Source organism: Meleagris gallopavo, chromosome 1 (genome assembly GCF_905368555.1).
Source record: "Meleagris gallopavo chromosome 1, MGAL_WU_HG_1.1, whole genome shotgun sequence".
In the NCBI taxonomy this organism is placed as follows: Eukaryota; Metazoa; Chordata; class Aves; order Galliformes; family Phasianidae; genus Meleagris; species Meleagris gallopavo.
The window spans coordinates 123,526,599-123,814,956 of record NC_139404.1 but is presented as its reverse complement, the minus strand read 5'-3'; the positions used below and the strand labels follow the sequence as shown (position 1 = coordinate 123,814,956).

The 288,358-nt window shown below is 36.1% G+C and overlaps 1 protein-coding gene across 1 annotated transcript; it reads right to left on the bottom strand.

Annotated features, from left to right (window-relative positions):
• Positions 1-93,199: 93,199 nt before the first annotated feature.
• On the bottom strand, positions 93,200-229,222 carry ANOS1 (anosmin 1). Its single transcript, XM_085212661.1, has 14 exons — positions 228,843-229,222; positions 197,813-197,860; positions 153,090-153,152; positions 149,768-149,990; positions 144,263-144,447; positions 137,370-137,499; positions 126,785-126,987; positions 124,015-124,162; positions 119,413-119,562; positions 104,172-104,266; positions 101,708-101,879; positions 100,251-100,471; positions 97,640-97,781; positions 93,200-97,073 (listed from the first exon to the last, which is right to left on the bottom strand). Exons 1-14 carry the CDS (start codon positions 229,029-229,031, stop codon positions 97,015-97,017), a joined length of 2,028 nt encoding a protein of 675 aa, XP_085068787.1. The 5' UTR covers positions 229,032-229,222; the 3' UTR covers positions 93,200-97,014.
• Positions 229,223-288,358: the final 59,136 nt, after the last annotated feature.

The window sequence follows — 288,358 nt, the reverse complement described above, 5'->3', positions numbered from 1 at the left end:
AAGTTAATAGCCTTAATGGTATGGTATTTTGGTGATCTCTAGTTTGGCATTAAATTTAAAATTGTGATTCTCTGATCTATGTTCATAGGTTGAAGATTCATGTTCCACTGTTTTTAGCACATTCTCCCTCCTCCTCCTCTGCCTAATCCTGAAACCATCTTGACATGGCTTCAGAAAGCCAGCCTGCCTGCACATCTATACAGAGATCAGTTCAGACCTCACTAGTCAGAAGGCATAATCCACTGTTTCAGAGAGCTCTTGAATCTTCTTTATGACCAGATTAGAGGCAGTGTAGATACAGGTAAGTCTGTTATATAACCTAAGCATCACTTTTATTGCTATTCCATGAGAGCTTCAACTATGCTGTAAAAGATGAAGCGATGAGTGAAATGGATACCAAACAAAAACATCCAATAAGCATTCTGTAATATTAACAGAAGTTTTTGTCTTTGCTGAAAGATAGGTCAAGAAAGACGGCAGTTATCAAACATAAACACCTATAATTAACATAGAAAGAACATAAATGATCCAGTGAAAAGCTATTAAGAATGGGCCTTTTATCTTTCCTAGGAGAAATTTCCTACTGTGTTTTTAGGATGAGGAAAGTGCCATCAACCAGATGAAAAAGATGAGCTGTACAGCTTGAAGACAGTTTCAACACTGTAACATCTATGTTACACAGACATGTGTGGTCTACACCTTGTGATTTCTCTGAAACAAAGCACATAGTATATTTATGTAGGCTTTTTTCCATGTTTTTTTCCAAAAAAAACCTTTAAGTTTGGAAGTTTACAAAGGAAGTCTGGAGAAAGAATTAGCATACAGTAGAGTTCAGTAAAGAAAGGCTTATCAACTTACAAAATGTAGGATTATAAAGAGCAAACTGAGCTTTATGAATAAGGGACTAATTATTATATAATCTGTTCTCTTGATTTCATTTATGCCAACATGAAACAAGCCATCCCCAAAAAGCTTTGGTTTTACAATGAATAAAGAAAGTAAAATACAGAACATTACTACAATATTAAAAAAAAAAAAAAAAAAAAAGTAAAAAAAAAAGTGAAGGTTTACATTAATGCCCAGGTGGAGAATAGGAAAAATATTTCTTCATTAAAGACTTGGAATCATGCCTTCCAAAGATTTTCTGCAGTGTTTAAATTATAAAGCCCTTCTAATCATGGAATGCTATCTAAATTGCCAGAAAGAGTTGTCATTTGTGTTTACTCACGGTACAAAAAGTGACTAACACCCTCAACTATCAACCAAAGAAAGGATATGACATTGGAAATACTCTGTTGCCACACAGTTGCTTGAATGTGAAGCTTTCAGCTTTGTTAATTCTGGAGTCACTTTCTGTGAGCTAGGCTGTCTACTCACCACTACTCCAATGAAGATCTCTTTTTACGGATAACCATTAGAGCTTCCTTTCCCTTCTTAAAGCCAAAACAATGGAACACCTCAGCACCACAAAGGGTCCATATTGCATATTGGTTGCTATTTTTATGGTAGAGATTAGTTCCATTTCTCATCAACAGCTGAACAAAAAGCAGTCACCAAAATTCCATATCTTCTGGTAATGTCCAGGCTGAATAAATACACACATTCTTTATAAGCCATTTTTCTTCCCTTATGTGGAGCAGCTTTTCTCTAAAGTAGTGTTAACACTCTGAAAATCAATCTTCCCATTTAACGCTGTGGTCAACCTCAGAAAGAGCGATTATTCTAACTGATTCACAAACATTCCCAGTAACCAGTAATAACAATATTTGACTGTGGTTTTGAATTTGCACATAAGCATACATACATACTGTATATACCTCACTTCTAGAGGTAACAAATACATGATATACTTCAAAGTCAAATATTCTAGATATCCATCTTTATGCTAATACACTTACATTAGAAATTAAATACTCGAGTGTATGGACACCAGATCAAGAAGTTTTAATAAAAATACAAGATAAAAATAATTGAGTATCGCAGTCTTGTATCTATACACTGTTTACAAGGTGTATATGGTGCATCTTAGTTTATATTCCTTTAGAAACATTTTACTAAACAGACACATGCTGCAAGGACACACTGCATCTTTGACTTCCTCTGAGCAGTATGAGTGTACATTAGCTGAATAACTGATCCATCAAATTTGCTTTTCGTTTAATTGTTCAGCCATAGCATTACAACAACAACAAAAAAACTGATTTACAGTAGGCCCATTGTTTCCGGAGTGTATAGTTTAAATTTTATTTCGCCTAAATAGAGCAACTCTTCATATAATGACTTCTTACTTATCTCCAATAACAACTAAAATCCATTAACTTCACTGAAACTAGTCATGTGTAGAAAATTAAGTGATAAAATATGATTTTGAGGTATAGATGTAATTTTATTCTCATTAAACTATAGAAGTGATTTTTTATTATTTTATTATTTTTTTTATTTTTTTGAGAAAAGAATAGGCAATGGAGATAAGTTTAAAAAAAAACCTTTTTTTCTTATTTTTTTTTTTTTCCTTTTGGCCTAGTAAGACAGCAGATTCAAGGGCAAGGAAAAGTAAGATTTTTTCCTTTCAAGATTATTCAACTATTTTCTTAGAAAACAAATCCAGTACAAAATGATGAAATAGTGTGTCCCATTATTTAATGTATTATATTAAGAATAATGTTTTAAAAGTTTAATAGGAATTAGATTCGTCTGGAATGTAATGTGTGTATGTACCATCTTTGTCCAAGCTAATAGAATCAGAGAAAGTTCTCATGGTACCTATTTTTTTTGCTTGTTTTATATCAAAATTTTAGTGTTTGTTGTTTATTTGTTTTTTTAAATACCTAGTCATTTTAAAATGTAAAAATAATTACAAAGATTTTTACGGTATTTATGTTGATCTTGGAACGCAGAACTTGGACCTGCCTCCAAAACACAAACCCTAAAGTGCAGTAGGCATACAGACAAACAAAGTTTTTGGCTGGACAAATAAAATTGGAAACAAAGTCTTTTGCTGCTGAGTATATTGGATCTGGCTTCCATTGTCTGCTCTTGAGAGATTTTCTTTTCCATACTATTTCACTTATTTTCTTTCCCTACCTTCTAAAACCTATCAGGGTCGCATACAGGCCCATTCATTTGCACAGCATTCATTAAACATTGTTGAGATTTTGAGCAATATTGCACATGAATGTGCTATTGCACATGAAACTATTCATAATGTGGCAGCCAAGAAGGACTCTCTGTGGAGTCATATGCTAGGTGATGAAAGGAAAATATGAGATTCAGCCAGACTGGAAAAAGCCTCAGCTGGGAGGCAGGGAAAATAAGTTTTTTGAAATGGGAGACATAGAGTGAAAAATAAAATTAAAAAAAAAGTCATTTAAATTTTCAAGATACTCAAAGAATTGACAATTAATAAAGCCTTCAAGTATATCAACTCCAAGGAAGCAAACAGCTTATGCTGCTCAAGTTGGGGACTCAAAGAGGCCAGTCTGAAAACTCACTGGTACCTGAAGAAGGACCACACTCCCTCCTGCACTACTCCCTCCTGTGTAGCAGTTGGAAAGCAACTTCATTGTCTTGGTACGAAAACTCTGTATATATTGTCAGCAAGGTAGCTCTCTACAACCTAATTCAAACTGATTCAAATTCATACTCCTGAAGTAGGAGTTGATGTTGTAGTAAAAGTCTCCCCTGTTGCTCCTGGGAAACTGAGTGACGCACTAAATTTCCTTATTAAGGAATATTAAAATTCTTACCTTGCCTGAAGACAGAAAGGCATCTTGAGAAAGTTCTCAAATCTGTTGCACAGAATGCTGCACTGAAGCAAATCTGAAATCCACTGAGTGGATAAAAGAAGAAAGAAATATGAGTATACAGTTCAATGCACTTAACTGTTCACCTTAAAAAGTAATTGTATTTATTATTTAGTTTCAAAATATTTGAACTGTCCTAGGAAGGACAGGAGTCCAGGATTAGGACTCAGGTCTATCCTAAATGAATTGCATTAACTGCAATTCTATACCATGCAAGACAAAAGGATCTGCAATATTTTAACATTACTATGTTGACAGGGTGTTGTCTTGTACTCAATAAACAGGATCACTGGCATTGCAGAGGTACCTGTGAGCACCTCAGCCAGAAGCCCTCTTGAAATAACAAAATGGAAATCTTATCGTCCATCTAAATTAGACGTGAATTCTCAGATGCACTTCTGAGTTTTAGCAGGAACTTGGTGTGGGCAAAGAAGTACAAAAGAAGAAAGAATGTTCTGTGACTTAGTCCAGATTTATTTCCAATGTTTTGAGTGGACTGTTGGATGTTAAAGTCTTTTAGTTTTTCTGGGAAATTACAAAATTATAAGTATTTTTCTGACTCCTCACCCATTAAAGCTTGTGTTTTGTCAGAGGATCAAAAATCTAAAGCTTTCCTCCAGCTTCAGAGATAGAGATTGAAGTTCAAACAGGCTCTTTTACTGTTACTGTATAATGACAGTGAAATCAAATGCTTCACAGAGTTCATCTTTATGTTAAAGAGATATTTGCTACATTTGCTTCAGTAAAAACATATAGTAGTTCTGGAAGGAGAGGAGGGTGTAATTCTATGCATCACATAGAGATATGAATATATGCAAATTCTCTGTAAAATAACTTAAAAATGTGATACGTTTTGCAGTTCAAATTTGCTATTAATTGGAAAGATTTAAAATGTCCTTTTATCTTTATGATATCAGATTGTATATGAAAATCCAGTTTAAAGGTCAGGTAATGCTAAATGATTGTCGATCTTTCCCTGCAGCCTTAATACAGTAAGGTAGCTAGCTTTGATCTCCCATTATTTACTCCAGCTGACAAGACATTTTTAGCTCCTTGCAGACGGAGCAGATTTCAGTTAAATTCATGTCAGGGGGCAAGTATGAGCCTTAACCTCAGCTGGGGATTGAATTCCCAACCTTCCAGTGCAAGGATATATTTGATGTTAAGTCACTTGCTCAAGCACTGTGTCATGTACAAAGTTGCATGCTGTTATTCAACTGGACAAGATTTATCTACTTTAACTAGGATCCTGAGTCAAGCCCATAAAAATTATAACATCTAGCTCACCTGGAGCTGTCTTCACTTTTAAAATGTACTTTCCTCTTCAGGTATATTGACCAATATATTTTTAAGAAGCTATTTTTTGTGAAGGTTGTCTGCTTTATTTGACAGCACTCATCATCAACTGCTCATCAAAAGAATATTGTTCTCCATTTGGTTTTAATCATGTGAGAAACAGAGTCCTTCATTTAATTCCCTGTACCCTGTTTCCATTCTTAAATGATTTCCTGAAGAATTTGTCTTAAAAATTAGTTGCACCAATTCTCAGCTTGCTTATTGTCCTTTGTGTACAATCCACAGTCACACTGCCATTTCCAATGCCAGGTCTCACTGCATCCCTATAATGTCACACTAACGTATTTTTATCTGCCCTTCTCCTAATAGCATAGCTGTTGGTCTGTGCTGACTTTCACATGTGCGTGGGTACAGAGAACAAAACATGGGGCTTACGTGGTCAGAACGTGGACATGAGCACTTTTAGCTGCCTACCTAGACTGTGGTTATCCCTTCTGAATTCACAGACATTAGCCACACTGCTATCCTGCTTTGACCTCGTACTAGCAATTCATGTATGTTTTACCTTTTTTTTTTCCTTTTTATTATTATTATTCCTTTTGTCTCTAGTAGGGTGGGCAAGATGGTTTGCTCAGGATATTCTCTTCTGAAATACTAGAGGGCACTCCTTTTCATTACACTACAGCATCTGTTAACATACACCATACACTTACAGTTTCAGTTTCTGCATTATGTCCCTAAAGCATGCCATATTGATAGAATTTAAACACAAATCCATCAGTAATTTAGAGAGCTCATAAATATGATCCTCGCAGTGCTCAGTTTAGTCACATTCATTACCAGAAAGGAACTATTTTTTCCTTTGTCTCTTTACTCCACTGTGGTATCATCTCCAATACTGTTCTCCCTCTTTACTGAAATTTGACAACTTTCAGCCTTCTTTCTCAACACAGAACTTCACAGAAACATCTCCACGAACTCCCACTGTTGTTGACAGTGAATAATATCTTGCATTTACAGCCAGGATGCAGAAGAGGAAGGTTTGTACCACCAGGACATTGCAACAAACCCAGCAGGAGTTCATCTTGTCACAGGAATGGATATGGTACTGAATCCATCAGTCCTGTACGTAACTGAAATGTGTAAAGAACTGCCAAAGTCAGCAATGAAGAAAGCTTTGCTCAAATCTGTTCATGAATACAAAGGGAAATAATTTTGGAGGAAAAAAAATAGAAGTTCACAGGCAGTGTGTCTGGATTTGTTTAGTTATAAAATTGCATTTCATGGGACTATTTAGAGAATATGATTATCTTTCAGTCATTCAAGTGTTTCTATAAAAAACATGAGGAGCATTACTTGAGATGTTTCTAATCTAATGGGTAATGCTCTGCTGTCTAGCTACTTGTTTAAACCTACAATGTAAATTAACATTAGAACAGGACACAATACAGTCTTAATTCTTGCATCAGTAAGTTGTTTATAAGGTAGAAGGAACAGGATAAATTATTTGATCAGCAATAATTGATTATGCCCATAAACAGCATTAAATTACAGTGTAAGCTCTTGCTTTTATGTGGGAAGATACAAATATGAAGAAAAAATTGCACTTGTTTTTTTTTTTTACGTTATTAAAGGGAACTATTCATTCAAGTACTATACTGCACAGTTTCTAAGGGCTGCAAAGAGTAAAATACTTCCCTGTTCAACAGTAAGTCATAAGTGATGAGAAAAACCTCCAAGGATACACAAAAGATGTTGGTCAGAATGAGTAGGATCATTATACAAACTCTTATTTTGTTCAACTGGCAAAACAGAATACCAGCCAAGTCTCACAGATGCCAAGAACTGAGAAAGAACGCTTTTGATGCACAGTTCACTCTTATGATTTTAATTTGTATTTATTTAGGAAATGTATTACAGACAGCTATGTAGAACAGTTTCACAATACTGTATTTCATTACAGCTATGTTCTGAAGTTGATGCAATCTGGGCATGAGCTAAAAGGACCATGAAAAAAATAATTCAATCAGGGCAGCAAAATGCAAAATGTGCTTATTCAGTGGTTTCTTAAAAGGACAAATAAACCATATTTTAGTTGGAAGTGCTGTACAAATTTCACTTCTCATTAAAAGGCTTTTTGGTCTATAAACAACTTCAAAAATGATATGGAAGATGTTAATAGTTCTATCAATATGGAAGAATAGAAATTCATGCTTGCAGCAGGTGATTCATATCACATTGCAAAAAATGTGTTGCACGTTTTCACGTACTTAGCACACGCATTTTAAAGTTTTAATATCAAAACAGGTGAGAGTTTTTAAATGTAGCTAGTTGCTACCAAAAAGAAGACAGCAACATTTTGCTTTTACATATTGTGAGAATTAGATCATCAGCAGATGATATAGAACCTGCTCTGCATTGAAGATCTCTCAAAATGGCAGCTATTTGTGACTCTGTAGCTTTAGTAACATATTACATCATTCTGCAGTATTCTGGGCCATCCTACAGTGCTTTGAGACATTATGACAAGCCTGTCATAAAAAATGCAGACAACTCTTAGGAGTTTCAGACAAAAATAAACAGTATCTGATTAACGTCTCTGTGGAAAATTCTACAAATTTTTGTTTTCTCCAGAAATGACTGTGCTGATGATAATCATTTAAACATCTGAGGTAGTCACTCCAGAACCTTGTTAAAGATGAAGGAGAGAGTTAGCAGCTTCAGGATGTGGTTGGTCTAAACCATGCGCAACTAAAATATTCTGCAAAAAAAAGCTTCAAGAAAATACTGAAAGAGATCAGATGAATTGTCTCCTGAGATCTTCCCTCTATTGGAGGTTCTCTGGTGGCTTACTTATGTGACCAGAAATATCTTGTACAAACAGATAACCAAGAATTACTATTGCCAAATAAAAGTTTGTCTGAAGAAACCTTGTCCACACTGAAATTGTCAGTAAGACTGCTATCCTGTCTGAGAATGGGTTGTTTCTCCATTGATTTTAACATAAAATGGGATCAGAAATACAAATCAAGTTTATCACATGCACATACATTGTGCATTTTCTCAAAACAGTTTAAGATACTGCATTATTTCATAGGCAAATCTTGAAGTTAATTCTACCATGAAGCTTTTCCCTTCAGTTCTGAATCTTGGGTAATTTTTGCCACTCAGTATAAATATCTGAATATTGAGCTCTCTGTGAAAATGCTAACATAACACCAATGCAGGTAGATTACAATAAGAAAGACCCTAGACATTGCAGTCAGTATTGTTCATGAGTATCAATTCAGTTTTAAGAGAGCTACAGTAGGAAATAAATTGTGGAATGTATTTAAGGACCCAAAATAGTAATCTCATTTTAAAAAGAAAAAGAAAACAGAAAATTTATGAAACAGTAATAATACTTAAATAAAGTGGATAAATAAAGTATAGAGAAATCTCTCCCTGTCATTGAAAGTAATTTTTCAAGTATTAGTGATAATGGCAAATAATAGCAAGAATGTAGTATTTTTTGTCAAAATTCAAAAGAATTCATGTTTGTGTATATATTGATTTAGCTAATAATCTTTTCCTTATAGAGGAATACATATACAAGCATAATGATTTTGCAGGGCAAAGTCTTACACTGATTTATTACCAGGATACAGAGAGCACTGTTGTTAATGGATACATTTACAAGAATGAGGGTCACAGGTTTTGGTGCCACAGCTGATAAAGAAATTTCCAGGAAGAAATCTCTTCTCTTTCTTGAGTGACCTGCAGTTCTTTACAACATTGTGTTAAACAAAGCAGTTTCCTATTTCATATATTTGATTGCACTCACAGGACAGTTAGCAAACCTATGTTGGAATGGAGCTAAAACACCTCTTCTTTGACCCTAATATAACCATGGAAATATTATGGGATCTATGGATAGACTCTGCTGCTGCCTTAACTGCAGAGATTGAGCTTGAAAGACTGCCTTCAGGAGGCAGCCAAGTCTTCCAAATTCCTCTCTCAAAGACAATAAATTCTGTACACTGGCTAAGCTTCTTTCCCCACCCCTAGAAATCACAGAATCATTGAATTGTTTGGGTTGGAAGGAACCTTTACAATCATCTAGTTCCAACTTCCCTGTTAATAGGCATGAACTCTTCCCACTAGACCAGGTTGCTCAAAGCTGCATTTAACCTGGTCTTGCATGCTTCCAGGGTGAGGGCATCCACAATCTCTCTTGGCAATCTGTTCCAGTGTCTCATCACCCTGACAGAAAAGAATTTCTTCCTGTTATCTAGTTTAAATCTACCCTCCTCCAGTTTAAAGCCATTTCCCCTCATCCTGTAGCTACATGTCCTCGTAAAAAGTCCCTCCCTACCTTTCCTGTAGGCTCCCTTCAGGTACTGGAAGGCTGCTATAAGGTCACCTCAGAGCCTTGTCTTCTCCAGGCTGAAAAGCCCTAGTGCTTCACATGGGGGAGGTGCTTTTTAAGAAGCAATTCAGGTGGAATTTAAGAAATTTCAGCTTAACTAGAAAGTCTGTCTAACAAGCATTCGAGTAAAGGAAATTATCTTGAAACCCATCACTACAAGACAATCTCTGAAACAGACAACCAGTAAGAGGAATATTAATGTTCTTTTAGATCTCTTTGTTTGTGTATTAGTTAAATTATCATAATATATTCAGGAACTTACTATTAACAGTAGATGAAAATATATGATTAAATAATATCTAGAAAACTATAAATACTTGCTTCTGATGTTCATAGTACTTGAAACAAAAGTCCATTAAAACAAGCCTGCAGTTTGGATAAGCAAATGGAAGATACAATATTAATTAGAACAATATGATATTATGGTCATTGTGTATAATGATACGGTGTTTTGATACATTCTTTTTTAAAATGGCATCTCATTTGGTGTCTTTATTTTACAGTTCAGTGTCTCATTATCTTTTGCACTTGTCTCAAGTTCTTGAGATGAAATGCTTGGAATATATCATTAATCCATCACATTCACCTTATCTGAAGGCAGTTTTTCTCTCTGAAAAAAATACAAAGCAGTTCAACCTCACATTTGAAGTAATATCTAGCATATAAATTGAATTAAATTTATCAACACTAGGTTACTTTCAGGGGGGAAGAAATGTAGTACTTCATTTTAATTTAAAAAGGCTACAGAACTTTTCCAGAATTACAATAGTCTTATTTGTGCAATAACTACAACTGCTAATACTGATGTTTCTAGAAAACTATGATGGTGCCTGTGATATTACCTTATGTTAAATCTCTTTTTTTTTTAATAAATAAATATATAAGATATATATAAATAACACAAATAAAATTTTTGTTAGGACTTATTCCATACAAGCAGATACCTGAAACAAACACACAGGGTAATGGTAATACTAGTCTGTTTCATCGTGACAAGAAATTGAATACATGACCTGCTCGATCGAAGGCAAGACTGGCATAAATAGCCCAGAATTACAATCACTGTTCATCAATTTCTTCACAATAATGTTCACTTTCTAATTACATATTCGTTGCATATTCAAATTAGATATTTTGTTAAGTAAAGAACCATGACAAATATTTTCTTAAGCATTTAACCATTAAAACACATTTCTGGAAGTGCATATAATAAAGATATATCCTGTGTCATATTTTTCAAAAACGTTTATTATGCTTTTCAAAGCAGAACACTGGCATGAACCCACTCTTGTCAGAAAATTTTAATTAAGTTAAAGTCAATGTTTAATAACATTCAAATGAAATGTTGCATGACACATGCTTTTCAGGCCTTGGTGTTCTAAAAAGCTGTTTTGAATCAGTCTAAAAAGAACTTCTAAAATATTCCATTTGTCACCGGAGAATGCCACACAACAATTAGTCACAGCACAAAAAAAAAAAAAAAAAAAAGGAAAATAGGAGTGTCAAAGTCTCAAACAACCCCGAAGTTCAGAAGTGAAGAAACAGAGCTAAAATGTATCCTACTTAGAAGAAATGAATTTGACTGCAATGTAAATGAATCGGAAGTATGTACAAAATATTATTTATATTTTTTGATACTTAAAAAGGTCTATTTTTTTTCTCCTTCCCCAAAAATATCTGTAGAAATAGAAGTAATTAATATTTGAGCAAATCTGTATTTAGATGCAATATTTGCATGGATAGCTCTTTAGACTCATACAGGCAGAGCACAAAACCTTTTTAGAGATTATCCACTCTATTACTTTTCTCCAAGCTAGGACAGTCTGCATGCATACCAGTCTTCCTATGGTGGTCACAATGCCTGTAACCTAGTTTTCACTTTATGAATTCATAACTCGTGTCAAAGACTTTTGTGTGTGGCACTGACACTGTCACAAAAAATTTCACAGCTACACTCATTGAAGGCACTTTACATCTCCAAGCTTCAGGAATAAGCTTCAGGATGGGCTGGTAATAAGAAATACTGAGAATACAGTTGTTGCAGTGAGGATAGCTGGACAAGGAGATACTGCATGCCATGTGATGTCATGCTGAACAATAAAGCTGGGGGGAAAGAAGCAAGGGGAAGGGATGTTTTTAAGAATGATATTGTTTGTATTCCCAAAACAATGTTACACATGATGGGCCCTGCTTTCCTGGAAGTAGCTGACAATGGCTAGTAGTGAAATCATTATTTGTTCTGCTTTGCTTGGACACACATTTCTTTGTTTTATCTGATAAACTGTCTTTGTCTCAACCCACAAGTTCTCACATTTTTGCCTTTCTGATTCTCACCTATCCTGCTGAGAGGCAGCTAGCATGCAACTGTGTTGAGCTTCCTGCCATGGATAAAGCACACTTGCTACTCATAAAAAATCAGGTTGAGTTTTACCTTGTCAGGATCCCCTGATGAATAACAGTTGAGATACACAAAAGTCACCCCAAAAGGATAAACATAGGTCATAGTTGAATGGCAGTGAGAGGAAAAATATCTTCTTCCAATACATCAAAGCGTCACCATAGCGAATACACTTAATACCATAACATTTACATTATCAATAGTATCATCAAGTATTTTAAAAAATGGAACACCCCTGTGCTACAGACCACAAAAATTAATGACAGTTTACAGCTGTGCTATGAAACTGTCATAACATACAAGTCAAATGTTAAAATGATCAATGAAAAGAGAATCAGCGGTAAGTAATGGGTAATTGCAAATCACACTTTCCATGACTATTAATAGTAAACTTTGTCAAATTATGTTGATATTCCTTTTTCAATCTTTAGGTTCTAGCTATAGCTTATTTGAATTGGTATGATTTTAATAATGGCTATAATCCTCAAATTCATCAACAGAAATAATGATGACTGTTTGCTGGTGTTATACATGACTATTAATAGTAAACTTTAGGTTACATTCTGGCACATTTTTCTTTTGCAAGCTTTAGGTTTTAGCTGCAGTTTATTCAAATTGGAATGGTTTTAATAAGAATTATAATCCTTAGATTCATCAGCAGAAATAAGGATGGCAGTTTGTTAACTTGTGTTACTTAAATGTTATATAAGTTCAAAAAATTATAAATCTTATATAAAAATATAAAAAATTATAAATATATAACTCTTATGAAAAAAAATATAAAAACATAATAGCATTTGAAGAAGTTAAACTACTCACAAAGTTCTATCACAGGGTTCTGTACTAAACCAGAATGGGATGAGGCTATTAATACAGAAAATAAATACAAGAGGAAAAATACATGGAAATCCATCCTAAAATATATCTTCTTATACCGCAATGGAAGTCTTGAAGGAGATTTTTACTGTATTATTACAGAATGAGCATTATATAATATTTGTGAAAAAGGACTCTGAAGAATCATAGCAAGTTCTGACAACTATGAGATTTTAAATCAGTAAAATCAGAAATGATGTACACAGGAAAATTACTATTTCCACAGTAATTGTGAGCACAATCTTTTCCTTCCTTCTCTCACAATTCTACTCAAAAATGTATTTTCATTCTTCAAATAGGTGAACATTAGTGTCCATAAGGAAAATACAGTTGCTATAATTTACTTGGGTTTACAAAAGTCGAGTTTCATATCCTTAGTACATTTTTAATGGAAACAGTGATGTTAATAAACACAAAGTGTACATGTAGAATTGTAGGAGGTTACAGTGGAGAGTAGTTATAACCTTGTCTCAACAGGTTAACATATGGTAATCTCAGATGTAACAAATCTTCTCTTTTGACCAGATGGGTTTTTAAACTCTCATTGGTATTCAAAATTGTTTTGGCACTCACGGAGAAAAAAAAAAAAAAGAAAAAAAAAAGAAAAGGAAAAAAAAAAAACAAGATTGTACAGCACATATGTGAAGAAATAAATTCACAGAGAATGGATCTCTATACTTCCATAAGCTTTGCAGTTGCAGAGTTGCTTAGGAACTAGACAGAGGTGCTAGCAAACCCTATATTAATGTGTTGCAATTGTTTTTTTTTACTGTGAAATTCCAAGTAATTTTATTGCATGTGTATCACGCTTTTGTGAGACCTTTTCACTTAATTATTGGGGTTGGACTGGATGTTCTCCAGAGGTCCCTTTTAGCCTCTAGGATTTGATGATTCTGTGATTCTCGCTCCTGAATATTACTTTCTGTTCTACAGAGGTTCTTTTTTTTTTTTCCTTCTTTTCAATATTTCTTTGCTTGAAAAGAAATCCAAATCCCAGCTTAAGAAGCAAATGTATTGTAGACACATGTGCCAGAAAATTTCTAATTGACTCCAATGTGCATTGCTCTCTCAATTTCCTGACAACGTGGAAGGCATGGCAGCACCTTAGGTGCAAAATGAGAATAGCAGAACTCATAAAAAGAACAATTATAATTGTTGTAGCTGGCCACTATTAGGGTCATCATTCCAACAATATCGGCAGTGGACAACAATTTATAGATCTGTCTGCAGTCTTTGTCTCTCAGTTTTACTGAGTTTTATGAGAAAATGCAATATGAATCAGGCTAACCACAGCATACCACTAATCCACCTGGGTCTGGAAAAGTAATAAGCACTGGCAACATATTAGTCTTCCAGAGAAACAAAAACAAACAAACAAACAAAAAAAAAACCAGCAACAAAAAACAAACAAACAACAACAACAACAAAAAACCTGAAGAAAGAGACTCTGAGAAATTTGAGATATTGAGCCACTTATGCTGCCTTTTTGGTCTTATAATAAGTATTTTTCACAAAAATTTTTAATTGGAGTTTTTCCTGAATTTGCTTTTGCTACATTGACTTAGAAACTTAAATAAAAACTGAACTGCTCAGACCTGGTAGAAATAATATTGTTGCCTATGAATTCTGTCACAATTTGTAATCTAGCAGCAACTTACCATTTGTTTTAATTCTTAGCTGTATTTCTTCCTGCTGTTCAACAGTTCAGTGTATATAGAAAATCTGACTTTTCAAAATAAATATATGTATAGATATGATACTTCAGACAGGGAATTATTTTCATGTTTTTTCTCCTCTTGTTATTATCTTAACTCTTTTAACTATTGCAGGTATAGTGTATAAATTTTTAAGCAGTTTCTTGTTATTTTGTGTAAATACCATGCTTGGGTCCTCCAGCAGAGCCAGCTGCCATATTAACATTTACTCCAGGGCCCATAAATTGCACATGCAGTAGTTTTTCCTCCAGGATACCTCAGACAGAAATGTTTTCTTATTTCTTATTATTTCTGAATAATAATTTCCTATGAATTCCTTGTCTCCAAGCCTGATTTACTTTTGTCTCGTTCTGCTAACTTGTGTACAACATTATTATTCTAGGAAGTAGCTTGTGTTACTGCTCTTTAAGGTGACAAGGTCAAAATGTGGCTGCATTTGATGCTCACTGGCATTCCTATCCAAAGTACTCTCAAATTGTGTTTCTGCCACTCGTCTTATAATGGGGCCACACTGGCAACACTGGTGCTGATCTTGCCTCCCACCTATAGCAGAAAAAAAATGTGGCTCCTGGGATAAATTATGCTGCAGCATTTGAAGGATTTAATCACCTGACTCTTCAGTAAAAGACATTTATGTAACTATCCAGCAAAGCAGGCATATTCAGCAAAATAAAATTCCAGGCTAATTATGTGTTTAAGTTTTGATCTTTAAATGAGGTGAAACTCTTATCTGTAATTGGACCCAAGAAGATATTTTTATGGGCTTTCAGAACATTTTAATACTTACAACATTCAGAAGAATTAGAAGATCAGCATTTAACTAAATTGAGCAAAAATGAGACAAAATTATATAACTGTGATACGTTGTTATCTTCCCAAATTACTCTCCCGGGTGGTTACAAAAGCAAAGAGGAAATTCTCAAACTAGTTGGCTTAAAACTTCAATTTAGGGAGCAGTCAACCACTACTCAACCTAAACTGAAAAATTAACTTTAGTAGGAAAAATTTTTCTCCTCTGAGCTGTGTTCTGTGAAGGATCCAGTTCAGAACCGAGGAGAAACAGTGATCCTCACTATGAGCCCCTAGGATTCAAGAGATGCCAACAAGATGGAAACACAGAGACCTAAGAAGATCACCTTCTTCCTAATTACGTTACTTGCAAGTTTTTCACCTCCCTGCTGAGGCTGCAATATGTAATAGTTTACCGGTGGAGCTGGATGCAAAAAAATGCTGCCCAGGCACTACAGATGAGCATAGAGAAATGCTAGTGAAGGTTCTGCATTTGTATTTGTAATCTTGCTACAGTACTTGCCATGCCTTAGCCTTTACACAGTCTGTAAGCTTCTTTGAATGCTAGCTGTACAGCACAGTATTTCCCCTTCTCACAGCCTAACAAACCATGACAGGGTTATATAGAACATAGACATAGACATATATATAATATAGACATATATAATATAGACATATATAGAATATAGACATAGAACTGTTTGTGTTCCTAGTTTGCTACTAGCTTAGGCTCTGCCTCTTGCAGTGTCTGGATAAGAAGCAAAGAAGTGCCTTGTTGGCCTGATGAAAAGTCCATTGTTGTTCTCCCAGGTTCTGCTGAGATGCTACCCCAAGCACTGTACGCAGGGATACAGGAGGTGGCTAGAGCAACCCAGGTGCAAGATGAATTACCTCTGCCTGTAGCAATTGCTTTGGACAGAAACGACTTCTGCTCCAGCATTTCTGCAGCTTGACACAGATATTGACTAAACAACATTCACAGCAGTTGTCAAAGTGAGTTCCTACTCTACATTTTCAAAGTTTGCCTCCCTCAAGCTCCTTGAATCTGTAATTTAAACATTCGTGTATTTTCTCCCTCATCTTTGATCCTTCAGTAGCAAATATTTATTCACTTTTAACGTGCATGGTTGGATTACATGATAAGAGAAAAATAAAGCACAGGAATTTTCATTTCCCTTCCAAACCACACCAAGAGAAAGCTTTCCTCTATCAAAGTTTTTGGGACATAGTGATATGATTTTACAGCTGATTTGATTCTGAAAAGTATTTTATGTGCCTTTGAACTTAAAAATTTTATGTGACCTGGGTCACATTGGCTTTCAGCTTTCTCATAGAATCACAGAATCATAGAATATCCTGAGTTGAAAGGGCCTCACAAGGATCTTTGAATCCAACTTCTGGCTTCATGCAGGACCACCTAAAATTCAAACCATATTTCTAAGAGCATCGTTTAAATATTTCTTGAACTCCAGCACACTTGGGGCTGTAACCATTTCCCTGGGGAACTTGCTCCAGTGTAGGACCACCTTTTTCCGAAATCCAACTTGACTCTCCCATGACATAGCTCCATGCCATTCCCATGGATCTTATCACCGTCACCAGAGAGCAGAGATCAACACTGCCCCTCTGTTCCCTTCATGAGGAGCTGTAGGCTGTCATGAGGCCTCCTCTCAGCCTCCTCTGCTCTAGGCTGAACAAACCAAGAGACCTCAGCTACTTCTCATACATCTTGCCCTTTAGATACTCTGTCCTTTATTCTGGTTCCCAAATCTACACTCAGTGCAGGAGGTGAGGTCACAAAGCACAGAGCAGAGTGGGACAACCTCTCACTTCACCCAGCTGCCAGTGCTGGGCCTGATCCACCCCAGGGTACAATTGGCTTTAGGCTGCCAAGGCACACTGCTGACTCATGTTCAACTTCTCATTAACTGGAACCCCAGATCCCTTTCAGCTGGGCTGCTCTGCAGCCTCTTCACCCCCAGTGTGTACGTAGAGCCAGGGATGCCTCATCCCGGGAACAGAATCCAGCACTTGTTCTTGTTGAACTTTATGTGGTTGATGACTACCTACCCTCCCAATTTGCCCAAGATCTCTATGCAAGGGCTCTGTACCCTCTGGGGAGTCTAAAGTTCCTTCTGATTTAGTGTTGCCCACAAAACTTACTATACCTTTGAGCTGTGCATCCAAGTCATTGATGAAAACAGGAAAGAGAACTTTCCCCAAATAAAGCCCAGGGCAGCCCAAATAGTGGAGTTTCCAGACAGTAAAATTGAAGTCCTCCTAATAGTTTTTGATGGTTTACTATGTTGAACTACTGAATGCAAATGTTTGCACAAAGACACTACAGACTACTTTAAATGGGCTTTTGACCTCTATATCAAAGAACGTTTTCAGTGCACTCAGAGGCAAGTGCAGAATCCAGAAGTAGATCGAACTTAAATACTTCACAGATACAGCTGCAAATGAACATGTTTACCTTGAATTAATATGCCAGAGAATATTAGCGTTAAACTTTTCACTTAACTCATAAATATCATGGAGCAAAACCTACATTAATTACACTCAGATAGGACCTGGGATAGAATAGAATAGATTTTAAAATTATGAAATATTCTCTTTTCTCTTGCATTTCAAGGAAGCCGTTGAGAAGTTTGTTTGAGATATTAAAATATACATCAAGAATGCCAATACATAATGCTTTCTACATCTTTTTTCAAGACCAGAACCATCTCTTACACTTATACTTGCATGCTGCTTAAGGCACAGAAGCCCTGATTTTAACTACAGTTGCTAAGTACAGCTCTAATTACTACACATGACATCAGGTAAAACATATTCTTTATGGAGTTTCTATAGGTTTAGTTAATGGTATATGTTAAATATTTATATGAGATCGTTTCCATATCCACACAGACAACACCATAAATTAGTACCACGTGACTCACTAAGTCTTTTCAGTAATTGCTGTAGTATAATATTACAAATGCTGTCTGTGCATCCAGGTGAATCTTTGTGCTGAAATTCTCTTGCCACATGTAAGGAATGACAGTGTAGAAGGCTTGAGGGTCTCCGATGAGGAATACGAATCCTACCTAAAAAAACTGATAATTTTTTTTAAATATAAGAAGCTGAATTTGACTGATTTATAATAGGACCTGGATCCTCAGGCTTAATGGAAGTTAATCAAAAGTTGCTGGGATCCTAGCCACACATGTGAATATATAGTCAAGTATTTAAATTACTCCTGAGGTTAGGCATTTGAGGGACTGTAACAAAAGAAGAAAAAAAGAAAAAAGAAAAGAAAAAAAGAAAGAAAAGAAAGAAACTCCACTGTTAGCTCACTACTTAAAGCATAGCTTTGCAGAAACCTAGTTTGTTTTTAAAAATCTTTGCCAAGAAAAGCTTCTTTGCCAAGACCCAGCTTTGGTGAGAGTGGAGAGGGACGTCATATCCCATTCTGCACACTGATCCTATTGCATCAGGTCACTATTATTAGCTACACAATGGCAATTTTTCTATCTCCTTCATAATTGTGTGAGAAGAATTTTTTTTATCATATGAACTTTCAGTTCCATAGCACAATATCACAGGTGTTGATATTTTTTCAAAAGACCAGTGTCTTCAATGTTCTTTCAAGAGTCCAGTCTGAGTTTTTCAGGAGATGCTGGTATTGCTGAAACCAGGTTTGGTTTAGATCTAGGGAGATTTAGGTGAATGCTAGGAAACCCACTGTTGAAACCAAGCAAGACTGGTCATTTGTGTAAAGCTGAGCTACAAGCACAGAGGCAACTCAGTTGACACAGGGCTTCTCTCATCACAAAGTTACTGGGAAAGAATTTTATGGATCACACTTTTCAATATGAGAGTCCAGCACTTCTTTGGATTTGATTTTAAGTCACTAAGGTATTATTAACGTAGGTTTTTTATCAGACTAGAGGTTCTCTCTGAGTGAAAATGTATTGCTTTTTTTTCCTCATGTGGAATTCACATATTATTGCCTTTGTTCATTCTGCTGGCTGCCTGCTAACACAGCATCTCTTTTACTTTCCTATTTACTCCCAGATGGTTTCTTAATTAACTTTTCCTCAAAACTTACGAAAAATATTCTCCATGTTTGCTGAGTCTTCTACTAGCAGTGTTCTCTCATCTTTTGCCAAAGTATACATATCTTAACAGGTTTAAAAGAACCAGTGATATCATTAGCTTTTGGTGAGATATCTGCCACATTTAGTATACAAAACAAAATGCAATACAAATCATAGTTTCAAAGATGACAGTAGATAATCAGTTTGCTAGAAATCATCACCGTTGGTAAAAAACATGATCTACTTTAGACACCATGAAATCAAAAGTAAACTTTAATCTCATCTACATGTGTACTTTCTTTTCACATTTTCTTGTTTCTTTGTTGTTATTTTTTGTTGTTGTTGTTGTTGTTTTTCCTGTATGACATCAGTGGAAAGTACCTTTATAGTCAGACATAGCACAAATGTAACTAAAAGTCATCACAAATATATCTTTTTCTAGATTTTGAAGAAAATCTGACTTTGAATGAATAATTTGAATGGAAATGTAAATAAGGTTACATGTATTTAGCATTCATATTTTACTCTTCTATACCTCTTTTGTTTATCAGCAGTAAACAAACCTATGTTAAGAGCATTCTAACATATTGGTCAACACATCATGCATCATTAAAAAAAAAAAAAATCCATTTTTTGCAATGAATCTACTACTATCTATAGGACCATCCAGAACTTGGCTCGTCTTTCAAGCCATTGTCCCTACTACTGAAACTCATCAGTCACCCCTCACTGCACTTAGATCCACTGTTCAGCAAATGCTGATGAATGTCAGTGGGTGCAATTTTTTTATGCAAGAAGGAATTTAAGGACACACCTTTTCTCCTTATGCACTTTTATGTCAGAAGCCACTTTGTCAGACTGTCTCTCTGCTGCCATCTGAGGCACAGCTGCAGTATGTAATGGAATATTGGTGGGAAGATTCAGTCTCTGCTGCTACACAATCAACATCCGCCTCTGACACTGTAGGCCAACATAGTAACATAGAAAGCAATACTTTTGGAGCAACCCTGATACGTTTTCTGTAAAACATTTTGATTAACTTCTAGCCACTCTCAGAGACAGAATAATATCTAAATGTCTAGCTAAACCTAGTATGACAAGCTCAACATTTCTAAATACTTCATTTTGTGTAATTTTCAACAATATCAAAGACTGTTGACAATTAATGATCATAGAGTTCTCCAGTATAGTTGTCCAACTTGTCCGTATAGCTAGTATTCAGCTAAAAATCTTTTTGCTTTCTAAATGAACATTAAATGAAAACTCAAAGAACATTGTTCAGCAGTGAAGAACTGAATATATCCATGAGGGGAAAAAAAGAGGACACAATTCTATCCGCTATTAAGATTAAGTAACAAATACCTGGTTATGACAAGGAAAAAGAGGGTCTTTTGTGATTTCTTCTTTTACATCAGAAGAATGCAGAGGCCTGTCTCAGGCACGCTCTGACACCAGCCAATTTGGTTATTAGCACAACTGTTGAAGTGAAATCATAAGTCTCTTGTGCTTCCTTCTTTTCCAGCCATAAAAAAGGTGAAGCTTGGCTCATGCTTATATCAAACACTATTTTAAAATATTGTGGTTTACTTTTTCTTCATGGAAATCACTCACCAGGGTCACCAGGCTAATCACAGCTCATTCTAAATCACTGGAAATCGGGAGAAAGTAGGAGTGTGCGAGACAAAACATATTGATATATTCTTAGTGACATTTCCCAGCTTGTGATTTATTTTCCTTTGAGAGATCTGTGCACTTCCCAGCTTAAAAAGGATGTCTCCCAGTTCACTGAGCTACCATTTCCAAATAATTCTGAGACAGAGATTTTCTGCAAGTTTCACTACTTTTCTTTTCCGTTTTCCCTGCAGTTCATTTATTCTGCCTTTCTTTTATTTCTTTTCTTCTGATGTGGTGTCTCACTGTCTGATTCATGAAAGCCTCTCCTCCCACTCTTTACAAGTGGGAACATAGCAACTGAGTGACACTCTATCAATGACCACGCAGGATGCTAAAAGGAAGATTTTGTTTGTTCCTTCTCAGTTAGAGGAGCAAGAATGTACCCAAAGAGTTTACATCCCACTAGCTCTTCGAATGATATACAAGAAACTAAACCATAATAAGCTAAATAAAATAAAAGCACTGGTCAACAAAGGCTTTTCCTTCTAGGATCTATTATTTATACTGACCCCAGATATTAAGACAACCTTACTTCAAACTGCTCTGATTTGGTAAATGATCTGTATGAAAATAAGCTTTCTAAAAACAAACTTGTATTTCCATCCTACTAATTGCAGTCTGTTTTGACTTCTTCTCATAGATAATTAATAATTCTTCACTTGGTCCAGAGTCTCTCTTGAGAGCAATATTATTCAGTCCAACACTAAATTCCTCCTTTTGTTGCATCATAGATCATAGTCCTTTTACAGATCTCACTCTTCCTGTACCATTCTTTCCTTTCAATGCTGCTTACAGTTTGTTTGTAAGGCACAACATCAGAGCCTGACTTGGGGCTGTGAACCAACATCTTTCATAGTCACAATAGAAAAAAGAGCACTTCAAAAGCCAAAGCAGAAGAGGTTCCTGTTACTTTGAATTATGAGCTTCCCAATAACTACAGTTGGATTTAAATATACAATACACTGCACACACATTCTTTAGCTTTAAGTAGCCTTCCATGTTTAACTAGAAAGGATTTTTATAAATCAATTATGAAATAATACAAAAGGATAAACTACAACAACAAAAAAATGCTATAAATTTAACAAAGAAAAGAATATAGGAAATCTGAGCCTACTGCAAGTCTGGATTTACTTCTGTTGTCACTATGCTGTTTGCTAAGATAAGACGGAAGCAGAAGGGTTTTGGAGATAAAAGATATTTTCCTCATTTAGAGAAGAAGAAAATGATATAAAGTGAGGGATTTTCTCAAGAGTAATCTCTACAGAGGTTTTTGGTTATTTTTTTTCCTTTGAAGCCAGACAGCAAAAACTTAATGCAAGCAGCATGTTCTGGGAGAATTCCAAAATACTACATCTCATACTGCCTTCTGATCAGCTTTTCTACCCTCTCCAGCAAGTAGCCATGTCTTAGACAACGCCTATACCTTTGGGTATTTATAGATGCTTCCACCACATTTTGTTTTGTCACTTTCTCTCATAGCCAGAGAATGGCCTGTGATCTCTTTCATTTCACAGGAAATACATGGTTTCCCTCTCTACAACAAAGAAAAATCCAATTAATTTAAACTTTTATATACTGGGAAATTCCAAACCCAAGATTTTTTCCCCAGAATAGCATGATCTAGAAAATTCATCCTAGATATCTTCCATGCTTTGAGGAGCTTGAATGCTTTTGATGGACTGTTAAACCACCTGAGTCCAAAGCAGCTTTCTCGATAATCAGTGTTTATGGGTTAGCCAGAGAAGTGCTACGTGATTCCTACTTCGAGTCTTCAAGTGGCAGATGCCATCCCACTCTAAGAAATAGCTACAGGCTATCTGTTTGCAGTATTTTACTCACCCAGAACATGTAATTTCATTGCAGAGAGAATCGTTCTACTCAAATAGAAAGTAGCTTCCAGCACAAAAGCTACAAGAGCTGTGTGATGAGAATTTCATACAATAAAAAGCAAAACTTTAAATAAAATGGCATATTACAGGTGAAAGAAACATTTCTTTTTCTGTGTTTCAAATTTTAATGTCCATTTTGCATCCAATAGGCATACTTCAATTCTCATGAATTTCAGCTTCTTATTGTAAATGATATTGGAGTTACTGTATTTCATTTCATCTTGTCCATAGTTTGTACAACCTGTTACATGTAAAATTGATTTTAAAAGTTTTCTGAATTATGATTGCCATAAAAGGCGATTTGTTTCACTTCTGCACATTTTGTTAAATGCAAATAAATAAGCAAGATGAGGACAAAAAAAAAAAATAAAATCATGCAGTGAATTGAATTCAAAGTTTACATTTAATAGAATTGACACTTAGTAGGTTTCTACAATCTGTCCAAATCTGTTTAAACAATATTATTTCTATTGATGCATTTGAAGAAAAAATAAAATTATACATTCCATTAATTGAAAGATATTCAGACTTGAATTAGAAGATGGACTTGTACTCCATTTCCTGTGGAAGGCTTCTTAACTGTGGAAACATGTGAGTACATGAAGACACTCATAATACACACATAAAATCTCAGTACTTGATATAGGTCATAGAAATAATTTGTACCCAGATATTTGTTAAGACTTAAGAATAGGAGAACATATATATGAAATATATCTTTCCATTTTACATCCTTTGCTGTAATAGTCCTGTATAAGATTTGCATTCATCCATTGTTGTTTTTTTCTTTTTTAGTTTCACGTATTATATTATAAACTTTCAAAAAAAGAGATCAAGTAATTCTGTTCTTTAAACGATATCATAAAAAATAAAACTTTCTTTTAACGTTTCTATAAGAGAAATGTAAGTGGCACTCAGCCACTGGAAAATAGATTTCCATCATCCAAATATAATGTTTTTAGTTTTGCATCATCTATCATTTTCTTAAGTTAATATTATAAAATACTTGTTATTCCTTTGTGAAACAAAGTTATCTACATAAATAGAAAAAAAGAATTTTTTTTATTTTTTTTTAATGTTGACTTACGATTTTCTCATTTAGATGAGATTTTACGTCTAGCAGTCTTGTGTGTATGTCAGTCCTTCTATTAATTCTTGCTACCTAGCTGATCAGTGCAAATCACAACTGCAATCTAAAAAATATTTTAAGACATTTTAGTCAGTTATTGAGAATTGCTGTTGAATTTTCAGCACTGCATTCATTTTCATGAAGCTCCTGATCCATGTAAGGATATACCTCAACCACATAAAAACATAATTTTACTTGTTGTCATGACCATCTTGTCAAATCTTCACCTGTAATAAGCTGAGATAATGAAAACTAAATCATGCCCTTGTACAGATAGGATTAAACCTATGGTAAGTATATTGGATAAAATCATGATTAGACTTGGAACAAAATGAGTATGTAAGCAACTTATACAGCATTTCTTCCAGGTGAACTACAGTTATCCCAAAACAAGTTTATTTTTTTTAATTCAAAAACACAGTTCTTTAGTACTCTTAAAAAAAGCAAACACTGCTTCATTGCTTCTGTGAAATACTGAGTAAATAAAACATTTTTGAAATAATAGAACAGACATTTTAGTTTATCAGTACTCAATTCAGATCATTGCTTAATTCTGGCTGGGTGTAGGTTGGAAGCAGTAGTGCCAAATGCAAGGAATTTCCTACCCCTATATATCCAAATTTGTGAACTATATAGCTTCAGTTGAAAAAGTATCAGTGAACTTTAACTTAAGTCCACATTTTTTTCCTGTTAGTTATCGCTGTCTCTAAAACTGTCTTTGCAGATTTTTCTCAGTGGCATGGGACACACTAGCAAGGTAAGAGTCCTTAAGGCTGTAGTTCTGCCTTAAATGTAGGCTGACAATTCTCCATCAAAAATCCATCAAAGACTCTCAATGGTAAATATTAGGTACATAAATTGAGCTCATAACCATATTTCAGAGCTTATTCTGAGAATCAGAAAATTGACTGCATCTTTCAAAACAGTAAGAAGAATCACAATATAAATTAATGTTCATAATGCTTATTATAATGCATAATTCAGCCTCTCACTGGAAATAATCATGATATCTTACATAGTGTCCTGCTTGAATACTGATAAATAGATAGCAATGGCAATTTTCTTAAGCTTTGAGCCCTACTGAGATGTAAAGAAGGTTTGTGGATCTCAGCAATGACCCAGTTTAAACTGGAACACTAATATTTTTTCTGTCTTCGCAAGCTTTATGATTCAGGGGTATTAGCGGCTGCTTGATAAAGAAACACATCTTTGTAAGGATAGTTCCAGCATCTCATTTGGCAACTTCAAAGTGATTAGTAGATGTCCAGGTCATTGGGCTTATTAACAGTGACATCTTAGATTTTTGCTGAAACAATATGTCATTTCAGCTCCAGACAACTCTAGGAATGTCATCATCTTCATCTGATTTTCCCCATATCCTTCCCCAGCTCTGTTATACCCAGTCCCAACAATTAGTTCCAATTCACTGTCCTCAGAAACTGAGGCTATTTCAAAAGAATGTCATGCACAATTTACTGCTCTGTTTCTTCTTTACACTTTTTTTCCCACACATCTGTGTTTTTTTCCCAAGGCATCCAGATCCAGCTGGATATACATTTGTTAAAATATATGCACCGTTCTACAGGTATTAACAATCATTCAGATCTCAAAACAATATAGTTTTATTTCTGTATTGGCTAACATTAGTTAAAAACGTCAAGTGCCCAAGCTATAAGAAATGTGATCAATAGATAAGAATTAAGGAAATCTTTTCTTTGAGACCAGGTTTCAGAATCTTAGAGTTTACCAATAAGTGCTCACCAGTGCAATACAAAGCAAAGACAAATCAACTAACCACACATTTACTTACCTCATGCCTAAATCTAAACGCACTACTTTCTACCACTGAGATCCTCAGCAGGTCCCTGTGTCCCAGAATAATCACACTTTCCTTTAGCAAGAGAGATATTCACATTACCTACCTTTAGGAAACTGATTAATAGGTTAAATCAGGTCAGTCTTCCCGGTATCCATACATAGACACTGAAAAGAGGTAGTGAATTACAATTTTGTTCCTGCTCTGAATCACTATATTTGGAGGATAACAAGGGAAAGTCAAAGCCAGATGTACAGAATGAGGCTGTGTGGATATCTCACAGCAATCAAATGGAAAGTAGCCTGAATATACAAAACACTGAAATTTCTAACTTTAGAAAAAAACAGATTGGATGGAACTGAAAAAGCATAATCTAGAATGAGCTTATGGTTCAACAGGAATTTCTATTCTCCTTAAATTTGTCCACTGTAACAAATTTATGTTGATGAACATAATATATAATCTTTGGGGCATGATTCTGTAGTGTCTGCATTTTCCCCAATCTTTACTATTCAAAAAGATGCAGCCTTTGGTAATACAAAACCTAGGAAAAGGCAGAGGAGACCATAAAAGGGTTAACTGGCTATTGAAGAAAAGTAATTATAATAGGTATTGCTTAAAATTTCCCAACGTTCTCCATTGAGTCTCTTTAATGAAATAAGAAGTGTACTTCAGCAGGTGTGCAATAGTACAAAATGTGGAAATTAAAATATTGGCTAAAATGCCACATCTTATTCACAAGAAGTACCTTAGTGAAAAAACTATGAATTATGGGAGGTGAAGGAGTCAACAGGGATTGCAAATCTCAAGGCTCAGAGATGATCCAGCATGAGTAATTAGCGGAATCTATACTACGTGAAATAACACCAATGTAGAGATTTTCCTAGCAGCTGAGGAAGGAAGAATTAACTTCATTGGGCAAAAATTTTATTTGTTGATAATATTTTTTTTACTAAGATTATACGGTGCTGTATTTCTAACTATAGATAAATGCTATGAGGTTATTCCTAAATGTTGACAATGGCTAGATAGCTGGTCAAATTCTCCCTTAAGCACACCCAAAACCCTTATATCTAAGGAGATACATTAGGAGATTAAGTATCTGTATCTGGCTCAGGGTTATCAACAAATGATGTGCAGAAAATCTGCTGGATTGATGTAATTCCAAAACAACTTCTTACTCGCTTTAAAGGAGACAGAAGTAGATCCTTCCAGGAAAGAAGGTTGTGTAATTCACTGTGAGTCTGAGATCTGGGCTAATTTAAAGGGATCTGATTTTGTGGACTATATACTTCACAGATGGGACCAAAAATATTTGATGTGCTTGTTCACACACATACAAATTAGAGGGTGGAGTGGGAAGGCATTAAAAAGAAATGTAACTCTCTGTAAAAATTCCCAGGGTTATACAGAACTGATTCTATGTTCTGGAACTCTGGGTACTAGAAATCAAACCATCAAAACTATCAAAATGCTGCTAGGACAGTCATCATTCATCCATGTCCTCATTTCTGCTGCTGTGAACTGATTGCTTTTATCATAGCATCCATTATGATGTATCTAATGGCATCTAATGACCATTTATGACTTGGATTCCTATTTTAATTTTGCAAACATTTGTGCTTTTCACTGTTTGATAGAAAACAAAGAAAAAAAAGTACAAACATTTTGCAATTCCCTTAATGTCTTTCTGTGGACAGTGTCTATTCTACCAGGTTCAGACAAGCATATCAGCTCCTGCTGGCCTGTGCTTCACAGAACAACCACCCAAATATGATCAGACAGCAAACCCCCATATTCTTCTTTCTAGAGGCTTTTACTAATGTTAAGATCAGAGCCTGTCAAATTCTAATTTCTGGGAGAGTCAGTATCCCAAATTGTCGTGTGGATGAGGCCTACGTGACTTTTACACTACAAACTCAAGCCATTTATTTTCCTGTATGCTTCCCCTTTAAAAACTCTGCTTTCAGAAGAAAAGATATCAAAATTTAAGCTGTCTTTATATCTACACTGAGATCTCTGTCAGCAGCCAGTGTTGTCAGAGCTGTTTTGGAAACACTGCTGTATCTAGAGTGCTTTATCAGTATAAGATATGTAGATAGACTGTCGAAAGTAAAATGCCAGAGCTCTTTGATATAACAAAAAGTAAGAAGAAAACCAGAAATAAAATTGTTATCATTTCAAATAATCAAAAATATTTTTAGAAAAAGGTGTCCAAATGAAATGGCAGGTTGTAAATGGAAGACACATCAGCCGCTAAATTCACTGTTGCAGGATACTGTGATAAAGGTTCAAAACATAAAACCCAGAGAAAAGCTTCATAAGTGAAAAGTTTCCATATAGAACCAGAAGGATGTCACCACCACTCCAGAGGTTTTCACACTTCTGATAACAAGAACAGTTGCTCTGGACCACAGTGAATGGTTCACTGAGCAGAATCATCAGCTCAGGTTACTGAGCCAATGCACTTTCAGTTTGAACCAGGTAGACACATTTCATCTTCTTACCTTTCATGTTATAAGACAGGCAAATAATATATTTTTCATTTAATAGTCAGTGGGCTGGGCACTGATCTGTATCTAACAAACCCACTTTTACCTTAAAAAAGCTTAATACCTATGTCAAATTGGAAATCTGTATTGACTATCGATAGTTCACCACTATCAACTGTCAGGTTTCTGGCTTGATTTAAGATGATGAATCTTCTTCATTTGTCTTTGACATTTTCACTGATTTATTTCAAAATTTTATGTCACATATTTGTGTGTAAGCAAGTAAGCTTGTGTTGTGTTGTGATTAGGACATAAAACACTTTTGCAGTGTGTCCTCTTTTGTCAATCCACAGCTACCATAAAAGCAATTTCTTATTTTCTTATCTTCTAAAAATTAAGAAATTAAGTGTCCCTTTCTTTGTCCATTGTACAGTAAAAAAAAAAAAAAAAAAAAAAAAAAAAAAGAGAGAGAAGGAATATATTTGAAATACTTACTGAATAAGCTATTACCTTTCATAAGACTTCTGTACACTGTGGCTCATGTAATTCAGATCTGAAGCTAATATGCTGTTTGAAAATGTACCTGCTTCTGAGACGATTCCTAAAGAGGGAGGTAGAATAACAATTATTAGGTAGAACAAGACATGAGCTGAATTACTGAGATGTACAATAAAGAGATCTCAGCTTCTACAATTTGCCTGTCAAAAATGAAGCTTTTAATCAATTTAATCATTGTAACAATACATTAGCTCAGCAGCCTGCCATCTCAGCATGTAATTTTAACTATAAAGAATATTCTACAAACACTATAAAGCCTCAAAGTGCTCTTTTAAAAAGTCTCTAAAACATAAACAAGGTTTTTAATAGCCTGTGTCAGCAGGACTAGAACAAATCACAGGAATGTAATGAAGAAGCATTTTTTCCCTCAAAAGGATTCAACAGCACTACCTAGATAATCTGACTGCACTCCTCATTCTTTTATGGAGACAAAATCAAACCTTGATTTGTCTTCTTCCCAAAAACTCTCTACTTTTCATGCCACATGGAAGTACTTATACTAATCTTCATTAGTTCTCTCAGGACAGTGAATTCATCCATTCCTAATTCCAACAATGCCTTGGCATGCACAGTAAAGCACAAAGGAATGTTACAAAACAGAATTGAGAGCAGTAAAGAATCTGTTTCAAACTACAGTGTCAGAATAGATTTTTCATAGGAAAGGATTACTATGTCCTATTAGTAAGTTTAAAGAAAGTGAAATCATCAATTCTATTATTTTGTTGCATTACAGCATTTCAGTGAAGAAATTACTGTAATTAACTTTCCCTTGTGCTTTCAGTTTTCCTGGGACTGCGAAAATTACCTCAAGCCTCCCACAAATACACCAGTCACCAGAGATTTGACAGCTAAGAAAGCCAAAGTAACAGGCACATATACAAGAAGACTAGACATGAAAAGTTCCACACATAGAAACACATAATTCTGTGTGACCATGAGCACTTGAAATACTATTTTAATGCAAAACAGTCTTCAAAGTGAATTTCCATTTCACAACATAAGAACAGTTTTCTATGGCAGAAAACAAAGCTATTTGCTGAGCTTCCACCTTCCAACACACCTGGCCTGCTCTACAATTACGAGAAAGGATGGATGTGCCTTTGACCTCCTCTGCTGCCTTCCCCATTTCACAAGTTAAGGAAGGGAGTGGTGACTGAACTTCACATAGGAATGGAATAGTGTTCTAAGAATTGCCTTTCCACAGACCTGAGCACGTAGAAGAGTCTAATGAGAACTATCCCCTAAAGAAAACTGTAATTTTCTTCTATAAGAGAAGAAAATGAATGCTTGGTCCTCAAAGGAGGAGACAGTATGGGCAAAAGGCCAACAGCTGCACCATCAAATTGACTCTTAAAAATCTATCCAGGAGAAAAACAGATGTGAATTTAGAATAAATTTTGGGACATCTCCCTCACTGCACTGATAACAGGGACACAGAAGGCAGTATCTTAAATCCCATGATGGGCCTTTATAGTTAGGCAAAGCGTATGTGTAAACCGTAAAACTAAAGAAGAGAGACTATTCTGCTCTGTGAAGAAGCCTAATCGACAAAGGCTTTCCCCCTAAATCAGTGCTTTTCATCTTTAGAAGAAACGTGTGGAAACTCAATGAACAGGACAATTTAGAAAATTACATATGTACATGTAGCAATTTATCTATCTGTAAAGGTCAGTGGAATTCTGGTATATTCAACATCTAGTATTTGTGCAAATTGCCTTGAGAAATCTCTGAACTCATGATAAAATAGGATTTTCTGGGGTTCAGTGAACCCTGCAAATTGCTGCTTGTGTGCAACCAACTATTAAGCCACTGTCTGAATTACATTTTTTTAGTTCTTTCTCACATAGCTCTTATCATATGAGTGAGCATGAGAAAGGCTGATAAAATAGGTGAAAATGACTAGTCTGTGACTTTTTTGTTGTTTATTTTCTGTGACTACTGATGTAAATATAGATATGTGTGTATATATAAGATGGTCTGTGTGTGTGCCCACGCACACGTGTGTATTCTGCTGACAGTCTGTGAGATCTCTAATGGAATAAACATCCCAATAATGCAATAACTGCATCAAGTGTTGCAGCCTTAGAGGCATGAAGAGTTTTGAACTCTGCTGGATTTTCCTCTTCATTCCAAATGCTTTAGCTGTCCAGTGAAGAAATAAGAGTTACCACAGAAAAACATATATATTTTTTATGGTAATTTTTCATTGTTTTTGATGGAAATTGTTGATATGTATTTTAAACTATGAGGGCTGATCTGAAGGTAATGCCTCCTTCTTTATTATGTTATCCCATAACATCAGAAGTGGACAAGAAGATTTTTACAAGCATAGCATGCAGGCTGTTGTTCATCATTGGTGAAAATGCACAGCTAATGGTGGTGTCTATGTTGAAAAACAATGTTTTGTAGCTGGGAATTTGCTCTACTAAATATTACAATTGTGCTCTTTATATTCGCTGTAGTTTCTATGGAAATAAATGGAAGGCATTACTTTCAGAGTGATCTAAATATATTCATGGTAAAAAGACTCAATGCATCAGGAACAAATTTATTGGACTTGGATGTGGATAATTCATAAATTTTAACAAGGTTAAACACACTGAATAAATCACCCTCTTTCAAGAGTTTGCATAGCCTAAGCCTGCTTTAGAGCTTTGCTCCTAATAGCCATTGTTATACTATGAAACAATGCAATCAAAGCCCACAAGATATTTCTTATTTACATATTGTATCAAATTGATTGACCATAAATGATGTGTTAGTCCAGTCAAATTAGATCTTATAGCATTAAAAATATATACTGGGGAGGACATTCTAATATTCAAGGCACTGTATCTCTTGTAGAATAATCCTTCTATATCTCTCATCAGTTAATTATTTTAGACAGCTAATCAATTCAATTATTATTCAAATAGCTGAAATGTTTGGCTTGGTAAATCTTTCCATACTGCAATAAAGTATGCAGTTATACAACATATTCTTTCTGTAGAGTTGTTAGCTAATGAAATCCTGTTTGTCTTCTCCATATTTTAGGGGTCATTTTCATGCTAAGTATTTAATCTTTTACATCCTTAATACAATTTTTTATGATTCACAAGACAAAACAGATCATATAGATTATATTGATTTCAACAACAAACACACAAAAAATATTCCTGTACTCCTGCTTACAGTGTAGAACATATGAGAACATAGGAAATTGTGATGGAAGGTTTTATATATACTGTTCTTATCAGGAAAAAACATTTTTAATAATATTTCAGAAATAGTCTGTTCACTAAGCATGAGGAAGGATTCAATTCATTAACTATGTTTATAGGGGAAAAAATAAAATTTATAATACATGAAGAACTAATATAAAATTAAATTATTATCCATTACAAATTAATAGGACAATTAATGATGAATGATGAAACAAGCAAAACATAAGGAAGCAAGCAGAGATAGTTAATAGCTCACTGAATCATCCCTGGCCTCACTGACTAGTTCTCTGAAAAGCTGCTGAAAAAGTTTTTGTTGCATCCTTTTCCATAGTATTTAAGTACTTGACAAGTTTTACTGATTTTATTGTAATCTGACTTTTGGAACACAATAATATCTCTGAGTGGTTTCTGTTTGTTTGTTTGTATGATTGTTTTTGAAGGGGTAGCAGCTGAGGCAATGACAAAATCAAAAACACTGCATCTTTGAGATGCTTAGGATCTTCTGTTTCGAAACAGTACAGCATTCAGTTTGTGTATGAGCACTTTTGTCATCTCTCATTGAGAAAGTTCAATTTTATCCGAAAATGGAATTGATATGATCTGATTTTAAACACGTAAGAGTTAGAAATTGCCATTTGACTTTGACTTTGTTTTTTTTACATTGAATGAAAATAAAGTGATCTAATTGACAGAGAATATTTGTTTCATTGCAACATGACATCTAACATTGATATGAAGCATATTCTTTGAAGGTATTTTTTCTTCTAGTTGCTTGGGATGGACCACATTTAAATTTTCATGTTAATTCCATAATGTTTTATATTAGATGAGAGAAATTTAATTCCAGATATATGTACATGAATGAGAATCACAATTCCTCCTAGCTCACTATAACATTGTAAAGCACTCAGAACAAGTCCCATATATGGACCATCATGCCTAAATTTTAATTTAGATAGAATGTATCAGGATAGAGAAACCAGCCTTCTCCAGAAGTGAGTGGGGAAAAAGTGTCTACACTCATACAGTCATACTTTGAATCATGGTGTTCCCTACAAGTTTAAGTAAAGATCTCCAAACATGCACAGAAAACTGTAGTTTTGGAAATGTTCAAAATAAACCTGCCTAAATTCATAATCCATACATGAAGTAGTATAGTGATTACATTCATAGTTAGCATCAAGCCTAGATCAAAATATAAGTTTTTATGGTGCAGACACTTTAAAAGACTGCTGTTGGAGCAGTTACCTTTATACAACTGCTAGTGTTTACAAAAAAGAAGATCTAGGACCTGTACCACAAAGAGTTTAAGAATACTGGAATACATAGGTAGCTCACTTCCCTGGAGATAGAAAGCACCTGGGCTGTGCTTTCATCTGTTAAAATGGTAAAACATCAGCCAAAAAACACAGGGGCAGCAGGACTAGAAGAAGGTGGCCTACCGTGGCAAATCAGTCATCTGATAGGACCCTGCCTCTTAAACTCGTGCAAAATTTTTGTGTTTTTTTTTCATTTCAGTTACAAAATATAACAAAATCAAGCTTGGCACCAAAAAACTGAAAACACAAAGTCTTCTTTAACTCAGTGCCTAAAAATGCATTTAAGAGAGTTGGAGTCACATTTCTCTCTTTTGGTACCTCAGAGGTGGCCAACATAGCAAACACTCCTTTGAATTTAATGTTTCCTGCCAACTGTAATGGCTCCGTATTCATGATCATACTTCTTAAATGCCTCATACCTGTGGTGATTGTGTGTTGAAATGAATTTCCTTGAGACATTTTGCTGTGATCAGATGTGTAATTTTTAGATATTTTCTGTTCTAACATCTAAGATTCTTCCTTGAAACTTATCCAAAGTTTGTGATGGTCTTTGAAAAGCTTGAATGAAAGGTGTTTTAGGAATGAGAAGTCACTACCGTTATAGAAAAAATCTGACAAACAGACAGTTGTTGAAAGACACTAAACATTTCAGAACTTTTCTGATTACTACTGAAGTAAATTTTATGTGATAACGCAATTTATCTTTGCATGCCCACACTATGAGTATCTGTAACTGCACTAGTAACATTTAGCATACTGTAGAGACAAGAAGAGAATGGAAGATACAGAATGTTTGAATTCTTCTGGTCTGTTTTAGACATATATCATAAATTTCTTTACTGGCTTTGGAGATATTATAAACAAGCTCAAATATAGAGGTCAATTAGTACATTTTCATACTGTAATGTATACACCTCCCATGCCTTTAGATCAACCATGTCTACAACATCCACTATGAAATCATTACCCTGGAAAGGATCTTTCCCTGGTTATGCTGCTGTGGGCTGTCTCTGTCTTGTACAGGTTGTGAAACATCTTGGCTCATGTAGCATGAAATGATCCATTTTTTTGGCCATGCAAAGTCTTGAACGTTTACAGATTTTTCTTAGTTCTGCTGAACAATTCAAATTAAGCAACTGACTACTAAATGTCAGTGTCTGCATATAAGAGGTTTTTTAGCTATTCAGTCTTAAGTTGTGTCTGTTATTAGCCTTTAAAAAATTATTTTACCACATGCTTTTTTTTTCTTAATATGTTGCATCAGAATTTTCTTCATAATAATAAAAAAGATCCTGTTCATAATAAACTGTCAGCAAAGAAACTTCAAGTTACACTACACTGTAGCAGAAAATAAATCTGTATTAGTCTGATTTGTTAGCCTGTGTTTATACGAAGTCCCAAGATTTAATACAGTTTTGGAAATGATTTTTAATCAATATTCTTTAGTTAGTTAAGCATATCAACCTTTATATATTCTAAATATTTTCCTAGCTTATTTCCTGAGAGTATTCATGTAGAAACTAGTACAAAAGATATTATAAACTAAATGCAAATCTGGTAATGAATGTGCAAATGCTAAAATTACTGGACAGTAATTCCCTAGAAATGACAGCCACAGACAAATATGATGTGACTTACATGTCAGGGGCATCATCATATAGACAAAGACAAACCTTCAAACTAAGCCTCCCAATAGTAATGTGTTAAAAGCCTGAGACCATCAGTTTTTTTCCTGGGAATTAATTAATCCCTTTAAAACGTAGCTAGTGGCTACAAACCCCCATATGCACAACAAGCAGTCAGATTCTTAGCAATATGCATACAAAAGCAAAATTCAGAAGGAATGTTCTTTTGTATTAAAAGCTGGTCATTATCACATCTGTAGTTATGCCATTAAATTCTGTCCCTCCAACTTCATACTATTTTACAAGAAGATCCTTTTACACTACCCACCATTTGTTACAGTGTTTGAACAGAGAGAAATTTCACTGTCATAGGAATGGTGAGACATCTGTTTTCTGAGGCCCTGAAACGAAGTAAACCAAGATTTATGTGGATCTCTGATTTGATCAGAACATTCACTCTCAGACTCTGAGTCTTTGGCTCACTTAATATATAGCTGTTCTCCCAACTCAAGACTTTGTTCTCATGTCAAATCTTTCTTCAATATAATCTGTCAAAGTAGATTCTTTGATGAATGTGCCAACTTTGTATGTTTTAATGTAATAAGAAAAATTGAAGGTTTTCTGTTACGGAAAAAGAAAAACCTGAAAGAACAAAAATGACCATGTCTAGACTTCACTGTATATTTTTGTTGCCAAAGTTCCAAATAATACCGACTGAGCAACATCACAGCTAGGATTCTCCCTCAAAATTTGCACTGAAAAGAAAATGCCATTCTTATTTTATAATAGATACATTACATTTAACTTCATGTAAGTTCAAAGTTGCATGTACAAAACATGTCCATATTTGCTCTAATTTTAATAAATTTCTGCTTCTACTGACCTAGTCACTGTCTTTTTCATTGACTGATTTAATGGAAAGAGAATGCAGTCCTGCTAAAAAGTGGTAAAATGAACCAACAAATGTGGAATGTTCCAAAAATTTTCTTAAAATACTGTATTTTTGCAACCTCTTCTAAATCAATGAGCACAGCAAAAATCAAGGAGAACACAATATTCTAATTAAAAAGATGTAGTTTAAAAACTTCTGAATAGCAATGAGAGTTTATTATTATTATTTCTTAACATGTCAAACCATTGGGCCTGGGTCATGAGTGATCCCCCTGGCCTTGTCTGTCCCTGTTCACCCTAGGGCTTCCCTACTTATACAGGCCAGGTCCCCATGTCACTGCCAGGGCCAACAAATTTTGCCCCATTTAGGGAGCAGCAGTGCTTAGCTCCAGCTCCCCACAGCTCCGCCATGCTCAGCCATAGCTCTGCACCGCTGGGCGAAGCCATGGGCCTAAAGCTTGACTTCGGAGAACTAATAATATTTTATTGGGAGAGTAAAAATACAAAAACAAAACAAACAAAAATTTCAATATGAGTCAAATATAATGAAAAAGCATGTGAAAAGTGTGCATAAAAATGTGAATAAAGATATACAATCCTGTGTGAAACTTGACATTTCAGTAGAGAGAAAAATGTTCTTTTCTAGTAGTTGTCCATGTGGCTAATGCCCAGCCAACAAAGCAGCAAATAAAGTGAGTGAATTAAATACAAACATAAGCACATTTAAAGATAATAGCAATATTCATATTATGCATTAGTTTAGACTTCATCTTAATGCTTATCAGATGGTACACTACATTATATTTAAGAAATGATACTCTCATTCAAAATTCATGAACTCACTCAAAATCCATATTAGGTACACCTTCTTCTTTTGGGTATTTATTTCCCATCTAACAACCTAACCATATATTATGTTAAGTCATGAACAAATACATATTATATTTTCTCTTAAAAATAGAGAAAATTATTCCCAATAATTCCCAATTATTCTCATCATTATCATAAAAAATACATAAAGTAACATAGTTTGTACATGTACTCCAAAAGTTTTTAATGTCTAGTGTATGCCTAAGAGGAGCTCATTAGACTGTCGACCATTGGACCTTTTCTAAAACAAAAATGGAGTGAACTGTTTTACAAAGATACATAGGTGTCTTTTGAAAAAGGATAATTTTAACGTCTGACCCTTTCTATCCACTGAACACTGAATGCCTAATTCAGGTAACAAAAGCTTTAAGATTATGCAGGGAGATCTAGAGAAAAAGGATCCACAGAAACTGCTGAGTTGGAACAGCTAAAATAGTCAGAAGAATATCTCAAAGAGAATGCAAGATACTTTTAGTTTTCACTCTTCTTCACAACTCTTTGGCTGTGAAGTGACATTTTCTCTAACTGCAATGCACAGCCTTGATCAGTGTCCTATAGATGATTCACAAAATATAGAAAGACATGCATATATTTATAGATACAAATACACATGGACAGCATGTGCACATAAACATATATTGTGTGTTCCTGTGCTCACACATATGTGTAACTGCTTACATAGTGTACATACAGTCACCAAATCAGCTAGTATCTTAGGGATCACTAGCTGTTAAGCAAACCAGTTCAGTTCTTCCTCTTTCTGTGGGGATGTGAAATAGATGAGTTCACTAAATTATTCTTGTTGAAGTGTTCCGTTTTGAAGGAAGATGTTAAATTTTCATTTGGCCAGAGAGACAAGCACATGTAAAAGAGTCAGCATGGCTTACTGGAAAGGACAGTAGGTTCAGATTTCCTTTGTCAGGTGCTCTGAGACATGATTGAACACCTCACACTTCTTGAGGTGAAAGGTACACTTTAAAAAACAAGGTTAGGCAACTGCTGATCATGAAATTTCAGACTGTGTGCAATAGATGCTAATGCAGTAGAAGTTTACCACCCATCACTTAATCTTTCTGTCTGTGACATACTGTTAAGTACATTACTTGAAATTTTCAAAGTCCAACCTATACAAAAAACTATGGTACTGTAGCAAAAATGATGGTTTTGCTGTACATGATATAACATAGAATATGTCTTAAAAATATGGAAGTTATCTCTTTCCTGCTATGTATTGGCAGAAATATTTGAATTAGAATTAAGGAATAAGGTAGAGTTTACTGAACTTTTAAAATCATGAATACTAAAGAAGTTCATTTCTTGCACTAATAACCGGCTTACACTAACTAGAGTAAATTGTTAATAATCTTTTTGTGACAGGTGACATTTTGTATGAGAAAATATTAAAACATTCTTCTTTCTCACTCATGACTAAAGCTTTTTAAATCTCAAAGTACTGATTAGGGATATAATTGGCCATTTGATGGAATTTTTCTCTAATGATGGTTCTTTTCTCTAATACCCTTAATATTGGGATGGGGAAGAGGGTGTCATTTACATCAGTCTGAGACATAAATTTTGCATGTTTAACCATTTTATATGTATTTTAATATATAGATACATAGACATATACGCACACTGGAAGATGGAATTTTTGTTCCAGTTTTCTTGTTGACAAACTGTTTGGGATTCTGCTTGAGGAGGCAAAACAGTTGAGGATCAAAGGTTCTTTTAAGAAAATAGAACTTGCAGGTCAAGTAGGCACAAAAAATGTTAATGAAAAGAGCACAGATGAAGGACTCTTCAATCATATGCTTTGTATATGTTAAGACACAAAAGCTTGCCACGCACTGCAGAGAGTGGACATTATGAATAATATTGTAGATATGGCTTTATCTGTCTATATATTATCTAAAGACAACACATACTGTTATTAAGTTCATTATAAGTTAAAAATATTAGTGAGTGGCATAATAAATTATATATCAATAAATTATACTTCAAAAAAGGCAGAAACTCTAAAAGCTGGACTAGCATTTTACTCACTGAACATATTACAGCAATTTGTATTATTTACACATTGATTACAGAAATAAAACTCAAATTTCCACAACACTGGGAGAAAGAATGGAAGGAAGGAAGGAAGGAAGGAAGGAAGGAAGGAAGGAAGGAAGGAAGGAAGGAAGGAAGGAAGGAAGGAAGAAGAGAAAGAGAAAAAAAAGAAGCGAAAAAAAGAAAGAAAGGAAATAAGGAAAAAAAAGAAAAGAAAGAAGGGAAGGAAGAAAGAAAAAAAAATATTTTTTCTAGTCATACCTAGAGCTAATTTAAAAATGGAGCATTTCTGAACAACTTAGAAGTTTGAAAGTTTGCATGAAATTGATCTAAATAAAAATATGTGAATTAAATTTTAAAAACTATGCATTTTGACTATTTTCAGTAGCAAAATAAATTGGAGTATCTATGCTCAAAATCATATTAGATTGATGTTATATTTCATCAAGTAGAAAGCATCGCATTACTAAAAGACAGATTCTCATTTTAAAAAAATGCACTACTCAGATAGATAGTTCATAAAGATTACTGGAATCAACTACTAATTTGATATAAAAAATCAAGTGATCAAAAGAATTAAATTAAACGTCTTTCAGTAGACAGAATTGAGAAAAGTTTTGAGATAGATGTTACGCTTCAGGTCTGTCTATTCATAAAACTGCTAATGAAAGCACTAGGTGGTCTCATCACCATAAAAACATTAGGAAACAGAATTTCTATCAGTTCATTTGAGTAACAGTCATTGAACAGCTACAAATTATAATGATTTTATCTATTAATTCAGTTGAGATCTGAACAACTGACTAGCCCCTTAAGAAATGAAAACTGCAATACATCTTAAGTATTCACTTCTCATGATTCTAACTTTAAAATTCACTTCAGTTAGCACACCTCATATTACACAAAAATATATTGCATCTATTTGGCTTATTTCTAAAAAAGAACAGTTCATGTCTGGTTGATTGACCAGCTATCAGCTACTAATATTCAGCAATACTTAAAAAGCTACCATAAACATTGTGATTTGTGCTAAAAGGCAATTGATGAGATTTCTTCCAAGTTTTTTATCATTTCATGTACCTATCTGGTCATGAACAGAGCACTGTATGGATAAAGTTATCTACATTATGCGTCTACATGGTAACAGTGCCCAATAGGGGATGTAAAACTGTAAAAACACTAGAAATAGAGCCAATTTCAGCTATTATAGCTGTGAAACTTGAAAAAAAAAAATCTGTTTGAAATGCAGGGAGCCAGTGAGTCAGTGAGCATTAAGAAGATGCTTGAAAAAGATCTTGAGTTTTCTCTGTATAGATCCAAGCTCCAAGTCAGAGAAGCCAGATTGTGTTCTACCTAATGTTACAACTGGCAAGACACACTGTGTATCCTTTTGCTAGTCATGTTCACATACTCTAAGAAGTAAAGTGCATGATCATATCTGTTTACAGTGCTACTGAAAGACTGTCTTCTCAGCATGAAGAATGCCAGTTGCCAGATCTGCACTATCACAGAAAAAAAAACAAGCAAACAAACAACAACAACAAATGGAAAAAAAAAAAACAACCGTATCCAGGCTGGAGGATCAAGATCATGAAGTCCAACCATTACCCTTACTTACTGAGTCCCATTAGCACCACATCCATGCCTCATAATTACTTCCATGGATGAAGTCTACATCACTTCCTGGGCAGCCTGTTCCAACGCTTGATCCCTCTCTCCACGAAACAATTAATGTCTACTCTAAACTTCCAGTGCTGCAGTTTCAGGCTATTTCCTAATGTTCCATAACTTGTTATCTGAGAAACAAGACAGCCTTCTTACTGTAATCTCCTTCCAGATAATTGTAGAGAGTGATTATTTGAATAATCTATGTATGAATGTAACTGAAGAGGATATTACCTCCATAAAGACAAAATAACAAAACCTCTGCCACTAGAAAATGTGCCTATGTATCCTACAGTCAGTATTTGGATCATATATAAAATATGGTATGTACACTTTTTTAATCCTTTGAAATTGATTTAACTTAGTTCAGTATTTTCAAGACTTCATTTTAATGAATAGTGGTTAAAATGTCTGGAAATTCCTCAGAAAAAAAGAATTTTTTTTCAAAAGTAACTGGTTCACCCAAGAAATATTTCCCTCTGGAAGTCAAAATGGCTGTTAGTTTGTTCATTGTATGTAAAACAGCTCTACCTGTGCCTCTCCGTATTGTCCTTACTACATTCATCATTGTAGAGTAGAAAATATGACGAAAAATAAAGCTCCTGGTTTGAGATAAGGACAGGGAGATCACCAACTGGGCATTATGGGCAAAACAGATTCAGTGTAGGGAGTTTCATGAAGTTTATTGCTAGCTGTCCTAGTTTCAGCTGGGACAAAATTGTTTTCTTCAGAGTGTCAGGTATGATGTTATGTTCTGGTTCTAGGAGAAAAACAATGTTGATAACACAACAATGCTTATAGTTATTTCTAAGCTATGTTGCACAGAGCTAAGGCCATTTCAGTTTCTCAGTGAAGGAGCTGGGAAGGGACAGAATTAGGGCAGCTGACTTAAACTGGCCAAAGGGATATTCCATATGACATCATGTAGGATGCAGCTCCAGCCTGGGCTGGTCCTGTGGGGGTAGTACCCATGGGCTGTGCCTCCTCCAGGCCGCAGCCATCGCTGCCCTGGGGACTCCTCCATGACCGCACAGGGAGATCTGCTGTAATGCAGTGGTGCTTCTCTTCCTTAATTCCACTCTCCCAGAGCACACCCAGTGCCGCTCACAGCACAGCTCTGGTGCAGCAGGTCCCTTTGGATCACTTCTAGCTGCTCTGATCTGATGTGGGGCACTGATGGGTTCTGCTCACAGGTCATCCCTGAAGCCTCCCTGCTGCCCAAACCTGAAAATACATCCCCAAATTGATGCTGTCTACCACAATATGAAACTTTCAGTGTGTTTTCCTTCTGTTCTTTTGATCTTTCTTTTCCTTTTCTTAGAACAGCAATATTATTAGGAAAAACTATGCACCAAGTGCAATGGGGATTCATTCCTGATCACTAATCGCCTGGAATAATTATTGATCCTTAATAAAAATTCAATAAATATATTATTTTTCAGGATTGTAAAATAAGACTTCTGTTGAAAGTTTTAGTTTTGTAATGTATTCTTACAGTTTGAAGGGCAGTATGATAAAACTCACTCATTCCTTTGTGAGAAATATTGACAAGGGTGTTTCGTCAGGAGGAAAGTGCTAATCAGTGAAGGTATTTAATGAACAAATGAAAAAAAACAGCAGAAAAACAACTGAAACTCTTAAATGAATAGTGTGTTTTCTTATACATATATATGTAAGAGAGATACATCTTCTAAATTCTAGATTCAAATTCTAGTTTGTATATTAAACCTGATCATTTTCTTTTCTACCCTTTCATTATATGGCTGAAGAAAAACATTATGCAGTCAAAGAGGATTAAATTAGATTTGAGATCCAGGATGGTTCCATTATACTAGGCATCAGCAGCCTTTTGGTTTGTGCAGCACTCAGCGCACTGACAGCCTTCAACTTATCCTTCCTATTGTGGCATTCTGTGTAATGTCTATAGCTTACTAGCCAGGGCCGATTTCTGAATATCTGTTTTTCTCTTAATCTGGTCCATTTTCAACATTACATAGGAAGAGTATGAACATTCTATTAAATCTACATAAAATATAGTTTAATCTGTCCAGCAATATTAATCTTGGCCTCAATCCAGCAGAGCTCCTTAATACCATCATTACATTCAGTAAAACAATTTAAAAACAAACATATATCTAAGCATAGAATAAGCTCAAGGCCTTCAGCATTTTCTGTGCTATAACAGTGGAAACAATAAGAACACAGAAAAACCAACACTGAAGATCAGGAAGGGTATAAGAAGCATTTTTAAGATGAGGTTAAAACCAAAAGAATATATTAATTTGATTTTTATACTAATTAATCTACGTTAATTAATCTATGTCCCAGACACAGATTCTTAAACTGGAGACATTTACATACAAATGATAGTGATCGTTGTTTGAAATGTTTCTCTATCTGGAGAGCCAGATGCCGCACAGGATTGGGCAAGGTAAAGATCTTTCTGGGTTCCTCTGCACTGTATTAAATAAAGGCCAGAATATGAATGTAGCACTGCATTGTAGCATACTTACTTCTTAATTGTTAGCAGCATTTCCTGACTCTCTTTTTTGGAAATGTCCAGCTAAGTCTCTCCAAGACAAATTTATTTTAGAAGCTTACAGCCCTAAAATACTATGGACAAGAGCCAGTTGGGAGCAGTTAGTCTTTAAGAAATAACTAAATGAAAGGATAAATAAATAAATCCCTGTACTTATTTAGAAATACAGCTGAAACTTCAGCTCCCATTTTTGGGAAATATCTTGTAAAATTAACCTCCTTTTGTGAGATGTTTTGCTAAAGAACGCTAAAGAACATGTGTTTGTCCTATTTTTTCTCTTCCTGATATCTTCTCTGTTCCAAAAATTTTGAAATCATTTTAACTCTACAAACTGATTTCTCAGCCTTGCTGTCTTTCTACAGCTAAAATAGACTGTCATTCCTCCGCTAGTTTGACAGAGCTTCTGAAAACCTTGGAGAACAAAGTACTTCCTAAAGGAATGTTTTTAGTTTTAAGCAGTCCTTTCTCTATTACAGGGAACTAAAACCTAAAATCAGAAATTTTATAGTATCATCAGGTTCAGAAACTTTTTTATTTTCTTATTCTTCGCTTCTTTCCCTAAGGCCTAGATCAGCATTGCAATATGGTGTCTTAAGTAAAGTAAAAATATTGATAAATAGAGAAGTCAGATGTAACTTCATTTAACTGATTGGGTTGTAGGCAGGATAACGTTTATAATATTTCAAAGTGAGTGAAAGAAGTTTGAGATAAATTACGGCCATTCACAATGAGATAGTGATAACAGTGGTTCTTAAAAACTATTAGAGATTATTTTTGACCAATTGCTGCAAAATGATACATGTTTTGATAGATATGATAGATAAAATAAAACAGATTTGTTTAACATATGGTTTTACTATGCCTACAAGTGGGTGATAGTAATTTTCAGTAACTTACTGATCTGTATAATTTGTACATTGACAGAATTATGCCAACAATTAAATACATAATATCAACTTTAAGTATGTGTCAGCAGTTGTTAAAAATATTACATATGTAGGTTGCTATGAAAGTATGAATTTATTTATTTATTCTCTTATTTATTTTCAAGGAAACCACAACAGATACAAAGAGCAAAATTACACTATCTGTCAAAGCAAATCCTCAGCTATAAAACACTAGTTTTCAGCATAGTCATTACCATTAGTTACCTTTTTGCCATCAATGAACAAGAGCCTGCATATTGCTCTTGTAAAAATCTGTACCAGAGGAGATGACTCACAGTAACTGTCACCACTGCTGAAACACACCACTCAACGCCTCTCTGTGCTTAAATCCACTGTTTGGTCTCCATAAACTTTTAGCAAGCATCAATGAAAGTCAATGGATACTATTTTTTCTGCATGAAAGAATTCAGGGATGTACCTTTGCTTCATCCACACTTCCATGCCAGACACCATTTTGTCACAGAATCATAAAATCATAGAATGACTTAAGTTGGAGGGGATTTCAAAAATGATCGAGTTCCAGGCCCACTGCCATGATCAGGGTTGCCAGCCATAGATCAGGCTGCCCAGGATCCCATCAAACCTGGCCTTGAATGCCCTCTGCTGCTGTGTTACACAGCAACAAAAAGTAATGGAATGTTGGTGAGATGGTTCAGCCTCTACGTATACCACCAAAATCCACCTTTGACATCATGGACCAACATAATAAAATAAGAGGCATTACTTTCAGAGCAGCCCTCATAATTCAGCAAATAGTAATGAGTTTTGTACCTAAGTGTAGTAAGAAATATATATATATATACTAAAGGAATAGAGGCATATATTAATACTGGATGATATGATTTGACATGCCAGGAAAGTAATAAAAATAGCATGTACTGGGACATCCTTTAGAGGACATGAAGTATCTTACAGAGAATTAATATGTAAGGACATCAAATGTGAAGAATCAGTCATATCGCTGAATGCATACTTTGTTTGTCTAACTTACATATATTTTGAGAAGCTGAAGGATCCTTGAATATAATATCTAATATGATGACCTTAATAAAAATACTTATTTTTCCAAGTCAGTAAGATGTAACTATCGTTTATCTAACCAACTGTCTCAAATTGCAAAAGCCGGGCAATTTGCTTTATTCCCCATGATCAGACAGAAGCTACAATTCCTTCTGGAAGAAAGTTTATCTGATCAGTTTACGGTCAGATATAGTCATAAAGCTGAACTTTACAAGGAAAACAACAGTTCCCAGGAAATACAAAGAAATATTGCTGAGTCAAGATGCCTAAATTCAGCACACCAGAAAAATAATCATACATCTGATACTTGGTCAAGATCAAAATAGAGAACATATACAAGTATTAGTAGTCTTGGAACTCAAGCAAAAGAGCAAATGTGAGAGATAAGCAAAATAAAATATTCTTTAGGAGACTCCTTCTACTCTCTTGATAAAGACAAAAAGATGATTCTGTTTTAGCTCTGCAAGACAAATGTCTCCACTGTGGTGCACAACCACTTTTATTAAGTAATCTGAACAAGTGTTGCTATTTCCTTTACGCATTAACATGATTCCTGTTTGCAGGAAGAGATCAAAGTTTGCCTATATCCATCTCCCTGTAGTTGTCTTTGACCTTGCTGATAGTGACATGGCCACCTCAAAATGAGAATAAACTGAGGAAGAATGGATAATGGGAACTAGGAGGAGGAAAATGAGTTTCACATTGTGAAAAACAAAAATAAAAGGTTGGAACCTAAGAAAACAGGCTATGATTACCTGAGTTCATCTTGGCAAAGCAGATATATTATATAAACTTTTAAGTGTTTCTGGAAATGCATCTGTATTTTAATGCATCTACTACTTGTGTGGATTTTCAGAATTGCTGAAGAAGTCACATTCTCATGTGAACAGCAACACCAAAATGGTTTACATATCATGCAGGCTGTGACTTCCATTGCCTCTAAGCATCCAAGCAAAACTTTTTTTCTCGATTTTTAGAAGTTTTTCCTTATGTTAGCATCTTACACATTTGCCCTATAACCTAAAACTCACAACAGAAAGACCCCATCACACTCTTTTTGAGTGATGAAACAAACCTAATAAAAATTTCCCTGTTAAGATTCTGTTGTACCTCATTCATCTTATCATTTTTTCCCTGCGAAGCTATGTTAAGTTTTATCCAAGCCCCCAAGGCAGCACAACAGTACTACAATAATATTTGCTGAAAATTCTCTGAAAGACCTCCTACACTGCAATTCATATTTGCCTGGCACACCTGTGTGTTGGTTCTTTTAAATCAAGTGTCTGAGCAGGTTTAGCACACATACTCATTCATAATTTATAAGCCTGTTAGGTCTGGGGCTCGCATTCTTTTAATACAGATTGTGTTGCTGTCAAAATTAATCATAGGTTACTTTCCCTAATGGCTCCTGCTGGGAAGTTGGGTACTCTAGAACTTCTGTTTTGATCTGCGATAAAATATTCACATCAATAACAGTTGCTTTGTGTTAGACGTTCACTCTAAAATTAATCCCTCCTATTTATTTCCATGGAAACTATAAAAGCTACAAAGAGCACAGTAACACTATTTGACTATTTGGCAAATTTTCAGCTACAGAACACTAGCTTTCAACACAGTTACCACCATTAGTTACTCATTTTCACCAGAGATGAACAAGATTCTGCTTGTTGTGCTTGTAAAAATCTGCACCAGTGGAGGTGACCCATTGTAGCTGTCACCACTGCTGAAACACCCTACCCAACACCTCACTGTGCTCACATACACTGTTCAGTCTCCATAAATATTCAGGAAGTGTTGATGAATGTCACTGGGTGCAGTTTTTGCCACATGGAGGAGTTCAATGCCACATCTTTGCTTCATCTGTGCTTCCGTGTCAGACGTCTTTTGTCAGAGTACCCCTCTGCTCTCATCTGTCACACAGCAACAACATGTAACAGGATATTGGTGTGAGCAACATCTGCTCTGAAATTGCAGGCCAACACAATAAAATAGGAGGCATTTCTTTCAGAGCAGCTCTCATATAATGCTACATATGTACAGTAAGGAAATTAGTTGCTTATATTAGAAAGTCTTCCTGACAAATTACCATGCTGTTCTTGATACTGTAATAGTTTATATGGATGATATTATTTATCTTTCAAATGCAGACCCTATTTCCATAAAAGCAAATTCTTATTTTTGCAACTAGAAACTCTTTATTGTTCACAGTTTCTTGAAGTGCAATACTCATCCTTATCACCAGTATCACCACTATTCCAGTAAAGCAAACACATGCACTTCTGTCCTGTTCTTCTAGCACATTCACACTTAATTATAGATTATTCAACTACCATGTGAACTAAAAAAAATAGTTTATATTGTACTGAACTTGAACTCTGTCTTTCAAATGCAGAATCACAACGGTTTAGACGTTCAAGCAGAAGTCACCTGGTGACATTTATGTTCATGTATTTTGGTCTAAGTTACTTTAATCACAGAATCATATAATGGTTGAGGTAGAAAGATACCTCTGGATCTCATCCTGTCCAATCCCCTGCTCAAAATGCCTATATAGAACAGGTAGCCAATGCGTCTTTTTTAAATTAGCCAAGCCTTTCAGTTTTCTGTCCTTTGCAGACTTGCTGAGCGTACTCTATCCCGTCATTCAGATCCAGATGAAGATGCTGAAGGGTTGGATCTAGTACTGACCAGTGGAGTACTTCACCATTTTTCCTAACTATCACCACCCTCTGCCCATCCACTGCTCTGCCCTCATCTACTGAGCCAGTCATTTCACCACAGAAGTTTATCAGATTGATGAAACATGACTTCTCATTGGTGAATCTATATGGACTGCTCCTGATGATTTTCTTCTCCTTCCTGAGCCTGGAAATATTTTTTTCCAAGATTATCTGCTCCATTACCTTCCCAAGGACCAAGAGGAGGCTGACCACTCTGTAGTTCCCTACATCATCATTCTCGACATTCTTGAAGATACATGAGTGACATTTCCTCTCTTCCAGACTTTGAGCACTTCTCCCAGTCATCATTTTCAAACAAAGATTATTGAGAGTAGCCATTTTCCATCTCCCTCAGCATTTGTGGGTCCTTCCTTTGCAGTTATGCATGTCTACTTCACTTGAGTGTTCCCTGTCCTGATCTTCTTCCACCAAGTGTACATCATCTTTTATCCCACCTTTCTTCCAGAGAGTTGGGATCTCTGAAGACTTGTCTTGCTAGTGCAGTCTGAAGCAAAGAAGACATACAGTGCTTCAGCCTTTTTCACGTGCAACCTTTTGCATATCTGTGCTCATTTAGTACCTAAAACCATCCAATTTTAAAATAATTTTAAAAGAGGAGAAAAGGTATTTGAGGAAAAAAAGAACCTACAACTATCATCTTCAGGATATTTTCCTCATCAGCAGTCTCCTTAAGCTACCATTGATTTTAACAAAAAATAGATAATGATGAAAAGGAATTACAAAATAATTTCTTGCCTATTGGGCTAGTGCTGGGCTGATGATCAGGTGATGAGCATTACAAATGATTGATATTCAAAAACTGGTTAGAGTCAAGATAAAGAGAGGAGGAGTCAGTGCACAGACAAAGAGGTGTAAAATGAGCTTCTAAAGGCAGAGATATGATTCATTAACCAGCCAACATATTTATCCTGAGTAAGGCAATGGCATATCTCCAGTTAGATAAACTGGAAGAAGTCCAAAAAAAGTTCCCTGCAGTACACAATGTGCTCCAGGACTATAGAAAAACCGTTCTGGGAGAAGACATAGATCAAGCAAGAGGTAGTTGTGAGAAGCTATCCAGTTTTGCCGTGTTTTGTTTTTTTTTAACCTAGAGGTGAAAAAGAAAGAAAGGAAAATTCATTGTGTGATTTCCTGGACAAATTTTCTTCTAAAGAAGGATGATCTAGTGTGATATTTCTTCTGAAAAGTGACGAAAACACTGTTCCACTGTTTTCTGCAAACATTTTTAATGTATGTCTTCTAGATATTTATTCTTCATGCATATGACAGTGTAGAAGTGGTGGCAAAAATGTACTAGCCTCTTGGGCTTAAATTGATTTTGATGCATTTTTGTTTATTCTGCTGTTGTAGTAAGAAAACCAGATATAAAGCATGATAAACATACTAAGCCTGTGGTCATTTCTTCATATTTTCTTTTTTTTTGGTTGGTTGGTCGGTTGTTGTTTTTCTTTCACTTAAAGAATCATATGATTGGCTCTGGCATCCTTCTGAGGAAGTGAGCAACTGAATTCAGATATGGAAAAAAGCTATTAATAACCATGTTGTGCTGCATAATTGATCCCTGAGTCACTCTGGTACCTGTAGTAACTTTTTTCTAAAGTCTCTTGAAAGTTTACTTCTGAAACACAACCTTATTACCAGTACCTACCAACTCTGCATTTCTGAGAATGGCTTTGATTTGATAGACTTTGCATGTGCAGTTAGCAAGTTCAGATGTGACCCAGTAAACCAGACATTCCTTTGAAATTTTGGAAATTGAAAGAAAAAGAGTTGCCACAGAATATGAATATTTCATAGATGCCTACTGCAAGTAGTGACAGATTTATACAGGGACTTCTGTACATGTGTCCTAAAATAAAACTCTAAGAATTGAACCGTCTGAGCAAAACACACAAGATGGTCTTGAAAAGATGTTGCCTGAAACAGACTGTATGTATCCATGGTAAACAATAAAATCAATGTGCTATTAACATAGCATCATAATAAGAGTAAAAAGCACAATCTGTCAAGCCAGCTTAAGAATTTATGCTTGTAAATGTGTCCCACGTGTCTAATTTTGTAATTGTAAACCTAATTTTACTGCTTTACCTGAAATGGAATGAGTCAATACCCCAGTTTTTAATGTAAGTGTTACAAATGTGCTCTAACTGTCTCACTTTAGTGATAGCACATAAAGGTATGTCTGTCTTACCCTGTTTATCCGTTTTGACTGTTTACATACTTAGTGATTCTCCTCACTGATCTGCTTTCATATTAAGCATATGGAGGCAAACAGAGGACTTGTTGGAACAAGTAGCTGTAATTTCTTTGATAAAATAGATCTTCACCAGAAAATAATGGTTTGTTAAAACTGAAATTTCATAAGTTCACCAGTGCTAACACCATGATGAGAGACACTCACCAGAGAAAAAGCAGAATATCCATCCAAGTTACCACTCACAGCCTTTGCAATTAGGAAGATCTATAAACTGTCTCATTTAAAATCTAGCATGTGTGAGAATAATGATGAAAATTATGCATTTAAATCTTTTCATGTAGGAAAAGCAATAAAATTGGGTGTTTCAGTTCTTAGACAAGTGTTGCAAATGCAGATGTTCTTGTCAGAAATTTTTGAAAACTTTTATTTGGAAAAAAGATTATTTATTTGTTTGGTTTTTTTAAGTCATACCAGTCTGGTTATAAAAGAAACTATGAAAATTGAGTTTAAAACCATGTTTTCTCAAGGTTACATACCATCTTAATTCAGGTGACTCTTGGCATGATGTCAGTTCTCAATCAAACTAGTTCATCACTTTATACTTTAACTGGAGAAAAAATTTGCACAGGATTTTGTCTTCTATCAGAGACATTGCATTTAACACATATCAGTGTAAGAATACCTACTGCCTCTTCTGAATTTGTGCTTCATAATCTAAAAATTATTATCATGTAAAAATTTTTATTAAAATCTTGATAACATTCAGCAGTACGCTGTACAGTACATGTAAAAATGTAGCAAAAAAACTAGTTAAAAACTATTCAGTTTTACTCTTTTACCGTGCTCACTATTTCATCAAGGTTTTGAATTTTCCTCTGAGTTTTGGCTTACACGAGCATATATATATTAGATGTCTCTTTTTTTCTTTTTCTTTTTTTTTTTTTTAATTTTTGTTCCTTGAAAAAAAATCCAGACTGTAACATTGGTCCCATTCATATCCAGTTGAAAACAGTACATTTCAAGTACTACAGATGGATTTCTGGATGTGATGTCATAGGTGCACTACTCAGGAGAAAAAGTAAGGAAAGAAAAAACAGATGAAAATGTGGCATCTCCAAAATAAACAGGCAAATGCTGAGGTTCTTCAGATTAGATGTTCAGAAATATTTCAAATAATGAAATTAGATGTTTTATATTTCCACTTTATTAAACTGAAAATTATGACTGTTAGGAAACTACACAAAGATGCTTGATAAATACAGATTTTTCAGAAATCAAAAAATATTGTACATAATTTTTCCAACTGTGTTTAGTGTGTAGGGCATATGTAGTATGTGGCATAATACGCTTACTGTCACATCCACAACACCCATCATTATTTCACACAAAATTTTCATGAGTGTGCAAAACAACGTGCAAATATAAGATTTATTGTTCAGAGTTCCTACATGGTAACTGTAAGAAATTAATGGCTCTTTCTGACAAACAAGTGGTAGTGAAAGTTTTGATTTTATTCTAGCATTTGTCTTAACATTTGGCAACTTTCTGCAATTATTAGGATCACAGCCTCAACAATCATTACTGAATGCTAAAGTGCCACTGCTGCATATGTCAGTAGAAGTCAAGAAACACAAAGACATTCCCATCTCTTTCTGTATGTATGTCATTAATATCAGAGTAACATAACAAAAACTGACAAAAGTTTGAGACTTACTTGAGATTGTTTCTAGCATAACCAAAGTAGATTTTTATCCTGTAAACCTACAGTGGTCTTTTTAAGACAGAAGATTCTCTAATAAGGGTGGTCTACTTCATAGGATTTCCTGCATCTAGAAGAATCTATCTTTGCTCTTTCCATTTGGGAAGTTAAAAAGCCAACACACAGGTGGTCAGGAAAGACTGGACTAACCTTTTCCAATTATGAACTAGCTGGGTCAGTGGGAATGCCTGCCTGCTGACATATCTTATATCATGCAGGGTGACTGTTTGATGGCGAGTACACCACTACCCAAAGTAAATGTTTAGATACATATGTATATTCATGAATGCCTAAGTGTATTGAAAGAACACACATTTCGTACTGTATCTGTGTACTGTTGAATGATAGATTAATCATTAGGGTATCTCTGGTCTAATGAAGATCATTTGGAGTTTCTGTATATTCTCAAAAGGAACTACAGAGTTGCATTTTATATTTCTTCCAACAGCCATCATGTGTTTTCAATAACAGCAGCAATCTGCAGGTGCAGTTATCTTTTGCAGTACATAAATTTTAAGGAGACTGAATTCTTTTTCTCTCCTAACAAAGACCTTTGAGACTTGCCTTGCAGTTGAGACCTTACCACTGAGGTATAACCTCTGACCTTCAACGCAACACGCAGCAGAAAAAAGCAAACTCCCTAGTCTATGCAGAACACCTGCCTCAAACATCTGCAAGCAACAAGCTGAGGATTTAATGAACTGGCCCAAGCCATGTGATTACAATAGCTCTGCAAAGGTTCTTAAGGAAGCCAAGATTAAAAGTAATCAGGAAAATAAGCTGACCTTCTACAGACTTGGTATGAAAAACATCATTGCTGATGTACCCTGTTAAAGACACCAGCCCACTTTCCTGTTGCATGCTAATGCTTCATGTGCTTATTTTATTCTTCCTTTTATTTTGGGATATCAGGTAGAGGGTAACTCCACTGCAAAAGTGTGAAGAGAAAAATGCTAATTTGTTTTATTCATGGCAGAGAACAACATCATTTTGGAGGTTCTTTAATTTGAATATAGGTGATTAAAATAAAACTCTATAGCACTGCACTGTTTTTTTCTAATCTGGAAAAGTTAGTATAGACAGACATAAACAGAACATGGGACCAATCAACATGGGGATTAGTATTTACATTTATTTCTGTTGCTGATTTCGTGCTGCCTTAGAACACCTCTAGTAATATTGATGGCTGCTTATACAGTGATTTGAAATCCCTGAAAAGATCATTTTTGCCTTAGAGATTGCACAATTGTGGATGCTGTAAGTCTCCACAGAATCTAGTTGAAGTCCTACAGCACTGAATTTTCTGTCAGGTTTGCTAGGGACACTATTATGTGTAATATAATCTTTCCAGTTTCTAGCCTTGTATCTCTTTTATTTTTATTTTTATTTTTCCTGAAGTGAAAGCGGTATGTAATTATCTCATTTTGATTGCTTCGAAAGCATAGCTTGTTGGGAAACCGTTGTGCTGTGAAACACACAACGTACCATTGATACACTTGTGGATCACTTCTTGCTATCTGCCAGAATATATACATGTGCATATAAAGAACCAAATGGAACTTACACTTATCAGTTATGTACCACCATCTGCTCACAGAAGCTGGCTATGGTCTGGCAGAATCTAGTGGGTTATGAGCTCTTTTTCTTAGTGTACTAAGCCTAGTAAGTATGGCAGTCATGCCAAATTCTGAGTGGTACATCTCCTACTAAAGTTAGTATTTCTGACTTGCTGAGAATCTACAATTCTACTTAGCTATTTAGTGCATTGTAATTGGGTCATTAATGGTTCCCATTTATCTGATTATTGCTGAGCTTATCTTCCCTGTTTGGTCACAACACTTTCTGTGTTTCTTTCTAAAGCAAAAAATGCACAACATAGTCCATGGCTTTCACTGTGGTAAGACTGATAATCCTCTCAGATTCCCAGGATTTTAAATGAGGAGAGCTTGCTTTGCGTTAGCCTGGTTACTTGGAAATTGGGTTCCAAGAAGTATTTATGTACAATAAATTGTAGTGTTGCTCTCCAGTGCCTGGCCTTATTTCCTCAGATGCTATTTTTTTTTAAAAAGTAGGATTTATCCTACCATTCACTATAGTACACACTTATACTGCTGGTTCCTTAACCATCCCAGACCAGGAGATATGCTAAATACCTTCAATTTTCCTTTCTATTTAGCTTCTAATTCAATCTCTTAAAACCCAATTAATCAAAGGCGTAGAGTTAGGAGAACAGGAGACTGTTAGAGTTAGGAGATTGTGGCCATCTTCCTTGAGATAAACCCACACAAAAGACTGCTTCCTGGCCATTAATCTGCAGCTTATCTCTCTCTCGTTGCCCCTGGCCTTGTCCATCTGTGTCCCTCAGACAAAGGATTTCTCAACCCTTGCCCAGGACTTGTCCATCAATGTTCTCCAGACAAAAGATTTCTCAACCCTTGCCCAGGACTTGCTTGGACTTGTTCATCTGCGTCCAGCAAGCTTTGAGACAATGATGTAAAAGAATAATCTCTTACACCATGATATGACTACTAGATCTGAGATGTGTTTGCAGGTATTTAAAATATCCCCCTCAATTTAATTTGAAAACGAGATACATTTGTTTTGAGTACTGAAAAACCTTTGATGTCATGGGAAGAGGAAAATCTATTAAATAAAATTTTAATTATATAACCTTTTACAAAATTTGTTTTTCATCTCAGTTTTTAATGTACCAAATAGATATGGTTTCTTTAAATGTCCCTAAAGTTTTCTTCCTATTATTCCATTGTAAGAATGATTCTAACCTAATTACTTTGAAGGAAATATTGTGATCATGCAAGGGTAGGAATGTCTGAAAAAAGACAAATTTTCAGGTTCTCAGCTAATTTATTTCCAGGAAGACTCTCTGCTAATGCTTGTCTTTCCTACCTCCCAACCAGACATGAGGTAAATTTTTTATAATGAAAATCCCAAGGAAAAACAACAGGAAGTCTATTCTTTCTAAAATGAATCTCAATTTTCAGAGACATCTACAAGAGTAAATAAGGAAGTGCGTTCATTCCAAAATAGATAAGTAAATAACAGTATCTCAAAAGTGTACAAACAACTTTAACCATGTCCACATCTGAAAAAAAAAAAAACAAGATATAAACACATACATACAAACACTCATACACACACCTACGTTGCTTTGAAAGTAATACCTCCTGTTTACTTCCATGGAAACTACAACAAATACAGAGAGCACAGTAGCAGTATTTGATAGAGAAAATTCTTGGCTACAGAAAATCAGTTTTCAACATAGTTACAACCATTTGTTATGCATTTTCACTGGAGATGAACGAGAGCCTGCATACCACTATCAAAAAAATCTGCATGGCCCATCCAGAACATGGCTTGTCTTTCACATCTCTGTCACTACAGCTGAAACATACCATCCACCACCTTACTCTACTACATTCACTCTTTTTATGTCTACATAAACATTCAAAAAGCATCAATGAATATGAACAGGTGCCACTTTTTTCAGCATGGAGAAATTCAATTCCACACCTTTGCTTTATCTACATTTTCATGTCAGACATCATTTTGTCATACTGCCCCTCTGCTGCTATCTGCTGCACAGAATTCTATGATTCTATGATCTCAGTTGAGAAAGCACTGATTCAGCAGTGTTAACAGCCGTACCTCCTCTCTCTCTGTGAATAAGTGTGCTGGCTACACGATGCATAACAGGTAAGATGGAATCATCTCTGTGACAAATTGCCCCTTCAACTACTTCAGAGTGAACCTCAGGGAAATGGGAAACCAGAGTCTATTCTTAGGTTAGTTAGAGGTTTGCATAAGACACAGGAAAAGACCTAAAGTGGCTTTGATTGCTAAGAATGTTAAAAGTTTGGCAAAAAATAGGCTTCTAGAATTCTAAACGTGGCCAGAGACAAGAACTTTCTAAATAAGGGATAAGAGAGTAAATCACTTCTCTACAAGCACTCAGACGACTAATTCTTTCCTTGAACAAAAAAAAAAAAAAAACAAGCAAACAAACAAACAAAAAACCCAATGTAGAATAACTGTGCTGGATGTTCAAAACACTTCTTGGAATACATGTAAGTTTCATACCAGCTATTTCATCCTCATTCATCAAGAGAGAAACCTTTCCCACATCCCACATGACAACTAAAGTACTGCTTCCTTTTCACTTGATTTTAAAAGCAATACTTTTAGCTTGTTTTAAAGTGGAATATATGGACAGAACCGATAGGTATTCCTAAGAGGATGGGCCTTGATGAATTCATCTACTGAGAAAGTGATGAGGAAGCCGCATATGTGATTTCAAGGCCCTTCTCAAAATCTTTCTTCAGTTTTGACAACTCAAGTGATTGTCTAAAGATGAAAGGAAAGCAAATGTCAACCATATCTTCAGGAAGTGCAGGAAAGAAGACACAAGCTTGTCAGCTTCACATATTTCCCCTTGAAGACAAAGAGCAGATAATTCTAGAAACCATTCCCTGCACATGAAGGAGAAAAAAAACATTAGAAATAATTAGCATGAATTCACCAAAGCAAAGTTATGCCTGACCAACCTGGCAATCTTCTGTAATTAAATCACCAGCCTGATGCACATAGAGAGAGAAATGGATAATGTCTACATAGACTTCAGTAAGTCTTTGGCATTATCTCCCACAAGATCTGTATAGACTAGCTGATGAAATACGGGATGAATGAGTAGACAGGGAGATAGTTAGAAAACTGGTTGGACAGCAAAGTACCTCAGAAGTCAGTACTAGATTCAGTTTCACTTAACATTTTCATCAATAATCTAAATGATGGGGCAGATTACACATTCAATAAATTCACCAGTGGCATGAGCCTTAGAAAAGATGATTTGCCAGAGGTCCACACAGACCTCTAGAAAGACTGTAACAGCCTGGACAGGTGGGCTGACAAGAATCTCATGACTTCAATAAGTAGTGCAAAGCCCTGCACTTGAGAAGGAGCAATCCCAGGCACCAGTATATACTGGAAAGAAGCTCTACAGATGAAAAGACTTGGGAGTTCAAGTAAAGATCCAATTGAACAGGAGACAGCAACATGTCCTTGATGCTAAGAAGGATGGTGGTTTTCTTGGTTGCATTAGACAGGACATGGCCAACAGGTCAAGAAAGGTGATCCGTCCTCCCTACTCAGTATTGGCAAGGCTACATCTGGAGTGCTGTACCTACTTCTAGGCCTCCCAGTAAAACACACAAGGACCTACTGAACAAGTCCAGCTTTGGGGTACCCAAGGTGATCAAGGCAATGAAGTACCTCACCTGTGAGGAGATGCTGAGGGTATTGGAATCGTTCAACCTGGCAAAGAGGCTTTTGGGAATCTTATCAATATCTATAAGCACCTGAGTGGAGGGTACAAAAAAGACAGAGCCAGACTCTTTTAAGTGGTTACCAGTGTCAAGAGATAATAGGCACAAAGTGGGACACAAGAGGGTCTCTCTGAACATCAAGAAACACTTTACATTGTGAGGAACGGCACATTTGAACAGGACGCCAAGAGAGGTTGCAGAATCCCTTCTTTGGACAAATTCAGATGCTGCTTGTACATGCTACTGGGCTGCGTGCCCTTGCTTGAGCAAATTTATTGTAGATGAACTTCAGGAGTCCCTTCCAACCTTAACCATTCTATTATATTTTTTTTTCTCCTTTAGAAAATGTACAGATTAAAAGAGGACATTTACAGATAAAAACTTTTTTCAGGAACTGTTATGACATGACAAAAAAAAAAAAAAAAGCCTTTTGTAGGCTTTATTTCAACAATTTACTTTTCTCAGCTTGCAATTTCTTAAGTTCTTTCAAAGGCATACCACATCAAGACAAGATAAATATTTGCTGCAGACTCCGATGATAGCAGTTTTCTGTAAAAATCATTCAGAACTGAAGGACTATATTGTGGAAAGTGTATGAAGCAATTAGCACGTTGAATTGTTCTGAAAGCTGCTGGCACTGTTTAGAGATTAAGTCAGTCTTTGGCATTATTATTTGAGAGTTCTTAAAGGCAAATTTAAGTTTGAAAAGTTATTGCATTAACACTCTGCAAAAAAAAAGGCTTATTTTATGAAGCTGATTTAGTGGCAAGGGCAACAAAAATAATCCACTTCTGGTAAAGCAAAATGCTAGATATGCTTTATGCTGAGCCTTTTACTTTAAAATACAACTTTGAATAAAAGCTAGTTCATATGTGATCTTGGGAAACAACTGGACCTTTTCTTTTGGGAAAAAAAAATAGAACAAAACAAACTCCAAACAGGTTCAAAATGCAGCTCTGAAAGATTTGGCAATTAATTCTTGAAAGGAGTTTCAAAGACTACCAATACCTGAAGACTCATCTCGGTCCTTCTCCTGGTTCTCTTATATTTTATTGTTGCTTTCTTTTTTTCTTGTAGTTTTTATGAACTTTTGCCTTTCTCTTGTATTCATCCAGAACTGAATTTTGAATTGTGTCACTTTTTAAGTTAGATGTGTAAGAAATATTTAGCAATCAGCATGCCTCTCAGAGCCCGGGTATGAGTTCTTTTCACATGTTTTTTTTATCAGGGCAATAGACATTAATATTTATTAAGCTGTTTGTGAGGAAAATGTAAGTGAATCACACTGAAGATCAGCATGTTTTTGCTTCTGATTTTGTTGTTTTTCTGCTAGCATGTCAAGCAGATCTCTAACCAGAAATAGATAATAAAGAAATAGAATTAAGCTTGCTTAATGTATGGAATATGGAGTTGACATGGAATTAAGCTTGCTTAAAGTAGCTTCTGAATTAAGAAGAGATTCATTACAATTCACAGGAGATTAATTACAGTATACTCACTGCAGACCTGGAGAATCATATGAAAAACTTTCCTGAGGAATAATAAAAATACTGATGTCATCAGAAGCTGCAGACTAAGCACTGAAAAAGAACTCTTATCATTGCCTCATTCTATCTGAACAGATTAAAAAGAAAAACTCAATTTTCAGATTATCTTTCTTTTACAAAAATAAAAGGTCATACTACTTCATATAGGCACAAAGTCATATCAACTAAGATTTTCACAAATCTTGTGGCTAAGTATGGCTACATGTTGCTCCACTTTTGCCCTGAACTTCAGGCTCACACTGGATTAATCTCTAGAACTTCAGGTAGCATAGCATTATCAAGCAAACTTCATGAGCAGAAAAGTTTGTAAGTTTAAGACAAGGTGAATGACTTGTTGCAGAAGTCAGAAGCGTAAGTCTTCAGAGTCTGAGGTCCATTCAAAATTTTTGCCATATCACCTTCGCTTCTCTTTCTATGTAAGTTGGAATGCTTTGGCAGGCACTTTTAGCAACTCTTTACTTTCAAAAATGCTTACTGGTATTCAAGAAATGCTATTGGCTATACTGCTGGGAAGAAATGGGATGGGAGAAAGATAGTCTTATCTGATAAAGTAAAAATATGTATTTTTTCTCTTTCAAGAGCATTTAGTGAGAAATAAAATTAGTATGCCTTTATGAAAATCTTCTCTGGAAAAACACAAATTAATCCATGTTGTTCAAAGAAATCTTTCTTCAGTTTACTCTTCAGATTCCAACAGAGACTATCATCAGAAATATCAGTAGGATCCAGTGTCATCTGATCAGATATTTCTGCAAGGACAATGAAAACTAGTATCCTTTAGGACAAGATATTTATTCTTAAGGTAACTTACAAATAAATGATTTCCAGGGTACACAAGGAAAGATTAAAACAGAGCTTATGATTTTTATTTGATATGTTGCCTTGGAACCTTGGGACCCTTGCTAAGTTTGTAATATTTCTAAGCCACACTATGAGTTCCTATTTCTTTTATTAATTTGTAGAAATTATTTTTGAGTAATCATTTGTCTTCTGTGAACTACTTTATTCCAGCAGCTCCTAACTGTACACAGAAATTAAAATTTTTTCAATGACTTCACTTTTTGCTATAATCAAGTCTGAAATTTGCCATTTTACTGAAAGTATTCTCTGTAATAATAAGTTAGGTCCACTGATAAAACTGCTTAAGTAACACCGCATTTCAAAAATGCAAATGTAAGTAAAGCAACACTCTATACAGATTTAAGACAAAAACAAAAATAATTCTATTCTTAATTTTATATTAGCTTTTCATTAATGTGGTAAAGTTGTACTAGGAATAAGTATAGCGGTAAGAATCAAAGTAAAGATTAAATTAAACTATTCTGAAGCAGCCTCAATCTTTTATAGATACATTCCAGGTGACTAATATGCTGACTATTAAACAAAGCAAATATGGACCATTTGGAACTACTTGCAAAGCCTTTCATCGTTTCCTTAAAAGAAATGTATCCCAAACAGTTCAGCACATCATTCTCTGGAAACCATTTAGCTAATTTATAAAAACAAGACCACTGTTGAGAGTGTGGCCTGCATCTACCAGGCTTAATTATGCTGCCTTATGTTTTGTTCATTCTGGAAACAATCAGCCACACACGTGCCAGAAATAATAGTTACTACGTGTTCAGAAAATACTCAAACACTGACACATATGCATCTCATTGACTAAGGATGTAGTATGAACCTACCTCAGCAAGCATCATATTTTGATATTCATATGATATTTTACTTCCACTATTGACAATTTAAGGTAACTTTAATATCTAATGGATCATAGTTGAAAAATACTAGGGAGATTAAGTATAGAAGTGAGAAAAAGACATCTATGGTAAAAAGTGAAAGTGGTAGAGATAAGAAAAGTGGAAGATAGATGAATAGTTTTCTGCAGCAAATTCTCAGAGCAGCAGGAGATACAGATTTCACAAACAAAATACAATCCTATTTCTACAAATTCAATGTCATGTGCAGTTATAAAACAAAGTTTACTCAGCCCAATAATAACTCTTAGAAAATAAAAACAGGATGTCTCAGAAGCACAGTCTAGTTTCCTGAGACCACTCATAGGATTCAATGTACAGTTTCAGAAAATTTGATAGAATCAATTCTATAACAATTCTTTTCATAAATTAATGTTACTGGTAGGATTCTTCCCCTGAAAATCTCTAATAAGTCATTTTAGAAAACTTCTACTCATTTTATCTTCTTCTAAAGCTTTTATTTCCTGGTTAATAGAATGAACTGGTGGGTGTTGTTATAAGCATAGAAGAAAAAGCAGTGAAGATTGTATCAATTTCATATAATTTGAAAGAATTTGTTGATACTTCGGCAATAGTTTACCTTTGTGTGGACTATCTAGTGTTCTCTGGTCTTTAATCCCTTCAGTTCACTAAAATCTCAGCCCATGGTGGAACTGGAAGATACTTTGTCTCCACAAGTGATGTTGGAAAGTCATAACACACTAGCATTACCAACAAAAGTCCCTTCTTCTCTTTTCTATTCACAAAGTACGTATAAGGATGTACCCTCCAGCAACAAGATTGGCAGCAAAGCCTTTCTTCAGCATTTTGATGGGAGAAAATCTGCCCTTGAAGTTCTTTGACTTAGTCTGATATACATTCAGAAAAACTTCATATAAGGTAATATGTCAAAAGGGATGTAAATAAACATGGATGAACCAGATTTTGTAAGTGAACTAACCAGAAAAATTTAGTTTTATACTGATGCAATAGACAGAAAACACAACTGATCTACCAGAGGCAGGGTACAGAAGTTATTGTCTAGGGATCTGTGGATTTCCTTAACATGAAATCAATAGAAGTTCAGATTTGATCTCACAGGATGAAAAGATTTGTGCATCTGAGAAATATCAAAGCAAACAAGATTATGGTACATATGATGCATAAAGAAATGTGGGTTAAGTATAAATGTGTTCCTTGCCAAATTAATTTGCTAGACCTGTTCTTTTGTTTTGAAATCAGAGTAATCTACCATCGAATTCATCTTCTCTGTTGAAAATGTGTTATTACTAACTAGAGACCTCTGGTGCTCATCTGCTAAAACTCAGGAATGGTCAGCCAGATTCCCAGAACCATGTCCAGGCAGTTTTTTACTATCTCCAAAGAGGAAGACTTCACAACATCTCTGGGCATCATATGCCAATGTTTGGTTACCTGCACAATAAATGTTTCTTGATATTCAGAGGGAACATACTCTGTTCCAATTTGTGTCCATTGCCTCTTATGCTGTCACTGGGCAATAGTGAAAAGAGCCTGGCTCTGTTGTCTTTGCACACTGCCTTCAGGTATTTGAACACACTTGTACTTCCTGTGTCTCTGAGCTCTGAAACTGACAAACAGAGACAGTGATCATAATTAAAGACACAGAATGAAATTCAGGACAAAATGACTGAGTTCAGTCTCCAAAAGTAACTTTAATTCTGATATTTCCTTCTTTTCAGGTATACAACTTTTGGACTTAAATATGTTTTAATAAGTTTTGGAGATGCCATGAAATGCTCCAGTTTTAACATGGTATAAAATTCAATCAGCATCTCAACTATTGTGCTCTCTTAAGTGCATCTGTTGCTAAGAGCTGTGACTAATTATATTTTTACATTAAAGATGATTTATTTTAGTATATATTACTACTTGAAAACCTTATGTATCTGACAAAATCTCTTTCCAAAGTCATTTGTGATAACACAAGCAACAACAAATTTCTATTGTCTCAACCAGGAAATTAGCTTTGGGATCATGGCTAGGATAGAAATTGAAAAGAAATATCATCTTCACTTTGCAACTTACATTCTGCTTGTATTAGTTGAGAAAGAAAAATAAAAGAAAAGAGTATTTATTGTTCAGTTACTATTGTGCATACATATACACACCCTTGTGATATACATACATACTTGTAGATGCAGAGAAATATATAAGAACTATTTCTAAGTACAAGAAGCTTTTATGATAAGCAGAAGCTATCAGGCAGAATCTCTGACCTGGGTCAAGCTGACTAGGCAAAACTGATAGGTCACAAAGGTCAAGACCTCTTTCAATTAACCCCACACTCTGTGAATGGCATTAGGTAATTACTGTTCTAGCTGTGCCAAGGTAGATGAATTGTATATGTGTTAGCATTTAGGCATTAAAGTATTTATCAGTGAATTTTACATCATATTGCTGCAGACCATTACTAGTAATATAGTAAACACTGATTCTTAAAAATACTTTTCCATAAATCTCGTATTTTAAGTAATAAGTTATAATTATGGCCAAAATACTGTCATTCGACAAAATTTCCTTGAAGGCATCAGAATAAAGGGTAAACACACAACCATTTCAAAAAAGGAGTAGCTACAGGCCCTTATCCAAAAAGCAGTCGAGTGAATGAATGACAAGAATACTAACCTATGAGAAAAATATGGGTAGTCTTTGAAATCAGTAAGAGATAATGAACTTGAAAGAAATACATATTATTGATGTATAAACTATAAATGTATTCAATCTGACATCAAGATTATGTTTTTTTGGCTGGTCTGTCTATCCTTCCATCATTCATCAACATCTTGATTTTATTTAAGAGACTATATGCATGGTCATAATTCTAATGTTTATAAATATTTCTGAGCATTCAGACACAAAGGGTTTTTCACTGAATAAGAACTTAGAGGATCTTTTTATTCCTTTGCTTGTACCCACTAATTAAGAAAATGTAACTTCTCTACTATGTAAAGATAAGGGGAAAAAAAGACTTTTTTTGTAATGAATTAATGAAGTCTACTGATCAAAGTTCAACATGAAAACTGGAAAAGTAGGAAAGTTTTGAAAAATTTGTCTCTTCTCAGTTATCATATTGCACTTTGAGTGACAAATGACTTTAAACTATTAGATTGGTTCTTAATCTTGTAGAGTACGTCTGGAATTTAAGTATGGTGTAGCTGCTGAGCATTCAGGACATGACTTTTAGCTCTGACCAACCTTGACAAGACAGTCGCACCTCCATAAGCAACACCTACATTTGTGTTATCCTGGCTTGAGTATTAAGTTGCAGAATCTCAATGCTACGTAACTTCAACACTACAACATTCAGCATTCTGTACACTAAGAAGAACAGGTTACTACAATCTAATCACAATTGTATACTGAATTTCTTCCTCAGTCAAATCATTACAGCCCTTGGAAAGTAGCATCCAGTCTCTGAAATTGCCTTTGCTCAGGATTGAGGTAACCCAGTAAATGGGTTCCTGGTTCTGAACTTGCCCACTAGAAGCAAGAACAGCTGTAATGTAGGACACTAGTTAGAAATATGCACCCTTCTTTCATAAGGAAAGAGCCCTAATTATAAGCAAAATTACACTAGTGATGTTTGTGTGCTTCAATAACAGCTTCAATATGCCCAAAGGCCAGAGAAAAAAAAAAAAAAAGAGTAGAGTGAGAAGAGAAAATTCAGAGCAGGTGAATAAATGGCATTGCTCATGTAAGAGAAAAGTGGATATGTGTAAGTAGTTGGAGGAAACCTGACCAAAGCTCATTAAAGCTCAGGAACTTCAATATTATGTCACTCTCAATAGCATAGGGAACTGGCCGCGGTAGGTGCTAGCACAATAAGATATTTCCACTTTCAGAAAGAAAATATAATTCTTCATTGTTTTAATAAAGTAACTGATCCATAATGTCACATCCTTTAACAGCTACGTCCACTCTCATGAGTATAGGAACATTTGTAAACAGAGAGCCTATATTTTAACTACAGCACACTTTAGGTTTCGGATCTTTGTAATACAACAAATTAGATGGAAAGCCTTATTATTTGTAAGACCAACAGAGCCTTATGCTTGGCTCAGCTCCATTTCAGTTTCTCCATCTGTATGCAAACATCCAGGTCACAAGAGTAAAGTAGCACTGTGAAAAGGCCGCAGAAAACACCTCCCTATCTACCACATTCTGATTTTTCATTTTCTTTCTCCTATACCTCAGCAAGCCACTGGCAGGAGAATGTGTCTTACATAAAAATCCGTTTTCCAATATTTTTTTCACCTGAAAATGCCAATTAATTCAAACCAAGCCTTTGTTTCAAAAAACTTTGAATTTCTATATATCTTGGATGAAGAGATTTATCAATTGCCATAAATAGGAGGATCAACACAGAGGATTACCTAACAGCAGATATGCATCTGGATCTCCAGCATTTTGAGAAAGTATTCAAACAATAAATTATTACCTTTTATGGGTTGAATGTCTGCTTTTCCAAGGCCAGGTTTATTCCCTTGGAGTGAAGTATGAAGCTCCTTTGAATGATCCTAATTTTATCATTTTTAGATGAAGGATTCGATAAAGTAAAGAAGGAGGTACTGCATTCCCTGTGGGATCTTCAATTTGAGATGTTTAATGAGCTACATTAAAATCAAAAACTTTCCAAAACAGGGAGAGAGAGGAAGGGGTCCTTGCCAGTGTTTTACTGGAAAGACTAATGATGTGGGATTATTGATCTCTTTTGACCTTCTGACCTTAGTTAACTACATCTTTTAAAAATACAATTTGCTCTATGTATTTTTTTCATACAAATGAAAGTCATTTTTTAACCCTGTGGTATTTATTCAGCACTTATCAGTAGACAGAAAATAAACGTTTTAGAAAAGGATGGTGTCATTATGAAGTCTATTATAAAAGATGTTTATTTTTAGTCCTTTTTTTCAGTTAGCATTATGAATAAATATATACATATATTCTTACTTTCACCTAAAGAATTACATATTAAATTCAGTGGGAATTTTCATTAAAGTATATGAATATTTTGCAGACATTTCTGTTATTCATTTAAATGAAAATGGTACATATGTCAGCATAAGATCTGGATATTTAGAGAGACAGTGTTTTCTTTCATTTGATGTCCAAGCTTCTTGCTTCCGACATAGGCTTTAGTGACAGAACGCACAAACTTCATGCCAGAATGAAAGTCTGAGAGCACCTTCTTAATCATCATAATTCAAAAGTCTGGTATTTATCTGTTCACTTAAATACTCATCTTTTAACTGAGATAAAATTAGCGCTTGCATGTACTTTTAAACCTCAGAATTAATCTGGAAAGATATAGCAAGATGTATTTAAAAGATTTTCCTTTTTTTGTTGGAAGTATGTCACAAAGAATATTTTTCTACATCCATTTCTGTACACAAACACTGAGTTTATCAATGTTCAGTCACTGCTAATTTTTGCACTCTCTGTACTGTACTGCTTCATTTGTGATGCCTCTCAAAAATAATCCCTTTTTTATAATATTGCAGTGTAATATTCCATTCAACTTTGTATTAATTATAGTATATAATATTGCCTTTTGCAATTTCAAGGTTACAATTAAAAAAAAAAATCTAAAATATGGGCAGTACTGTTAGAAACATCTCCATTCCAGTCCCACTGATTCACTGAGACCTGACTTGTGGAATATTAAGCAGTAACAAGTTTTTCAGCTACTAAGTTAATTACAAAAGATATTCAGGACACAGCCTTAATGATGCTTTGTTCTAAGAGTACTGCCAACACAAGCCTCAGCTGCACTTCTGAATTTTGAAGATGTCAGAAACAACATTCTCTGCTTTCATTACAGTGTTGATAGCATCAGGGCTACTAGGGTTTGTGAACATCAACACAGTTAGTAGTTAGAGCTTTCTCAACTGTAGCAAAAGACATACATGACACTAATAAAGTTTACTGCTTTACAAACATACAATAAAAATCTATCATTTATTTTAGAGTAAAACACAGACATAGACTCAAGTCATCCTGAGATTTTATGTCACTTTATCTACTTGTGGATGAGAAGTAAATGCTAATTATCCCCAAATGGTTCTTGTGATCTAACCTGATGTTTAGTGGGGAAAGGAGATAAAGGAAGGATAATAATCCCACCTTTGCAAGTGTTCCATTCCAAAAACTAAAAAAAAAAAACTAAAAAAAAAAAAAGGCAAAAAAAAAGTGTTTTCAGATGTAAAGCAAGACAGAACATACTGAGATCGCAGCATAGTAACTACTGAGGGACCAAAGCATTTTTCCAATCAAAGATCTGTTTACTAGTTAGAAGGAGCCAATTTGGGAAAAGTATTCAGCTCATCTCTATAAACAAAAACTGTTTTTAATACCTTGACTTTATCAAACCATTGGTTTAATTATTCAATATTGTAATAAATACATTTCTTCCAGAAGTATTTAAAGGCAATGTCTGACCATTCTCTGAATTAATAGATGAAAAAGAAATATGTAGGAAAAAAAAAAGAGAGAGAGGAAGAGGTAGGCATTTGATAAGATATTCTGATCAAAATGATTTTGATTATTCTTTCAAAGTTAATTTGATTCATCTATGCAAAATTAATAAAAAATAAAACAAAACATCAAACCTAAACACCCACCTTGCAGGTGTGCATGTTTAATACTGTTTAGTTTTGCTACGGAAACACAAAAGTTCAAAGGATGCAACTTTAGTAATTACAAAGTACCGTGCAGGAATATATCTGTGATGATTAATGCTAGTCTATCAGTATCCTGCTGTTTGAATGCATGACTTGCAGTGAAGTTCTACAGGATTCTCTTTGCTACCAACGGCCTCTCTTTTGATAACAATATGTAGAAATAGAAAATGTGCAGGAGTATCTTTAAATTGTATTCATATCACTGATGCTGATTGTATCACACAGATTGCATAATAAGATATCAATAATTTCTCTGATTTTATTTGTTTGTAGTGTACTTTCCCATTGCATTAGTTCATTACACTAAAGTCGGATAGTTCTTTCTTCTACTACAAATTCTCTCCTCAGAAGAAAACTGACGCATCAAACATTTTTTTCATTTGTCTCCACACTACGCCAGAAGACCCTGGAGTTAAAAGACACTTGGTGGCCTTTTCAAAATTCCTTAAAGCTTTACTTCTGAAGGAACCGTATTTGTCAATGTGATTGGTATAGTGCAGGAAGAGTTTTGTGAACACCAGAAAGGTTTAGCTTCCTCTTCAGATATCAATTTAATTCTCCATAAAAACTCTTGCAAATCCCTCATACAATAGTAGAGTCTTCAGGCTCATTTTTATTTGGCCATCCGTACTTTATACGGTGCAATTTTCATTGATGTCAGTCAGAAAATTAGCATTTTTTCCCCTACGTGTAGGCTAAAAATCTAGAAGAACAAACATAAGGCCATATCTCTAAAATTAAATATTCTTTCACTTCTTTTTTTCTCTTTTCTACTTAATCAGTGTAACTCACAAGGTTAAACCCCAACCCGTTGCTTGGGCCTACTGTCCTAATAGTAGAGGAATAACCTGGGAGAAAAAGTGCATCATACCAAAACAACTTAGGGGATTGCAACACAATGGAAAACACAGCAATGACAGCAGAGTAGCATGGTCCCAGGCTACAGCATGTAAGGACTTGTTCAAATGCAAGAGCCGTGGGCACAGAAGTAAAGGAATGAATCTGCTTCCCTTCAGAAGACATAAAGTAGGCAGAGATTGTCAGCAAGGTAGCCTTGCCTCCCCTACCAACCCTTAAATGAGGTCTGTGAAGGGCTAGATCCTGACTCCACTCCTTCCAGTCGCTCAGGTACATTGCATACACCTGAGCTCCCCTGGGTTGGCCCTGCATTCCCACCAGGTGCTCAATCAATGTTTCAGGCCATGACTTAGCATTTCTGCTACAGGGATGCTTCAAGAATTCAAGGTACAAAAACTGATAAGCACTGTCGTGTTTTATTTCCCATCTTTTCTTGTTTTGTTTTCCTTTTTTTTCCTTTCCATTTCTTGGATTATGAAAAACAACAACTCACAAGAGAGACTGTGAATTTTACTGCTCTGGAAAGCATCCAGATCACCAAGCATTATAGTTTGGAAGTATCATCATATTTTTAACACTGAGAAATAGTTGTTACATATTTCTTCTGATGTAGGTACAAAAATTCCATAAATATATTATATAATTAATATATTAGTCCATGATGGAATGAATGTCAGTGATTATACTTTGGTAATGTTCTGTAAAAAAGATTTGTTACTATACTTTATAACATCCAGACATATTTAACTGATTATACTGTAGTTCCATATAGAATTTTGCTACACTCACAACACAAAATCGAATGTAGTAACAATTTTTTGCAACTAAAATAACAATTTGTAAGCAGTAGCAGTGATACTGCTCAAAGGTATTATCTACCATTCTGCGAACACCTGTATCATTTTTTGAACACCAGTTTTATACTAGCAAGTTTGATTTCCAGTCTAGTTTGTATGATCTAATCAGTGAGTACAATTTTAGCATTTGAAGTGCATATCGTTTGCTATGCTCTTGATGATTAACATAGAATCATGGGTTGGAAGGGACCTCTGGAGATCATCAAGTCCCACCTCCTGCTAAAGTGGTTCTCTACAGTAGATTACACAGGAAAGCATCCAAGTGGATCTTGAATATTTCCAGAGAAGGAGGTTCCACAACCTCTGTATCAGTTTGTTCCAGTGCTTTGTCACCTTCACAGTAACACAGTTCTTTTTCGTGCTCTCATGAATAGGCATTTAACAACACATTTTCAACTAGAAAGTTCTTTTTCTCACTTCTGCAGTTAATTTCCCAAGTGGTGGCAAGCATTCTATTAGCAGTGAGCAGCACAACATAATTGCAGTGATCTTTAAGCAAACTTATAAGACAACCTTTTGTTTACCAAAATCATAGAGTATCAATGCTTAGAAATACATATTTATTTGTTTCATTTTTTTTTTAGGAGGGGGTGGCATGTAGTCGCATGTACCTGGAAGCTTACTTTAGATATGAGTAATTCAAATAATTTACATAAAAGCTCTAATTTCTTTTTGCCGTTAAAGATTGTGGAGGTGAGCTTGGCAGATGCAAAGTCTTGCATTCAAAGCCAGAGGCAAATATGTTTACCTCCAGGCTCATTCTGTTCACGTTTTCATTAACTGCAAAGAATGTATTGCTTTAGGCTTACTTTATGTTACAGACAACAATCACTTCAGCAGAAGTAAGAATTCTTTAAATCACTCATAGAATTATCTTAGAAAAAACATTGAAGAATCTTCTGGTCTCCATTCTGCTATAAAAAAAAAACTACTGCAGATTTCTCTCTTTTAGAAGAGCTATGTTCTCACCTACTTAGATGCTCAGCAGTGCTAATGGTAGTGATTCTCCAGGTTGTTCCGAACTGAGTGAAAGAGTTATGGGAAAGAGAAAAACTGAGTGAGGAATAAAGGAATACAAATAGTATTTTTGTTGTCCCATGTCTCTAGAGTACAGTCAATTTGTATATAACTATGAAACTTTTATTCTTGAATGTCATATGCCTACAGTGACCCATACTGTCCCCATTAACAGTAGCAGACTGTCAGTTTCTCTGTTGGCTTTTTGGCTATCTATAGGAGAGGACTATGTAAAGAAAGGCATTTTTGTTTATGGAGTTCGGAGGTGAGGAACTAAGGAAATAAGGCAGAGAAGTAGTGAAAATAAAGTGTATGCAGTTAGTAGAACATTCAGGATGAAGAATGACTTTCATTTCCTTCAGGACAGAAAGAACATAATGTTTTTAGGCATCAAACTCTCTAGAAACACATGCTTTCTCGTTTTTCATTTCCATTCTCATTCAACAGTTTGAAAATACCCTTACCATATCAAACCAAACTGTTCTCTTAGGAGAGTTAGAAACCAAGAAGTAAGGAGAAAGACAATACTCGCGAAGATCATTTTGAGCACTATCATTGCATTTGGGGTTCCAGATGGTTTTGGTTTCAACTACGGAGAGTCATGCAGTCCGAAAACTGACTTTTCTGAAAAAAATTGTTAAAAAAAGACTAGCAAAGCTTAGGAAGCTCCTAATTCCACATGATGCGTAATGCTTGTACAGGTAACAGCCCCACCAGTTGGGATCAATGTGCAGACACCCTGAAATGCCTGTAAAACTGGTGAGTAATTAATACTAATGATATAATCTGCAGGTGAACCATAAGGTACCTGTCATATGTTCATAGCTGCAAAAGTTCTCCTCACTGCATTTTCACAAAGATCAGTGACATTCATTCCACTTTATATGGTACATTCCACATAAGGTGGAATGAATCAGTCAATTTAACTATCTTAATTAATTATATCCCTGCAAGGTGTACATGCCCAGCCAAATACTTTCACTCTAACAGGAATGGAAAGATCAGAAGGAAAGAAAGATCAAATTCTTTGGACTTTCCATAAGCATTAACTTTCTCAAATTCCAGGGCCCTGTTTGCCTGCACTAAAGATTATTCTATTTCAAAAGTGAAAAATTCTTGAAGGATAAAAACTTGGCTGTGCTAGAGGCAAAAAGAAAAATTTTCTCTTTTGTGTCGAGTAAAAACCTAGGCCACATAGGACCAAGCTCTCAGTGTCACTGCCTACCGCAGAAAGTTACAACAGGAAAAAAGCAGTAGCTCAGCAGGATAATGTAAACATATGCTGGGGAATTAAGGGTTGCATTTAAGGAATGAAGTTAATGTTTTGGGTAAATGATGATTTTTTCTGGAAATTCTTGGGAGGTCTTAAATGTATTGTGGGAGATCTTTGGTTTCTCAGGGTTGCAGAGCTTCTGAATGCCCTCACACACACACAGAAAGGTAATGCTATGCCCTATGTTGTTGTATGAAGAAGTAAAGTTCTCATTAGGATCTGCTCAACATTTTCGCAATGTTTGGGTGAAGGCAGTGTTGAAATGCCACTAAGGTCCTGACGGCTGCTTTCTTAGTAGGTGGCTGGACGGAAAAAACACATATCCTGTCTGCCCAAGAGACAGAAGTGGCAACACAAGGACCGCAACTGTCAAAGTTGTGCATTTGCTTCATGCATGCGTAAATACCAATACAGTAATTTGATTATTTTTAAAAGGAGAGGTGGTATCCTGGTTGGTTTAATAAACAATGATTTCAAAAGAAGAGTTTTTCTACAGCAGGGATTAAATTCTCTGCTTTATGGTTTGTATTTCTAGTTTATGCTTCTTTCCTCCCCACGCCCCCCCTCCCCTTCTTACTACTTATTACCTAGCTCTTTACTCCCTCTTTTTCCATATCCTATTTACTCACTGCTATTTGAATCCTCCACTTCCTCATCCCTGCTTTTGCTACTCTTCAGCTCCCAACTTTCATCACTCTTTGTTTGCTACAAATAAGATGTGATCATAGTTACACACTTGCTGTTCTCATTTCATGAAAGCATCGGAATACAACGTTCTCAGCAACACGAGACCTGCAATAGATAGAGCTTTTTATTGGATTTCCTTTTTTTTTTTTAACACATTGTATAACCACTGAATATACAGAAGTTATAATTAAGAAATATACAGGGAAGTTAGGCTAAACAGGTTATCATGCTAAAAAAGAATGGATGGAAAGCTTACACTTGTCCAGGGCTCACTACAAAGACTCAAAGAGGAACAATCTCCAAAAAGAGATCTTTCCCCTATAGTAGTCAGCTCTTAAATGGGATCTAGGAGAGGTGGAACCAGGCTCCACACCTTCTGGTTGCTCCCGGCCCTCCCGACAGAAGAATTGTCTTCACCTGTGCTCTCAGGGCTGACTCATTGCTTGCCTCAGGTGGTCAACCAGAGGTTCAGGCCATGATTCAGCAGTTCCCATACGCACATGTTTTCAAATATTTGGCGTTAAGTGAAAAGCAGGTTTTTCCTTTCACATTTCTGCTGTTTTAAACAAGAAAGTTTTCAATTTCCTTGAACATGACAAAACAAATTACTTGTTATTTGGGCACAGTTTGCTTTTTTGTTGTACAATGACAATATTGACTTATCTCCTCACGCCATTATGTCATCTATCGTCAGGCCAGAGCAAAAAAATGCTTATTTTGTTTCTCACCTAACCTTGAAATTAGTTTTAAAACTGCATATGATACATGTTACGTATGGGAGATTTATGCATAAAGTATATACATTGAACTATGTTTTTTCCTTTCAGATTATCTAAAAGGAATGTTGTTACTCATTCTACCTTTACTTCTCTTTTCAGTGTGTTGTTTTAGAACGCTTCCTCTAGTTAAGTCCTAACAACTGGAAGTTAATACATTCTTTCGCTTTTAATTTTGTTTGTTCAGCATTTTCCTGGCTCACACCTTCAACATACCCTATCACCATTCGCTTCAAATTGTTTGCACCTAGAACAGTGCCATCTCTCTATTTATTGCCTTTTTGCAGCCCCTTTTTGTGAGTGTTACTCTGTGTTTGCTTTTGCCATCTGCTTACTGCATGATACATCTCACTTACTAACCTGTTTGTGATCACATGGCTTGCAAACAGAGAGCTCTCTTTGTTGGTTTGTTCATAAATTCATACGCTATCAAAGAAAAAGGAAAATTTGCCTGAAATGAGTGCTTCCTCTCAGTTTCCATTTTGTGGGGTAGGAATTGCAGAATCATAGAATCACTGAATGTTTTGGGTTAGAAAGGACCTTTAAGATTATCTATTTCCAACTGCCCTGCTACAGGCAGGGTCATCTCCCTCTAGACCAGCCTACCCAAAGCCTCATCCAGCCTGGCCTTGTGTACCTCCACAGTGGGGGCATTCACAACCTCACAGTAAAAAAATTCTTCTTCATATCTAGTCTAAATCTACTCTCTTCCAGTTTAAAGCAATTTTCCCTTGTTTTATTGCTACATGTGTTTATAAAAAGTCCTTCTCCAGCTTTCCTGTAGGTACCCTTCAGGTCCTAGAAGGCCCCAGAACTAAACACAGTATTTCAGGTGAAGTCTCACAGGAGCAGAGAGGCAGCACTTGACACACAATTCTCTTAATGCAACCCAGGATATGATTGACCTTCTGGGCTGCAAGCACATACTGCCAGCTCATGCTGAGTCTTTCATCAACTGACATGCAAAAATCCTTCTCTTCAGGACTGCTCTCAAGCCATTCTCTGCCCAGTCTGTATTTGTCCTTGAGATTTCCTTTATCCATTTGCAGGACCTTTACTTGGCTTTGTTGAACTTCATGAGGTTGGCGTGGGCCATCCTCTCAAGCCTGTTCATATCCCTTTAGTTAGCATCCCTTCCCTATAACATGTCAACTGCACCACTCAGCTGTAAACTTGCTGAGGGTGCACTTGATCCCACTGACTCAGTCACCTACAAAGATTTTAAATATCACCAGTCCCAGTACCAGTCACTGAGGAATGCCACTCATCACTGATCTCCACTTGGACCTTGAGCCACTGACTGCAACTCTCTGAGTCTGATCATCCAATCAATTTATTACACAGTGTGGTCCATCCATCAAATCCATTCTTCTCCAGTTTGATGAGCAAAATGTCATGTGGGACTTTGTCAAACACTTTGCACAAGTCCAGGTAAATGATACCAGTTGCTCTGCCTTTATCCACTCATGCTGTAACTCCAACATAATAGGCCACCAAGATTGTCATACATGACTTGTCTTTGGTGAAGCCATGTTTACCTCATCTTAATTTTCCATTGACTTAGTGGACCTTCCTGAGGATCTACTTTACGATCTTGTCAGGCACAGAGGTGATACTGACTGGCCTATAGTTCCCTGGATCCTCTTTTTTTCCCTTGTTGAAAATGACGGTTATGTTACCCTTTTCCAGTCAGTGGGAACTTTGCCAGACTCCCATGACCTTTCAAATGTGATGGATAACAGCTAAGCAACTTCACTGACCAGTTCTCTCAAAAGCCATGGATGAATCTCATGGACTTGTGCACCTTCAAATTCTTTAGATGGTCTCAAACTTGATCTTAAACCAGGCAGATCTTCCTTTTCCTCGTTCTTACCTTTGCTTTCTGCAACTTAGATAGTGCAATTAGAGTTCTTGCTGGTGAAGGCAAAAAAGTCATTGAAAACCTCAGGTTTCTCTGTATCCCTCATGACCAGTTGTCCTGTTTCCTTTTGGAGAGGGCCACATCTTCCCAGGCCTTCCTTTTATTTCTGATATATCTGTAGAATCTGGCTAGATTTAATTTTATCTGAGTTTTAGCTTTCTTAACCTGATCTTTGACTGCTTGGAGAATTTCTTTGTAGTCCTTCCAAGTAACCTGTTCCTGCTTCCACTCCCTATAGACTTCCTTTTTGCTCCAAAGTAAGTCCAGGAGTTGCTTGCTGAACCATGAGTGCCTCCCGGAATTCTTGCCCATATATAATTCTTGTGGGTGTAAAAATGTAGACTCATTTTATAGATGCCAAACAACTTTTGAGTATATAACTATTAACTAAGAGAGAGAAATGTGCTTAGGATCAACAGCCATAATAGGCTGTCACAGTTTCCTACTTTGCTTTGATTAGGGTTTCATAATAACAGCTGCAAAATCCGAGTCAGAAATTATCTATAGCAGTTTTGTAATAAATGTATAATGCTAAGATTATATGGAACATTCTTACTAGATGCACATCCTCCACATCAATTAAACAAGTGAATAAAACATTATAATTATAGTAGATTTAGTCATGATTATGTATATAGAGCTCTGAAATAACTTTGCTTAGAACCCAAGCTCATTTCATCCAATTGCCTTTGAATTTATATCAGTAAAACTCATGCCATAAATTAATTAATTCTCTTTGGAAAGATACTTTTATAATATCTGTGAAAATATAAATTTTGTTAATAATAATTTCATTAATAGAAATTCTACTGTACATTTGGTACGTGTATCCTTTTTTAAAAAATATGTGGCATCTAAAACATTTAATGTATTTTTCCTGGTACTATTGGCATCCTAAAATATTAAGTGTATAGAGCTTCTATATGAAAAATCTGGACTTGATGCCATAACTCTTTAACAGTATGTATATTATAAATAAAAAAAACCTTCAGGCTCAATATTGCAAGCTTTTTCTTTCAGTTTGATGCCTTGTTAAAAGTTTAATATATTCCCTCTTTTTCAAGATGAAAATTAAGATGTTACTTACTTGGGTCTCCCTCCGGGTAGAATGGGTTCCTAGCAATGTTGAAATAGTTCAGACTTCTTAAAAAATATACAGAAGAATTCTTTTACAACATTTACACTGACTACAAAGAAAAATGTTGAAATCCTGAGTTATTTTTGTTCTAGGCATTTGTCAGTAGCTTTTACACTTCTTTTTCTTTGATCTAATAAGTTCTCTGTGTGTTGTCATGAAGCTGAGCTACTCTGGGATACTGAAAGAAATGAAATGAAAGAACATGAGATAGTCAAAAGTTCTTGTTTAATGAATCTTTATTAAACTCCTACACATTTCTTCTCATTATGTTGATTTCAATCTTAAGAAGAACTTCAAATATATACTCAGATAAATTGCTTGCTGTGAAAAAGTTTGAGTTTTGAGGAATGTGGTGGTATGCCAATTCCTTCATCATGGAAAGAGAAAAACAATAGAGAAGTTAAGAATGCTTACCCTGTTAAAGCAATGTAATACAGCAAGCCAGAGCCAGCTGCAGAATAGCCCAAGTAAGATTGGAATGACATAGTTGCAGCATAACAGTACAATCCTCGTAAGGATTTGTGAGTGCCAGTTCCTGCAAGAAAACAAGTTTACAATAAAATTAATTTGTGCCTCAAGACCTTCACCAAGAAGTCTAGCACCGTCGCAGGAAAGAACTGACTCCCTGTTATTGGTTTGACTGGGTAACTTAAACCAGTAGAGTTTAAATAAACGATTATTAAAGTCAGTATTGAGCAAGGAGGTAAGGGAGTCTTGCAAAAATACACATTAATTGGTATCACCTTAAAGTCAAAATATCTATGTTGATTTATAGTAACTGAGAACCTAACCTTTGTCTTTGAAATCCAACCTGAGGAGCTTATAGTCACATGACACTTAAGTAATATTACTTCCCTCAAGACAGTTTATCTGTTTAAGGGCATTGCTACATGGAGTGAATTTACTGATTGCAATTTCAAAGTTATTGACCAAAAGAAAACTGCATTGCATTTCCTGTATTTGAAAGCTTTGCTCTAAAGATTTTGTCACCAGTGCTTCTGTTTAGTGGAGTTAAAGAAAAACTTTTAATTTGCTCTTGATCTCGAAGAATAATTGTCATGAAAGACATTGCCTCCTTTAAGTGGCATAAGATTTATCTTGCACTACTTATTTCTAACAGAGTACAAACTCTTTCCTGATCAGACCTTGGCAGGAAGAACATGCCTTTTCCTACTGTTAGCAATCAATCCAGTTGTTCTTTTAGGTGTTCAGGTCAGGCATGCTATTTGGTTGAACAGAAGCACTTCAGATTGTGGAAATCTCTGAATTAAAACACGTTATATTAATAACATCAAGGGAAAATTAATATTGAGCATAATTAAAAGAATGGTGTGATCTACACAGATTCTGATAAGTGTAATTGCACAAAGTGAAATTTGTAAAACTGTCTCTATCCCAAACTTTGTACCTCCACATGGAGCAGCTGAAGTAACAGTGTTGCACATATTTATGAGAATATGTGAAAATTAATTTAGAATTCAGATCAAAATTCTGCAGGGTAACCATATGTCTATAAAAAAGTCTGAAGAAACGGAGGCCTACCATTTTTGCTTCAAGACAGTTTTGCCACATAGAAATCTGGCCAGTCCAACACACTCAGGCATCTCTCTCTGTATTTATATTCTAGATGTCAACTGTTGAGAAGAAGCAGGCCGGGACTATATATTTATTTCATACATTTATAACTTTGTCAGTTCATTATCATCTTTCTCCTTCTGGAAGCAAGCAACTGGATACTGTACTGTATCCTTAATAGCAATACTGGGGAAGGGAAGTTGGAAGGTAAGCAGCAGGCAGGAGAGAAGATCAGAAGTGAATAACTTACCTTGTAAGTTGGCCTTGTAGCAGGCTTTAATTAAACTAAGTAAATCTGGGTTAAATATCCAACAAAAAAATTCTAGAGTACAGACCAAAGTATTTCTCTTTTGGGATTCCCTGCCTTTTACTTTCTACCCAAGAAACAACTAATACTTACCCGTACATCATAAGATGTTAATTATAGACAAAATTACTATCCATAGGAATTTATTACTTACATAGACAACCAAAAATTGCTGAAATCTATATCTCACTAGTATAATAATCAGGAAAAAGCAGATTTCAGTGATTTAACAAAAATTACATGGCAAATTGTGACCCTGATTGCAAAGCAGATTCTTCTGTTTCCAGGTCCTGAGAAGAGATTAACATTCTCTTCTGACAGGAGGAGTGCCTAACAGCATTTCTATTGGATCTCTGCAGTATGAATATACTGGACTATGTCAGTACTCAATCTCCTTTGATTATATCCTCTTATGTAGACATACCCTAAAAGATAAAGCAATGCACAGCCACTTGATCATTCCTTTCCACACACTAAAAAGTATTAAGGCAAATGTCGTGTGCAGAAATGAATTGTACAACAGTATTGAAGCTTAGAGAATTATTTAGTAATGGAGGAAACTTATAGTTGGTACTGACCTTTACCCAGGTGACGTTATTTTCAGATGGTGAATAAATCGCAGATATATACACATGCATAGAATCTTTGACTTTCTATGCAAGTTTTGTCTATTTGGCCAACATTTATTCTTTCCCTACTGTCTATTAAAATATATTAAAATGAAATCAGTCTACATTTTCTCACGAAGATTTATTTATTTTACTAGTAGTATTCGGATTTTTTTAATCTAAAGCAAATGTTAATGTATGACCTTCTGCAATGGCAAAATTACACCCAAAGGGGCCAAACGGGCTTTAAAACACCCCTGACACCTTTCACCTACCACTCATAAGTGTGCCTCAGAAAACGTGAGAATTGACTTTGACCAGCTTTTGTGACATTCCTGCATCAGTATGGTATAACTCAGAGTTGACAGAAAAGCAGAACTGTCATTAAATGATTTTGTATTTATACAAAAGTTTACTGACAATTTTGGCCATGATTCCAGGTGTGTAACAGGGCACATTTACACCACTTGCCTGTGTTGTATCTTATGAACTAGAAACCTTCCTAAATTCCTCTTAACTTAGTGGAATACTCTGTTGCAGCAGGTTGTCTAATCCTGTTAAATCAACAAGAAAAACACTGTGTTTATTATTCAGGTTTTCATTTGAATTTAAGATTTTCTACAGAAATAGAGTTGCACTGAGTGTGTATGAAGGGTGACCTGCAGTGTTTTATGTGTACTGTCCTCTTCATGAGAGACTGGGAACATTTCTATAGCCCTTCTGTCCAGGTTGCCTTCCTTAATTCAAGTCTGTAAAGGAGGAGGAAGGACCAGATAGCATCTTCAGAAACTGGATGTCAGCAGCAGTCAAAACATCCATCAATTTATACATGTTAGATATAATTGACAGGATGAAATATGATTGAAGTAACAGTTTATTGATCCAGATTACTGGTTTCTTTTCTTTTTTCTTTTTCTCCACAGTAGACTTATATCCTGAAAGAAGAAATCGTAATCCTACACTGTTAAAAAATAGAAAAAACATGGATTTGTACTTCCTTTTCAAATGACCTCTAGCAAGTCTCCTTACAATTAAATTTTTGTAAATGATAAAAGTATCTGTCATTGGTCTGTTAATTTCAGTCTTTGGTTCAGTGTTAACTAACATCTAGTGATTTTTTTAAAGTAGAATTTATTTGTTTGTGAATAGGATTACTTATGAATGTAAGAAATATGCCTAGACATTGTGTTTACATGTGTAAAAATGATCTTTGAAACTTATGAAAAATTTCAAACAAACCTTTAGTCTAGTAATGTTGCACACGCGGAATGCCAGTGCATTAGAAATACAGACAAAACTCAATTAAAATAAGCAACAGTGCTGCTCACGGCAATTTCCTCTTTAGATTTCTATTTCCTACTGTGAACCACTTATAGACAAGTATTCTATATTCAGTGAAGCCAAAAAGACTTATTTTGTAAGTAATAGGATAGATCTTTTCAGTTTTAACAACAGTGTGCTTATAGAAAAAGACTCTTTCTAAAAGAAATTAGAAGCATTGTTGTATTAGCAGTACAGTATTATTTGAACTGTATTCAAATAATTCACATATTTTCCAAAGCAGTAAAATAATATATACAGAGTTGGACATAAAAGGTCCATGTAGAATGAAAACATATGCAACTGGATAACTAGACAGAGTGTACCCTCATCAAGTTTGTTGATGACTCAAAACCAGGAAGAGAGGCTGATGTTCAGAAGGGTAGTGCTGCGATCCAAATGGACCCTGGCCAGGCTGGAAAGTGGGCTGGCAGCAAACTTGTGATGTTCAACAAAGGGAAATATGAAGTCTTGTACATAAGGAGAAACAACTGCACACCCCAGTACATGCTGTAAGCTGCCCACCAGGAAAGTATTGTGGCACAAAAGGACCTTGAGGACACAGTGGATACAAAGTGGAACGTAAGTCAGCACTGTGCCTACAAAGAAAGTATCCTTGGCAGCAGTAGGCAGACCATTTCCATCAAGTAGTGGAATACGATCCTTCCCCTCTACTCAGCACTGGTGATTGCACTGCGGTGTCCAGCTCTATTTTCTCCAGTACAATAAAGACAAGTACATACTGGGAAGAGTGCAACAGAGGTAGACAGAGGTGATTAAGTGACTGAAGCATTTCTCCTATAAGGAGAGTCTGAGAGCTGATACTGAATCTCATCAATGTCTATAAATACATTAGGAGAGGGTGCAAAGAAGATGGATCCAAGCTATTTTCAGTGGTGACCAATGGCAGGACAGGAAACAATGTGGCAGTAGCACATGAGGTTCTCAATAAACATCAGGAAAGCCTTTTTCACTGTGTAGGTGACTGAGGCCTGAAGCAGGTTGCCTGGAGATTTTGTGTGTTCTCCACCGTTGGAGATCTTCAAAAGCCACCTGGTCATTGCTCTGGGCAACCTGCTTGAGCAGGTGGTTGAACCAAATGAGATCCAGAAGTCCCTTTCAACTTCAATCATTTTGAAATTCAATGATTCTAATAGCTGTCCTAGTCCTGTGTTGTAGTATATTCTGCAGTTAATCCAAGTAAACTAAAATCAAATTATAACTTTAGAGTAGGAGTTTAAGGCAAAGAATTTGCCTTAATCTGATAATGCATTGCATCAGCTAATAATTCAATAATTTCTTCACATTATGCATCTTAACCTCTACTGAAAATCATCCATCAGAGGAACACATGATTTTTAGGCTATAATATCATGGAAAAATACAAAATTTGAATTTTCTTTACACAATCAGAAGCCTTTGATAACTTAATTTTTTTCTTATGTAATATTTTCTATTTTATTTAATGTTTAAAAGACTTTTAAAGTACTATAAAACAGTAACTTTTTGTTTTCTTTTTTTAATAACAGTAAAACAAGATCACAACTATTCATGAACTTTAAATATTTAAAAGAAAATTAAACAAAGTTACTTCTTAGTTTTCAAGGAGTCTACCAGGTAAGTAAAAGCCTCCCACCCTAATAAACCTCTGAAAAACTCTGTCTGGGAAGGATTATCTTTTTTTCAAATATTCTGCATGATGGCATTACAGGGCACCTCAAACAGGAGACTGTCTGCATCCCTATTACTTCCCAGTACTTCACCATTTCTTCATCACCACTCAGCTGGGAGAACAGAAAGCCTTTCTTGGAGTCTAGGTCTTCTGCCACTGTAACCAGCAGCAATATACATCCTTTGAAGCAGAGTACTTAATGGCATTTCTTGGGGATTTTGTCACTGTCCACTCAGCTTGTTCTACAACTACCCAGATATCCATCTCTCATGAGGACAGGGCCTTCTCCTTTAGGAATAATGTAGGAGCCAGATCCTCACATACTGAAAGTAGACTGAGACTTTAAATATCTATGTGCTTGAAGGCAAAATGAATTGTGGTTAGGACAGAAGTTTATTTCAATAAACACTGGAATATTTCTTCAGGGGTGGTTTTCCATTGCTTCATCATCCTCACAATTGCACAGCAGTCTTCAAATCCTAAAATTTGAGTCCATTAGTTATTCATCATCTTGCTTCTCACTGCAGAACATTTCTAAATAGTTGAAGGTAAATAACAGTTTTTGGTCTTTTTTTTCTGTAAACTACAATATTCTAGAAGTTCTACATTCTTTTACCATAGCCTATGTTTTCTGAACTCTGATAATCCTCACTGATTTTTAAGTTTTCCACAGTCTTTCTTAAAGTGAGACTCATTCTTGAAATAGTACTCCCACTGAAACACTTTCAAGTAGAAGGAAAATTATTTTAATGTTGAATGCCACATTCTTGTATAAGTTCAGGATACTTCTCCTTTTTTTCTTCTGAAACAATGCAATATTGTTGGCTCGTAAGCAACTGATGATCAACCCATGAATTCAGATCTCTTAGATGACTACTTAGCTAATTTTTCCCCAGCCCATACTGTTTAGCAGATTATTCTTGCTCTAGCAAAGTACTCTCTGATTATCCCTGTCATAGCACACCTTTTATAATAGGCATTAATTTGAGATGACTTCAAATTCCATTTTGATATGAATTTTCTTTATCAAGTCTGTAAATCTGACGAGAATACTTCTTTTTTCATTGTGCAGAATATTCATGATAACAGTACATAATCCTGGACAGAAAAAGGAGTCTCTGAAGTACATTAGTAGAAAAATTCTTCAGTATTGGCTTGTACCTTTATTACTCTTTAAACATGTTTTTGCAGCAAAGTCTGCATATACTTTAATATTATCATCTGAGTATATTTCTAATTTAATCCTAAGAGACATGAAGTCAAAAACCTTGCTAAAATCAAGATATGGGAAAATTTTCAGCATAAAGATTTGTTACTGTACTATATGATGAAGTTGTGCATTGTTTGGTCTTTGCTAATTCATATTGACCAATATTTATCTCCTTGAATTAACTTCTAAGTTCTTACAGGTTGGGCTTTGATGATTTTTTTCCCATCCTTTGCTAGATTTTACTTCCTTTATAATTCTGCTTATCTATTTTAGTCCTGCATCTATACTGCTTTGCACTCAGAGAATATACTTTCTGATATATGATATCAATTAGATTGTTTTAATCGCAACTCCAGTTGCAAGTAAATTTGGTGTTTTTTTCCCTAACAGACTCCAGCTTCTGACTTCTTTAGCCATCCTTCTGCAGAATTTTTCCTTCTAAATTTATACATGGTAAAACTAGCACATTCTAAAAACTGGCTAGACTGCCTGGATGGATTTCATATTATACTACTTTAAGTACCTCTGTGTAAGCATTGACATCTGAGTTTTTAATTTGACGTTCTCTATATTAAAATGTAAAAAAAAATAGCATTGATCATTTTAATTCAGTTAAACAGACTTCAGCAACTTGTGTTTCAACTGACTAGAGAATAGCCAGTGCAGATATAGATGTTCTCTCTATAAAAATCTGTTCTTAGTCGGGTGAGTTCCTACCTCATTATTCTGTATTCTTTTCCTAGATTGTGTCTGAGAAGCAAGTAATGACCAAGTAATTACCGTATTACCATGAAGTCCTACTTGGATTATTCTGAATTCCATGGCCAAGACCGTGATAGTGGTGATTTCCTTTAGTTCCTTAATTCTTATCAGTGTGAATAGAACTCTGGAAAGTTACGGAAACTTTAAGCTTTTCCATAAGTTAGATCTCTGAATAGAAATTAGCATCTCTCACATTTAAGAATCTTTTCATGCTAATTTTATTCCCAGCTGCTTGCCTTTTCTAATCAAGCTATGTCCTTCAATATTAATGCTGTGACATGTGAACCATCTGACAAGTTTTAATCAAGCAAATGACAACTGAAGAAAAATGTTGACCAACTAATATAACCTTCAGTTCCTCCTACTTACTTCCTTCAGAATCTAAGATACTTGATGGACCAACCCACCATTCTGTTTTGTCCCTCCTCTGACCCTATGGTAAATGCCTATATTCTTGCCAATATTCAGGCATTTGTTGAGGTCAGAATAGTTCATACTAATCTGATGGTTTTGTGGGGTTATTTTTGTTGTTTTTTGTTGTTGTTAAACTGTCTCTATAAATTAGTAAATTGGTGAGAGAGAGATGCAGTTACTATTTGTGCTGAGAGGTTTATGGAACATTATCCCATGGTCAAGGCAGCTGACATTCTGCTGGCAGCACCATCTGCTCACTCACATATTTATCTCCATGTCACATCTGTCCCTGAGCCTTGACCTTTGATCAGCAGAACTGAAAAAAGCCACCTGAGCTCCTGACCCTTTCACCCTCCCATTCACAGAGACTTACAGTAGCTTTTAATCTTTGTAAACTCATTCCCAGTAGCTTTATTAACACCCACATGGAACATGAGCGCAGAGTAGTATTCAGTGGGCTGGAGGAGCCTTGGCAACTTTTCAGTAACACCCAGCATTTGCGATCCTTGAAGACCACATAACCTCCCAGAATGTCAAATCTTGTCAACAGATGGGTCTCACTGTCACTCTTATCAACACTGTCATTGACAAATCTTATAATCTTCTCACAAAAGTGATGTTACTTGGTGCTTTTCATGCAAACTAATCCTTTCAAATCTTCATGAGAATTTCACATTCTTCTCTTCCAACCTCTCTCCAATATATTATTGTCACTCTTGTGAAATAACAACTTTTCTGGAGAAAAAGAAAGCTCAAAAACATAAGTTCTATCTGACAAGAATGCAGGATGCAAATTAAAACGAAACAAAACAACACAAAACCACATCTTTTTTCTTTCTAAAGAGGGCTATGATTTTTCAAACATGTACAAGTTAGTTTGGCAAATCCAGGGATAATTTAGCCAACCACAATTAAAAGTACAGTAGAATAAAAAAATACAAACTATCCATCCTTAGGGGTAAGTGGTTAAAGAGAAGATAAATGTCTTTAGTAATAAGCTTTTGCCTTTGCTAAACCTCTGCCTGCATTCTTGAAATACTTCCTGAAATATACTTTCATGAATAGTGCATTTTTGCAATGGAAAGAATCGACATGCACAGAATGCAGAGAACTTTCCCATAGACAAAATCATACTTTTGAGACATTTTAAGGAACACCTACTATACTATCAAATCACTCTCTCTGTGGTACGATGATCAACTGCTGTGAGAATGCATCTTTTCCTTTCTTTATAACAAGAATGTGGATAGCAGATATGAAAATTTTAGGGAAATCTCTTAAACAAAGCCAAATGCATAAACATTCCATAGTGTAAATTGTGACATACTATGTAATAATAATAATGATGATTGCACGTCATAATAAACACTTTTAGATTCTTGGTGGGAAAAATAGCCTCATTTCGAAGAAGACTAAATAAGGAAGATGATCAGCTGTAATTTTAGCTGTATGGAAGATGTCTCATAGCTCATTTATTGACTCAACTGAGAGGAAAGAATGAGATTATAAACACTGGAAAAAAGAAGCCACAAAAATCTGTGAAGGACAAAGCATCTCATCGTATACGCAAGTAGAAGCAAATTAATATTGCCAGATCATCTCTATAAAAAGTAACGGTTATGTTATTCTTTGAAACAAGCACGCAGAAGATAGATTCCAACCTATGAGGAATATCATGCCCAAACAGGCAAGTCATCTGACATAAAATAGTCAGTGATCATGAAAAGTTAAAGATATTATAAAGTTGAACAAGGATTGCAAATTTGAGACTGAAGAAAACACAGCAGAGGGTTTAGTAATTGGAGTCTTAAAAACATGTTGCAGATAATAGTTGAACTTTCTCCTAAATGAGTGATGTTGAAGCATGACTGTTCCACTCAGATAAAATTTAGGATATTCAGTGAAAATGTCAGGTAGCAGTTGTCAAGAGCAAGCAAAGGGAAAATTACTAGAAAAACAAGGAAGCCCATAAAGATGTCTTTTAGAGGAATGGATTTTCCATGCCAGAATTCTGGCTGTTAGGGATAAGGCAGAACAAAACAGAGGAGAATGGCTCAGGCAATGGAAGTATACCCAAGATGTAAAAATAAAATCAGAAGGATTGTCAATCAAATAGAAAGAATGAGAGAGATCACACAACCAAGGGTAAGTGCTGCATATACCCTAGGATATGTTTTCAAAGTCAAACATGATGAGCAGGTTGGGCTTGTTAATCTCAAATCTGGCAGGGCTACTATTAAATTTAAAATGGATTTAAGGGCAGAGGTGAATGTGGATTGTAAGGAGAGTTTACAAGAGATGATCCTTAGAACCAGATGGAGCGGTTGGAGATAGTGCTCAATAGCCCTGGGGACTTGCATGTTGCCTTGTTAAGCACAAAGTCTACCTTAGCCATGAAGGAAAGGCACACACACTTGACAAAAGCAGCATTAATAGGATTCCAAACACTAAAACTCCTAACTATATCATGCACTGGGAAGGAGATTAAAAATAAGTGGAAGAAGCTTTGCCTAAATTTGGCAATGATGCCATAAAATTAGTGTAGAATTAAATGAAATAAAACCTTGCTTTATGCCTTTTGCTTATGCATTTTTGGCAGTCTTGCTGCTCATATAGAAGGAAGACTAAAGAACATGGCAAAACAGAAGTAGCAGCCATTGTTAACTTGACAGTGCAGTGTATTTTTACAGTGCGCACAGCCATCATCGCTGATGCAAGCCATACATGTATTTTTAAGTACATTAACATCTTGAGGACAACAAAATGCTAATAAACAAGTGTAATTTTCCAAGATGTTTCAGCCTTGCTGAAATGCTGAAACTAACAGATTCACAGTATTGCGCAGTTGTTTGTTTTTTACTCCCTTGACACGTTGAAAACATTTTGTGAATTGATGCTATAAAATTTACAGAAATGTTCTTACCAACAACCTCTGACTGATTTAGCCACTTTTTTTTTTTTTTTTTTACTTTTCTGTCATTTCTAAGAATGGCTAAGTAACATGTAAGTGAAAAATAAGAATTTTTGTATAATACTCTTTAATCATTTTTACCCTTCATCTCACTAAAATATTTATCATCTTTTTGATCTTTTCTTCCAACAGTGGCTTTTCAAATTCTCTCTCTCTCTCTTTTTTTTTTTTTTTTTCCAGTTAATGAACCTGATCATTTAAGGGAAAGCAAAGCTTTACCTTACCATGGGACATTCTACTCGAAAAACAATAGCAACCTACCAGAGAAAGGAAGAGTTTGTTGCTGTTCTTCCTGGTGCACTGGCTCCAAGGCAATACCCTAGCTCTTGAATTTGCTGCAGTCTAACAGTACCTGGACACAAAGAACAGCCAAGATGCACTGCATAGAGAAATACAGGGAGAATAGTGCTCACATCTGACCTCCTTTTATTTCTGGTACATAAATTGTGGTGGGTTGTACTTGCCAAGTCTTCATCCTCTCCTTCAAAAGTCCTTAAGAAATTCCTTAGACTTTATTTTCTTACCTGTGAGTGTGAATTCATTTAGAGAGTGACCATTTTTTCTTGGTACTGACTTACCGTGAAGTAACTATATAAGGAGACTGGCACATTTTATTTCATCTATAAGGATTTCAATGCTTCCGCATTTAAGATGATTGTAACATATGCTTCACAATGTCTGGAAATGGCTCTTTCAACTGGAATACAGCAATTCATACATTTAGATTCATATTTAGGATACAATACTGATTGATTTCAGAATTCTAAGCCCAGGATATGCTATATTTCTAAAAGCCAAAACAGCACCCCTTTCATTTGTTTGAAGCTGACTGATTCATTAGGCAAAACAGGAAGCTGATCATTTTGCAGAAATCTTTTGCCTACATCACTTTCCCCACAGTTTGGACAAGATTTAGCATAAAGTCTGCAGGTATCTTCATTGTCTATCTCTTTTTGAACACAAATTACCTCTAATTTTTATAGAAACAGAACAAAGCTTGAGACCTAGTGCCTTGTCAGAGGGGCTGAGCATGTAGGGCTCTTGATTTCAACTGTGATGTGCAATAAGCCTCCAACTGGGCTTAAGTCCTGACTTTAGGAAGATTGTCTTTATCTTCTGACAGATACTCTGTTGCAGCTTCTTGATACTTTTTTTTTTTTAACCTTATTACTGTATGTGCTCTCACAGTGTACACAAGTAGAGCACACTCATTTGTAGTCACTGCTAAAAAAAACCATGGCAAATCCTGCTTCTTGCTCTCACCAATGAAGACTCCTTTCCTCTATCCAGTTGTAAAGTTAGATCTTTTCTGTGTGCAGTGCTAGGATGTGTCTTTTCCATTTTGTCTTCATTTATTCAGTTCTGCAGATCTGACACAGTCCCTCTCCTTTCAGCAACAGCTTGACAGTGAAAAGCTCACACAGCTCTCCCTCTAGCTAGTGATAATCAAGTAACCATCTGGAATGGAGTGGACCACAGACCCATGGGTGTCTGTGTCATTCACAAGGGAAGATTTGTTTAGGGCAGCTCAGTGTTAATTTACCTAAGCGCATAGCAGTCCAATAGAAAAAAAGAAGTCAGTAGTTCATATGTTCCCCACAGTGGTGGAAAAGACTAGGGGATTCCAGGGTGTGCTCCCACCATGCAAATCTAAACCCCATGTCTCAAACCTTTTTTTGGACACTCGTCATCATGGAAGAGCTGCAACCTCCAAAGTTGGTACCAGCAAAAAACACTGAAGCCTATCAGAGCAGCAGGCAGTGTTAGTCCCAGACACCAATGCAGTTACAGCAATGTTTTGTGCTGAGGTCTCAGTTTCTATTCTGTATCTGCAGATGTCTGGTCTAACAAAGCAAACCAAAGTATTTCTATGAGACTTCTGCAAGTCAAAGCTCAATGGAAGTATGTCTGTGGTGGATTTCAGCATGAAGCTTTTCGCACCAGTTGTCTTTGCAGCTGGTCCACCCTCTCCTAGTCTCCTCAGAGGGATCATATTGGAGGTGTGAGGTGCTTCTCTCTGCCCACACTGTGGGCAAAGAAGCTCAGGATCATTTTGCTTCAACAGCAGGGGCATCTGCTGACCAACATGGCTCTCCCTGCTCCATTTTCTCCTTCTTTTGTTCATGTTGTGCTTATGCAGTCAGCTACATGCCCTTCCTTTTAGGATCAGCAGACACTTAGATGCTGAATCCTTTCCCTCCTTTTCACCTTACACTTCCATAACGGGAAAGGGGCCTTTCCAAAGCATATGTGCCGAACACACTCTTATTTCTTCAGACATCCAGATGGTGGTGTCTTCTCCATCTGCCCTCTCCAGTCACAGGGATTTCAATACCTGTGGCACCAGCAGAGCCCGTCAGGTGCCAGCCATGTTCTGCCAAAGCCGCAGCAGCCTGGTCGGCGTAGCTCAGTCATTTCACAGCCCCTGGAAGTTTCAAAGCTTGTACTCTGTTTGGGGTGAAGTGGTAGCTGAACAGAGGATTCAAGGCACCAACCCACAGCACACCAAGAGCTAAAATAAATGGACCATAGCCATTGTCAATAACAAATTATTTAATGTTAATATGGTAAGTTACCACTTAAGTCCATTTCACAAGCTAAGCAATGAGTGTGAATTCTCTACAAATCTGGCTAATTAACTTTGTTTCTCAAGATTTCTGAAGTAACTGATGTCTGACAACATGAAGATAGATCAAGAAGCTGTTGGTTTCATTTTCTGCAGGCTTTGAATTTTCCAGGGCTTCATCACAAATCTACTGAGAACAAAAGCAGCTATATTATTGTTTTTCAAAAGAATATTTTCCTTTTTTTTTCTTCTTTCAAACAGAATTGTTTATGCCATGTGGTTCTCCAAGTACCATTTCCTTGAAAATTAAGATGTCACTATTTGCATTCTAAAATACTGTTATTTCACATGTAATTAGTAAGAGGGGATCCCCATCTTTGGTAATATTCAAAACATGAAAGGGCAAAGCCCTGAACAACTTGTCTTCTGTGAATGATGTAGCACGTAATAAATTATTCTGGAGATTTTAAGATTAGCTGAGATAGGAGAAAAAATTCCCTAGACAAATTCTGAGAACAGCTACCAAAAACACTGACTATATGATTCTCCTAATTGCTTCCCAATACCACTATATAGTTTCCAAAAATGAATATTTTTTCAGTCAAAGGTTGAATTTCAGGAAGTGAGAGAATCCCAAACTGAAGTGTTCACCCAATTGAACTACTTTTCCATGCAAGTTTGTTGGTGAGTGATATCAACAATATTAAATAAATAATATATTGTAAACTTAATGAAATAAAGGGATGATTTTTCTTGTTATTAGTTCCATGTACTTTATGAAGTTACTTAGAAAATTTAGAAAATCACCTCCATGGTTGTTAGATGGAACATGTGATATCATCTTATGCTTTTAAGGTAATCAATACACTCTTAGGGGAGGGGTAAAAAAATTTCAGCTGTGTCAGCTTTGTACTTTTTGATATCCAGGCACGGAAGTTCATGCTGTTTCTCTTGTATTTCTCTCTACGCCTCTGGAATTCATCTACAATTCCTGTTTTCCAGATTAATTGGAAGTGATGTATTTAGCTAACTTGAAAATAATTTATTGTCATAGCAGCATTTATTAATCAGCAAACCTGATTGATATCTATCAGTTGAACTTGCTTGTTTGATAGCTACCATTTCCTGTGGCTAGCATGCCTGTTATTTAAATAGACACTAAAATAGAGTTTCTCCAGAAGTATATGATGTAGATAGTAATTTAAATGAGATACAGATACATTTTCTATCTAAAAATAGCATTATATTGTTGACAAGGAACACTTTATTGGAATCATCTCTAAATACATGATCACATATATTATTTTAATGATTTTATTTATTAAAAAGATATCACAAACCTCAACCTTCATAGCAATGAACAGTGAAGAGAAACATGCTACAAATATAACCTCTACAACCATGGTAAATAAATGAGACACATTCTTAAAATGAACATACAACAAAAGCAATAAACAGTGATCTCTTATAATACTCCCTTCTCCCTGCCCCCAAAAGATACTGAAATAAAAAAATATGAGAAATTGATGCAGTCCTCAGATAAGTGGAAAAATACAGAATCATTCTCTGGTGCATCATTATACTTTTAAGCTACTGTGTATATCTAGCAATTCAGCCACTCATCAGCCATTAAATTGCATTCTTCGTGATATTAGAAAAATCTCTGGATTCCAGTCAAAGCAAGGAAAATGCATGTGGATTGTTTTCAGTATGATTCAGTGAACATCAAACAAAAAGCACACTTGTCCCAGAGGGTTCTATGAGCATCAACCCACAAGCTTTGTTTTATTGCTGATGGCTTGCTGTTTTTGTTTTTTTTTTTTTCCCTTTGCTTTCTTTTTTTCTTGTATATTCCAGTCTTATGAGTTACAGCCTAATTGATACTGGTGTGCAGATGTGCTTTCTGAAAATCTGAAATATAAATATTTCAAGCTAGCATTGCAGCACATCTCAGAAAGTAAATTTAAAAGATTTTTTTGAGTGCTTGTAGATAACTGATAATACTGAAAATTGGACATCTGTGAAGGAGCAAATATATGAGATCATTTTATGTTTTTTTTTTTGTTTGTTTGTGGGTTTGTGTTTTTTGTTTGTTTGTTTGTTTGTTTTTGAGGTGGGAGCGCTGGAGTGTGGGAAGGAGGAGGATTGGTGATCACCTCTTCCACCTCTCACTTAGGTAGAACTGACAGAGTGAAATTACAACTCATCACTCTACATCTAGTAACAGTTATGCAGTCTGAACTGTTTAAATCAGGCAATAATAAAATTATAAAAGTGTGAAAAATGTGTTGGGTCAGCTGATCAGTACTAACCATACTAACCATCAAATCTAGAGTTAGACATTGACAAATTTGAACCTGTTACAAATATATGACTGGACAGTTTGTGAAAAAGACAAGCAAGTTCTATTTGAGGTACGAATATCTTTGCACACAAATAGAAAGGGATATTTGTGTTCAACGTGTTTGCCCATGTCTCTTAAAAAACTGGGAATCTAATAATTCTCAAGTTGATCTTCTTTTGAGAAGAAAGATATCTCCTTTGAAGCTTACTAAATAACATGAATTAATCACCATCCCAGGTGATGAAATGGGTAGAACAAGCATTCATAAATTCTTCAGTTTATGAGCCACACAGCACTCAGTAAATGCTTACAACAAGGGATTTATTAAATATTAATCTCTACTCCAACCAGCACCTTCAGGAGAAGCAGAAAAGATGTTATGCACAATCCAAAGGAGGACAGATCTATTTGCTTATGTTGAACCATATCTCCTTCAAGCCTGCACTGGCTGTATTTCAAAGCCAAGCTCTCAGTGTTCTCCCCAGTGCTTTCTTTCACCCTGACAGGTGCTGCATTGTTGCTGGCAGGCTAACAACCAGTGTTTTGGCTCAAGGCCTTCCTCAAGGAGGCTGGCATATATCCAGATGACGACAATACAACACCTGTACTAAGAAAACAGAAGTATACCGGATTTATTTATTTATTTTGGTACCGTGAAGAGCTTTCATTGTATAATCTTTTTCCATAAATGGACTTTTTTTTGGATGGTGGAGCATGGTCAGGTTTTAGATGCAAAATAGCAAAGTTGTACTGAAACACAAGACACAAAACTCCAAACTAAAAGGATCATTACTGCCCAATATATACCAAATTTGCTTTATTTAATATAATTGATATCAGGCAGTCATTGTCTCTCCTAAGTAAGTGTTGAATAGAATATTTACTTGAGGCTATGGAAGGGAAAAAAAAATGGAATTACAGTACATAATAGTACATAATAGTTCATCTACCTATCACCACATCTTACCTACATACTGTGATATATAACTCCTGTGAAGGTTTACTGTGCCATAATGGCAGATGTCATAGGAACAATCCTAGTTGAAGAGAAATTTAAATATAAGGAGTTTTCAAAACACTATTCATATGTTAAAAAAAAAAAAAAAAAAAAAAAAACAAGCAACAAAAACAAACTAAACAGTTCTTCTAATGAGAAAGCAATACCTGGAAATTTTGGATTTTATTTTAAAGCTAAAAAATCTAAATGTTTGTTAGGTAATTCAGCGGTACATGAAAGGCACACACACCAAGACTTACCAAAAACATCACATCTGAGAATGACAGCAGATCTGTGACCAGTTGAAACACTTTAATGCTGTAGTAAGACACATATTTTCATTCATTAAAAATATATGATATAAATCAAGTGATAATGTATTGTTAAATAGAAAATCTGGAGTATGCACAGATTTCACCATGATTTTGAATTACAGAAATCTTGACTTGCAGGCCCAGGCCACTGGCATAGATCTAGCAACATTTTAATTATTTTAAGACAGTATCACAAAGGTTGAAGAAAAATTCACTGTGGGCAAGTCCATTAAAACAGAGAAACTGTAGGTGTTTGATTGTGTCTTGTGTCTGGTTTTTTATTTCAATAATTACTTTTCAACATAAAAATCTCAAACTATACCTAAATTATAATCTTCTAAAGAAAACAAAATGTAGTAGAAAACAGGGAGTATAAAATATTGTGGCTTTACGTACAATGAAATGTAGATGTACCAGTGGCAGTAAGATTTTTAATAGATGACTCTATATCTCCATAATAAATAAAAAAAGGGAAACAGTCTAAGACCTGTACAGAGGAGACAATTTAGCAAGACTTCAGTGTAGGATAGTTTATTACCTAAACAGTATGTACAAACTCTAAACATGAAAATAATGCATAAAAGAAATCAGACTCTATTTACATTTACTTTTTCTTTTTTTTACAAATTGTTTTTACAAGAAGCATTTTTCTTTCTCTAAATAAAAGGACAGACTCATAAGACCCATTGTTTTGTATTACATACATAAATAAATACTGACTATAAATGACTGTTATAGGAACATAATTTCTACAGCCAATTTGGGTAACAGATAAACAGTTCTGTTACCTCTACTACAATATAATTAAGTAAAAAGGAAAAAATTTTACATATAGAGCTCTGTTAATAACTTTGTAAATTGTACCTTACTAATATATTCAGTAGAGGTAATACAGTCGTTACATTTCATGCCCACAACTGAACAATGAGTTTTGGCATGCAAAACCATATATAATCATTAACATCTGCAGGTATTCATTTACAATTTTTTAAATAAAGGGTTTCCTTAATTATTTAAAACTACATGCAACAGCTTATTAGCATCATATTCCTGGTTACAATGCACAAGTTTGCATAACATTATTTTTAGTCATGGATGTTCACAGGTACTGATCAAAAGGGTAGGAATATACTTGGCACATAGCATAAGAAAATGAATTAATAAATAAGTCAATATCACAACTACATTTACATATACACACAAAAATAAAAATTTCTATGATGTTGCAGTATACTTCCAACCCACTGACTTCTGTGCATATGAAAGTTTTCTTTTCTGTGCACCTCCCTGAATCAGTGCTTGCTTATCTGAAACTACATGACTGCAGTAGGGAATACTGGGATGAAATTATTGTCAAATAAATTTACTCAGTATTTAGGTTTCTATATGTTTCTGCTAATATAAATGGTAAAATTCCCATTCACGTTAGCAATCACTATTTCTTTGATTTTGTTTGTGACTGTGCCAAACATTAATGTCAATGTTAGCACTGCCACACCTCAGCTCTTTCTGAAGCCACTAAGTTGAAGATGCCAAACATTTCAGAAGGCAGACCTCTTATTTATTCTTCACGTGACGAATTCTTAATGAACTCAAGATGTTACACATAGTAGTACAGCACAAGTTCTGCCTCACTTGAATTTCCTCTCTATAAACAACTAAAAACTGTCAAAAGAGATATAATCAGAACACACCATTGTCTTCTTAAACAAAAATCCCCAGTGAACAAATAAAAAGCCACAAAGCAGATAACAAAAATGGCATATAATAATTCTTTCAGAAATACAGATAAACAAAACCATCACGAAGCCAATGGACAAATCTGTCGGAATCGTACATAAGAAATAATACATTAGTGTAAAGGTGCAGAGTACCTAAAAGCATCCCAATATCTAAATTAATTCTGTATTATACAACATCATTAGACAAAATAAATCTTTGACTAGTGAATCAAGTAGTGAATTACAAGTCTATTGCTGAATTAAATGTTTAATGTGATTTAAGCCAGTAAGGACAGTAACCTGTACAATTCAGCAAACAAGGCTTTATGAATTAGGCACTAGCAACTTTAAATCAGTACTGCTAAATTCAAAGAATCATCAGGAAAAGCACTCATTGCTGTGATTTTAGCATCTATGCATGAGCCTCACTGATTTATTATATTTTATTTTTTATTTGGAGGATCACTTGAAAGGTGAGTTGATAAATTCATTTGTTGAAGAAAAAATAAATTTACTTCTCATAGAACCTTGTATAATTTCTAATACAATTCTACTTTATCAACTGGTGGTTTTTTTTTTTTTTTTTTTTTTTATGGAAACAGCCTCCATATTCTTTTAAAAGTATGTTACTATTCTAAAAGTTGAATGTTTCAAAGAAACAGACATCAGCAAACACTAACAATTTTGAATCCTCAGAAGAACAAGGCTTCCACTCAGCAATTAAGACTAAGGATACGATCACTCAGAGCTGCTAACTTCCAATTTATCTCCAAGTCAGGTTTAGCATCACTGTAATAAAAACTGACATCCATGTATCATGACACTATGGATACAACATAATTTCATTAACATTAATCAAATCACTACAGAATTACTCCAGCATAACTGGATTAGATTCTGATGGAAAGATTTCGACAGAGGTTTTTAAAGAAGCCCAAAGTATTACCCTGATCCCACTTTAAACTATTCTCAGCTAACATCACAGAGATCCTTCTATCCGTACTTTACGTCCTGCACAACCTAAATGTCAAAGCAATGCTGCACACAAGTTCAATTTATACAGTTTTTTCTTTGAGCAGTCTTGTATACATTTTTACCCCTTGAAAAATCTGAGACACTGGCCTTCTTTCAAAATTGAAAACAAAACTATTACCCTACAGATCTGATTAAGAGTTTACCTGTTAACTTGTTAATATATTTTGAAAGAGAGGAGGTAATAGAGTGGCAGAGGAAGCAAATAAAAGCAACTCAGCATTTAATATTTTTGAATCAACTGTCAAAGTCCCAAATGATGTAGCAATAGAAATTTTCTGGAAAAGTTCATGGTCATTCAGTGTGTATTAAAAAAGACATCAGGAAAAACAGAAAGAGAACAGGGAAAAAAAGAGTACTTCCACAGGAAATACAGAAACGCAGCAAAACTAGAATGAAAAAATGATCAGAAATTAATTCAGTCTCTTTCACTCTCTGTAGTGTTACCCCATATGCACCCAAAAGTTATACATTTCAGTATTGACAAATATGTATGATTATTTTTTTAAGGCTCTACTGTAGGAAGCGTAATTGTTATCCTCATTTTTCAGATATGTATTTCTTCGTCATGGAGCCAATACATTCATCCTTCTGTTCAAAAGATCCACGGGGAAAAGAGATATGTGCATCAAAAGACAGAGAAGCCAAGAAGTAGCTCTACAACTACTTGAATAATAAATGTGCCTCAGAATTTCCATTTTTAAAATGTTAACTGTTGAAGTTTTAGATAGAAAATTAGAATTTCTTTTCAAGTTAACAACCAAAATTGTAAAGATAATTTTTCTAGGATCTATAAATAAATTGTGTTAATCATCACTAATTGAAAGCAATTGTATTAATTGTCATTTACTTCTTTACAGTGAATGGAGTATCAACGTTGTATATGACTGTTAACTCTATTAGTATAAGATCTACATGCAGAAATGTTACTTCAGAAGAGATGGTTGATTATGCACATGTACCATCATTCTCTTCTGCAGTGATGCTGCAGTTATTAATTCTTGCTTATTTAAGGGGTTCTGGTTCTGGAACTTAGTTTACTTATATGTTTATTTCAGACAAATAGGTATTTTCTTCAAGAGCAAAATACACTAGGGTTTAAACTGTTGAAAGGCAGAGCTTTAAGTAAAATACATCACTTAAACATATTGATGACAACATGGCCTCTAAGTGTTCAAAAGTATGTGTACATCACAGGAAAACCTCTCATATAATAACATTGAAGCCACTAAGAGAAATAACTGTATACACTTCACTGTTTCAATCTACTTTAAACACAAAATACAAAAACATTATAATCAACACATTTGATTTTCTCCAAGATGTTGAGTTTAATGCAATCTTCAATTTGTTGAATAATGGTGGTACTGAAATTGTACTTCTTGTATGCTTCATCCTGGCCTTGGTAGAAATAAAATTCTTCATGACTAAACTACACAAGAGTAGAAACAGATTGTACAGCGTGGTAACTTCCACTGGAAAACTGGATTCTTTGCTTCTGCAGATGTGCCTTTTCCTAGCCTCCACTTGGGAGCTCAGTTTTTCTCTCAGTTATTTGTATAATCATCTTAAACAGTTTAATACTTTTCTGGGGGTGGTTTGTAGTGGTGAGGATGATGTTGTTTCAGATGAGGTCCTAAACAAAAGAAGAGTATTCAGATATGAAACCCTGAATACATAATACAATCATTTATCAGATTTTACTGTAAAGGCTTCTTGAGCCCTTCAGCTTGCAAGCCTTCAGCTTATAAGTGAAATGTCTGTGCTGGCAATTATACACATATTGAGTCCAGACATCTTTCATGCTTGAAACCATTAAAACTATTAAGAAGTTTGTACAGCTTTAGAAATATGGTCAGGTAATAGATATAACAGACCCTCAAACAGTCTAACCTAAGCAATTCCGTGTGTAAGTAGTATTTGTAGGAGAGACCGGCTCTGAATCCTAGGTACTATCGGCATTAACCAAAGAGCTGTGTTAGAATGCAATGATAAATGTAAGGTCATAGAAAATGAGTAAGAGAAAGTCTGCGTTTGATTGCACCAATGCTGATGGACAATAACAAAGAAAAAAGCAATACTGTCATGCATGTTACGTTTATGGAGTTCTACTAGATCTAATAAAGATTCTAAGACTTGAGCAACCTGTTTATTTGTGTAGAAGTTTTTCAACACATAACCACACGCCAAAACACTACTTACTGTGGGGTAAAAATGGAGGAAGATCAGGTGTTCGGAACAATTTTATAGTAGCTGGTCCTTCCCCACCAGTTGTCAACACTTGAACTTCCAGTCGGTATAGCATTGATGGCCTGAGATTGGGCACGGTGAGTACATAATGATCCTAATAAATAAATTACATTAATTCTCTTAGAATCTAAAAATAAAGCACAGTTGCTCTACTCACACAAATCAAAGTTCTATTACTCTCAGCACTCACAAATTATTTTCTTAGAAATTTGTAAAAAGGATTTAGCGTATGTATTACATATTCTTTTTTAATAAAAAAGTTCATTAAATACACTTGTTTTTATTTTACGTTTTTCTGTAAATTCTACTGAATGGGAAATTAAAACAATGCAATTTTCAGGGCTAGGCCCCCTGCTGGAGCTAGTGGTGTGGCTACACTGTTTTCAGCAAATTTGCCCCAGATTACACCATGAAGATCAGCTCTTCTATTCCCATTTCTGGCATATAAAATATCTGTACTGTCCTTACTTTTCATTGCTCTGTATCTCTGGTCACTCACACTTGTGTTAAAACTTTTGGAGTAACTTTATAAATGCTCCATAATAGAAATACATCTGACTAAGGAGGACATTCAGGAATTGAAGTCCTTTATTTCAAGCTAAAAAAGGAGTGAAAAAGCACCCTGTAGTCCTGTTCCAGGGACAGGACAGTGGGACAGAGACACCGGGCAGTGCACACAGAGTATGCTCATTCAATCAGACAGAATTTGCATGGCAAATTGTTCTGGAAAATCTTATGGGCTGTGAGAAAACTGATAATTTGCTATTCCTGGCAGTTCAGAAATCTAAGGGGAAAGGCAGAGGTAAAAGTGGAGCTTTATGCCAAATTAGTGTATATACTTAGATGAGGCTACTCTTAAAAACCCTTGCTGAAGCTCTTCCATTGCATATAAAATACTCAGTGAGAAGAGAGATAAACACCTACGTCACATTCATACATTCACTTTGCTCTTTTAGATGCTCCTTGAACATGTGCACTGGATGCACAATTACAAAACTTTTAACAATTACAGATGGCCAACAAGAACGAATGAATGATCCTCACCATGAAATACCCTACACTATGGTGGTCTCTGAGAGGGAGAAGATACTATTTCAACTGAATCAAGTGTTCTGTGCAAGTTAACCAGGTGCTATGAATAGATGAATACATATGGTGTTAAATAATTAAACATACGAAATCTCCAGACTCTATAGTAACAAAATCAGAGAAAAACAAAGATAAGCAATTAAAACACAACGTAAAGGAATGTTTTAAATAAAACATAATATAATCCCAGACCTAACTGAAACAAATGCTTAAAAATGAAATAGTATTAATGAATAAACCGTATGCAAAGCAAAAGAAATTTTAAATGAAGAATAACATCCTATGGCCTGTACTTCACTAAGGTTGTGGTCTGCATTCTATTGTCTGTGATGGAGTAACCTCTTCAAGATAATCCTGCAACATGTCCTGCTGAAGAGATCAAGGATATATATTCTTTGTGCCTCTGCTTCAGACTGTAGATTGAGCTCTGAATGAACTGATGCGGATCTCATTAACTGTACAAACATAGAAGAAAATAGCTCGGCAGAGCGCATAGCAGCTTGATACATAGTTTTGGAGCATCTGTGGTCAACTTTGTTACTCTTTGTTACTCTGCCTGAAAACTGGCTTTGAAATTTGGCCATAGCCTTAGGGCAGTCTGGAAGAAGATAAAACTGTGGGAATCTTGTTTTGGACTTTAAAACATGTGTTGAATGTAGGATGTGTTCAACACAACATTTTATTCATTCTTTGATGAAACAAATGTTGTGAAAAGCTTTTAGGCAATTCTGCTTGTGACACAATTGCCTTGATCTATCATGTCTCTAAAGTGCAGGGAAAGGCTCCCAGCACTGTTAGGAGACTTTGGATCAAGGCCAGCTGCCTAAGTCCTTTTGTCGACCCTGTGGATCTGGCAATACAGACTGAAAGAAGTGCTCTTCACTTCTTTCTGCCAGAGAAGGAACTGAAATAGCAAAGACCATATTAAAGCTAAAAGGAGGAAGAATTCAAATTAATTGTTCTGATACTTTCAACAAACAGTGAATTCTAGTTCTCCTTCAAATTATTTGTTCGTTGAACAATAGCAAGTATTCACAGCAGGGAAAGTGATTTTTATTTCTCTTAGAGAAACTCAAAGGAAAAAAAGCAATACTTAATCCATGAAATTTATTGACTTGGACACCAAATAATTAGTAAAACTACAGTAATCACCACGTTGAACAGCCTGATCATCAAAAGAAAACAAAAACTATCTACTGCAATACAGATGATCTTTTCTTCCCTTCGGGCATTTCTTAGATAATCGTTTCTAGTTTGACAACTGTGCATATAAAATTTTTTGATGTGCAATCGAGAAGAGTAGCTGTGCTTTGTATTTCTAAGGAGGACAAAATTAAAGCATCTCCTGCTCCAACTTGCCTGCAGAGAAGGAAAATACTATGTGTGACATCTTCATTATCACTAAAAATAAAAATACGCCACATATACACACAGTTATGAAGCCACTACAAAAGGAAACGAATGAGCAACTTACTGCTGGCAGTATCTGTGACTGTGAAATGATGCTGTTGGGCAAGCTATTCTGTCGACTTTCTGTGGTTACTTCTGCCCATGTGACTTGAAACCCTGTCATGGGCTGGTGAAGGACTGTCTTAGACACCTTCCAGGAAAAATGACCAGTGATGTTACCTTCCTGAACAATGAAAGACGCAGATAGATTCTCGGGTTTGGCCAACACTTTGGGTAGAACTGGCACTATAAATTTGGAAAGCAAAAAGATAAGCTAAACTTTGAGAAGTAATGGTCAATAATATTCATTTAATTTCACAAACTGAGGTCAGACAGAGCTCTTTTTTTGTGTTACTCGGGATCTTTACACGGTTCTGCCATCGCATTTTCAGTGTTAGCAAAAACCTATCTTTGACATATTCCATCAGCATTCTGGGTCAAGTTCAAACTTCAAATCAAATTCTATCAACCACAGGTGACAGGTAAGAAAGTATATGCCATGTAAAACTATAAATGCTTCATTGATTGGCAGCCATCCTGGCAGTTCTCTGTATTTCAGAGTATCTAAGCTGACTTCTGAGACGAAAAGAAAACCCATAACATATCACAGAGCTCCATTATGTAGGCAAAAAGTAAAATTAATGCTATAAAACTGTACTACAAGTTAATAGGCACATTCTGGCTAGGTGAAACTTATGCCTGAGCTGCAGTTGTCCAGAAAGAAAATTATAATGTTGGAATTTTTCAAGAGAAGTGAGCAGGAAATTGTGGCCATTGACAGCAGGATTCTGAGGTGAGCCACAGAGCAGTGAGAGGCAGTGATAATTCAAAGTGAGAGGGGCACTCTCTTGCTGAAGATAGAGGTGTCCAGACTTGCCTACTCAAAGCTATGGCTGGTTGAAGTAGGTGGCTGGATTAGCTGACATTAGAGATCCCTTCCAAAAAATTTCTCCATCATTCTGTGATTTCAAATAACCTTTCAGCCATACCTTGGATTGTGGCAACGCTGTCAAAGGTATGATTGTCTCTTTTTGCTACGTTAGAAAAGCATTAGCCTAAACTAAATCAAACTGAAAAAGCAGCTTTGGAGCCGAGTACCAGAACATTCAAAAGATAGATCATGCCATTGAATTGAATTAACAGTTATTAACAGAATTGAAATAACAGTTATCATTCATCATTATAGTGAATATAACTGGGAAGCTTTTCCTCCTTACATAACAAAAACTGTGTAATAGCAAATGTCATCATATGTTTATAAACAACCCTCTAAAATTATAACCTAATAAACACGCAGCAACATGGTAACCAAAATCTATGCTGCTTTGTATTTTAGTTGATTTTTCATGTAAGCATTAGTCATCTTTTTTGTCGTTCTGAATCTTTCATATTCCACTGCAGAATTGCTTTTATATACTTTTTTTTTTTGTGATTTTAAGTGCATTTGAAATTATTTGGCAAATTCTGCAGATTATGCCTTACCTTCTTCAGCAGCACAATTAATGTGCTTATGGGTTTTTTCTTTAAATGCAGAGCAAGGTGGGGTGACAAAGAAAATACTCTCAGCCTTAAAACGACTTTTAGATTTTGCAGGTAAAACAGTTACTTTATATTTGCATGAAAATGACAGGTCCTTCAGAATCATGTAGTTCTCCTAGAACAAGAAAAGCAAAAGAGAACATGATGCAAACAGATCCCTATGAAAAAAAAATAAAAAAAAATAATTGAAAAATGAGTTTGGCAGATGATGAAAAGTTTTCTCCAATAAAATATTTTACTGACACAATTAACACATTCCAACATGGCTTTTCTCATAGAACAAAGCAAACATTACTTACATTATGATTATTTTCAATTGTAAAACAGTAAAATACATTAGCGTGGCATTCAGAAAGGTCCATCCTTTCTACACAGCTCCTTCACCATGCTATATGAATACATCTAACCTACAATAGTTAGAACAGTCTCCTACATAGTGGCAATGAGGTAGCAATGTGAGGATATAAATACTAATTTAATTAAATAATTGTTAAAAAGATGAAGTAAGTTGCTGTAAATGGCAGACTCCATCTACATTTAGCTTTTTCTAAATGCATCAAAGTTCAGCATGGCACTGTGAATCAATTATTTTCCTTTTTACTATGTTAACTACTTCTGTCTTCTTATCAGGAAGGTAAACTCCACAGCTGAATTACACAGTGAAATTCTCCTTTTAAAAACGATAGAAAAATAAAATTTTACACAAAGTATAATTGTCATGGTAACTTCTTAATGTTGTATAAAGTATGTTTGAAAATCAATCTGAAAGCTTAAGCACAAATCAAACTATGACGAAAAGAAGTTGTTTTTGTGTGTGTGTGTGTGCATGCTTTTTTCTGAGAAAATGAACAATAATGCTTTCTTGGCTAATGTCTCAGGTCTTTGATGGCCTTTTACATTTTTCTTTCTCTTTGGAATCACTAATCTCAAATATTTTTCTGCTTCACACCAACTTTTTTTGGAAGTTAATCCCAAACTACATTAGCTAAAACTTCACGTGGAAGGGCATTTTCAATGGGACACAGAATGGGCTGAGAATGGACTTCATTCCTTATTTCCTACCTACTACTCTAACAGGTTTGACTCCTCTTTATAATTCTAACTGGGTTGGTTCTACTTTTATTGTAAGAAAACAAAACCAAAGTACACGTTCCATTCCTTTATAAGTGACTGCAATTTGATATTTGCTAAAGATGCTGGTGCATTTATGCAAGACTTCAGGTTATCCTCTGTAGCCATTGTTTCTCATTCACTCCTTAAAGCAGGTACTTGCTAGTCAATTGGAGTTTTGACTAGACTTACTGAGGCTTCATGTTCACCTACATCTCAAAATGCACTCTGAAAATAGCAAATTGTCTAACTTCAAAGTCCATGGACCCTGGACGAAAGCCTAAATGCTCAGTACCAGAAGCCTAAGTTCTTTATCTGCTTTGAATTGTCATACTGATTATCAAACCCTTTGTAGCAGCAGATGTCTTCTGATTACTTGTAGTAAGAATGAGCCCGCATAGTTTTACAAAGTAATTGTACAAGTTGGTGTAAAATGATAGAAAAGAAATAAATGTAGTAATCCCACAATGCATTTGGCCAGATACAAGTAATCTTTCCTGACTTCTAGTGGAAATAAACTTATTAAATACAAACTTTCTCCTAAGTTCATTGACCATAACTAGACATACTGAGACTGTTCATACCATTATATCACAATCATTTTTTTAATCTACCTCTAACATTTGTCTTGCTGACTTCATGAGGTAATAAACCTTACAAGCTAACAGGCTCTTGCATGAGAATTTTTTTCATTTATTCTAGCTTTATAAGATATTAACTGTACTGAATTGATCTGATAGTACAGGTCAAGGTAAGAAGAAAGGATGAGTTATGTTTTATTTCAGTACAAAGAATCCCCTGCAATATGTATTTGTCCTGACATGTATTTACATGGAGTTTTTCTCCTTATCCAACATTCAGATTTAATATCTAGTATTTTCCAACTATTGTATTATTTTCTAATTCTATCATTCTTCTCAGTTCTGAAAACCATATTTGTGTCTAAAAAAACTATGCTAGTTCATAATTGCTATTATTACTCTTCAGTATTTGTACTTTTCTAGACACCTAGTTCTTATTATAAAACAAGCTGTCTTCTATCTGCTGTAGAAGTATATATTAAATCTGTTTGCCTGCTAATGTCTTCTGAATAGCACCACCATCACCAACAAAAAAATATTAACCTAGCTTGGATTAAAAAAAAAAAAGAAACAAACACAAAAACAACTCCAGATGAACCATTTCTATCTTATGTAAGAAAAAGTATAAACCAAACTGTGTTTTGTTGCAGAACAATCCTTTCTCTTGCACCTTAGGAGCTATTCAGAGTCAAGTATAAGTCTGAATGAAGACTTACGTAAGTCAGCTCAGTTACTTTCTCAAGTCCCTTGGTGTCATTGTGTGCACAGGATTCCAGTAACGAGTGGACTTGGAATTGATTCATGCTGATATCTAAATGGGTCAAATAAAGAGGAAAAGACATATTATAATTACACCTTCACAACTGCAACTTTTTCTATCTTGTTTGGATATAAATAAAGTATTCTAGGGCTACTAGTTCCTCACTTGTCCATAAGCTCTCATTAATAAAAATGAACTATTATACATTCATAATTTAAACCATACATCTAAGAGGAATAACTTTAAAAACAGAATTGGCATTTTCAGAAATGTAGGCATCTACTGATGTGAACATTAAAAAAAAAATCTCAATTCTGTTTCTTCTAAGCATCCTGCATATGATGGGAATGACCTTGTGCCCATTGCTTGACACTGTTTATATTGTCAGAGTGTTGCAACACTGCTCACTGGCAGTACTTGAGAAATGTGTGCCTGGAGGTATGTGAAAATGTCTGCCAGCCGCTGAGATTTTCCCTTTCAGAAAAGGGAATTAGTTGCCATTTAAATCAAGGACAAAACTTACATAAATATCAGTACTATAAACTTTCAAGCAATTTCCAGATCTTCATTTTTCTGAGATCCCTACAAATAATTGTATTGTAGTAGCCATTGTATTTTACAGTTGCTTTTCTCAAGACTGATTGCAAAAGAAAGTGAAAGAAAGGGCAATTAAGAATTAGACAAAAGAAGAAAAACTCACCAGATACTGACAGTACATCCTGTCATTTTTCCGGATTTAGTTCTCCTTTGTCTTTATGTAGGAGATTAATAGTAGCATGTTTGTTACTATTAATTAACTTGGTACGACATAGCCACTAATACCAAATGCCTGATTGTGTGTTTCAGAAGTGAAAACAAATATCTGTGATGCCCTTAGAGCTGCTCTGGCATTAGACTGCTACAAGCAAGTGGGATGCAGAAGGGAAGGATTATAAACTAAAGAAATAACTTGCTGCTTTGTGATTGTTCCCTTCCATTTGAAAAGTAATAAATAATTGGATGTGCTTTCACTTGCCTCTTGGTTGCTGGGCTTTCCCATTTGTTATGCTTCTTTGATGAAGACACAAATTCACAGTACATTTGGAAGCAGGTTTCATCTGAGTTAGTCTGTTTCTATTGCCTATCACCTGTTTGTGTCCCTCTCCTGGGACCTGAAAGCAACGCACTGCTATATTACTCCTGCTATGTTAAAAATGTACATTTCATGCCACATGCACACAATGAATCTGTTACTGATAGCATATATTTGCTGATAATCAGAACTTATTATTTTAAACTATCTGCATGTAAGTTGTTCTGCTCTTTGTAAAGCTACAAAATCCCAAGAATCAAGAGCTTACAACATCTCAGCAGCCACCCAGAGATTTACTATGTGTTTTTCTAGAAATGTGCCCAAAATATCTGTCATTTACAGCTCCAAGCAGAGAGGAAATCTGTTTGGATTATACAGCTCCATCTCCATTTCTTACATAAGCTATAAGCTTTCCAGAAGACACTGCCCTCTTGCAGTTCTTCCTTCCTATTTCTCCTCTCTTGCATTAGCAAACCCTAAGTAACCTACTCATAAACAGCCAATAACATCTTTATTCGAGCAAGAAAATCAGGAATAACTAAAAAAAAAAAAAAAGAAAAAAATTCTCTCTTCCTTGCTCTCTCAATGTGGACTGTAAATGTATGATGAAAGTTCTTAACAACCATAATTTTATATTTGTTTATTTAAACAAAATTAAGAAATGAACCTTATATTTGATAGTGTTCACATCTTATATTCTGGTAACAGTCTATATTGAAAGTCAAGATTTGCTGTATTTTAATATTTCATTTTTGCATGCACATACATATGTACATGACTTCTTAAAAATGTGAAAAATGAGGAAAAGTAAGACTTTTTTATTAAGTAGAGCTAAAGGCAAGAAATACTCAATGCATATGCATGCTTGAAGTATGCATATTAAATAATGAGTTTCCTTTAGAAATTATCTTATTATATTATTTAGACATTTTTCTTAGAGCAGGAGGCAAAATGTATGGAATGATCTAAAAGGTCACATAAGATACTTCAAAAAAATAAGATGAAAATATGTACTTGTTTCATGAAACGGCTCATAAAGATCATGGCTTTAGAGTTTAGTTCTTAGGCAACTGATTTGTGTGCACAAGCGAAACAAAAGCTTATCCTATCCTCCCTTTCTCTTTCCTTTCAGATTACTACCGTAATTTTATTAAGATTTTTCTTTTCAGCTGTCCTTTACAAACTCAACAACATGCATCACATAAACAGTTCAAGCTGCAACCTAGGTGAATGTCAGCCACTATCATCACAGCTAACAGTTCTGCATTAAGTCCAGCTGAACTTAATACACGTATTAACCCACAGCTGTATCATCTTCTGAAAAATAATTTGAGTAGTTAATATATACAGAATATCCAGCATTTACTGGAACTGCTTTCTAGCCACTTAATTAGAAAGCTCTACCATTCCTTCTAGAATAAGATTATCACAAAGCAAAGAAACTCCTTGCCCAACTCTTTCATTTCAATTCCCTGATATTTCATGTATCACATTATAAAGAATCCTTGTATATAATCAGTCTTCCTCTTAATAATTAGGAATTTCTAGATTCTGTACTTTCAATTAGAAGACTTTAGCAAGTTTTATAACTCTCTTGCTATCATAGTTAGAAAACATACCTTCTGACATGAAAAAGACTGATACAATAACCATAAACTGCAATAATTCATCTTTCCCAGAACTGAAAATATGGGACTTGCAGGAGATACTAATTACTAGCACTCATTTGAGCAACTCTAAGCTTGTGAATCTAGTCAACAGTACAGCCACTTAAGAACTCCTTAAAGGACTGTTATAGCAAGCAGCTTAATCAAACAATTACTTTTGTACCGATAAAAATACCTTAAAATAATCACATAAAGAAATCACTTAAAGTTATCAAAACGGACATGATCTGCCTAACCAAGACAGCATTTCAGACAGTTGCATACAGTTAATCCTCCCATATAAATTAATAGGTAATGTTAATTATTTCTTCTATGATTTTTAAGGTAAATTTTCTGTAGTATGTGATGAGTTCCTAGCCTTAAGAAAACATTCAGACATCACATGAGCACGTTCTTAAAATTCCACATATGCTTAGCTCTTTTGCTTCTAACATTGATGAACAAAATACTCAAATACCTTAACTAGAAATGTCTTGACCTGGGGATGCTCTAAATCATGCTGAAAAGATGTTTGTTTTGACTCTCCCTCTTATGTTCCACCCAAAAAAACCCCTTTAATTCCAAATGAGTACCTCTGCAAAGTTATCTTGTTATTGATGTTCTTCAATGTTTGATATATTTCCCCACTGGAATTAAATACGGTAAAAGAAAGCAGGTGTTATCAATGTTTGGAAGATAACTTGCCATACACAAACCTGCTATCTTCAACCACCCTTCAATTAGAACGTCATAATGAAACTGCAATTTCTAAGAAGTTATTCAGTAAGAAAATTACTGAAAGAACTTGTTCTGCCCATACCTAAGCCATTGCTAAAGATGATGCTTCATAGAGAGAACTGCAGTGATTACTTCTGAGGGGCCTGTGACTGCATCTTTCTCTTACCATGGAGAGTGTTGATCTTACAAGCTTTTGAGTACTCTGGCCCTGATTCAACAAAGCACTTAAGCATAGGAACAGTTGTGTTGACTTCAGTAGTTAAGAGCAGCTAATGGATCAGGGAAGAAAGTTTAGTACCCAATAGGATCAAGACATTAATGACCATATAAACTACAGCTAAAAGATGGTCTTGAACATATCTTTGATTGTCTTAGATTAAAAGGAAGAAGAAAATATGATGAAATTACATAATTCCCTTCCTGGAATGTGCGTCTTGCAGCATTACTGCTATAAAAAAGGCAACAGCAAAGTTTAACAAGATCAGATAAAGATTTTATATTTAATATCACAGCACAGGGCAGAGTCAACTCAGAGCACATGAAACCTGGGTGTCCTGGTGGACGACAGGTTGGCCATGAGCCAGCAGTGTGCCCTCGTGGCCAAAAAGATCAATGGCATTCTGGGGTGCATTAAGAAGAGCGTGTCCAGCAGGTCGAGGGAGGTGATCCTCCCCCTCTACTCTGCCCTGGTAAGGCCTCATCTGGAGTACTGTGTCCAGTTCTGGGCTCCCCAGTACAAAAAAGACAGGGACCTCTTGGAAAGAGTCCAGCGGAGGGCCACAAAGATGGTGAAGGGCCTGGAGCATCTCCCCTATGAAGAAAGGCTAAGTGAACTGGGTCTGTTTAGCCTTGAGAAAAGAAGACTGAGAGGGGACCTGATCCAGGTTTATAAATATCTGAGGTGTGGCGGCCATAGCGGTGAGGCCAGTCTCTTTTCAGTGGTACGTGGAGACAGGACGAGGGGAAACGGACATAAGCTGCAGCACAGGAAGTTTCGCACGAATGTGCGTAAGAACTTCTTCACGGTGAGGGTGACGGAGCACTGGAACAGGCTGCCCAGGGAGGTTGTGGAGTCTCCTTCTCTGGAGATATTCAAGTCTCGCCTGGACGCCTACCTGTGCGACCTGGTGTAGGGAACCTGCTTTGGCAGGGGGGTTGGTCTCGATGATCTCTAGAGGTCCCTTCCAACCCCTACAATTCTGTGATTCTGTGATTCTGTGAAACACATTTCAACTAGCTTGATTGTTTCTAGGGTAAAGTTACAGTAAGGCTTCGGGGATCTCTGTATAAATACTTTATCAAACAGGACACCACCACAAAATCAGGACAACATCCAGGACAAAAATTACTTATTTTAAGTGATGAAAATGTGCTATTGGTAAATGGTAAATAGTGAAACTGTAAATGGTGAAATTTAAGTCTTGCATAAAGAAAAATAATCTTTTAAGTACCTGAAGTTGTGTACAAATCAAAGAATTCTGTAAGAAATAGGAATAAGTTGCTCCTGTAACCCATAATACACCTTTACAACTGTGGAAATAGTTTAATAAATCAATGCTTCCAAGATGCCATTCTGGCACAAGGATGAATGGCAATGCTTATTTTCCAGCACAATTTACCCATATTTCCACACCAAGAATTATTACTCAGTATTTGAGATACAATATTATGAAGAATCTTCACTCTCTCAGATCTTCATTTCTCTGTTTATCAGGTCATCATGCTCAACAGAAAAAAAGTTATAAAATATATCAGTTTTCTAATAAAACTCAATTGCTGGAAATGCCCTGCAAAAATATATGGGCCTAAATGTGGGGAGGAAAAAGAAAGTGAATAAATGAAGCATTGTCATTTATTACTAGTTGCTTCAGTTTTGAAGACATGATTATTATAAAGCTACCCATTCAATACTTATTACATATAACAGTGTCATACTGTAACAATAGAGTGACTGAAAAACAGTTTGGGAGGACATGCTTCAGTGTACTTCAGAGAAGCAAAACATGATCTTAATCACTACTTGATCGTAACACTCATTTTCTCATGTATTGGTTTACAAGCTATTCTATGCTTCTATGAGTAATGGAATTTCTTGTTAACATTTGAAACCTGAAGCTAACAACAGGGCAAGAAATAATAAAGGAATAAGTGTTTTATTTAACTTCTGGTTGATAAGTAAATGCAAAGTGAACAGTCAAACAATCTTAGGATAGATAGGGACACAGAACATACCTTTAACTAACTATAAAATGCTGTATTGATGAGCTAATGCATGTTGCCCTGTAAAAACTATGCTGCTGAAGCATTCTCTCTCAGTCATTTTAGCTAAGCTTTCCTATAAGACTATAATGAAAAGAGCTCTGGCTCCTTTAGCTGCCTGTGTATTGATTCACCCAGTAGTAATAAATAAATAAATAAATAAAACCCAAAATGTCAAATATTTGTCTATGAAATTCATGGCATTCATGTCAACTCTGAGAAAAAGAACTTTTTAGTGATCAGCCATTCGAGCAGTATGATTAAAATAAACACTAAAATCCTCAGTTGACATTTAAACTTCATTCAATAAACAGTTATTAACAAGGCAAAATGTACGGTTTCCTGCTCTTATATGGAATATAAGCAGTATCATTTAAAGATTGTGTTTCTTACATTACGCCATTTAAAACAAACTTTCTATAGAACACATTCTTTGCATAATACATCAATAATCCTTTCAAAAAACGATATTAAAAATTAATGTGCAATTTAAAGGTGGGCTGAGCCACAGCATTTGTGTCCATATTTAGGTTGAAGATTTAAAGGTTCAAGGTTTAAGGATGTTTGTATTGAAAGATTTAAATCTGGGATCATCTTTATTCTGGATTACCTCTACTCCCACTGCCTTTCCCACACACACTACCCTATGTAAAGTGAGTTCAACAACATCTCATTCTGGTTTTCTATTACAAGGAAATTTGCCTCATGTAAACTCCAAGTTTCATAATAGCTGCTTGTAGCCTGAATAAAAGCTTCCTACACTGCTCCATCATAGCCAGACATTCTAAGAATTCAAAAATAGAATTCAATGAAAAAATTACAAACAAGTCCAAGCTTGCTATCATTCTACACCTACTGAAAAGCCTTCTGTTTAATTCAGACAAATCCAGACCTTAATGTAGGTGAAGAGGCTATACAGAGGGTTGGGAATGTGGGAGTTCTTTCCAGCTCCAGAGGCCAGGTACACATCCACCTTAACCATAAAGCCTCTGCGGGAGGAGACGCAGACATGCGCCTGTTACTGCTTTCTCATACATTATGCAAAGAAAAAAACGGACAAATGGGTTGTTTGCATGCACAGTGCATGCAAAATTCTCCCAAACGTCCTAAACTGGACATTCATGGTGTGTGCATCATGGTATGACACACCACAAACTTAAAGAAAGCATTTACAGGCAGTTATTAACCCACAGTGGATGAAAGGCATATTGATAAGCTAAGTGCCCCAGGAAATTTTTACTCACAATAGGAATGGAAGGATTGCTCCAGGTATCATTGTCTAAAGACATAAGACAAAGATTTACAAACAGCCCGGGGATACTTTTTCTGAAAATGTATTTTCTCCTGAAAAGTTAAGTCAGCTAGGAATTAGTATACTAGCTGAATAGTTAATTTTTTCAAAGCCATGAAGTGAGTTAGGTCTGATAAATAATTTCCCAACTTGATACTGCATGTGTCTGAAGTCTGATTGCAGGTCTATCCATTTTTGGATAGTACTTATATTTCTATTTGATCTTTTTATGTAAGTTCAAAAGAAATTAAATTTGTATTCAGTTAATAAGTTTAAGAATAAAAAGGGGACTTACATTTTCACAATTACCGAAGGAATTCTAGAGTATGATAGGTCATACTGAGGGCTCATGAACATCGTACACTATGTGAATATTAATATGTCATACCATATAAGTTAACCAGACAGAATGTTAGAACTAGTTTAATGTAGTACGGTACAGCCACTCTCTGCCTTCAAGCAGACATCAGTGGGTATCAGCTAAGCAAAATCACTCTTCTGTGCTCTGTGCTTTCTTTGCTCTGTTACCACAATAGGTAATTCTAATTTGGCTTCTGTTGTTTCATTTCCTGGCAAACTTTGAACCAATTCCAATTACATTCCTTGGGACTAATCACTGGAAAAACTTTCTCCTAAGTCTCTCACACCAAGAGCTTTAACCACCCACCCTGAGAGGTATGCTGGTTTGGAAGCAAGTGAAAGGCAATCATTAGTGGTTTTCTGTTGTGTTTGTGGAAACATAAAGCAAGGCGGTAAACTGTGACATTCAAAAATCTCCCTAACATTGTCTCCATTGCAGGGGAGATAGCCCTGAGGTTGCCATTATTGTAAATATGATTTTAAAACTTTACCACTTGTCCAACTAATACATTGCTTACTATTAGAGAAGTTGTGCATTATCTGCTCTACCATTTGTATTATTTGTTGATGTACCATTATCTCTTCACATTTTGACATAAACCAAATGCAAACTACCCATTTTTAGACTTTTAATTCTCTTCTAGGAAGCAGAAAGTCAGAGATCTTAAAAATCAGCATTAGGATAACAAAAATTTTATTCCTGGAATTAGATTAGGCCTATGTGAGACAAAGTTAGGAAGGAGAAGGAATCACACAGAGAGTATTTCTGATAAGATACTCTTTTAACTCTAGAATAACATCCCACTAAAGTTATAGCTGATAGCATTACCCACTTCACTAGGAAGGAGGATGAGGAAGCCCATAGGATACAGGCACCTGAGTCAATTGTAGTACACATGGAAATGTAAAATTATGCAGTGTCTCCTGGTGAACTGCTGAACAGTTGATCTAGTCAAAGATTCCTGTGCCCAGGGACAACTTTACTAAACACAACTGAACATTAAGTGTACTCCCCAGTCAACCTCTGTTGAGCCAGTAGATTCACACAGAAAGATGAAATACATTAGCATATGCATTGCTGTAACTAAAAGGGAGATCTTTTTGAAAGAACCATCTGGAACCACAGTGATACTTTCAAGTACAATAATAATATTCCAGCTTAAATACATGATTAGAAAATGGTGAGCTGTTTAAACATGGATCTTCCATTATAACAGTATCAAACTAAGTAATTACTTAGTGTTAAGAAACTACTGTTCAATCCTTACCAATAACAACTAGAAACTACAACTGTCATTGAAGGGTTTCATTAACTTCAATGGCACTAGCTGTGCAAGAAAGGACAACAGGATAACACGGAGAAACATTTATATTACTTTAAAACCTGCCATATGAAATACCTTATTGCAAACAAAGAGTCAGCACACACAGTCACTTCATTTATCTTTCTGAACTAAGTGAAAGTTAATTTTGTTTTCCTAAGATCTGGTTTTAAAGGCATTTGTGTCAGCTTTCTGTTTGCTTTGCCTTGCCTTGCATTTTATTCTTCCCTGTAATTTAATTCATTATTCTTGTTTGCTTGATTTACCAGACAATGGAGGATTCTTTGCCTCTCCCTGTTTTAAGTGTTCTTTTTCTCTCTCTGCTTTAGTATTTACCAGAAATACAAAGAAAGAAGCCTGAAGCCAAGTCTTAATGCATTTTAAATATTTGTCTTTTTAAGCAAAACTAAGGGGTATACATATTGATTTTAAATATTTAGAAGTACTTCAAATGTTTAATTTAAACACAAAGACGTAAATGTCCACACACTTCATTCAAAGACAAGTGAACAAGACTAAATCTTTACCTGAGCAGGGACAGTGAAATTATTCTCTAATAACAAGCAGTAAGAAAACAGTAGTGAAAACCATGCAATGTGTCAGAAAACAGTATTGTGATATGCTGCTTTGGAAAGGAGCCCTTATACTAAATTACATTCTAATATTTTCAAGTACGAGAATTTTATAACAGCGAATTATGAGGATTGAAGCAGTGAATTCATAAAGAATAAGGTTTTTTTTCCTTTAGTCTATGAGATATTTCTTATTTTCATATCCTAAAAATACATAACCATGCAATAACTTGAAGACCGCTCAGCTGAGGTCCAAAACCTCAGCTCTCTGGTTGCCAAACCATTATGGAACACAGGAAACATAAAATTATTTTTGTTTTTACAATTTCAGTCTTGACTGCTGCCCAAGATACCAAGGATCTTAATAGTGCTAAGTAGCTAGTCCCTTTAAGAAAGGTTTTCAAAGTGCACCAGTACTTCATAATGGGTGGTACTCTGTGACTCCAGCACCAAGGAGTGAAAAATGAGTTCTTTAAATTTGTTCCACTACAGCACATCATTTTTAATTTCACATAGTCAAGATGGCCAAAAAATCTGGCCACAAGAAAGTTCCCCTTTTCATTTATAAAAGCAGAATTCATGCTGTTTAAGGAATGTACTGTATTTCTCTAATCCCAGGCCTAAGTCAGAGGCAGCAAGTGAAAGACATTTTCTTCTTTCAGAAAGAAATCATTGTATCATATAATTACAATACACTTTTGTGATGACTGACTAGTAAAATTATGTGCCTTTGCTAAGCACCTTGTACCCCCTGAAGTGTGCCGTTATTCTTGCTGGCATACCTCCTGAAGTAAAATCATTATTGCCATCATACCAAAGCATTCAGACTGAAAGACTATTTCATAAAGGTATTTCTTTTAATGTAAAGTTCAGATCCTAAATTCCATTCATTTCTCATGCTTACTGAAGCTAATAGGACTGAGGAAATGACAGTTGAGGAACTGGCCTATATAAGTCCTTCCAAGGTACCAAACTGTGGTACATTATGATACATAAATATGGAAATAGGATCTTCTACCCTGACTTTAGCACATTATTCAGTTCAACTTATAAGTAGTTGCTTTTTTTAATGCATAAAATAAAGCCAGCTTAGTAATAATTTGCAACATCCCCTCTGTTTCATTTCTTGTACAGTCAGATTAATTCTATTCAGAGGGATATTAAAAAAAAGCTTTTCTTTCACTGGCTTCCTAGAGGCACATCTGCAAATGACAACAAGGATTATATCTTCTTCATAGTAATGGCAGAACTATCTTTGACTGTCAGGAAATATCACCATGCCTTCTGGACACCCTGCAGGAGCGCTGCACTGTTAGATGGCCTCAGCAGCCTGGTGTTCATAAGGTACAAATTCTGGAAACAGTAATGGCATCTGTTATAGGTCCTTACAAATTGGTCTGAACAACCTGATTTACCTTCTAAGTTATTTCCGTTTTGAGGAGATCATTGGATCAGATGACCTCTAGAGGTTCCTACCAACCAATTCTATGATTCCATTCTGCCTTTTTTAGACAGAGTAAAATTGTACAAATTCAAATACAAAATGATTTCTAAGGTAGAAAATGAAAATAAAAAAAATAATCTAACCTTTGGAACATGTTTGTGTTTCTTAAGTGCTATGAGACCACGAGATATCTGTACAGGTCTTTCGTTCTGATTGTTTCTGTAATGTGTGGTGTGGGAAACAGTATGAAACTCTTTATGTAGCTGTCTTGCTTTTGGACTGAATTTAAAAAAAAATAATTATGAGGTCTAATGATACTAGCAGCTATTCTTGCAGAAAATGAGTAATATTACTCTTACAAAGTGAAACATTTCTGTTTTGGTAAATTTTAAAACTTTCAATACAGCTAAAATACGCTTTATATCAATTTATCACATTGGTTAAAATGTTTTCATCTTAAAAAGCTCTAAAATCTAAACAACATATTTATATCATCATCACTGCAATCATCTCTGTTTAGGACCATTAAATCCATTGGAGAAAGTACCAAAAATCTTTATAAGCAAACTAGACAAAGCAAAGATTGCTACAAACAATTGAAATTTTATTTAATTTACAAATGTCCAACATATTCAAGCTTCATATTTGTATTTCTTGAATTATTTCTTATGTCATGGAAACTCTCAACATTACCAAGATACACACTCCCTTCCCATAATTTAATGATATTTTCATAGTTGCTGCTTGTTTTAAACTCACACATCCTATTTTAGGATTGTAAGAAGACTGTATTTCTGTTAAAAAAAAAAAAAAAAAAGATAATATCTTTCAATTGTAAAACTGAACAGAATAATCTGAGATGGAAGGAATCCACAAAGTCCACAACTCCTGGCTCCACACAGTACTATTCAAAATTCAAAACTTATAACTGAGACTGTTGTTCAACTGCTTCTTCAGCACTAGCAGCTTGGTACTTCTGGTGGTACTTCCAATGTCTGATCACTTTTGTAGTAATGTATAAAATAATTATAACATTAAAGTAATCCTGCTTGCTTTCATCCATCATGTAGGATACAGAGGTCAGCTACTTGTCAGGAAGGATTTGAACTCTGATTGCCTATTGGCAATGGAAACAACCTAGATGTCAGGACATACAGTAGACTGAAGTAAAGTCTTAGTATTATAGTTGCTGCAATGACATTCCTCCTACAAATTCCTAAGCATAACTAGTGACAGTGCAATTCATAAAGGACAAAGAAGTGTGAATACAGTTCCAAAATCAGCTGGTTCCTCTGTCTGCTGTCTTTCATTATGACAACATACAGAAAATATGCTCCTTCTGCTGTGCTCACAAGCACAATGAAAAAAACTTGCTCTGCAGCACATCCTCACTAGTAAATTTTCAGTCAGTATTTCACACGTGGATTACCTCAACTCCAAACCCCTGTCAGAGCTCATGGAAGTTGCTATCTTCTAAGAAGAAGGTAATTGCCTGTATTTCAGTTTCACATAAGGCAATGGCTCCTGCTGAGTTATTGAATATGCTGTCACTTAGAACACAGAAATTCTTATGGAAAAAAAGAAAATCTGACAAATTTCCACATTCTGCCCTTCTTACACACATTTGCTATAACAATTTGTCATGAGAGAATAATGAAGACATCTTCCACTACAGCAATGAAGCATGTGACAGAGCTGGCTCCCACCACGTAATCAAACTGGTTGTCCCCCTGGTATTACTGGATGTACAGAGATTCAAACCAGAATCTGTACAGTAAGTAACTCAAGAACTCAGCTAGAACATTCCTCACAATTCAACTAAAAGCAACAGGAAGTCAAATTATGTCATTTCTAAATGATGTGTGACATATCTGTCTCTGATGATCTGCAGTGGTGGGGATTACACTAGTTTCAAACAGTTAATTCTGAACAGTAAAAACTTTCCTAAGTTCCTTTGATCCATTAACTCATCTCAACAATGTAATTCCCTCTGAAAGTAATGTCTCCTATTTATTTCCATGGAAACAACAACAGCTACAAACAGCATAATAACACTGAGAGAGCAAATTCTCAGCTACAAAATACTATTTTTCAACAGTCACCACCACTAGCTATGCACTTTGTCAGTGATGAATAAAGGCTGCACGTCATGTCGCACTTATAAAAATCTTCACGGTCTTCCAGAACATGGCTTGTTATTCATGTTGTTGCTGCCACTGCTGAAATGAACCACCCACTGCCTCACTGTGCTCACATCCACTGTTTACTCTCCATAAACATTCGGCAAGTGTCAAGGAATAGTGCCATTTTTTCTTCATGGAGGAATTTAATTCCACCCCTTTGTTTCATCCACACCTCCAGGTCAGACACCAATTTGTCAGACTGCCCCTCTGCTGCCATCTATCACACAACAACAACATGTAATGGAATACTGTCTGGCAAGTTCAGTCTCTACTGCCCTACCACCAACATCTGCCTCTAACATCATGGGCCAATATAATAAAACAGGAGGCATTACTTTCAGACTTTGCATGATAAGAATGCTGATTAATTTTTTTCTTTTTATATACATTTATAGTCTTAACACAAATATGACTTTCAGCTACGTGACAATGTGGAAAACAGCTCCAGATTTAGATGTCAACATTAGACATTTACAATGCAATGTCTACTTATAAGCTTGATTGCTAATTTACCATTATAATTAGAGAATAACTAGTTCAAGATATCTGTTTTGAATCTTGAGACATTTTCTTTTTTTTCAGTTCAGACTGTTCAGTATTGAATCTGTTACCAGAGAGATATGAGGCATCTCTAGATTTTCTACATATGAGTTGTCAAGTCTGAACTGATCATCTAGGTCCCCTTAGTACTCAATAAGGAACACGGGCAACTACAGAAGATTACTTAGCTGCTGTATGGGATCAACTGCTTCAAAAGTCATCTGCTTTTCTGACTATAAAAGCAGATGAAACAACTTGTTGACAGCCTGCTTTCAGAAGGATAAAGTTTGAGGCTATCGATATAAAGCTCCAAATACATAAATCTCACTTTGGATAACTGAAAGCATATTACTGCATAAACTTACTATTCATAATTAAATTGCTTCAATTTTTATTTAAACTTTAAATTATCTTGGCATTCCATAAAGTTAGGCAAAATTTAAATTCTAATGGGAAAATCTATAAAACAGAAACATATTCAAGAAAGGGACAGACACTTAGAGTGTGTACGTAGTCAGGTTGAGCCAAAGTTTTTATTGGAGGAATAAATATTTAATTTAAGAGAATCTCATGCAGCAGAGAAAGAGACGTATACATTTAAACAGGTAGGCACTTCTTAAAAAGTGAAAGCTACATCTCATAAACCGCACCACCCAATGTGACATTCTTATGTTATATAGGATAACTGAATAGTTATATAGCTTTTCTCAAGTTAGGAGGGTACTGTATAAACCTAATCCCTTCCCCCAAAATTAAGTATTTCTAAAATTCTTTGAAAAATTCCAGAGGAATAGGTTATTGTCTATTTTGCAGCCCTTTATGTCAAACACAAAAACGTTATGCATGTGCTACTGCTTTGTAGGTAGATGATTCAAGTTAAAACACTAATAGAGTAGGTGTATTTTTAAATAACAGCATATGATGCTGTTATGGCTAACCTAGAGCAATGTAGAAAAATCTGTATGCTCCTAGAGGGAAAGAAAGGAAAATCCTTTTTTTTTCATTTCTAAATCTGATTAGATACTTAAAATGCACAGCATTTTCCTTCAGTCTTAAAGACTTAGACAAAATCATCACTTTTTTCTGCAAGAAAAAAAGGTGCATGTAGCCTAGCAGACACAACCAATGCACAGATTTTTGCTGTGGTCTTGGCAAACTCTTTTTCCCATTCTAATTCAAAGTGACTGATAAAGCTTGGCATCAAGCCTATAATGGCCCTCACATAACCACTGTAGCTCTAAATTTTGTGGTTCAGACTATAGTTTAGTTTTTGCGACATCACTACATGATTTCCATACAGACTCATTTTCTGACTCATTTCTCAACTGACAAAGTCCAAAAAGTCATGCTATAGTGGCATCCAAAGGAGTACCACATGGGAACAGTATGCACTTGAGATCTCTTGACCACATTCCAGGGAGACTACATGTCTAGTCACAAGAGTTCTGTGACGTAAGGACAAATTCTGATTATTTACTTACAAGAAGCAATTTCTTCTGAACCAAAAATCATCTCAGCTCTGAGAAGATTCAGTACTCCAACATGACTGACTACAATTTTTAGGTAGCTGACACATAATTTCTTTCTGGCAGACATAACAAGAGGCAATGTTCCACTCTAATGTGAAGGTGAAGGGATAGAAGGATGGATGTTGTATTTGACTTCAAATGATTGAATGAGGCTCAATATATTATAACAATGTTCTACAACTCTGAGACAGGTTAGGAAAGTTCCTCCTTAAAAAAAGAGTAAAACAAAAATTTGACAAACCTGTCTTCTTCCAGTAGACTTTAACCTGAAGTTGATTGTCCTGATAGAAAGGAGTTCCAATTTTAAGAAAACGCGTGGGTTTTCTTCTTTGAAAAGTTGGGTAAGGATCTACCAGTCCTTTTGGAGGTTTTCCAGCAGATGTCTGCTCATCTGCAGTATACAGAAAAATAAAGAAATTATTTATTTAATACAGTGCTGTCTAATGACTATGCCAACAATGTTCAAATTCAGAAAAAAAATCACAAACTTACCTTATTTTAATGTCTTAGCTAAATGAAATTACTGTAACTATAAAAAATGGTCCATATGGTTGAAAAACATAATTTGTTTGAAATTCAGTAAAGATATTTTAGAGAGACAAAAAAGACACACCAGTGCTGATATGAAAATGTTCTCTAAATTTTCAAAAGGATCATAAAAAAAGGGAGTGTATTTATATTCCCAGGAATAAGAGAAGTTAACACTCTGATTTTTTTCAACAAGCATGGTATCTAGCTGTACTTCTATATAATCATTCCTCATCTTTATATTTGCAAAGTATTTGAATATAGCCAAAAACCTGAGGACAGGATTGAGTGTAACCCACAGAGGCTGCATGTGGTTATTACATCAAAGTAAATAGAGTCCTCTGGTATGGTATATGAGAACACTGTGGTCAGATTAAAGATCTTTTTTGCCTGCTTTCCTGTCTCCAACAGTGAACACCGAGTGCTTAGAAAAACACTGTACGAGCAGAATGAACTTTGAGCAAATCCCGTGATATGTATGCCTTCCAACAAGCAATAGTAATGCAATGTCCTTCATCAAGCTCTTCATCTGGTAACATTTTATGAATATTTAGCAGTGTTGTCAGTATGCTTAAATGTTTTCAGTTTAAGAGGCAGTAGTGTGGATTCAAAATGCATTCATTGCACACTGTCAAATATAACAGTTCTGACTGAGGGCAGTATTTGCATCAGATTAACAAAAAAAACCTGTATTTAATTCAATATTACATATAAATGAAAAATGAAGATTCCAATTATTAGGAAGTGGCAAATTATTAGCTGTATACTCAAGAGAAAGAGAAAAAGATTTAAGCTTCAACAATCATCATGAGAAACACGTGAACTTGGGTATGGTACACTACATGTAACTTCAGCTAAAACTCAAACTGCTTTTTGAACAAATTTTATTTTTCCAATCTTTTGCTTAGTCTGATACATTTTTACTTTTTTACTTGCTCTTTTACACTGAAGTAAATGTACTGGATTCAAGTACGTTCTTTCACAAGGTCATCAAAGTGTTTATGCTATCTGAAAGGAAATCACGAAGTGATAGAGCAAAGTACAAACTTGAACCTGTTAGGCATATTTCAATGTAAAGTATTTTAGTTTAACCAAATTTGTATTTTGCTGGTTTCTCTCCAATTTCAGAACAGGAACACTGATTTAAACTATATACTACATACGCTGATCAAGAGAGAGAGAATCTTGCTGCATTTCCCAGAAGAGAGACACATGAATACAGTGAGGCAAGATATTTTCAAGAGCGAGGAAAGATAACACCAGAGAGCCGGGGTCAAAGCTCACAGAAGTCCATAGGACTAAATTACTTTAGTGGGTTATGGACTGATTCTATTCCGACAACATGAACAGCCACCTAAAAAAAGAGCTTAATTCCACAGCGAGTTGAGCAATTGACAGTGGGACTCCAGCAAAATTGGAATGGTGCTTCTGGAACTACTTCCCAAAGGCCATAAAATTCCCCAAATGACAAGGGGGCATGAATGTCCTGTCCTAGATAATATTTCAGGCAATTATTTTTTCAGATTTTTCCATCTGCTTCTGAGTATTATCAAAAATACCTCAAGCAGAAGTGTTTCTAACTAGCTAACTTTAGTGAGAGTCAGAAGATTAATTCAGATCTATTTGCATCTCCTTCAGGGGTAGATTGTATTTGCTTTTCCATATACGCCATAATTTAGCCATTTCATAATAGGTACAAACATACTTCTCAGTAGAATGCTTTGTTGACTAAATTGTGTGGTATCACAGTTTCGGCTCAAATAATCTCCAATTCTTTCATCCATGGCTTTAACAGAAAGTATGTTCTCTATATGCTTATTATTGAAGTACTCTCTTGTAAAACAAATATGTGTTTTCAAGTTCTCACAGACACAGATTTGCAGTTAAAAAGAAAATACTGCTCATTAGCTAAATGGATGGTCATACTTTGAATACAGCATTCACACACTTGAGGTACATTTGCAATCAAAAATATTCTGAATGCAGTATTAATTTGTTTTAAAAAACAATACAGCAGCCATTTAAACTCTTAGTAGAAAAGGTCAATATAGTAAAGTGAAATAAAGCACAAAAACTTATGTACATAATAAACTTTCACAGAAACTACTGATAGACTTTTATTAGTAAAAAGGGCAAGGAGAGGGTAGATTATCCAAGTTATTCAAGGGACTTTAAACCCTGATGGTAGGAAAGACGTATTACTGGTGTGGACATAAAACGATGAACCCACCAGTCATTACTGGTAGAATAAATGCCACTTGGTAGAGGACTTAGAGGAGGATAATGTGGTAAGTTACAGGTGATCTGCATCAGATTCAGAAAAAAACAGCGTTCTGGAGAGAGATAATTGAAACAAAAGTCTTCCTCTCCCAGCACAACCCCTTTTTTAACATATCAGCAGTATCAGAGAAAGTTGATACAGCGCCAGTTTCTTATTGTAAAGAAAAAGTAAGGAATGACATCTACCCAGATAAAGTACAAGCTCAGTTATACCAGCTCCAGTTTAGAGGGACTGCATTATGCAGAAAGTCTTCTTTTAATGTTTTGAAAGACTATAACCTAACATCAGGTCTAATAATAAAGCTGCTGAACATCAGTTGATTAATTAGTGTTCTTCCAAGAGGGGAAAATTTAGAAGGCTATTCTCATAGTAAAATGAGGGAAAGAAATTAATAGCTTCCAGAATAAAGCCCTGCCTCAGACTCACATGAAATTCAGGTAACAGCCTACTCCTGGGACATTATTCCTACATGAAGTAGACTCAGTTACACGTTCTTTCTTGGAGCTGTAATTTAATCTGGCAAAATAACAGTAGTATGATATCATCCATGTTCCTGAAAACGAGCTCATTTTTGTGGGCAATGCCAGAAAACACAGGTACAGTCAAGGTGAGCCAGTAGAAAGGCAAAATTTCTGTATTCATTTATATAGTGCTTCACCAAGGATTTAACATAAACTTGGCTTATATCCACACTGTGCAGATTCAAGCTCATTTTCTGCTATGACTTCCAAGAAAAGGCAGTACATTCAAGATACCAAAGTTTAGCCCTTTGCTGTCTCTAAAATGGCCCAGAAAGGTTGTAGAAGTGAGCTTAATATAGGGAGAGAAAGGAAGGAAATGGATTTTAAGTCTGTTTTATCTTCTTGGTGCATTAAAACAGGAAGCAACTGTAGATGTAGAAGTCTGTCCTAGGTAGCAATTAATTTAAAGTATTTTATACATGTCCAAACAGAATATACATGCAGAAGGGTCCAGTAAAAAAAGCCATCGATTAGTTAGATGAGGCTATTTAGGTGAATGTAATGTTATGAAAATGGTGCCAAATAAAATTTGATTGCACTTTAAAATCAAAAAGTAAATGAATAGAAAATGAAACAATTAGGAAAGAATATTAGAAATGATATCTCTAGCATCTTCTTATCAGAATTTTGCTTTATTGCTTTATTGATTAATCAGAGATGTATCAGAAGCTAAGACAGTAATTCAATATTGCATTGCAATTATAAAAACATTTAACTAAGACTCGGTTTACTCTCATATTCAGATACAATTTTAAAATACATTGTCATAATAAAGTGAGAGAAAGAAATTCAATAGCTTGCTTAATGCTACTTTGGCTATATGCCATAATAATGCATAATGATGGCACCTGGGATTCTTTTCCACTTACCAGAACAAAGTTGAATCGAGCATTGCTTTAGCATGTGAAGTTTTAAATATCTTCGAAATAATCTGACCTCTAAAGATATCAAGATTTTAATTTGAATTTTTGTCCTGTGTGTGTAATAATTTCTTGAGAATTCATTTATCAGGCACAAAACAATTAAGATTCTCTAATAGAAGAGTCAGTGTCTTATTTCACTTTCTACAAAGCATATATTTGTATGGTCCAAGAACCGGAATTCATAGGGTAGTAAAAATAGTCAGGATTTTTAAAAGCACTGCAAGTCAAAACTGTCCAGTTAAGAGAAGGATACAGAAATGAATTTACAGAAGTCAGTAAGAAATATTGCAAAGATTTATAGATGTACTGCATTTTTCAAGTCTTAACATCACAATGGTGCAAATGCATTCATTTTTATTGCATTTCTTTAAGGTGAGTAGCAACTAAAAAAAAGAAATAGGCAAAAATTCTTATCAAGTTTTAAACAGGAAATTTAACATTAAAAGGTTACTCAGCTTCATCAAGATCAGATTACTCCGCTATCAAACAGCCAGCTTAAAGAAAATAATTTAAGAAATCACTATTTAAAACATTCAAATTCCAGTTGAAGAAGAGATAAAGCATTCAGGTGTCTGAATACAATTACTCACTATTATTCCTGCTGTCCTGTGCCGTGCTAAAATGAAGAGAAACCTTAGCACTTTTAAGGCGTGTCTGACCCCAGCGTGTTACTGCCTGTAGTTCTACATTGTAGTTGCTGTTGGGTTGGAGTCCCTCCAGGACCACATAATTTTGGGGCTATAATAGAGAATATATATAAATATATGAGGAAATTATAATATTACTGAAACACAGGCTTGTATTAAAAGCAGGATTGTTATCTTAAGCACACTACTCTTTTGAAATAAGAAAAGAAAACTTATGTATCAGGAGAACAAAAGTTTGCTTCTTTAAAACTGTATTTCATTCTACTCTACTTTTCTTTGACATTTGTTATAGTACTAACCTTATTGACATTTATAGAATTTCAGTAATTCCTTGGCAAATATAGTTACAGTTTAGGCCAAAATAAGGTTGTAATTATATATGTATGTATATATATATACACACACACAAAATGCAAAATACAAAAATACTTTTTTTGGTATGCCAAAATTATTCCAGTTAAAGAAATTAAAACTCATTCATCCACAAATTTTTTTTTTTTTTTTTGTATTAGCAAAGCAACTGACAACTTAGCCTCGAGATAGCTAGCCTGAAAACAGTTACATACAATGTTCAATACATTTGTTAATATTTTCTATAAAATGTTTAAAAAAAAAAAACACACACAAAAAAACCCACAAACCAACAAGACAACCATCCAAATAATCTGCTAATTGGTAAGTATTATTTTCCTCTATAGAATGAAAAACAAAAAATCAAAAATACAATTTAATGGAAATGTATGTGAGTAGGACAATAATGTTTAATAATCAGCAAATTAAAATACTTTCCATAACATTGCAAAGAAGAGACAATATTCTTAAGTTACGGTTGTAAATATTTTTTTAATTTTTATAAAACAGCCCTTCTAGCCCACGTCTCAGACAGAAGAATCCATGTTTTCATAGCAATTCATCGTGAAACTCAAGTTCACCCATCAATCCAGAGTAAAGTTAACCATATACTGCCACATTTAGCAGTTAAGGGATTATCAAAAGTGTTTCAAATCAGTCATGCTCACTTGTTTGTGCTGAAATATTTACTATTGACTATAATTCTAAACATTTTACTCAAATTATTTGAGTATTTTCATAGAGAAATCACTATAAAAATTATTAGTATTAGAATAAATTTGAACTAGTCTATTTCTAAAGGCAAAATTTGGATAAAGAAAATTTTCAATGTTCTTTTAAACACAAGATTTTTTAACCTTGTTTTCTATTTTCTATAGTTTTGATTTCTAGATTGAATATTTCTATCATATTCAGTAGCAAGCAATAGCCTGAGAAGTGTCCTATGGGGGTAGTCTAAATTTCATTGCTGTAATCCTGCAATCCTGCAGAAGAAAAAGAACACGGGGCAGGATTAGCATAAATGATACTTTAAGAGTTAACTTTTCCACTGAAATACATTTTGGTTCTTTTGAATTTCCTTATATTCAAGTTCGGACCTTGTTCCCAATTACTTTATTGTTAGGAAGTTCTCTAGCCAATGGAATCTTTCCTCAGAAACATAAATTCTACTACCTAGCAAAATCCAACTCTACTCCTGTCTTGCTAATGTGATTTTTGAAAACTACAAGAATGAGCTAACTTTCTTTTCTGTGTTTACTATGGCTTTGTGGACTTTCTATTCCTAAGTATTTGACTTGAGTAGAAACAAAGACCCAAGTTATCAGCGTTGCTGAAAAGAATCCACATTATTTCCAGTGGTGGGTATATTTTCTTTTCCCTTTTTCCCATTGTAGAGTTAGCGATGATGGCTGCAGCCTCTAGACCCTGAACCCTATCAGTTCCCAAAAGAAGGGATGCATGCACAGTGCTCATCCAGTGGTGGGTCTGTGATGCCCTATACAACTCACAATAATATAACAAGAATGCAACCTACACTGCTTTCATGTTTTGCAGGGTTTGGTGGCTAAGGGATAGAGGGACTATTACTCAATAGCTGTCATTCATCACAGTGCAAGCAGTCAACCAGAGCCAAAACACAGTGTTAGCACAGACATGGAAACAATTTCTCAGAATACATTAATAAAAGTAATTCCAGATAATTAAGTCCAGACTTTTATTTGTGGTAAATTTCTATCTCTATTAACTACTTTTAGTTACCGTTCCTTTAGTTCCATAAGCAGTATGCTTAAGGAAATGACAGCAAGATTTAATGCAGTCAAAAATCTCAAAAGATAACTGCCACTATGAAATATGGCACATCTTTGGCACAACAGATTATTTAAATGTTTATTATTCTTTTCCTTGGGCCCCTACTGATTATTTAATGGTCATTCTATACAATGGTGTCTTGAGTTTTGTTTACAAACTGAAAAAATAATGCAACAGATATGTTAATGTTTCTTAAATGAAACACCACTCTGTCTTTCAGAAGCGTGGTAACATAAACCTTGCCTTAGAGGAGAAAAAGCAATGAACTTTCTACCCATCTCTCCTGCAAAATCTTATACTTGCCTGCATTCTAAGACAGAAGTCTGCTTTTCTTCTTGAGTTCAGTGAAGCAAAGGAATTGAGATATCAAATTTGTCTGTGGGGTTGGTGATCTTAAAAATTAACGCAATTACTTTCCAAGTAGTTGAAATTATTGCAATTTATCACATTTTTCTTATTTATACTCTGTTTATTTCATGCCAGAAATAAGTTTGAATGTTCCAGAATTAATATATAGTCATATTTCTGTTTCATTTGCTATTTTTTTTCTTACCCCGTCTGTAATCTTCCTTCTCTTTTTTTTAGCTGGGATGACATATTTGCTGTAAGTCCAGCTCCAGAAAACTTTGTAGTGGTGCACTGGGATATCAGGCTCTTCTGGAAGATCCCAAGTAATCATTACATTAACAGTTCCATCATTGTTTGCACTGATATTGGCAATTCTGATATTAGATGGAGCTGGTGGAGCAGATGGATCTGAAATTAAAAATAAAGTAAAATCAAATAATATTAAAAAATCCTAAATAAAGATCATTCTTAAGTAAATTAAAAATCATATTCATCTTATGTATTTACTAGTCATACAAAATCTGTATTAAGCATTCTCAATGCGCTTAAGAACATTCAGGCAAAAATTTCTCACAGATGAGATGGCTTTTTGCAAATTCTCCAAATCCAAACTTTACTAAAAATACAGTTATGTATTCACATGTAGGATTGCAATTATTCTATGTCATTGTTATGTTCACAAATGTGATAAAGTTTCATCATACTGTACTAAATTATTAGGCTTATTTCTGGCATTCACTATTATAAACACATAGCAAATGTAAAAACTCCTGGCTCACAAGAACAGAATAAAATCTTGGAGACACTAAATATTTTTGTCTGTGTTGTCAGAGAACTGTCAGATGAGAATATCTCTAGAGTTTGAATCTTTCTTTCAAATTCTTGTACTGATATCCACTATCATAAACATAGACGTGTCCTTAGAATAAATATATATATATATTTAATAACAACAGCAGACTCAACCACCCCTGTGATTTATTTCCTTATTAAAATTTCTGTTCAATATTAACTGAGGTGTTGTTCCTTCAATTGTCTATGTGCCAACCCCAGATTTACAGACACCAGACAGTCAAAGGTTCCACTACTGAACAATTTCTAATATTGAATGTTAAGTCCTTGAGGTCCAACCATATAATATACTAGCTGAGTCATGTGAATAAGTGGAAATTTTTCATCTGAACTTTTGAAAGTCAAATCCGCTATCATCTGAGTCTTACTTTTTAATCACAATTCTCAATCTAAGTAACCTTGGAAACATTACAAAAAATGTTATCAAGAGTGAATATGGCAATATACTTCTTTTACCATCACTTTTGTGAAAGAATACTTCAAAAAGTTGTTTGTTCTTTTTTTAAGTGTCTGTGTTAACCAAACATTACAGGCAAGATATAATGAAAACTCACAAATCAATAAATAACTATGTAAACAAATTAAAAGTGGAGCTCAAAAAAATCAAAATATTTCAAGCATACAAAGAAAGTGTGTAGTAATTAAGGCATGATATGAAGCTGAAGCCAAGAGATAAACAATTTGATTGAGAAGATCATTTTCATGAAACTTTTCTGCCAAATGAACCACCACTTATTGCCAGAAATAAAACTGGAGGTGTGCAGAAGATACATCAGGCATTCATTTATGGTGCAGTTCACCTGAATCTTTTCATAATGGTTAATGAGCTGTTAAATGAACTTTCCAGACATACTAAGTTCATCAGATAATCCCTATGACTAATGGTCTCACTGAAAAATTCCATCACCAGGTCATGCAAACTAACACATTCAGGGTTAATAAAGACAGCATTTCCTTTTTAAAGATCAGCAAATGTGAAATAATGCCCTATTCCCCTTATTTAATAGGAGTCTCCATTAAATAACAATAGATGCTTCTGTTTCCTCATGTGTGTCATTTTAGTTAAATAGTAAAGAATGGTCCTGTTATCTCCCATTGGCTGTAACTGTTAAGCCCCCCGTCCTCCTCCCCCATGAGTTTAAGAATTCTGGAAATTTAACTTCAATTTCCTAATTCCTAATTTTTTTTAAAATCAGACTGTAAGTTGGATTGTTTCACTTCCTTTTTTTTTTTTTTCTGGCATTGTTCTTACATTTATTGTCTTACCTAGTAGCTAACAACTCCATTTTAAATATATACAAAGCTATATGTTTTGGAAGAGATAAGTAATACGAAGATTAATTTCTAGAATTTGTTTTAGATAAATAGCTTGTATTGTTATCTAACATAATTCATCATATATTTCTGTGCTTGATAAAATAAGTAGAAGAGAAATGAAATTTGGACGCAATAATCAGAATCATGAATCAAAAAAAAAAATCAAAATCCTTTCAAGCATCCATTTTCACTAACTTAAAATGTTGAGGCTCTTTTTTTTTTTTTTTTTTTAATACAATGTGACAATGTATTGTGGCCATAAAACATTTATAATCTGAAGTGCAACTGATCGTATTACCACAGGTGAATTATTCAGGTTAACTCCCACAAGTACCATACATCATGTATTATGTATATATAACATATGGGATACAATTAAAGTGTTTTGGAGAGTATGCCTTCATGAATGCTCTGACATAAGCCTAAGGAATTGTAACTGTACAACATGTCTTTCGTGTCTACAAAATATTGAGAGTCCCCACAATTCTGAAAGTTAAATGAAATAGTACTTCAGAATAAACTTTTCATAGAACTAAAAGCAAAACACCAAATTTGTTTGTTTTCTTCAAAATTCCTTGTTAAGTGTTTCTGCCCTACAAGAAAAGGAATAGCAACCTTTTTGTTAAACCTAGCAACTGCCATTGAAATGTGTCTTTTAAAAGGAGGAAGAAGAACAGAAGAGCAGTCATAGACATCAAGATAAAAAGGAAGGAGTTCTGCAAATGACAGGCATGAAAAAGCAAGAAATTTGAAAGTACCACATTTTCTAGGAAAAAAAAAATAGTAGACTAAGCTGGGGAAAATAATAATCTACGAGGGTGGCTTTAAAATAATGCCTCCTATTTTATGGCTCACGAAGTCAGAGGCAAATGGTGGTGGTATGGCAGTAGGGAGTGAACTCTCCTGACAATATTCCATTACATGTTGTTGCTGAACAACAGCTGGCAGCAGAGTGAGAGTCTGGCAAAATGTTGTCTGAAGTGAAAGTGTGAATGAAGAAAAGGTGTGGAACTGAATTCCTCCATGTGGAAAAAATGGCAACCACTGATATTCATTGATGCTTGCTGAATGTTTATGGAGACCAAACAGTGGCTGTGAGCACAGTGAGGCGATGAGTGGTGCATTTCAGCAGTGGTGACAGCAATGTGGACAACAAGCCACATTCTGCACAGCTGTCACACCACGGAATGAAGAGCACCTTGATCAGCTCATCTGTGTGAATTGATGGGAACTGTGTACATAGTTCAATATAAGCCTAAATGCATTGGAAATAATGGTGGCAATGTTTGAATATTATAACATTTGCTTTAGGCTGCGTTCCACAAGTGCTCATACAGGAACAGAAAGAACCACATATGCAGGCTTCTCAGGGCCCAGTGAACCAATACAAGGCTGAAGGTGACAGCTTCCAGGATCGCACTGTTACCAGTAACAAAATGTGGTGTCACCATTACGAGCTGGAGTCAAAATGGCAGTTCACAGAGTGAAGATATGTGAATTTCCCATTGAAGAAAAAGTTCCAGACAGTGGATAAAGTGATATGCACTGTCTTTTGGAATAGGGATAGGTAAACCTTCTGGATTTCCTGGAATTTGGACAAACCATCAATTCTGACTGCAATATCATGATGATGACTAAGATGAAGACTCAAACTTTCAGAGACAGGCTAGAGAAGACAACAGTCTTTCTCTTGCAACATGATAACACCAGGCTGCATGCCAGTTTGAAGACCATGGAGTCTCATTGCCAGTCTTGGTTGGATTGTCCTACCATATCCACTGTATAGTCTGAATTTGGCGTCTTCTGACTTTTATCTGTTCAGACCAATGTAAGATGGACTGTGTGGACAACATACTCCTAGCAACAACACTGTTGCAGCAGCTGTGGAAACAGTGGGTCACCTGCACTGACGCAGGTTTTTATGGGAGCAGCATGCAGGCACTTATTCATTACTGGCAAAAATGCATAACTAATGATGGTGACTGTTGAAAAATAGTGCTTTGTAGTTGAGAGTTTACTATATCAAATAGTCATGCTGTGCTCCTTGTACATGTATATGTTGCAGTTTCCGTGGAAATAAATAGGAGGCATTAATTTTGGAATGACCTACACAGAAATAAGTAAAATGATCAAAGATGAAAAAAATTAGAATAGAACAGAACACAACACAATAGTTGGAAGGGATCTTCAGAGATCATCTAGTGCAGCTGTCTGACCACATAAAGGCTAATCAAAAGTTAAAGTATATTACTAAGGACATTATCCAAATCCCTCTTGAACACTGACAAGCATTACAATTTCACATTTAATCACCTGAAAGAAAGGAGGAAAAAAACACAAAAACTAACAAACTTTTGTTGGATTTTGGGGAACCAACAATAAAATATTTCCTGGATTCTGGGTATACCTGAAATATGAAGCCACTTAGCGAGCACTTTATATCAGCTGAGAATACATTGCATATTACTTCCATATGATGACATAATTTATTCATCTAATTTTATGTCTCTCTATACCACTCATCACTTTTATAACTGACAGAAGTATAATTTTTTTACACCAAAAAACAGGAACATTCATGTTTTCCTCATTTGAAAGATCTGAAGTAAGAAAGAATAGCAACAAGGCAATGTATTGTGACCTCTGTTACTACCGAGAAGAAAAACAAAGAAGCAAATAAAACACCCCACCCTTAAAAAATGAGAACACCCTTAATATCTCTAAAACTCAAGAAAGTAAGCAAAATGCCCTTCTTATATAGTTTTAACAACTTACTCTTTCATTAGGCATACAGACCATTTATGAGATAATTGTAGTTTATTTCTGTTTTGGTTTGTTTTTTGTTTTTTTTTTTAAGCCTTCTCAATTCTATTGGAAAAATAATGGAAACTCATTCTTCTACAAGGCACTCCATTATGCTTATGTCTATCCAGACACAAAAAGCCATACACAACTTTTGTGCTGAAATATTTCTAAGTCTAGTAACTGGTACTGGTCTACAGAGCTTATACACTTTTGTTAACCTGACTATGAAGCTAAACTGGAATTCTAATGACTGTAAAGCTAACAACCATTCTGCTCTTTGTGTTCATATACCCGTGGTCCCTTTGACTGACTGCCCACATGTATTATTTAGATATGTGAATGTTAAACTACTGGAAGGGACAGCTTTTCAAATTTAAAGTTCTGAAATTTTATTTAAATGCATTTATCTGAGTATTACATTGAACACTTTGGTTTGCAGAAAGAGTGCTGTTGCAGCTTTTCCTTGGCTGTTTATGCTACAGATCAAATAAAAGAAAAAACCTTATATATACTAGAATTTGGCACAGACAATTGTTTTCAAATCTTAAAATTCTGGTCTCAGCCATCTGACAAGTAAATCACTTCTCACTGCTAGAAATGATAGCTTCATTAGGTCAAGGCTGAGGCTGCTGTTCCAGCACATGGAGTAAGTACTGCATTTGTCTGCATTGTATCTGGCTTGAGTATTCCCAAGGGACTTAAATGCTTGTCTTGCTGGCTACTCAGCCATCATAAGAAAAACTCTGTCTCCAGTCTCCAGAAGGGAAGATTCCTTGCTGTTAATACAAGGAAAAAAAACTTTCACATCACCATTTCAAAACGCACATCTTTCCACAATCATATTTTTAAACATAGTGATGGACACTATATTTTACAAAATTCTTTCTACAAATAGGATCTAGAAGGAACTTGCCACCTCAGTAAAAAAGCATGTGCAGGGTAAGTACAAGAATTGCATTGTACATTGCTGCAAAACATTCACTTTAGCTTTAAATGTGGCAAGTGTAATGAAAACAATAAATGATTTAAAATATATATGTCACAGAGGAAATAATGACATTGAAACATGGAATTTCCATCCTGAGCTGTAAAAATGACAGCAAGTTTGACTCCTGTTTAAACTTCTTCTAATGAGATATTTTTTTCTCCTTACTTAAAATAGATCATCCATTGCTATCTTTTAAACATTAAGTATGCCAACTCTAAAAATCTGCTGAAATTGCTCTACAGACATGTTTTCAACTATTAAACAGTTTCAAGGCATAAGTAAGAGGACTGGCTTTGCCCAATGGAAATGGCACACATAAACCAGCTGTGCAGCAGTATAAAAAAATCATTGGTCTCAAAGGAGCAACAGAAAGAATTTTATTGCCAGGAGTGGGTGTCTGTTCTGGTTTTACTAACACTCAGTAATGCATGCATGAAATCTCATCCAGCATGGTACTTATGTGCTGTGAAAACAATGTTGTCTGCTTCCTTTTGCTTGACAATTCATCCTGTGTATGCTAGCAGCTGCCTTTATGGTGAAGATAAAAACCACTAGCAAGGTAGAAGGATCAGGTTTGGGCTCATTGTGTTGATCTTACAACCCCTTTTAGCCTGTGAAAATAGCACAGTGTCTAACTACAGACCACAAAATAATATATTATATGGAAATGCTTAATGCTGATTCCTCTACTTAACAGTAATATCTTTTACCGAGAGGTCATTGTCATCATAGAACCTAAAAGCTAGAAAAAATAGTCTAAAAACTCTTACACAAGCTGAATTACTAGTGCCAAACAGCTTCTGGCAATTTGGGTTAGGCTATCTGGTGTCCACATAATGGGAGAAAAGGAAACGGAAACCTAGCTTTTTTTTTCTTTTTTTTTTTTTCCTAAATAGACTTATTTTTGGATTGTAGGATCAGTTCTCTCTTCCTTCCAAACTAAAAGAAACAGCTTGGAGAGGACCAGTTAAACTATGAGAAGTATATTCATGTCTTTGGGGATCAAAAATATTCTGCCAGACATTCTGTTAGCTTTTTTTTTTGCTATTGCTGCAAATTACTGTCACTCAGTGGAAGATGAAAAGGAAAGAAAACACAATTAAAAAAAAAAAAAAAGTGAAGTGGAAATCACTATCAAGAGTACCAGGAAGCTTTGATTCATTTTCACTGACAGTATCAACCTGAAAATCCATACGGAGTCCTACTTTTAGGAAAGGACCCATTCTTCTAGGTGCAGTATTAACTCCATCTTCTGGCTATCTGCTCTAAGGAGATATGTATAATCTATTCCACATTTCTTGTAACTTTGGTATCAAATTATGGCAAAATAAAGCATGGCTTTGTTCCCTGTGAAGAGCTATGCCAGATAGGCCAATATAAACACTTTGTGTCCCTTTATAGGAATAAATAAACAGCATAAAAAAATTCTCACAGTTTATTCTCTGAACCTTTCATAAATTATTTATCTCAGCTGTGTCACTTTGATTATTTATTATTTACATACTGAATCCATAAATGAATACATGAGGCAGTGTAAAATAGCTAATAAACCTTCACCTCAGCTGTTCACAGTATAAGACTATCAACATTTACAGCAGATAAATAATCAAAACACAAGCAGATGAAGAATGGTGCAGAACCTTTATAGCTGAAATGCTTGATGAAATGCTATTCTGTCTTCCTGGTTTTATATTTTTCGTGACTGGGATATTAAACTAATTTGGGTAATAAGGAGTTTTTTAGTGAAATAAAAGTTATTACATAACTCAGAAGATGTAAGGTTATTTTGAATTTTTAAAAAATCTTGCTTTGTTGTATCTACTTAGAAATCACATTTTTGCATTTGCAAAAGACACAAAACAGTATAAACAGCATCATAATTACCAGACAAGTAAGTCACTCTCTAAGTAATTTTGGCACCAATGTTTCTGAATGTTTTTTTTTAACAGCTTAAAATATTTAGTGACAGAGATTTTGTGGTTCCATACTGTTCCCAATATTCTGATTATATATCACATTTGTCCCCACTTATGACCAACTGGTAGAAGTTTAACATCTTGTGTGAGAAACTGTTTTAGGAATTGCTGTCACATTTCCTAATCAAAGGATTTCCTTTTGGGAAAAAAAAAAAAGAAAAAAAAGAAAAAAAAAAAGTTGATAAATCTGATGAAGATGATAAATCCTCTTTTGCTCGTTGGTGTAACATAATGAAACAGTACAAGAGCTGATATGAGCTTCTGTCCACACTTCACACAAATGTACCAAAGAGAGTCAGCAAACTTTCAAAGGGGAGGTGCCAAAATCCTCCTTCCTTTTCGATAACAGAGATTAAATATGCCAGTAGGAGCTCGGCAGGAATGAACAGATGCTGGCACCCAAAAAACAGGCACATGTGATCAGTAGTTTCTTGCCTCTCTGCCAGGCAGGGGCAACCACTTCCCTCTGAGTTCCAAAGTAGTAATAAATAGTTTAACTATAACTGTTAGTGCTATGACAGTATCTCTCACAGCTAAGAGATACTGACAATCTAGTGTCTTTCCTGACAGTCACCACAATCACTTAATGCTTCCAGATTTCATCTGGTAAACGTGGTATCTTTGCAATAGCCACTAACATAATAAAGCTTTTAAAATACTCAAATGAATGGATGGAATAAGATGACTGACTACAGAGCTGACAGCCAACTGTATTCCTTTTGTTTGCTTGGCAATTCACAATGCTCTGTCACGTGCAGGAGCTCAGATTTGAAACCTGTTACTGTGAGGGTAACAGCAGGTGAGGGTTACTGCCAACTTTTGAACAGAATTAGTTGTGTATTTTCTGCTGTTTTCATTTGTTATGTAACAGCATGGGGATGTTTTGCTAGCTTCTGTACTTCTTGCAAAGTCCTAGAAGTGCTCAAAGTGCTCTCTGCCACCTGACAGCCCTGAGCAGTACTACTGGAGAGCAATGCTTCAGAAGTAACTGCGGAGAGTGCAGGAGAAGCGGGCTCTGGTATCTAACATACAATCATTTCAAAACCTCAAGCTCCTGAAAATCACTGCCAGGTAGGAGATTATTCTGAAGAAATAGCTCTGTATGCTTATTATGCTGTCACACTGTTCTCCAGAAACCCATTTATGGATAGGGTCAAATACTGAGCTAAAGAGATGTTCAGTATGACTTAACACAGATGTTCTTACATTCATTACTAATGTAGGTGTTTTGAACAATATGCTCCTGTGGTGAGCACAACCATCAGGGACGTGTTTGGAACATAATTTTATACAAATGTCATGCTCAAGCCAAAATCCCAGTGTTATCATTATATATCTTTATGTAAATGCAGTTGTAGTGTTTTCAAGCAGAATAGTTGGAAAATCTTTAGCAATTCAGAAAAACAACTGACCGTGGTGTGAGTTTAAAAGAAAGCTGGTGCCCATTTCAGCAATGAAGCACTGTATCTGTTTAACTGCATCTCAAGAGAAAAATCAGAGAAAGCTACTGCTGCTGCTTAGTCCTTGCAGTAAGCTCATCATAGTTTGGACAAACTGCATTTTTTATGTAACTGAAACTGTGTACTAGAAATTGTAACAAATTCTTAAAATTATACTTTATCTCACAGCAATAGTCGGATGACCATGCCAACAAACCTTATCATATATGAGGTTACAGCATTAAAAATTATTGAGCTGAATGTAAACTTATTCAGTAAATAATTAAAACATCCATATTATTAAAAGCACTTGCATGCTTATATAACTGTACCTATAGTAAGATTTTTTTTATGGGATCGATTATGACCAAAATGAAAGAAAAAGCTAACATGAAAATCCATAAATAGCAACTGTTTATATTGCAAGTCAACTCTACAGGAGAAGGAAATTCATTCTTCTAAGTATTCTTCATAAAAGTGTAAAGATTCCATCACTACCAAAACAAAGACGTGTCTATCTATTATAAACTTCACCTCCATTAGTAACATTGTGAAGACTGCTAAATCTCATTGTTTGGCACCAAAGCCAACTAGTATGGTCTGGCTATTTCCAGACTATTAACTTTCTGTAAGAGAGGGTGACCACATCCAGATTATTGGGGATGGTTTCTGGCCTGTGATACTGTGCTTGAAAGTCATCTGGAAAAGCTCTAATTCACATGGGTCAAAAGTGCATCAGAAAAAAACTTCACAGGAGGGGAGATCTGTTTGAGCTCCCATCTTCCTAGTACCAATTACTGATCCATTTTCAAAGTTACTGCCCAAATACATCCCTTGAGAAATCAAGCAACAGCAACAAAAATTCCTGCAACACTTAATGGACTGGCTAATATGCCTTCCCAATGAAAAGTAACATGCTGCTAAACACACCCTTATTATTCCTAAGCCCTTATTATTAGTGCTAAAAGGGAGGGAGTCATATTGAGACAGGCCCTATTTCCATTAAAACAATGATGCTCCAATTACTTAGATGTAGGTGACAAATATTTCTGTACTCTGCTAAACATATGACAGTAACAAATTTCCTATAACTATAAAGGAACATAGGAGAGATCTCTTGGAATAAAACATTGAAAACCATTCTCCATGTTTTGTGGTCAGGGTCTTGTTGTTTGATACCAATAGCATGGAAAATGTCTAAAAGGAGGTTTATTTACTGAGACTCCTCACTGATAAAAAGAATAATGATACCATTAACCTTTAATTCTTGGGCAGACTTCAAACAAACCTCACACCATTTCTAAAACTAATGGCAAAACATCCAAAAGCCCCACCTCCTGTCACAAAAACAGGCAGCACTCCACATTTGAGCAAGCAGAAGATGTGCTCCAGATGCAGGGAACCAAAACTCACCTTTAGAGGAGCGGAAGTGCTTGCTGGGTGCCGTGAAGCCCCTTGTCCCATGCACGTTCACAGCTGCCACGCGGAACTGGTACCACCTGCTTGCTCTGATGTCTGACAGCTGAACCCGCTCATCTGTTGTCTGGTGGGGAAAATGTCATGGTTACGGTCTGCTTAGAGGGGGCTAGTTGTGCTCTCTACAATGTAACACCCATCAGTCAGATTGGGAGGTAGCAGACACACCTCTTCAGTACACACAAGTGTCAGCAGTTGTGAACAAAACCATGTCGCCACCAAATTTTACAGTGCATTGCAGGTCTCTTCTAAAAAAGTGACATTTAGAAAATTGGTCAAGTGTTAAATTCACAAAATGATATTTTCAGTTATCATAACCTTCACCAAACAGATTGGACTTAGCTAATCAACTGATGATTTTTTAGGGAATTCATTACCCCAAATCAATGGACTCATTTCTCCAGACCCTAAAGAGTCAGGCCTCCAAAATGACTTCACAAAATTAAACATGGAAAAACCACCAACTGGTATATAGGAAACACAAAGCCCTCAGCTAATGAAAGTGAATCCTCCTTCATATCTTTGGCAGTTAGGTCAAAATGATAATAGTAGCCTTAACTCTTCTCTGGAGACTTTTCTTAGGTCATAGGAGATGATCTTTTCTCCAACAACACTCACTGCTGATGTGTCATGAGTTCCATTTCCAACATCTGCAGTGAGTGTCTTAACCACTGACATACAGAAGAAGTATAAATGCACTCTGAACTCTTTCAGTAAGAGGTGCTTTAAACACTCTTATTCTGAGGCCTGTTTTTATTCTTCTCCTGTAAGCTTGTAAGCAGCTGGCTTGTACAATTTCTGATTTTTTTTCTAAGATACAAACATCAGAACTGAACACAGCCTTCTGATAACAGCTCAATCACTACCAAGTACAGAGCAAATAGTGTCTGTAGAGCTCATCAGAAACTATTTGTGGCTATTTCACATTTCAATTTACCTTTCAATTATCCACATTTCATTTAACAGCTCTCACTTTTGCTATTTTAATACTTTAATCAAAAAACACATAAGCTTGAAGTAAATGTCTTGCACATGTCTGAATAAACTGCACAACAAATACTAAATATTATTATGACCCAAGATAAAATCTCATTAACAAATTTATTGGCACTCTATTTATTTTTATAACAGTTGTTTTCTTTAACTTCAAAAACCTACCATATAAGATTCAGCATCACTTCCAATGAATGCCAAGTAATTCCAGAAGAAAGACAATGCGGTAATCTGAGAAACTGAACAGAGCTTCACAAAGTGCCTGACCAGTATGGTAGCCTTCTACAATAGGGTGACTACATCAGTCAACAACAGAAGACCAGTTGAGTCTACCTGGACTTCTCTAAGCCTTTGACATTATATCTCACATTACATCCTTATCTCTAAATTGGAGAGATAGGGATTTGAAGGCTGGATTATTTGGTGGCTAACAAATGGGCTGGATGGCCACAGCCAGAGAACTGTGGACAATAGTGCTATGTCCAGGTAAAAAGCGGGATCACTCAGGTCTCTGTCTTGGGGTCAGTGCTCTTTAACATCTTTGTCAGCAATCTAGACAGTGGGATTGAATGCACCCTCACAAGTTTGGTGATGACACCAAGTGGAGTGGTGCAGTTGACACAACAGAAGGAAGGGATGTTATCCAGAGGGACTTGGACAAGTTTGAGACGAAAACTTACATGAACCTTCAACAAGGTCAAGTGCAAGGTGCTGCACTTTTGTTGGGGCAATCCCAAAAATGTGTACAGGTTAGGAGAAGAATTCCTTGAGAACAGCCTTCCAGAGAAGGACTTGGGAGCTGTGGTGGCTGAAAAGCTGGACATGGGCTAGCAGCATGCACTTGCCAACATTATCCTGGGCTGCCTCAAAGGAAGGGTGGCCAACAGGGTGAGGGACATGATTGTCACACTCTACTCTGCCATCATGAGGTTTCATCTGGAATACTATATTCAGCTGTGAGAAGCCCAGCACAAGAAAGAGATGGAGTGATTGGAGTGGGTTTAGCAGAGGGCCACAAAGAGCATCAGAGGAGTGGAACACCTCTCTTACGAAGAATGGTTCTTCATCCTGAAGAAGAGAAGCCTTTACAGAGACCTCATTGTGGCTTTCCAGTACTTCAAGGAAACATTAAAAAGATGGAGAACAATCTTTTACACAGTCTGATAGTGACTGGACAAGGGGTAACAATCTTAAATTAAGAGTGGAGATTTAAATTCGATGTAAGGAGAAAATTCTTTACTTAGAGGATGGTGAAACACTGTAACAGCCCCAAATAATTTATGGATGCCCCATTTCTGATGGCATTTAAGGTCAGGTGGGACAAGTTACTTGGCAACATTTTCCAGTGAGAGCCACCTGTATCTGTGACTTAGTACTAGATGATTTTTAAGGTCCTCTCAAAAACAAGATATTATATGATTCTAAAAATTTCTGCTTTTTGCTTCCATGCTTTGCATGGAAGAAAGCAGCAGTTGCTAACCTAAATCAGATAGTCAGAACTTCAGAAATTTGCTCCAGCTCTTCAGCAACAGTATTTTCAGAGACTTGACCAATAAAGTTTGTAGTTATTAACCTGTGCTTAATCCCTTCAACTTGTTGACAAAGAAAATTCAGAAAAATGGGTAGCAGGACTGTGTGTGAATATGAAGGAAATAGGTGACCCACTGTTGCTGTCATCGCTACTGAAACACATCACCCACTGCCTTACTGTGCTCACATCCACTATTTGATCTCCATAAACATTCAGCAAGCATCAATGAATGTCAAAGAGTGTAATTTTTTCTGTACGGAGGAATTCAATTCCACACATTTTCTTCATACACTCTTCCATGTACTATGCCATTTTATCAGACAGCTCCTCTGCTGCTGTCTGTCGCATGGCAACAAAATGTAATGGGATATTGCCAGGAAGGTTCAGCCTTTACTGCCATGGCACCAACATTTGCCTCTGACATCATGGGACAACATAATAAAATAGGTGGCATTATTTTAGTATCAGTCCTTGTAGCTAGAAGGCAGGCATAATGTGAAAAGACTTGATTGACTCTATGTTCCTCAACTGAGAAATCTCAGTTGTCATTTCTTTGCACCAGCCCAGTTATTCTGTTAGGGCTCCTTTAAAACACCAGATTTCATTTCTGTCATTCTTTGTGTGGCGATTGTGAGATGTAGGATCAAATAATGTGTCAACTCATATCACTAAAATTATTTTCATTTATGAACAGGCCTTAGGCTTATTTCTTTCACTATTGACTTTGCTGGCAAAGTCTTAGTGGCATGCAAGACATGCATCTGTAACTAAAGCTCCTGCATTATAAAAAGCTTTGGTCTAACTAACCTCTAGATAGATGTAACATAGTTGAAGCTAAATACTGCTGAGAAAGAGCTAAATACTGCTGAGAAATCTTATACTATTCTGTTGGTAATTTGAATATTTTTTTCAGTTAGTTCTCAAAGAGCTATTAGAGTAATTATTAAAAAACTTCTAATAATGTCTTAGGACATAATGTTTTAAAGAATTTAATCAATGGAAAACAAAACAAAAAGATCACCCCTAAACAATTATGAGGTAATAATTAGGCTACGCATTTATCCATTAACCTAAAAGACGAAGGTTTTACATTTAGGTTCCAATCCTAATACACATTATTTGAAATAATATAAAAAATGAGACCTCAAACATAAACACCAGGCAACACATCATCATCCCAAATTCAACAAAAACAAAAGTATGGATGCAACTTTATATAAGAAAAGCATGGAATACCACAATCTGGAGAGTACAGAGAATAGCCTGACATCCCTTCTCAAGAGTGCATCTCAGGTCCAAGAGACCACAGATCAAACAGTGCTGCCACGTTCAAGAAGCACTGATAGTTCTAATCCTTTCCCAGCAGTCCAAAATTGTTTAGGTTCTGAGTCCCCTCCTGAAAGAAGTCCCTCATCCTGTCTTCGCTCTTGACTTCAACATGCCTAGAGAAATCCTTCCCTGCTGTTTCTACAACTGACTTATGACTAAAGTACCTACCCACAGCACAGATGACCTATCTTCAATCCCATCATCTGTTTGAGAGGTTAAGAGAAAATACTGCTTAGTGCCTTGGACGTTGCATGCTAGTTTGAATTAGGACATTTTCCATATTTATGGGCAAGACTTTTCCTCTGAACAAAGCAAGCTGAAGGTATCAACAACTTCTTGTAAGAAAAAGATAAAATTAGTTAGGATAAGGAGAGAGGAGAATGAAAAAATACAATTCAGCAGTGTAGAAGCTAAGCAATTCTGATAGAATTTCTGTATCACTACTCTAAGGATTTTGGTGCGTGTCTTTTATATATAAGTAATAATTGGTTATTTAAAATTATAGCCTCACCTGTAAATGAATAGTTAAAAAGAAAAATAGAAAACTATGAAAAGCTCTGACAAAATACTATGAAATTTCTTTTGAGAAAGTGCAGACAAAAACTTCACATAATTCCAGGCATATAACTCTGCAATATACAGGCATAAGGAAATTCAGAACCTTGCCTACAGCCTTGTTGATCTTCCTCTGCTCTGAGCATGCCCTCTAGCAAAAGTAGGAAAAAGAATAATGAAAGGGCATCATCTCCCACGGACAGCCACGCCCCAGGAGTTCTTTATATATATATAATCAAAGTCTCAGAGCCCAATGCTTTGGAATCATAGAAGAAAAATTCTCAGTTATATGAACAAGAAAAGTCTGGAGGAGATGTACACAGTCACTTTAGTCAAATTGGACATTCATCTTTGCTGCTGACATGGCAAAATCAATTCTAACGCATCCAGTCAAATCCAGAATTTGATTGCCCAGCAGGATGTCTAAAACCACAAATGCCACTGAGGTGGCATGACTATAGAGACCGAAATTCTTATTACTAGTGCCCCTCAAGGGTGCCCAGCCTTTATGCCCCACTAAGTGCACATGGTTTACAAAGTCACCCAGGCATCCTGAAGCTTGTTTGGAACTGACATCCCCAGTGGAGTCTGTCGCACAATCCAACATATGTCTCTCAAGACATAGTAGGGACATCAAAGTTCTCAGAAAGAAGTAAGTTGGATGAGTCTTCTCCTCCCATAATGAATAACTCAGTCCTTCTGCCTGCATGTTGCACACTGTCAAGAAAGTTAGCTATCAGGATTTTTACCATTCTGTGAAGGGAAGACATTTCTGAAGCCCTCTCTCCTGTACATCAATGTGAGAAAGAACATATCCGTACAAGCTCCACCACTGTATATAGTGCTTCTTCCCAGAAATGTGCAAGAGGTCTATTTCTGGGATGAGGAAAAGTGTAGTAATATGCTATCTTTGCAGAAGAGCTATGTTTCTACAGCCTAGCTACATGGCATAACAGCAAGTAGCAGTTCACATCTGACTTATGTTTGCTAAGTGGTATTCTCCTAGCAGTATAAGCAGGAAGCTGTTTTCTGAGATGGGGAACACAGACTGAAGATGTGAACCTCAACTAAGAGACAAAAGTAAGTCACTGCAACTTTATCAGGTGTGAAGTTGTGCACGTTCCTTGGGATGAAATTGTACAGGCTGCATTTCATGCCAAGCTCTGCTGCAGGTGACCTTCCCTGATCAGGACTCTAACATTGTAACAGTCCCCTGTAGTACAACAGTAAAGCTAAAGATTTCACTTTTGAGTGTTCGGTTTTACAAGCTTGACGCTATTTTAAGATCCTCTTCCCTATGCAACCTGAACTGAGAATGAAAACAGACTGCCACAGAATTCAAACTCCTTATATTATTTTGTGGATTGTTCTGTCTTTCTTTTTTTTCCTAGCTGCAATGATGTTTTGCAAGTCTTTTCAGAATCAACATTTTGCTTCTTCTTGTCAGCGGAGATGATGGTAAAGCAGTTAAGATAAATGATTGGAAGTCTGCCATGCAGGTGGACTGTCAGCATGTTAAGAAACAGATTGAAACTGGGAAGAAACCTAAGCAAAAATTTATGCTCTGTTGGCTGCTTCCCATTAAGAAATATTTGCTCATGAATCTTACATTTTCAGCCTGGATTGCCCTGAGTGATAAAAGCATGACATCATAGGTCTTTCTGAATTAGGAGGGCAACATCTGAAAAAGTGACTTTACAGATAAAAAAGGTTTCACTCTTAACACTTATGCTTTTAAAAATTGAATGGTCTTTTGATCAATTATATTCCACAGCATTTTGCTAAAATTGAAGCCATGCCTCGGAGGCCAGGCACTGGCTCACGCTGACTTTAAAAAGGCTGACTCTCACATGATTCCTTCAGTAGATTTTGGTATCTAATTCTACATTTTTCAATAGATTGGTGGCTTTTTGGAATACCTGTCTGAATAGATAACAAGTATGTGCTTGTACAAAAGTTCTACTGAGCATCTTACGGAAATCAAGATTCCAGGTACATCTATAGATCCTTACCTATACAGAGTAAACCTACAAAATAAAGTAATTTTGGAAACATAAACCTCTGAATGTCATTTCCTTTGGGGGCAGGGAAAGAAATATTTTCTTTTTTGCTAATATATTCACACATTTATAATGATGCCATTTACTATAAATATCAAAACTATTTGATGTTTCTGTTACTGAAAAACTGAAAGTCAAAATATTGAAGTTCATTTTTCTTGAATAAGTCTTTTAAATAGCTCATTGAGCAATGGAGTAAAGCCTTGGAGATCTAGACCCTGCTTGTGGCTATCTTGTGACTTAGAGAGACACCAAAAAGGGATATCTGTGCATCTGTCTCTCAGTTTATGTGATCTAACTCTTCTCTGATCTGAAGAACTTTATAGAAGCTAGGGGTTCTTACCATTTTACAAAGAACTGACCTGTGCCACAGTTTGCCAGTTAGTAGCATCATCCTCACTAGGATGGATTCCTTGATTCCACCTCCTCTGAACAACATAAATCACAGGCTCAATGGAAATATTGAATTTTGAAGACCACTTCACCTCCAGGTCTCCAGACTGGAGTTCTATGAATTTTAACTCTTTCCGGGGTTTCAATGGAACACCTGCAATAGGAACATAAAGATGGAAATATTTGAATAATTTACAAAATCAGAAAAAAAAGCCATCTTGAGGTTAAAGTGTATAAAAAACACTAATAAAAAAGAAGCTGGTTGGTCAGTTCAGAAGAAAAAAAGAAGGGAACGAGTAGGCTGACACAAGCAGAAATTTCTGAAGTTTTCATTACTGGCAACAGTAAAATTAAAAAAAAATCTTCAAAATTATTTATTTCATTTAAGAATGAAAAGTAAGGATCTGAGAGCTGTGAGTTAAAACTGATCTCAGTTTCCATATATGTTTTGATAACCTGGAGAAAAATCCTTTGATCTCAAGCTGAATCAACAATACTGCCATTCAGATTTTCACCCAATTGTGTCTTTGTACACTTCTCATCATGGAATTTTCACAGCATCACTTGGCAATCTTCATTTCTTTCTACTGCTTGTCTACCCTTAACATTATAAAATTTTCCCTTGCTTAGTCTTCTTTGCTGCATTTTAAACTCAGTACTTGTGTTCATGCATCATGAACAACAGATTATATCTTTCACCTATGGAGAAGTCTTCTGAGCACTGCAGGATTGTTGTCATGTCTTTCATTGCTCTCTTCTTCAGTCTAATAACTGTGGTGCACTCCAAGAGTTTCTTTTCCTCTGATTATCCTTGCAGTAATACTGTTGAAACTCTTCCATTGGACTACAGTCCTTCTCCAAAGCCACGCCTAAAACTAGACACAGTCCCCAGAAGAGCCTTTACCAACGCAGACTACAGTAGCAGAATTATTTTCAATCTTTTGCGTTCATCTTATATATGTAAGTATGCTGCTTGCCTTTTCCTGAGCAGCATGCAGCCATAGTGTATGACGTGTCTGTCACTCCAATTTTTACATTTCAGAGCCCAAGCTGTCTTTATAATATTTAGAGTAATTTCTCATTACATTATGTTACTGAAGGACAGTTATTTCTGTTGCTTTGACACTTGATAGCATTGTCTCTTTGAAACTATTTTTGTAGCAGTTTGAAGGAGAACACCAAAATCAAATTTGGCATCTTCTGATTAAATCAACGTATCAAGCATTTCCCTAGATAGATATTAGAAGCTCATATATTTAATTGTGCATCATTTTGTCACTTTGGGATATGCTACACACAAGAATTCTATGCTGAAATATAAATCTTCTTATTAAATTATTGTATGTGTTTTATCTTTATATTTATATATTTATATTTCACCATTTCATTGGGGGCCAATAAAAGAACAGCTGTATACACTGGTTCAATAAATTGTAATATGAATGTTTCTACTCAGTCTGTCATAGATGGCTGGAATAGTGAATCTTAGATGACCAAGTAATTTTACTTTTATGTTTTAAGAGGTCTTCTCCTAAATGTGATTCAATAATTAGCCCCAGTTCAATACAAAAGAAACCTAAAATCAACCTAAGGAAAATTCAGTACATAAATGCAGTACCATCACAGCTTAAACCATGCGTATCATTCAACAGTCAGTTGTCTTAGTCTAATATAACTAACATCATAGATCCTGTCAGTTCTGATTTCTGTGTTTCAAAATCCTTCTTTAATTACAATGTACAATAATCCTACAATTTGCATGTTAAGAAAATTCCATCTGCTCTGCATTAGGGGCAGTTGGATTTGCTTGATTCCAAGTAACTCAGCCTCTCTGCTGTTATGTAATTGTGCGCAGATGGATTTCAGCAGCACAAACTAGAGCATCACTCAAGTGCATTCTGAAACTCTTGTAGAACCAGCATCACCAATTTCATATCCAGATGTGTAGATGCAATTACTCTTCATTGTGCTCTTTATCATGTGAATGGATAACCCTTTCATCTTGATGGGACAAATTAGTCCTTCAAAGTAGTGTTTGAAGAATTTAAATCACTGATTGCTCTATGTGTGCAGCACCAAAGCCCACCAAAGAAAAGAAAAGAAAAGAAAAAAAAAAAAAGAAAGAAGCACTTCCAAAGGTGTATTTCAAAACATTCATATGACTTTGTGCTACAAAAAATACTTGTATACTCTTCTATCATAAGAATCTGTACTTTAAATGTTGATTTCCCAGGAATTCAAAAAGCTTTCATAGAATGGTTTCAGACAGTAAAAGCTACATTCATGCTGTCAACACAAAAAAGTCAACACAATTCTAAACAGTTGTTCAAAGATGCAAAGTAAGCACCTCTAAAGCTGTGCAATTTTTTTTTAAATATGCAATTATTTTTTGTTAACCATGAAAAAACTTTTAAACTATGGATGACAGTTCTGGCTCCAGCTGTCCTATTGTGACACTGCTATACCATCTTAGCTTTTAAACATCATGAACTTCTCTTTATAACTCACTTTGCTCGTATCTGCAGTTTGGTCTGCTGTAGGGATTACTCCCTAATACATTTCAGACAAAATTAATTAGGCTGGATTAGGCAGTACGAACCTGAAACTCTGATCAAAAGAGATTGAGAAGCCACTTATTTCTGAAAAGGAAAAAGGTGATGGGTAATTATTCAGCTGTAATCAGATGAGTGTGGAAAAAAAGATACATGTTCATGCCCTTACTTGGAGATGAATATGTGGGTGTTAGACAAAGCCATTGTGATCAAGCATTGGACATCATTTTCTCTTTCTTTTTGTTCCATGGTTTTATATGATCTTATTTCTAAGCAGAAATATTCCTCTCATTTCTATCCATAGAATACCAAGTCTATCTTAGATATTTAGATAGAATTATATCCAAATAGAACAAAAAAATTAAATAGGCAATGGAAAAGCAGAAAAAATTTCTGAAGTCCTTTACTAATTGAGACAACACAAAGAAGGTGGATGAGGCAGATAACAGAAGAGTAAGAGAAAACATTTCATATCTTGAGCAAAGGCAAAAAAAAAAAAAATTGAAGACTGTGTAACTGAGCAGTAATACTACTCCTAACAGAGATGAGAAAAATGCATTGATACAGACAACTTGATCATTATTGAATACAAGCCAATTAAAAAAAAGGGAAAACAAATACAGTTAAACCCAAAAACACTTTCAACATATAACTTTGGTGTAAGCATACTTACCTTGATATCCTTTTAGGATTTGGCTTTTACACTCAGTACTAGAGGGCACATCCAGTTATATCAGGTATTTTATATCCATTGTTGTAACTTTCAACTCCAGAACTTGATTAACACTGAAACTCTATCAACTTCTGCAGACTCTTAGATTCAATCTGAGTTCACTTTCTAGCTGTGAGTGCTGTCAAAATGGTAAGAATAAGTACTAGACGTGTTCACTAGATCTCAGTCATGCTTGCAGAGTTTGCTTTTTAGTGACAGTAAGGTCATTTACCCTTGGAGGAAATGAATAACAAGCCTGCTCAGCTTCTATTTGTTCTTTGTTGCAGAAAGACAGGTTGAAGAGGCTAATTAGCTGAATTCATCAGCTGAGAAGGCAGTACTGTATTGGGTTTGACCTTCCTCTGCAAAAAATATATGTTCTTACAAGAAAGCACCTCCTGCAGATAGGTGATAGAATGCTAGAGAAGGTTAATTCTGCTACTACATAATTAGGCCAAACAAAGGCAGACTTTGCAGTGTGCAGTTATACAATATATGATATCTTGTGTCCCCCTCCAAAAAAATGTGTCATCTTGTTTCACTTGTTTACTGCTAGTTTTGTTTTCACCTTCTTTGGCTGCCACATTTACTGGAATGGCCTGCAGCAAGATGTTTAGTGATTGTAGTATGGACCCTGCCTATGTAAACCATTAATTACACCTGCAATACAAATGCTGAGTTTACTGCTCTGTTCAATAGTCTCAAGAAGATGACAGAAATAACTAAATAGTCCATTTAAATAATTTTCATTTTAAAGGTCGGTGTGGATGAGAGTATATTAGTTCTTTATAGTTTGACAAGCCTGCTCTGATGTCCCTTGAAAGAAGAATTTCTGGATCACAGTATTGCTTACCATTCAAACTACTTCAAGTAGTGTTTTGATTCGTTTCATGTATACTCAAATTCAATGTCTTCTATATCAAATTTTCTCCAGTTATGTAAGTAAATAAGACTGTGTTGATGGCCAATGTTGTACATTCAAACTCAGGATACAAAAGTCAAAGTATATTATTTTTTGCATGCATTCTCATCAGTAGGGACATTTAAAAATATGCATTAACATTTCAGTTAAAAGAATTAACTTAAAAACAAATCACCATCTCCTTCACATATTTGACTTCCAACATCAAAACAGGCCTGATATTTGTTGTAATCAAACATGCACAAAATCATGATAGCCTGTTCTATTTCAAGTACCGTTAGCAGGTTTGTATGCCAGGAAAGGTCAACAATTCTGACCTCCTCCAAACATTCATCCTGTGTTTTCAGTGTTGCAAACAACTGGAGATCGGCAGATGGAAATAAGACTGGATTCAGATCTAAGCCTGAAACTTAGTTCAGAGTTCTGCTGATTGCTCTCTCCAGGGAGAGCCCAAGCTATCAGCAGCATACCTGATTAGTATTTATTTTTTATCACTAAAGTAAGAAGAATGGATTTTTAACAGAATGTTCTAACTCCAATTTAGCAAGAAAATGTCTTTCACAAATGGTTGTTGCTTTGAGTTAGAAGCATATTTTAAAAGTATTTCATACATAAAGCTTTTTAAAAATAAACATAACAAATTAAAATCTGGAGGTTATATAAGCACAAATCTTTCCTAAATCTGTATGCTCTTGCTGATGGATGGCAAGGACAGAATCTCAGGACTCCAGACAAATAAAAACTTACTGAATAATTCATGGTGCCTTAAATTTAAATAATGCAGTAACATATATGTGGGCTTTATCTAGGTCATTAAGTACACCAACTCCAAATACATTACATTGATTTGTTCTTTGGCTTTGTTACCACACAATTCCTATTCAGTAGTGCTATCTTTTTGGCTCATAATCATAAATGTCATTTGTGATTAATATGACTTGAACTATTTATTGTTAAATATTTTCCTGGTGCATTCTCTCTCATCTGCATCGAATTAAGTGAGATTTCACCTAAACTGGCAAGATTGTTCTGCATAATAGCCATATGCTTACATTCCACAGATTTCCAGATATGGCCTTCGTAAGGCAGAAAAAAGAAATCAGAAACTGGAACAACATTTTTCTTTGTCTTTCCATATTTTATGCATCCAGTCACACCTCCACAAGAATCTTCCTCCAGTCTTCTCCATACAAATTCCTGTGAAATGAAAGTCCTAATTCTCTAAGAGATTTTACTATGGCCTGAGGTTATTAGCCCAGTATAAGTACATATTAATAATAATTTCTACCTTTGTACAGGTTCTTGGGAACTTGGCATGTGTGACCACATCCGTTGGAACAGCATTTCTTCACTCCAGAACATTCACTATCAGCTTCACAGCTTTCAACACAGGCAGCTGCAAAACCACTGGCCTTTTCAGGTGCTGGGCAGTCCCCTTGCTTCACAGACAGGATGTATTTAAGGAATTCACAGCTAGTTAGGCATTCATAATTCTTCTTGGGGAAAAGAGGCTAAAGGAAAAACAAAAGAATTGTAAAAAAGTTTTCAAGAGGAAGAAAAAAAAAAGCAAAACTGTTCTACATTTCCCAAGACCTCCAAAGATAATTTCAGATTTTCATCTTTTGCAAGACTATCCCTGAAGATTTGTGTATTCAAGTCCCCTCTAAAAAAGCATGCCAAGTGCACAAATTCCCTCAAGTACGATCACCATCTTTAATGGAATAAAGCTGTTTACATCTGCCAGATTTCTCTTGTTTTCCTCACATTGCCTAGCTACAAACTTGCTCAATAAGATTTTTAAAAATCTGAAAACAGGGGAAGCGATGGTCAGATGGTCTTTTTTTTTTTTTTTTTTTTTTTTTGACTGCTCCACATTCCTCCCTTCTTATTTCATGAACTCTATCCACAATATCTTATGTAACACCATGCTAGGACAATAAGTGAAATCTTGCTTCCTTATACTGTCTGAACTGAATTGGTTAAGAGAAGGACATCTTTATTTCCTTGGTAGTATTTTAATAATTATTCATGGAACTGAAATAAAATTTCTGATAAAAAGATCAGCAGAAAATACAGATTAAAATAGTATCATAGAGTCACAGAATCTACTTTGAGTTAGAAGGGACCTTTAAAGGTCATCTAGTCCAACTCCCCTGCAAAAAACTGGGAACAGAGCTTAAATACATTAATTAAAGCTCAAGTAAATGCTACCTCTCAGAGAAAGCTCCTAGCTATCGGAGACACTGTTTCAAAGCATATGCATTTTACAGTATATGCACTACTCAGACATTTGACAGTTTTTTTTCCAGCTGTATTAAAAACAGCATCTAGAACCCCATGGAGAACACTGCGTACAACACGAGGATTTCACCTCCTCTTTTAGCTGGTGCTTTATTTAGTTTGGTGTATAACCAGTTTTGGCAATTCCCTCAAAAAGACCAGTGAAACTGCAGGTAGTTAAACTGCATAACTGGTGTTATCCAAGTTTACAACCTACTCTCCATAAACCCATTCTTGTAATTTCTGCAACTTCATCTCTATCTTCCATATTCAAATTTTACTTTTTTAATTTATACTGCTTGCAATTTACAGCAACTTGAGAAATACGGTTAAGTATAAGGAGGCCCATGTGAGGCCTCCCTGAGTATGTGTCTGTTTATGCTCCAGAATCCAGGAATGTGCCACTAACGTACCTCTCACATACTGTCTTATAGAGTAGTACAAAATTTTTGAACCAAACTCTTCAGCATATATTTTAGTGACACGCTATAACTACTGCAATGACTGCCAAAATGAGCAGTCCCCTTCTCTCTCCTATTCATCCCAGTGTTCCTTGAACATGCACTCATGCTGTTCTCCCTGCTGACCATACCTGATTTCACTGTGACTTAAGAAATCAGCAGGAAATTGAACTTTTGGAAAACAAAGGAGACAGGCAAAATGTTTCCTTTTCTTCTTCATGTGAAGGTTACTTTAACAGTAGCATACATTACTTAGATAAGGACTTATAAGCAACAACAGACCTTGAGAAATACAAAGCTGAAGTTTTTATACAAAGTAAATAAAGATGAATTTATTCTCAAATTTTCATTTTCTCAAATGAAAACGGTCTGTCTTAATACATTCAGATAATGTCTAAGGAGTATACATAAGCTTGAAAGAAAGAAAGGAAAATGATCTGTGTGTGTGTCAAGCAAATTTCAAATCCTAAAACATCGCAAATTTGCAGCTACTTAATTAAAAACTTTACAGCTCCCTGAGGCATAATACATCCTCAAGGCTTCTCTTCCTCACCCTATTTCACAGCTCATTTTTCAGTTAGCTGCTAAATGTGCTGCTCTTCATTACTGGCCTTTGAAGTTCTAAATTTAGTTTCAACCACAAAACACTAATCAAAGAAGGATGCTCACTGTTTTTAACTACAATAGAACAGTGTTCTACAAATGTTTTCCTTTTAAACCAAATTTATACATTTTTACATCCATATCTGGAAACAGCCTGAGTAGGAAGTGATATATGAGGATGACATAAATTACACACGCTAAAAATGCTTTATTACACTTCTCCAGAATTTTGTTATATGAAGAAGCAGCAACTGATTCCAGTGAAAGAACGTTTACAGGGATTGATTTTAATGAGAAATTTTTACTTGTTCTTCTAATATAGCTAAATAGATTAGTATTCTTTTAATCCTTATTTACATATAGCTATTTGGATCTAAAATTTACGTTTTTAGTTGAAATGACAACCTTTCCTAATCAAGATATTTAAAACTGTTTAAACAAGACGTTGTTCTATCAGCAAAGGAGCATTCACAGTGATGAAGATGATAAATCAGTTGAGTATATCAGTTAAGGTCAATTCTGTTTTTGTAAGACAAGCTGAAAATCATAATAAATACACATTTTAATTGATTTGAATAAAGGTATATCTACGTAATAAAGCAAACTTCTACTGAAATGGTGTTTTACTTTGTACTAAAAACCAGTTAAGGATGCTTCAAAACCAATCTGTCTCCCATTTTGTACTAGTTTAATTGATCTACGCTTGTTTATTCACAAGGTTATTTTGAAATGCTATGCAGAAACAGTTTTCTTCAGAAAAGACTTAATCCTGAATAATTATGAATTTTGATGCCTTTCTTCTGAATCCAGTTACAAACATTCTTTTTAAAATCAGACTGATCTTTGCAAATGAAATGCCATCCTTTTTCCTAGCTATCTTACACAAGGATTTTCACATTTGGGATGTTTTTATCCTTAAAAAAAAAAAACAAAACACCAACAAAACAACCTTTTTTTAAACAGAAAAGGGAGAAGGTATGTGAGAGAAATAAAGGAGGTATTTAATAGCACCTTCTCCGAGATATTACATGAGTGTGACCAATCAGTTCTTCAAACTTCATGATCATTTAGTTAGGAAAAAAAAAAAACTTTTTTTCCCTCAGACATATGAAGCTACATTATTACAAGTGTATCCATTAAAATGAAAGAAAATGCTATAAACATCCCATGTTTGTTAGCTGTCTCCTTAAAGCTCACACCTCTGATAGTGTAAGTGAAAGAGGCAGCTGGAAGAAAGTGAGAAAGAATGCCCCAGGGCTGACATACCTCACAGAAGCTTTGGCAATGGTTTTTCTTCAAGTCCCAGGATTCTTTGCAGGGCTCCAGGCACTAGGAAGAGTCAAGAGGGGAAAGTGTCAAGAAGAGAAAGAAATAAACATCTACAAATGACCCCAGTTTGTTCTCTGATTGTTTGTGTGGCCCATAGGAAGTTAATAACAGGTTTTAAAAATCCACTTCTCCTGAGGATAAGATTGTGTCATTGAGTCATGGTGTCAGAGCAAGGGCACGCCAAACACTGTTGAGAATACAAGAAACATTTTCAGTGCTTCTTACAGTACAAGACAATTGCCCTTCTTATTTATATGCCCTTCTTATTTATATGCCATCCTATTTTCTGCATTACTGAGTCTAGGTCCTAATAACATTTAACATCGTGTCATTGGATCACAGAGCAATGTCAAGAGTACTAATCTAAAGTGCAAAAACTTAAATCTTCTCCTTTCTGATCAGCCTAAAGATTAGATGGGGACATTGTCTTCCCATGGGAGAAACTATTTCAGCAAGTTATAGAGTAAACTCAGCAGCGATTTAGCCACTATTCCTGTATAAATAGACAATGTTCACTGGTCTGTTAGCAAAATCACTTTATTTCAAGTTCCACATTATCATTTTTTCACCTTCAGTCTGTACTACAATGGATATACAGAGTTCAGATTCAAACACTGCATATCTGAGATTCAAACTCTGAAACCTGAGTCAAACTTTTCAACATAAAATAAACTTACTGCAGCTGAAATATAAATTTAAACTTCCATCCAGTTAGGTAAATGATCTTGGGGAAAAAAAAAAAAAAAAAAAAGCATTGTTGGAAGTTATTAAGCATCTACTCTTGCTGGTAAAACTTGAAAGGTAGTTACTGCACAAAAGGAAAGGCCTATGACATGCAATTCTTAGAAACTGACACATGTTCATATTATTTGTTTCTCTTATACATAGTATTAAATTGGAAGTATTTACATTTTTGTTGAGCAAATACAACAAATACATACACGCTACATTTCAGAACAGCTATTCTCTTGTATCATTAATACGCTAAAAACATTAATTTTTTAGAAGTTAAACGTTTTTCTTTCTAGTGACAAAGTTTAAAAATATAAAACCATTAGTCATACAGGTTACGTAGTTTATGAATGTAAAACACATTTTCTCTCTGCTCTGTGTACAGGTATAGGCCAGTGACAAGTGATGTCCTGCAGTAGTCCATCATGGGACTGATGCTCTTCACCATCATTACCAATTATACAGATGGTGGAATTAAGCGTACCATCAGTAAGGTACAGCTTGGTTTGGACAATACCAGGCTGAGTGGTGCAATTGTTACTACAAAAGGAAGGGATACCATCTAAAGGGATCTGGGCAAGATTGAGAAGTGGGCCCATGAGAACCTAATGAGATTAAATAAAGCCAAGTGTACTTGGGTCAGGGCAATTCCAATATGTGTACAGACTGGGAGAAGAATTCCTTGAGAGCAGCCCTACAGAGAAGGACTTGGGTGCTCTGGTGAAAATTTGGACAAGAGCCAGCAGTGTGCACATGCAGCCCAGAAGGCCATCTGTATCCTGGGCTGTATAAAAAGAGGGATGGCCACTAGGGCAAGGAAGGTGATTGTCTCCCTCTGCTCTGCCCTTGTGAGGCCCCATCTGGAGTACTGCATCCAGGTTTGGGACCCTAGCACAAGAAAGACATGGAGTTGTTGGAGTGGGTCCAGTGGAGGGCCACAAGAATTATCAGAGTGCCAGAGCACTTCTCCTATGAAGAAAGGTAGAAGAAGCTGGGCTTGTTTAGCTTGGAGAAAAGAAGGCTCTAGTAAGACCTCATTGTATAAGGGTTCTTTGGGTAGTGATAGGACAAGAGGAAATGATTTTAAACTAAAGGAGAGAAGTTTTTGATTAGAAGTCAGGGAAAGTTTTACACTGAGAGAGAGGTGAAGTGATGGAACAGGTTGCCCAGAGAGGTTGTAGATGCCCCATGTTCAAGGCCAGGTTGAATGGGGCTCAGGGGCTACCTGATTGTTATGGCTTTGTGATTTATTATCGGTATTCCACATTATAACATCATGCAGTGTACTTGGAGTTAAAGAGTTAATGCTGCAGCTTCAGTCCCGGAAGAGGAATGAATCACAGCTTCCAGAAGACTTTGTTTTTTCATTTCCAACTTGTGGGAAAAGGGAAAAATAAAACTGACTGGAAGTCATAAGGCTAGCTCTCTTTGCTCTCTGGTGGAACAGAGTAAGAACTTTGGTTCTCAGAAAACTCTCTCATTTACTTGATTTATTAGATTCAATCCTAATTAACTTGTATTTTTGCTATTATAATTAGTAAACTAAGTTTGTTTTCCTTCTCAGATCACTGCCACTGTTTTTTTCCCTTTCATTCCATCTCCCTCCTTTTTGGGCCAGTGGGTCTGCTGTTCCCCTATAACGGACACTGATCTAGAGATAAAACCATGACAATGATCTAGTACTTAATCCAGTAGTTTGCATCCCTGTCTGCAGAAGGGGATGTTGGAACTTGATGATCCTTGAGGTCCTCCTTGAGGGAGGTGATTGTCCCCCTCTACTCTGCTCTTGTGAGGCCCCATCTGGAATACTATGTCCAAGTCTGGAGCCCTCAGTACAAGAAAGACAGAGAGCTGTTGGAGAGGGTCCAGAGGAGAGTCACAAAGATGATCAGGGGACTGGAGCACCTCCCCTATGAAGACAGGCTGAAGGAGCTGGGCTTGTTCAGCCTGGAGAAGAGAAGGCTGCAGGGTGACCTCATTGCAGCCTTTCAATACGTAAAGGGCGCCTACAAACAGGAGAATCAACTCTTTGAAAGGGTAGATAACTGCATAACAAAGGGAAACGCTTTTCAGTTGAGGGATGGGAGATTTAGGTTGGATGTCAGGGGGAAGTTCTTTACAGAGAGAGTGGTGAGGTGCTGGAACAGGCTGCCCAGAGAGGTTGTGGATGCCTCGTCCCTGGAGGCCAGATTGGTTGGGGCCCTGGGCAGCCTGGTCTAGTACTAAATGGGGAGGTTGGTGGCCCTGTATGTGGCACGGGGTGGGAGATTCATGATCCTTGAGATCCCTTCCAACTCTGGCCATTCTGTGATTCTGTGTGTCCCTTCCAACCCAAGCCATCCTATGATTCTCTTCTATGATTCTATAATTATAGTCATGAGGGAGACTGACTTCTTACACGGTTTGATAGCGATCAGACAAGGGGGAATGGTTTTAAACTAAAAGAAGGAGATTTAGATTAGATGTTAGGGGGAAATTTTTCACTAAGATGGTGGTGAGGCATTGGAACAGTCACCCAGAGAAGTTATAGATGCCCCATCCCTTCAGGCCAGGTTGGATGAGGACCTGGGCAACTTGATCTAGTGGTTGGCCACCCTGCCACAACATGAGGGCTAGAACTAGATAGTCTTTAAGGTTCCTTCCAACCCAAGATATTCTATGATTCTATAAATACACATAGTGGTATTTTAGACCCAACATTTAGCTCTTAAAAATTCACTGCACACAAAGCAATTAGGAGGATACATTATAAAATGACACTGAAGTCAGTAAGTTTAATTAATTCTGGAGTGTTGTTTGTCTTGTGGCTGAGTTATTGTACATTTGAGCGCCATTCCATCATCATCACCATTTTACAGCTCTTCTAATTGCCTGATAGATTTAACACCAATTTACACTGCTTACATCTATGTAAAAATAGAGCGGGCAACATTTTGATCATGCTGGGACTCTTATCAGTATTTCCCAGGGCTTGTCACAATTTCCATATTCTTACCTTCTCCTAATTCTTTTTTCACGGCTATGCAGCCACACTGACTGTATCCAAATCAGTATATCCACAATCTTGCCACAAGCTTGAGATGAGAACCAGGTACAAGTTCATGCTAACTGCATTATTGGACTACCCTCCTTGCAGGCTGTGGAGTAAAACGTTCAGCATGCCTGGAAGGGAATATCAAAATGCTGTGCATTTTAGGGGAACTGTTCTATGTGTTTCTACAAGAATGTCTTTATCTATAGTGTAAGTAGGCTTCGGTGTTTTGACTGACTGCTGCTTTGCCAAGCACCTCCTGCTTTTATGAATGGCACAACTGATGTGCACCTCAGCTCAGTCGCTCCAAAAGAAAGTTGTACAAAAAGAACAAGACCTGAGCGGTATCCTGCCATCTGACTGTTCTCAGAATATTCTGATAACGCAGCTATCTGTAAGGCCTTCATCATAAGATTAATAAGTGCTGATTAGAGTATGCTCCTAATTACATACAAACAAAAAATCTTTCATATTTGCTTCATATTCCTGTTACATGAAGTCTCCTCAGAGCACTGGACTTAGCCTAGCACCATTAGCTGATCCATACACCAATTGCCCAGCTTCAGTGGAGCTGTCATTCTGTAAGTTGGAGAAAAGTCGCTAGCAGACACCAGCGTTGTCAGAAACCCTGCACTAGGACAGTTTGGAACAAAGAAGAAAGAAGAGGAAAACAAAATAGAACAGAACAGTTGAAAGGAATCTATAAAGATCACCAAGTCCAATTGCCTGTTCACTTTAGGGATAGCCGAAGATTAAAGCGTATTGATGATGGCATTACCCAGCTGCCTCTTGAACACGGACAGGCAAGGGGAACTGATCACCTCTCTAGGAAGCCTGCTTCACTGTTAGACCACTCTTACAGTAAAGAAATTTCTCCTAATGTCCAGTCTGAACCTCCTCTGGTGGACTCTTCTGTAGTTCCCTTGCACTGTATCACTGGCTCTTAGGAGCAGAGCCCAGCACCTTCCTCTCCTCTTCCTTTCCTCAGGGAGCTGCAGAAAGCAAGGAGGTCACCTCTCTGCTTACTCCATACTAGACATTCCAGGTACCCTTGGCTCCTCCTCACAGTATATGCCTTCCATCCCTTTTTTGTTGCACTCAGCTGGGTGCTTTCAAGGACCTTAACACTCTTGTTATATTGTAGAGCCTAGAACTGCTGCACATGATGTTCAAGGTTAGGCTGCACCAGTGCTAAACATAATGAGAATTACCTCTTTTGACCTACTGAAGAACATACATTTTCAGTGCTCTGCATCATACTGAAGTGAAACATTTCTTCCTCCACTATGGATCTATGTCATTTTTAGCCCACCTAACCGCAGCAAGCACTAAGCTGAAGCTTCTCTCAAGAAAAAGCAGAATCGGGCCAATATTTAGAGCATATTGACAGTTTTTTTGACAGGTATCTGTTACTGCACAGTAAAAATTCATCTTAAAATACAAAATTGGGGTATTACTTTCCTATATCTTGAGTGTGATTCAGCAAAGACCTAACCAAAAGCTCTCGAGCCAACAGGCGTTATTTCTCTATTGCACATGGGCTATAGCATTCCTCAGAAGATAATGGGTGTAAATGACACTCACATTGATAGGCCAAATCCTCCTAAAGCACCCGTACCTGGAGGTCCAGGCTTGCATTCTGCATTCAGACCACTGCTAAACAAGGGCAGCAAGTGATAGGAGCAGACCTAAGAAAGCACTCACTATTGCTCAGCCTTCAAAATCTGTCTGTGCACATAAGCACACACACATACATATATCATTATTACTATAGATCACTTAATAATCAGTCTCCTAAGAACCTGTCAAATCATGAAGACAAATTCTCTAAAAAAATGTGTGCTCCATAAGGCATTGAGTGGAGAACATTCTTGGAGTCAAGGATTTAACAAAAGCCAAAGGAGATTATACTGTTCAACACCCTACAGAGAAACTCTTTGTGATAGGTACTCTTAAATGTATGACTGCACTCAACAGAATGAAAAAAAAAGATTTTCCATTTGTACATCTCAGCAAAGTAATGATAAACACAATGCAAAACATAAACAAATGCAAGAGCTCCTGACATGTTTTTGTTTTGTTTTGCACATATCTATTAGGCATAGAAGTTATTTTCTGTGTTTCAAAAAGAGGAATTTAAATTGTCTAAAGAACATTTTTTGATTGTTTCAAGACAATATAAACACAGTTGAAAATTTATCCAGTCCAAGTCCACTCATGGCACATTAATCTGGGAGAACAATAACAGATATTAGAATTGCCATATAATAGAACATACTTTCTTTTGAGGCTTTTCTTCTGTATGAATCATGTGATACAGAATTTGCTTACTCAAAATATTTTGCATGATACAATGGAAAAGAAATATCAGGAAAAAAAGGCACATGAATTAAAAATAAAATTAAAAAAAAAAAAAAAGCAAGAAACAGTCTCACTTGTTTCCCAACAGCAATACTCACACATTCCCTTCCTAGACGACACATACCTCATTTATTAATGCTAACAAGAAATACCATTCTTTTTATTACTATTTGAATCAAAGACCAAATTAGATTATCAAATTCCAGCACTGCAACACTTGACATGAGTCAGTCATAGTACTTCTGTACTTAGAAGGATATTCTGTAATTCTATAAGCTATTCCCATAAGGAAATAAGTCAGCAGAATAGGAAAATATCATTACCCATAAAAGCATGTAATCACAACTCTTCAACAATTTGCAATGTAACTTAAGAAAAGTATCCTGAAATGAGACCAAAGAAGTAATCTGAAGGAGTGTGCTTTCATACCTTTGGAATATACATGTGTTTCATAAAATCACTTTTCAAAAGTTTACTTATACATTTGTTTCTTAATTTCCCATAAAAATGAATTTCCTCAAAAATCTAAGATAGGTGTTTTCCTTCTAGGGACTCGAAACACCATACTTGAATTCTGCAAACTGAAATGAAGAAATAAAACTTTCATTATGAAACTAGAGTTAGAAATATCAATTTAAAGATTCTTGTTTGTTCTGCTTTGCTGTATTTTGTTTTTATCTCCAGTTTAAATCTTTGATCAGTGTTAGAACATACAGCTGTGGCCCTGTTTCACAATAAATATTGCAAAATGAAAAACTTCGATAGATAGGTATGCAACAAGAATTTCAAGCACTTGCAGTGAGAATTCCTGCAGAGACAGGTAGGTGAATCCTATTCATGGTGCAAAAAAACCTTTTCTCATTTCCAATCTGGATCATTCTCAGTGGTCTCCAAAAGCCATGCTTTATGATTTGGTTGATTCTGAGACTCCATTCATGGTATCAGAATATCAAACTCAAGTTTGTGAGCACCTCTACTAGTCATTAGGTGCCTACTGTGAGTCACTAGGCTCTCAGGTGCTTGTACATCCTATCAGATCAGGACCCCTCTACACATCTATCTTACCACAGAATCACAGAATCACCAAGGTTGGAAAAGACCTTCAAGATCATCCAGTCCAACCATCCACCTATCACCAATAGTACTCACTAAACCATGTCCCTCAACAAAATCCAAACGTTTCTTGGACACCTCCAGGGTCAGTGATTCCACCACCTCCCTGGGCAGCCCATTTCAGTGCCTGACCACCCTTTCAGAAAAGTAGTATTTCCTAATGTCCAGCCTAAATCTCCCCTGCTGTAACTTGAAGTCATTCCCTCTAGTTTTATCACCAGTTACACAAGAGAAGAGGCTGACCCCCAGCTCACTACAACCTCCCTTCAGGTAGTTATAGAAAGCAATAAGGTCTCCCCTGAGCCTCCTCCTCTCCAATTTCTCTCTTCTTTTATTTAAAATAATCTGCTAGAAGCAGAGATGCACTAATTTTTTGGTTGGTTCCTCATCCCCCAAAAAATCCATAAGCCCAAAGAGGAATGTTCAGTTTCAGAATACGTAGCTGTCATATTATCTTGTATTTTGATAACACACGCTGGTCAAGAAGCCTCAGAGCATTTTCTGAAACCCATTTCAAGCTGAACCTGTCTCTTGCTTCTCTGTGTCTTTGCCTCCCCTCCTCTATCAGTACACTGAACCACTGGAACACTGGTCATCAGCTTTCTAGAAACTTAAGTGTTTCAGCTTCTAAAATTCAGTTACACTTAATATAGACAGGAAGAGGCTTAAATATCTTTAAAACTCTGAGAGCCTAAGAGGAACAACTGTGAAAGCTATTCTTTTTGTGTAAAATACCAGCTTCATATGATTACCTGGAGTTACTCTCTGTTAAAGAGATTCTCATGAGAATTACACTAGTAATATATTTTTCCTTGTAACTGAATAACAAACTAGTTAAATGACAGAGAAAGGTTCCCTGTCTGTGTTGCCTATTTTCCACTACCATAGGTCACTGAGCATCACGATTTGGTGAAAAGGAGTGATTTTGTATTCAAGGATCAAGTCTTAATTAAATTAGTTACAGTTAGGGTCATTCAATGATATTATCAAGTACACTGGGAACCCAGCTGATATGGTCTGAAAGTATTGCTAATCAAAGAGCTGGTTTTCAATGAAAACCAGGTTTCATGCTGACCTCATATAGAACTATTTAGCATTGAAGTAATAGGGGTTAAGTTGTGAGAACACAGCATTTTATGTTGAGTGCTAATATCAAGAAGTAGGAGGCAATACTAGCCAATCAAGAATGGTCTTACTCAAGGAGAAAGAGAGATATAATTCCTGGTAGTATTTTTCAGATCTACTTAGAAAAGACTAGCAAAAGCTGTATAACAGAGATCCAAAACACATCATTAAATATATATTATTTTTAATAATTCTTAGCTAATAAGATGAAGTATACAATCTCCAGGAGGAATACTGAACTTACAACACACCAACTGCTTTAGCTAATTAATTTATTTAATTAGTTTAACAAAAAGATGGTAAAGTACCTATCTTCCTAAAATACGGTGAATATAAACCTACAAGGTAAGAATCTATCTGGCACCTTGAAATTGAACTTCAAAAGATGTGAACAACACTCACTCACTTATTCATCTCAGAATGGTATTAAAATATTGCTGCAAATATCCTGAAATATTTTTAATTACATTTCTAAACACCATTAAACAATTTTAATCCCAAGCACTGTGCTGTAAATAAATATAAATGATCTCTGCATATAGCATTATTGCTGTCACAGAAGAGATCACTAAAATCTCTAGTTCACCAAACTATGTAGAATGTAAGTTACAGATCTTCCAATTACAAATTTTGAAGGCCCTAGAAAAAAAACAGAATAGTCAAAATAATATCAAAATAATCAAGAGAATGACAGTATGCCAACTCCTTTGAAGCTAGATCTTGCAATTTGAATAGAGAAGTGGACAAAACTATGAGTTTGTCTCTACTTGGCTTTTTAGAAGGCATAGGCATAAAGTTATCGAATCAAACTATTGTTTCTTATGTGTAACTGTCTTCTCTTTGGAGAATGAACTACTCATTTGAACAGCCATTTCACTGCAGAGTGGGACGTTTAAGAGAAACTTAACTGGCAACAAAGTTGTGCAGAGCTTTTTAAACTGCTGTGGCGAACAGTTGTATTTGATATGTATTTATTTTACTCGGGTGTGGTGGCACTAAAAGCACACACAGAGACAGGTATTACTACTCTCCCCTGATAAACAAACCATGCAAATCAGTAGATACGGTACAGGTAATCTTCAGAAATAGAATTGTTGGATATCTAACAGACTTGAGCTTGAAATAATCACTCCCTTTTGTTTTAATTGCCCACTTCATTTCAGTAGAAAGCATGGGGGATACCAATTCACAACTTCAAAGCTCCACATGCTCCAATATCCAGAATAAGAGCAATAGAAACACCAAAACCCTTGCCAAGAATAACAGATCGATTTTTTTGAAAGTGTATGTAGCCTTTACTGTAAGTTCCCAGACTTTAACAGAAACTGATAGCTACCAGAAAAGTTTTACATATACTGAAGGTGAGAATCATTGAATGTGCTGAAAACAAAGGAACAGCTTTGACGTAGAATATTTGGAAAGTAAACTATTACTTTGGAAAAAAAAAAAAAAAAAGGAATTCATATTGTTGCATTTTAGCTGAAATGCAGCAGTTTGAACTCTAATCCTTTTAGAGTGAAAATAACTTTTAACATTGACAGCTTACTATTTATCTGTATGATTAAGTTGTCAGGTATGTCAAATTTTGCCAGAAAAACTGTTTGCTTGAAAGGACAGAAGAACAATCCTAAGACATTTTTCATATCTCTATTCTTTGTTACCAAATAATCAAAATCATGGCTATTTATGTCAACAGAAAATTGGCTCCCAAACATTAGGGTTTATTCCTGACCAGTTTTTTTCGAAGTTTTTTATAGACTTTTTATACCAGCAAAGGAAATCAGGACATACATTCCTCCTTTTCCGCACTTCATAGCCTAGAGTCTAAGGCAGATAGATAAATAAGTAACACTGAGCTATTTTGTATGATTTTGAAACACATAATTGAATCTAAACCCACCTACATTTAAGATAAATCCCTGAAATATAATGGATTTGATGGAACTTCCTGACATTTCACTTATCAAGATATAAGGCATTAGTGATGGCAAAATACTACAAAGTAGGAAGTGAAGGATCTCTTATGCACGCCTGAGCTATATACTATGTCAAAGTGCACAAATTATTTTATATCAAATGAAGAGAGATCACTGAAAATGGTTAAGAATGACTTCTGCACTGACCTCTTCTTAGTAGTGATAATAGCTTTAATTGCTGAGAGCTTTCCACCTTTTGCACTATTTCTTCCGTATGGAATTCTGCAGTAGTGTCATTACTATAATATAATCAATAATGTATTTAACTACAATGAATTAATGAAATAAAAACACAGTAGCAGTTTTACTTCATTGGCTGAACTTTATTTTTCAGGCTGCAGTACTGTGGTGCAGTTTTCATCTGTTATGTTTGTATATTTTTCACTAGTGTATCTCAGATTAGTCATGTCAACTCCTTCTACTTTTAAAGCTCCTCCAAGATTGCACCAATAAAATAGAGAGTAAGTAACATGGCAGAAACTACTCTCTTACGTCCTTAGTTTCTAGATCACTGTTTCCTGCCCCACTTCCTTAAAGAATGCATCTATAGATATACCCAGAATAAGTATGCATAAAAATAGAGATCAGCAAAATGCAATGATTTTTCCCTCTCAGTGATTAGAATGGTGGATAGGCCATAGCAGTAGGTACACAGAATGGATGATGAGTTAGTCTAAAAGAAGCCCATCTTGCATCCCAGTGTACTTTCTTACACTCTTTTAATTTCCTAATGCTCGACTATTTGCTTTAATGATTACATAATGCTTACAAAATAAAAGTGATTATAAATATTTTGACATTTTAGACAAGCACATAGTTTTCATTGAGAAAACATAATTCTTCTAATCCCAAACAGACAAGGGAAAACCTCTTCAAGCTGGCAGTTTCCCCTTCCAATCTGTTAGAAGGCAGCTTCAGATAACCACACACAGTCTTGCTATAAACACCATCTTGACACGGAACTTCGAGTGCCTGTCATACCAGCATGACTCTCTCCAAGCACAGTCAAGCTGTTTTTTTGGGATTTTTTTTGTTGCTGTTTTATAAATCACTTAAACTAGTGAACTCTGCAGATAACAGATGACTCTCCTTATACATCACCCTGCAATTTCACACATATATTCCTGAATGAAAAAGCCACAACTAAATGTTCTTTGTGCTTTATCTACCACAGTATTATGGTTTTATAGACCACCTAACTCTCAGAGACTAAGAAAAAAAAAAGGACTGGGAGGGGGGCTCTTTGTCTAAACTGCTACTTTGTTTCTCTTCTCTGGCTTTCTACTTCCCTCCCAGCACTACCATCACCATCAGAAACGACATATTCTGCATTACTAAACAGAAAGAGCCGTAGGGCTTTTCACTTCTAATTTCACGCCATAATAAAATGCAGTGGTTGTTTCACTGGGGGACCTGAAAAGCCTGTCTTTGTGAGGCTTGTTTGATGGTCAGGTTAAGTATCACATTCTGGCAGCAGGCATCTGTGCCTGCCTCTTCATGCAGTTAGAGCAAAAGGAAAGGAAAAGGAACAGAAAAAGAAAAGGAGGTTGTCTTGGGAAAATAAATAAATAAATAAATAAATAAATAAAAATAATCCCCCAACTCTGAAGCAAGCAATTTACATTACACAGCTATTGCTTGGTCTAAGCATTTTTAAACATATCTGTTTGCCCATCACACTGACAGATGGATAAAACTAATGACAGTAAGTTTAGAAAGTTTGCAGTGTATTCAGTTAGACTTGTTGCTTTAATGGGAAAAAAATATACAGACCTGAAGTAGACTTTGTGTAGATAAGACGAAGGAAAAAAACAATATAGTACTTCTAAAAATAACAGGATCACGCATTACAAAAATATAGCTTCCTTGTACAGAAAACGGAAATTAAAATTCAGTTAATTTTAAGTAGAACAGAAATTTTAATAAGCAAGATGTAACAGTAAACTCTGTGAAGTCTTCTACACTTACCTTGACTTTTTCCAAATATATTCTCGCTACATAAAGAAGGCTTTCCTATCCTATGTTTAGGTTCCCTTTTGTAACCATTGTATTTTTTTTGTAAAAAGAGATAATATGATTCTTTTTCTCAATAGTCTCTTCATGCATCTTAACACAGTCTACTGAAAAAAATAAAATGATTAAAATTCTATCAGTTTGCATGGCAATTCATAGAATAAACTGCTACATAATACTAAAAAGCTAAGTAGTTTCACATATCTGCTAAAAAAAAGAAAAAAAGATTGTGACGTAAATAATAAAGTGTCTGAATACCTTAGGAAAATTCAAACTAAGTGACCTAAAATTGCTGTCTTGCTTAAAAGGGATTTCTTTCAAAGGTTATTAAATAAATGACTTCCTTGCTATTACTTTTCAATATATTTCACACATTAGCAAGGAAGACAATATTTTCATGCTAAATTTCTTGGTTAGTCTTCTAAACGTTATGTTTTTGAGGTTATGATTATGTTGTGAACAGAAGTGAATCTATATCCACGATGCCATCAGTAGATGGAAAGTTGTGTTCTGGGACTAGCAGTCCTTTGGATGTAAATGAGCTGAAGCAGAGAACTTAGGTAAAAAAGCGATCACATTCTTAGCCAAGTATACTTCCCCATTCAGCTCACTCAGTAGCCTCATAAAAAACTAGCTGTCTAGGGCAGGGACTTATGCAAAAGGGCAGGAGAGAGGAGTTTGTAAACACCTCTTTAATTGATTGCTTGCACTTACAGCAGCTTAAGCATGTCATAAAACTGTAGTATAAAAAATAAATACTGACTCATTTTCTCAGCAAGGCTGAGAAATAAAGCTTAACATTATAGTATTGAGAGGTAAGTAGAACAAACTAGCAGAAGAATTAATAAATAGTTTGGCTCACACTATCAGAGAATGTAATAAACTCCTCAGCCTTGTGCTGGAAGAATTGAGCTGGATACATTTTCCCTGGCAGTAGGTTTGGGCTAGATCTTTGGACATTTCCAGTCCTATGACTGAAGAATATGATTCTGCTGACCAGACTATCAGGAACAGCTTCTGGTGTCAGCGATCATCAATGTAGTAGTTCATTTCTGAAGTTCAAACAGCTATTATTGCATTACTTTGAGATATAAATTTAGAGTGTTATATGAGCAAGCACAAATCTTCCTAAATATTAAAATTAGTTGGCAGATATTACTCCTAGAAGAACTTCAGGACTGTGGCTGAATAAGTAGCTTTATTTTTTTAACTTCAGTTTGGAACTTGACTATTTCGATTAATTATCCACTGATTTCTAACATCACTAAAACACCCAGATCCTTCCAGTCATGGACCACTGTACATAAATGGAAAGACTGATAACGATATACTTCTAGTCACCCTAAAGTAGCTTACCAAACTTAGCAGATGCTGAGATAATGAAATGGAAAACAGTTGCAATGAAATCAATGCTGTAGCATAGCAAGAAAGTCTAACATGGAAATTCGGGACATGTAATGCTTAATCTAGTTTTCTGCCTTTCATTCATTTTAATGGGACTTATGAGCAAGCTCTCAGAGGAGTCAAATAGAGTAAGATTTTGGAAATGCTGCTATTAAGTCCCCAGAGAACAACTGTCTGAAAATCCTCTCATTGAATAGCTCTTCCTACACTAACAGACAAAAGGACAGCTTGCCTAAAATGTAAATACATGCAAGAAAACCAAGTAAAACCAAGCCAAAAGGTCTAAACTGAATATTGTAATTCTAGATTTAATGAGCACAGGCAGCAAATGCCCAGAACATTTCAAGAACCAACTACAGAACCAATACACACAGCTGCAAAGAACTGCTCTGGAGCCTTACAGAAGACAGCTCCTCCTGTCCCAACATCTGCTTTTCTCCTGAATCATTTATCCTAGACCCGTCACCTTACAATTCGCTATGAAAGCTGAAGCAGGTAGACAGCTAAAAGCAGAATGCTTTTGCTGGCCATACACAGAGAGAGTGACCACAGGCTAAAGACAGAAGGGAGTTACTATCTTTTCTATCAGAGAAAGGAAAGCTAAGTAGGAACTTGTGCCAGCTTCACGTGTCTTTATGAATCTCCTGATAAGAAGAAGAGAGCTTGTATTCTCCATAGATTATGTTACCTCTTTCTCTCCATTGTCTGACACTTTCTCTCAGAGTTTATACTGAAAATGTAGTATATCCTATGGTTTTGCCATAGAAAAAAAAGAACAATTCTATATTTTAAAATTCAAAAAAGAAGTCATTATTCTGTGCAATTAACTAGGTAGTTTCCTCTACGTAGGATCTAGGCCCAATTGGCCACATCTTATCTCATGAAATAACTTCAAATTTAAGAAAACATGTCTCTTTTCTTTTATGATCCCATCAAGGTTTCTCTTTGCTATTAGTGACAATCAGTAAAAAGCATGGAACCAACCTGTCTTTCTTAAAAGACAAATAAACTTCTTGAGGTCTAGCCCCTACAGCAAAACCAGATATCCAAATCTACAGAGACAGGAAACCGTGCAAGCATTATCTTTAAAGCTCAAAGGAGCATAAAACACTTATTTCAGGAGTTATATAACTCTGGTCAGCAAATTCAGTAGGAGCTGTGCTTTGAATATGCCAGGGCAAAGCTAACAATTTCCCCAGACAGAAAATTATCTAAGGCTTAACTTAGTTTCCCATTCACAGGTACCTATATCCAATATAAGATGGCAACTTGCCTCGAGCTGTCTCTCCTGAAAGGCAAATGCTTTTTTTTTTAGGCATCTTTTACATCTGTCAGCCTCTAGAGTCCTGACTCCAGGATTCAATGGAAGCTGAAATGCAACTAGGTGCTCCTGGGTAAAGAAACAATACAACCCTTGTCTGGAACCCTGGTTTAGATAGCTAAACTACAAAAGATACTTCTCATTAGCTGATCTGGTCAATGCAGTCAACAGCACATAGAAAATTATTCAGTGGAGCTGTATCTCCTAGAGGGTGAGATAAAAAACTCTCCGGACATTTTTGATTGTACTAACTGGATCCTACAGACAACACTGAGAGCATGGATAATCCCACAACATACAAACTGCATAGAATCCAAAGTTTACGTTTGAATCTCAAGTTAGGTACAACTGCTGGTCAAAGTAGTTTTAATTTTTATGAGTATGTTTAGACTATCATACTGAGAAACCATTTCTTATTCAAGAACTGTAGTATTCCACAATACTCTTAGAAATAAAAGATACTTCTTTAGCAAATATTTCACAGAATCACAGAACCGCTTGAATTGGAAGGGATCTTTGAAGGGACCTTTAAAATCCAACTTCTTTGCATTGAACAGGGACACCTACTACTAGATCAAGTAGCTCAGGCTGCCCTATCCAGCCTGACCTTGAACATCTCCAGGGATGGGGCATCTACCACATCTCTGGGCAACCTGTTCCAGTGCCAGTAAAAAACTTCTTCCTTATACACAGTCTGGAATCTCTTTTCTTTTAGTTTGGAACCATTTCCCCCTGTCCTATCACAACAGATCCTGCTAAGGAGTCTGTCCCCTTCTTTCTTATAAATCCCCTTTAAATACTGAAAGGCTGCTATCAGGTCTCACAAAATCTTTCTCCTCTCCAGGCTGAACAGACCCAGCTCTCTCAGCCTGTCCTTGTAGGGGGTGTTTTCCACCCCTTGGATCACTTAGCCCTCCTCTGGATGCGCTCCAACAGATCCATGTCTCCATTTGTATTAAGGATTCCACATCTGGATCCAGTACTCCAGCTGAGGTCTCAACAGCATGGAGTAGAGGGGCAGGATCACCTCCCCTGCCCTGCTGGCCACGTTTCTTTTGATGCAGCCCAGTATACTGTTGACTTTCTGGGCTGCAAGGGCACATTGCTGACTCATGTCCATTTTACCATTTACCTGAACTTGCAACTTTTTGGCAGAGCTGTACTCTGTGCTTTCATCCCCCAGCTTGTATTGGTAATGGGGCTTGCAATGACCCAGACATTTCTAATCCTGTGGCTATGCTTTACTTCTTAAATATTTGAACACTTAGTCATAAAAAATAGACAGAAAAGTACTCATGAAGAGACTTCTAAACAAGAGGTAAGATATAAGATACAATGTAGTTTGTTTCACAGCCAGTTACATTTGTTACACGATTTCATTCATTTTCACTCTCTCAATCCAAGATGAATTTATATATTTTTTGATCACTGTAACATTTCAAATATGTTTAGCACTATGTATAAAACTACCAATGCAATAATGCTGCTTGTTCAAATAAACTGCCTTAGTCATTTCATATTTTCCAGAGTATTTCTTTAGGCAAGAGTCTAGAGATGAATATTTAAGGACCTTAGGATAACCATCCTTATATTTGTCCGAACAAATGCATCAGCTGATGCTGTAGAAGGAAAATAATTTTCTCTTTTCCATAACGTCTACAAGGCAGTTAGATAAAATTTTTCTACCACCATGTAAAATTTCTATTGCCAGTGGCAAAACTGCTAGTATAGAGAATTGTAACAAAACAGACATGAAGTTTTATGATAAATGCCAGGAGTTATAAATCAAATCATGAAAAATACAGAGCAATGCACATTTTTCTTAACACATTTTTGTTTTTAGTTTGTTGGTTTTTTTTTAATCTTCAAAAGAATAAGGACTATTTCAGGATTTTGACTATTAAAAAACGCCTTAATGACTTATGAGTATGAAGAAATAACGTCCCTCTCCTGCATTTTACAGTTTCCTAATGGAATGGCTGCAAAAATGTACACGCATCTGACAGATGCTTTCTTCATCTATACTCAAATCTGCTTACACATCCATAGAAAAATGATTCATTTTAGTTTAACTTCAGTGATCATAGAGCCAATTTGTGCTTAAATTAACATATGAAATGTTCGTTAAAATCTATAGAAGCCACCCAGGCAACCACGGAGACAGTTTGGCCCAAAGTATCTTAAGAATAATTTGGCACAATTTCTGGAACAATGTTTAGGCCAAGTCACTTACATAAACAGTCTTTCCACTCATATTCTTAAAAAAGCCAACAGCAACAACAGCTGTCAAAGACTGTCCAAATTCATCATTCCTTTTTTCACTTTAACCTTTTAGACTAATCTGTACCTGCATTTTTAGACACTTAATTTCAAATTATGTCTCTTTCACTTCTTCTATGAGTACAATTTTCTTTCAGCCAACAAAAAAGTAGCTTGAAAAGAGTATAATTCTAAATTGTAGCTATTACAGGTGATATACTTTTTCTTCCTCAATCATTCATTCCTCTCCTGTTCGGGTAACAACAGAAATTGCTTCTAGGCCTTTGGAGGACCAAAAGCAGTTGGCTATATCAACATACCTTAGACATAAAAGTCTTTCCAGAAAAAGGATATCAGAGTAGGCAAAGATGGATTTTATCCATCTCTTTAGGTTAAATAACCTAAACTTCTTCAGCACAGTTCAGGATTTTTCTTGGGTTTCAAAGATTCATGATACATATAAAATCATTCTAATTTAGACAAAGCTTGTAGTATTATATAACCTAGTCTTAAAGATACAACCTACCATGAAATTACATTGTGCCAATAAGAGTCTTTTCATGCCATTATTATTGCATCGCTACAAGTATTTTGCTAGAGAAGAAGTATCATAGTTCTACCACTCCAATCTATACTGCCAAAGTAGCTGTGGATATGACTTTTTTTTTCCTCTCCTCCTGGATCTGATGATAGTACAACAAAGGTGCACTGTTACAAAACTTAAAGTTCCTTTTAAAAGAGACTAACAATTTAAGCAAGAGTTCATTATAACTCAGTTTTTGAAAAATGTCTCTCCAGGCACAAATTTAATCCAAGAAGTCAAAGAGAAAAAAAAAAAAAAACATGCCAGCCCCACCTGTAATACATTTTAAACTAATTTATTGCCACTAACTGTTCTCAAGTAACTGACTTGCCCTGCAAATACTATAAGCCAAAGCTTTCAGTTAAGAGCTTTATTTTATTTGCTTAATGGATCGTTTTGGCACATTCTGCTGTTTCCCACTGCAAAAGTGGTAGTATGTTTCAGGTACTCAGAAAACTTTCATTTAATGCCTCAGAAGAAAGAGAGTAATCTGAAATTTGTTATTTGCCACATTAATAATCTAAACTGCTTCAGTCATCCCCATTTGCTTCACGTCTCCAGTAGTGATTCCCCCTGTGGGACCATTTTACTGATTTTTCTAAATGACATACCATTTTACAGACAGATTTTCTTTAGATCACTTTGGTTATGTCAACACAGTATAGTCTAGAAACAGTGATTCCAAAACATTAAATAAATAAAAAATAAAAATAACAGAAGCAGACTAAACAGTAACATCTACTTCCTAAGATTACACAAGGAACGTTTGATCAGCCAAAAATGTTCTCCATCTTCTCTCTGCATATAAATATGCTTCATGGTCTGCATATCCTAAAGCTTTTCAGAATTTTTGTTTTGGTTTGGTTTGTTTTCACTGTTGTTGCGATGTTGTTTTTTTATCCTCCAATAATGCCAGCTCTTTACAAAAGCTTTATTCAATTGGATTAAGTTTATGTACGATATAAGACCTGTTTACCTTCAAGTGCACAGCTTCTTTTACAGGCACTCAAACCAAGTATAACACAAATTATATCAAATCAGAACAACAGTGCTTTCCAACTCTTTTTTTCATTCAGTCTGGAAATTAGAGATTTCCCTTACAAAGAAGCCAGTGAAGTCTGAGAGGCACAAAGTAGCATTAGTCAAGATTGACAAATGGTAACCTCCCTCTACGCTGTTAATTAAGAAGTACAAGTGGGAGAAGTCCCATTGCCCTTTATAATGAAAGAGAGAGCACCTTGTGCAGAGATGGGCAGGTAGGTGAGACTCCATGAACAGCTTAAGCTAGTTCTGTTTGCTCTTTTGCTCTTCAAGTGTACAGCAAACTGGCAATGCTGGAAAATCACTTTGGCTAGACATGTGAGCTGATCTTGCTCCCTGCAAAGTCAGCATAAGGCAGTGGATGGAATAAATTGATATAAGACTGACCCTTGCAACAGCAGCCAGTACGTCAAACAGCTTTATGGACAACATACTCCAAAAAGGTATTCCAATTTGGAAATTTTCTTTTCACTTATCCTTTTACTAAAATAAAAAAAATAAATAAATAATAATAAAAAAAAAAACAACACCAAAAACTCGGGGATTTTAAAGTGACAAGCAAATAAAAAAAGATTAAGCGGCAATGTTCTTTTCCTTCTACTTGTACATACAGAAGATCTGAGCTGTTCAAATGATTGTTAAAAATGAATGATTGTTAAAAAAAAAAAAAGAGCATTGCATTCTAAAATTATAAAATCTTATCATCTAATTTGTCCTATTTCTGCTCAAGGCTTCATACACAGAGACATAAACTGAGCAACCTAATTGGTAGAAAACATATTCACAGATAAGATAGGTCACCATGCTGCTCTGTCACTGGTCTGAAGAAGAAACTTTCACACCGAAATTAAAGTTCAGTCATTAAGCCATCTTTGATGATGATACTGATGATGATAATTTGTTAATAATTCAGGAAGAAAGCTTATACATATATATTATAGGCTGGACAATACCATATGCAGTCATGCATTCTGACCTTCTTACTTCTTTGTCAAACCAACACACATGTTCAAGAGCATAGTAAAGCTTTTCATCCAATCTCGCATTCTCACTTTTAAAACTACTGGTTATGAGAGTTGAGGAACTTACCAGGTTGCAATCCTGGCTCCCAGCTGCCTGAAGCAAGCATTCCTAGATCTCAGTAGTGCTGCACACTGCCCTTACCTTTTCCCGCTCTAAAATGTTTCACCTTCTATCCCAACTACATATTTGTTGCTGTGGATGTTTGCAAGAGTTTTGGGTGTATACAACTATTTTTTTTTCCGAGAGAAATTCTCATTTAAACAGATCGGGTTTCTCAATCAACATGAAGAATACAAGCTAGAGGACAGACAAATATTTCTTACCTCTCCTGAAACTGATATTTTGAGAGATCATATAAATGTAAATGAACAAATCTTTATCAATCCCTGAAAACCTTAAACCTGGAACAGTTGAAGCTATGGTACTGGCCAGATTAGAAATGAAAAATCCAAACAGAGGAAGAAGAAACAATTGCATTCTGAAATTTCTATTGTAAGAATTAATATTTTCTAACTGAAAATAATAATCAGATAGAGCCAATAGGATTTCAAATCGAAGTCAAGTAAAATCGAAGATATCTTTACATTTACTTCAGTAGGCTTTCAATAGGACTGCAATTGCTTTAACTGAATCCTGAAAAATAACCTGTCAGTGTATCATGTACATTATTAACAACAGATAGTTGAAAAATGAGAATGTTAAACAATAAAAGGCCCTTTTTTTGCTACTTACTTGCCATCTTTGTAGTTTGAAAGAATGCATTTTTTCTAAATATTCATTCAGGTTTGCATTTTCCACCAATAAAACTAAGTTTCCTAAACTAAGTTTTAAGTTGTTTAAGCCCCTTTGTATATTTCTGTTTACTCAAAGTGTGAAGCAGCATGCCTTTAGAAGAAAAGTCACAATTAATTTACACAATTTCCTCCTGGTGAAACTCATTTTTCATTTATTAATGAGAAATCAGCAGATTGTTTCTAAAGTTGAGCACATTTTCAGTGCAATGTGAAAACATGGACAATTTAAAACCATGTTTACTGAACTTCAGCAATGTTGTAGCAATTAACTTTATATGCAAGTATTTGCATTTTATTGCAAAAAGTTCTATAAAACAACGATTTTATGAATCTGTCCTAGAAATTCTGGACTACTGCCTGGAAAAAAAAGTCAAATAATTGCACAGGATTTACAGGATTTAGTTTTAGCAAAAACTATGATAGTAACTTCATTAGCATAGCTCATAGGTGTTGTATTCACATATGTATAATAAAGAATTGTTCAAAGAAAATGTGTCCAGCTCAAACTGCAATTCTTAATTACTTAAGCAGATCCAAATTAGCATTCACAGCCTGCATTTCCTTAACAACAGGCTTTCAAGCTGAAAATAATTTGTAATTCAAAAAGGATTTTGGTCAATAGATACTGAGCATGCAAAACATGTTTGGCAATTAAAAATCCCATGATCTGTTGAAAACTTAGCTTACGATTTTACTTTTTGTTGTTTCCTGTAATTTTTCAGTGAAATATTATAAAATGTATGCATGATTTGATATACATTGGAAATATTCCCAGACATTCAGTTTAGACTAGGTCTATTCTTAAAATCTGATGAAATCTTAATCTATATTTACAACAGCTCTTTAATTTGACTCCAAATGATGTAATGTCCTTATTGCTTAACAAACAGGAAAAGATGTCAAGAAAATAATCCATTAAATTTGAAACACACCAGCCTTCTCTTCAAAATGCTTGTCTGTACATATGTAGAGACTATAAGTATAGTTGCTGCTATATATGTTTATTCCAGTAACAGATGCATTAAAATGAAATAAGGCTGATCCACTGATTAATTAGACCACTGTGTGTTACGTCTACTGCTGAATGTGCAATTCTAATTGAATTTATGAAGATTTTATGGTAAGTAGCAAATCATAATAAATAAAAATATCCAGTACTTTCCTATAATAAAAGTAAAAAAGCACATCTAGAATAGTTTACTTTTCTCCCTCTACTTTGTTGTTTTTAGAAGTCTGGAATACTTAGGCATGATCTAATGGAAGTAATTTGTGGTATTAGTGTTTCTGTAGCATTCCTGCAGAATGCAGAAGAAACTTCTGAAATAGTTCTCACAGGATTTAAGACATCACTTATCCCATGAAGTTTGCTCATGATTTGGGCAATACACGCTTTCCTTTTATTTGTCTTGGAGCAGAGGAGAACAGTTATAGTCCTGTCAAGTCTCCTCTGACAGAAGAGAGGCTTAGCATTTTAGCCCTCACCTGAAATTCTCTCTCCCACTTTCCCCTCCAGCTTGATGCCCTCATCTGACACATCTGCAGTATAATGCTACCAACTACTGCAACTGGATCTGTCCAGTTGGAAGAGCTTGCTAAAGAGATTTATGTGATGCAGGGAATGTCATGTTTTATGGAACCACGGTGCAACAAGAAAAATGCATGTTTAGATATATACAAACTTTTACAAGAGTCTACATTCTTATAGAAGAGCGATGATTGCACAGGGGGAACATGATTCAAAGGACTGGATGAAGATTCTCTCCTGTACATTTCCCTGAAAAAGTATTTTGCCCTGAAGAGTAGTAGTATTCCAAATAAATTCCAGATCATGACAAAATAGATGTAAGTGTTATCTCAGCTGTAAGAACAAATTAATGTAACATCCTTGTTCACTGGAGATTTAGGACGCAGAAAGAACTTTTCCCTAAAACCTTAATGCTGTAGCTATACTTTCTGTGCATCAATGGGCACGTCTGTATTTTTATTTCACTTTTCTTAATCATCTTGCATATTTTTTTAGATAGGCCACTGGTGTTGTGTGGAAAAACATGGGTAATCATATAATGGAATTCTCATGTTGTTTTTAGTAAAAGCCAGTTGTATTCTCTAGTGAGTGAAAACTGAAACAACAGTACTTATACTAATTTCAATTCTTATTTTCTGAGCCATACAGTATGTTTTGCATATCGCCACGACATTAGGAAGTATGTCATCTAAGAAGAAACAAGATCTACAGATCAAAGATCTGACAGACAACTCTATGGATTATTTCATTATGTAACCACCCTTACACATTAACCCCAGAAGCACAAAAGCTGCTGCAGATGGCTTGGATAGCAATTATTCCCATTTGTACTTGTAAGATACATTGGAATAACTCACAGACGAAAGAATGTCCAGAAAGACCTGTACTTCTTTCAAATAAAATTAGAAGTGAGATCATTGGGTTTATCCTTACGCTTCTTCCACCCTTTCAACCTCTACATTTAAAAAAGTTAACTGTGATTGCTTCCCACACTCAGGTGACTTAGATGCTTTCATATGAAATTCTTCAGACAGGACACAAAATTAAATTTGTCTCAGACTCACCTCTAACTCCTTTGTCTTTCACAAATTATTTAAACAAATGAGAGCCAAGTTGTTACTGAAGTTGACCAAAAAAATGGAGAGCAGGATAATACAGAATAAAAGTTTTAGTTACATAGAATAAGGAAAGGTAAATTATTTGATTTCAAATGAACTAGATTATTATTGTTTATATTCTGAATCACAATACAGAACAAAAAATACACATTCGTAACATTTTGCATCAGTTTTCAGCCACTGTCGCTAGAATGACTGAGATGATTCACACAGCATGTTACTGCTTTCACCAAAAAAAAAAATAATAATAACAGAGAAAATAAGTGAGTTGAGCTGCAGATAAGACATGATATTTTCACACTGATTCTACAAATACACTTGAAAAAATACTGTTGTGACAGATATATGCATTAGCTTTCTTTTTTCTAAAGCTTTTTTGAAAAGTTTTTTTTTGTAGCTATGGTGCTTTGAAGGAGCTGATTTTGCAATGGCAAACTGAGAGATGATGTGGGATTCGACTGCTTTTACCTTTCTCACACTGGCTATCTGCTCCTCAGAAGAGATTCCAGAAAAGAACATATGCTCTGACTTCATCTTTCTTAGTTGATAAACCCTCATATTAAAATTCACCAGTATTATGTTTATGAGTTCTGGTGATGCAAACAAGGAAGCTAGTACTTGTTTCTCCCCTTCTTCCTTTCTATGGGACAAACATTCAGATGCTGTATGCCAGGCCACCTGGGCAATGCTAATGCTCTCTGTAATAACTTCTTGAACATTTCCAGAAAGACCAAACCGAGGCAAGATAACAGAGAGCTAAATGGAAGCATAAGGAATGGGTAAAATACTACATAGACCAATTATTTACTCATCATTTACCTATACTAACTGTTATCACAGGATATTAGAACAAAGTTAAGAGCTTGTCTTCCATGGCTAACCATGTAGGTGTTCATTACCAGCAAAATAGTGAATATTTGTGACAGAGCAGCATATATTAATAATGTTAAAATATTTCATCAACCACTAGTATCTTTGGAGGACATAAATTTAAAACAATCTGCTAGAGCAGTTTATGACATAAGAAAAATTAAGCTATTTATCTGTCGTGCTGAAAATAGAGAGCCAAAGCATGGCAGAATTATTTCACACCTATCAACTTACCATGGTATCAGTTATCATACAAAAGAAATGAAAGACAATACGATTAATACAAAATTTAAGTGTAACCAAAGGGAGCACATACATTATGACACACTAATTATTACAAAAATATCCCAATAAAGTTTTAATTTTGGCAAAGGCATTTGGACTTTTATAGCTATGACAATATAATCCTTTTCCTGTTTACCACAACTAGATGTAATCAATACACAGTTATAACTAAATCCAATGGAACCTATGAAAAGGTTATATGATTTCCAAGATAGAAAATATAAGCTGCTCTTAGTTGTATTCTGATAAGGTGTTACGTACTCATATTTCTTTCTTCTCTGTATTTCCTTGTTGATTTCAATAAAATCATCACACTTAGCTGTGAACTGGTGCAAACACCTCACAGAGACACTGGACAGCAAACAATGCATGTATTCACTGCAATATTTCATTCTATAAAGACAGCCATAGGAGACAAGTAAAATTTTCATTTCAAAGATCATTACATTTTTCTTTCCAATAGGCATTTCAGTAATTTCATAAACCCATGTATGCAGTCTCAAACTTAAAGAATGGAGTTCTTTTTCAGTTTAACAGCAAATCGAGTGATATCTATGCACTTTTATAACCATGAAAAAACCTATGGGAGGTAAACACAATTTCATTTTACAGATGGGAAAGTTAGAAAGAGAGGGGACTCAGAATTTGCTAAGACTGCTTAAAACATACCAGTGACAAAATCACCTGTCTCTCAAGTCCAGATAAATCAAAATCTTATTCTTACCTGAATTACTTTCAACATTTAAAATCCTTTTCTACCCCTAGATGATAGTGCAAGTCCCTCAGGCTTTAAATAGTCTATATTTTGCTGTGACAATCTCTATATTCCAATTTTTTGTGCTCCTTTTATACTAGAAAATATTGCACCTCATGATTTCCTCAAGCAAGTGGGTCCATGACTTTCTTCAGTCAACATGAGGCAAGCTCATAAAAACTATAAACTTGTTTGAACTGAAGAAGTCTAGGCTGTGCTCTCTGGAGCCACAGAATGGAGAAGTAGTAATCACAGAGATACTGCTGAGAGGGACAAAGTGATAAAAATCTGGGGAATTTAATCTCTTCAATAGAAACAAAGAAACAAAAAAAAAAAATCACAGGACACAAACCAGCTCTGACTGAAGGGAACACATGCACTGAGCCTTTGACTTGCACTAATTAGAGTGATTTTATCCAGACAAGATATATTTTTTAATTTCTATAGAGGGAATCTAACTCCATCAAAATGACAAATGAGAAATACAACTTCAAAAATATAGGTTAGCCTACGACTGCATCTCATTCTTCTGCTAATAAGATCAGGGAAGATATAGGTATATTGGAAAGCTGGAATCATCATAGATTAATTAGCTCCCTGGACAGAATCTAGAGAGCAAATTCAATCTCCTGTTGTCTGTCAGCAACTAGTCACAGCAATATACATATATACACATGCTTACACATACACACATATATAAATATGCATAGCCTACTCAAAAATTAATGTCTCTTATTTATTTTCATGGAAACCTCAACTGATACAAAGACCACAATAACACTATTTGATAGAGCAAATTCTCAGCTACAAAACACTACTTTTCAACATAATCACCACCATTAGCTACGCATTTTCACCAGCAATGAACAAGAACCTGCATGCTGCGCTCATAAATATCTGCGTCAGTGGAGGTGACTCACTGTTTCATAGCTGCTATGACAACGTCATTACTAGAAAACTGTCACTCACACCATTCATCTTCCACTGGTCCAAACAGATGGAAGTCAGAAGGCACAAATCCGGGCTATATAGTGGGTGTGATAGGGCAGTGCCACCAACATTAGCAATGTGCTCCATGGTCTTCAGACTCATATGGGACCTGGCATTACCATGTTGCTAGAGAAAGGTTGTCTTCTCTGTTCTGGCTTTGGAATTTCAAACCTTCAGCTTCATCAGCATTGTGATGTAGCAATCAGAAGTGATAGTTTTTCTCAGTTCTGGGAAATCCAGAAGGGTCACACGTGTTTTCACTGGTAACTGTGTGATCCAGGAAACTGTCAGAAACTGTCAGCTTCAGCATCACATTAGTTCAATAGCTCCTGACAAACTTGCATACACTGCTCTTCCTGTTACTGTTTTATTTATAATTTTTTTTATTTATTTATAATTACTGAGTATTAGTAAGACCCACCCAGCATAAACACCATGATATTCCAACGTGGACACCACTGTTTCCAATGTGCTTAAGCCAATACTCAGCTTTGTTCACTGTTCCCTAGTTGTAATCTACTGTTTCAGCTCATCTGCATGAATACTCTGCTTTTCATTTCACCGTGTGACAGCTGTGCACATCTGTCCAGAACGTGGCTTGTCTTTCATGTTAATATTGCCACTGCTGAAATTCATCACTCACCTCTGCACTGTGCTCACATCCACTGTTTGCTCTCCAGAAACATTCAGCAAGCATCAATGAATGTCAGAGGGTTCAATCTTTCCTCATGGAGGAATTTATTTCCACCCCTTTGCTTCAGATGCACTTACATGACAGATGCTATTTTGTAAGGCTGCCCCTCTGCTGCCATCTGCCATGCAACAACATGTAAGGGGATGTTGGTGGGAGGGTTCAACCTCTACTGCCATACCACCAATATCTGCCTCCAACATTACTTTTAGAGCACCCTCATAGGTAAGTATGTATATATACATATTCAATGCTCAACAGAATTCACCAGAGTGATTCAGACTATCAGGTATGAAGAGAATCCACAACACATCAAAAACCAGAAAGTCCAGCAGAAAGCTTGTTAAGGTAGCTTTCACTCAAAAGCATCTCTTGTGAAAGTAACTAACCGCTTTTCAAATAGAAGCCACCAGAGATCTCACCGAGTTAGCAACACATTAATCTGAAATATGGTTAATCAACTGAACTTAAGGAAAAAAACAAGAGCAGAGAGGATGAAAGTAAGTTACAAGATCTAAATGAGAGATGAGAAGAGGTATTTAATTTTCAGACTCTCATCCAGTAATTTACACCAGCATGGCTTTCCACTCTGTTCAGTAATAAGAATGAATATAAGCTTAAAAAACAAACAAACAAACAAACAACAATTTAGCCCTCTTAGCTATTGCCCCAAATGAAATACTAGCATAACTCTATTTGTTGTCAATTATCACAAGTGAGTGTGGCAACTTTTTATTCTCTTGAAATTCCTCTCATAATTATGAACAATACAAAAATTACAAGCAGTGTCCCTCTTGTGAATAAAATCATCTGCAAATATAAAGTGAAAAAATAAACGTAAGTACTAGCTCCCATACTCCACAGCAACAAAGATCACTAAAAATGAAGCAGCGATACTTCCTTGCAGTTCAAGAGGCAGCCTGTACAAGCCTAAAATTAGCACACACCCCTCCTCCAGGACATTTCATCTGCTCCTTGAAAAAAATATCACATCAACCTGAACATGAATTAAATGCTGCTGCTTTTTTCTTCCTTCTTTTAAACAAAATCTGCATTTCAAAGGAAACAGACAACTTTATGTTGGATAATGAAGACAGTAGCTGCCAGTTCTTCCCTTTTTTCTTCAAGTTTCATATCTTCCCTTTTCAACTTCTTATCTTAAAGCACCTGTTTTGGCTAGTAAGAAACTTACTGTCCCAAGGATGCACATAATAGAAATAGTGCAGTGGTCTAATTTTTACTTGTTATATTATACTTCATGATGACATCTGTATCTATATCCCACAATAGCTGAAGTTTGAAGTTAGCTCTGGATATCACCTAGTTTAAACCCCTCTATTCAAAGCAGAGACTGCTAAAGCAGTTTGCAGGCTCTGCGTCTATGTAGTAAGAGAAGAGTGCTGTTGTTTATTCACTCACAATACAGCAAGAGTCTCTGATTACATCAGGATGCCATACAGTTATATGCACAAAAGCTCTTTAAGAAACAAATTCATGGCTTGAAAAGTTTCCCATGATACAACTGATGACTGTACCACAATATAAAGAATATGTCAATTACCAGTGCTGTAGACCCAGTATTTCGGACAGACATAATCCTTTTGTAAAACAGAGTTTATGGTAGTTGCAGATGGACGTTTAATTTAGACACTTTTATAGACTGCAGTCTATAGGCTCTAGGAACTCGGGCTGTAATCATCTGTAAAGATTTCTGCATCAAAAAGCAAAAGCAAATAATGAAGTTGCATAAGTTGTCATAAGTGGTGCACCACTGCTCAGCTTCAGAATTACACTCTCCTCCCAGTTCTAGTGGCATCAGTGGTGTTCCTTAACAACTGACACACAGACATGAGAAAATAATATACATATTTCCTTGGGAAGTGGATTTTACGTCAAAGACAAAATGCAGAAAGCATATACAGTGTCTCTAATTTGAGGCCCAAGTGAAGATACTGATGATGGATGATCACCAATTTTCTTTAACAATTTTCTAGCTTTCTATTGTAACCTCTCACTGCACCATCCAACACAATAAATGCCTTACTAAAAAATGTCTCTTGAGACATCCTAATAGTCATTATTATTTTGGAATACTTGATTATGTTCAAGAGCAAACATGGCCATTTCAGACATAAGCTTTATAAAAATATATTCCATAAACAAACAAACAAAAAAACACAGGGCATTTCTCTCCCAAACTGACTGTCAAGCATAAAAGAGAAACCGACAAAAAAGCTTACAGGAACTGAAGTGCTCACCAAGATGAACACCTCATCTTCACCATTTCAGAAGCTCAAAGCCTCATAGCAGTCCCAAACGCATTTTGGCACCTATGTTAACCCACAATTGTCTTAGGATGGCATAGTCTGTGTTTGTTGAAAGTCTAAAAGCAACTTTGTGAAGTAGCAAGACCAAGAACAGATACAGATGTAAAGCATTCAAAATGCACTTAGAACAAGGCAAAATTTAGAGTTTTCAAAGAAAAGACCTTCCAACATTCTTTCCCTATGAAGGGAAGAAGTCTGTACTTATCAGGAAGCTAAAACCTGAGGTGAGAAGATAAGCGCGACATCTGGAAGCAAAAGGTGACAAGTATTTGTGCTTCTTTTCTCCCTTTTCATGGCAACTACCTCTAAAAAAGTCACAGTTCTGCAAATGCTAGAAAAAGTCATTATACTGATCAAAACTAATTCACATAATGGAAGAATCAAAAGGCTTTTAAGCACTTAGCACTTTAAAAAAAAGAGTTTAAACAAAGGGGATTTAAAAAGAAATTAACATATTTGAGAATTGTGTATTTCTATAAAGGAGGGTGCTAGATTACATAGATGATGCAGCAGAGATAAAAAACAAGTGAAAATGTTCTACCTTTTCTATGTACCAGTTTCTACCTTAAAAAAAAAAAAATCCCAGATATGTGAAAATACAGCCATGTAAATATGAATTACATATAAAAACTAACATTCACAACGCAATGTAGTTTTGTGAAAATCTCAGTCTTTAGCCATTTCCAAAAATGAAATTGTGTGCTATTCTATCAGCTACCTCCTGCAACTTCCAAACAGAAAATCACCTCAAGGCTGTTGCACGATTGCTAACTCTTCAACTTGAATGAAGTAATTGCTAGGAAAAGACTTTGTGTCACTGCAGTGCCCTGACTTTCTCTGAAGTTTTGTCAGGGTAGAAAGTAAGACAAGCAATGCTGGATTTGTCTTTTGGGAGGAATGACCAAGATCTCTAGATTCAGATTTCAGGAAAGTCTCCTGAGCCAGGTGATTGAATGTCATTGCCAACATCAATTCATCTGCTTCAAAGAGAATAACAACTATTTTAAAACGTATATGGATATATAGGTACATACAGTATTACCAGTCAACAATTTTCTCATTTAATAAGAGGTTAAATGAATACTTTCATTTAGAAACTGTTAAAACAAAGGGCATGTTCAGTATTTTCAGTAAATGTTGAATATGATGGTACCAAAACAGATTCAGAAAATTAACATCTTGAAAATATATCACAGTAGCTTACATTAGAAGATCTAGTCAGGAAGTCTTGTATCTCACATGAAGTGTGACTAAGACAATTGGTCTACTATATATAAATTTGGAAACTCTCATTTGTAGTCTTTCAATTTTCTTTCATACATATTTTCATCACATTTTTACTATCACACTCTCTATAAATCAAGTATCAGTGATACATCAGCCTTCTTTCTGCAAGTGTATGTCACAGTGTTCTGTATTAAGGGGCCAAGAAAATGGGAAGAAAGATCTTGTTAAATTTCTCATTCATTACAGGAAATAAAGAAAATAACAACATAAGGGTGTTTCTTCATGTGTTTTTCTTTAAATTAGTGTTAGAGAATGCGAGAAGAAAGGCAAGGGGGAGAATATCCCCCCCTCTCCTTCCCTACTCTCTCACTATTTCTTTGTTTTTCTCTCCCCTGTGAGAGAAAATACAATAAAAATGTCTTCAGTAATTTGTTATCTTCTTTGAAAACATCCATTTCAATATAACCTTTTGTTAAAATAGGCAGAAGAACACACTGTTTCTGCAAAGAGGCACAAATTAAAATTCTTCGTAGTATGTGCTGAGTAGAGCAGTTCTACTGACAAACTGCATTCCACGAACATTAAGGCTTTACAGTTGGAAGGTGACACAGAATATACTTTGCAACACGATGTAAAAATGTGAACTAGTGTCTTTATCACTAGTGTGTTCATCATATTTCAAAGCCTAAATTTAATATCTCAAGATCTTCCTAAAGTGGATAGTATGTGACCAATGTTAGAATCTGTGGTTTTACAAAATTATCTATTCTTGCTTACTCATTTTGTGTGTAAGTGTATAATACATGGGAGAAAGCAAATAATGCATGTTAAAGCATATGTTGACTTTGTCTTCTTAGCAACTACCCCCCAGTGTCACCTATGAGACATGAATACTGACTTAACCCTTATTTCTGAACCTATATAAACATGCACAGCAAGGCTGAATCTTTATAACTGCCCTACGTATTTTAGTAAGTTTTAGGAAGTTTAGAAACCCACTTCTTTACAGAAAAATGTCCTTTTGCCTTTAGTGCTCAGATCATTTAAACTACCTCTTCATGTCCGAAAGTGCATAGACCACATTGCTAATGCCCGTATTTGTGCATATAAATCTCTAATCTGCCAGTCCGGTTCCCCATGAATAGTCTATTTAGGTTGGGCTTAAAGCAGTGGGAAGTCGACCTACACGAGAGAGTTCTCTTGTAAAATGACCGGAGGTCAGTGTTATTATCTCTGTAGGCTACCAATGGTGTATTTGTTCCACCCTGTGTATGAGTCATTCATTTATAATAAGCTCCACTGCGCTTTGAAAGTGCATGGAGGGATGTGTACAAGAGCTTATCTTCTGTCAATTGGCTGAGGCATAAGACTCAAAAAAGAGATGTCCTCAGTATTTAACTGTTCAACTAGAAGATGATTAACTTTGTTGTAAATAAATTAGAGCTTACCCCCAAACCTCAGTAAAATTATGCTACAATCACACTTTCATTCTGACAGCCACTTTGTTAATATACTTCCCTCACCTTTGAAGTTCCCATTATTTACAAATGCCTACTGAATGTGTACTGCCAACAACACCTTCCATTAAAAGCAAAAGTGGTTAGAAAAGCTATTTAAGCAATTTGATGAAAATACAGCATCATTATCAAGATGTAATTCTGTATCCTTTGTTTATCTCTCATATATAGATCTCTAAAATGAAACAATTTAAATAATCCAAATGAAACAAGCTTGATATTCAACTTAAAGTAAATTATGCACAGATTTAGGTTCACATTTTCCAGAGCCTAAGGAGTTAGAAGCAAAATCCTCCTACAGTTTGAAAATTTCTCATTTATAGGTTTCTTGGGGGAGTGAGAGAGGAAGATGAAAGGAAAACACAGTAAAAGAAAACAGTTAAGGAATTACTGCTCTCACTGACATTCGTAAACAGCTGCTGGATTAATGAAAAAAAAAGTGTGCTTCTAATGAACGTATTTGTAAACAAATATACACAGTAGTGCTATTCATACTAATTTATAAGCCATAATACAAAAGTGTTATTTAAATGCTTTGCATGCTTTCTTTATCCTACAATTTCATCAATCTCAGAATCCCTTACACAATTCCATTGCTGCTATTTTTTCCTATCTTACTCCATCTCCCTGAGGCCTTTTCTTAAAAGCCTTTCCACCTGTTCTCTTCATACAATGTGGCATTTTTAGATGGTAGACCAACAAACTAAAGAGAAGTTTGTTAAGGCTTTCTTAATACAAGAGACAAAGGTGTCAAGACAGATAAATTTCTGTGGCATTGTCTTGAAAAGATACAGAACAATATAACTTGGCGGCTTGACAATTCTTTCAGGCTTTGTTTACTGTTCTTGCAACATTCACAGTAAATGAGATCACCAATAAGACAAGGTCAGAATATCATGCTATCCAAATGCTGGGTAAAATATAGCACAGAGCATGCAAACAGAATGTCATATATCATTACAGAGGAGCTCACATTACTGTAGACATACAGTACTACACATCAGTAGTATTTGGACTTAATGCAACATTTACCACTTTGACACACCACGCAAAAAAACTATATATATATATATATAATTCAATAGGACAAATATTCTTGCTACTTTTAATAGCATTTTGTAGTCATGAAGAGAAAGTATAGTCAGTGTTTTGAGATGCAACTGAGACATTACAGAAACTATTTTTTACCCAAGTTTCTCAAATCTATTCATTTCATTTCCAGGTTATATGCCTGCTTTCAAGTCAAGTACCCAATGTGGAGTCATTTGCAAAGCTGAAACAGTAGAACACAAACAAGAAGCAGAAAGGTCAAAACAGGCCTGACATCTTCAGAGGCCTGTCTTCTCAATGACAGATTTCTCAAAACATACTGTGCTTCTTGTTAAGCAAGTGTCACAAGTCTCTTTATTGTCCTCTTCAAAGGTGTTAAACAGCTCCATACTGTTTGATAACCTGTCATCACCCAACAAATGTGGGTAATAAAAAAAAAAAAAAAATGCACTAGCTTTCTATGACAGCACTATAAAATATATTCAAGAGATTTCCTTGAAATTCACTATTTGATAGAACTACCATAAAAAATACAACTGTATTGAGGTATTTCGGCCTTTCCCCAGGGGGAAAACAAAAAACAAAACAAAACAAACAAACAAAAAAAAACACCAGTAAAAACTAAACTATAATGTGCTTAAGATGTCACTCTGAACCAATGGATGAATGAAGCAAGTTTCTGTGCAAACTCAAAACACACCTGCCACACATACATCTACTTGAATTGCATCCACACTGAAAACCATGGCAACCTGGGGAGAGGAAAAAACTGTTCAAATTATTATGATAGAAGCTTTTTTTTTTTCCTTTTTGTGAACAATTCCACTTTCTAAATAAGTTAAATTTATATAAGAAGAAAACATAGCACATTTCCTAACAAGAGGAAGATTGTGTAGGAAGAGATCAGATGTACAAAAATCTTCTGCACACATGATCTACCCGGCAGGGCAGGCACCACCCTTGCCAGTTTTCTGTTAAGATGAGGGTATGTCATCTGCCTACCCCACTGCACTGACCTTTCACTGCTCCTTCACTGCCATGCTGTCCTCTTACCATTACTTTCACAGAAAACCACAGAAGTCTTTGTTGGCATCATCTGCCAAAAGTAGAAACTTAAGTGGCCATTAAGCAAGTTACACACTTTGCAAACGCATGACACTTTAAATCAGCTTCACAGCTGACAATCTTCCTACCACTGAATGAGTAAAATTTCTGATTCATTCAATCTTGCTGTCTTAGTAATTAAAAAACAATCTATATGAATAGTGTTTGCAACTCTATTTTTCCACTGTCTCTGGAAAAAAAAAAAAAATGGAAGGGATGTCTTCAAAGAACAGCATATAGATATACTTGTTTCCTTACCATAACTACTTCCAAATGTATTATAAAATGTACTTGCAGAGTGATGAATCTAGGAATAATGAGGACAAAGAAACCTTTCTCTGAAGATGCTGATGACCTACTTCCTTGCCATTTACGGAACTAAATTCTTTCTGCAATACTTTAAAGTCCTTATTAAATCCAGGAAACACGAAAATCAGATGATTTTCTCAGTCAGATACTACATTGAATGAAGTAAATATTGTGATTTTATAAAGCAGTATTCTCCTTTAAAAATACATCTACGTAACAGAATTGCACTGAGTTCTGGTTTCAGATTATTTAAAAATCAAAAGCAGAAAACAAGGAAAGAAAGCAACAAACCAGTTACTTCTTTTAAAATGCTTGGTTTGTTATTCAAATATATTATATAACTATCAATTAATTTTAAAATACTCAGCTATGAAACTGAAAGATTTAATTCCTCTTTTGAAGAAAATGAGCAAATCAAAGGATTTTTATTTTCTCTATCATGTCCCCACCCTACCAAAAAATATAATCACAATTATCATAGGAGTTACATATGATAATTCAAAGTGAAAGATGATTTTTAACAAGGAAAACTTGGGCGTAGTAACAACTTAACTCTTAAAAAAGACACAGCACTGATAATATGCAAATATCTTCAACTATAAATGACGGTAGGGAGGTAGAATCCTAAATAATATATGGGCAGAACAAATTTTCAGTATAAAGCTGTTGGAGGTTTTTTTTCTTTTCTGAGACACCAGCAGTTCTTAAAAAAGTATTTGTTGAACTGATGATCTTCCAAGGTGGCTATGACAGGTTTGGAAAGTTTGTCATTGATTTAAATTGTTACTTGTCAGCTCTTATTGTCTCAGTGCTGCTTTATAACTGCAACTCCTAACCTCACAAAAATCTCACCCAGGACCCTCTGATTCCCTCCCTTGCTCACAGTCCATTATTCTTGCCACCAAGTGAATGAATAATGAGATCCTCAGATATCACTACATTCAAACAAAAATTAACAACTGTAGCCAGACTGATCTCTGCCTGCTGAGTGTGACCACACACCTCCCTGAGCACTCTTGCCACCCAGAAAGCAAGCATCATTAGTACTCCTCCCGACAAGAGCAGCATGAACCAGGCATGCATTTGGTGCTTTATACGGTATTTTCAGGCCAGGCCAAAGTGGAAAAATTACAAAAAGCAACAGATCAGAATCCATTCGTTGATCAAGTCTTATTTGAATGGACATAAGTTGTAGGCAATGGCAAAGTAGTAACTCTATGTAATACCCTGGTTTCTAGCCATGTTTATTAGGGCTAACAGAGTATTATGATTTACGTAAAATAAATATTTTTCTATCCCAAAGAAGTTCAAAATATAACTAGTTAATATATAGCTAAAGGTTTAACATAAATCAACAAGTTGGAGATATTTCATTCCTAATATGATACTGCTTTAAAAATAGGTTCTGGATTCCCAAATCTGGAAAATTTCTACTATCCTCAAATTATGTAGTTCAAATCCCAACTGGTTTAACTGAATTTTCCTTTCTTGTTCATACCTGGATTCATTGCAGATACTTAATATATTTTGGATATATTCAAATATATGGTTCTATAACAATTACATCATTTCTTTGAGAGATAAACATAGGTTATCTGTTTTCTTTATTTTTTCTATAAACTCTTTGCATGTTATTGGTGGAATCCAGAAGTGTTACATCTAAAAGCAAGCACAGCATATTCTGGAGTAAAGACCCCTGTTCATAATTTCAGGATTTCTGTTTTATACTACAGAGAAGAAATCCCTTTCCAGAATTCGTTACACAAATCTTTCATTTCTAAACACAATCTGAGAAAAACCTTCCTCAAAAAGCATATTCCTTTTACCCCTAGTTGCGCCAGCAACAAAATAGTACTGAGCTGAATAGTTAGCCTTTTCCTCTTCCATTTTCATACAGTGGATCCTGATGGTATTCTTTCATGAGGAACTCTGTATATTGAAAATGAGCCCCAAATATTTCTTCATCTTTCCCATGAATATTAAATACGTTTAGCAATATTCAAGAAATATGCATATGATTTTCCCCTTTAGTTCATACCTTCTATAGTTCCTAATTCTGTAATTCTTCTGTAATTCTTCACTTTGTATGAAGTGAAGGTGCAAACCAATTTTAAATTAGAGTTCAGGAAGTAGCCTCCAATTTCAGAGATACACATGACTTCAGAAAAGTTACAATATTGGTAAATAGGCTTGAATATTCTCCTGTGTCTGCTTTCTGTCAGTATCTTACTTCTGGGGATTTGTGCCTGGTACATTTCTATGTGCCTCAGTGTGTTCAAAATTTTCAGGCTATTGAAATAATTAAAAACATTTGAGTTGATTAAAATCAGAATGTATGCAGTTTGTAGAGCAAGCATGATTCTCCTGAAAGAACTGGCAAAGAGGAATTACCTTTCTGATCCATTAACCGAAGAATATACCCTGAACTGATTTTAGGCAGAAATCTTCAATAAAAACCAGCGAGGAGATCCGCTTAAACTCCTTGGCACAACAGCTCTTTGACTCCATACTCTCTTAGAAACATTTGTTTTTGCTCAACATAGAGACTTATTCTAACTTACAGATGGTGCTAAACAGCAATTAACTCTGTAATGCCTGATTAAATATCACACTGAGTGTATGAAACTTGCAAGTTATTTTTCTGGGACAACCATGCTTCCATGCTCAGGCTGCTCTTCAATTCTTTCAGGCACTCAAAAATGGAAAATAGCCATAGTTCCTACTTCTATTTCAATGCACTCTTTACAACTCAATGTAAGTGTAGAGAAAAGGGCTCTTACTTCCTTAGCTGTGTGTTTCAAAGACACATGGTGTCCTCTCAGCACAGTATCCTCAACCTAAATACATTTTTATATCTCCTTCAGTATCATGATAATGGAGAAACTCCAAAGTTAGTCACTTGAAAAAGTATAATCTTATGCTTGTTTAAAGTCATTATTCCTTACCTCAGAGGGTTTTGGATAAGGCCCTGGATATTTTCAAGCAAAACTTCTTTTAAAGTCAAATGTTAGATAGAGACTTGCATGGTTTTCAAGCTCTATCCCTTTACAGTGGCTTGAATGTATTTTATTACTACATTAAAAGGTCATTGTAAGTACATTTTGTCTTTGTCACTTAACTAGAGCTATATTTGATCTAGCTCTGCAGTTGTCTCCTACAAGAGGAGAAAAGGATCATCATTTAAACAGACTATTACAGCCTGTTTTGCATCAGGAATTAATTAGGTTAATGAAATGTACTTTAATATGACAAAATTAAGATTCTGATCTCAACTGCAAAGTTATAAATTTTGTACAGATTCTCTGATTTATACGAGCTATTAAAATTCCAGAGTAGCACTCATGCAGCTGAGCTTAGGGAACTAAAAATGTGTTTGAGAAATCATAATATCAAATATACTTGTATGTTATATATTTACCTCTGCCTTCTGACTGAAAATTTACTGAAAGATGAGGAAAAAATACATACAACATTAGAGCAACCTGAATGGTGAAAGACCTGGGAAAACTCTAAAGATTGAAAAGGATAATTCTTTTATTTGTTTTAAAGCATATTTACCACTAATTTGTCTTAGTCTCCGTAGTACTGTCTTTCCTATCTGACCAGTGCTGCTCCAGTGATGACTGGTCATCTGCGAGATGTTACTTAATCAACTGCTTGCTAGATGGCAAAGATTTACAGTTGATTAGGCTGCATAGCTCAGCTGCTATTTCAAAAGTTTCTAGGAAGGGATTATTTTTGTGCTCAAATACCTCTAAATAAAGGGTTCTGCAGTCTCAATATCCCTGGATTCTGAACAGTGTTCACTGAAGCAGACAAAGCTAAGTTAAAGAAGCATTTAGTGCTTCAGAATGCCAGCCTCAATAAATATCTGTCGTGGCATGTGTGTGTGTGTGCCCATGCACACATTTCTCTCCTTAGCTGTAGAGCATTTTTGTATATATTGTAGAGTATGCAGACTAAGGTCTAATGCCAACATTTGCATTTTTGAGGCTGGTGTTGAGGCTCCTATGCTATAATCCTCAAAGCCAGTGTTAGTACAATTCAGCCACTAATGACAATTTTGTGTCCTTTCTCCATGAAAGAGGGCTACTCAATCTTTGGCTGGCTATGCACACATTTTTCTCAGTATTCAGTAGTTCAAATTTCAAACAGCCCAGTGATCAGACTTGCTTACTTCTGCTAGCAAATGGGCCAGATACAACTAGCCAGAAAAGCAAGATTCAAAACAGGCATCCTTTTCTCTATCAATGAGAAATTCAGCAGCATTCCAAATCAATGAAAAATGCTGCACAAGGAGAGATAACCAATACAATCCTCTCCTCTCTAATCATTGTAAAGGTTCTGGCAGTCGTGATTAACTTTTAAAAGCAGAAAAAAATGAAAAGAATGTATTTCTAACCGTTTGTTATAGACACAGAAAGTTACCGTAGAACCATTCAAAATGAAGGCCATCATAATACCTTCCAAGAGCCCCATAGATCTATTCTTCAAGTCAAAAAAATTTCAAGTTGAACAAACAAGTAATAAAAGCTGAGTAACCAAAACTAGTGTCTAGGAAAGAACACCTTCTGTTTCATATTACCACTCAAAACAAGTAATAGGGACTTATTTTAATAGCAATTTATTCTACACCTGCAAGTTTACTTGTCTAGTTGGTAACACGGTAGGAGAATGGAATTATGATCTTGCATGCAACTATGAGGAGTATGAACTTTCTTTATTTCCTTTTATTTCAATATCCCATATTCTACTACAGTTGCTTTTTTAATACTCAAAAAAATAAGACAATATTTACAAGTATAGAGCAATACATCAGAAGATTACACAGTATTGTAAACACTTCTGGATTTTAACTCTGTTAATTTGTCATTTCTCAAGGCCCTAACAGAACAAAAGAATTCTTGTCATCATTGCACATTTATACAATAATGCTTTTGTATATACACTGAATCACAAAGCTTTCTACTACTTCTTCAAACAAAAATATCCAGAAACTTCAGTCAACTCTTAGCTACTTCAGCTCTAATCATCTAATCACTTTTGTTCTCCCAGCCCCCTCTACCTTTCTGTAGATGAACATAATAAAAAATTAAATCATCCACAGGAATGCAAGCAGTATTACATCTGCCTTCTTATTTCATATATGCTTTGGATTATTTTATCTATTTAGAAAACCAACAATGTGAGCAATTCTTATAAACTTTGACTCTATTAAATAGTTTTACCTTATCTTTAAGTAGATGAAAGAAAAATACTCTGTAACAAATTAAGAAAGAAATTTTATTCCTTATTTCTTTTTCAAGCAGACAAAAAATAAAAAAAAAACCCAAAACATCAATTACCTTATCCTCAGGGCTAGCACTTAAATCATTTTAATTGAACAGAAGAATCACTATTCCTCTTAATTATTAAAAAATTATCGCTATCCTGCTGTAGCATTCTCATGTAAATAAGAGCGGTTCAACGTACTTTCCAGCAGAGATGTGAGTTTCCAGGCTAAGAAACCTGGAATGTTCCAGCTATTTCAGGCTAATGATCTCTCAAATGCACACTAATATGTTTGATAAAAGTCTCCCAGCATGTGTGCACAGAATGCTTACCATAAGAATGACAGTACTGTGGGCAGGGCAAATCACTGACACCATTTCAGACTGAGTTTGATGCTGGAGGCACAAATTAAAACTGTGAGCTTTCATTTCAGTGGGCTTTGACAGATGGAAGAGTGCATCAAACCTCTAATTGTTTAAACCATTAACTCATCTTTCCACCTGCATTATCTTTGAAAAGAGCTCGGCTGGAAACCTGGAAGAATTACTCACAGACTGAATTCAGTAGTGTGTCTTATTCTAAAATGAAATCAAGGTTGTTTTTTTGAACGAATATGTTAAATTTGGCTGCAGCATTTGTAAACTTATTAATCTTTACTTTCACATTTTCCTCTCAGCCCTGAAAACTCAAAATAGCCTTTCAGCCTTCCTGAAGAATCAATCAATCAGGGACCAGTGCCTTGGCTGCTGGGAACAAGAAAGTTCTACTGCAATTCACAGTGCATTATGATGATCTCCATTTATCTTCAGTCCTTGCAAATGCCACTGCACATGCAGTTCTAAATTGTGCCTGCTGGTCTTTTGACTTTCAGTTGCTTAAAAAAAAGAAAATTTGTGTAGGGAACTGTAAAATGTATCTATTTATTTATATATATATGTATGTATGTATATCCATATGCCTTTTCAAGACATTCTGGCCCCTCTTTGGAATAAAATGCATTTTTGACTAAACAAGAATAAATGTAGAACACTTTATCATTTCATGTTATTCTCACCAGTGTTTAACTCACTGTTTTTATGGAGAAGCACTTGTTATGTGCTCAGCACTTCCAAGTACTTGAGAAGTAAATAGCATCTGTACTAAGGAGCTCACAGACTGGCAAGGATAGAACAGGAAAAGTAATTCTATGTGTTATATTCACTTTAGCAAGACTCAATAAAACAACAGAAGCCAGTGGGATTTAAGGAAGGATCTTTGTGAATGACAATTGGCAGGAGTCATTTTGGGCTTAGAAAGCATAAGCAGAAAATAAAGAGCCATGAATATGATTAAAGGACTGGAGAATCTACCATATGCAAAGAGGCTATGAGCTGGGACTGTTCGATCCGGAGAATCAAATGCCTGGGGGAATTTACTTTCTCCTTACAGGGGTGAATAAGAAAATGCAGTCAGACTCTTCGAGTAGTTCCCACTGATCAGGCCAGAGGCAACGAGCACAAATTTAAAACAATTAATTAAAAAAAAAAAAAAAAAAAAAAAAAAAAAAACACAAACACACACACACAAAAAAAAAAAAAAAAAAAAAAGAAATACATTCTGGGCATAAAAAAAAAAGAGTGGACAAATACTGAAACAAATTGAAGTTGAGGTCTACACTTGTGGAAAGACTCAATGCCCAACTGGACATAGTCCTTAACAACTTGCTCTAGTTGACCCTTCTCGAGCCAAGAGGGTCTTAAGAAGATCTTAAGTGGTCCCTTCCAAGCTAATCAATTCAGTGATACTTTCATAGATCTGTAAGAAATGAGTAGGTGGGGATACAGAATACAGACCATAGCGGAGAGAAGGAGGCATAAGGTTAAGTGAAGATTTTCAGAGGATGAGTTAAGGAAATACAAAGTTTTAAGTAAAATTTATGTAAAGATTTGAAGGTTAAATTCAATAGCAAATATGAAGTCAGTGGGGGAGCTCAGCAGTTTATTGCTAATGTACAAAAAGAGCAAGCCTACAGCACGATATTTTATCCTTGAAGGATTTGAGTTGACTTTGCAAAGAATTTTGTTCTATTTTAGACACCCACAACAAACTTCATTGACTACACAACTAAGGTCAAGACTACAGGCTTCATGTTTACCTCAACACTCATATTTCAAGTAGAAGACAACTATGAAAGCCCTCAGTCTTCTACTGAGCTCCCTATAAGCAAAGATGTAGGAGTGTGTGATGGCAGTGAATAATAGCTGCTGTTATCAAAACAGGCAGTTTATTTTGTGATCCAATAGTCCTTATTATAACATGTAGGTTGTTCTGAAAGTAATGCCTCCTATTTGTTTCTATGGAAATTACAACAGATATAAAGAGAACAAGAACACTGGTTTGGTAGAGCAAAATCTCAATCAAAAAACACTACTTTTCAACAATGCCACCACCATTAGCTGTGCTTTTTCACCAGAGATGAACAAAAGCCTGCATGCGGCACTTGTAAAAATTTACACCAGTAGAGCTGAACCACTGTTGCTGTCACCACTGTTGAAATACACTACCCATTAACTCACTGTCTTCACATCCACTGTTTGGTCTCCAGAAATGTTCTTAAATTACATATAAAATCATTGGTGCATATTTTGATATTCAGAGTCACGCTTTTGTAATTTCCTTCATTAACATAACAAAACTAGTAATGTGAGCGAGATACAGGTAGCCATCTACAACCATTCCTGTGAGAGCAACATCAATTTTACTTCATTAGATTTGCATCTGTTTGAAAATTAGTTGCTCTTCAAAGTATTCATCTTCTAACTAACAGTTGTTGGCTATATTTGTGTTAGAGGGCAACAGTGTAAGTGCTTGAATTAACTTCAGAGGTACTTCACTAACAAAATGAACTAAAAAGTGATCTTCTACAGCAAACTTCTAATACAGAAGTGTCCTTACATACAAAGAATACAGATTTCCATGAGGAAAAAAATAATGGCATAGTACACAAGTATTCAAAGATTTCTCCTAGTTCTATGTTCAAAACTGTGTCCACAAAATTACTACAGATTTCTGTGTCAGACTAATCTTATTCTCAGAGAATAGTGGAGAAGGATCTGCACCAGCTTTTGTCAATTCAGGTCTAGGAAAACAGAATCCAAAACAGAGACTAAAAGTGTTTCCAATGAGAAAATGAGGAAAAATGGGGAAATACGTGCAAAAGCCCTGCAGTGAATGCTTCATGACAATATTTTCTTCCAAGACTTGTACTTTTACAGGCTATCCTAGGATAGGAATGAAAAAATGTTTAAAAAAAAAATTGTAAGTAGTTACGTTACAAGAAGGACTGCACTGTACCTTTTCTATTTTAAAAACACTATCATGAAAGAAAGTAATTGAAACTTAACTAAATTAACTATATCATCTTCAGTGTTGTATGAGTTACAATAATATAACTTTAAAACAAAATTTCATCTGTGTGTGTGTGTCAGATGCATGTACTTCTGTAGTTGGATTTTAAGAGATTAATACAATCAAGGTAATTCTTACATTCATTGTACCTCTGTCTTGCTTTAAAAGCTGGGCTTTCCCTACATGACTCATTCTTTGCTAAGCAGACACAAATCATTGTAAAGCCTTTCAGACTGGATACTATAGCAGCTTTGATAAGTGAATTAAAAAAAGAAAAGTACAACAGGATCACTGCAGTACCACACAAGACCATTACACCTTCCTTTAAAAGCAATTTAGTTATGACAAATCCCTTTTTCTCAAGAATGATAATATTCCATGTCAAAAACTAAACAGTAGTGTGACAAAACTAATTTTTCCACTCTCTTCCTTTACTGATGTCGTGACACATAGTTTTTAATACCAATGACAGTGTTCAATTTTGTTTTATTTTCTTATAGTGGAACAGTCAATAACAATTCATTTCCAGCCTCATGCACTTTAATGAAAACTAGATTCTCTCTTCAGTGAACCAGCAATCTCACTTCTTAAATGTAGAGAAACTGTTATATGTTAAAAATCAAGGTCAGCATTTACATAGATTAAGAAAACAATACAGAATGATACTACTCTGTTTTAATCCAATTTGTAATATGTCCTTCCAGAATAAATTGAAGATAAAATACCCATATTATTATAGAAATACATTTTCAGGAAGATTAGGTAAGAATACTGGAAAAAACTCTTCATCATTTTCAGGTAAACTTCCAAGCCATTGCAAAAATGCATCTCTCATTACACTTATGAACAAACAGTGCCTGGAATGTGTAATTCCACTCTTACCATCAAAGCTCCCAAATCACTGCTGTTTCTGTTCAGATACCATAGTAAAATTTTTGCACAGTCAGTTGACTGTTAGTTCACCTACTCTCTAAGCTTGCCAGATCAAGATGCTAGGATGGGACAAGGCATCAGTGATCTGTTTCAAGAATGATTTAAAAGAAAATTCAGTGTCATGCAAAAAATTGAATAAAGAGTTGAATGATGGCGTACCTTTGCCATGGCATATACATTGAGTGAATATTTTAAAGTGACTGACCATTTCACTGCTTATGTCCAAAAATACTGAAACAGAAATGATACAGAAGATTCCAGACAGTGTAAAGTTTGTTGATAACCACAATCACTTATCAAACAATTGCTTGTTTTTTCCCAGCTAAGAATTATATTGGCTTACCTATGCTCAATATTTATCCTCAAATATAATTCCTTTGTCCTGAAAAAGTAGTTCACTTGGTATTAATTTTGCACATTTATAGATCGAAGTTTCCAAATAAGAGATGAAAACTACTTAATCTACAAACAACATGGAAAGCAATCATATAACTTCATAAATGGGACAAGGAAGAAAACAACATACCTTTGAACACTGTTTGTGATTCTGGCACCAAGCAAGTGATCCATTGTTCTGAAACACAAATAAAAAATACATGAGTATAACATCTTTTTAAGAATAGATCTGATCATCATAACGGTTTCAAACAGAATTAACCTTGCAGTTCTTTTTTAGAGCATGATGTATCACAGCATTAGTAACAATTCTGAATCCACACTGCTTGTGCCCAGTAAAATGCTCAGGCAAGTGTAAGCGGATCTGAGAAAAGCTAGAAAAACATTTTATCATGCAAAGCCAAAATTTACTCAAGTCTCCTCTTAGTCCACTTTTGCGAACACTCTGTATCTGGATTTACCAGCAAGACAGCAAAGGTAACACTTTATATAAGAAATCGATATGGATGTGTAGTGATTCATGAACTCATTAGTTGCATTTCAATATTACACAATACTTAAAATAAATTCACAAGGAAACATAATGAACAGCCTTGAAGAAAATAGAATAATGGATTAAACGTGAACTGCATTTACCAAAAGTCAACCATGACAGTTTTGTTTAACATTTTCACAAGATAACACATTTCCCTGATCAGGAATTCTCATCAATCTTAACCTGCAGCAAAACAATGAATTCAGTATCATGTGCAAAATAATTTTTTAATCTAAGGAAAATGAGAATATGAAGAAAATAGAAAGAGAAACTTGAAACAGGCTTGGCTACATTCATCAACCTGCTACTTTACTACACCAGCTCATAAAAGGTTTGGAAACAGTATTTCCCAGTAAAAACCATAGTTCGGGAAACAAATGTTTGTGGGGCTAACAAAAGACAAAATATTCATCCACTTTCTGTATTGAGGAGGATAGAAAAAACAAAAGGAAGACCTCGGTAATCATATGGACTAAACACTGGAAATAAGGTGTAAGACTGCAAGTTCATGGACTTGAAAACATACATATATTTCTTTCATTTTTGCGAACTCATCAGCTGCAAAGAGAACAAAAAAAAAAATATGGTGAATTATGGTGAAAAACACAATCTGACTACAGTCCAACAACAATGGTAAGTTCCATGAGACAGTAATAGGACACCCTTTCCAATGAATGAGGCCTGGTATTTCCATATGGAAGAATTAATGTGACTGTATTGTGCCTTCACCTTTTGAACTAACTATAGAGTAATATAGATACAGTTATGGATGAGAGTCACAAATTCAGGTAGGCCAGAATACAGCAGGATTAGCAAAACTACAGGGTTTTGTTTGTCTGCTTAAATAAGAGGATATGAAAATTGTGGTAACCTATAAATATTAACTTTTAGCTATGTGTTCTTAAACCTAAGGCAAAAATACTATTTGGATGCATAATCCAAAGGCAGAAGTATATGTACTAGCATGCACTGTATTCAATCCAGCTATACCAATCTGTCAGCAGAGCAGTTCTGTTCTCAACAGGGCATATTAGTTTGAATACACCCACATGTTGCCACAGTGATGAAGCCAGTGGTTTCAAGGTGGCTCCCTCCTAAATAGTGTTTGGGGAGACAGTATTTGTGCATGCCTTCACCCAAGCTCCTAGATTTGCTCAAGTAATTCCAAAAACCTTTCCTGCCGTCCCAGGAATGATAGAGATAGATAAAGGCCTCTTAAAATGATGAAATCTGATTCTAACCTAACACAGGTGACTCTAATTATACAAACAGGATATAACATTGTTTACACTCTTAGACAAGCACACAAAACAAAATAAATTAAAAATAAATAAATTTAAAAAACAGAGAGTTATTCAGACTAGGAAAAACTTTCAATTAGATCAACCATCTAACTGAGGACACCTCTTTCCTGCATTTAAAGGTAGGAGCACTGCTCACTAAAGATGATTTCCTAAAAATACAGCAGTGAGTCACTCCTGAAGGCAATTCAAAATCACCTTCCAGGTTTTGATTGGCAAGCAAAATAAAAAGAAGGAAGAAAAGGTAATTAAGCTACAAACTGGTGTTTCAGCCATGTAAGATAAATCAGTGTCATCTACATTTCTAACACTAAGGGTATTTTATATTGGATGAGAAGTCATTAATACAGATTTGGATCAGACAGACCGGGAAGTCCAGGAATCAAAACAAGGCATCTAACTTGCATGTTATTCTTGTTCCTTAAGCACCACATTTCTATATATGTCATTTTCCTTTTTTTTTTTTTTCATATGAGCTCTAAGGCTAAAATTTTCTATTCCTGTGTTACTTAAGAGGCTCTGGGAATAATAAATGTAAAGACATATCTACTCCTTGCCACTTCTAAGCTCATTTAGGAGCAATCTCAAAATTGTAGTTAATATAATTTAATTTCAATATTTTATGAATATTTGTTTAGTTTTATCATCTCAGCAGTTTACTATGCAATCATTATTTGATTTTAGAATACCACTTTTTTCTGTTTTTCACATTACCATAGAATTTAGCTAAAATTGAGATTTGCTAACATAAGAACAGTTAGCCATGAACAACATGTCAGGTCCAACCCCTAAAAAAAGAAAGAGACATACATAGAAGAAATAAAACTTTATAACAGCCGTAAATAACACATGCTAGTGGGAATACTTTAGTATTATCCTCAACACCATATGAGGATTTATTATCTCCACTTACAGATCTAGCCAACAGTAATGTTAAAACAATATTTTATGTGCTGCTTCCAATTTATCCTCCCTTTCTTCTTCATATAAAATGTGACAGAGGTAGCTGATTGCAATAACAGATTAGTAGTAGCTCACCACTTTATTTCAGTTATGCTACTGCTTTCCACTGAACTAGAAAAAGCACTTCTGTTTTTGAATTACATCTGTTACTTGAGACAATAAACGCAATAAATGTCCAGATGTGTGGCTCTCCTTCTTCATAATGTATAATGTCTAGCAATGTTTTCATTTCTCCATTAAAAACTATTATTACTTGAATTAAAAAGTAAGTTTAGCAAAACATAAAAGTACTGTTTAACAACCTTAATGTTATACAAACTAACATATGAATGACTTTTCACTGTACAAGGTGAACGCAAGTTCTACAGGCTTGCTTTGAAGAAGGGTATGAGAGGAAACAAGAACACTCTTCATTCTCCATGTTAGCAAATAGATAACCCAAGTTACACAAATATTCACTTATCTGTTTTATTTTTCCTGTTTTTAATCCAGTATAGTTGGCAGAAAGTCTAATTTCAAAGAATCAGAAATCTCGTGTTTTATCTAGAGCATTTTGCATCCCAAAAATCCTCGGTTCCTTCACTTCCATTTTTCTTCAAGCCAGTTCTGATGAGACTTACACCCATGAGAGTTTTGACTTGGTCCTTTCTTTGTTTGAGGGCCTTCTGGGATGCAAGCACACACTGCTGGTTCATGTCCAGCTTTCTGTTCATCAGTACCCCCCAAGTCCTTCTCTACAGGACTGCTCCCAATGATTTTCTCTCCTAGTCTGTAAACACATCTGGGATTGACCCAATCCAAGTGCAACACCTTGTACTTTACTTGATCTTGTTGAACTTTTTTCAGTTCATGTGGGCCCGCTTCTCTAGCTTGCCACCATTTGGATGGCATTTCTTCCTAAATCTACCCACTTTTTAACATGGAGGGTATCTTCCACGTCCCTCCTGCCTTGCCTATCCCTTCTAAAAAGCTTGTAGCCTTCAACTGTAGTATTCCCATTGTGCAATTTATCCCACCATGTTTCTGCAAAAGCAATGAAATTACACTTTTCTAATTGCACCATGGTTTTCACTAGTCCATGCTGCATGAATTGGTGTAGAGGTACTTCATCTGGGTTACTGTCATCTTTATCCTCTTGGAGGAGTCTTCCCAGATTCCTCTGTGGCAAATCTGAGGCTTTCCTCTGCTGCTTCCTAAAGTCACAGCATTCCTCAGCCCTTTTCTACCATTTAGAAGTACTTCCCCTCCCCCCATAAAATTTAAAGCTCTGATGATCAGCCAAGCCAGCTTCTTGTTCAGTATATTCTTGGCCCTCCTGGTCAGCTGTATCCCATCAGATGTCCATATGCTCAGTCTCTTGAAGGTCCAGTCAAGATCATCTGAAATCCTGAGCATGACACTATCCATGCAGTCATTCATATAACTGGTCCATTCTCTTCCTTCTACCTGTCCCCAACCAAAAGGACTGAGAACACTACCTGTCCTCCCAATACTTTCAACATCATCCCAAGAAAAAGGAAGTCTTTTAAAATATTTTGTAATTTCCTAATTGAAGCCTACTGTGATTCTGCTTGAAAGAGCTGGGATAGACAGCAGTTCTTGAGCTTTATCACACCCAGTAGCCTCTTCCTAATATCCCAGATGCAGGCTCCCAGCAGGCAGCAAACCTCTCTAGAGGTCAGCAAATAGATGCCTCAGTGCTCAATTGATTACAAAAACCAAGAAGGTAGTAAGAAATCAGACAAATATAAGAAAATTTATCATTCAAACTAATCACGAAAACACAAACAACTACAACAAGCAACTACATGGGCCATAACAAGCCAATGCAGCAGAAGAGACTTGGGAAAGAGTAGCTGGTTAGTGGCCAGGTAGAAAAGGACTTAAAGAGTCTGGTTGACAGCCGGCTGAACATGAACCAGCTGTGTTACCTACGTGGCCAAGAAGATCAGCAGCGCCACTCTGGTCTGCATCTGAGATATATGGCCAGCAGGACTAGGGAAGGGATTGTCCCTCTGTATTCAATGCTGCTGAGATCACACATCAAGTATTTTGTTCCATTTTGGGCCCCTCACTAGAAGGATACTGAGTTTCTCAAGTGGGTGCAAAGAAGTGCTATGAAGCTGGTTACAAGTCAAGAAAACAAGACATATGAAGAATGGTTGAGGGAATTGGGGTTGTTTTGTCTGCAGAAAAGAAGGACCAGGGGAGACATCATTGCTTTCCACAACTACCTGAAAGAAAGTTGCAGCAAGAAGGGTGTCAGTCTCTTTTCTCAGGTGACGAATGACAGCACAAGTGACAAGGAAACAGCCTTAATTTGCACCATGGTAGGTTTAGATTGGACATTTTGAATAATTTTTTTATTGTAATTGGCTGTTCACAGAAGTAGTGGAGTCCCCAACACTGGAGGTATTTAAGAGACATGTGATTATGGTTTATTGATGGACTTGGTAGTGTTAGGTTGATGTCAACGGTTTACGGGCTGGTTCGGCCCGGTTCCGTGACTAGAAGGGCGGAGGGATCCGCAGATCCGCGCCCCCGGAAAAAAAAGAAAATAAGGGACCCCGAAATAATTGAAAACAGTGGCAACAATCTGAGGTAAAACAAAGTAATTTACTAAATATGGTATCAACAGAATTTTATAAGGAGAGAGAATGTGAAATTGATGGTGGATCGGCCTTACCACAACGCTGAGATGAGAAGCGCAGGCAGAGAAGCGCAGGCGAGAAGCGCAGGCAGAGAAGCGCAAGCGAAGCAGCGCAGGCAGAGAAGCGCAAGCGAAGCAGCGCAGGCAGAGAAGAGAGCATCAGGTGACCTTGCCGGGAGTTATATCTCCTCGCTGACCGCAAAGCCCCCTGGGGAAACGTAGCTGCTCTTCTCCGCTGGACAGGCACCCGGAACTTGAGCATCAGCAGTCAAACCCCCAGTACATTGCATGATGTTATGATGTGGAACACCGATAATGAAAAATCATGAAACCATGACATTCCACCCCTTATTCCACATCACTACATCATGCTTAATATAGACAAACAAAATATAAACACACGCACTAGGAATTACTGACTGCACTCCCTCAACATCAAGTTCCCTTGCGGTACACATTGAACATCCCCGTTTTCCTGCATCACCCACCAAGTGGACCCAGGTCCCTGGGCAAAAACAGTTCCACGAAGAGGTTTGTCCTTCTCAGAGGCTGGAATAACCCAAACTGCCTTTCCCAACATATTCTTTACATGTACAACAGGGACTTTATCTCCCTCTACGGTATGTAGGGAGCTGGACTGGGTTGGACCACCACGATTGATAGATCCTCTGGTATTGACTAACCAGGTGGCTTCTGCCAAATGCTTCTCCCAGTGCTTAAATGTACCGCCTCCCATTGCTTTCAGCATAGTTTTTAACAACCCATTGTATCGTTCAATCTTACCTGAGGCCGGTGCATGGTAGGGAATATGGTAAATCCACTGAATACCATGACCTTTAGCCCAGGTACCTACAAGAGAATTTTTAAAATGAGTCCCATTATCTGACTCAATTCTTTCTGGGGTACCATGTCGCCACAGGACTTGTGTCTCAAGACCTAGTATGGTATTTCGGGCGGTAGCGTGGGGTACTGCATAGGTTTCAAGCCACCCAGTTGTTGCCTCCACCATGGTGAGCACATAACGCTTACCATTACGAGATCGTGGCAAGGTGATATAATCAACCTGCCATGCCTCCCCATATTTGTACTTTTGCCATCGCCCTTCCTCCCAGAGAGGTTTCATTCTCTTGGCTTGTTTAATTGTGGCACACGTGTCACAGTCGTGAATGATTTGCGCAATAGCATCCATAGTTAAATCCACCCCTCGGTCTCTAGCCCACTTATATGTCGCATCTCTCCCTTGATGGCCTGAGGTCTCATGGGCCCATCGGGCTAGAAATAATTCACCCTTGTTCTGCCAGTCCAGATCTATTTGGGCCACCTCAATTCTGGCAGCTCTGTCTACCTGATGGTTATTTTGCTGCTCTTCAGTAGCCCTATTCTTGGGCACATGGGCATCTACGTGACGCACCTTTATAACCATATTCTTTATTCGGGCAGCAATATCTTTCCACAGGTCAGCAGCCCAAATAGGTTTACCCTTTCTTTGCCAGTTGTTTTGCTCCCACTGCTGTAACCACCCCCATAGAGCATTTGCCACCATCCACGAGTCAGTGTAAACATAAAGCATTGGCCACCTCTCCCGTTCAGCAACATCCAAGGCCAGTTGGACAGCCTTTACCTCTGCAAATTGGCTCGATTCTCCTTTTCCTTCAGTGGCCTCTGCAACTTGTCGTGTGGGGCTCCACACAGCGGCTTTCCATCTGCGGTGTTTCCCCACAATACAACACGATCCATCTGTGAATAGGGCATATGTCTTCTCATTTTCGGGTAGTTCATTATATGGTGGGGCCTCTTTAGCACGTGATATCTCTTCTGCTGGCGGTGTTCCAAACTTTTTGCCTTCAGGCCAGTCCATGATCACCTCTAGGATTCCTGGACGGTTGAGATTCCCCATCCGCGCTCGCTGCGTAATCAGCGCAATCCACTTACTCCAAGTGGCATCAGTAGCATGATGGGTGGAGGGACCCTTTCCCTTGAACATCCAGTTCAGCACTGGCAGTCGAGGTGCCAGAAGGAGCTGTGTTTCTGTACCGATTACTTCGGAAGCAGCCCGAACCCCCTCATACGCGGCTAAGATCTCCTTCTCAGTTGGAGTGTAGCACTCTTCAGACCCTCTGTACGCCCGACTCCAGAATCCCAGGGGTCGGCCTCGGGTCTCTCCTGAGGCTCTTTGCCACAAACTCCAAGTGGGACCTTTCTCTCCAGCAGCAGTGTAGAGGATGTTCTTCGCATCCTGTTCCATCCGTACTGGCCCCAGGGCCACGGCACGGGCTATCTCTTGTTTAATCTGCTCAAAAGCCTGCTGCTGCTCAGGACCCCACATAAAATCATTCTTCTTCCGTGTCACCTGATAAAGGGGGCTTACAATGAGGCTGTAGTTTGGAACATGCATTCTCCAAAAACCCACTACACCCAGGAACGATTGTGTCTCTTTCTTATTAGTGGGTGGAGACATGGCACTGATTTTGTTGATCACATCTGTTGGGATGTGACGACGGCCATCTTGCCACTTTATACCTAGGAACTGAATTTCCTGGGCAGGCCCTTTCACTTTGCTTCGCTTAATAGCGAAACCAGCACGCAGAAGGATCTGGATTATTTGCTCTCCTTTCTCAAAAACTTCCTTTGCTGTGTTGCCCCACACGATGATGTCATCAATATACTGTAAGTGCTCAGGAGCACCTCCCTGTTCCAGTGCAGCTTGGATCAACCCATGGCAAATGGTTGGGCTATGTTTCCACCCCTGGGGCAAACGATTCCAGGTATACTGAATGCCCCTCCAGGTGAAAGCAAACTGTGGCCTAGATTCTTTGGTCAAAGGAATGGAGAAAAAGGCGTTAGCAATATCAATGGTGGCGTACCATTTGGCTGCCTTTGACTCCAATTCATATTGGAGTTCTAACATATCTGGCACAGCAGCACTCAATGGGGGTGTGACTTCATTCAGGCCACGGTAGTCCACCGTCAGCCTCCATTCTCCACTGGCTTTACGCACTGGCCATATGGGGCTGTTAAAAGGTGAGTGAGTCTTGCTAATCACTCCCTGATTCTCTAGTTGGTGAATCAGCTTCTGAATGGGGAGCAAGGAATCCCTGTTGGTGCGGTACTGCCGTCTGTGCACCGTTTTTGTAGCAATCGGTACTTGTTGCTCTTTCACTCGTAGCAACCCCACGGCAGATGGATCTTCTGACAGGCCAGGCAAAATAGACAACTGCTTAACACCTTCTGTGTCTACAGCAGCTATTCCAAAGGCCCATCGATACCCTTTGGGATCCTTAAAATATCCCCTTCTGAGGTAATCAATACCAAGTATGCATGGAGCCCCTGGGCCAGTCACAATAGGGTGCTTTTGCCAGTCTTTACCAGTGAGGCTGATTTCGGCCTCCAACATAGTTAGCTCTTGGGAACCTCCAGTCACCCCATGAATATAAATTGATTTTGTCCCTTGGTGACTCGAGGGCATTAGAGTGCACTGTGCACCAGTATCCACCAGGGCCTTATATTTTCGTGATTCTGATGTGCCAGGCCATCTAATCCACACAGTCCAATAAACTCTATTATCCCTTTCCCCCCCCTGGCTGGGGGCAGGGCCCCTCTATTTGTTACCTTCATTGTCTGCAGCAACTGGAGCAATCACCTTTTTGGAGAAGTTCACCTTGGTGGTTGATTTGTCTTGTAACTCTCTTACCCGTGCTTGAAGTACAGGAGTAGGTTGTTTATGCCACTCCTTCATATCTTCTCCATGGTCACGTAGGTAATGCCACAAGGCAAAACGTGATGTGGTCTTACTGTTGTCACTTGCTCGAGCAGGAGAACGTCTTCTTTTGATGGCTGAGACATTAGATGCCACCGGCTGGGAGGAAATCAAGTTGATGAGCCCCTCCAATAGGCTGTTTTGGGAATTCTGGTCCCCATTTGATGTATCCGTTACCTCCATGGATTTATCAGCTTCAGGCACGGTTGATAGTTTGTCTATTATATCTTCTTGTTTGTTTTCCATTCTGTCCAGCTTTTCAGCTACCTTTGTAATGGCTGAAACACAAGCTCGCAGAGGGCTTAAATGTAACTCAAAGTCTTGAAGTTTATTAACCAATTCACTTATAAGGGGTCTTCTTTCCCCTCTGCCATACATTGCTGCAAATGTGCTGGCGTACCTTTCTGGTGCGGTCTTTGTGAATGTACGCCACATGTTTGGTGTACACCTGACTCTCTCGGGATCATGCTCTTGGTCTGGCTCGTCAGGAATGAAATCGGGGCTATGTAGCATTTCCACCACAGCATATTCTCTTAAATAACAGATGCCTTCTTCCATATCAGCCCATTTCTTTTTCTCAGGCATCAGATCATCTTTGAAGGGGTATCTTTCTTTTACAGCTAACAACATCCGCTTCCAGAGGGTAAAGGCCTGGTTCTGGCATGTACTAATACCTCTGTCAATGGCTGAGTCCCTGGCAATGCCACCCAGTTGGCGAGCTTCTCTACTATCCAGCCACACACTGTTGGCCCCATTGTCCCAACATCGAAGTAACCAAGTGGCAATAGGCTCATTTGGGTGACGTGAAAAGTCTTTTCTCAGACTTCGAATTTCATTCATTTTCAGAGATCGATCAACAATAGTAACGATATCTTGCTCACCTCTTACTCTTTCGGGACTTCTTGTTGCCCTCATTGGCGCCGGTGACCGTGGTCTTACTGAGGGCCCCTCCCCTGGACTTAGGGGTGCTTCTTGTGGATCTTGTAGCCACTCCTCTGGACCTCTCTCCTCTTCTTTCTTCTCTTCTAACTGAGTCGAGATTCGTTTCATTTTCCGTCCTCTTACAGGGGCAAGTGACATCAATTGTGGTGCTTCTTGTAGTTGATCAGGTTGGTCAGTTCCAATGCTCTCATCCTCCAGTTCAGCTCGGAGCCTGTCTCGTTCGATTATGAGAGTATCTAGCTCAGATTGGAGGGTGTCTTGTTGAGATTGAAGACTGTTGAGTTTGGATTGCAGGGAGTCTCTCTCAATTCGGAGGGCATCTCTCTCAGATTGGAGGCTGTTTCTCTCGACCAGGATACTCTCTCGCTCATTTTGCACTGTTTCCCTGAGACTCTCCTTTTCAATTTCACAAACTCTCTCCCTCTCCAGGATAGTATTGAATAAGGCCCGGTAAGCATTAGCCAGGCCCCAAATAATTTGGGCCTCCTCAGATCTTCCTGAGCCGCGACATTCCTGTCTCAAATATCTGTTTAAATTTTCAGGGTCTTTCAGGTGTTCTGGAGTAAAGTTCCATGACACCGAAGATTTCCATCTCTCTAAAGTCTCACCCAGGCCTCTCCACATTCCCTGCCACTCAGTATTTACTGGTTTTGGGGCAGACTTCCTCAAAATATAATAAATACTAATAATAAGTGAAATGGTGAGCAGTACATTCACGGAGATTAATAACGTGATCAGGTGAGCATTGAAAATCCGCATAAAGAATTCAAAGGAGAGGCTGGAAACCTGCTTAAAAATCCCCAACCCTGTAAAATTAGCAGCTCCCTCTGGAATGGTATGCCACATAATATGCAGATGCCACATAGTTATTTCCATCCATGTTTTCAATTGGCTATATATACCTATTGCTCCATAGAGCAAAGTGGTGAACTTAATTAAGGCCCAGTATGTTTTTAGCATTAAGAAAGAAGAGACAGTGGCATGCAGCCCCTTAAAAGGCAGTTTCAGTAGAGAAAGCATTTTTTCTCTTTTTTTTTTTTTTTCTTTTACAGAAACAAGATAGCAAGGCTCAAAGTTTACAAATATCCTAGAGTATTGGCCGTCCGCCTGGACTTTTCAAGGTCACGCTTTCAGACAGTACTGGTGAAACAGATAAACTTTCCCAATGAAGCTGTCTGAGAGCGGAGAGAGAGATTTGTTCAAAAAGCTAAAAAGCAACTGTTGCCCGCATTCTCCACCAAGAATGTCAACGGTTTTCGGGCTGGTTCGGCCCGGTTCCGTGACTAGAAGGGCGGAGGGATCCGCAGATCCGCGCCCCCGGAAAAAAAAGAAAATAAGGGACCCCGAAATAATTGAAAACAGTGGCAACAATCTGAGGTAAAACAAAGTAATTTACTAAATATGGTATCAACAGAATTTTATAAGGAGAGAGAATGTGAAATTGATGGTGGATCGGCCTTACCACAACGCTGAGATGAGAAGCGCAGGCAGAGAAGCGCAGGCGAGAAGCGCAGGCAGAGAAGCGCAAGCGAAGCAGCGCAGGCAGAGAAGCGCAAGCGAAGCAGCGCAGGCAGAGAAGAGAGCATCAGGTGACCTTGCCGGGAGTTATATCTCCTCGCTGACCGCAAAGCCCCCTGGGGAAACGTAGCTGCTCTTCTCCGCTGGACAGGCACCCGGAACTTGAGCATCAGCAGTCAAACCCCCAGTACATTGCATGATGTTATGATGTGGAACACCGATAATGAAAAATCATGAAACCATGACAGTTGATGGTTAGATTTGATGATCTTAAGGGGCTTTTCCAATTGAAATGATTTTATGATTCTACTTGCAATGAAATTGATTAATTGGTATCTGTAAACAGTCTGAGTCTAACTACAAGTTAGAGAGGCAATGAAGACTCAGTCTTCATCTATCTACAATCTGTCCCAAGCAACTTGAAACTAGCCCTTTACTGGAGCAGTGGCAAAAAAGAAAAAAAAATTATTTCATTTATATCCTCATCCATAATTAATTATCTTTTAGAACATATAGTTCTTCTTTTGAAGTGCCAAACATCAGTTGTGAAAAAAAGAATGAGCCACTTAATCTGAAATGACAATACCCAGTATCCCTTCTACCAGTTTTAGAATTCTCTTCTCACCTGAAGAAAAGTGTATATTCAATGCACTTTTGAGTGAAATCACTATCTCTCCAAATGACCTCTCTAAAACTTCAAAATGACCAAAAAAAGCATAAGAACAAGCTCTTCCAGCAAGCATAAAAGTGAACTTGAAGTAAATATACAAAAAGAAGAACCAGAGTCCCACACATCTCTCCTGGGCTCTGGTATTTTAATTATCTTTTTGCATACAAATAACTGGCTCACTTTTTTTTTTTTTTTTTTTTTTGGAAACTTGTCTGAGAAATGAAAAGAGCAACCTTTTTATGTAACAGCTAGAAAACTTGCCACAGAAGTGTCTCACCAATCCAGAATAAATTTAAGGCACTTATGCCCTTTGAAATTACTTTTCAACATGTTTGAGGCAAGACTGAAACCTGACCAGAGAAACTAAACCATCCTACACAAACAAGTGCATGAGCAAAGTCATAAAGCCCAATTACAAGGTCTGTCTCTGGAAAGCAAGATTGCTACTTAAAGGACAATTTATGCAAATATGTTTTAGTTTCTTTACTTCTAAGTATTTCCCCCCTATAAGGCAAGTTTGAAGATCATCTCTTGGGGAAGTCATGGAGAGAAAAGGATTAGTATTCGATGATACCATCCATAGAACACAACAGAATCCCAGAAATATTATGGTTCCTTGGCTTCCTTCAAGGGAAGATACATTCAATGATCCTTCATATAAACAACTGAAATGTATACATTTTGTTCCTCTTATAAAATTCCCATTTTGTTATAAATTACGCCTTAATGAAAAATTAAATTCCTAGCAAGGCATTCATCTTGCTTTCTAATGGTTCTAATAAGAAATTAAATTGTACAAAGCAAGAATCAAAAAATCATAAAGTGAACATTACTGAGCAGGACCATTTCTCACTCCCAGATAAACAGCACTGGCATTTGCATATATAGCAACTGTTTTCACTATAATCATTTGAGTGAGATGCTTCATTCCATTCCGATAGAAAATGACTAGACCTTGGTCAATCACGCTTTCATCACCGCTAGGCTATATTTAGCCATGTGACAACTCCAGCCACTACTAGAAAGTTCCAGGTAATACAAAGCAAGTGGTAAGCTGAGCTACAGGTGTGCCTGGCTCTAGCCTTGCCTCATGGACACATTCCACATCCCTTTAGTTAGTAGTGCATCTTAGATGTACACTGCAGCTCACCTCTGGCTCTTTCTCCCAGCTGGACTAGGGCCCCTGCGCTTAGGCTTCATCTTGATCCCAGTCTCCATCCCAGTCTTCTTTTTTCCTCAGACTGGAACTCCAGCCTGGCTGTGGCTCAGTGCTGTGTCTTGTCACCTACACCTGACACTGCTTATCCTGGGCAGGCAGTCATGGGCTGTCCCCTTGGAGAGAGCACTGCCTGCACTGGGGAAATTTTTGGTTCCCTGGCCCTGTGAGGCAGTTGTCCTTGTTGCAGCCAGCAGCAGGAGACTGCTGGAGCAACCTTCATTTTTCCCTGATGTGTGAGAAATATTCCTTGATCTCATTAGTAAAAGCAAAGGTTAAAATTTCAACAATAAAACCAAATAATCACCTAAACCACATATATATAAAACAGTAATACATGTAAGACCTATCAAAACAAAGAAAAAAAAAAAATCACTTAATGAGACACTAACATAAGAGAACACGTTGTTTTATGTATTACCAACAGGCACTTGAGTAACTTCACAGTGAGTGTTTTATATTAAAACTTGTATAGATATAACAAATGAACCTTAACTACGTACATTCCTCTGCCATCCTACAAGCACAGACAACAGATGTAACCCTTTTCCTTTCTTTCCCTCTTCTTTTTTTTCTTTAAATTAACCAATGAACAGAAGAAAGCATTTTAGAACAAATATCTGGAGACTTTCTGTTACTGTACCTAGTCCCCATGGTCCTTCACAGTAAACAAAACATACATCCTACTTAATAGAGTCCACTTCTGTACTTAAACTGCAGAAAAGTAAATGTCGGTTATTGGTTAACCCAAAGTAATTAAGTTAAAGAGGTGACTGAATGTGAGAAATAGTTATAAAACTGATCTGCCTTACAGTTGGCTCTGATTACATAACTGCAGTTTGTAAATACAAACCAAAGTTAAATTATCATGGATAACAGCTCGAGTAACACTGCAGCCTAATTTTAAACATCTGCACTTACCACCAACAAATGCATATCACCAACAATTTAATCAAAGTATCAGCAGCACTAGTCTTATGTTTTCTTTCGGATTTAAATTGATGCCACAATCATGTAACACAGTAGCTCCGATCACAATGATATTGTGAGTTCCTCTTGTGGATGTGTGGGGATGAACAGAACTGTATTGAACTTAACATTGCATTGATATTTTCCAAACAGTTTCTCAAAGTCGTCCTTTATTATTGTACGTATTACAGAAAGTTCTCATAAAAGTTTACATTGAAATATGTAAAGTCACAACTTTATATGCGTCAAAAGGAAAACACAAAGAAAAAAGAAAAAAAAAGTTAAGATCTGAGTAATTACAAAAACTACTGAGTAAAATAAGCAAAATTACCACCTAAATTGTGAGAGAGACACAGCATTATTCATCGTGTCACTATCTTATTAGTATATAATTATTATATAATATATACCTATATTAGTAGGTTCCTAGAAGGCAGTGATCAAAACCCAAAGGTCATTACCAATGAAACAGCAAGAGATCAGTAATTTCAAGAACTACTGATTTTTGTTTTGATGCGTTGCTTTGATTAAATTTGTACCTCCAGTATGCAACACTATTTCTCTTTTTACAGTAGTGCCTTCTCAAATGGATAGAAGAACAACTAAATAAACACAAGCTGTAAAAACAAACCAGCCGCAAGAATCCTTGTGTCTCACTTGTGAGTTATGACTGCCTTCTTGTGGTTTCACAGACTTCACTGTTACCACTTCTAAGACTGATCTCAACCGAAGTTTTATTCTATATATCAAAAGTTTATATCAACTTACAAAGGAAGCCAGGATGAAATAAACTTTACTAAGCAGTAGGAGGAATTAAAGACACTGACACAAACTTGAAGACTTTAGAAGTAAATACAGAATCTCACAGCAAGACATACACTTTGGGCCAAATCTTGCATACATTTCTTGAGGTTAGGTAATCCAGTTGAGATGAACAATAGCTAATCTAAAGCATGAATAGGTAACATAAATAAGTCTCATTGATTAATTGTTTCTACGCTCTACTTCAAAATCCCCACCCTTCCAACATATTTCTTAATGTGACCTTTCTAACATGTCATAAAGTAGGTTTTGCTACACAAATGAAATGATAACAAAAGTGTATGCTGATGGGAAATAAACACTTAACAAGAACAAAATAGACTGTAAAAATGCTTTTACAAAAGATGATGTAGATGTATATGACCTATTTAAATATGCTTTAGAAATAGAAAAAAAATTGAGAAAATGTGAACAATTTACCAAAAAAGCAGTAATATTCCATGTTTCATGTGTAAAAGTGCTAACTTATTTGACTTTATAACTGAAAAAGTCAGTCCTTATAACTATTCTGTTTAACTACAAGATTGTTAGGTAGCAGGGTGATTCCCAATGTGATGTGGTATATTTTCACAGGCTTCATTCACCTGCATTTCTTACCAGCTGATCATTCCAGGGTCAGCTACAAATACGTAAGGGTGTCTCCACGCTAGGAATTAGATAGAGTGAGCCACAGCATATCTGTTGAGCAAAGCAACTGGTGTTGACAGATCTAAAGCCTGCACTAGATGTATGCCAAGATTCCTTATCTTTCAGATGAGTCTGGTCCCATGGACTCAATTCCCATTAACTGTTACAACACATTAAGTTCCCAAAGATCACATCTTCCAGGAACGTTCATCCAGAAGAAGCCTACTGCATGAACTCTGAAGTTGGTCCACGGTGTTGAAAAAGATAATCATGTAACTCAAGAGTCTCATTCCAAACACACACTCTGATCCACATTAAAAAAACATGTATAGACACATCTGTGAAACTTCTAACAGCTCCCACAAACACAGCAGAGAAATATTTCAGTTGTTCCGTCTACACTAGATTTTCCTCATAAGCCATCTGATTTCATAGCCATTCAGAGCATCCACCATTCCTTTCTGGATTTGCAATGGGGTAAGGATTCTGGCATCTTACATACTGAAGAAAATAAAAATAAACAAAAGAGTAAAAAACACACATATTGTTAGATCATCTAAAAGATCTAACATCTAAATGTTACATCTAAACATCTAAAATGTTTAATATAAATAGTTTAACTGTATAAGAACATGGGATACTCCGTGCAGTTTGTACTCTCATGAAGTAATTTCTGGTTGTAAAACTACTAAATGCATTGTGCTACATACTGACCATGGGATATCTTTCTGCATTTTCTCATGTTCTGTTCTGATATGTATGTGAGGAATGTCATTAATGCTTATATCTTTGACAAAAATACATTAACACAGCTGCCCTTACCAATATTGACAGCTCTTTGTTACTCACTTTGCTATGACTCAAATAGCGGTCAGTATCAAATTTTATACTCGCACTGTTGTACTTAACCTACCAATCATTTCCGATACAATCATATGAAATTAACATGATACATTTCAGAACTCACTTTATTTGCCTTTTCTTATTAAAAGTTTCCAATATACTAAATATTTCAAATATGAATTGGTAGCTATATCGACTAGAAGCTGGCAAATATACCTATTTCTTTTTAATAGAAAAATATGTTTCATACATTATCTTTCCCAACAGAAGGAATTTGTGACAAATATTCCCTAGGCTATTCTAATTATCTTGATATATTATTACAAAATTTCTCCTTTCTGAATTGTGAAATGTAATAGCTCAACAAACATAATTACCAAAATACATACTTTGTTTCAATGCCCCAAGTTCATTCAATATTGTAAAAGCGTGTAGAAAAGTGTTTAATCTCAGCATTAAGAAAATAGTGCAAGAAATAATCATAAAGATTAAATACGCAGTCTATAATTTTGACTACAATTACACATTGGTGTTCCCAAAGATCCACATATATTTATAAATATATTTTTCTGCAAAAAATCCTATTTCCAAAGACTGTTACTGCATAGCATTGCTCTCAAAAGTAACAAAAATCAAAATCAGCACAGTTGTTGTAGATCTAACAGTTGTATGAAACAGTTTTGGTTGTTTTTTTCCCTGTTGTTTATAAAAGATCAGGCTTGGTGAGATGCACTTCATCAGACCTGGGATTTCCTAGTGACATTTGGACAAGTTTTCTGCAGTAATCCAGGAAAGAATGGCTCAAACGAAAATATCTCTTGGACTCGCACACAGTATAGCCTATCTTCAATCTAGTGAAAAGCAAGATAATAATGTTAACATATGCTCAGAAAACACTAATTCAAGGAAACATATGTCAGCCACACAAAAAACTGCTTTCACCACAACAGTTAAAGCATCACTTCAGGAAGAAGTCCTATTTCCTAGACACGTTTTAATTGCTGCAGTTTTTCAGTATGTCTGCCTTGATTGTAGGCATTACAGGAAGACAGGCAAAATGTAATGGGTATATTTTAATTAGCCCACAAGTTTATTATCTCATATATATAGCATAACACAGCTACTAATCACACTCGTCTCTCCACAGCTTCTATTGGTTTGGCCCTCAGCCAGTCCCTTCCCAGTTCAGTTCTCTGTTGTGCAGGAAGCAATCTACACTACTGCATTATTAAGCCAATAACAAAGAGGATGCCAGTTGCAGCCACGTATCACACCAGATGATAAATGTCCCTCCCCTTAGTTTATCATTTAACAAAAGGGAAGCTATGACCCCTTTCTCTTGTCTTAAGTTGAGTGCTGCTGTCTCTCACCAGCTCCCAGTCCTTTAAATCTTGTTCATATTTGTGCACAGACCACATTTTTACTTGCACGCTCTTTTAAGGAACTGCAAAGGCTCACACAACAACAAAGGTTGCAATGGCATTGAGTTGACAATGGATGAAAAACAGGCATCATGTGAAGTTAGACACAGTAGAATGGGACATATGAGTCTTCCCATTTGATCCTAGCTGGGACCCTTCTACCCTGCACAGACGTAATATGCTTCTGACAGAAGAACCGCTTTTAATTCACACTGCAATGGATACAATTCGTTTTTTCCACTTAGGAGCTTCCAGATTGTTAAGAACAGTATGCCGTTTCATACACAGTTGATACAGTCCAGTCTTCTACACCATCCTGCAACCAATCTTAAATTGTGAGAAGAAGGACAGATGAAAAGGAGAGGAAATGAACGTAAAATGTTATTGCTTGAGAAAGATACAAGATACTAAAACTATTCATAATGCCTGAGCTACAGGGATATTAACTGGATCTCTCTACAGTGCCAATTTTCAATGGAAGTTCTAAGTTGCCACGTCGTATTGTGATAAACCTTTCCATAAACAGAAAGTCCTTTCAAGTGCCTGTTTTCAAAAATACAGTCTGATAACTAGCTAATGAAGACATACCATGAAGAAAAAATAAATCTCTCTTCAAGACAGGACTGAAGTATTTGTCATCAACACACGTCTGGTTGCCAGAGATATAGCTGCTATGCATAGCAATCGTTTCCTGATAAGTATATCATGTTTCAGACATATCTGGCATTAGGTGAAAGAGTTTAAAATTTAGACAGCTTAATTTGTGTTCAAGTTATTGAAAAGCTTGTAACATGAGAGGTATCAAAACTCAGCCTAAGTTCCAATCCAAGCCACAATATTTTTGAAGAGTCCAGTCAATGTAAACAATTAGACATACAATTTTTGAAAAAATTCCACTAGTAGGATCAGAGTAGTTCTGAAGTTTAAGATTTTGTTTTGTATCTTCAATCTAAACAAAGAACTATAAAGGAAAATAAAATAATAATATCCACATATTACAAGCTGAAGTTTCTACAGCTGAGATTAATACCAATTATCAACATCTTGGCTTATCAGTAGACTTTTTCTACTAAAAGTTTGTTTCTCTTTCTTAATATTAAATAATCTGTTCTCACAAAAATGACATATTTTAGTTGTTTCATCCTTGGAAACCAGATACTGGCTTCAGGAACTCTATCCCTATTGCATTGTTACCAGTCTTCTCACCTGTGTAAAGCAATTAGGAAAGACAGTGAAGTGAAGTGGGTTGTGATACTACAAATATGTTGATAATATTCAGGTTTCTTTTTCATTGGACTGAGGAGCTCTGCTTGACTTGTTTTCTCAGTGGGAAGGTCATGGATGAGAACAAATTGACTGAGGCTCGATCTATACCAGATGGATCTACTAGGTATGAGTAGGCATCTTAGGGGGATGAAAATTTGACATCTGCTTCTATTATTAAGAGGACAAGTCATGCCTGTTGATGAAGCTTACAGGGATGCCTTGAAATCCCCAAGGGCACCTGAATCAGTAACTGGGCAGTATCATATTTGATAAAAAAAATATTTACTGTCTTTGTATGTGAGTGATATTCTTAACCCTGATTACATCAAAGTGTCTCTCTACCTTTTTATACAATCTGAAAGAATCACTTCTAAAAATAGCTCTGCTTGAAGTCAGGGGTTTTTGCATCTGGTAAATAGGTGGCAATTCACTTTTACTTTATCCTAATGGCATAGTAGCATTTACTACCACAATTAATCGTAAAGGAAGATGTAAAGATTAATTAAGATGATATTTAACAAATTCATGTTAATATAAACAGTATATTGGAAATTATCTTTATGTGTGTATGCACACACACACACAAATTCTGAACAGATAGTTCCCATACATTGTGTACTGGCCTAAGAGTATTTCCACTCAAATCTCTAGAGACATTACCACCAACTGTAGAGATATCACACTCAGACCAGTAATGAAAGCTCCAGAAAAATTCTGTATTAAATTACTGATCATATAAATGAAAGAGCTGATGAATATCTTTCAAAAAGCTAAAAAATCTCCAGCTAATGAAATTACAGGAACTTATACTACATTAATGTGTAAAGCTCTTCAGTCTTTAAAATTGAGTCATGCCTTCCACCCTAAAACAAAGGCAGGCAACATATATTTCAGAAAATTCCAGATGTTCATTTCTTTCTACAACTTGGAAAACAATTGAACTTCAGTTTAATTTTCAAGTCGAGTCCACATTTCTGCTCTTTTTTTCTACTTGAGCAAAATAAGGTTCATGGAGGCTTGAAGTAATTATTAGTTTCTGTTAAGCATAACCGCTGCTGAAATCATGGCTTTGGTTCTGTCTAGTTCTCAAATGTATGTTTGTGTTTATCTATGCTTAAGCAAAATTTTTCACAAGATGAGCTAATAAGCTGCATGTGCGATATCAAATGCACTCCTACTCCAGTTGGTCAATGAGGATCCACTGGATGAAAAATTCATAAAATTTAACAAAAGCTTACAATCTTTCACATTGTTCATTCAAATTTATAACTCAAAATTCAACAATAAGTGGCTAGTTGCAAAAATCCACATCCTCTTTCTCTCCCGATTCTGATAAACATCCTATAGCTGATAGTAACTACTATATGCAGAGTCATACATCTCAATAATTGAATGATTTTTGCTTCTTTCTGACAGTTTGTTAATGCCAAACATTCTTTCCACCTATTGCAGGTCCAGAATGACCAAAGGGGAAAGAAGCCTCAAGCTCAATACATCCATTTCCCTTCCCAAAATTGCTAGATATTAATCAAATGTCAACATATAAACTCTTTATGACTAAGAAAAATAGGGACAGATAATGATGTGATTCGTTTTTATCTAACTATAGTTCCACAGTAACATGATTTTATTGTGTTTATAGGAGTTATAACCTTCATCTAATTGAAAAAAAAAAAAAAAACACAACACCTTATTGCATTAGTTTCTATATAAGAACATCAATTATGAAAAAAAATAATAGTCATTGTATAAGGACTCCATTGTTATCTCTCCTCAGATTTCATCTATTTGTTTCCTTACAACTTTATCCATCCATGTTTTAAATTCCAACAAAATCCAAAGCCCTACGGCAAGTGAGGTTAAGAAACAAATTTACAGTTCTTAAGATCAAAAAAGCCTAGAGGCCTGACTGGAATGTTTTTGTTGTACAAAAATATTAACAGTTTAAAAACATTACCAATTCACCAAAGATTATATATAGCCCTATACCTGTGTTTTAAAACATGAGATGAGAAATCATGTTCATGGGTATGAAGTGCAAGTTCTTCTTTTCTTGTTTCTTTTATTTTTATTTTTTTAAATAGAAGTCAATGCAAAGATATCTCCCCAAAGAGTAATCCATAAAGAAGAAAAACAAAGCTATTGTTATAAATTCCAAGAATGAGAAGGAAAATCAAACTATGTTTGCACTGTATCAAATGAGCGCATTATTCTTTTATAATCTTCACACCAACTTTAGTCTCTGGTTCTGTGAAAAGAAGACATCTACTTCAAAGCAATCATTATTTGCCTTGATTATCTTGTTATACCCATAGCAGCTAGACTGGAACTTTCACAGGCAGCAAAAGCATGTTCTCTTTACTACCTTGGCTAAATGTGCAGTTTGACATGTGACAGTAGGGAATTACAATGGCAGTAGTTTGTCAAACTTCTGACTAGGAAGAGAAGAACTTTGCAGTAGACACAGCCTAGTATTATGCCTAAAGAGGCAAACAAGCTTTGTCTAATGTATGGAAATACACCATGCGCACAGCTCTTCACTCATCACATGACCAAACTTCCTGTGTATGTGCAACAGAGTAAATCCAGCACTTCTGAAAAGGCATGGAGGACACCCATAAGAGAATACAAAGTTTTCCCTGAAAAACTGGGATCATTATTTAATCCAAAACACATGTAAGCAAATCACAGTATTGATTAACTCAGGGAAACAGGCTGCCACCAACAGAACCTATGTCTGGTTGAAAGCTCTCTGGAGTAACATGATAATGTTCAGAAAGCAAAAGTAGCCTCTTCCTTTGTACCTCTTTTCTCACAATTCATCAGAGTGATTGGTCATGGTTAAAGAATCTAGGAAAGACAAAAAAAAGCAAGCTGCCATCATCCAGACACAGCTTAACTGCCTTCAACCTGTCATGGTACTTTTAGTAAAGAACTGGACAAAACCAAGGTGAATAGAAGTTAGCCAAATGTCAGCACAGTTCTCTGACAGGGTGTGCACTTAAGCATCCCTAGTCTAGAACAAACTAATTGCTTGCCTTGGACAGGTAAATGACAGCACTATGAATTAACTAGATCTTCATGGTGAATTCTCTTGGAGGTACTGCCTGTGAGCATTCTTCCTGAAGAAGACCAAAGAATTTTCAAACCACATTTTTTACTAACCTACAAATAAAAATAATTAGCCTTATCAAATCAGGCAAAACCAAAGCAGCTCAGAATTAGCTGACATTAAAAGTATTCACAAACAATTCTTACTATGCCCACTGTATCCATGACAGAGCAGTTCCGTATTTTGAGTCCTAGTTTCAATTAATTTACTCTTCAGTTTCAATAAATCAATAAAGTCCACAATCTCCTCTACTCTGACACAGTTTCTTTTCTCAGCTTTGTCTTCGCCAGTGCATGCTTACTGGAGGTCATCTTTGTCTAGCTTTCTCCCTTTAGAGACTGTCTCTTCATTTGCTTCTCCTTCAAGTTCTGGGCCATAACTTCCTCTAGTAATCACAGCCGCTGCCAGGAGATTTACTCCTTTTGCAGACTGAGCCAAGTCACTTCTGTTTTAAAAGATGATAACGCAAAATACAAACCAATGGAAAACAAATAAATAAATGCTAAACATGCAGTGTTCATAAGGGTATAAGACGTAAATGTTTTCCTGTATTGCATTTTTGATTAATAAGTACATTTAAATCATTTAGACATCAAATCTCTTTGACAGTCTAGAGAAACACCGATGAGAATACAGTTAAGAGAAATCAATAGAAATTTTTATATAAGCTTTAGGCAGAGATTGTTTCCCAAATCTAGAAATACCTGGTATTCTTTCTGGTGGATGAAAATGAACATAGTCTATTTTCAAGCTTTAAGGGTCCTCTTACCTTTCACCACCTCTAGTTCTCCACCTTCATATCCTGTGATCTCTCGGACATTAAAGGATCAAAAAAAAAAAAAAAAAAAAAGAAAGAAAAAGAAAAGAAAGAAAGGGGATACAACTACATTTGGGCTAGCATGTTCACAGCATTCTTCTTTGCTGACAAAGGCTGCATAGGTCCAGTGTTTATATATGAATCTGATCCAGCTGAAATCAACAGTAGGCTTTTCATAGACTTCAAAGGTTTTTGAGATTTAAGGCCTTATAAGGCTTAGCTATGAGAAAGATGAGAAAATGAAGATGCTTGATGTAAACTCCTAATCAAGAAAGCTTTTGGTGCAAGGTTTATATTTGCTAAGCACTGATTACTTAAAATCTTTTTGAATGCATATTTTCTATTATATCATAGTCTCAATCATTAATAGTACTTCTAATTTTTAAAAATACAGATGCAAAAATAGTCATACTTTGTTTCTCTGTTTACAGAAGATAGAGATGTACTCAAATCCAGAAAGCAAAAAGTCACACAGAACTGCTAACGGAGATGCAGACCAGCTTATGAATAATAATCTCTATTTGTAGATACACACAAATTCAGAACTCAGTCTTAAGAAATTTGCCCTTTGCAAAATGACAGATGTTCAGCATCTAGGAAATCAGTCCGGTTTTCAAGCTGTCTGAGGAATGCATTGTTTTTTTTTTTTCATTACAGGACACTTAAACCCAGTAACAGAGACAATAGTTCAATAATACTATGAACAGTACCTAGTTTATAGCGTATCTTTTCAACTTTTTTCACTGCTTTCAGTATTAAGTGCGTATATGTTGGAATGGGAAAAAGATTTGTATTTGAAAAGATCCTAGTATTTCTCTTTCAGAAGTTTTCTAATACTTTTCAAAAGTAACACCTCTTTTCCCTCAACATACACCATTGACATTAAAAATATGCCTTGCCAATATCTTCTACGCACAGAACATCTACCTGAAAATGAGTAATGTTCAAAATTATATTAACAAATTAGAGAAATCAAAACTGCTAGATAGCAATGACCAGGCTCTATAACCCTTGAGCTCACAGTGACTGTGAAAGCCTTCACTAATGCCAAAGAGACTTGAGTTTAGTGATGAGAAAAAGTCATACCCCCGACCTGGGTATAACTGCAAAGACTAATTGGGAATCAATTTCACAATGTAGATTCTCAACACCTAGAATTGCGTAGGATTTTTTCTCTAGCTGTAGCCATCATTATTCAAAATGAACACTTAGTCTTCAAAAACTTTACATAAGATCATGTTAGAAGATCTGTGCATCTCTTGTTCGCGATGGCAGATCTCCATAATATGAGCACACCAAATGTCAGAATAATTATCCAGACCACATGCCATCTGAACAATAAAAACAGAAGAATAATCTAGAGTTTTACAGTTTTTTTTATGAAATCATAAAGTAACAGCAAATGTTCAGATCTGTTTGTGGAACAAAATTAACAGCTGTGTGCTTGCAAAGAGACATATGAAAGTCAGAATTATTTAACAGAAAGACTATTTTTGGAAAGGAGATGAATACTGAAATGGCAATACAAGCAGATGGCACACATTTCCTAAGTGGTAACATGTAGAAAAGATTATGAACACACCCTGGAAGACCTACATCTCAGTGCCTGGGTAGCCTGTGAATTGAAACTTAAGTGTTCCATGATTAAAACACAACATGCCTACTAAGTAGCATTACAAAAGTAGTGCAGGTATTTTCAAAAAACACAATGAAGTATGACAGCTGCTCCAAAAACAATGTATCCCATTTTATTATGTTGGCCCACATCAGAGACAGATGTTGGTGGTAGTGCAGCAGAGTCTTAACCTTCCTGCTGGTACTTCATTACAGAATCACAGAATTGCAGAGGTTGGAAAGGTCCTCAACAGATCACTGAGTGCAATCCTCTTGCTAAAGCAAGCTCCCTACAATAGGTCACACAAGTGAAGTTCAACGAGGCCAAATGCAAGGTCCTGCACCTGGGTCAGGGCAATCTCAAACACAGATATAGATTGGGTGGAGAATGGCTTGAAAGCAGCCCTGAGGAAGACTTGGTGATGTCAGCTGATGAAAGATTCAACATGAGCCAGCAACGTGCGCTTGCAGCCCAGTAGGCCAACTGTATTCTGGGTTGCATCAAGAAAAGTGTGACCACCGAGTTGAAGGAGGTGATTCTGCCCCTCTACTCTGCTCTCATAAGACTTCACCTGGAGTACTGCATCCAGTTCTGGAGTCCCCAACAAAAGAGGGATGTGGATTTGCTGGAGCAGGTCCATAGGAGGGCCACAAAGATGATCAGAGGGCCAGAGAACCTCCCCTGTGAGGACAGCTGAGAGAGCAGAGGGCTCTTAAGCCTGAAGATGAAAAGGCTCCAAGGAGACCTCAAAGCAGCCTTCCAGAACCAGAAGGGGGCCTACACGAAAGCTGGGGAGGAAGTTTTGTAAGGGCAGGTAGCAACAGGACAAGGAAAAATGGCTTTGAACTGGAAGAGGGTAGATTTAGACTAGATATTAGGAAGGAATTCTTTACTGTGAGGGTGGAGCAGGTTGCCTAGCAAGGCTGTGAACGCCCCCTCTCTGGAAGCATTCAAAGCAAGGCTGGATGGGACTTTGAGCAACCTGGTCTAGAGGGAGGTGTCCCTGTCCATAGCAGGGGGGTTGGAACTAGATGATCTTAAAGGTCCCTTCCAACCCAAACCATTCTACGATTCTATGAATATAAAACTGAAAGTGACAGTTTACTGGATTGCATCATTACCGATGACAAAATGTGATGCCACCTCTACAAGCCAAAACAGCTGCCTGTGAATTGGCAAAATGTGAATTCCCCATGGAAGAAAAGGTTCCAGATCCAGCTGATTCAGCCCTCAGCAGATAAAGTGATGTGCACAGTCTTTTGGAATAGGAAAGGGGTGATCCTTCTGGACTTCCTGGAATCCAGACAAACCATAACCTCTGACAGCTATGTAACACTGATTAAGCTGAAGGCTCAAAATTCGAGTCAGGTCAGAGAAGAAAACTTCTCCTCTGTAACACGATAACCCCAGGCTCCATGCCAGTTTGAAGACCATGGAGTACGCTGCCAATCTTAGCTGGATTGTCATACCAGACTCATCATATGGACCAGATTTGGGGCCTTTTGACTTTCAGGATGATGAAAGATGGACTGTGTGGGCAACATTTTCCTAAAAACGATGCTGTCATAAAGCTGTGAAAAATGTAGGTCACCTCCACTGGTGTAGACTTTTACCAGCGCAGCATGCAGGCTCTTCTTCACCACAAGTGAAAATGCATAGCTAATGGCAGTGACTATGTTGAAAAAGCAGTGTTTTGTAGCAGAGAATGTGCTCTATTAAACAGTGTTATTGTGCTCTTTGTATGTGTTGTAGTTCACTAAGAAATAAATAGGAGCCACTACGTTCAGAGTGACCTACATAATTTAAAGTTTTCTAATTATTCAAGACAGTTACAATGAATGATTTCTTCATGATCTTAGTCTTTTCTGCAGTAGGGCAGAAAGAGACATATGAACACTAGATTTTTCAGTTTGGCCTACAGCTTCCATCTGGAATTGATTGCAGGTTTTTGCAGGTGCAATCACTTTGGAGTTACAAGCAATTTGAAGGCAGATGTGCTGGCATTTAGACAACTAACTGCCTGACTTGTAGGTAAAATCTGGCACTGCCTATCTAAAGGTAATCGCTTGCACATTATTTGCTTGAAGGTATAAAATCTGAGAATTTTTAATTGTTTCTTTAAAAGAATTGCCTGGTTTCCCTCAAAAACTTTAGTTGTTCTGATAGGCCATACTCTATTCTAAAAAGTTAGAATGGAACTCATCTAGTATTCAAGAAATTTAGCTTACGTATGAATACAGAACTCCTATGTGGTCAAGTTCATCCATACTTGGTACATTTTTAATCAATGCCCACCTCATTGAGTTTAAAGCAATATCTCATGAATGGTAATTACAATTCTGGATCACACTATACATATGTATAAATATATATATATGGATATCCATCTTAATAATGAATTAATGTATTTGCAAGATTCAGTTCACAGCTGAAGACTATCAAAACAACTACATAGATATGCAGATATGAAAAAAACTGAGAAGAGCATCTGCTTGCATTTAGCACTAGCATTTTGTTTTTAATGCATAGACAACCATAAATGACCATTTATGATCATACATAAACTAATACAAGAAACTGATAACACTGAGAGTGCATTTAAAAGCACTGTATCTTTAAGATGCAATTACTCCTATCGTCTGTTCCTGTCACTTCTTCAAATCCAGTGCTAGGCTCCCCAGTACTCAAAAGATGCAGATTTAGTGGAGTGTATCCAGCAAAGCCCCACTATGATTAAAGTGCTACAGCACCTCTTGTAAGAGTAGAAACTGGTAGAGCTTGGTTTGTTGTGCCTACAATAGAATTCTGGGGTTATCATCACCACTTATAACTATCTGATGGAAGGGAATAAAGAGAACAAAGCTCGATAAACTCTCCTCACTGGTGCCCAGTGTCAGGACTAGAGGAAAATGAAGCACAAAGAGCTTCTCTCTGAACATCAGGAAGTTTTTGTTTTGTTTCTTCTTTTTACAGTGAAGGTGACTGAACACTAGAAGAGGCTGCTCAGAGAGGTCGTGGAGTGTCCATTCTCTTAGATATTCAAAATCTGACTGGGGATAGCCCTGGCCAACTTGTTCTAGCTGACCCTGCTCAGGTGGACTGAACAAAATCCCAGAAGTGCTGCTGGAAACCTACTCAGTGACTCTGTGAGCACGTGGCTGTGGCTTCTCCGTGTTCCTGTGACTCCACACATCATACACGGCCAGTCTAATCACTAACCACCAACAACCTCTTGCTGCTGCAGTCCTTCCATCCTGTTATGTTCCGTTATGCTCTTGGCTCCTGATCTCGCACACAAGATGTCCACCTCCACTACCTGAGCCTATTTAATAAGTTGTATGTATAAAGCAGAAAGACGTTTGAGAGCTCTGTAAGATATTACAACTAAAATGAAAGATCCACAAGCTTATGGGTCCAAGTAAACACTGTTCGTTCTCCACAGTATTTTCATACTGCACACTTAGCCTCTGAGCTTACTCTGACATTTACCCCAAGCTTATTCAGAAATAAAACTTTCAATCAAGCTGTTTTCTGAACCTGGCTGAGAAGACAGGCAGTAGAGGTTAAAATCCAAACTGTGCTTTCATTCAACTTGAAAATGGAATGCTAGAGGCCGTTGCCATGCATGCTCCCTCAAAATGGGAGAAGTTCATCAAAATGGGACAATTTCACCAAAACTAATACCACAGATGAGATAGGCTATACCCATACACAACATAAAATGTATATATTTAATACAGACATAAAATATATGCATGTATTTCATACGTATATGATCCATATAGTGAGATATCTCCCATAATGATCACATACGTGCCTTGTTGTTATCTCTGCCTAGAATTCTCCAAATTATCAAAAACTGGAGAACTCTTGGGAACTGCATAGCAAAAAGCAGACATCTGCACCTGTTTAGCAGGCATTCTGAAGATTATACAGTTTAGATTTAAGCGACTCATTCTTCTTCTAGCTCACACCAATAGACTACATGGAAAACAAAATCAATTCTTTGACTTATGTCTTGGTTAAAATAATATCACGCTGAGAGTGCACCTTTAAAATGGGCTTGTAACTAATTCTCAAACACAACTCAACAAAAAGAAAAGCACCAAGAGTACAGCTCTCTCGGCCTTCTCAAACAGAGATAGTGTTCTTCGCAGGGGAAAAAATGATGAAAAAACCTTGTGAAAAAAATGAAAAATATCAATTACCACTCAAACATGGCAAACAGCAGTTAGAGAAGCAGATGATTATTTGCTATTGATATCACTCACCCTGATCACTGGTGATCACTGAAGTGCTTTTGGCACCATGAACCACATGACATGAACTCTCTAAAACGTGGTGAAGTCCTCCAGCAAGCATCTATTTGCTATCTCCATGACCTCCCACCATTGAGGTGGTACCTAAGGTAGTGCTGGGAAATGAGTAGGTCACTTCTTTCAAATTTTGTCCTAACTGTGGGTAATACAATTCTTTTCTGATCCTGTTTGGAGGAGCTGGTGTTTGGTTCACTTCAAAGGTTGAATCAGATTACAAGATAAGTGGATATCTCTGCAGTGAAAAGAACTCCAGAAACCGCTGCCAGTTTAGATGAAAACAGAGGGGCATGAGGATGGCTGTGTTAAAAGGAGAAAGAAGAGAGAAAATGAGAGGAATATCACACTCTCTAGCACTCTTAAAAGTCTGCCTGGGAGAGCATCCAGTGCTCCCTGTACTACACAACTCTCCTCTTTCGCTTCATTAAAAGACAATGGAAAGCTTAACTCTTATAAACGTGAGCACTTTATCTTTTGAACATTTACAGTTTCATATCTTGCAAGAGTTTAATCTCTGGTAATTTAGATGAATTACCATGTGCACATTGGGGTTAAAACTGCAAGATTTTCACTGATTACAAGAAAACAGCCAGTTATTAAGTCCTAACTGAGTAATTTGCAGCTTATTTCACCCTGGCTAATTAAAACGTAATCACTATTGTTTGGCAATGTGCATTCTGTCAGCAGTTTTAAGTCAGAAAAGAAATCACGCCAAGAAAACACACGCACATACAAAGAAAAAGCCTTTCACCAGGAACTGGCTTGATCTAAACTGCCTCGTTAGCGCTTCGTTAGCCACTGAAACTGTAAAACAAGTTACAATCTCCTGACAACGCAATAACCGCTCCCGAGATAATGAACTATTTTAACGAGCCCTCCGCTTCCAAGAGATGCCGCGAAGCGGGGCCCGCGCTGACAGCGAGCGCTTCGCCTCTCCGGACCCGGCGGAGCTGCGGCGGAGCCTCAGCCCGGGCAACGCGTCCCTCCGCCTGGGGAGCGTCCCCGCTCCGTCCAGCTGGGAGCCAGCCACAGGCACCGGTGAAACGAGCACGTTAAGCTTTTCGTCCACGCTTTTTCTTTACTGCTCTCGGCTTACCCTTAAGTATCTCGCCCGACAGCCCTTTGTGCCAACACCTTAAAGCTACTTTACACCCAAAACGTTGGGTTCCGGTTTCTGATTCAAGGAGACGCACGGGGAAGGCGAGGAGCGTGCTGTATGTAGGGCTGCGCTATCCCGAGGTGGGGAGGCTGCGATTCCCAACGGGCTAAAAGAACCCTTTCCAACAGGGACCTGGCTGCTACCGAGCGAGCAGCACCGGCCGGTCTGAGGGCTTCCATCATTCCTTTGGCTCAGATGCTTGCACCGCTTAGAACAGGTGAGAAGGGAAGAAGGGAAAGGCGTTTGTTGGATGGAGAAGAACAGGCAGGCACTCACCTCCCATAGTCGCTTGAGGAGCTTTCAAGGCTCTCCCCCACCCCACTCCCATTCCGTTAGCCAGAAGCGCACCCAATTTGTTCCAGGGACACCTGCGAGGAGCCGGAGCGCCCGGTCCGCATCCCGCCGCCCCGCGGGCAGCTGACACGCGCGTGCCGTGCCGGGAGCGCGGGCGGCCCGAAGAGCCGCTGCCTCCTCCCCGCGACGGAGGGACCGACGCCGCGGGGCCGTGCCCACCTGCCCGCCGCCGTCCCACGAAAAGCCGTCCCGAAGTTTACCCCGGAGAGCTCCAGCCCCCGCAATCCTTAAGGCCGCGCCGGCGGGCAGCGGGGGCCGAGTGTCCCCGCGCGGCGCCGTGCCCCTACCTGGAAATGCTTGAAGAAGGCGGAGATGCGGGTGATCTGCAGGCTCAGGCACCTGGAGGCGCATCTGGCGCTGGAGAACGCCTCGTCCTGCCTGCGGGCGGCGGCGGCACCCGGGCCGGCAGGGCTGCCGCTGACGGCCGTCACCCAGAGGAGCAGGGCGAGGGACGCGCGGGGCGCCCTCCGCACCATCGCTCCGCGGGAGGAGAGGGCAGAAAGGCGGCCGGGCACTGCGGGCTGAGCTGCTGCTCGCCGGGTGGGTGCCGGGCTGTACTGGGGGCAGACGGCTCCGCGCACTCCGCAGAAACTAAACAAGAAAGTTCAATCATTCAACTCTCCTCACCCCCTTCTCTCCCTCCCCTCGGCCCACAGCCCTCCCCCGCTCGGCGGCGGGCGGGCCGAGGCTGACAGCGGCCGCGCCATTGGCTGCGCTGAGCGGCAGCGCCGGGGCGGGCGGGCGGTGTGGCCGCGGGCAGGTCGGCCGCTGGGAGCGGCGTTCCCGCTGCGCGCCGCCACCTGTGGGCACCCGGCGGGCAGGAGCCGCGCGCCGTGCCCTCTCACGCACGCAGTCACACGCGTAGGGACCGGGGGAGCGACCCGCGGGTGCTGCCCGGCCGTTGGGGAGCGATCCGCAGCAGCGCGGCGCTGCTCGGCCAAGCCCCGGCCCTCCTTCTGTTGCATCCAGGGACGGGCCAGGACGCCGTGAAATGACTTTTTGAAGCGCGGTGCGCTTACAGGGAACGTGATGAGCGTTTGTCCCGAGGTGGAAGCCGTAAAGGCTTTCCTGAAGAGAATTATTAAAGAATGAAAGTGTACAAGTCATCATTCCGACACCTCTGGGTAACAGCTGCTAGGTTAAAATACCGTCTATGGCTTTAAAATGGCTCCCACACAGTACGCAGCAACTCAGGTCCCTTCTGCTCCCTCAGCTCCTGCGTGCGGTGGTATGTAGCACAGAGGTTACACACTGCATTCCTCCCTGCACGTACAATGCACGGACTCCTCCCGCTGCAAGTATGTGCTGCAAGAGAGCAACGGTGTCTGCTCACACTGCCGTCTCTGGTTTGGGCCTCCTGAACCTGAAAACCCCGAGCATAAGCTGAAATGAGGCTTCAGGCCATTGCAGGAGATGTGGTACAAGGTGCTAGTTGTAGTAGTGGCTATTAATAGTACTAGCTATAACACTACTGCAAACAATTGTGTAATTGTGATTGTGGTTATCAAGCACTGTATTAAGCACAGTATGAAACAAGCATAAGCTAAGTGTGTTTTAGGAAAGTCACCTAAAATCTCATCTAAATACAGCAGTCTTTGACCAGTCTTGTACTAATTTTGCATGGCTATAACTCTTTTCTTAGCATGTGAGCCAGTGTACACAAATGTGACGTAAAGCACGTACCCTTGTACCCCACGTACCAGCATATATCTATACACACCTGCTACAAACCTGTGTGTATGCGTAAAACAGAAAATTGATGTCTGTTAAATCTAGACTAGGAAATCAGCAGATAAGCTGTGCGAGCAAGGTAAGATACAACTGGAAGTGAAATAAATGTAGGTTAGATGTTACTTTGCAGCTCACAGTGTCTGAGCTAAATTCTCTTGTCAATTGACTCGAAAGCACTGGAGACAAGCCAGTAGGCTGCATTCACTCCTGCAAGTGTTAACAAATCGCAATGACAGTTTGTGTCCTTCCATGCTGGAGGGAGCACAGTAACCAGAAGAGGTCACCTGCCACTTCCTGGCTTAGAAGCCTCCCCACTGCGTGCACTGCATGAGCATTCTCTGCAGGCTATTTTGGAAATGAAGCAAGGAAGACTGCCTCAGCAACACCTGCAGAAGTCTTCCTCATCTGTGGAACTGGAATGATCACCTGCAGCTTTCAATGAGAAGAAGTCATAGGTGAGCCAGAAATAGTGATCCCAATTCAGACTCATTTATTGCTGCCTAGAAAACCAGTTAGGGTTCTGCTGGCAGAACCTGTCATCTCTGTGTTGGGAAAGAATAAGGAACCACACAATAGAAAAGCACAGAAGTAAAGCACAATCCTAGCACTACTGTGACAAATAGTGGTGAGGCCATTCAGGCTTCAATATTCATAAATTCCCAGTTTTTAACAAACTTTCACACAGATTTTATTAAGCGTTAACTGAATTCTTTGTAACTTTTTGCCTTGAGTCAGGAAAAGACTGATTCATAGTGTTTACAGATGTACCAAATGCTTTCAACTTTTGCCATATTTCAGCAGATAATACGAACTGCCTGAAAAAAAAAATATATATATACCCATCTATAAATCAGACTGCAGCTCTGGAGGGGGCAGATGGTTCGATAGATATATCCACAGTGTTAGTGCCAAAGCAATTTATTTAGTGTATTACAGATTTAAGTAAAAGGGTAGGAATCCTGTTTCCTTTGTTTTATAAAGCATGGCAGCAAAGGGCATAGAACCCTTAAAAAATGTAAAAGTTCATGAATACACAGTTTACTCAGTTGCTTGTGTTTGAAAGGTCACGGTTACAGAGATCATCAGTGCAGCCTGTGAATTTCTTTTAAGCAAGGGCTGACTTGGTTAGCACACAAAAGGCTGGCTGTTCAGTGCCAGCAAAACTGAACTCACACAGGTCCTGTTCCCTTGCAGGAGATTAAGAAACAGCCTCCTCAGCTCAGTAATTCTGTGGGTAATCAAAACCCACCATCGACTAAATATCCAGTAGACTGAAAGATAACTCGTATTTGTAAATACAGTTGTATTGAGGAGGTTAATAAATTGGATAATAGAATACATAAACATGGAAATAAATAAGATACAGAAAGCAAGCAATCTTTATAAAGATTATGAAATCTTTTCATTAGTTGGACATTTTCGGTCCTTTCAGAAGTCCCAAGGGATAACAGTTGTAGTCTTTTAAGATAGAAAAGATTCCTTTTCTTTTAATTTTTCTGAATGTTTCTTGCAATTATTCTTGGATTTAGTTTTGTTTTCTGAATCACAAGTTATTTTCCAGATAACATTTGTTATTTACTTATATATAACATGCCTTATTTTTCTCTTTATCAAAATAAAATCCATAACCACAACAGTAGGCATAATAAACACATTCTTACATTTTGACTACTGCTATTTTTTATCAACAAATGAAATTAGATATTCTTTTAGTATTAAAAGTAGTAGAATTGGTACCCATACATTATTTCAAATTCAGAATATTGCTATTATTTGAAAAAAATACAGGGTTTGCTGTCCTATCTGTACTTCAAACCAGGGTGACATGTACTTCTCACAATGTAAACACAAGCTGTTTAGGAGACCGGCTTCGCAAAACTAGGGCTGATTTTTTACAGGAGACAGCGCCACATACTGGTTTTGAGAAGTGATTTATTTCTCTTTAATGACTTGGTTTAAATCGATTTTACATCAAGCTGACTGCACCTTAAGTAATTTTTACTCATAAGGTAATTACCAATAGTAATTTCTAACTGTATGAAAACAGAAAGGAGATAATATAAAATAATAATAATAATGTAATTGTAAGACAATGATTAAGTTTATTGTAATAAATGACCCTGAAGTGTCATTCTTTACTGAGTTCTCTCTGGTGTAAATTATGTTATGTAAAAAAAAGATTATAACTTCCAGTACAGTTTTTGAACAGTAATTTGAATAAGCACATTTATTTCCAAGAGCATCTTCCATATCAGAATAAAATAAAATAAAAATTCTAAACAGAAAATTATTACCTTAACTCTTCACCTTGAAAACAAGTTGCTTGCTTGTTGAAGTCTACATGGATTTACTGGGATGCATTTCTTTAATTCAGTAGTACAACTTCGTTTGAACTATGTCAAGTTTTCAAAGAGCAGTAGCCTGTTTGTTTTCTCAGTGAATTCATAGATAGGGATTCAAGAAAAGATTAAAATCTCACCTACACTTCACTAGTATTCAGGATATACATGAGGAAGGTAACGTATTTGAGATATGTACATTAAGTTAGAGATAATATTAGATGTTTTAAATCTATTTTAACATTGCTTACAAAATTGCAAAGCTGTGGGAGATGGCTGACCTACCTGTGATATTTTGATTGTGATTTCCTGCTAGTGGTGACTCACCAAAGGATTCCACTCAGTAGTAGTCTTTAATTTGCTGTTAAGCTTTGAATCCAGCCTGTTTACTGCTGCTCAAAGGAAAAATTTACCATGTAAAATGAATTCCCTTTGAAAAATATTTCCACAAAATTGTTTCTTTCTGCAAGTGAAACAATGGAAGCTAGAACTGACATTGAAAGTTAAATGAATTTGTGCCAGAAATTATGCCTCCTGTGGTCATATCCTGATGCTTTTGACCAGGAGGATAAAGAAGACTCTCATATGACTGCACATTCCTTCAGTGACCAAATGCAACTTCATTCCTATGCTAAGGGCAGTTTAGTCACTCTTGAGACTTATTGTGCCCAGCTCTGGGCTCTCAAAGTTTAATTCCTTGCACATGGGATCCCTGAAGTCACACATGGGATCCCTGAAATAGATGAATTTCTGAAAATTATTTTGAGGAATAGGATTTTGCATAGTTCTAACTTAGGCCTGTGAGCAAACTTCAGAGTATATCCACCTACATCTTGTATTGGTGATACTCCTTACTCCTTGGTGAGGAACTGCAGTCCTTTTAATAATTCTGTCTGCCAGGAGAAAATCAATTTTTTGAGTCACCGTTTTCTCTTGTACAAGGGAAATCAGTGGTAGGTAGTACAAACATTAGCAGTGGAGTTAGTCATGGTGAAGCAAAGGACAAAATAATGGTTTGCTGCTCCAAAAATTTCGTCATCTCTGTTTAAAGCAAGAGTCAACCTGTCTATGCCTGTCTAAATATTGCTGGTGAAAAAGAAAATAAAACAATTTGGTGGTTTTAAAATATGCAGTAGCCTCATAACATATATGCAGAAAGCACAAGCATAATGAGTTATAAGGAGGGGTCTTGAGGAATACAGTGACATAGCTTGAGAGATTTTCATTCAGCACTCTTCCCAAACATGAAAAGAAACATAACAAAAAGCATGAAAGTGCTCATTTAAAAATAAAAAGGATGAAAAATATATACTGACATCAGTGGTTCGCTGTAAGGACAGGATTCTTCACTGCTGAATTAAAATAATGGCATCTTAATGCAATGCAAAAGAGGAAAAAAAAAAATACAAAGGGAGATGACTAGGGAAACATCCTTTGCCCTGTTTGGACAAATGAAAATTTTCTATTCTTGTATCAAGAACATAGAAAAGAAGTCAGTATTTAGATGGAAAATGATAACAGATAAGAGTTTGGATGCATGAGTAAATGAGAAGAACTGAATATGAGAGACATTGTACCAAAAATGTAGATTTAAACAAGAGATCAAGTCCTTATAATCAGTGATGGTGCTTGAATGATACTCCCGACTGAGGCTTGATCCACAATGCAAAAAAAAAAAGAGACAATGCAAGAGACAAATTATGAACATACTGAACTTCAGACCCCCCATAAAGAAAGGTCAGAGGCAAACAAATGCTATTAGCTGAATGAACACACTTATTTCCTCCCAGGCACTCTCGTCTTTTTCAGGGTCATGTAGAGTAGAGCAAAGACAAGGCCTCACTCCAAATCTATGTCTTCAACTGTTTGGCTCAATGAAAATAGATCTTATTGACATGTTACCTGTTGCGACTCAGGTCATTTTGTCTGTGGACTTGTTTCAAACAGAACACAGTTCTTGATTTTGTGATTTGTACTTGTATTCCCATATTTATCTCCTGATTGAATTAGACCATGTTTGTAAAAAGGTATCTACTCTTTATACCAGGATAAAAAACAATGTAAAAAAAAATCTGTATTACAGATTTCGTAAACCCAAGGCAATTTATGTATTTCCTTCTTGTATTTTTTGTTTGGGTTCTTTTATATTTTGTTTGGTTTGGGTTTTTTGTTTGTTTGTTTGTTTGTTTTAGATTTGCACATGTTGTCCTAATAATGGTGTCAATAATAGCATACTAATGTCATATCATACCTGTAGTTTGTATGATTAGTCTTCACCTGAAATACTACGTTGATCTATGTCACTGTATTACAATGTGAGCTCATGTTCATTTGGTTATTCACCAATCCCCAAAAGCCTGTATAGAGATTGACTTTCTAAGAAACACTTTTTGTGTCTTGTGTGTATGACCTACTTTCTGTATTCCTAGATGTACAACCTTGCATATGGCAGTATTAAAATGTATGATGTTTAAAAATGAATTGAAATTACTGAGTGATTCAGAATTCCCTATATATTATTTACCACTTGAGTCAATAATCATGTCATATGTAAACTTCATCAGAAGTCATTTTTTTATTCAGTTCTAGATTACCACTGCACAAACTGAGTAAAACTGAGAGAAGAAAAGCTAATTTCTATGACAAAATTCCATTTACCATTAGTGTTGGAAAATTACTATCCATATTTGTTTCCCAATCTAAATAATACAGATATGTTTTACATTGATTATTACTGAATATTTAATTTTAGTTAAAAATTCACATTGCAATGAATTAAATGGTATGTTTTGGACATAGTCTTTCCAAGTTGGATTTGTAATCTCCTCAGAAGACATTGTCAGATTTCTTTGTATATGTGTATGAAAAGTATTTTCATATTTTCATTCATTTGTTCATTAATTTAATTTGTCTCCATGCTTACCATTGTTGCTTTTGCCAACCAGAGAGAGACCAATCAAGGCAAAAGTCCTTTTGGTTTAGGCTATATGAAGAGCCAACCAATATGTGCAGAGTCTGAAAGGAATGTGTGACAAAACTGCAGTAATTCTATTTAATTAGCCTTAATCTTTAAAAAACACTTAGGATTCAACTGTTACATAAAACAGATCATTTATTCTTAATGCCCTTTACTGCATACTTTTAATATCATATATCCTTTAAGATTTATTTACAGTGTATTTCAGAAAACAGCATTCAGGATGACAACTACAGCAAATGATCCTTATAAATATATCTGACTAGTATATATATAGTCTTAATATTCCTACTCAATGCTTACAGTAGCATTTTTTTTTCTTCACAAAAAATAGCTAAAGGTAAGGTATGGTATATAAAAACATCCTGTGTTCCCTTGAATTAATCTGAAACCTTTTGATGTGCTCAAGAGTTTGTTGTTTGTGCAGTGTGTCCTTCAACCTAAAATAACACCAAAAGTGATAGAATGAAAAATGACAACAATTAAGTAGCTGAACCTGCAAATTTGTTTTTATAGATTTTCCTGCTCTGTGTTGCAAATGTTAAGATTTAAAATACAGAATAATTCAGACTTCTATCATTCACAAATCTCTTTTCAAGGTTGATTAATTTTGAATGAATAGAATGAAAATCCATAGCAATGTTTACTTTAATACCCTATCTTTCATTAAGTGTACTCGAACTTGTTAAGTAGGTACTGCTACCTTTCCATGGGCAGACAGACATGTGTGGAAACTGAAGAGAGTAATGAGTGACCCCAGGTAAGTGGCTTTGTTTGCCTGTATTTACTTGGCAACACATTTTAAAATGGGGCTGTTCCTAGTATCACTCAGAAAAGCAGAGGCTGGCAACAGTTGTGTTACTCTGCAGTACTAAACGACCAACCCAACAACACAACTGTGGACATAGTACTAATATATGCTTTCTCATGCCTGCACATATGATGTCTTAATTAAAAAAAAAAAAATAAAACTGTGTGAATTGCTGCAGTCCATCAGTCTCCCATATGTATGCCTTCCAAAATATTCATTGTTCAAACAGTTTGGCGTCATATGCAAACATTTCAACAGTGCACTCCACTACGTCCTTCAAGACAATGGTGAAGATGTCAGACTTGATAGATCCCATTGCAGACCCCTGCAGTATCCACTTGTCACAGACATCCAGGTAGAGTTCTATCCACTAGCCATCACCCTCTGGCCCTGTCTACCCAGTTAGCTTTTCGCCATTGAGTTGTCAAGCCAGTCCATAATGGCTTAAATTGGTTGAAAGATTGATTAATTGTAGTTTAGCTATTCAAGCAAATTGAGACTGACAAAATGAGGATTAACCCATACTCCCCATTAGCATGCAGAATTTATTCTGCTTAGCTTTAATGCTAGTGTCGAAGAGTGTATGTTAAGCAACTTAGTTGATTTGTCTGATTTGTCTTTACAACTTGTCCAGTGTTAGGTAATGTATGTAGTTACATCATTGAGTATTCATCAGGTCTTCAGTAGCAAGAGCTATTAGTTGTAAGAACTGCCTTCTTTACTCAAAAAGGGGTGTTTGTTGTTTTTTTCACAAGAACTGAAAGATTATTTCAGAGTTTGAAAAGTAGCAGTTTAGCAGCTGAGTGAAACAGCTGTATAGTATATATTACAATACAATATAAACGCCAATGTACTGAACTTTTTTTCAATGCAGTTGATGCCATAAACCACTTAAGTAGGGTACTCAGATAGATATTTACAATCAGTACCAGAAGAAAATATTTTTTTTCATACTGTCACATGCCAGCAAGTAATGCTATATATAAATATTTTGCTGCATATGCCATGAACTAGCTAATAAGTACAATACATAATAAAACATTCCAAATCCACCATATTAACAACAATAGATTCTTGCAGCTGTGAGGGTTTTTTTAATTTTAGTAAAGTAAAATTTTTTATTTCAAAGTGATATGTTTTCAGCATTTTTGTTAGCAGGAGATAGTTTAAAAGTTAAGTTTTGGTTCCAAAGCAGAAAGAATTCCATTTTCTAAAGGCTGCATTTTCAATTTTAATTAGAGCACCAAGAATTGAGAATTTGTCTTCAGCCAGAACAGCAAAACAAACAACATAAAATAAATAATAAAAAAGTTGATTAATAGTTGGAATATCTAGGAAATAAAGATGCATGTATCTGATAACCTAATGATCAGATGCAAAATGCAGATCCTCAAAGAATGTTTTATTTTTATACTACTCTTTAAGCTTCTCTAATTTAATTGAGGAATTGAACTAACGTTAAACTGGTCTTGAACTTGAGCTTGTGTGGTTTTTCTTGCTTGTATCAAGTCTGTTCTGTGTATCCCAAAATAATACTCCCCACCGCCTCCTTCCAAAAAAAATTTTCAAATCACAGTTTTAAGGTTTTTTTACTGCAATGACAAATTTCTGTGTTGTCCCAGTCTTCACAGGAAGTACCACTTTTTTTTACCTCAAATAATTTTTGTTGCTTTCATGCTTGTGTAATGTTCATATTTAATAACCATATTTATAACCATATTTAATAACACCAATTTGATATTGCCATGAAAACTTAAAAAACTTATGTGCTTGTCAAATCTTTTGACCCTACCAAAATTCCATGGCTGCCATGGTAACTGTGGGGAAAAAAAAGAAAAAAAAAGCAGATTATGGCTTTCTTAAAGGACAGTATTTCATGGTCATTGCAAATAAAATACTGCAGTTTCTCTGTTGCTTTGCAAGGCAGCATTAAAAAAAAAGACACCAAATCTTCTTTTTCATTCAGTTCTCTAGCCTCAGGCATTCCTGACAAAATAACAAAGCTGAATTCAACCTATATGTTTTAACAAAAGCAAAATCATCATGAACATTATAATTTTTGAGAGCTCTTTAATCACTGCTAAATTATTCTAGACTATAGAGTTTTTCTTCTTTCCTTACTTTCTTATCATCACAAAAGTAAGATTATTTATCCTCCTAAAATAAAATTTCCTGACTGTGAAAATGCAAGGTCATTTCCTAGTTATGAACGACATTGTGATAAATTGTTCCATAACAACGTAGAAGAAATTTCCTCTATAGAAGTCCTTTGATTTTACTCAAGATTCGTTTCTGAGAATTGAGCAAATTACACAAAAATACATAATTAACATAGTGATTTCAAAATAAATCTACTAAATGTGAAAATGAATGATAAGATCAGACTGTAAAGGAAAAGGGCTGCTACTTTTATAGAATCATAGAATCACCAAGGATGGAAAAGGTTTTCTAAGATCATCCAGTCCAGCTGTCCACCTATCACCAATATTTCCCACTAAATCCTGTACCTTAATACAGCATCCAAAAGTGTCTTGAACAGGGTCAGTGGCTCCACCAGCTCCTGGGCAACCCATTCCAGTGCCTGACCACTCTCTCAGAGAAGAAGCATTTCCTGAAGTTCAACTTAAATAACCCCTGGCACAACTTGAGGCCATTCCCTCTAGTACTATTGCTAGCTACATGGGAGAAGAAACCAACTACCACCTCACCACAACCTCCCTTCAAGTAGATTTAAAGAGCAATAACATCTCTCCTGAGCCTCCTCTTTTCCTGACTAAACAATCCCGGCTATCTCAGCTGTTCCTCAAAAGGCTTGTGCTCCAGTCCTCTCACCAGCTTTGCTGCCCTTCTCTGAAGGTACTACAGGGCCTCAGTGTTTTTCTTGTAGTGAGGGGCCCAAAACTGAACACAGCAGCTTCTCCAGGGCTGAGTACAGACAGATGATGCTTTCCCTGTTCCTGCTGGCAACACTGTTTCTGATACAGTCCAGGATGCCATGGGCCTTCTTGACCACCTGGGCACACTGCTGGCTCTTGTTCAGCAGTGCGTTGACCAGTATCCCCAAGTCCATTTCCTCAACCCATCTACTGTTTCCATCTACCCAAGCCTGTAGCATTACCGGGGTTGTTATGACCAAAGTCTTCTTTCTTTTGGAGAAAGATTTAAATTTTAAACAGGTAAATTTGAAATAGTTTGCCAAATTATGTTGCTGTTAGTCACCTCTGAAGAAGTCTTTGGGAGCTGCATTCAGAGTATTTGGAATATACTTTCATTTTGAGATTAAATAATATATGAGTAATGTCCTAAATACATAGCAACTTGAGCTATCATGACAGGTATCTTCCAGTGTAGCCCAAAATTGTCTGCCAAGTTGAGTTTTGAACGAGACAGTTATATGCCTACTTTGCCAGATACTGAAATGAAGTTTTCATGCTAATTTGCTGAATCAAAGTGAAGGTACTTAATTAGTTACAATTTGCATGTTGCTTTCTGCTGAAACCAGAATGTAAAATCCTGTTATGACAAACGTATATACTACTGTAACTGAATCTGGGAAGTAAAACTAAAATAACTCAGAATACACTAAAACTTCTGCCACTCTTGTGACAATTTTGTGTAAAGATTCAGTAGAAGGATTCAGCTCTTTCAAAATAAGGGCATATATGTTTCTCAAAGACGAGGACAGCTTAATTTTCCTGCCTTCTATGCACTGCCTGAGAGAGGAATCCTGTGGGAAAAAAAAAAAAAAAAATTAATAACTAGTTTAGCATGTTGCAATGGGCAAAATTGATTGCTATAGTAATTTAGATTTTGCACTGTAACTTCATTTTTTAACTCTTGGACTTGTAATTTTAATATGATTCCTTTTAGGGGTTTATAGTATATAATGTATTAATATCTAAAATTCCTGTGTTCGTTAGTTGTCCTGTATCTTTAGTAACTGATCTTTACTGGCACTGTTATACAAGGCATAGATGTAATATGAAATACATGGCAACACAAGAGTCCCATTATAAAAGAGCCTTTTTCATAAAACAACCTTGAATCTAATGATCCCTAACTGATCCAGTTTAAATGAAGCAGCAGGATGAATAAAAGTGTATCTCTAAGTAAGGATTTTGATTTTGAAAAGGCAAACTTTGAGAAATTATGAGAACCAATCAGAGACGATCACTGGATTGAGAGATTAAAGACTGCAATATAGAAGAGCCATGCGCTCTAATTCAAAAGAGAAAACTATCCAGAATTTGCAGACTAAGCAAGGAAGAAAAGGTTGCAAACAACATCTCAGGACTCTCAAGGTAAAGACCCCTGGAAAACTGCACTGGCTAGAGAAAGAGAAAATGGTAAAAAGAAAAAAAATTATTTAGTTTTATTTGATAATAGAAAGAGTAGTCATAGAAAAACTAAGTAAAGGTAAAGCCTTCTAAAATATATTCATATACATTTAACAAACAGTATATTTAACCAAAACTGTTTCACAATAGAAAGGTTGAGGTGGAAATAAAATGCAAGGTATTGTGAATATAGCTCTAAAAATACATGCATGTTTTTCTTCAATTTCCAGTATAATTGATGATGCAAAGCATCACCTTTTGACTCCCAGTCTTCCCACAGACTGGCCACGTGTTTTGGGAAGAGTTACATGCCACAGGCCATCCACTTGCCACACATTCTGGCACTCAATACATAATAGAGATAAAAATTCCTGTACAGAAAATTCACAATAAAAAATGAAACAGTATTGGTACCTGCAAATCTGTTTAAATGTTTTGAACCTTAGGAAGACTGCAGAAATTAAAAATAAAAAGATCATTTGTTTCTTCAATCTCTGTATTTCTTGATATATTTTTCTGAAAATTATCATTCCTATCAATTTACACTCAAGGTAGTATTCATCAGCAAGAAGTAAATATTAGGAACAATATAGATTGTTTAAAATTCCAAATTATCTTACTTCAGAAAAAAGAGCTTACAAATTTGCTTAGTTAGATTTGGGCCCAGATAGCTGAAAGCAGGTCTGTTTGAGACCAGTATTCTATATGCTTAATATTAAATGATTGCTTTTATGAAGAATAATATTCTATTGTGAATTTATTTATTTCCATACAGAAGAGAACAAGCTTCCTTCCCTATGAATCTTTCTGCATGGATTTTACCCAGAGAATATAGTTTTCCTAGGACAGCCTACTGAGAATACGTAAAATGTTCACATATGTTGTATTCAAAGAAAATTAGGGGCTGTAATGCATTTAAAGACCACATCACAGAGTCACCATCTGCCCTTCACTAAGGACTTACTTCAGTCTGTGCTAAGCCCAGATTTTTCTCCAGCATGACCAACATGAGGAAGCTAAATTTAGTTTTCCTTTATATTCTGCCTTTAATTTTGCCAGGAAGATGAATTAGTATTTGCATATAGCCACTTTTCTCACTAAATTTACTGGGTAATATTTTATAGCGTGAATGAAATATTGCTGCTAATGGAGATATTGCCTCACATATCATTATGAAAAACTGCAGTGTAGCCACTTCTTGTCACTAGAGTATAATCCCTAATCTATGGATTTCTATGCTGTATAGCCAGCTATGCCAGTTGTGAGTGGAATTTCTGGGAACCTTTCCAGTAATATTTTCTGTTTAGAACTAAGGATGTTTCAACTTCTTGTACTGTCCTGCCAGCAAAGGGGCTGAGAGTCACAAGAAGGAACTAAGATAGATGATCTAAACTGGTCAAAGAGATATTCCATATTACATGTCCTGTGTAAAACAGCAAAATTGGGTGGAGTTTGCTGACAATTCAGTCACTGCTTGTATTGCATATATGTGTATGTGTGTGTATATATGTATGTGTATAGTATACATACATATATGTACACATACATATACATGTGTATTATTATCGTTACTTTTTTTTTCCACTTCCTTTTCTGTCTTAGTAAATAGCTTTTATCTAAACCCATGAATTCTATTTTCCAATTCTTTCCCCCATCCCACTGAGAGAGTGGAGTGAGCAAACGGCTGTGTGGTGCTGAGCTGCCTATCAGGTTTAACCACAAAAACCTTATAAATAAAGTAGTGTGGGGCAAGCAATCAATCTGGTAAAAAATATACTAACTCTGGCATTTAAGTGCCCAGCATTGAAGCTATTTGCTCTACAGAAATCTTGCCGTGTACTTTGGATGAGACACTCAGGGAAAGGGAAAAGGGAAGAGTAAGTTTCATGAAGGTGTCAGATTTTCTGTATTTTTTGTTCAATCAATTTTTTAGTATTTTAATATGATCATAAAAATTTGACTGTAAAACTTTGTAATAAGAATTTGGCAGGGTAGGTATTCTAGATGCCACTCCTTCATGAATGGGCCCGAAGTTTCTGTTATACCTAATACATTTCTGAAGAAACCATAGACAACAATGCTGATAGAATTCAATTTCTTCTATACATTTTGATGTTTCATGCAAAACATGATCCAAAATATGGTTGGGCCTATATTTTATTGCCTGATAATTGATATAATCCAATAATTATTTTCTTCTCACAGGTCCAGGAAGTGCATAAATTACAAAAATCAAATTCTGTAATGGTATTTGGAAGACAGACATTTAAATGTGTTTCACTGTCTTACACACAATGCTGAGGGATGCACCATGGCCTTCGATGAAATCTTGAAAATTCAAATCCATCTGCTAACCACAGTCACAAGAGAATCCATTTGCTATGTAAGTTATTTGATCTCAAACAACTGTAGGTAACATTTTCAGCCAAAAATTCTACTCCTTCTAAGTAGACTTGTTTTCTTGTAGAAAAATTCAGACATATTTGCAAATGCCCTTTTCAAGAGTACTTCTATAAATACCCATACTGAGGTAGGAAGACTAAACTACTGCCTATCACAGAATCAAAGACAAATAAGACTGGAAGAGATCTCAGGAGGTCATCTACTCTATTCTTTTCCCTGCAGGCAGAATCAACTGTACCTGTCAACTCTGATAGATGTTTACCTGATCTGTTCTTAGAAATTTCCAATGACTGAAAATCCAAAAGATCTTCAGGCATTCTATTTGAGTGCGTCATCATCCACGTTCTTAGAAAATTTTACTTAATATCGAAAATTTATCTGACTGTAATTCAAGCCTAGGGATTCTTTTTCCATTCTCTCTAGAGTAGGCACAGAGAACACGTTTCTTTATTGTAGAGGTATTTTATGTACTTGAAGTTCATTACAATCTCATACTCCTTTTTTTTCTTCTTTTCTGAAGCATTCCCACTAGTAATTTTTTCAATACTTTCCTTTTTACCAGTTATTTTCATCATTTGTTCCAGCCTAAGCATTTTAAGCAAATAAAATTGCTTGTAATGACAGTGGTAATATAATTTAAACAAGAGCAGTCAACCTTCATTCATATCTCTGTGACCTCAGAGTTTAAAACGATGCTTTAAGTATGACGTTTATTCTAGGCATTTTACCTTAGAGGTATACTGGATTAAATTTAACAAATGAGGCATCAGGCTACACCATTTGCTGCATGCTTCATAATTAGTGTGGTAGTATTGAGAAAGTTGAAAGTTTTACAGTCAACAGGAAAAAAATGGGAAAAAAGATCATTCTTGTAAGCTACGTATGTTGAAGTGATTACTACAAAGGGCTAGGAAGTGCAGTTTAGCAATGGTGCTATTTAAAATAAAAATTAGAGCAGAGGGAGCAGTAGAATAAGACATTATCTTTAGAAACAGATGATGAATAAGATCAATGACATAATTTATGTCCAAATGCTATCATCTTCCTAGTGAAATATTGTATTCCTTTCTCTATCAACTTTCTGGTGGTGATACAGTCACCACTCAAAACCTAATTGAACCTGGTATAGCCTGCTTCTTTCCAATAGACTGAAGGTGCACAGTGAGAGGTTCTGGATGCTGTAGTGGAAGTTCAGGTGAGAAATGAATGTGGAAACATTAAGTGCTTGTTTGAGGGCCCTTTTTTGTTTTCTGCAATACTATGTAACTTTTGGCTATCTATCACTAGAAAAGAGCATTGAAGAGAGCTCTACTGAAGTGTGCCAAAGATAAAATTGTATAATAAACAATAATAAAACCTGTAATTAAAGATCTACGGCAGGATTTTTGGAATCATTCCAAGAAATCAAAATATTCTCCTTGTGTATTCAATCTGCAATCTACATTATGCCTTCATTTTACACCACTTCAGAAAGTTCTGTTTTACCTCAAGCATACAGGTCATTATTCCATTACTGTATACTATTTCCTGACCTAACAGCATTTTCACAAGCTCCACTGAGACTCTTCTTCCTTCTCTCTCTATTGTAAGCCCATAAAGAAGATTTAGACCAGATCCTACAGAATCAGATGTTCTAAAAACGTAATGATTGTTTGATGGTTACTATTCTTATTTTCCCAGCTATGCTGCAGATATACTGTGCAACTGTAATCAGACCTAACTATTTTTTTTTTTTTTTGTGCTTCAGATTGCTGATTGCAAAAGAGCAATAGTTTATTTACCCTGTAAAGCCTTTCTGAGAAATAAATGTAAAAACCTGTTAATCTGTTTATCACTCTTCTTATTTGCATCAGGAGTAACACTGCTCATGTCACAGTTGCTTCCATTAACGCTACATGGCTTTGAAACATTTTGGCCTTCTGCAGTATTCAGGTATGGTAATGAATTTTGCTTTCATAAGGACCCAGTATCTTCTAAAAGAAACAATGCTATATGTTACAGCTGCCATAGCCACATAATGAGTTTCAAACCACTGTAAAACATTAAGATTTTGCTTTTTTTATGCACTCCACATTTTCTCGTCTAATTATTCACATCCATCAGAACTTTAGTGTCAAATGGAAAATAAGTTTTTTCATGTCATGTGTTCTTTATTCTTTCTTTATAGCCAACATATAGCTTTCTGATATATATCTCAAGAAAAAATGATGTGAGAATCACTTAATATAACTACCTTCTTGTTCTGTAAAACTCACATACAGGGATAATTGATCTCTTCATGTTTTTTTTAGAGCACTCTATCACCTGCTATTTCCAGCTTTTTTATGCCATACTTTATATTCCTTTCAAGCCAGGTTAATAGATTTATCTTTAATAGTCTTTTAAACCTACACACTGTGTCTACATACTGGACTCACGTTTTTCCTTTAGTCAATTTTTCATTTAACATAAACTGTACAAAAAAGCTGCATACAACAATTATACTCCAGAAACCTTTCCAGCCTAGCTTTTGAAATCCTTATGGTGTTTTTCACTTCCTTCCTCTAGCGCTAGAATCCCTTCCATTTTTCTTGTCTGCTCTGTTATTGCAATACCCACTAAAAGTAAATATTTGCAACAGCATTTAAGATTCTGCAGTTGCTCAGAGCTGAAGACAGTATCACTACTGCCATAATACTTTGGAGTAAAGTGAGGCTTTTGAATGGTGACCACTGGCATTTCATTTTACAACCGACAGCTGCATTTCCTACAGTAGCACACCAGAGCCCCAAATTAATCTAAGGGCATGCACTGATCCTATCTAGTATGTTTCTTTTCCCATTATTTTTTATATAATGGGCTATAATATGCACCCAATAGTTTCATTAAATAAAATTGTTTGCATTGTTGGGTGCCTTTTGTCTTTTGTTCCACTAAAAGTATATTTAAACACTCTGAGGAGTTATTAAATGGAGTTTGTATTGCATGTACAGACAAGGATCACCTTTAATGCACATGCTGTGCACCAAACCCTGCCCCTCTCACAGTTATTGAGATCTGGGGAGATGCCAGAACTGTGAAACAAACTGAAGCTCCCAGAGGCAGGCTTTCAGACACTTTGTACTCATAATACATATAACAAAAACTTTCCATCTCTCCAGTGAGGCCATGACTGCAGCTGGCTTTTGAAGCTCCTGGAGCATGCAGGAAGGCCTGGGAAATGTCTAACATGGTAAAACTACCCAGACAGGTGGAACTATCGTCACTGGGTACAATGTTCTCTGGTAAAGCAGTAAAAACAGTAAAGGCATGTGGGAGATTACGTAATCTTCCCTGAAAGAAATGCTTTCTCTTAGACTCTCTCTAACTATGTTTTTTTGATTTTCAACTTGACTCAATTAGGTCCAAAAGACCTACAAACAACAAAGGATGAGATACTACATCATTTTTTAAGAATTTTTTAATGAATAAGAAGTTACATAAAATGTGATCAGCCTGCCCTTCTTAAGATAGTTATTCTAAAAAATTCTAGAATGCTGAAGGAAATGTAGACTATCACTAATGAAGTGCATTTCCTACACCATTGAACATAACTCTCTGTAGTTCCAGTGAAGGCAGGAAAAAATGTGGCAAGAGCTTGAAGTCTTGATTTGAGCAAATTAAAGATTTCTAGACAAGGAAAGTAGATTCCTAATAATGGAGCAATCCCATGGTATTTGAGGAAAACTTTTGTCACTCTACTCCTATTGTTTGCCCTGAGCAATGCAAATATAATGCACTCCTATGTTCTGAATGAATTTTATCAAACCTCCTGTTTGATATCAAATCTTCTATATAACTATAACTGAGCTATAACTGTATTTCATTCATACATCAGTAAAGTCTGGCCTCAACACTAATTGAAGTAATGTCCAAAGTCATGTCTATAACTACTGAAAAAGACTCTGCTATAATGGAGGAAAAATAGTCCATCATATGTTCTTCAAAATAAAGGTCATATATTCTCCTTTGCTGCAAAACATCTGTGTGGGCTACCATATTGTCTTCTGCAATTCATTAAGGTACTTTTACCAGCAGTCTCTGAAATCCACCTAGGGCTGGTAATGACAGGAGGTTCTGACCTTTCGGTGGATATTGGTCCACCTGTAAAGCAAGCTGATGGTTAACCTTACCTCCAATCCACAGCACAGTGCTTTGCAAATCTGGGGTCAGCTCAAACCTAGCATGGAAGGAGATCTTGAGCACACCTTTCCTTATAGCAGCTAACCTTGTGAAAATATGAATTTATGGTACTGGACAGCAATCCCACAGAACATCTCTGGTACACTGAATATGATAAATAGAGTTAAGGAAATAATGAAAAAAAATCCATTATACTGCACTTCTTACTGCTTTAACAGAAAGTTGTTGTCTCGCAAAGTGAAGAGTAAGTGGGGTAAATCCTTTTTTCTATCTTTTTCTGTCACAAATACATTCCATGCTTTAAGTCTTCTAATGTCATGAAAGTAAATGCAGGTGCTTCTCTAATATGTATTTTTATATTACACTTTATATCTTCATCAACTATTGAGCCACTTATCCAAACTTTTTAAATAATTTGCATATAAATACTTTCACATAAGGGATATGAAAAGTGGCATGTTGTTACAGTGCTTGACATTTAGAGCTTTCTTCTATATTCCTGTTTATCTGGTTTTCCTTTGCATAACAAACACTTTTCCTTCCAAGACTCATTCACCCAAATTTACCAAGACGCGTTATGAGCTAGACAAAGAAAGGAACCAGAAATACATATTCAATTAGAAGGTAAGAAACCAAAAATACATATTCAATTAGAAGGTAAGGAACCAGAAATACATATTCAGTTAGAGTAGCTTTAAAATTTATGTACTTTTGATGAGGCTAATGCAGCTTAGGGTCACTTAAGTTGAAGTTGTACTATGATTTTTCTCATAGCATTTACATTAACACACATGATAATGGGCCTGCATTAACACAGCAACTTTCAGTGCTATTATATGCACTGTTTAGATGAACAGTAATCTTTGAATATGTAACTGCAAAAGATGTGATCCTTTTCAAATCTTTTCAGGGATTTTCATTTCACAAAGTTACCTCATAGTCAAGAGGTTGGCCAATTCTTTTTTTTGTAACAAAGAAGTCAGCATTTCTGAGACTACCATTAAGCCACCCAACAAAGCCACAACCAAGTGATAGGAATATTAATATAAATTTTACTATAAATGTAAGTATATAATAGGTTTTCTAAATAGATTTAGAAGTTCTTCAAGAATATCTTGAAGAAGGAATTCCATTTCACATATCTTTAATTTGTAAAATAACAGAGGCTTATCAATATTACACTATTTGCAGACCACATGCTTGCAGCTCACGCACTAGTTTACCCCCACTTGTAAGTATGGATGATATAAAATGAACAGTTTTCCATGAGCAGCTGAAGTAATACTACATACACTAATTTTTGTCACTGTGAATGTGTTGGAAGAGATGTAAATTGTATTTGATGACATCTAATTCAAGAGAAAATGTGCTACACTCAACTTTATAAATGCTTATACTTCTAATGCCTTAAATAGAATAACTTTTTTAAAAAAGTAGTAGATTATTAAGTAATTTAATGTACACAAAATTTTTGATCACTCCTTCTCTAGATATTTAATTTATAAGTTGGTTTCACTTCTCTGATTTCTACAAAACCAAAAATATATTCCAAATACACTTGCTTTTCTTTGAATAGCTTAGGATTTTAAGTTTGTGAAGGCAAAAATTTTTGACAGTATAAAAGTTTCTTGAGTTAGCAGACTGAGAACCCAACACTGCAAATATATCCCTTTTAGAGAAAGTGTTTCCTGTTGATTCCTTTTCCAAACTGCAAGAAATATAACAAAATGCAACTTTTTCCTATCTAATATGAAGACCACCACCACCAACATAGTTCCAGTGAACTGCATTCATATTATCTTCTCTGACAACAACAGTTTCATAGACCCAAGCAATTATCTGCATAACTGTGGCCAGAGTTTATTAACTAAAATTTGTTCACCTACAAAATTTTGCATGCAACTTTCTGGGGAAAATTAAACAAATAGAAAAATAATTTGATAAAAGCGTTTAAAAATTTCTGATATTGTTTCCCTCAATGATTTTAAATGAAACAGTTTCTAGATTTATTTACTTTTAATAACTAAAGAATATTTTGTCTGCATTCATTTTCATCTTTTTTTTTTTTTTTGCCACTGAATTTACTGCTTTTTAAAACTAATACATAGAATTAAATGTATTTCTTATATAGAAATATAGAAGAGGGAAGTTTTACTCTTCACAAAAGTTCAAATCCTGATGATGTGTTGGAATATTACAGTAGAGGAAAGAGGAAAATAATAAAAATGTATTGAGTAAAATAGCACAAATATCAATCAATTTTTTGGCAGCAGAAAGAAAGGATGATAGCAAAAAGACTGCAAGTTTAGACAGTTTAGGCAGTGAGAAATAAAACACATATTTTAGCTAAGAACAAAGGAAAAAAACAAGATTTGTTTAAAAGTTAAAAAGTTATTACGAAATAATAAAATGAAATTTATAAAATCTAAGTTAAGTAAAGTTGTCATGTATCTAATAAAAAACATTTCCCCTCTTCAAGTTTTGCCTCTGGTAATAATGATATCGTACTGTGAAAAAAGGATACTATCATCTTCTTTTTTTTCAGAGAAAACCATTCTTAATTTTAAAAAGTCTTCAAAATATCAAATCATAATTGTGAAAGGACACCAGATTTTTCAGTAAAGTGTAACTTCAGCTCCTAACTAGTTAAAGTTTTCTTAACATTTAAAAATAATTTTCATAATATCGCAAATTTATTGTATGTAAATACCCGATACCCATGGAACTGCACATATCTGAAGCTGATGAATCTTACATTCTTAGGAGTCAGTTTGTCAGATTTTCTTTTAAGATACCGTCTTTGGAAAGTAAAATTCCATTTCCAACTTCTGGTCATCAACAGCTTCAAATTTCATCTTCTTGAATACTTCTAGGAATACATCAGACCTTTAACACTACCCTAAATAGGATTTTTTATGGCTTAATGTATACTTGAAGCCTTTGTGCTTGAGAAGGGTAAAACCCATCTGATGATCATCACATCACAGTTAAGATCTGACTGGTGTCCCAAGAGGTAATTTAATCTGTACGTGCAGAATAGCTGGACCTGGTTTACGTTTCCAATGGATATGATTTAGAAAGCTAGGATCACATATGCTTGAAATAAATAACTGTTGGAAAAGAGAAAAAGCACTACTTCATATTTTAATGGTAGCAGATGAAACATTCAGACACAATAGGTGCATTTAGCAATCTATCAGTAATTCATCCAACCCCTAGTTATTTGGTTGGTCTAAAGGGTCATGATTACGCACCACATGCCAGCTCAGTGATTCATACAAATGTGTCATTCCTGCCTGATATCTTGACATAACATGCTGTTTTTAGTATTATTGCCCACTTAAAACCAAGTGGATTTTAAGCATATAGATGTAAACTGTTGTATTCTCTGCTGTCAACCTTTAAAGTGGCAGTATTTGTGGACATGTATCTCTGAAGGAACACATAGATATATAAGCCACGCAAAAGATACAATACACCAATATACTAGCCTGAGCCTACTCTTCAATACATCAATTTATTAGCCTCAGCCTAGTTTTCATTTTTGCCATTCAAATTTGGATGCAATTCAGGTATATGTCATAAAAGTGATGATTTTGTCCATAATTTCTCTCACTGGAGCAGTTTTTTTTAGATCATATTACTCTTTTTAGAGCATATAGTAGAGTATATTTTGTTTTCTCTGAAAACATAAAAATAATATGAGTCAAAACTGAAATAAAAATAAGTATTATTACTATACCTGGAAGTTGTTATTGATATAATTAATAAATAAAAATTAAATTATATTTTATTATTTTTACGTCTCATTACAAAGTGCTTACATTTGTTATTTGTTGGTAGAATTAAAATAATGTGCATGCAATAAATATACTTTTACATAAGCAATATTTTAACATTATTTTTCTTCATTTTTTTAAATTTTATTTTACTAATCTTCTTATCAGCTGGATTTGGTGGGTCATAAGTTAAGAACTTTTCTGGCTCCAATACATCTCATATACTACATGACACTATATAGTTTGGGAAAACAACCTATTAATTTGTCAGTGAGCAAAATTGAGAGGTGGTGAAGGATTCAGCAGTGCAGTAGTCTGTTCTTGCTCCACAGCCAGAACTCGTAAAGATTTCCTGTCAGTTAAAATGAAAAAAAAATCCCTGAAGACTTGTAAGTTTTTGAGTTGATTCCGTCTTCTATAAATCTAGATTAGAAACACTAGAGAATGAAATGCAAATGATAACAAAAAATTATGAGGCACTGAAGCTGCTTAAATGAAAAGAAATAGAGAATATTGATGAATATTATGAAGGGAAAAGCAAACAAGCAAGTTGTTAGTCAAAAAAAAGCCTTTCAAGATACAGAAGGATAATCCATATTCTTTCTATGTGAAAGCGTGTGGAAAAATTTACTTAAAATTGATCTTGAAATTATCATAGGTTGCATTCATTGAATGGATCCTCCCAGATGGATTTCAAGATTAAGGAAATCACCTATTATCAGAGGATTTAGACTTACAGATAGATGAGTTCTGCTCCAAAAGTAATGCTGCCTATTTTATTAAGTTGATCTTCAACAGCAGAGGCAAATAGCAATGGCAGTAGAGGTTGAACCTTCCCAACAATATCCCGTTACATGTTGTGGCTGTGTGACAGCGGGCAGCAGAGGGGTATTCTTTCAAAATAGCATCTGACATGGAAGTGTGGATGAAGCAAAGTTTTTCCATGAGGAAAAATTGCACCCATTCACATTCATCAATGCTTGCTGATCATTTATGGAGAGCAAACAATGGATGTGAGCACAGTGAAGAGCTGGGTGATGTATTTCAGTATGCATAGTTTTACGAGAGTGGCATGCAGGCTCTTATTCGTTGTTGGCATAGCTAATCTTACTGACTGTGTTGAAAAATAATATTTTGTAGCTGAAAATTTTCTCTATCAGAATGTGCTGTTGCACTCTTTACATCTTTTAAGGTTTGCATGGAAATAAATAGGAGGCATTACTTTAGGTGTGGCTTACACATTTAGAATAATATTGTCACTTAGTTAATAAATATGGATCTTCCATGGGTCCTGGAGTGTGATAGAGTTGAACAAAGACTCTCATTGACATTAGTGGAATAAATTGGGCCTGTGTGTCTATATTTTCAGAAAACTTTAGTCTTTCCTAAACTTCCAGGAGTTAAAAAGCCTTCAGTGTGAATCCAAGGGCCATGGAAACTAAAATACGGAAATTTCACTATACTCTTTTAGATAACACTTTTCAAGTCCTTCCATTTATAGAAGCAGATTGCCAAGAACACAGAGATTTGAACTGAGTGTTGAAATACCTTCATACCTTCTTTCCTTACTTAACTGTTCAAAAGCAAGGACTTCCCTTCAGACAGAGGAATTATGTAGTGATACATAAACTGCAACAACATTCTCAGCACCCTTTCTTCTCCAAAGTGAGAAGAAATATCTTGTATTAATTACAAGTAACTCCAGATCCATTTTTAAGATTTTTTACTTTCAATTTTTTTTACATTCCCAAAACACCTAATGCTATCAAATCAGTTTTCACCTTGTACTGAATTAATATTCTAGAGTGAAAATGAGGAAGAATGATCATTAACAAGCTACACGAAAATAGATCATGTGTTAATAATACTAATAAGAAGAGAAAAAAATAATTTGTAATTCTGTAGATTTTCTTGACAACAGAAAATAAGTATCACCTCTACAGCAAGCATGTCTTGCAGCAAGCTCTGCTTCAGATTCTGGAGTAAGCAATGGCATTTAATTCATACAGTCTTTGAACTGCTCTAGTAAATTATTCAAACATTTATTGCCACACATTATTCAAAAATTCAATTGCCATTAACCTACAGCATGCAGAATTTAAGCACTTGTTGATTAAATTTCATAACAATCTGACATGTCTGTGGCTGTTCAAACTTTTTTTCAGTGCATCTGTAGCATTAGCCACAGTTAGAATATCTAGGACATAGACAGGATTTGGTGATTTCTTTAAAACATTTTATAGTAGTGCACATATACTCTTAAATGCATCAGAGTTGATATGAACTGATGTGAGAACAGGTCCATATTATGTAAAGTTGTTTTTTTATAAATCTCAATACATTTTTATAGGTTTATTTTCTCTGTAGTTGATTGGAGAGCAATAATACCAAAGATACAATTATAATTGGTGTCGACTAACTATGCCATCTACAACTTAGCCCTGCACATGACTACTTTATATCTGTTTTCTTGTTCTTTCACTTTTATATCTTCACTATTCTTAAGACTATGCTGTGGGCTCTGATACATTGCACCATACTCAAGGCAAACTGCAGAGTGGAAGCCATTACTTCACCATACCCTCTACTGTCACACAAGATTTTCTCAACTTCATTTTTGTAAAAAACTGTGCTTAGTCTCCACTTTCTATTCTGTCCTTTGTTTCTTAAAGTTATTGCTTAGAAGTTCAAAAAAAACTTGTGTCCCTTGGAACTAATAAAAGAATAGGCAATTTGCAGAGTTTCCCACTAATCCGAATCTGCCAAGACAACAAGAATAGTGGAAGGCAGCTGTTGTATTTCTTTTTTGCTATGAAATTCAAATAAGATGGGAGATGGATGGTGGTAGAGGAAAATACTGGAAATGGTTTGCATCATACAGTGTTATTTTCCTTCTGTTTTTCTATCATGAGACAGATTAGGAAAAGAGAAATTCATATTATGCCTCAGAAATAGCTCATTTTGGCATAATGAATGAATGAAAAATTGAATAGGAAACATAAACCTTAATGGAAGCATAATCCCAAAAGTGAAATGAAGTTTCATGAAGTTTTGTGTTATCAAGTTTTACATTACCAAGTTTTATGTTTATGAAGTTTTTTTCTGATTGAAAATTTAAATTCCTAGTAATCTTGTCTCTAATCCCCTCTAGTCACAATTCATAGAGAGTTTGTTGGTGAGTATATAGAGAATTCATGTAGGAAAAATCTTTAAATTAGTATTTCTCCTTATTTTATCAAGACCAGAAGCTTTGGAGACCTATCATAACATAGAGATAGCACCTACAGCAACTTGAAAACTGTTATCTTGTTGAACTAGTTATAGTTCAACATTTTCTACATTTTCTCTTTAGCCTGAAATTCCTGTTTTGTTTCTGTAACTGATTATTTTCATCCTCTCGTCTTTCCTCCTCTTTGCATCCTAAAAATAAAATGCTTAGAGTGTTCTAACTGTTGTTTGTCTTGTGAATCTCTTTTCCCTTGTGTACTGATCATGATCACATAAAGTATGTTAATAATGAGACAAAAAAATCATATTTAAATAGAATTTTAATTATTTTATATTACCTACTTTATATTTGAAAGTATACTACTTATTTAAAATAAAGCTTATTCAAGGGCTTAAAAATTCATCAGAAATATCAATTCCATGCTTTCCATATAGTTTTTGAATAGAAGATTTTTTTAATGATGTCATGATAAGGGTATTTTTCTATCATTTCAATGTATGTCTGTTGATATCTCAACAAAACAAAGCGTGGTATAGAGCAGATAAAAAAATAGTGGATTATCCCTGTTAATATACAAGCATGTGAGTAAGAATCTCAAGGTCGAGTCACAGCCACAGCTATCCCTGTAGACAAGATTGGTAGGGCAGCTGCATAAAAAAACTATTTTGTTAATGAGGTGCAGGACTTGTTATTTTGCTTACTTCATAGTTGATACACACTCTAGAATCTACCTAAATACAGGTAAATTAATTGAAGAAACTTTTATTATTACTATGTAAAATATGATAAGAATTTACTCATTTATGATGTCACACCTAACATATGACATATTTAACATTTGAAGTATCACATATCGCATACATTAGAAACCTGAAAATGAGAGATAGACCAATAACACATGTATCCAACACAGAAATCAGAACATCACAGAAATATCAGAAGGCAGGTTAGCTATTTGCCTGTGCTTTGTTAGTCACCTCTCCAGGTGTGAGACAGTTCTCCAGAAGAGTAGAAATTGTATTTCACCTGAGAAAGTATATTGATGTCAATGAACAAGCAGCCAGTCAAACTGTCTGATTTGAACTGAAAGGGAAGCGTTGCTTTGGACAGACGTTGTTACAAACTGCTGTAAAACACTCTATCTACCACAATGCTAGACAGTGGTCTAATCATGAAGAAACCTGAAATGAGTTATCGTTAAGATCTACAAGTATACTATGTAAGAGTTGATTTGAGTGGACTGGAATTTAGTTCAAGGGAGTGAAGTAAAGAATTTGGGGCACTTGTCCTTCCTACTTCCCCTGTAAAAATCTTGTATGATGAGTTATGTATGTTTCTGTACTGCACTCCTTGGTCCGGATTTGAAATCTCTTGAATTATGATGGCTCTAATAGAACTGGTGGACTGTAGTCTCAGTATGATGCAGGTAATTGCACCTCTTCAGGAGCTAGAGTGAAAACAAATTAACTCAGCTTTATAGCACAAGTACTTTGGATTATATCTAAACTAGTGAAGCTATGAGCCCTTCCATATTTTAATTTCTACATGAGAAAAAATTCTAAGCATGGAATGATATGGAGTGCTCTGATCATTTTCCTAATCTTGGTAAGCAGACAGGGATCATAGCATATACCAAGGCAAAATATCTTCTATACTATAGATTGGTATCACTCCTACTACAGTATTAGGCATCCAAAACTGTTGAGAGCTGAAAGTCCATTTGAAAAACACAGGCATCTGATCAGAATGACCAAAACAGTAAAGCGAAGGCATAACTTAAAACAGAGAAAGTAAAGTGATCTTGGAGTGTCGATGCTGTCTTTGTTCATCTAATCATACACTTTCACAAGCAGGTTTAATCTGCGGAAGAGTTTCATAAGCAGTTCTGTCTTTTCAATAATAACTTAAGATTACAGTTTTTCTTCTATGTGGAGGTTAGAAAGCTGACATTCTGAAAACAATATAAAATATCAATATAAAAAAACCTTAGATCCGTGTCTATTGAGGCTTTTGGCAAATACAAATCTTCAACTTTGGATAGGTGAATTTTTCTTTTTGCTTCAGTTTTGGCTGAAGAAAATAGATTGTAAATAAGAATTTGAGAGAAAACAGAGTAATATTTTCTGTGTTCCTATGTATTAGGAAACAGTAGAATACAAGGGAAATAGATCAGGAGGAACTGAGAACTACAAGTGCAGATCACGTGCAAGACAACATTTCTTATAACATAAGTGACTGCGCCACCATCTTACATACTCAAACTAAAATGTTACTATGCTGTAGTGTCAAATAAATAAAAACATTCTTTTCTAAAGAAAAAGATTTAGTTATAAATGAAGTCAATTGTTACAAAAGAAGTGATTATTTTTGTACAAATTTGGGGGTTTACTATTTGTTTGTTTGTTTATTTTAATTCAACCTTAAATCAGAAGGATGAGAAGAAAAGAGGAAGAAGGAAGTTATTCCTGATGGCATAAATCTAACAGAAAGAAGCAAAAGATCTTCTAATACTTTCCATAAAGGTGTGTTGTATTTGAACTGTTACAAATTCAGACTAACTGTAGTGGAAACTTTCAAATACTGCATATATCTACTAAGCAAAGAGGGTTTGGGTTGTCATATTACAAAAACAAATGTCATAGAAAATATTATTCCTGAAAGTATCACTAGAACTGAATCAGAACTTCCTACAGTCCCTTTGGGTGATGAACTGCAGATCTTTAAAAGGGGGAAAATACCTTTCTTTTGTAGGGACAGAACGCTGTCCTCCATCAACATATACTTGATTGTTGTCACTACAGCTGATCTGATTGTGACCTCGCAATCCCCTGCAAAGGCAAGTCCCTTTGCTTATGTATATTTTGTTCCTTCCTTTTCAGGAGTAGCTCGGCCTTTAACTTTGATCTTTCTACTGAAAGCACACATTCCTACTTAATAGATTATAATAATTTTAAAGTTTAAAATTCCTGGATAAGAGTGAAGTATTATTAAATATCATCTTCTCTTTGCTCTCTCAATTCTTTTGGAAATGATGTGCAAGTAATTGGAACCTGTAGTCACCTGTCCTTTTGGGAACTGGCTTTGTTAAGTAGGAAAACTGACATTGCTTCAGTTCTTAGCCTGCAGAGGAAGATGAACTTACATAAACTTATAACTGTCAAATTCTGGCAGGAATAGAGACAGCCCTGTGGGATAGTTTGAGTCAACTATATATGTTATTTTACAGATTCAAACTAAACCAGCCACCCAAAAAAAGTACACTGAAAAAGAAGTGTTCTGTCTATGTATCATGTTATTGTATAAAGATAATGTCGTGTTATTTTTCAGTTTATTTTGATACACTAGTCTCAGACTTGGATTTACTGTAAATGGTAAAGTCCATCTAACTTCTTGGGTTCAAGCACTAGACCTGAAGAGAAGTTGTAGATACGTAGTTACTAAAGATGCAAGGCAAGAAATTGCTATTGTGGTGAAACAGAAGTAGAATGTATTCACTGTATTACCCTGTTTTAATTTACTCATCAGCTTTTGCCTCTATTGTGATGACATTTTTAAAATGAGTAGGGATAGAGAAGAGAGGAAAGCTTCTGTGAAATTTTATAATTGCAGGAAGATAACATATTACTGCAGATCTTTATTACAAAAAAATGACTTCAACACCTTTTGTATCAGAACCCAATTATATATCCGGTAAAACTAGCACTTGAAATTGTTTCTCTTCCCTGTTGCTAATTGACTAAAGTGAAAATTCATTTGAAACGTTTTATGCATTTACTGATGACCTTTAAAAGAATGTTTGAAATTGTTGTTCATTGAAATGAAGATGCTATACATAGTACCAGCATGTTTTCCCAGGCTGTTTCCTGACCTGCAGAATCCCTGCTGCTCTACTGTTTTGCTTTTCTTAAACACAGACTACCAGTTGTGTTAAATTATTCCTTGGTACCCGCCTGAGGAATTATGTTGATTTCAGTGACTGTAATACACCCCTTTCCTTTGTCATGAGATGACTACATAAACCTTCCTTTAAATTTTTTATAGGGAAGCTATATTTGGAAAAAAAAAATTCTTATGTCAAATTTCTAAGCAACTTGTTTAAAAGAGTGTGCTGTACTATAACTTGGTTATAAAGTGTTTGTGTATGACTAGCATTGTTGATGGCTAGGACAAGCCATCAACATTCTAATTATTATCTTACAGTCTAATGAACTTCAGAATCAGTACATTGATTCATATTGTTTCACTTACAGAAGATTTTACCCAAACTTGTTCCTGAAGTCTTTATTTTGACATAGCCTAAACATTAAAACCATGTTACAACTTGCATTATACTTAGAAGAAAATTCTAAATGTTGGGGGGTGACCTGATCACACATTTAGACTTGTGTCAGTATAGGATAACAGTATATCAGTATATCAGTAGTTGTCTTTCCTCTCTATTGAATAAATAAAAAGTCGTTAGCATCTTGTATTTTGATGACACCCATACAAATTAATTGTATTACACATTTTAGAAAAACATGATTTGCATAAAGAACCTTCTTAATTTTTCTGTGAAGTTATTTGGAGCCTCGAGACTCATTTTCCAAAATAACTGCTTTTCCTTTGCTTGTTCAGACTATACTTGCTTATAATAAGTTGTCTAGGTTTTCACAGCTGTTCTGTATTTATAGTCTAATGGGAAATTTCACTTGTCAGGGTTGGTATGACAAATAAATGTCCCATATGTGTATTTTATTCTTAGTTATATCTTCTTATCAGCCAACAAAATGTCAAGGAACGAAGTTTGAAGCCATTTAACAGCACACACACAGAGACTGTCATTATTTCTTTTTCCTTCCTTGTCTTATTATTCAGTTGAGAAATGAGCTTCAGTTCTCTTTAAGTGGAAAATATTACTGACCTTCCAGAACCTTCGGGGGCTTTTTACTTCAGTCATTCCCATTTCAGGAATTCTTGGAGTGGCTAGCTGGAAAATTTTCTGCCTTGGCACGGTGGGGGAGACGTGTAATAAATCTCCATGCCATCAAAATTTTCTGTGTAGTATCTTCCTTGTGGACAAACTCAAATAGAACACTTCCAAAACTGCTGAAAGACTGAGGCTCTGCAGTCCAATTTTCAGAACCTAAACATTTCTGCTGGCACAGCATGTCCTCTAAGGTAGATTGGGCAAAGAAATAAGTGAAGTCTTGATGTCATTCTTGTTATTTTTAGAGATAGTAGATGAGCAGGTATGTTACAACAGATATATGTTGTTGACAAAGATTTCTATAGTAAATTGGAAGGAATTAGTAATAATCTTTCACATTTTTCATGGACATTTTGGCTTATCTATTCAATGTAATAGTTCCTATTACGTTACATGAAAGTCGTGATGAAAATGGCAGCTTCATTACATTCAGCTGCCAGACAGAACTAATTACTAAGACATATACTGCTTTTATTTTTTTATTATTATTATCTTTTTTTTACAAAAGAGTAATGTAAGGGCAAACTGAATTAGACTTTATTTGTGTAAGTCATAATAGATCTGGCTCTGAATTGGCATATTTCATGCCAGTTATGAAAGATAAAGAGCCTGGCAAAATCCACAAGAAAGATCAAGATTTCTCTACTGGTGTTTTTTTTAGCAGAAGATATAAGGTTGGTGAGTTTTGATCAACAGGGAAGGGAAGAAGTACATGCACAGGAAAGCTGAACTGATACATAATTATAAGAAATATTAAGGCAAACAAGATCCCAAATAAAAAACACAGCTGTTAAGTAAAACTTCTCTACTATCAGATATCTAAGATTGAACTGATATTTCTGCAGTGGTTCTCTTTGATGACTTGGCCTCTGGATATGTTTATCTTCTATTATTGTCAATAAAGAAAATCTAGGTAAGCAGACAAAAAGGCCTGAAATAAGACGAGATCTCACTTTGCTATATATGAATAGGAAATAATCTTTATCAATCCTGCGATTGGCATTGGATTATGGCATCAAAACTTCTTTTTCTACAGCTATGATGTAGTTCAAATATTCTTGATTGAACATAACTCTACTAAAATTAATGGGTAATATTTCAGCTACCTATTAATGAAGTAGATAGAATGTTGTGCTATTAAAGTAGGTAGCATACAGCTAAACAAAAGTTAGTGATTAGTGCCAAGAAAGGCACTTATGTAAATGTTTCTTGATTCCTTTACGATATATTTTACTGTTCCCTGTCATGTGATATGAACAAATTAAGTCGTGGCAATACATTTTTCTGAACAGTATTGCCAAAACAATCTCTACTTGTTTGAATGCTGTAAAGAATTTTAATTCTCTTGAGCTGACCCTTTCTAATTACTCATTGTTTCAATGAAATAAATGGGTTAATCCTTTTATATTTTTAAAGATTTCCTGTAGCATTATCTGTGTTGCTAATAGACTTACCCACACACTACACAAGATTTACCAGTTGCTGGTACTGTTTAATATATCCCATTAAAATGTATTTTTACTTTTTTTGCTATAGATAGTAATATGCAATGCTGGTGGCAGATTCTCACAGATCAGTGACTTTACAAAGCATTTAAGAATGTGCTAACAGAAATAGCTAAAGGCGGTCAACTTTAAGTCACAGCTTACTTAAATAAGTGGCTAAAGATTTTATTGGACTGCAGCTGCCATGATGGAAAAAAAAAAAAAAAAAAGGAACAACAATCCACAAACTTCTTGTTCTCTACAAAGTTACTTTATAATTTCATTATATTAGCGATTTCTCATATTAACAATTTCCGTCCATAGTGATCTCCTGTGAGCTGGCAAGATCTCCTGGCTTTTGTATGCAATGCCATTTCCACCATACCATAGCCAAATATCTTGCCTTCTGAATTTGCCTATACAAACTGCAAAGTCAGACTAAAAGCCAGTTTCATCTCCATTCCATAGATGTCCTAACATGCTGATGACTTCTAAGTTTGCCTTCAGTGCAGGACAGCCAGAATCTGTCAGAATATGAGTACCCAAGACCCTAACCTTATTTTCCCATAAGGTGGTTTCAGAGATTCAAACAGAATCTCTGTCATTAATCCTCACTGCTGCTTTCACTCATCACATCAGTAATTCAGTTCCTGCTACCCTGCCTTGAAACTAAAGAATTTCAATGAATTTCTTGAAGGGCTTGCTTATGGATTAAGTTTCATACTGCAGTCGTACTTTGACAGAGACTCAGCAAGGGTGATTGTCAGAGTTGACCTTACACATGACTGTGGTGATTATATATCCTCACATATTTTTATTACGTTTTAATAGTGTAAGTCATCAGCAAATACTCCATCTCCCGTAACAATGTAACCACACTATTGAAAACGTTGTGCATTTGTAGAGTGGCAAAAGAATTCATCTTCTCTTATCCACTTACCCGACTTGCTAAAGGTTTTTAATAATGTCTAAAGTAATGGGAATTGAATAATTCATTTCCAAATTAGATATGCATTAATGGTCCTGGTGCAGTTAACTGGAAAACTCTGGTCTGGATTAGTGCATGCTTATAGCAGTAAAATACTTTGAAAGCCACTGTGACTGTAACTGCTAATTTGAATAAAGCTGAGTCACTCAAATTAGATGATTTAATCTTTCCTATTTGCATTCTATGAAGTACATTTTCTGCCAAATTATTGCTATGAAGGAACAATTTACATGGCAAAGATAAACAGATTTTTGCTTTATTTGCAAAACACCATCATTTCATTACACTTCTCTTCATTGAAGCTGATTTTATATATCCTCTGCAACAAGTTATTCAATATTTTAAAATTTTGCTAAATGAGATATATTTTAAAACTTATGGAAGTGTCTGCACAGCTGAACAAATTTTATAGCACTGACATTTCTCTTGGAGTAAGTTAATTATCTTAAATTAAAAAAAAAACTCAAAAAATACATAAAAACTTATTTTAAACTACAGGTTTATGACTGTAGTTGTGACAGATAACTTGTCTGGGAGTAATAATCCTAAATGCATATAAAATTGAGTTTCCTGCCATGAGATAAACTAAATATGCTAAATTTTCACATTCTACATTTATTACTCTGTGTACAGTTTTGTTGGTGTATATTTATTCTAAATCTGTGCAGATCCGTATAAATATTCAGATTTAGAATCTCAACAGCTTCTCTCTCGCGATAGACAATGTACTTGGAGTTTTCACCAGGACTTGAGCAACGTTTGGTGTCAGCTCAGGCACGAGGTGGCAGTGTTTCCATTTTGCTTGTTGCTGTGCTATCCGGGAGCAGGGGTAGCTGTCGTGACGAACAATGGCAAGTCTATCTCAGCAAACTATAGAAACTTTGATTTCTTTGTTAAATTCTATCGATATATTTACAAGACATAGAGCTGTAATGGATTATAAAATTAACTTTAAAATGTCGTTTAAATTAGTAATCTTATTTTTTTTTAATTGCAAACCCCTCTTTTGGTGAGTTTCCTTTTTTTTTTTTTTCCTTACCATTGCTGATTTAAACTTGATATTAGGCATTAGATTATAAAAATAAACATCTCTCTCTGACTTGTGCATTATGGCTTTACTGTTTTTGTACTGTTTATTGTGGTGAATCTCTTACCATATCTCTGTGTCCTCTAAAAATATGAATTTGTCCCTTCTTACCATTTCTTTCCATAAGTTTTTGAGCAGTTGAGAGGCTCTGGACATTGAAAGACAAAACATATAGACGACACAGCTGTGTGTTCCACTGGCGTTTCAACGATCACATACATGTAGCCATTTTCATCTTAAAGAAGCCTTAATGTTAAAAGAAAACAGTTTCTGATGAAAGGACAGCTGACACATGGAAGTAGTACATCGTCTAAGCAGGGACACTAAGCAGACTACAGTCGTCATTGTCTCAACACTAAGCAGACTACAGTCATCACTGTCCCTGCTCTACTCCTCTCCTCACTTTTCTCATTACAGAACAAATAAGATTCAAGATCCTTGGAAAGACATATATCAGCCTCCACAAAATTTGACCTGGTGACCTACTTCTGAAGCGCTGTTCTTCTTGTTTATTCATTCTTGAATGAGATTATTTTCTTCCATTACAGAATGTTTAAGTCTGCTTGTCCTCCATTCAACAAAATTTGTATTGCAATTAAGATATGCTTCCATTAAACTGTAGAGATTTCTATTAATTTTCCTTCAAAGAGACATGCAGGTGGAAATGTAGACGAGCACTATTTCATTCCAAATCTTAAATCAGATACGAAAACACTGGACAAGGAAATGAAATCAATGGTTTTAGTGATGTCAATAATGAGAAAAGGAGCTGAGAGAATGTCATGATGCTGCACCAGGGGAGGGTCAGATTGGGAATTAAGAATAAGTTCTTCACCGGAAGACAGCGGGCATGGAATGGGCTGCTCAGGGCAGTGGGCGTGGCCCTGAACTCTCAGAGTTCAAGTAGTGTTTGAACAGTGCTCTCAGGCATAAGATTTTGAGTGGACCTTTGTGGAGCCAGGAATTAGAGTAAATGCTTCTTGTGGGTCCTTTCCACAAGACTTGGGATATTCTATGATTGTAAGAATAAATGTTATAAAGAGTTTTCCCACAAAAGAGCAGAACAATTCAAATCAGCTGATAGTTTAAATGGAAATATCCAAAGACAAAGAAGAGAGAACTTGAAAACATCCTTTTGTCTCTGACCTCACTTTTGTTAGTATCCAAATCTGACTCTTAATCAATTCTTTAAATCATAAATATTGTATGGACAAAATTGTAAGTGCATAAAGGCAAATAAAACTGCTGGTAATAAATGGTTGTCAAAAATACTATTTTAGTTCTTGGTGTTACTTCTTAACACGTGGACAAAATTCACTCTGCCTGATCTTTGGGAAATCAAACTCTATAAAACCTTTCCATTCCAAATGTTAGGGATCAAGTCTTGGTTAGAAATTATAAATTTTAACTCTAAAAAAAAAAAAAAAAAAAAAAAAAAATTTAAAAAAATGTAGGTCTTACTAAAAGTCTAAAGGTTTTTCTCTCAAATCTTTTGTCCTTTACTAATGTGAAGATCAGGTTTGACTACTAGTTCATCTTAATGGAAAAGTCATTCCTGAAAGTAAGATATTAACTACTCTATCTCAGATGTCATTTTACCCCACGTTACCTTCCTCTGTTACTTAAATCAGATCACAGCTGCTTTACTGATCCTTTTACCTATTAAGTGTACATCAAATAGAACATGCCATCAAATATAAAAAAATAAACAAAGCAAAAATAAATAAATAAAACAAAACATATTTCCAAACATCAGTGAATTTTCAGTTAGAAATTCTTTAATAAAAATGATATAATTAGCCATTCCTGAAACAATCACAAAACACAGAGTTTATGACTGAATTTCTGTATCTGAGATCTAATGTGGAAGAATATGACAACCATTATCTTGAGCTAAATCATGCTAGTCCTGCACTGACAAATAAGTTTGAGATTTACAAAGTGCTGTTTAGGTTGCTAGGCTGCTTATGATAGGTAAGATCCCAATCTCCTATTTTGAGGAACTTTTTTAATTGTCCGAAATGGTGAATCTTCTTACAAAGAACGTTTCTGGTACTCATCAGAGTTACATTTGCAAACAGCTTAGTTTGTACACAGGTTAGGTACAACTAAACTTCAAGGAGCTTTCCAAATGTTCAACATATTTTTGTTTTCCTCTTATTAGTGCACCATGTTCCCTGATTTATTGCTTTCTATCAGATTTTTTTTTTAATACTCTACAAACCCTGACTAACTCTGGAAATTAATACAATTATGTAGCTTAGTAGAGCTCAGTGAATGAATTAATGCTGATGATTACTCTCTCCAGATATTTGCAAAGATACATTTCTATTCTTTTTCTTTCTCTTAGCTAAGTTACTTGCATGTGATATTCATCAGTTTTTCCATGCTTATTTACTTTTATTGCTGCTCTCAAAATTCTTTTCAGATTTTATGCTAGATTTCTGATAGTGAGCTACTTAAAATTAAATGCAATATTCAACATTCCATTTCACCTCAGAGATTGGATCTGTTTGAGGTCCTCAGATTGACCTGCATAGAACTCAAAAACTTAGAGAACCTTTTCTTGTTAAAACTCAGATATTTTAATGAAGTATTCAAGATCAGAATTAAGTTTTGGTTTTACAGATTTTTTACAAAGGTTTGCCAAAACTTAGAGATTTTTTTTTTTCTCCCCTTTTAGACTTCCCACCCAATGCTGAAAATAACAGGGGGATAAGGCTGAAATCTGTAATATCCCAGATATGTCCTCAGTGTTTATGATGTTCACTCTGTCATCTATCGTGAAGGGTCTTGAAGATCTTCGCTTCATAGAGAAAATGATTTTGAAATTTCAAACTAATTTTATCTGTTTGATATGTCTCTTTCAAGCCAGGGATAAACAGGCTTCCTTTTGTCATAAATCAGCTTTCTAATCTAAAAAGATGGACTACAAACACTGATGAAACTTAAAGAGAATTGCACTATTTAATGTAAATTAAAAAAAGACATTCTACAGTCTAGATCCCAGCTAACTCTACAAAACTAGACAGACAGCTATTTTATTCTTGGATAGGGGAATCATGAGAGGAAGAAGAAAAAAGCTAGTCAAAACAAGTTCTCATAAGATACTGGGAAAAAAATAAGTTGATTGTGAGGATGGTCAGAGGATAGACCAGACTGGGCAGAGGTGCTGTGAAATCTCCATCTCTGGAGATACTCTCAAGCTGCCTGAATACAATCCACAGTAACCTGCTCTAATTGATACTTCCTTGAATAGAGGTGGGACAGGAGATTAGTTCCAAACTGTGGCTCTGTAATCTGATTTATTAATATCAGATGTATTTTGTTACTTTGCCAGGTGCCTCACTTACATAAGTGTTGAAGATTACCACTCTGCTTAAAAATGACGGTTGAATGACAGACATATCCTCTCCTCAGCCTCTTGAGTTTATAGCCTCACATATTAATGTAAACAACTATGATACATTCTGCAGCTGCTACAGCTGTCTTCCAGCAATGCTCAGAGCTTTTTGTTCATTTATGTACACAAGATCATGAGAGCGCTGTTGACCAAGTATTAGACAGATAAGGTCTCTTGAAATTCACATTACCAGTATCATCTCTTACTTTCAGATATACACTATGTATCCTGTAAGTCCTCCTGGCCAACTTGTAGCATACTTCAGTGCCATAATTTATACCTGATGGTGGAATCCTTATTTCAGCACTGTCTAGAAATTTGAGTAGATTTTCTGCTAAAAGGCATTAAGAATCATGCTGCTTCGTAGCACAACAATCACCACTTCTAAACAGCAGTATCTTGAGACAAATTATATTGTAAAGCATTTGTATGGGCTATGCATTTAATGCACTTATGCATTTGATACTATGTACTAATTGATAGATTCTGCTAAAATCAGCTTGTGTAAATCAAAGATGTCTTAGTAACACCAGCAAAATGATTAGTAGAAAGTAGTAGATGCAAAAATTTAAAGACTACAAGGGGTTCATTGCTTGTAAATCAAATCTTTCAAAGGAAGTTATTTATCATATTACTGTAGCTACTCAAACATTCTTGTTTGAACAGCACGGAATCACTTTCCTTACTTTGTATTTATTACAACTTCTTGTTCTTACTATATTTTTAAATATTATCTTCCAGTGAGAAATAAATTAAGCACTTTACTGGAACAGACGTGCATGTTAATGGACACAGGCCACAGAGAATACTGACTTTGTCATTAATAGCTGAAATTATACAAAGCATCATAGCATGATTTCATTTCCTCTCTTTTTAACTATAATAAGCCTGGGTATTTTAAGGTACTTATTGAAACCACATCTTTATTTTGAGATTTCACATTCGTTTTATGGACATAATTTTCCTTTGTGAAAGAAGTATGAAAAAAAATGTAATCTTAAATGCAGAAAAAAGCATTTATTTATTTATTTATTTATATTAATCAAGAACTGATACTCAGCTTTACATTTCAGAATATTTATTGGAGATGCATGTTTGTATATTTATAAAATATGACTGATTATTACAAGTTCAAGGAGAGGATTATCACCAAACATGAGATTTAATTGTATAAAAGCATAAATGGTTATTTTCAAAACAGCTTAAAGAATATGCTTTTTTATAAAAAGCATATGCATTTTTATAAAAACTTGACTATTTTATTCTATGTAAATGAAACTTTCCATCAAAGTAAGGAAAAAGCTGTATTGGAACAGAGGAGTATCAGTCAAATATTCAGAGCAGCCCTGAATAGAAGGGCTTGGGGGGTCCTGATGGATGAGAAACTGGACACGAGCCAGCAGTGTGTGCTTGCAGCCCAGAAGGCCAACTGTGTTCTGGGCTGCATTAAAAAAGGAGTGGCCAGCAGGGAGAGGGAGGTGATTGTCCCCTTCTACTCGGCTCTTGTGAGGCCCCATCTGGAGTACTGCGTCCAGGCCTGGGGCCCCCAGCACAAGAAAGACGTGGATCTCTTGGAGCGGGTCCAGAGGAGGACCACTAAGATGATCAGAGGGCTGGAGCACCTCTCCTATGAGAAAAGGTTGTGGGAACTGGGCTTGCTTAGCTTGGAGTAAAGAAAGCTCTAGGGAGACCTCATTGTGGCCTTCTAGTACTTGAAGGGAGTATGTGAACAGGAGGGGGAACGGCTGTTTAAGAGGGTGGATAGTGATAGGACAAGGGAGAATGATTTTAAACTGAGACAGGGGAGGTTTAGGTTAGATATTAGGAGGAAGTTTTTCACTTAGATGGTGGTGACGCATTGGAACAGGTTGCCCAAGGGAGGTTGTGGATGCCCCATCCCTGGAGGCATTCAAGGCCAGGTTGGATGTGGCTCTGGGCAGTCTGGTCTGGTCCGCTGGTTGGCGAACCTGCACATAGCAGGAGAATTGAAACTCAATGATCATTGTGGTCCTTATCAACCCAGGCCATTCTATGATTCTATGAAATATTCTATTTATTCTTAAAAAATGGAAAATATTATGTAGGTGTTAGCTTTTTGAGATCAAAGAAAATAAAGTTTTTATTATATTTAATGACTGATTTCTGTCTTGTTTGGATAGTGAGAGACTTAAATATTAACTATCTATTAATTTTGATTGTGTAACATACAATAAAGGAAAAAAACCCTAACTTTTAGAACAGAAGTATTACCATGAAACACAAAGTCTCTGACAGACGAAATCTTGAGAATTGTATTCTGCCTCTTTAGTAATAACACAAGATTTTGCCTGGCTAGAAGCATTTACACTGTAAACTTCAAACCTCAGAAATACTGAAAAGGCCAAAGAGTTTCTAAAGTTGAATTAACCTGAAAGCAGTGAGGTCTGCATATTACTTTGTTTAGAATCAGTTAAAACCAGCAGTCTAGGCAATTTCAACACTTGCAAGCTCAATATGAACAATGAGCCTTTATGGTGCCAGAAGGGCAATTTATGCAGACCAGCGGAAAAACTTATGCACAACTTCTGCACATGAGCTTCTCTGTCTGTCAGTCAGCTCAGGTGTCCAAGTACCTTTGGAAACACAAATGTTGTTGAGAGCATTTGTATCCCATATAAATGCCTACGGCATGGTATTACTTAATATAAGGGAATCTGTATTGAGGGAGACAATTATCAAACCTAGTCTCTGCTGTCCTTTGTGCGTGGGGACCTCAAACTGCAGCACAGTGGGCTTTGCCTTAGAACTGTGTTACAGGGGGCAGCTCAAGATTAAATAGTGCTTATTAAGACAGTAATTAAGCCAACCATTAACTGAATGATGATAATATAGACTGCTGCCTGGCAACCGCTATGTGCTAGCTTTTACAAATTAATTCTTTTTTCAGGCTATTAACAACAACAGAAAGACAAAACCCTGTTACTATTAATTTAAAGCTAGAGGAAAAAGAAGATGATCTGAGGAAGGAAGGGAACAAGAAGTAAGAATAGGAAAAGGGAAACTGAGTCAGGATGGAACAATCTTTCACATAGAGGGAAAATAAACTCTTGAAGTGGAGAGCACATGGAGGGGAGAGAGGCAGAGAGAAGGAACTGTCACAGAAGAACACCTGTAGAGACAAAAACAAGACACAAAACAATATGAAAAAAAGCCATGACAAGTTAAGGGAACTGATTCAATTTTTTATTTTTATTTTTCTCTTCAGTAAAAGCCTTTAAAATAAAAAGACTGAATACTTTTGTGGAATATGGATACATTTTATTTAAAATATATTATTTTTTATCTATTTCCCTAAGGAGCGCTCTTTACAATTTTAACTTTGGCAGAAGCATTCAGATGTGCAGGTAATCTGAGAACATCTGCACCAGGAGTTAAGAAGCAACAATCAGTAAACTCCTTTTGTTACTCTTCTGTGACCAACCACTATATTCATCATAGTTCCCTGACTCATGATCTCAGAAGGAACAAAGGGGCCCTGCCTCAATTTAGGTTTGCTTAGTTACTTCATATCACTGACTTAAAATAAGCCCAGTAAAAAGAATTTTTTTTTCTTTTTAATTTTGAAATAATTCTGTTGTAACGGGATTTTATTCCAGATCTCAGGGCTAAAACTCCTGTGATGGCTGGTTTTAGGTTATAGCACAACTCTGCTCATGTACAGATTTGGTCTCCAAGTGCTCTCAAAAGCTGAGGAACGTGTTAATCTTTGGTGTGATAACATTATCTTATCGATGATATCAGTAATTATTTCCTTCTTTGGCTTTTTTTTTTTTTTTAATCTGGAAAAAAAACCTACCTATTTGATTAGAACAAAACATTTACTAAAAGTTTTTTAAAGAATTGCCCAAATTTGCACGATAGTTTTTGAGGTAAAATGTGGAAGGTCTTGTCAGAGTGAGAATAATCTCAAAGTTTCCCATTGATAACATTATTGGTGATGCAACTCAGTTTGAATGAATAATGAGTTGTAAATTCAGGTACTGGTGAATCTACAAGAGAACAAAGCCTTGAAACTGGATCCTCAGTAATGAAGGTACGAAATTTTATCCCACATCCTCTCCCTCAAGAGAAATTGTTGCTTCTGAAAAAAATCAGAAAATTGTTATCCTTCCACCTATATTAAACAGAAGACTGAAGCATTTTTCATGCTGCTTATTGGAAAAGGCCAAAGATCTTCTTCTTCCCAAAAGGGTAAATTATAATTATTTATGATGATGGACATGACTAGACTTGTGCCAGCATACAGTGGTTATCTTGCTGATCAAACATTTCATCATAACTACTTCACCTGATTGCTTGGGTTTGACCAAAGAAAACAAATGCACATTATAGTACAGGCACATTTGCTTCAACACAATTAGTGTTATTATAGTATAGTTATAATACAGCTACAATTTGATAGAAATAATTTTTGCTAGTGTGTGTGCATTATGAAAGGTATTTAGAAATTTAGTTTCATTTTCTGTATAATGCAAGAGAAATTCTTGTTCATGGTTTTATCAATCAAAACTTTTTGTGTTGTTTATCTGAAGCTTAGTGATATTCCAGTCACAATTAGGATCTCCAGTCAACTTCACAATCAAAATGTCTGTTTGTATGAAACTAGTGTTTCTGTCAGGAAAAATGGATTTGGATTGACTTTCCCTTCTTCTGCATGCATTGTCTTCAGATTTATTAAGTCTGAGTTATGTGTGCTCTTTAACACAACATTAGGTGATTCCTGATATAATCAGTAAAAGGACAAAAATGTGCCAGTGCTGAGCATCACTGTAGTTTTCTCTAGGTGTTCTGTTCAAGGGACTGAAATTGCAGCTGTAGACAAGAGTCAGCCTGATGAGGGAAAGGGCAGGGATAGAAGAGGGAGCCTTTTCTGGCTATGAAGAAATGCTTGCATACTCTCTCACTTAGCCTTAGAGTTAAGCTAGGGATACAAGATGGTACTTAAGTAAAATTAGATTTCATGCCTGAAATGACCTCTGGAATTTGGATGCTGAAAATATCCCTTTCAGTGTAGACAATTGGCTTACATTCTTTTTTTTTTTTTTTTTTACTTTATTATTATTATTATTATTATTATTTACTTTTTTTTCCCTGAAGTCTTCCACTCACCTTGAAACATACTGTCTTAGCCTGATTTACACAGAGCCAGAGTGAGCTAAAATAATCTATACCTTTATCCCAAGTGAGCATTCTCAGTGCAGACAAGAAGGGGAGAACTCCCCTCCTCTCTCCATTGCCCACTCTGGGCAGGGCAAGAGAGCACAAGAAGAGTTTGATCCAAGTGCCCATTGGCAAAGGCACTCGTTCCACTTGGAAGAGAAAGCAAAAATGTTCTTGAGAGGCTTCTGTTGATTCTTTCCCAAGAACTTTTAATGCAAAATGCCTAAGCAGCTGTGGGAGCAGGGCCTGAGAAGTTTGAGTCTTGTATGCCTCCAGTGCAGCTTGATCTGATTTTTCCTAGGGCCAGCAAGTACTGGGAGAATTCTCTGAAGAATTTAAAATCCAAAGGGAGGACTATGGAGTAACCCATGTAAATGAAATGACCTTTCTTATTTTCTGTGAGAAAGGTGCTGGAATGCATGTTGAAGGAGACAAGTTTCTATCCCTTTTAAAGCCCCTGACCTCAGTGATATCTTGTGAAAAAGAGAATTGCAAGAATGCAGGAGAAGCTGTAGTCTGTCAGCTCTGCTTAGTCCTGTAGATGGAATTAAGTTACTAATTAGGATGGGGTGCAGTAAGAGAAATCACATGCTCTTTTGTCCTGAAGATCATAAAATTAAAAACACTTGAAAAGCTATTCTTAAAATTGTACTGAGAACTAATTAGCAGAGGCTATACAAGAGGAAATACTCATTATTTTCATCTTTTGAAATATACTGATCCTTACTATTTCAAGATTTTTTCTAGTACTTAGGTGGAAAAAAATAATTAAAAACAAATATACAAATACAAAGGTGGAATTTTTAACATGACATATTCAATCTCTTGCTAGAAATTAACAGTGCTTACTGTACAAGAACACCTACCAGCGGGGGAGGGGGGGGGGGCGGGAATTATTTTTCAGCTGTAAAAATTTAGTAACAAAATAGCCCTTGCAGTAGCTATATTAGTAATGTTCACAGGGAGTACGCATACAGGCTAAGTTATTACACATAGAGAAATGGGCAGTTATTTGTAGGACACCTGAATTCAGATTGCCACAGAAAAGAAGATAGTCTTAAAACAGCCTCTCTCTGTCATTTTTTTTCCCAGCTGTGTACTCTAAAGGGCTCTCTTATACCTATACAGCTGTTCTTTCAATAGCAAAGCTGAATAAACAAAAGCCCAGAGGTTGTTAATGAGACTCCTCCAGTCTGCTCCATGGCACAGCAGCTGCCAGTGGTGAAGACTGCTTTGTGCGCAGCCACTTCAACTGATGTGGTTCCATCCAGAAATCTCCAGATCCTCCTGAGGACATGGATAGATTCAGCCCTGGAGCAAGGTACCTTCAGCGTTCTGAACTGAGACGAACACCACCTGCCTTACTGTTTTCAGTGAAGCAGAAGCAGAAGCAAGCTCCTGCTGACCAAACAGGAGGAACCCTGAGGAAAGGGCATTTTCTAGCTGGTTGGCTAGGAAGCACGAACCAGAAATGTGGGCTTTGTCAGACTCTACATAAAGCATATTCTTCTGCTTGATGAAAGAAACTCAGCGCATGGAAAATTATTATTTAATGAACTCCCATTGTCATTCTCATTTGAAGTTGCTAATGAGGCTGAAGTCAATATTCTTCATCTACTCGGTAAAGAAAATTCTTCATCTTGACAGTCTAAAATTGCCACTGGGTAGACACAGATTTGTGAGAAGAACTAAATGGTGTTTACTGTGGTAACTGATTATCTCCTGAAGAATCATGTGTTTTTCTCCAACAGTGGAGGGTATAATTTAATTAGACTGTTATTTTAAATGTTCTGATTTTTCTTTAATGCATTAACTTATGGCCTGTGGCTGATAGAAAAGAAATTAACACTGACTCCTTTGACTGTGGAATGAATTGCAGCTTGCAAGAGGAGAAAATTAATTATAAATGCCTGCTATTTAAGTTTTCCAGATTCAGATGATAAATGAAGCAATTATTACATGTCAAGTATATAAACAGTAATTCGTCAACATTTCAGCTTATTAATTCTAACATTTGCCATTCCATGTAACATATTTATCACATTTTATTGCTTGTTGATGAAAAATCTAGCATAGTTCTCTCAATTATCTTTACACAGCTGCATAATGAAGCAACAAAGTAGGGATGTATATCACAGCTCTGAATGTCACAAAAAGGTTCTTATTTGTCTTGACTTCAGTCCTGAATGAAGCACTGAGACCTCAATCGGGCCCAGCTGCAGGTGTTCATCCTCATTTAAATAACCCAAACTCATTTCCAAGTTGTGCTGCTCTGCTTCTTGTTGCATTTCAGACCCCATTTCTGCCTACAGCTATGTGCCCAAGTCCTGCTGACTCATCTTGCCTGGAAGCTCCTTCCTTCTCTTTTTCTAATCACATTTCTATATCTTTTCTCATACTCTCTCTGTGCCTGGAATGACCTAATAGCTGAGTGCTGGGGACTTGTAAACATTTTCACGTTTCTTTCTGAAATCCTGGTGTTCTACTGTGCTCCTCACAGTCTCATCATCAGTGTGAGTAATTTATCTTATTGCACCCTCTGATTCTTGTACATAATTGTCTGGGACACTCCAAACTTTACCTGAACACTGAAGAGACTCAAGACAGGTCATTACTGAAACATACAGCTATGTTGTAAATTACGTATTTATGGAGCAGTTGTGAAATCTTCCTCTTTTGCACTACAGCTTCAGTTCAGAGACTCTTCCAGTACTGAGTATCAAAATGTAGGAGCACAGCCATGTGGTTGGGCAGATCACAGGTTGGACAGTGTGAGTTTCACAACAGCTTTGTGCTGCCATGTGACATGTGATTAATCCTTTTATATCCTTGATTGAAATCCTGGACCAAATTACGTCAGTGGAAAAGGACCATGATTTTAAACTTGACATTTTTTATTTCTTAACAAGGTTAGCCAGACCAGGCTATTGATAAATCAAGTGTGAGAAACAGCAAACTCATGACTATCTCAAGATCCACATCATGTTTTTGGGTAAAGGGAGTGCAGTAACTAAAGGTTAAAAGGCTGCATAAAGTTCAGTGGTCATTCAGGGATTATAGCACGTTGGCTACTGAAGCCAACTGTACAGGCTAGTTTTCTGGCAAGTGTGACTGGAAGAAATTTGGATCTCATGAGTTAAAGCTAAAAATTAAAACTAAGAATCACAAAAAAAAAAATAAATAAATCCATTTTTCTGTGCAGAAAAGAATGAAAGATTATTTAAGAAACCACATGTTTATTTCTCTATCATAAATGTTGCAGAAGGAAGCTCTCACTCAGCTGTTTTGTCTCCTTTTCAACTTGTGACCCAAGAAGCTTCTGCCCACAGCTCTTAAATTTGTAATTTTATGTTTATTGAAGAAATTGGGTTTTTTTTCATTCTGCCATTTGTCAAGGTTACTCTGGACATTAATTCTGTCTGTTGAGCTGCTGATAGTTCCTTTCGTTTCAATGCTGTCAGTGAATTTAAAATGTGTGCTGTCGTTATCTAATTAATTGATACAAACTCTCAGCAATTCCAGGATAATCTGGCTTAATTCATCTGCCAATGTGAAGTAAAAAAAGATAATTACAATTTTGGGAAAAACACATGATTAAAGATTATATATAATCTTTTGAATTTACTTTGATGGGGTTTCTAGAAAAGCTGAAAATAACAGGATAAAAACATTCTCAGAAAAGAGAAGATTTCCAGATGACAAAACAAGAATAATTTGAATGAAGAAAACTTTACATTTCATTTATAGCAGTTACTTCAGATTTTAAATACTACTATTAATAATAATATTACAGAATCTGTAGCAAAAATAACAAAGGTAATAAGCATATACCACTCCTAGAATTTAAATACCCAGTGGAGGGAAGGTTAAATAATACAATATACAAATCAGTTATTTCAGAGATGTTTGCTAGCATTTGAGTATCCTCTCAGATGGAGAAACTAGTTAGTGTATATTAATTTTAAGGCTTACTTGGAAATGTATAACTATGCTTATAAGCTGTCAATCTGCTAGTCCTAATGCTGCAACCACCTTGAAACCATTTAGACCAAACACATGGCACATGCATTATGTAAAATAGAAATCTTCATAGCAACATACCTTACTAATGAGCACATACCATAACACTAGACAGCGGAAGTCTTGCTCTACTTGGTTTATCTCCCTAAATGCTCTGAATGTAACATGTTATAAGCAATGGCACAAAAAGTTAACAAATATTGCTCTGATAAATTCAGGAGCTGATCTACTTACGTTATTTGTATTTGATAGCCCTTTATTTAATATGAAACAACTTGTTTAAAAGAACTGGCACAATGTTGTCAGCATAGGATAAGTTGGCACTAGAGTCCAATCATGTTGCGTAAATGCAATGTTTGCATTAGTTATCACAAATAAAAGTTTCTATATTCTATATATGTTAATCAGACAGATAAAGAAATAGTTTTAAATATAAACACCTAACATTTTAAGATTAGCATTTCATTTTAATTCTCAGTTTACCTGTGTTTTTTTAAACAAAACAACTGATTTATCACATACGAGACATTAGCAGCCTCATACATAAGCACAAACTGAACAAATGACAAGTTGATATTTTTGTTGAAAAAGCTGTTCATGACTGCAATAAAGCCATAGTAGAGACTGCTATAGCATCTGACAGCACTCACTCCAAAACAAGTTATGAGATGATGAATCCAAATTATTAGTTGACAATCACATTTCTTCTGTGTTTTCCACCACTGTGTTAGGGCCTGAGAAAATTACCTTTTTAATGACAGTTGATGTTGTTCAAAGAACAGGTTGTAGATGTTCATGTAGCTTTCTGTGAGAGAGAAGCAAGTTGTTACATTTTTCATAATATAATGGAGTTTTCTCACATTTACCTGAAATAGATATTGGACTGTGCTATCTGTCACTATGTGAAAAATAAGTAATAAGAATACATGCATATATATGAATTGTCATCATAAGATAATCATGTAGCCAGGGATAATAAATAATTGTGTGCCATTTATTTCTCACACTCTTCCACATCTCTAAGAACACCACACAGACTTTTTCTGAGATTATCATCTTGTTCTGAAGAATCTGACTTCATTTCAGTTTCTTATTCTTCTCTGTAATAGTACTCACGTTCACTTTCTAACATTTTAATGAGAATTGAGACAGATGTGTTTCCTTCCACTGAAGAAAACCTGAAGCATTATTGTGGAGACATACATGACTCTACTTAATTTAACTTGCCTTGTCAATATTTGAGGATGATTTGTTCTCTGTTGCTTTCTTATGAGTCACACTATAAGAAGAGAGGCTCATATACTAAGGCGGTGCTTTCGATTGGCACCATCAGTGGGTACCGCAGGATAAAATAATAAACATGCCTTTAAAAAATGAGAGATAAGATTTTTACTGGAAAATGCAAACTGTGAGCTCTGACTGGGCTAGAAGTTAACTTTTATTTGGACAGCTGAAGTTGAAAACATTGGATTAATAAAGCTATCCTGGGGAGGACCCACTCCTGAATTTCCCCACTTTTAAGTGCAGAATATTGGAGTTGGCTTCCACTTCTGAATGTGTCAGCAAACCAAAGCTGAGTTATATCAGGGCAGATGCATTCTGTCATGTGGTAAAATCAGTAGCCAAATCCCAGAGCAGGGATCACCCTTGACTTTTGTCAGAGAAAGATTCCTCTTGGGCAAAGGAGAGCAGTGGGGATGCTGCCAACACGGCAGTAGGGCAGAGCCAACATACAGCAGCCCCAGCACTCCAAAGCACCTAGCAGAGCTCCGTAAACCTAGTAATACTCTGTAACTAATTACAGTAAACACAGAACTACAGTAATGCAACCATACTGCTTTCTGAACAAGCAAGGACTCTGCATGAACCTACTGTGTTTGGTTGGTGTATCTGAATATGTCAGTCTCAGAAGAGATCTTTTCAAACTACACTCTGCTGGAGGCTACAGGCATCTCCCACAAGATGCAATAGAAATATTTTAATAATGATTGCATTATATTAAAAGAATCCTCACAGTAAGTAAAACAGAATTATTTTGCAATGGCTATACAGATTTTTACAAAGATAATTGTACAAAACTGATACCTTTAGCTGCAGTAAAGGGTCTCAGCGTACTCTCCAAGCAGTCTCAGTAGAACAGTTAATACAAAAAGATAATCAAAAATTTAATAACAAAATCTAAGGCTGGTACTTGGCCAAACTGCTCTGATTTGGAGCTGGACAAAAGAAAGAAAGAAAATAATTCAAGATCTAAAGAGTACTGAAGGGAGACCACTTCAGAGAGTGTGAGCATAAATCGACTCTATAACTAAATTAGGATGTACATGGTGTGCAACTTCAACTCCCTCAAAATGCAAAGTCTGCCTTTTTTTGTAAGCCTTCCAGCAAAAACAGACCCAAAATAAAAATACATAAATCCACTCCAGTCTGGACTGCCTGCAGGGAAGTGAGGGACATAAAATATCCCAACAAGATATATTTATGGCATCTGGAGCAGGCTCAGTACAACGAGCTTCAGACCAAAGGCTGAATCACCATTTGCTCAGCCGCCCCCAGTGACAGCCAGCAGAGATGGAACATAGCAAACCTTTTACCTAGTGTTTGAACATCAGAAATGGCCTACATCTTTTTTAGCAAAATTATATTTTAATATATTGCAGTATGAACCAAAAAGTAGAAGTAAAGCACATAGTGCTACAGTTTCAGAAGTTACTAGATACTGGGAATTTAACCACCAGGACAGAGCAACATTATTTATTATTGTGTTTGGTTGAAAGTACTTTGTTGTTTTATTTCAGGGACAGGGAAGGGAAGCACTCTGCTGCACTTCAAAAAAATTTGACCACTTTTATCAACCTTAAAAACAAAATCAGAATCTGTTTTCAGTGTTGACAAAATTGAAGACATTGCATAAAACAAACATTTCATGCAAATATAGTTTGAGTGATTTTGATTTACAGATTTCCTCATACATCATCAAGAGTTCATGGATCTTAATATACTCTCTAGATTAAAAACAAACAGAAATCCTTCAAGTTAGACTTATCAATATTAAATATAGAAGAAATCTTAAATTCTAAATATGTTAAAACCTTGACAGTACTTGGTATAGAAGTCACATATCTTTTCCTTTAAATGAAGATAAAAAATGCTCTCTTTTTTGTTATTGTTCCTCCAAAATTCTTTACAATATCTGTATTGAAAAAAAATCAACCAAATGTTTTTTCTGTCACAATTAAGCTGTCCATCAACATTTTATTTAGAGAGAATATGTGCAGAGAGAGAGAGACAAAAAACACTTGGTGTTTTTTTTAAATACTAAAGATGAGGATGTGAAAAAATGCTATCAGACTTTCATAATAGTGCATTTATATTCATTCATTTTTCTTGGAAATGTGAATGCGTGAGTGCAATGCTGTCTCCACTGATGTTAATAAAGCAGGAATTTGCTTTCTGACATGAATCTGGATGCATGTACAGGGATTATATCATATCCCTAAGAAATGTTTATTTCTGAAAGATGTAAAGAATGTTCTAAAGGTGCCTGGTTTTGCAATACGCTTGGGGAAAGCAACCTGCCTGTCCTGTGCCCTCCAGGCAAAACCTCCCCGTGTGAGCAGACAGCCAGTAGGCTGTGCCAAAGATGGCCAGAACCTGTGTCCAACCCTGGTGAGCTGTACCTTTCTACCTGCGCGCCCTGAAAGTCCACATGGAAAGGATCTCTTTGCCCCTTGAGAAGGGAAACTGCTCAGTTGTGTCATCCCTGAGCATCCCTGCTTTTTTTTTTTTTTTTTTTTTTTTTTTTTTTTTTTTTTTTTTGCTTCAGCTGGCTGGAGCATGTAGCATATGTCAGGCACAAAACAGAGTGCAAATACATATAACACAAATCAGGTAAAGACTGTTCTAGCTTCTATGTAGGACCTTCTTCCAGTGGTTGCAGATGAAATGCCCCATTCCTGAACTCAAGATCAAGCTGGATGGGGCTCTGAGCACCCTGACATAGCTGTAGGTATCCCTGTTTAATGTAGGTGACCCTTAAAGGTCCCTTCCAACTCAGATGATTATATGATTGTACAAAGAGAGACTTTTGTGCTTGTAGTGTATGATCACCACCATGATGAGATTTGGCAAAAAGGAGGAAGCTTTTTCTCTGAGTCTGGCATTATCTTTCATGTTTCTTCTGGTCCTAGCATTGCAAATCATTATGTCATCTAGACAGCAGTAGCTTAGCTGGCTCACAATTAGAAAAAAAATAGCTGTGGATACATGCAGCCTTTTTTTATTAGAAATTTTCACTGCAAAATAATAATGAATGCAGTTTCTGTCATGCATTTCTCTTTGTGTTTTTCATCCTGTTTTATGTAGACAGAGTTCATAGTGGACAGCTTCAGACAATCAAACACTAGATAAAGAATTCAGCTTCATAAAGTATTTTGTCACAATACACATAACTGTACTTCTGTGCATGGGGAAATGCAACTATTTCTGTCTTTGGTGTTAGCAGATATTCCAGTGGTGAGATACTGAAATCAGAAACAGTTACTAAAGGCAGACATCACTGCTCAGGGTTGTGCATGTTGCTTTCACACAAACTAAATCTCACACCATTTTCTTCTCCATTTTCTTCCTTTCCCGCACTAGATGGCACTGCGATGTATGCTATCAGAGACAAGCAGCTATTGATGTAATGTAAAAACAACACAAATGTCTGAAGAAAACTAAAAATGACAGTGGCAAAAATGCTTGCAAATGTTCTGGGGTTCTCAGTGATACCTTGTAAAAAGCATGTCTCATTTCCAGTCCGTGATTTTTCTGTCCTCTCCCTCATTGTAATGTTGAGATTACTGTGTTAGAGAGGAGGGCTGCTTTCTGAAAATAATGCAGAATTTTATTTCTGTAGCTGTCAGCTTGCTAACCACTGAGAATCTGAACATATTTGCATGTATTCTGCAGAACATATTAATCAAACTGCTTGGAAGAAGTAACAATTGTATCTCAGATTTCATTTCCACCACTAGATCTAGCGCTATACTGATTTAGATCAGGAAGATGAGCTTTAAAATCTCTACATATAACAAAAATTTTATTTGAGTTACAGCAATTATGAACCTAGTAAATCTTGCACGATTTAGAGAGATGCTTTTTTCATTTGAAATTACCATTCTCCCCACCTTCCTTAAAAATACATATGGCACAGCAGGTGATGTTAGTTGAGATACAGCCTTCTTCAGTGTTATTGCAATGACAGTTTTGGGTTGGTGGCTGACATTAAAATGAAAGAAAAATGTTTTCCAGCACAACTCATTCAAGAGCCAAGGCCATGACAAAGTTGTTTAACAGTACAGTGATTACAAAAAAGAATTGACTTTTAGGGACTTTTTAAAGGAAGCTGGAAGCAATATAGAGGCAGAATGTCAAATCGGATAGTGGCATGACTTTTTTAACTGGAAAATAAACTTCTCTGAAGATGTCAGCTCAATAATTCCTTTACACTAACTAAATGCAATGATATCAGCATCTCCAGAATCTGTAAGGCTGATTTCTTCTATGTTGCTATGATACCGTATTATTATTTGATACTATCTGATTTATAACCAAGTAATGTAAGAATAATGGTCAAGAGTAAAAATGAATTATTCAAATCAAGAAAAGACTCCCATTCTAAACAACATTGTTTATCACACAGTTTCCCTCAGATAAGTGACCCTGTGAAACTGATATCCTTAAGCTTCATGTTTACTGTCTTTCAATTGGTCCAGAATCAGATATGGTTATTTCCAAGCTGTTCACTCATTCTAACTGTTATTTCTGCAAACTCATCTATGGCCCAGACTGATTTGTTGACTCTATTAAGCAAAGAAACACAAGATATTAAAGGTCATTGTCACAATGAGACCAGGTCAAGCTGTTGAGGTTAAATATGTTCACAGGAAGGAGCTAGCTAAATCATTCTCATAGGAGTGAAGGAAGCATAATAGCCTCTATTTCTTCATCAGACGTAAAAATAGAGACAGCTGATATATTTTCACTAATATTTGTACTACCCAGCCGAATCTGTCCTGTTTGGTGCATCTCTGACCGGATGACTTTTCATCACTGGAGGCCAGGGTGCCTATGAAATTCAGCATAAAAGCCCATGAACACCAAGCATTACCGGCCTGAGTAAAGGCAGGGCAGAGTGTTGGGCAGCCCAATGAGCTGCCATCTCCTACTCTTCCAAAGTGCCAGGTCATGGCAGCCCCAGCTTATCGCACAGATCCTTAAGATGTATTCAGCTGTTTCATGAAGGTTACCTACGTCTCAAGAAAACCAGTGGAACTGCTTCAGGGCTGGGGTGCATGTGGTCAGCAAAGTAACATTTGCCACTTCTCCAAAATGAAGCTGCCTACAGAATTGCAGTTCACAGGAGATTTTGAGCAGCTTCACTTGATTGGATGATATAAAATTAAATCAAAATTTTGAAATGTAACTTGTCATATATTAGAAATCCTGCTTCTCTGCAGTAAAGACATCTTCTACCATTACCACAAGAAAGCATGAATTAATATCCCAGCAAATCGGCAAGGTCAGAAGGGGGCATATTTTAAATTACTTGACCCAGTAAAAGTGAGCTCAAGTTCATGCTGCCTAAGACAAAAGCACAGAAATATCTTAAGGGTAGGAGGAATAAATCTTATAATTCTCTGTTGTGTATTTAAATAGTCTTTCTTATTCCATGCTTCGTCCCCTTATCTTCTCTCACTCTCATAATTACCTATTTATCCCTTTACCGCCTCAAGAATATGCAGTGGTTGATGGGCACACGGCACTTTGTGAGATACACTGGCATAATTCTCTCAAGAGCTGCACTACTGCACACTGCATTTCTTATAATGGCATGATGGCATTTTATGATGACAGGGACCTTAGCAAACGAAAAACAACCGCTATTCCATTGTTTTCTGCACATGTACATTTCTTAAAGCTTATGCACAAGTGAATGGTTATTTTGTAATATGTTCATATAATACTCTTTTTTTTTAGTTTAGAAGTTTGCAATGCAAAAATTTAGGTGCATATACATTATTGTTTTCGTATATTAATGTATTACAGACAATACATTTTTATGCATTTAATTCACTTATAGGTGTGCTTTAATATCAATACAAATCAAAGATCATAGAATCATAGAATAATTTGAATTGGAAGGGACCCTTAAAGGTCGTCCAGTACAAATTCTCTGCAATGAACAGGAACACCTACAGCTAGATCAGGTGCTCTGAGCCCTGTCCAGTCTGACTTTAGTTGTCTTCAGGGACGAGGCACCCACCACCTCTCTGGGCAATCTGTTCCAATGCCTCGTAACCACTATTGTAAAAAACATATTCCTTATGTCCAGTCTAAGTCTCCTCCCTTTTAATATTGAAACCATTTTCCCTTGTCCTAGCGCAGCAGACCCTGCTAAAGAGTCTGTCCCCTTCCTGCTTACAGCTCCCTTTAGGTACTGAAAAGCTGCTATCAGATCACCTTGGAGCCTTCTCTTCTCCAAGCTGAAGAGCCCCAGCTCTCTCACCCTGTCCTTGTAAGAGTTGTAGTTCATTCCTTGGATCATTTTTGCGGCTGTCCTCTGGATATACTCCAATGGGTCTATGTTTCTCCTGCACAGAAGACTCCAAATCTGGATGCAGTACTCCAAGTACTCAGCAGTTCAGAGTAGAGGGATAGGATCACCTCCCTTGGTGTGCTGGCCATGCTTCTTCTGATGCAGCCCAGGATATATTTGGCTTTGTGGGCTATGAGGGCACATTGCTGGTTCATGTCCAGCTTGCCATCCACCAATGCTCCTAGGTTCTTTTCGGCAGGCATGTGCTCCATCCTTACACTTCCCAGCTTGTATTGGATTGGATTGGGCATTACCATGACCCAGCTTGCTCTTGAGTTTATCAAACCTCATGAAGTTCACTCAGGCCCATTGCTTGAACCTGTCTAGGTCTCCCTGAATAGCATCCTGTTTCTCAGGAGTGTTGACTGTACCACACAGCATGGTGTCATCTGCAAACTTGTTGACAGTGCACTCAATTCCACTGTCAGTGTCATTGATGAAGCTGTTAGAGAGCATCAGTCCTAGTAAAGACCCCTGATGACTGATTTTGATTTATGACATGAAAACTAATCCCCTAACTGACTCATCCAAACCTTATCATTAGTTAGAAACAGTGGTACTAAAAGGACACAAACAACTGTTTTTACCTCTTCCTGAGAAGAATCAGTCTTACCCTGGGAACCATGTAGTACCATGAGGGGAAAGGTGAACCTGCTATAATTGAAGTAGTTAGGCTACAAAATCAGTGCAATCTCTAATGGAAATATCATAGAATCATAGAATAGTTTGGATTGGAAGGGAACTTTAAGATCATCTAGTTCCAACCCCCTTGCTATAGGCAGGGACACCTCCCACTAGATCAGTTTGCGTAAAACCCCATCCAGCCTGGTCTTGAATGCTTCCAGGGAGAAGACGTCCACAACCTCTCTGGGCAAGTGTCTCACCACTCTCATAATAAAGAATTTCTTCCTGATATATAGTCTAAATCTACCCTTTTCCAGCTGAAGACCATTTTTCCTCATCCTATCACTACTCACCCTTACAAAAGGTCTCTTCCCAGCTTTTTTATAGGTCCCCTTCAGGTACTGGAAGGCTACTATAAGGTCACCTCAGAGCCTTCTCTTCTCCAGGCTGAAGAGACCTCTGCTCTTTCATCCTGTCCTCAGAGGGAAGGTGCTCCAGCCCTCTGATCATCTTTGTGGCCTTCCTCTGGACCTGCTCCAGCAAATCCATGTCCTTCTTGTGTTGATGACTCCAGAACTGGATGCGATACTCCAGGTGGGATATCACGAAAGCAGAGCAGAGAGGCAGAATTACCTCCCTCGACCTGGTGTTTACACTTTTCTTGATGCAACTCAGGATACAGTTGGCCTTCTGGGCTGCAAGCACACATTGTAGGCTCATGTTGAATCTTCCATCAACCAACACTCCCAAATCCTTCTTGATCACTGTGTCTGATTTATTCTATCATATGAAGTACACCTATAGGTGAATTTAAGAAGAAAAAAAAAACAACACAGCTTTTGAGATGTAAGTTACCTTCCCCCAAAGAATAGTACAGATTGCTTACTTCAATGTCTAAGTAATATTTCCACTACTGTGTGGCAAGATAATGAGGATTGATGCAGCAAGTTTGATGTCTGTTATACAGAAAACAAGAGGAGCTCTATCAGTGTAAAGTGTCATTCAGAAACAGTGCAGGTATTCATTTCTGTGTGAACAAGGGATTTAATTTGCCTCTGCAGAACCTGTGTATTTTTTAAAACACCTGAGGCATATAAAATGCCTCAGATTCATAGCATCAAAAGCATATAGCTAAGAAGTTCCTGAAATGGATGCATGCCATAGAGAAGCTGATCATTCCCAAGAATTTCAGGAAACTGTTTAGGAATATGGTTACATGTTCCTATATGGAATGACAATCTTGACAATACTCTCAATTTTCTTCACATTTTTGTATATACCAGGTACCACAAACAGTGCACATCTCTATGGATTCAAGCAGACTTCAGATGATTGTTAGTTTAATGTTTGGTGTAGCTGCATCTGCAACATATTTGATGTGATTTGTTTTACATCAAAATGAATTGGGGTAAAACTATTTGTACCTGTCACACACTGTACTAAAAAATGGTTTAGCCAGTGTATGAAGTAGTTCTAATTTCAAAGCTATAACTAGCCCTAGTGAAATTTGAATTTATCTTTCAAAATATGTCCAAATATACTGTGTTAAAATTATCTGCCCTTCCTAATGACAATTATGACAAGCAACCAGAATTTCTTGATGAACAAATTGGAATTGAACTTTTTTAGCAGCCCTCCTGCAGAGTTCATATGAGCAGCCATGCCACGTATGCTGCCAGTACTCTGTTCACTGAATTCAAAAGACATGAAAAAGAATTAATAAACTCCAATTTAATTTGCTCCACTAATCTCTCCATCTAATTTTCAGACTTAAGAGGAAGTAGTCAGGCTTTAACAGACAGACGTCAGGTCCTATGTTATGTAGAATGGAGCAGCACTCACATTATTTTTAACTTTATTTTGTATGAAGTTATGACATGCCTTCAGAATTACTAAATGAAAATCTCAACTTCTTGAAGTGCAATGTAGATATAACTACAGCCATAGAAGGAAGTATAGACTTTATCTGGGAGAGTGCTAGTACTGTACCAATACTGAACTAAGAATGACAAACAGGAAGAAAACATACTTTAACACCTACAGACTGTAAAGCACAAATAATGTGCACAAACCATTGGCAGTTCTATGACAGTAATGCAAGACTGAACTAACACATCAGAAATAAGCTGAATGGCACTTTCAGCATCCTGACCTACTCTCTCTTTCTGATGAGTCCCACACAGTGATGCTGGCAGTAAGCTATTAACTTAGTCAACAAGGAATTTGTGGCAGGAATACACCTTCCTGTTCATTACTTCTAAAATAATTAAATTATTTAGAGCAATTCCAAAATTGTTTCTGCCTTCTTGACTGATAGTAAACAACAGTATTTCCTTTTTAACCATTTCTTCCAAGCTGAATTTGTATTGTTAGGTTGGAACAGAACTTGGCCTGCCCTGGCTTCCAGTCTTGATTTCTAGATTCATAACAGAAAAGTTGGTAAAAAGAACATTGTCTATTTATGCATGCATTTTTATATATTTTTTTCTTTATTATTATTATTATTAAGCTGCTAGGGAGTGGGTGATGGCTGTGCACCAGCGTAACCCTTGAGAACTACTTCTCATTTGCAAGCTTTGCTTGCCAACCGTAACTTCTGCATGCCACTGGCTATTCACAAAATATTAATATTTGTGGTACCATTCATATACATACTATCATTCAGTACTAAATGCTATTAGCTACCATGCCATCTTCACCAAGTTACTACTAGTTTGAGAGATGGAGCAGGACACTGATTGGTTCACAGCTGTTTTGCAGGCTACAGGCTTGAAAAATTGTGAGAAGAGAGTAATTGTTCACACCTTTCACACACACCCATCTTATTTTCTCTTCCAATCATTCTTGGGTCATTTTTATGACAAGGAATTGCTTTAGCTCTTTTTTGCATTACAAATTCTCTGATCTTGAATTTGCCTGTGGATATCTCATGTTTCTGCCTACAGTAAACCTGTCTGCAGTATTTCTACCTTCTTTCCAAAGGTCTTTCCATTCTTTCCTGCTTATTTTGATTCTTTTCTTTTGAATGCCAGCAGAAAAGAACTTCTTCATTCACTCTGAGAAGGACATGCAGACAGCATTAGTTCATAAACTGTTGCTGATTCTGTAGTATTACTCTTGAGTATTAACTAAAGGGAAAAAGAAGTTAAAAAACTAGAAAGGAAGCCTGAAGAGAGAGTGTGAAGCAAAGAATGGGAGATAAAAAGAATTTAGAGCAGGCAATTGGCAACGTATTTTATATATCAAAAAAATTTGGACTGGAAGCCAATGGCATTATCTTGGCTCTGGCTTAAAATACTTCTATAGGTACTGTGACTACTTCAGCTAATGTCATTTTCCTCATCACCACTATTATAAGACCTAAGCAGCTGACCTGAGGTCAAACATCATTTGTTGTCCCATCTCCCAGCTCTGCACTAGTAGATTGAAGGAAAGTGCAACAGAGAACTTACCACCTTTATCCCAATCTTCCTTTCATTTCTCTGAGGCAAATACCTTTTCCTCTGATGATATTTCATGCTCTTTCTTACCCATTTTCCTTGCTCCTTTAAATCTCCATTTTCCAAGGCTCTTCCAGTTTAGTACAGATGTATCTTGGAACCCGGATTTACTTCCAGATCTTTTCAGATTCATTTGTTTATCTTAGGACCTGAACAAGAAAATAAATCCCTTCAGCCAAAGAAAGACATTCTTGTCAATTTCTCTCCTATGTACAAATACCACTGCTCATCTTGCTGGGCAACGTCCATACTGTAAAGATGGACACGGCTCAGGTGCAGCTGCATTATCAGCCTATAAGCACAGGTCTGGTGCATCTGTTTTATTATTCACCTGATGTTCTGCCCTTTTGGAGTGCTTCTAGAACCATGAGGTACCTGGCCTTGCTGGACTCACACTCCCATTTATGTTAAAGTCATCAGCTTCTGGTAATTCAGAACAATTTTGAATTATTGATTCCTTTACTTCTTTCAGAAAATGCCAGAGGATTTTGGAGGCAGCGGTTTCTCGTAGCTGTATGAGGACCCCTATTGAGTACTGGAATAGAAAAGGAAGGTATTGTCTCTTTTTTCCAGGAGCAAATATTTCTGCTTGAGGAACCTGACCGTATGAGCAGGGGTCAGAACAGAGATGTCACAAGCCGCATTATTAGTATAAAACAGGATTACTGGACTGCCAGAGTATGATCTTAGGTTAAACCTTACCTTGACCTTGTCAAGGTCCCAGACATGATATTATCTTCATCCTCACAGGAAAACCCCTATTTCTAATGGTTTTACCTGTTTTGTTTTGTTGTTGTGTTGGTTTTTTTATGAGTAACTGCAACATTTTTAAACCTGAAAATGATGCACAGTATCTAAGCAGCTGGGCACATCTGAAGCTGTCCCTAATGTCTTGCTAAATATATACTGGTAAAAATTAGCAGTGCTTGCTTCTCAGGAACAATCTTGTAGAAAAATTCAGCTCTGATATTGCTGTGCTGTCAGAGAAGGGAACACATACCAAAGAATTCATTGCTTGATCCACGCTGTTAAACATTCACTGCTGAAAAGAGACATAAATAATGTAAAAATTGACCCTCCTCTGGGAACGTTTCTTGACTCATTGAAGTATCTATCGTGC

What these genes read in the sequence shown, in the direction of transcription:
- ANOS1 (XM_085212661.1), bottom strand. Translation starts at nt 229,031, where the DNA reads ATGGTGCGGAGGGCGCCCCGCGCGTCCCTCGCCCTGCTCCTCTGGGTG. An exon ending in ATCACAAACAGTGTTCAAAG is followed by an intron (nt 153,153 to 197,812) that starts GTATGTTGTTTT and finishes GACTCTTCCTAG; the next exon opens with TGCCTGGAGCCCTGCAAAGA. An exon ending in TAATTGTGCTGCTGAAGAAG is followed by an intron (nt 100,472 to 101,707) that starts GTAAGGCATAAT and finishes CCAAATTTATAG; the next exon opens with TGCCAGTTCTACCCAAAGTG.